Source organism: Macrobrachium nipponense, chromosome 39 (assembly GCF_015104395.2).
Source record: "Macrobrachium nipponense isolate FS-2020 chromosome 39, ASM1510439v2, whole genome shotgun sequence".
In the NCBI taxonomy this organism is placed as follows: domain Eukaryota; kingdom Metazoa; phylum Arthropoda; class Malacostraca; order Decapoda; family Palaemonidae; genus Macrobrachium; species Macrobrachium nipponense.
In genome coordinates, this window is record NC_061099.1 from 4,842,539 (window position 1) to 5,130,896 (window position 288,358).

A 288,358-nucleotide genomic window follows, 5' to 3' on the forward strand; every position below is an offset into this window, starting at 1 on the left:
AGTGAAAAGTCCAAGAAGGGCCTGATAATTCTCTATCATATCATTATACAATTTAGGAAACATTCTTAGCTTTTTTGTTTTATTTCACTCTGTTCATTACCCTGTGAAACTGCTGACCTATACAGTACTTGTCATTCTAGTCCTTTCAAAGAAATTTTATTTATATTTTTATATCTATTATCTTCATAGTGTCCCTTTTCCTTTTCTTTATTTCCATTATACAGTTAAGATTATGCTGAGTTTTATGTCACATTGATGGCCTTACTATATATATGTGTATCTTTTTTTAAAGAAATAATCTTTTCTACATTTAGTCTTTGAGACATTTGTATGATTAGAGAAAATTATAAAGTCATGTAGCTAGAATTTTATGGTATGTACAGTGTATGTAATTACTAAGAGAATTTGAGAGGTTGACTCATTAAACTGAAATATTTTTCATGAAATGTTATTACAATCATTCTTACTAACATTTTGTGGTTATAGGATGATCAGATTAAACAAAAAGATTACTTACTTTTATATATTAATGTTTTTTTCTCATGAGCATATGAATAATTGAGTCATTTCTGCATGTTTGTCTAGCTCCAGAAATGTATTCACTGTCTGTTCTTTGAGAATAGATGAGAAATGTGAAAGAATTCAGATCTTGTCTTCCATTCATAAGATAGGGCATTCTGTACATAACTTTTTTGAAATACGAGTTCTTTAGACTAAGGAAGGTTGGAGGAGTATTTTAGTTCAATCTTGTAGGCTTAAGTTTATTTTTTTATTAAGAGTACAAATAGAGGATCAGGAGACTGGTAGGGGATGAATTTCAAGTTTTGTAATGTTGGGTGCTAATATTTTCTTTTAAGCTATTTAAACTGTACAGTTGACCTCCAAATTCAGACATTTCAAACTTACTTTTTTTTTATCTGTAATTAAATGTAATATTTTTGGATTATACATCCATCTGCATAAACTTGCATATGACTCATATAGGGTATAGATATTAAAGAAAACTAAAGGTGTTTAGGGAGGTATAAATGCATGGGCTATACACGTTTTAATTTATCATTTAAATATATACATGTAGGAAAATTTAGATTATTAAAAAGGTTACACCCAAGAACAGTTCAAGTTAGGATAATTATTAGCATAAGCTCTGTAAAGTAGTGATGTAACAAGAGCTATGTACATGAAGCATACTGGAACATACTGCATTATGTACTGTAATAGGGGTACATTGTTTATTGTATACCAGCAAAAATTATGACAGAAATAAGCTCGTTACTGATGTTTTAAAAAAATTATTGCGCCATTGCAGTATTCTTATTTGTGTGGAATGGTGTACAGAAATTTACTCCATCATTACACTGGCCCAAAGCATGCTGCTACTTAGTCAATTGTATTCTGTTACTGTTAATTTTGTCTTGTCAAATATTTTCTAACAAGTGTTTTTTTTTATGATAGGGTATATAAAAATTTGCTAATCCTTACAATGACCAAAGTTCATCGCAGGCTACGTGAATTTATTTCTTGCCTTTTTCTCCTTATTACTCTTCATATTCTCTTAAAATTCATAGGTGTCACAACTTTGTTATCATAATGAACTATACATTTTTCCATGATATAATTCTTTAAACAAGCATAACACAAGGCAGTAGTTCTTGTAGAGGCAGTATTTACTACTGTCCATGGAACTGAACCGTATTTTTGTATGACGGTGAGACCGTAAACTTTTTTGCTCCTGATTTTAGCCATAGTTAGAATGAAGGAAAGGCCAATGGTGTGTGTAGGTGTAGATGTATTATATATTACTTGGTAGCTCTAAAGGAAATTTGAGAAGGATAAGTTCAGTTTACAGGTACTATGTCACTGAAACTACCTGTTGTTGTAAGCCAAATCTAGCCTGACCTATAGGAGGTCTCCTTGAATTTTTTCAAGTTCTTGAGGATTTGTGGAGGCAGGCTAACTGCAGCGAATTTGGAGGGATAACTGCAATGTTTTTTATTTCCACACGTACATTACTTTGAAAAATCTTTACTAAGGAAATTTTAGATAATTAGGTTGTGTTACCTAGTTTTAGTAATGTGAGGTAGTAGGTAAAATTTATATTTTAAGCATTATAGGGATATTATACAAAAGAAGGTTAATGTAGGAACTTTTCAATGAAATAAATATGAACTATATTGTTAAAGACACTTATAAGTTTTACATGATAGTTTGTAGACGGTGTAAATATAGGTAAATGAAAACAGTATTGTATGCAGTTGACTGAAGATCCTTTTATGAAAACCTTGTCTATGTATACAGTTATAGACCATTTGTGGTTACAAATTTGCTCATTTATTTTTTCTTTACTGATTTTACATCAGTTTTGTGCTTCCCAGCGTTAGATGTGAAGCAAGTTCCCATTTTATTAAATGTAATTGAGATTAATACTTAGATCTTACTGTTGTTGTCATTATTATTTGAGATTAATATTTAGATCTTACTGTTGTTGTCAATATTATTAGCATTACAGTACAAGTATTATAATTGTTCAAATATACCATTGAATCACATTTTTTGTCTCATAGGGCTCTGCCAAAGGATTTGTTTTTCAAGGAGGCAAAAACTAAAATAGGAAAAAATTGATGTGTACTGTATTTGAAATAAACCATTCTTGCCATTACATGAGCATACTTCAAAACCATTGTGTCAAATATATATATATATATATATATATATATCTATATATATATATATGTATATATATATATATATATATATTATATATATATATATATATATATAGATATATATATATATATATATAAATACAATATTTAGTAAAGAATAATTCATGCATACTCCAAGTAATCATAAGATATTTGTGGGTCTCTGTAAATTTGTGAAAGTGGAGTGAGCTATATGAAAATTTGTTATTGAGTTTTAATTCCTAAGTTCTAGCAATATTTTAAGATTTTCTTTTTTTATATTATCTTGATCATATAGCTGTTCTTAAAATTGTGCCTTACAATATTTGTGTCTGCAGTCAATCACAATAAATATACTGATGACTGAAATTGCCTCTCCTTTTTTACAGTTGTTTACAAGTATGTATGTTAGTTTCTCTTCATTACTTGTGCAAGAGAATTTCTATTCATTAAATAAATGTAGCAGGAGTTGGTCCCATCATCCCCCCTCCAACCTCTGTTTTTCTCTGTATGCAAGAAATTTCATTTATTAAGTTTTATATTTTGTATCTCTATAAGCATGTTTTTTTTTTTTTTTTTTTTTTTTTTTGGTATGAGTCCCTGTTAATCGGTTTTATACAAATACACAGTTCTTTCACAAGTGCCTTTCTCTTGCCAATCTCAGCAAATGGATACTGTATTTGCCAAAATATAAGATATATGACTGATAATTAACATATCCTACCCTAAGATGTATTTAAAAACTAACTTGGTCTTTTGTGATAGTCAGACCCACAAAATATGCAATTAAATACAATATAAGCTACATTTGGGGAAGGAATTGTTTTACAGTTTTCATAATCATCAAATGTTGCAATATGTAAGTCATACTTGAGGGGTTTCATGTGTTAATGGAATAAGTAACAGCATTAACAGTTTTAAATGGCATTCTTTTATGTTATTTCCGATCATAGCATTGTGCCTCCAACTGTCATGTGTCTAATTTTATCTGGGATGACAATACTGTACAGTATACCAGTCATTATTGCTTAGTGTCTAATAATGCTTTTATGTAGTAACCTACACAGTATGCAACTAGTTTCAACATTTGTGAAAGCAAACATTGTGTGTTAGTCATGTCTCCACCGAAAAGAAAGAAATGATTTAGTCAACAGAGTTTAAGCAATTTTTTAGGGGGCTTTGACTTATTGTGGACAGTCACAACAAGGAGAGAGCCGTTGGTCCCGTTGCTGAATAACCACTGGTTCCATGCAACGTAAAAACACCATACAAACAAGGAGAGCAGTCTGGACTCATTTTGTTTAATGAGAAAAATTAGGCAGGGACTGTAAGGAAATTTTGAGTTAATTTTGTCCACCTTTGATGGGCTCTTTGGACCCCTAGAGGGTTATTGTTGTCAGTGCGGGGCACTGTAGACATTACTTAAGGTTCATTGCAGTTTTCTACGGTCCCTAGCTGCAACCCCTTTCATTCCTTTTAATTTACCCTAATTCATATTCTCTTTCTTCCATCTTGCTATCCAACCTCTCAACATTTGTTTCATAGAGCAACTGCGAGGTTTTCCTCCTGTTACATTTTTCAAACCTTTCTACTGCCAATTTCCATTTCAACGCTGAATGAACTCACAGGTCCCAGCACTCTGATTTTGGCCTAAATTTTATATTCCATCCATTCCTTTCCCTTAGTTGGAAAACCATAGATAAGGGTGTGTCTTAGTTTTGATCTCATTGGTAATGCCACCTACCTGTTTAATAAATTATAAATTCATTGTTTATCAGCAGTACCTCATCTGAAATATAGGTCTGCACTTTGATGTAAAGCAACATTCTTTTCACTATTTGCAGAGGAAGACCCATTTCTCCTAAGGAACCATATCACTGGTAACACTGCAGTTCAGATCTGAAAATGGTAGCTACTTGTAAAAAAGGTATTTTTGAAGCCATGATTTTTCATAGTTAACTCAGTATTTACTTGGGAAGTTGCTTCTATTATGGTTTATTTTCTCTGCTCAAGCTTCAGGCACTGTGGTTGTAATTTGGATGAGATTCAAATTGCGGTATTCAAAATTATTGTTAGTGATCAGATCAGAAGTGATTAGAAGGAAGATGGGAATGGATAACTGGAACAGATGTCTCACCAAGAGAGAAAGTATCATATCACAATGCCCTAGTTGATTCTTTCCAAAAATGTTAAAACACTGAGTTATGCATCATTTAAAGCAGGGAAAACTACACTTTTCACTAACCTACCTCAAAAAATGAAAATACTATGAGAAAACTGAAAAATTAGACTACATTTCCTACATATGAAAAATTGTAAATGAAATATTACTAGGAAGAACCCGTGATCTTGATTATTTTATTATAATCAGTTTCAGTGTTTTAAACAAAATATTATTTACAAAACACTAGCCAACTATAGCTTGTAAAGGGCTAGGATCTATTGCATGAAATTGTAGCCACAAAACAACTGAACAACGATCCGTAAAGATAATGTACTAACAAGCCAGATTTATTTGTAAGACTGGGTGTGCATCAAAGTTACTACATGTATATTGGAAAATAAAATCACAAATCCTAGTAAAGGAACATCGAGAGGTAGGATGAGAGCTAAACCAAAAGCCATCGGTCAATAACAATAATGATAATGTTCTAGAATATTAGTCCCCAGACCCTTAACATGAGAACTATTTCTTCAAACCGTAGCCGACTGGAAGCCTTGTTGATGAACTTTCTTTGCTGTTATACGAGACTGTAATCTAAATTTATTGACTAGATTTTATATGTGACAACTATGACCCATTATCGGACGGTATTATTCTTTTATATATGATAGGGGGCGTTATACAAAGTAGCAGTGGTACCAGACCTGAATAAATGTAAAACTTAAGTTATATGTTATGAAGGCAAACCCTATATTTCGTATAGAATTCTTTATCACACTATCAAATCAAATAAGACAGACTATCCATGTATCAGGATAATTGCTACGTACGTACGATCAATGGAAAATTGTGCGTATATGAACTTGCTTTTATTTTAAAGAATTCTGAAGCAGGTGGTTATGGCTATACTTAACGTCACTGGTGTACTTGACATTTGACGCTTCAAGAGTCATTGACTCCCTCCCTCAGTGTGTCTGAACTTTTGAGACTTTAACACAATTGTCTCCTAATTACAGTCAAATTTCCCTCATGCTGTACGCAGTAAGCTAATTATATCTTTTATGTATGCGTTTCTGTAATGTAATTTAGTTTTAACATACTAAATACGTAGAAAATAACATTGCAAGGTCTGGTAAGACTTGAAAATACTACTCCTGATAGACATGTTAAGCTAGATATTTTAGGTGAGCCGGTGACGTCAAATCCATCGAGTGTCATTGGTTAAAATACCGTAGATCTATTAGCCAGACTTAACGAGTCATGCCATTTGTGCTGTTGCAGCTTACGTATGCTACGTACTTAAATGTAAAAACCTAACCACTTCAGGTCCAAAGACTGCGAGGTGTCTCTGCCTAGACTTGCTTGTACTAGCTAGTCCCAGTGTTGTTTCGATTTTGAGAACTGTTTGTGGATTCGGGTTATTTTACTCAGAAATTACAGCTCAATTAAATAGATTAAGCTATTCCCGTTTGGTACCGTCAATTTCTCGCCAAATAGGTACTGTCGGCCAAAAAACTCTTGGCAGAGTTTCATAATTTTTCGTTCATCTGCCTGACGCACGATTCATGCCTTATTTATCTATTTTTCATTTCAAAGATGGAAGAAATCATATGTAATGACGTTTAAAACAGTCACTGATATCTTTAGAACATTATGTTATGTTATTGTGTAAAACTATTTTCTATATAGCAAAATTGACGTGAACGAAACGAAGTGATAAAAACCGTCATATCACAACCATATATACATTACCAAATAGTTAGGAGACACCTATCACTAGTAGTATCGCATAAACATATAGTCCTTAAATTATCATTTCAATATTAAGTTGAAGGTAGATGAACTTTTCCATTTGTTAAATTTTACAGAAAACATTGGAATCTCACAAAATGCTATCAAATTTAAAAGCAAAAAAAAAAAATAAATAAAAAAAATAAAAAAAAAACATATCCTAACAGTGTGAACCAGGCGACCTCACTCTATTGCGTTTGACGTTATGTGCACGGGAATCTAATGTCAATGTGTCATTTATCGGTCTAAGAAACATCCCTCGATGAGCGAGAGACAATTATTGCACTGCATTCGGTGCAATTAAGTTCCTGTTGGAGAGATAGCAAAAAAGCTTAATAAACCAGAGAGAATCATACATAGAAAAATCAAATTGTTTAAAGAACAGCAAAATTTAGAACATTAGCCTAGAGGTGGAACACCTCGAAGCACCACAAGAGAGCAAGTCAATACAGTAGTGTAAATGTTGCTGAGCAACATTCATTTGTGAATTTTGAATTCTAGTGCCTCGTCACGACATTGCTGAACCAGGAATCATGACTAGCTCTACGCTTATGACTGGTGTCTGATGAATACTTTAGATGGAGAGGAAGAGGCTTTTAAATCTACACTTGAAATCTTTGATAGTTGTCTAATGAATAAGCAAACTTATCTTTGATGGATGAGAGATTCAGTTAGGCTTACTCTTTTTGTTTTGTTTTTTATCGGTGGCCAGTGAATACCACGGATAGGGAGGGAAACAGTTTCAATGATGCATGCATTTTGTTTTCTTCAAAACCTAAAGAATACATTTTATTGGGAGATACTTTATTAACATCGGCCTAATCCTTCCATCACTCCAATACGCCACTTCCGCTCTCTTCTTCATCTCAGGTTACTCGATCCGACGAACTCGTATCGCGTGAAAGCATCACTAATGATAACGGTTATTTTTAAATTCCCCGCACCGACAACGGACGCCTTAAAATGGATGTTTATAAAATATTTTCTGTTCAAAGAAACTTTATCTTTCATTCCCCAAAATATGTGCGGAAACTCGTGTTACACCCTGTAGCCGTCAAAGAGCAACCTTGATTAAAGCAGTAGGTTTTACTTGGAAAAAACAAAAAACTTATGAAATAGACTTAAACGAGAACGTCACCTTTCATATTTCTTATCCTTTCAGCTACTTATAATATGCTTATGGTAGTAGGTCTAGGTATACATGTGAAACTAATTTGAATTAATTTCTATTTGATCAACCTAAGAAAGTTTTAATGAAAGGTAAGCCTTTCTTAATGTATTCGTCAGTTTTGACTCCCACAGCTTTCCAATGTGTCCAAATGAAACAAGATGATATGCAAGGAATTCGATAAAAAAATAAGACTGAATAAGGTCTGAGTTAATTATGTTAAGCAATTATGAAAAGGATAAGAAGAAAGGCGAACATGGCTAATGAAACAAGAATAACGGGAATAATCAAATAAAGCAGATTAATATATATATATATATATATATATATATATATATATTGTCGATTTAAATATTCATCAATATTATGTATCCGATAGAGTATGCTGCTGAAAATAGACCTAGGCTAATCATGTGGGAAAATCAGAAGTCCAATTTAGGCCCACTAAATGTCATGCAAATTATTTTATTGATCAAAGAACAAAATTAGTTTAATTAAACATTATTTTCAAGGAATGTTAACGCCTTGATGTATTATTTATCGGCTGAAGGAGACGAAATGACAACACCCCAGTGCAGTACGATACGTTGAGTCAAGACTCGAGCGGCAGCAAAGCCACCTTCAAAATCCTTCGGTATGCTGTCACGAAGCTAGAGTTGAGAATAAAATTAGAAATTGAGGACCCATCGGTATATATTTTCTTTATTTTGCAAAATAATTATCTTTAACACGTTGAATAAGTCTACTCAATTCTAATGTAATTTATTTCAAGTATATCACCTTTGAAAGGAAAAGTTATTTATTGTTAAGTAAATAATCTGGCACCTGCATATGGCAATATTTCCATAACGAACAATGAATTAAGAAACTATGCCAATTCTTCGTTGGCCGTCTGTACATAGAATTCATCCAGAAATCGGTAATACCTTAGCATGCTACCTAGGGTATAGCTTTAAACAGGGATAGCCTATGCCCTTACCTAATCTTTCCTAAAGTTCCTTGCTCTGACCTGTCCCACCCACCCTCTCCAGATATGCATAGCTGAACATCTGTTCGCCTTATCTACAGTATTAGGCCTATTTGTACACTGGCAGCCATCCATGAAAGGTGTGTCTAGTATTGGGAATTCATATCTTGGTTCTCAAGGAAAAGTGAAGAGACAATTATAGCCTATTTCTTCATATGGTGTAAGCAGGTTGAGACATACTCGGGACCAGTTGATTCCTTTAATGCATGAGTTGATTACAGATCAAGGGATGAGCGAACTGACTTGTCTTTTTCCGAACCCCGTGCAAAGAGATACATACAGGGAAAACATATCGTACCTCAAATGGAACATTCCTACACCTCCCCTTTAAGATCAGAGCTCCCCATTCAAAACAAACATAGTATAGATTTCTCCTTTTAGTTGCAAAAATAATAAAACTGGTAAAGGTAGTAACATATGAAGTAAAGGGAATTCAGCTATAATAAAGATAGTCCTTCGGACACGCGCTGGAACATACATAAATGGTAAACATGACAAGAGGGAACACCTATTAAACCCAAATAATCAGGATTAAAGTATATGCACAAAACTTGACATGTTTAGGGATATTTATTAAACACAACTAAAATGAATTACTCTGTAATATACTCATCGTGCCATTGCGGGGGACGACGTACCCTAGTGCTACTTTTCTCCTGGGCTGGTGGGTACTGGCCAGCCTCCCCCGAGGCGGTGGGAGTAGGTTCTCCCTCAGGTGGTGTGGTGGTAGGGATCTCAAATGCTTGCGATTTCTTGTCGAAATTCTTCCGCTCCCGTCTAACCTTATGCGATATTGGCGGTATCTATTCTTTTCAATAACCACCCCGCTTCTATTCCAGGCTCGTGTCACATCCTGGATAGCTACCCTCTCCCCCCTATTTGTAGGGGGAAAGATCCTTGGCTTTCTCATTATACTTGGATGATATTCGTTGCTCCCAACAACGCTTCTTTCCCTCTCTCTTGCGGACAAGGCGTTTCCGACCAATGCTCGGTGACGAATGATAACTTTTTAACATTGGCACCGAATCTCGAAGTTGGCGACCCATGGCCAGCTGTGCAGGAGACTTATCTATACCACGTAATGGTGTATTTCTATACTGGCAATATCGCCTGAGTACTACCTTGTCATTGTCCTAGCCCTCCATCAGGTAGAGTATTGCCCATTAATGTTCGTTTGGCGGTGCGCACAGCAGCTTCTGCCCGCCCGTTGGACTGGGGGTATGAGCAGACGACACTCTCATAGATACCCCCCACTTACCAAAGAAATGTCTCATTTCCATGCTCATTAGATTCGTGCCCTCGTCCACTGATATTTCTTCAGGTGCTTCCCCACTGCATAAATATCTTCTAAAAACTGGATCAATCTCGCGGATGTAGTTCGTTAGCGAGATAAAGAAATATCCATCCATCCAGTCAGTCGTATCGGCGTAGACCATATACTGCCTCCCTGCTACTTTGAAATAAATCTGCAAACAGTTCTCTGAAACGGATATTCGGGAGGGGAGTGTATATAATACTTTCCCTTTGTTGCGAAGGTGCCGTAACGTTTGCAATCATGACACTGTGCCCTATAATTTGCCAAGTCACCCTCAATCCCAGGCCAATAAACTGCCTGTCGTGCTCTTCTGATCATGGAGTCAGTTGATTGATGACCTGAATGTAAATTGGTTGCAATGCGTAAACGTAGTGCCTCCGGAACTACCAGACGAACATGCCCCTCGACATATGCATATGTGACTAATCCTTCAATGACACTCAGCCTATCACGTACATTGAAAAAAGGTTTTAGGCAGGGCTCCACTTGAGACCTTGACGACGGCCAACCCTCTTCGCTGACACGTCGCTGCAATAGTAAATAATCAGATCCTTCTCTGCTTCCCCCCTCATGGTAGCCCAGTCCATAGTAATGACGTCATCCGCCAGCGATGACGTCATGGAGGCAATACAAACTTTCGTTCATAAGTTCCTCCTCTTCTTCGTCTTTGACGGTAGTTTCACTGCGAATCACTGGGTATCTTGATAACGTATAGGCTGCCGAATTCTTCTTCCCCGGCAAATATCTTATGGTAAAACTATATTGCATAGTTTTCCTTTTTCCTTCAACCTTAGTAGTCTCGGGTTTGCAATGTCTTTTAGGCTCCTATCCCCAAAGAGTTTTACCAAAGGTCTATGGTCCGTGATTAAAATGAAATTCGGGCATCCCAATAAAAACAATCTCGATTTCCTAAGGCCCATACTACTGCAGCCGCCTCCCCCTCAATGACGGCATAGCCGGCCTCCGCCTCCCGTCAGGTGCCTGCTGCCACATAAATGCCAGTTTCCATCCCCCTTACAACAAAAAGCGGGCATTGAGATCCTCGCAATTGCAATATTGTTGCAATATAACAAATCCCATTCCTTCTCTGCACCAATCGGTAACAACAGCAGTGCGCCTTGTCTTATCATAATATGTCAGTCCGTCGCCCAACATCTTGCAAATGCTGTCCCGGGCTGCAACAAAACTGTTTTGAAGGGCGTTGGTCCCAATAAACTTTCTGATGGGGGTATTTCTTGAGAAGATCCCTGAATGGTTCCATTACCGGTGCTACAGCCACGAAAGGTGCAATTTGGTTTCACAAGTCCCAACCAAGATCTTATATCCGTGATAGTTGGGCTTGCAGGCATGGGGAAGTTCTTAATGGCACTCATACGCTCATTAGAAGGTCCTATAATTATCCCAATCAAGTTCGTACCCCACAAACTCTACCTGTCTTTGACAAAATCGGCAATTTATCCGGATTCAGCGTAATACCATTATCTCCACATAATTGCAAAAAATCATCAGTATGCCAAAAGGCTCCCTCAACACTGTCGTCATATAACAACACGTCATCTATGCACTTGTACTTTCTGTGTACATCAATAATAACGTCATCGAACCTTTTTCGTGTATGCATCGGGGGCCGCGCAATGACCCATAGGTGTTCGACAATACTGGTATCTCCCCATGGTGTAATAAACGTTGTCAACTGTCGGCTCTCTCATCTAATGGCACCTGGTGGAATCCGGCATAGGCATCAACTACGTCTTATATGTACGAAGTGGCACACCCGAGTACATGTTTCAAAAGGAGCACATGTGTGCGTTCCTCGTTTGCAATTCTTATTCAGCTCTTGATAGTCCCACGGTCCTCCGTGGTTTACCATTTTTCTTTGCTACCACTACCATCCTCGCACACCAGTCCGTAGCTGTACCAGCAGGGACCTCCCTAATTACTCCTATTTGACATCTTCGTCGAGCTGAGCCTTAACATCGGCCTCCCAATGCTTAGGAACTGGTATAGGTGTATGACACGCATAGGGGATGGCACCTTCCCTCAGGTGAATGTGGTGAGGGGCTCCTTTCATCATCGGCAGAGGGTTTCTTGAAACGTTGAACGTAGTCTTCGCAAAACGTTGCAGTAGCCAGTCCCTCAGGCCTAGGGACACTTCTCCTCCGTGGCAGCGTATGGCATCTCGCGCTGACGACCACCACCCACCCCTACCCGTGTGAGAAACGTTTTCTTCAGGCGTTGGCGGGGGTTAGTCGACGCAGAGGGTTTCCGAGTGACGTCATTCACGGTAGCGACAGTATGATGGGGAAACTTTGTATGCACTAGACCTAGTGATTTACACACTCCTAAAGACATATAAAAACGGGTAGCACCTTGCACAACGATAACACTAGTGCTCACTGATTTATCACCCATTCTATTAACATATCAACAGACCCATATATTCTCAATGACCTTCTCCCCTGCGTGATTTACAATGACATTACACCGAGAGAGATTAGGTACCTTCAAACCCAATTTTTTGGTAACAAATCTACCCCTACTATACACACTTCTGCCCAGTGTCTGGAACAGCCTCAACAACGACACACTCACATGAAAAACTCATGCTTAACCTTTATTTCACCATCGGCAGTTTCCCAACGCCGCACATAGGCCTACCTGGCGATTGTCCGCAGGTGGATAGGACAACAGTGCATGACGTAACAGACGCGTCCAAATAGGCGCCGTTTTGGCGGGCTGTTGCCCACCCCTTGACAACAGAATTTAGCAAAGTGCCCCACAATACCACACTGAAAACAGTTAACATTATCAGCAGGAAATTTTCCCTGCCAATGACGAACGCCACCAACACTTTTTACAGCCTGGTATCTGACTTACTGGTTACCAGTAGGTTTCGAGCTACTACGGCACGGCCGTGTTCCCTTGTCACTATTATTAGACCTATAGCTAGCAATAATTTTACTTTCACCTTCTAACCCACTTTCAACTAGGCCTAAGCCTATCTCATCCCCTTTTACCAAACTAGCTACGTTTGCCCTTCCACGAGCGCTAATACTATCCTTTTCTGCAGATTCATAAATTTCACATTTACGGAACAATTTTCTGCACAGTATTGAAAACCTCATGATCCTGTAGGATCTCTTGCTTAAGTCCCACATTGCTTAAACCACTTGGTTAATCCGCTGAACTAACACAAAAATCATTCAGATCAGCTCGACAATGGGGACACTTAAACCCACAATCTAAGGCCAATTGTTGGCACCTATGCACAAAAGATTTCGCGGTTTCTTGATCGCCTTGTTGCGCCGAGAAAAACTTGTCCCATGCCACTGCCTTATTCACAGACTTCGTCGTGATCTCCTCCAGTCTGTCGAATGCCTCAGAGGTCGTTAATGAGTTCCACTGAACCTCTGAGTGCGTTGCATCTATAGTCATCCTTAACTTCTCATCGCAGTTTAACCGGATACTGATAAGTGCATTCTCTCCTGAGACGTTTCCTAAGCCAGCCAATCACTCATAGAGCGACACCATTCTCTGAAAAACCTGCTTTGTGTCATCTCAGAGCTACACTTCTCAGGGCACATCGCCCTAACACCTGCCGAGGCTGAACCATGTGGTCTTCCTTGTGCCATGAGGCCAACCAAAGCCTGTAACAAGTCCTGTCCCTCGTGGTGCCGGCGTGCCGGTGTTGCATTCCTGCTTGCAGTGCCCCTGGGGGAACGTCTTGCTGTGCCCCTGGGTGTGTTGTGATGGCCTCGTCTCAGCATCTTGTAGGTCCTGCTTTGGAACGAGAATCACTGCGCCATGTAAGCAGGTTGAGACATACTCGGGACCAGTTGATTCCTTTAATGTACATGAGTTGATTACAGATCAAGGGATGAGCGGGAACTGACTTGTCTTTTCCCGAACCCCGTGCAAAGAGATACACATAACAGGGAAAACATATCGTACCTCAAATGGAACATTCCTACATATGGAAATACAACCTGGTATGGTTTTTGAAGCTTTATAACAAGGTAAAGCAGCCTAGCAGTTAGTGAACAAGATATGGAGAGACCACGCACTTGTTAACAAATGTCACATGTTCTTTGGCTGCTTTCCTGAACAGATGTCTTCCTCTCGTCTTCACCATTGCTATTATTGAAGTTTATTCAAACATTTTTTTAGTATGAATGGTTGATGACTTTTGTTTGAATTTGATCAGGTTACAAATGTAAAAGTTCCTTGTTGGACGAATTGGTTACGTGTTTGGTGACCAGTCTCAGGGTCCAGGTTCGATTCTCCACTCTGTTAATGCGAAACCAAAGGAATTTATTTCTGGTGATAGACCTGTTGCTAAGTAACCAATTGGTTCCTAGCCACATAAAATATCTGATCCTCTGGGCCAGCCCTAGGAAAGCTGTTAATCAGCTCAGTGGTCTAGTAAAGCTAAGATATAATTAAATTTTTCCTACTTGTAAAAATGATCAGTATATCCATGTCTTCTGGAGTATTGACCACTTTAGTTCCTGTTCATTCTGCAGAGTTCAGGAATGTACGACATGCGGACTGCTTTTAGTATTGCATCGTTACTTGCTTTTTGGGGAAAGTATGGACTGATGCAAGGAAAACCTTCATTTTACTGCCATTCTACTCGTCTCCATTTGTTGCTGACCTTGACCACTGCTTCTGCTGTTAGTACCTCCTTTGCCCCCACTTTGGTTGTCATTTCTATTGCTTTTGCAGTGATGACTCCAAGGCATCACCAGGGGACAAAGGAGCTGTTGAACGTGTTGTGATCTTCTTTGGGCATTCCAGGACATACTTATCTCTTTGGTGGGTCTCACTAACATGGCAGTTGCCTGCAACCATAACCTTGTACTGCTGTAGCCATTCCTATTTTGTTGGGATGGATTCAGCAGCCCCTGCACTTGTTCCTCCAGGGAGGTTCAGGTTGCCTCACTAGGTTGAAAGGTTTGCAAATCAGACTTTCTTAAGCAAAGCCTTTCCAAGAATACAAAGAAAAAAATCCTCATGAGTTGAACAAGGTTAGATAAAACTGTGTCAAGCATAGAGGCAGACAAGGTTCTATGGCAAATCATGACAGTTAAACCATGAGAGATGGGGACTATGCACATGTCCCTAGTTACAGGTGAAATGGGTGTGTAGCCAGGCACACTGTACTATAGGCAAGAAAAATTATAGTTTTCTCAATCTATAGATACTTATCGCTCAATAATGCGACCTGTGGCAACCTTAGAAAGAAGCAGGGCTTCAAAGTCTGTATCCCTGTAGGGGGGGCTAGTCATCAGAGCACCTCATGTGGTGCTCGGTGGGCATGACTTAGGTTCTTTGCAGTGTCCCTTCAGCCCCTAGCTTCAACCCTTTTTATTCCTCTTACTGTACCTCCTTTCATTTTCGCTTTCTTCCTTCTTACTTTCCACCCTTTCCCAACGATGATTCATAGTGCAACTGCAAGGTTTATCCTCCTGTTACACCTATCAAACTCTAACGTCAATTTCTGTTTCAGCGATGAGTGACCTCATTGGTCCCAGTGCTTTGCTTTTTGGCCTAAATTATATTCAGTCATCCTAAGTCTGTGTTTATTTCTTGACTTCTGATAACTTTCAATCATATTTTACAATTCTGAAATCACTGATACTTGAATGCATTAATAAACTTTACAGAATTCGTTCAAGTTGCATTTGTAATGACATTTCTGAGGAAAATAGCAATCGGTTTCTGCATAACCTACTGAGTAACCTTAAGCAAATGAGTTTTTTACCACAATAAACAGAATATATGCATAATAGGAAACAATCTTATATAAAGAAATGAAGCGTTAAAATTTGGACAATATCCATTGAAAATCCTTTGGAACAACAAAGGAATGAATGTAAAGTTATGACAGAGAAAAGAGAGAGAGAGTAGCAAAGTGCATGCACTCCTGTGTATGCCTAGGCATTTTTATAGAGTTACTCAGTTCATTATTTTTTGTCAGAAGTGGCTTTGTCACTAACAACCTTCTTGCATGTAATCCCTGTCTTATAGTTTGGAGCACAATCATACATCTAGTTTGTCATTTGATGGCAATGGCATTTGTCAGAGGTTGTTCTAATGCTGCAGAGGTGATTAAACTGCCTTCTTCCTCGGTTGTCGAACTAGGGCGACCGCATCCACGACGATTCACTACACTTCTTTCTTTCTAGTGAGTCATCAGTGGACGACTAATTTGCTCATGTTAAGCCAGCGTAATATTTCTGTTGGTCTCATGTATGCTCTTTGCATCTCTATTATCAAGCTCCATATTAATAATGAATATTCTTCTCTCAGCTGCTGATCCAATGGCAACATCAAGTTACATCTAGTGACTTGTTTTTCCCTGCCCGAAGTTCTCAGGCTGCTCCTTACTCATGGAGAACGCTCTTGCAGATTTTAGGATTTGTTCAACCAACCTTAGCTGTCACAACATTTACTGCCATTAAATCCAGCTAACTTTTTAACACTGGAATACAAACAATGTGTAAAAATTAGTGAAATTATCATTACTTCGTATGATGCAATAGTAATCCTGTTCATAAAGGAAAATGAGTAAATATTGTCGTTGTGATACATAGTACTACACCCAGAAATCAACACTATTTTTTAAGAGGTCTATGAATAAATAAGGATTTCTAATGCACTGATGATTCTTGTAAGTTATTGATCTTGTAATAAAACTAATTACGTACTGTGTTCCTGCACAGGACATAAATGCCTCTGCAGATAATCATGTTAAAGAATTTGAGAAACTAGATTTGAGTGCTTCGAATATGGATATGAATACAGTAATTAAATTTCTTCTATTGTTCTCTCCTTGCAGATGTGTAGAAGACATTGTTTCAAGGTATTGTTAACGTGTAATATATAGCTAGACTTGCGTAAGGATTCAGTGGCAAGTAGTAAGTATGGACAGTTTGTGTATGAATTTTTTGTTATTCTCAGTGAAGGTTTAGTAAATTGTGGTCTTACAGATGTTTTAGAGTAATGTCAACTTGGTATTGAAAAGCAAGTCCATGTTACACCACAAGCCTATGATTCACTTATCGTGAATCATAGGCTTGTCAGTGGCTGTGCAGTGTTCTGGCAAGTACAAAATTGGTGGTATGTCTGTGCATGCACCATCTGGATCCATAGGTTCACAGCAATGAAATGCTTTGCTTTTTCAGTATCTCCATTGATATTCACAGTGTTAATTTCACTTCAGGATTGCTTGTTATCATTTTAATCCTACAAATCAGTTAGCACTGGTAATTTTACTTATCCCTTTCCATTTTACCCTAAGTTCTTCAGATTTTCCTAATTTAGGTACTACTGTTGAGATTATGTTGAAACCTTTTAAGGTTTTTTTTTCTAGTCTGCCGTTGCCAATGCATTGGCTTTTATAGGGTATAGTCCAGTGGTCACTGGATACATTATAACCTTCTGTGATGTTTTCCTTGGCATAACAATCGGTGGTGTTGATTCTACTTTGATACAAGCAAAGGAGTGGCGACTTGATGAGCTTTGCTATTGGAAGGCGGCCTTCACAGAAGCATACTTTCGTACGCAATGGACTTCTGGAATACCCAGGAATCCATAGATTGAAAATATAAGACTCACTGAAACCTAAAGTTTGGTGTCCTACCAGCTGGTCATAAGCTGAGATTATTGCATTCCAAATGCTCTTCAGAAGACAGTTTTTGAGGACAGGAATAATAGATATCCTCTCTGAGGGGATATTTGAGGAAACAATAAAGGTGGGATAATGACACCAGTTACAGAAATGAAAATATTAGATCCTTTAATAAAGGAGAACCAAATTTTAGGAGGAGGCCATTCCTTAAACCTTTACTCTCTAATCGTGGTTAATATTGTCATAGCCTTCCACTTTCTTGGAATTAAGTTCTCTTGCTTGAGGGTACATACACTCCACAGACTTTGTGTCAATTACTTTCTCTTGTTTGTTCCGATGGTGTATTTGATTAGTTTATAAAATGGCTAAGGATGGATGTTGGATTTTCAGGTGGTGGTTTATTCATTTGGGACTTGCTTTGATGTTTTTTATTTGGCATTTTATTTTTTTCTAAATATGAATTTTATTTTATTCCTGAACAAGCTGGAGATTTTGAGCATAATCTGTGCAGTAATTTTAGACTACATAGAAATAATGAACTTGCAGTTGCTTCCAGACAATAATTATCATGCACGAGGACTTAAGTTTCTCAAAGTAGGGAGATATCCGAGCTCCTTACTCCAAGACACATTACTTTATTGTTGTGCATATCTCTAGGACAAAGGTGATGACAGTGTGTATTAGGAATTAGTACCCAGCTTCCTACAAGAACTTATGAAAGAGGATACCGTTGGATCTAAGTTGTATTATTGTTAAATAGCCCAGTAGAACGGCAAAATCCTCCTGAACTTCTGCCAAAGGAAAAATACCATGTTTCCCTTCTGTCTAAAAGATTGGTTCTCAAACTGGGGGCCATAATCTGAGGATATGTATGTATAAAACCAAAGGAGTTTAATGGGTAGGCAGCCAGTGGAGGCAACTTACAGGTTTAGTCCAGTGGGCCGTGGACAAGTATCCTATATGAAAAGTGGATAAGGTAAAAGAATTTCTAAGTTGGGAACCACTAGTTGAAAAGAATCAAACATCTTATCCATACACTTGAAATGATCAAGAAACACTAGGTTTCATTAGTTTCCCTTCACTAAAGCTTATGGCACCAATCTTTGTGTCATCTTCCTTTGTTACTTTTGCTCCTAAATATTCCAGTTGTGGAAACTTGCGAGCAATGAACCCGCCAACATATGGCATCTTCCCATGTTTGTTCTTCAACTTCCTGGTCTTTGAAGTCATCACTTTGATCATCCTTATTAAATATTGGTAAGCAAAGTAAAATTTCTGATATACTGAGTTCTTTCTGAAGGGAATTTCCTTCATCTTCGAATGATGCGCCTTGCTTGTCAGGGACGTGGGAAAATGAGGCGGATGTTACATTTTCACTGTTGCAGTTTTAAACGTTGCTCTTTTAGCTTACAAGTGTGCTGTCTTTTCCTAAAAGGTGGGCTCTGAGACGATGTTTCAATGCAACTGGTGATGGGTGCTGATCGTACGCTGCCATTTGACTTTAGCAACCAAAAAAGTGCCCCAACCCAGCCTGATTTAGTCTGTAATTTAGAGTGTACGTCATGCCAAGTTTTTATTTTGCCATTTTCAGCAAGTTAGACAATGGATAGAGCATTGTACCTTTCTTCACTTTCATTTCTCTAGCGATTCTATCCATGTCTAGAAAGATTTTGTCTTGCATTTACAGGTTTTGTCACGTAAGCATTTCTTGATGATTTTCTATCTGTTGGCAGTCGAGATTAAAACGGATCAAACTATCTATCAACAAGCCGAATGAAATGGCTTGTAATTTTCCAGCCCCTTCTCTTCAAATATCCTTGGTTGTCGAAGTGATCAAAAGATTTATAAGTACTTTTGGACACTCAGTTGCATGGCAAGTTTAACTTTCATTCGTTGCATACCTATAATAACATTGATATGTTTTGCAGAAAGTTTATAAGCTGTCCGAAGATCACTTCATTCCTCATTATTAGCTCTCTAACTGGACCATTGTGAGCGTATGTACTACATACAGTTGCCTTAAAGTGTTCCTTTACCCCATCCCCTTATGTTTCATGAAAATGGTCTGGTAACACAGCAATGAAGCCTGTTTGTCTTGTAACGACGGATGTGAATGGTCGAGATATTGGATGCCAATGTTCATATTTTCTAATCACTACTGTAGACAATATGTTAATGATATGAATCATATAAGAATAATAGTTTACATTACCAGTGAATTAAGTTGTTAAATATATAGAAAAATCGTATAATAACAATAAAAAAAATAGCAATGGTGAAAATCATTATCGTCAACCTTTGTTCCATTCAGGTGTGGTTGCTGCAGGCATTTCCTGGGATCATACTTTTGTCCATGGTAGATCATTATTTAGTGTCAATTTCACACCCTCACCAATATTGCTGTCTCTTCATGGACAGCGACACACCGATATTAGTGAGGGTGTGAAAAAAAGTTATTGAAGTCAAACTAACTGTTTCTAATATCTCGTTTAATATTTAAAATTTGATTGAAGCTCTGTCCTTTTTTTTTTTGTCAAATTTTCATTCTCGTAAAATTCCTTGCATTGAAAAAAGAAACCCATAAGATTACTGAGTATAAATTGTTTACTTGTGAGTATCAATATAGTATTTTACTAAAACTTAGGTACTTTCAGGTCTTAACTATGACCCATTCTCAAGGAATATGGATAACACTTTACTAGAGAGAAAAATTAGTCTACACGAATGTAGATAACTACTTACTGGATGCATCATTGAAGTCTCCAGGACACGGATAACTACTTAGTGGAGGCAGCATTGGAGTCTCCAGGTCACAGATTACTAAGTAGTTATCTACATCCCTGGAGACTTCAATGTTGCTTCCAGTAAGTAGTTATCTGTGACCTGGGGATTCCAATGCTTCCTCCAGTAAGTAGTTATCTGTGACCTGGAGACTCCAATGCTGCCTCCACTAAGTAATTATCTGTGACCTGGAGACTCCAATGCTGCCTCCAGTAAGTAGTTATCTGTGACCTGGAGACTTCAATGCTGCCTCCACTAAGTAGTTATCTGTGACCTGGAGACTCCAATGCTGCCTCCAGTAAGTAGTTATCTGTGACCTGGAGACTCCAATGCTGCCTCCACTAAGTAATTATCTGTGACCTGGAGACTCCAATGCTGCCTCCACTAAGTAATTATCTGTGACCTGGAGACTTCAATGCTGCCTCCAGTAAGTAGTTATCTGTGACCTGGAGACTCCAATGCTGCCTCCACTAAGTAGTTATCTGTGACCTGGAGACTCCAATGCTGCCTCCAGTAAGTAGTTATCTGTGACCTGGAGACTTCAATGCTGCCTCCACTAAGTAGTTATCTGTGACCTGGAGACTCCAATGCTGCCTCCAGTAAGTAGTTATCTGTGACCTGGAGACTCCAATGCTGCCTCCAGTAAGTAGTTATCTGTGACCTGGAGACTTCAATGCTGCCTCCACTAAGTAATTATCTGTGACCTGGAGACTCCAATGCTGCCTCCACTAAGTAATTATCTGTGACCTGGAGACTTCAATGCTGCCTCCAGTAAGTAGTTATCTGTGACCTGGAGACTCCAATGCTGCCTCCACTAAGTAATTATCTGTGACCTGGAGACTCCAATGCTGCCTCCACTAAGTAATTATCTGTGACCTGGAGACTTCAATGCTGCCTCCACTAAGTAATTATCTGTGACCTGGAGACTCCAATGCTGCCTCCACTAAGTAGTTATCTGTGACCTGGAGACTCCAATGCTGCCTCCACTAAGTAATTATCTGTGATCTGGAGACTTCAATGCTGCCTCTACTAAGTAATTATCTGTGACCTGGAGACTCCAATGCTGCCTCCACTAAGTAATTATCTGTGACCTGGAGACTTCAATGCTGCCTCCAGTAAGTAGTTATCTGTGACCTGGAGACTCCAATGCTGCCTCCACTAAGTAGTTATCTGTGACCTGGAGACTCCAATGCTGCCTCCACTAAGTAGTTATCTACATCCCAGGAGACTTCAATGCTGCCCCCACTAAGTAATTATCTGTGACCTGGAGACTTCAATGCTGCCTCCACTAAGTAATTATCTGTGACCTGGAGACTTCAATGCTGCCTCCACTAAGTAATTATCTGTGACCTGGAGACTTCAATGCTGCCTCCACTAAGTAGTTATCTGTGACCTGGAGGACTTCCAATGCTGCCTCCACTAAGTAGTTATCTGTGACCTGGAGACTTCAATGCTGCCTCCACTAAGTAGTTATCTGTGACCTGGAGACTTCAATGCTGCCTCCACTAAGTAGTTATCTGTGACCTGGAGACTCCAATGCTGCCTCCACTAAGTAATTATCTGTGACCTGGAGACTTCAATGCTGCCTCCACTAAGTAATTATCTGTGACCTGGAGACTTCAATGCTGCCTCCACTAAGTAATTATCTGTGACGCCTGGAGACTCCAATGCTGCCCTCCACTAAGTAATTATCTGTGTCCTGGAGACTTCAATGGTCCCTCCACTAAGTAATTATCTGTGACCTGGAGACTTCAATGCTGCCTCCACTAAGTAGTTATCTGTGACCTGGAGACTCCAATGCTGCCTCCACTAAGTAGTTATCTACATCCCAGGAGACTTCAATGCTGCCCCCACTAAGTAATTATCTGTGACCTGGAGACTTCAATGCTGCCTCCACTAAGTAATTATCTGTGACCTGGAGACTTCAATGCTGCCTCCACTAAGTAATTATCTGTGACCTGGAGACTTCAATGCTGCCTCCACTAAGTAATTATCTGTGACCTGGAGACTCCAATGCTGCCTCCATTAAGTAGTTATCTGTGACCTGGAGACTCAAATGCTGCCTCCACTAAGTAGTTATCTTACATCCCAGGAGACTTCAATGCTGCCCCCACTAAGTAATTATCTGTGACCTGGAGACTTCAATTGCTGCCTCCACTAAGTAATTATCTGTGACCTGGAGACTCCAATGCTTGCCTCCACTAAGTAGTTATCTGTGAACCTGGAGACTCCAATGCTGCCTCCACTAAGTAATTATTCTGTGATCTGGAGACTTCAATGCTGCCTCTACTAAGTAATTATCTGTGACCTGGAGACTCCAATGCTGCCTCCACTAAGTAGTTATCTGTGACCTGGAGACTTCAATGCTGCCTCCAGTAAGTAGTTATCTGTGACCTGGAGACTCCAATGCTGCCTCCACTAAGTAGTTATCTGTGACCTGGAGACTCCAATGCTGCCTCCACTAAGTAGTTATCTACATCCTGGAGACTTCAATGCTGCCCCACTAAAGTAATTATCTGTGACCTGGAGACTTCAATGCTGCCTCCACTAAGTAATTATCTGTGACCTGGAGACTTCAATGCTGCCTCCACTAAGTAATTATCTGTGACCTGGAGACTCCAGTGCTGCCTCCACTAAGTAGTTATCTGTGACCTGGAGACTCAAATGCTTGCCTCCACTAAGTAGTTATCTACATCCCTGGAGACTCCAATGCTGCCTCCACTAAGTAGTTATCTACATCCCTGGAGACTTCAATGCTGCCTCCAGTAAGTAGTTATCTGTGACCTGGAGACTCCAATGCTGCCTCCACTAAGTAGTTATCTGTGACCTGGAGACTCCAATGCTGCCTCCACTAAGTAGTTATCTGTGACCTGGAGACTCCAATGCTGCCTCCACTAAGTAGTTATCTACATCCCTGGAGACTTCAATGCTGCCTCCAGTAAGTAGTTATCTGTGACCTGGAGACTCCAATGCTACCGTCCACTAAGTAGTTTTTTTCCGTGGACCTGGAGATTCCAATGGCTGCCTCCCAGTAAAGTAGTTATCTACATCCCAGGAGGGGACTTCCAATTGCTGCTCCAGCAAAGTAGTTCTACATCCCGGAGACTTCAAATGCTGCCATCCACTAAGTAATTATCGTGACCTGGAGAATCCAATTGCTGCCTCCACTAAGTAGATCTAATCCCGGAGACTCCAATGCTACCTCCACTAAGTAGTTTATCTTGTTTGACCTGGAGATTCAATGCTGCCTCCCACTAAAGTAAGTTAACTACAATCCCAGGAGACTTCAATGCTGCCTTCCACTAAGTTAGTTTATCTTGTGGACCTGGAAGACTCCAATGCTGCCTCAGTAATAGTTATTACATCCCTGGAGACTTCAATGCCTGCCTTCCCATTTAAGTAGTTACTGTGGAACCTGGAGATTCCAATGCTGCCTCCAGTAAGTTATTATCTAACCATGGAGACTTTCAATGCTGCCTCCACTAAGTAGTTATCTTGTACCTGGGAGAATTCCAATCTGCCTTCCAGTAAGTAGTTATTCTTATCCCCTGGAGACTTCAATGCTGCCTCCACTAAGTAGTTAATCTTTGACCTGTAGATTCCAATGCTGCCTTCTAGTAAAGTAGTTATCTACTCCAGGAGACTTTCAATGCTGCCTTCCCAATAAGTTTATCTGTGACCTGGAGACTCCCAATGCTGCCTTTAGTAAGTAGTTTTCTACATCCAAGGGACTTCAATGCTGCCTCCACTAAGTAGTTATCTGTGACCTGGAGATTCCAATGCTGCCTCTAGTAAGTAGTTATCTACATCCCTGGAGACTTCAATGCTGCCTCCACTAAGTAGTTATCTGTGACCTGGAGACTCCAATGCTGCCTCTAGTAAGTAGTTATCTACATCCCAGGAGACTTCAATGCTGCCTCCACTAAGTAGTTATCTGTGACCTGGAGATTCCAATGCTGCCTCCACTAAGTAGTTATCTGTGACCTGGAGATTCCAATGCTGCCTCTAGTAAGTAGTTATCTACATCCCTGGAGACTTCAATGCTGCCTCCACTAAGTAGTTATCTGTGACCTGGAGATTCCAATGCTGCCTCTAGTAAGTAGTTATCTCTGACCTGGAGATTCCAATGCTGCCTCCAGTAAGTAGTTATCTGTGACCTGGAGACTCCAATGCTGCCTCCACTAAGTAGTTATCTGTGACCTGGAGACTCCAATGCTGCCTCCAGTAAGTAGTTATCTGTGAACTGGAGACTCCAATGCTGCCTCTATTAAGTAGTTAACTGTGACCTGGAGATTTCAATGCTGCCTCTATTAAGTAGTTATCTGTGACCTGGAGACTTCAATGCTGCCTCTTAGTAAGTAGTTATCTACATCCTGGGAGACTTCAATGCTGCCTCCAGTAAGTAGTTATCTGTGACCAGGAGACTCCAATGCTGCCTCCAGTAAGTAGTTATCTGTGACCTGGAGAATTGAATGCTGCCTCTAGTAAGTAGTTATCTACATCCCTGGAGACTCCAATGCTGCCTATACTAAGTAGTTATCTGTGACCGGGAGAATTCAATGCTGCTGCCTTCCAGTATTTACTTATCTGTGACCTGGAGGACTTCAATGCTGCCTCCAATAAAGTCGTTATCTGTTGGACCTGGAGACTAATTGCTGCCTCTAGTAAAGTAGCTTAAAGCTGGGGGACCTGGAGACCTTTCAATGCTGCCTCCAGTAAGTAGTTATCTGTGACCTTGGGAGGACTTCAATGGCTGCCTCTTAGTAAAGTAGTTATCTACATCCTGGGTTAGACTTTCAATGGCTTGCCTCCAGTTAAGTAGTTATCTGTGACCAGGAGGAACTCCAATGCTGCCTCCCAGTAAGTAGTTAACTCGTTGACCTGGTAGAATTGAATGCTGCCTCAAGTAAAGTAGTATCTACATCCCTGGGAGACTCCAATGCTGCCTATACCTAAGTAGTTTATCTTGGTGAACCTGGAGAATTGTCAACAATGCTGCCCCTTTTTCCTGTAGTTACTGATCTGGACCTGGAACTTCAATGCTGCCGCCAATAATCCGGTTGATCTTTGACCTTGGAGAATTAATGTGCCTCTAAGTAAGTAGTTATCTGTTGACACTGGAGACTCCAAATGCCTGCCTCCAATAAGAGTTTCTGTGACCTGGAGGACTTTCCAATGCCTGGCCCTAGTAAGTAGTTATCTAACATCCCAGGAGACTTCAATGCCTTGGCCTGCACTACGGTAAGGTTATCTGTTGACCTGGAGACTTCAATGCTGCCCCCAAGTAAGTAGTTACGTGGTCCTGGAGACTCCAATGCTGCCCTCCAGTTAAGTAAGTTATCTGTGATTTGGAGACTTTAATGACTGCCTTTAGTAAGTACTTCATCTGTGATGGGACTCCAATGCTGCCTCCTACTAAGTAGTTATCTACCTGGAGGAATCAATGCTGCCCTCCTAGTACCTTATCTGTGACCTGGAGACTTCAATGCTGCCCCCAGTAAGTATTAATCTGTGTCCTGGAGACTCCAATGCTGCCTCCAGTTTAGAAGTAATCTGTGATTTGGAGACTTTAATGCTGCCTCTAGTAAGTACTTATCTGTGATTTGGAGACTTCAATGCTGTCTCCAGTAAGTACTTATCTGTGATTTGGAGACTTCAATGCTGTCTCCAGTAAGTACTTATCTGTGATTTGAAGACTTCAATGCTGTCTCTAGTAAGTAGTTATCTGTGACCTGGAGACTTTGATGCTGTCTCCACTAAGTAGTTATCTGTGACCTGGAGACTTCAATGTTGTCTCCAGTAAGTAGTTATCTGTGATTTGGAGACTTTAATGCTGTCTCCAGTAAGTACTTATCTGTGACCTGGAGATTTCAATGCTGCCTCTTGGTAAGTAGTTATCTACATCCTGGGAGACTTCAATGCTGGCCCTCCAGCGAAGTAGTTATCTCTGACCTGGAGATTTCAATGCTGCCTCTTGGTAAGTAGTTATCTACATCCTGGGAGACTTCAATGCTGCCTCCAGTAAGTAGTTATCTGTGACCAGGAGACTCCAATGCTGCCTCCAGTAAGTAGTTATCTGTGACCTGGAGAATTGAATGCTGCCTCTTAGTAAGTAGTTATCTACATCCCTTGAGACTTCAATGCTGCCTCCATTAAGTAGTTATCTGTGACCTGGAGACTCCAATGATGCCTCCAGTAAGTAGTTATCTGTGACCTGGAGAGACTAATGCTGCCTCTAGTAAGTAGTTATCTACATCCCTGGAGACTCCAATGCTGCCTATACTAAGTAGTTATCTGTGACCTGGAGAATTCAATGCTGCCTCCAGTATGTACTTATCTGTGACCTGGAGACTTCAATGCTGCCTCCAATAAGTCGTTATCTGTGACCTGGAGACTAATGCTGCCTCTAGTAAGTAGTTAGCTGTGACCTGGAGACTTCAATGCTGCCTCCACTAAGTAGTTATCTGTGATCTGGATACTCCAATGCTGCCTCCATTAAGAAGTTATCTGTGACCTGGAAGACTCCAAATGCTGCCTCTAAGTAAGTAGTTATCCTAACATGCCCAGAGACTTCAATTGCTGCCTGCACTTAAGTAGTTATCTGTGACCTGGAGACTTCAATGCTGCTCCCAGTAAGTAAGTTTATCTGTGTCCTGGAGACTCCAATGCTGCCTCCACTAAGTAGTTATCTGTGACATGGAGAGCTTCATGCTGTCTCCAGTAAACAGGTAAGTTATCTGTGAATTTGGAGACTTCAATGCTGGTCTCCAGTTAAGTACTTGAATCTGTGAATTTGAAGACTTCAATGCTGTCTGCCAAGTAATGTAGTTAATCTGTGACCGGGAGACTTTGATGCTGTCTACACTAAGTAGTTTATCTGTGACCTGGAGACTTCAATGCTGTCCTCACTAAAGTAGTTTATCTGTGATTTGAGACTTTAATGCTGCCTCCAGTAAGTACTTTATCTGTGGATTTCGGAGACTTCAATGCTGTCCCTCCAGTAAGTACTTATCTGTGATTTGAGACTTCAAAAATGCTGTCTCAGTAAGTACTTAGCTGTGATTTGGAGACTTCAATGCTGTCTCCAGTAAGTACTTATCTGTGACCTGGAGACTTCAATGCTGCCTCCATTAAGTAGTTATCTGTGACCTGGAGACTCCAATGATGCCTCCAGTAAGTAGTTATCTGTGACCTGGAGAGACAAATGCTGCCTCTAGTAAGTAGTTATCTACATCCCTGGAGACTCCAATGCTGCCTATACTAAGTAGTTATCTGTGACCTGGAGAATTCAATGCTGCCTCCAGTATGTACTTATCTGTGACCTGGAGACTTCAATGCTGCCTCCAATAAGTAGTTATCTGTGACCTGGAGACTAATGCTGCCTCTAGTAAGTAGTTAGCTGTGACCTGGAGACTTCAATGCTGCCTCCAGTAAGTAGTTATCTGTGACCTGGATACTCCAATGCTGCCTCCATTAAGAAGTTATATGTGACCTGGAGACTCCAATGCTGCCTCTAGTAAGTAGTTATCTACATCCCAGGAGACTTCAATGCTGCCTGCACTAAGTAGTTATCTGTGACCTGGAGACTTCAATGCTGCCTCCAGTAAGTAGTTATCTGTGTCCTGGAGACTCCAATGCTGCCTCCACTAAGTAGTTATCTGTGATTTGGAGACTTTAATGCTGCCTCTAGTAAGTACTTATCTGTGATTTGGAGACTTCAATGCTGTCTCCAGTAAGTACTTATCTGTGATTTGGAGACTTCAATGCTGTCTCCAGTAAGTACTTATCTGTGATTTGGAGACTTCAATGCTGTCTCCAGTAAGTACTTATCTGTGATTTGAAGACTTCAATGCTGTCTCCAGTAAGTACTTATCTGTGACCTGGAGACTTTGATGCTGTCTCCACTAAGTAGTTATCTGTGACCTGGAGACTTCAATGCTGTCTCCAGTAAGTAGTTATCTGTGATTTGGAGACTTTAATGCTGCCTCCAGTAAGTACTTATCTGTGATTTGGAGACTTCAATGCTGTCTCCAGTAAGTACTTATCTGTGATTTGGAGACTTCAATGCTGTCTCCAGTAAGTACTTAGCTGTGATTTGGAGACTTCAATGCTGTCTCCAGTAAGTACTTATCTGTGACCTGGAGACTTCAATGCTGCCTCCACTAAGTAGTTATCTGTGACCTGGAGACTCCAATGCTGCCTCCACTAAGTAGTTATCTGTGACCTGGAGACTTCAATGCTGCCTCCAGTAAGTAGTTATCTGTGACCTGGAGACTCCAATGCTGCCTCTAGTAAGTAGTTATCTACATCCCAGGAGACTTCAATGCTGCCTCCACTAAGTAGTTATTTGTGACCTGGAGACTTCAATGCTGCCTCCAGTAAGTAGTTATCTGTGACCTGGAGACTCCAATGCTGCCTCCACTAAGTAGTTACCTACATCCCTTGAGACTTCAATGCTGCCTCCAGTAAGCAGTTATCCATATTCCTGGAGACTTCAATGCTTCTCTCCAGTAAGTAGTTATCTACATTCCTGGAGACTTCAATGCTGCTCTCCAGTAAGTAGTTATTCATATACCTGGAGATTTCAATGCTTCTCTCCAGTAAGTAATTATCTACATTCCTGGCGACTTCAATGCTGCTCGTTCGTAAGTAAGTTAGTTTCCATATTTCCTGGGAGATTTCAATGCTTCTCTCCAGTAAGTAGTTATCCATATTCCTGGAGACTCCAATGCTTCCTCCACTAAGTAGTTATCTCTGACCCAGAGACTTCAATGCTCCTCTCCAGTAAGTAGTTATCCATATTCCTGGAGATTTCAATGCTTCTCTCCAGTAAGTAGTTATCCATATTCCTGGAGACTTCAATTATTCTCTCTAGTAAGTAGTTATCTACATCCCTGAAGACTCCAGTTCTGCCTCCAGTAAGTAGTTATCCATATTCCTGGAGACTTCAATGCTTTTCTCCAGTAAGTAGTTGATCTATATGCTTGGAGACTTTAATGCTGCCTTCATAAAGTAGTTATCTGTGTTTGTGGCAATTTTAATGCTGCCTCCAGCAAGTATTGATCTATATTCCTGGAGATTTCAATGCTGCCTCCAGTAAGTAGTTATTTACATCCCTGGAGACTTCATTGCTGCTTCCACTAAGTAGTTATGTGTTCCAGGAGACTTCAATGCTGTCTCCAGTAAGTAGTTATCTGTGTATGTGGAGACTTCAATGTTGTCTCCAGTAAGTAGTTATCTAAATTCCTGGAGACTTCAGTGCTTCTCTCAGTAAGTAGTTATCTACATTCATGGAGACTTCAATGCTTCTTTCCAGTAATTAGTTATCCATATTCATGGAGCCTTCAATGCTGCCTCCTGTAAATAGTTATCCATATCCTTAGAGACTTCAATGCTTCTCTCCAGTAAGTAGTTATCCATATCCCTGGAGACTTCAATACTTCTCTCCTGTAAATAGTTATCCATATTCCTGGAGACTTCAATGCTTCCTCCACTAAATAGTTATCCATATTCCTGGAGACTTCAATGGTACCTCCAGTAAGCAGTTAACCATACTCCTTGAGACTTCAATGCTTCTCTCCAGTAAGTAGTGATCTATATTCCTCGAGACTTGAATGCTTCTTTCCAGTAAGTAGATATCTATATTCAAGGAGATTTCAATGTTGCCTCAAGTAAGTAGTAATCTATATTCATGGAGACTTCAATGTTACTCTCCAGTAAGTGGTTATCCATATTCCTGTATATCTTCCTCTTTCCATTGATGCATTATTCGTAAACTGGGCCACCTCAAAGTTTACCCAGCTTGATTAGCTGCATATTGATATATTTACCTGTCTAATAAGGGTTAAGTAGTTGTCCAAATTTCTGGAGACTTCAATGCTGCTTGCTCTTCAGTAAATAGTTATCTATATACCTGGAGACTTCAATGCAGAACAGTGTTTAGTCTCTATTAAAACACATCAAATATATTGCGGCTTCAGATTAATCATCAAGAACATAGAACCCTCGACTAAGTTAATGAGTCATTCAATGAATGTCCTACTCAAGATATAGGCCTAGGCCAAGGTCAGAAGAATCTGCCCTTTTAGTATCGAGACCAATGACATACATTATATAAATTGTGGCCTTAGCCTAAATTTTCAAGGGCTGAAGACAAAGAGACTGTCAGTGTCAGTCATGGTATTCCGATGTCAGACATAGGCCTAGGCTAAGGTCAGAAGAATCCAGCCTCGTGGTCCCTACACTACCTTCAGTGCAATGTGTGTATATAAAACGTCTTTCACTTCTCATATGTAGGTTTGGTTGGCGATGACCTGCTTAAGATGTTCATGATTGACAGGAAAAGCACCAAAAGGAGGAACAAAAAATTTGTGCATCCTGTTTGATTTACTTTCAGAAACACTTTCATCTCATAATTATATCCTGAGCTGTCAGAAAGCTTTATCTGCATCTTATAAACATATTTAATAGGTTGTAACGGATTTCATTGCTTCGAAAGGAAAATTAAGCTTGGTGAAATGCCAGTCAAATCAAATTTACTCCGAAAATTAAATAACAGGTTAATCATTTGTAGAAGCCTTTTGGCTTCTACAAGGGGAACACTAAATTCTGTTAGACTTAAGTACTGCTGCTTTCTAATCATGAGGAGAATGAATGAATGAGGTGCTATGACCAAACCAAAACCCCCTCCCAAAAAAATCAAGAACAAGAAACAAGATATTATTAGATCAAGGGTTGACCTTTAAGCAAAGGCAAACAGAACTAAATAGACTGCAGTTCCAGAGCTTTGTAAAAGAGGGGAAAGAATGGTCATGTGACCGTTGAAATATTAGGATTACTGATTTTTCCACACCACATCTCGTGAGGAGTGACCTGGGAGGTTGCAGGGCTACCTGAGGATGGAGGGAGGGTAAGACTGGAGGATAGGTAAGGGAGGGGGGGGGGGGAGGTTGGAGAATCAGTAAATGGGGGGTGGGGGAGCAGTTGGTTAAATGGACTCTCATTTAATTTGATCCTAACTATAAGGAAAGCAAAAATCGACACTGATGCTCTAATCAGGGAAGGGTCAGGATAATACAAAGCTGCAATTACTTAATGGACAAGGACGCACAAATAGCAAAATGTATCTTGAATTCATTGAACTGACAAATCCACGGGATCATAAATAGTCGACAAATTCGAGACTGAAGCGACAAGAAATCCAGTCACGAATCCCATGAGACGAAAGGCTGAAATGAAAACTCATATCGACTGCAAACTATTCCACTCTTGGGTTTGTATATGAGGACCATCAGGGTGGTTAAGGTGTGTTGTTACTCGGATGACTCTAGTTAAATACCGGCCAGAGAAATTTCCATCTATGCTCCTCTGGTGAGAAGTGGCTCAAATAAAAAAAACAAGTATGAGTGACAACACACTGGATACATTAGTTCCTTTATACATCTGGGGTCTATAATTTTTCCCCAAAGCCTTCCGTATCGTAACCTGTCAATGGCTATCATAATTGCCTTTATGAAATTGTTTATAGGTCTTGGTATTTGTGGTTTGTAATTTCATTACTTTATAGATGGATTGTGTAAATCCAAAGCGTATTTCCATTCAAATAAAGTTCTGAAATTGACACTTAATAATGATCTACCATGAACAAAAGTGGTATCCCAGCAAGCGCCTGCACAGCCACACCTGAATGGAGCAAAGGTTGGCGATTATTGTTAATAAGGAATGAATATGATTTTTACCATTACTATTTCTATTGCTCTGTTACTATACTATTTTTCTATTTGTTTAACATCGACTCAGTTCACTGGTAATGTGAACTACTATTCGTATATTATTAACATAGATTAAAGTAGTGATTAGAAAATATGAACATTGGCATCCAATAGCTCGACCATTCACATCCGTCGTTACAAGACGAACAGGCTTCATTGCTGTTTTACCAGACCATTATCATGAAACAGAAGGGGGCGGGGTAAAGGAACAATTTGAGGCAACTGTACCATCCGCCAATATGAATCCATGGTCAAGAGAATGATTTCTAAAAAGCTTAACTAGATGTAGAGCATCCGCAAACACGTATAATATTTGCTGTTGTCCGTTGGATTAATAAAGGACCTTCCTCGTGGTAGCCTAAGGCGAGGTTGAGTTGACGTCACTCTCTCGACCTAGCAGAAGCTTATTTTGGGTCAGCGCAGACAAGACCTCCTATACTCTTTGGACCTTGAGTTGATCAATATTAACAAAATAGTAAATGAAAGAACAAAGCTTTTCACAATAAAACTTAGCACAAATGATTAACAAAATCATCCGTCATTGAGGTGATACACAGCTAACTAGATGTAGAGGGAGGTAGCGTTAATATTTTTTTGGAATAATGAATGAATGATTTTAAGTTATCGTGCGTCGTGGTATTGTTGAGGAGGGAAGAAGACAGTAAAATCTTTGATATAATATGTACGTAAAAGCAGTACCAATTCACATAAAAATATTTTACAAATTTAACAATGATAAAATATGAAAACAAATGCAACACTTAAAAAAAAGCTTGCTCGAGTCCCAACTTCTTTCACTTACTCTCGATCTCCCCAAATCACTTTTATTTTTGTTACGATAAAATACCAATCTAGTGATAATTGCTTTTTACGATATTTTTACTCCTGTAACTGTAACTCAGCTCTGTAATAAACATACTGGCGCCGCTTTCAGCTTCTGCATGCCTTAGATAGTTTGTTTTAACGGCTTCCTTGAGAAAAGTTTTTATTTTTTCTTTTTCTTGCATTCTTGACTTATTACTTATTTGTTTGTAAAATCCTCATGTTTGTTTTAGAAGTCTGCCGTTTGCCAACGGTAAGTTGATGTATTGTGGCATAATTAATCTATTTCGTGCACTTAAGAACCAAGTGTAAACAGCTGATTACTCTCTGCCTCTCAGACACAATCGGACACACACACTATCGATTCTTTTAATTATCTTTGTACCTAATGTGAATAAAATGTATTTTGTTATCAACCTTTGCATACTGCAATCAATTCGGTTTGCTCAAAAGGGTTCCCGTCTCTCCTCCCTCCATCCCCCTGCCGCCGGTGCCCATTTTACCAAACAGTTCGTAAATCGTACCCAGAAAAAATAAAATTTAGAAAATTTTACTTCATATAACGTAATGTTTCATTACACTCTTGATTTGACTTTTGAACACATTAATAGAAAAAATCTGAAAGGGGGGACTTTTTGGGTTAGCCGGAACGAATTATCCTGATTCCCTTTATTTCTTATAGGGATATTTGTTTCATATTTCGAACAATCGAACAAATCATACTTCGAACAGCCTTCGAAATACGAGGTACTACTGTAGTTTGTGAAAAGGAACACGGTCAACGGGGTAGTTTGGTAATTACTTGTTACCTAGAGTTTTAGAAAAGGAACAATTCTTAGTTATGCCTAGTTTTTGAAGTTTAACTTATATTGGAAAATTCAATATTCACGTATGGTAGTAGATTTTAACCTCTTCAAGGTTTCTCTTATAGTTTCAATTTCTAGATTTTGAACATTATTCACTATTCTTGTTCCTACACAAACCATATATCTTCTTCAAACGAAGAATTTGCTTATACCTAACTAAGGCCTCAGGTTTGTAGATATTTCTATCTTGTTGAAAAAGTAAAAAATAAAAAAATAAAAGAGGCCTTGTTAAAAAAGTTAATGAAAAATGTTTTATATCATATGATTCTGAATTTTTTTTTATTCAGATTACATCCCAGTGCTAGGGTGCTGGAGGTACAAGTCTTCAAGTTTTGTGGGGAAAGGTGATTATTGTTGCAAGTAAAGCCAGTAACCAGGGCTGCTGAACTAAATTTCTGCCAGCAGATTAAAAAGAAAAGTTGCTGTATTTCACTTAATACAGAATGTACGTAAGAGGAACTAAATGGTATGGTGGTAGCACAGTATAAACCAAAAAGATATAAAACTGCAAATATTGTTTGCCTTATTTCGCTTACTACAGAATCTATGTAGGAGGAACTGCAAATGGTATAATTGTAGTAGCACAGAATAAACAGGTGGACAAACAGTTAACCACCATTTTATGAATTATTGCAGGTAATAAATTTCACTGTACAACCCCTGATCATCCTAGTATGTCCAACTACGGTCACTTCGTAATTCCTAATTTTCTCCTTCAAAAGTTTCTGGAGACAAGACTTATCATCTTGTTAGACCACCACTAGATGAACTAATTGACAAATTGCTTATCGTTTTAACTAGGAAATCCAAGGATTGGAAACCCCCTTTTTAAATTCATCACTCTCTTTCCAATGGAGACTCGGGATCAACATGTAGACGAGATCTGAAAATATAAAGAAGTTACCAACATACAATTTAAAAACACTTTTCTAGACTTTCACAGAGCAGTATCAAATTGAGACAACCACATAAGTTACCAACATGAATTTTAAAAATATCTTTTTCCAGAATTGCAATTTAAAGTTATTATGATATTCTGAAAAAATATCGGAATAAAACTTTCTAGAATTTCAGAGAAAGATTAATTAAGATAACTGCACATTTTCAGTTGAAGACCTGATAGAACACAGTTATAAAACTAAATTGTCTTGTACATCTAGATTATCAAAAATACTTACCAAAAACCCAGTGAAATAGCAGTGTCCTAAATTCCCTAAAAAGTTACATACAAAGGAAAGTTTGTAAGATTTCAGGAGCCAAAACCAAAACCATTTTGTATATATAGGCCTACTGTCAATCTGGTTAAGAAGCAAAGGTCTCGATCCGACAAAAGAAAATCTCCAACTAATTCGTTAATTTATTAAATAGTTGTTAGAATTTCACACCCAGCTTCTCAATCCACTTACTTTTCCAGTACTGGACCTTCAACCTTCACACCAGTTATGCAGAAAACTGGATTATGTCAATCATCAGCCTAGACTACAACTACCTGTTCAGTAACGCACTGAGGACACCCGTTGCTGAATAACCACTGGTTCCATGCAACCTAAAAACACCATACATACAAACAAACAAACAAGCATTGAGGACAATGCTGATTACTTTCACCGGAAATCTGAAAAAGTAAAATGAAAATAATTCTCTTGAGGCATGAAGACCTAATTAACAGTTGAGAGGTTACATTAAAGATAGGCAACGTTATAAAACTTTCAAGGGGAAATATCTAATCGAAAACATTAAACTATTATGGTATATTTTTGAAGTCAAAACATTCCCACAGTTTCGTACGTCCTTCTGTGGCAGGCATATCTACTTTATTTCATTTTCTCTTTGTAAACTTCCCATCCAAAAAGTACACAGACTAACTGCATACATACTCTTGCCAAGTTTTCCTCAAATGACTTCTGTAAAACCGTTTTTCGACATAGAACTTCCTGTGACGTAAGCAGCTCTTCTTTATCCGGTAGCTCAAGATTATAATAAACATTATGGCACCTATTACGTGATGCGGCATCTTTTAAAATGCTTAACTTTCTACGGAATTTACGAAATTAAAACTTTACCATAAAATGTGAAAATTCAATCATTCATAGGACCTCCATGAACTAACACCACCACATTCTGTCCGGAGCGAACTCCTCAAGATCTCCCCAACACTCATCATCTGCGTCTCACCTCATTGTCCTCGGCCACACATCCTTTGGCCTACCTCTACTACGAAGGGCAACCCACCCTGGTGTATCTCGTACTATTCCCTGTCTTTATACCACTCATCGTGAGAACCTAACATGCTCATCGACCGGCTGCACCCCCATTATTTTGCTAATTCTGTCATTTGATATTTATCCCTCCAATTCCTGATATTTATGTGCGCCTTATTTTCAAGTGCTAAGAAATTGTGAAGTCACTCATGTACATGAATCATACCCATAAATCAAGATACTCCTAACCATTACCTTATAGATTTTTATTTTTGTATGCACAAATATTGCTATTCCAAATATTTTTAAGCAATACCATTGCATCTAAGTACCGAAATATTTAAATTTACCACTTGCTTCACAACTTTCCCTTAATTTAGACAATCCTTTGAATACTCACATTCATGGTTTCAAGTTTTTCCCCCATTAATAAACCAAACCAACCTTTCGACCTACACTGACTAGACATTCCAGTACACAATGCATCTTTTCTGGTCCCTTGCAGATCAAAACTATATCCTCAGCATAAAGTCAGGAACTTTTCTATTTTCTCCCCAGAGTATATACGTACCTGCATCAGTTTCTCTTTTAACCCTTCACGCAACACGATCTATGACCAATACAAATACCAGAGGATAGAGAAAGCCATCCTGAATCCCACCAGACTTAACTTCAAAGTGGATCACTCGAAACACCCATCAGCCGTCACTTGACAAAATGTGCCCTCGTTGCATGATCATAATAACCCTCTCAAACTTTTCCAGTATTCCATAATGTCTTTATGATCTCTTTCCTCATAGTGCGTCCCTAAATACCACCAAAGGCCTTTTCGAAATCAACAAAAAGCCTTAAGAGTTCCCATTTCATTAGCTTGCTGCATTAAATGCATAACTACTTAGATCTGATCACTGCAACATCGCCCCTTTCTAAAACTGGCCTACTCACCCTTCAGAATACCATCAACAATGCCACAAACCTATTCAACAATGCTCTATGGAAAATGTTCAAGGCTACAGCGGACCAAGTGACTATCCCTCCTCCAATTACCACCCCTCATATCTACAATTGAAAATAAAACTTCAAATTCAAATGACCTATAATGAAAAGTTTTTATGGAACCAAATACTTCATCCAAAATTTAAATGAGAAATTTCCGAATATCGAGCCTTAATTCCATTGTCTGTTTAATCGAGTCTCTATTACAGAACTTGGTCTACCGGATATAAAACACTTATTTTACACTTCTTAGAATTTAGGACAAAAATATAATGTAACGTTTGGCATCAGGGGGAACACCCCTTCCCCTAATTATGTTTCTGCGAAAACTTCAGCGGCATCACTGAATTGAGAGACACTCTCCCAGGACCACTAAAGAGATTTCTCGACCTCAGATTTTATTTATATAGATTTTTGGCATTATGCCAAGCACTGGTCAACTAAGGCCATTCAGCACTCAAACGGAAATTGAGAGTAAATTGTTTTAAAGGTGTAACAGAGAAAGCCTCGCAGTTGCAATATGAAAATTGTTAAGAGAGGGTGCACAGTAAGATGGAATTAAGAGTATGACCTGAGGTACAGTAAAAGGAATTAGAGTAGTTGCAGCTAGGCGCTGAAGGCTCACTGCAAAGAACCCTAAATAATGCCTACAGTGCATTGAATGAGGTGATGCAGCCGATTGGACTTAGTCGGAAATGTCTGCTTAAACAAATAATAAACTGAATGAGTTGCACTGACAGCACTACCCCTCTACGGGGTCGACCTCATTTATGTAATTTACAGATCACCTCTTATCCTGTCACCGAAAGGGGGCCTCTTTCCCGTGGCACAAATCTCTAGACAATATATTGAATGAGATGACCTACGGGAGAGAGAGATTGCTGGTGCTTCAAGTGACAGTAAGGGACTCTTATCAAGATCCTAATCAAGTGTGCGTACCCATGTAGATTCTATGCATTGTCTGGTATATTCCATGTATTTGGCCTTTAGCTGAAATATATAATAATTATTATAATCTAATATCATCATCAATGCAAGAAAATGAAAATATACTCGTGGTTTATCTAAATCTATGTCAATGACAGACCTTAGGTCATAGTTATTCTACTTGAAATTTCTAGCATGTTTTTTTTTCTGTTCTTTACACTTCTAAAATATTTGCACCAATTGTGGGGCCAGGAGACCCGAATTCTCAAGCTCAGATTATTAAAACAGATTTCAACCATGGATCACGATTTAATGGTTGAAAGAAGATTTACAGGACCAGTATAGCTGTTACGTTACCTTAAAACTATTTTGCAATTCTTGCAGCCAGTTAGTGGCCATGATGTAAGTTCCGCGATCGGGAAAACTGGGTCTAATTAGCGCTTGAACGGGTGATCAAAGTAGACAGATTACACTGCTAAACGCAAGCAATCGATTGTTTGAGCACTGGGCACATGACCTCACACGTGATAATAGCGCCTCAGCGGCGTAGTTGGTATGGTATTAGCGTTCCACCTCGGTGGTCGCGGGTTCGATTCTCGGCCATTCCGTTGAGGAGTGATGTGTATTTCTGGTGATAGAAGTTCACTCTCGACGTGGTTCGGAAGTCACGTAAAGCCGTTGGTCCCGTTGCTGAATAACCACTGGTTCCATGCAACGTAAAAGCACCATACAAACAATCACACGTGATAATGAGAGAGAGTTATCCAAAGATAGTGATTGACGTAAGTCAGTTACCGATGTATATACTTAAAAACGAGTGCATCAAGACTTCTCGAGTCCACGAAAGCAAATCTATTTAACTTACACTTAGTAATAGTAAGAGTGGCTAAGCTGACATACCTCGTGAAGAAACCTTTCTTAGAGAGAAAAAAATAAAAAATAAAAGCCGTAGATCCCCTTTGCCACAGAACACATACCTGGCGACCCTCACCTTGCCCCAACAGCGCTTAAATTGGAATATGCACTGCGTGAGAGACGGAGCGTTTTATTCATCGGCATCTATGGGGGACGGGTGACATATCCCCATTTTCAATGGAGGGCCAGGCATATAAATTGTCCCCGCCGCTTTTTGCCTCCAAGTTTTATACAGATGATGAAAATGAGGCTAGTAATATTATTACATATGCACAGCACAAAAAAGTATAAAAATATTAAATTATGTAATCTTTCATTCAAATGTTGACTGACGTAGCTCGACGTATCCCATTGTTTATACTAAACGAAGCCGGCAAACGCCAATGCTTTAAGCAGCTGCCTGTGAGTATTAGTTTTTCTGCATCCAAGCCTTAGACATTTTTCTACAATTATATTATATGTTTTAAAGTTACTAGCAAAATGGTAGACCTGAAAATGGAGTGGCCCAGTTTGGAAGCTACACTATCGCTAGGGTTTAGGCCATAGCGGTACACTGTTGGGCAAGCTTCTCCCAACATATAAAACATTCACCATAATTTCGGTCAGGAACCACCTTGCTCAATTTATCAAGTGCCAGGAACACGGGCAAATATTTTCGGTGATTTTTAATAAACCTATATTGTTTGGCTGTATCCTGAGGTAAGGATTTTATCAACTGCAAAAATGCTTTAAACCTCGAGGGGTCCCACAAATGAATTGCCTCCATGCAGCTCTACCCTCTATCGGTATACTTTCCCTTCTCTTCCACCTATGTTAGTAGTAAGTTTGCAAAATTTTCATTTTATGCATTCAACAATTAATTCACTCAGTATTTTCCCCTTTACTTTTTCTTGCGTTTACACTAGTCCTATCGCAAGCAATACATTCTTATGTACTAACTTTTGCTACCATCCCTAACCTTAGATCTCAAAACCCACATTGGAGTAATAGGCTTTTATTGTTGCAGTGCACATTTTAGATTCTTAATGGAGTCCTATAAATCCTTCATTTAACATAATGCACTATAACCATTACTTTTACTGTAAAAGTTTGTATTGTTAAATACTGATCATAGTCTACAAAGTTAAGTGGAACTGTTTATTGAGGATGAAACAGAAGGCTTGTACCGTATTTTAGCCAATCTTTTAGACTTATAAACTTTACTAATAAAGAAAGTAACTCGTCCTCTTCCTTTATATCACCCATATACTGATATTTGCCATAGGGCATTAAATATGGCTTCGCTCGCCAATATGAACCTAACAATTTTCAGTAATCTCACCCTTCTACTTCTTAGATTTGAACCCTTTTGCACAATTGGCATTTTGCTCTGGCAAGCCATCTTGGCTGAACATTTTAAGAAGCCTTCCACTCGGATATCGCTGGGTCCAATCAGTGGTCTCCATCTTTTCTCTTGTCAGTTTGTAGTAAAAACAAATAGCACTCTAAAACCACGAAATATTAAGTAAGTGAAGGCCAATACATAAAACCGACACCATTGACCTTAACAAAAACTCTTATTAACCTGGCTTACCTTCAATTGAGCTTCAATAACGGAACAACCGAATGAGACGTTCCTCTGACTCCCAAGTCTAGAACTACTCCGGAGTTTTCAGACTGAACTTCTGTGACGTAAGGAAGAGCTCCTGGGCCAATCAGAGGCCTCAACACACTACATTACTGTTGCCTTCTCTGTTCTCTCATTGGCTACCGAAGTCGACACAAAGGGCGCCCATTTTGCTGTCTGCTTCCAGTAGGGTCTGGGGGTAAAAACAATATTGTTACATGTTAAACAACTCTTTGGGTGGTTCAGTTAATATGGAATTAAGTACGTAATAGATTCTGATAATTGGTCATACAATAGGCCTTAGTGATAATATACCCTTGCATAGCATATATCTTTTTTTATATCAATTTCCTGTAAATATGTGACTTTTAGTCAAGCACAAACGATGTCATATCCCCAAAAAAACAATGCAGTTCAGTGTTGTGTCGGTAGACCCATTTAGTTCTGCTGGATACCCCTCTCATTTTCCTACATTGTAGGTACTATTAAATTAAAAATTAAAATCCGCGCAGTATCTCTCTCTCTCTCTCTCTCTCATATATATATATATATATATATATATATATATATAATATATATACCACCCTTTTATTAAAAGTAAACAAATTGGAAACCCTTACCTGTTGTCAATGGTGCCCTCTGTCTGCAAACATGTCATTAGGCTATTAAGATCACGTAAGTATAAAAATATGCTATTTATTATCCAAAGCAGATGAATTTAGAATAGAACAAAATGATTAACAAGTCATAGTGACTAAAACCCAAATCTGCCCATAAAGAAAACTAATAAGTTATCACTCTACCCTCCTGACTAAGAATTCACTCCCAGACCCAGAATGTCAATAGGTTCATTATATTAGTCAGGTTAGAGAATCCCGGTTCTAATACCATGGAATAGAACCCATATGTAATAAAGATATCAATGGATAAAAGATACACTTCACACATCCCTCTTTTCAAAGTAATTAAGTAAAAGAATGTATTTCACACTTCTCTCTCTTTTCAAAGGTAACGGTTTTCTAAGTCTTACAAAATATGTGCCATACCTTTACGATGGCGGTTTTCTCTCCTGACACCTGGCGTGTACCAACTGACCTCTTTCTTCTCACCAAAAGGAATGTGACTTTTGCAAGTGCCCTGGTCGATTAGACCTGTAACATCCATACAAACGAATGTACATGCTTGACGACAAGACGAGCGGTCTCTTGGTTAAAATGCTTACGTACCAAATTCCTTCACTCAAGTAAGCTGCCCCTACAGCTCAGCCTGTCTCCAGGCAAGACATGATATGTGATTCACTAACATTACACACTTGTAAGATATATATATATATATATATATATATATATATATATATATATATATATATTTATTTATTTATTTATTTATGCAAAGTAATAAGCTAAGTAATTGTTATAAAGCTTATTAATGTACGAAAAAATTCGATTACTAGAAACCACCGTACAGTTTATCAAACAAAATAACTTGTTTACTTTTTCAAAAATCTCTTTATATAAAGTATGAATTTAAAATAACTTATGGGCTTATCAATTATAGTACCAATACCAACAAATTTAACTGGAAGCAGACGAACTGCAAAAGGGGAAACAGGACTAAAAGGAAATCACAATATAATTCACAAATGGAAAAATTTAACCTTTTTTCTTCATTTTTTAGTAAATCCTTATCCTTTGACTTAATTCATCTTTCCCAGAAGCCTGAGTCAAATACCTTTAATTTCTGTAAGGAACAACTCCAGAGAAGTGTTCATTTTCAGCAATGAGAGAGGGAGATTTGTTCTATCCACGCTCCAGACCTTGATTCTACCTTTCTCTCCACCTATCTTGATATAGAAAACGGTAACGTTGAAGGGTAGACCTAGGTAATTTCGCCCGCTGTTTCCAAACTCCCTTCAGGATTACTATTTTAGGGGGACTTCCCTTTTCTAGAATCGTTTACTCAGCTGTTGGTCACGTAAACGACAAGTCAAATAATAAACTATCATAGATTTGACTATGGATGCCATTTTGTCAAAATAAACCTGGATTAAATATGGTTTAGTTCACGTTATTTTGCCACTCTTTCTGTTGGTTTACAGATACAAACCGACATTACCACCTCCCTGACATCCTCTGCCAATGGTGGAGGGTTAGAAGCCTGTGCCAGCATGAAAACCGGGAGGATATACCACAGACCTGTGATCCTCAGACCACACCAATTAAATCCTCTTAATTTCCTTCTTCTTGAAACATATCTTCCCCACTGAGGAGGTTAGCTTAAGTTAGGTTAAGCAATAAGAGCTCAAATACAGTACGGCCACACAGAGTATCAGCCATAGAGAAACTGGCACTATGCATTCAGTGTGTATGACCAGCTACTCAAAACCCTCACACAAAACTGGAAGATCAAATCAAAATTGGACTGTATGAGGCATGTAAAGTAAAACCTCAAGACTGTAAAAACAAACTTTCTTTGTGCAACCTTAAAGAGAACTAAAACTTGCTAGGCGCAGGCATCAGTGCAACTTGGAATCATGAACACACAGTACCTGTACATGTGCATCATGTGAGTAATGTACATAGATTTTAAGTACAATGCTTTTGTTCATATTAATTTACTTATCAGTTTTCATGGTTCAGTATTAAAACAAGTTCAGTATAATGAATAACATGTTGCCTTAATAGGCAAATGTATTACTTGTTTACACACACACACACACACACACATATATATATATATATATATATATATATATATATATATATATATATATATATATATATATATATATATATATATATATATATATATATATATATATATATATATATATATCAGCAATATGTCGTATTATTTATGTGATTATTGTGTGAGAACAACCTAACGTTTTTGTTGAACGTTAAAGTTTTCCCAAATTAGAGAGCTTTTTACAGTATCCTAAATTATGAAGGTGTTCTCATAAATTATATAAAAACTCACTATAATATCGTCATCTTAAAAAGGTTGGGGATCCCAATTGTAAGTAACTTATAGGTACGTGAAATCCTGCAACATACAGTTTCGACTTACACAGCCCTTCACTGTCTGAATTTCAACATCATAAATCAGAGAGAGCCCTGCTAACACATTTCATGAACACTGTACTCTGTATATACCTTAAAACCAACAGCTATGGTTTCTCCTTTTATATAAAGAGGAACAGTATTCATTCCTCTCAGTTAATCTATCTGGAACTTCGCCACCCGCCCTCCTCCCACCACCCACCAGCTCCATTACCCATCCTAATACGTAACATCGGAGCCAGAGAGGCTGATGAAAAGACGTTTAAATATCACTAAGTTCTGACGTCTTTCTCCTGTGGGATGTGAACTCACTCTCTTCTTATATTTGCCCTAGTTCAGAACTGATGCCACGTACCCCTAGGTCTAAGGCGACAAATACTTTCATATGGTCAACAATTAAAAAGAACCTCTCTCTCTCTCTCTCTCTCTCTCTCTCTCTCTCTCTCTCTCTCTCTCTCTCTCTCTCTCTCTCTCTCTCTCAGATGCTCCTTATCCTAGTTGCCTTGGTTCAAAGGTGATGTTTTCTTTTGTCTCCACTAACAATCTATGGCATATAGGATAGGCAGCAAATTAGTCCACAAGAGGAAAACTGAGACTAACCTTAGTGAATTCATTTCCGCTTAAATCCGAGAGAGAGAGAGAGAGAGAGAGAGAGAGAGAGAGAGAGAGAGAGAGAGAGAGAGAGAGAGAGAGAGAGAGAGAGCAGGCATTAAGACATTTTATGTATTTAATCCATTCCTTAAATGTTTTAAGAAAGGTTTTGTTTAATAGGACGATTACAAGTTTCCCGATGACTTGGCTTAAGACTGCAACCGTAGGCTAAGTGCTACAAGTATAACCTAGGCTAAATCACACAATTGATGTTTTACATCAGCATTTAAAGGACTAATCAGTTCCCAGAGTTTTACAGTACTTAACTATCGCCCTAATAACACAAGTTAATCATACTTCCATCGTACTATTCAAATTACATTTTCATAGGTTGATAGTACCTCGAGTCCAGGCTATTTTTTTTCTCGAAGGCTATACAAGATTAGGTACCAAACGTCTTGATAAAAGTGGGGTTTTATAGCTTATCTGTTGCTTTAATTCAATACTACAATAGCAATAAGACAACAGACTTATTTCCATTATAGCTACACTTCTAATTGACGGGTACAACTCATACCTTTTATGAAAACCAACATTACAAAAACGTAAACAGAGTACAAAATGAGTTGCGCCGGCGGTATTTCGTCCACTGTTCAGTGCCGATGAACGGTTGCATTTTTCCAATTCAAACTTACAAACAATTGCAATAGACTCACGTAAAGATGTCGTATTAAACTCAACGGACTCTTTTTCACTGAGATATATATGGCTATATGCACTGGGGCTATATAATATTGGAAAGACTTCTGGAGAAGTTGCCATCATAGAACTAAACACAGTGACAGTTTATAGTTCCACGGTTGCCATGTTCTCTAGAGCAACGGTGCCACAGTTCCACACAAACACCTATTACCTAAACGGTAATTGGTCTCCTGTCCCATCACAGTCACTTTATTTCATGTCCCCCGTAGGGATGCAGTGCCGTTAGTGGACCTCATGAGGTGCACTGTAAGCATTACTTAAGGTTCTTTGCAGCGTGCCTTCGGCCCCTAGCTGCAACCACTTTCGTTCCTTTTACTGTACCTCCTTTCATATTCTCTTTCTTCATCTTACTTTCCACCCTCTCCTAACACTTGATTCATAGTGCAATTACGAGGTTTTCCTCCTGTTACACCTTTTACATTCAATTTCCATTTCAGTGCTGAATGATCTCACAGGTCCCAGTGCTTGGCCTTTAGCCTAAATCCTATATTTAACTCAACTTTATTTCAAGTCATTGTCCTAGTTAACTTTAGATAAAGTTCAATTTTCACCATTAAATGTCAACTTTTCTGTATTTTTCACACTCGAAAAGTATTGTGTAAATTGCTGTGTAATGCACATGCATATTGTAAGGTTAATTCTAGTTCTCTGAGAAGAGTCAATGAAGGTTAGTAACTCCTAATATTTGTTATAGAAATCACACGAAGAAACAGCAGTACCTAAGTCTACTATAATGTTTATTTTGAAAAGGAACAGACATTTCCAATAGATAGATAGACAGACAGATGCACGCGAGTTGCATTCTATTGGGGTGGTATCGAGGCCGTGGTATCTTGTGTCAATATTCCTCCCGCGGGAAAATAATTAGGCGTATATATTCGGCTCATAATTAGGAAGGGCGTCACTGAACCTTGTAGCCAAGCAGTCATTGGAATTAATGAGCGAATTTCATCACCCTGCGTGTGGTTCCTTGCTGATTTTGATCACATACACCTAGTCAGCTCATTAAGTTTGGCCGTAACTCCGTGCTTTCTTTGGATAAGTGACTGAGTCAACCTCTTTATGGTGATCAGATCGGTGATTTTTACCTTAGATTGTAAATAAGAAGGTTTATATGAGTTTTTGGGACTCATAAGCCTAGGTAACTTTAGTGTAAAATTCCTCGATCCGCTGGTGACATTCTTACCCAGCTGAAGTTTACTGTAAAAAATCTGTAGCATTTTATCATTAGCCATAAACAGTTCACAAGGCAATTTATAAACTGTATCAGTTGTCTTCATTTACGAAAAATATGCCATATGCTTTTGATTAATTATAAGAAAGTAGACTAAAGTGTGAACAACTGTTATGGTCCCCGCCATGCGTAAATATTGTGTTGAACTACGACTTCTAGACCTATACCTAAATTACCCAGGGATTGTCACCTTACGGTAAATCTTTACCGTATGTAATCAATCATATGTACATGTAGTACAGCGTACGCACCCATGTACAGTTTATTCACACAATCATACGTGCCATGCATAGTAATAACTGTGTATAACTATATCCAAATTTAGATTCTAGTACATGTAGACTACATTTACTCTGAGGGAAAATGCTACAGAGAAAGAGAGATAGAAATATTAATAGGGTCATTTCAGATCATCAGTGTGATTAATTTTGGCTCTTGACAAGTGAAGCTTGAACAGGCAAATCACGAAACTTTTCACACTGACGCAATTTCGCTCGCTTTCAAAATAGATTTACTTAATTAGGGAATTTTAACCACCTGTTTATATCCCTACATGTTTTAAACCTCACTTTTGTTTCACAGACTGAATTCGCGGAAGCATCACCACCGCTTTTTCTTATTGACTCAATATTCGAGAGAGGAGGTGACAGCAGTATATCTTTAATAAAGGTTTGAAGAATACGCTTTAACATTCGTGACCCAGATTCGTAAATAGTGTCGATTTTTCCTCGTCCTCAAATTATTTTATTTTTGTCTTTTTTTAGCGTAATGCAGTCGCTTTCATTGCCTGTTTGAAAATGACGGTTTTATTTGTCTTTATACAGCCATTTTGCCTTGACGGAAAGGTTGTTTTCCAATCTCTTGGGTAGAATGATAAAGACAATTCCCCGAGCTGGTATGTGTAGTCTGGAAGGAAATTCTGTTTAGTTTAGTTTACCTTGTAACTAAACAAGACTCGTTTTCTATTTCACTCAGTGGGCGTGGCTACCTTACAGTAATACGTAGTCATAGCGACCGGGCCTACAGGTACAGGTGTGGAGTGAGTGTATATTGCAGAGTGAAGGTGAAGAAAATCCCTTTGTGTGAACTGGTTCGAAAACGATTCTTTTTTTCCCAGGGTCCGTTGTCGCATCCACATGTCCGTAAATAAAGCCCAAATGTCGAAGTCGGCTTTCCACGGACACGGCAGCTTTAAATACATTATGACCTGTGGTAGGCAGCTCCTGCTGCCAGTGCTGACGAAGGTAAGAGATTTCAACTTCCACACATTTCTCAAGGTCGTGTAAAAAGAAAGGGAAGTTTTGAATGTATGACGGTTAGTTACATCACTTCTCCTTCTGCTAGGAAATGATTTGACGTTTATAATGGCAAATTGTAACGAAAATTTACTTTCTTAATGATAAATCATCAATTGATATTTCAGACTCGGTGAAGGTGACGTCACGAACCTAAACCTGGGTGAGGTTACCTCAGATCACGTGTTGCTTTCAAAACAATGGAAGAAAACAGCTGATCGCACCACTGGGACTTTTGGGATGAAACACACAACAAATGACGCGTTTCTTCCAGTTTCAGTCTTCAGTTTAGTTTCACCACTTTCTGAAATCGTCCAAGGCATGAGGTAGTGTATATTGATTAAAGAAATGGACCTTATCTTGACTGAAAAGTAAAGGTGTTGAGTTTTGCTTGTTAAAAGACATTCCAAAATGTTCGAAAATATAATATTACCGAAGAATTTGGATAATTTTATCTATAGATATATATTTAAAACTCAGTTTATCAGAATTATAGAACCGTAGGTTTTCTTAATATGAATCCGTTTGAAAACTAAAGGTGCTTCTTGATAACATGGTATTTTTTAAAAAGTAGGTTTTTGTTTTAAGCATAAAGTTTTTAACATGCTCAAGTTGAGTTAGATACTAACCAAGCTAGTTCGTGTTCTGTGAGAGAAAATGTCAATGAATTTAAGATACCTCAGAAACCAATTACGGGAGTTTAAACATTCCTTGTCATGCCCAATGATGTCGACGAACAAATCAGCTTGGTGCTGTCACCCGAAGAGTTTCGCGTTGCTGTTTCTCTCTCTAGTGTCATTCTATGGCATAGTCCTTTGGACTGGCTTCCTCCCCAGCAAGAATGACCACTACCCAGCGCCCTTGAGTACAAGTCCTTTGTACCCTACACCTGGCCCTCTGCTGGACCTAAAGGACTTCGAATATGTGATTAACAACGACGTCTGCGGGAGGGACGACGTTTTCGCTACTGTGATCATCCACACACATCCGGCCCACAGGGAAAGGAGAGACAGCATGCGTAAGAACATTCCTTCCTCTGACCTCCGTGACCTGGGGGTGAGACGGGTGTTCCTGCTTGCCAGGGCGGAGTGGAACGACCAGGACCTGTATCGCAGGACGCCTCAGGAGTACATCAACGACGAGAACATCCTGCACAAGGACATCGTGCAGGGGAATTTCAAGGAGCACTATCGTAACCTCACCTACAAACACGTCATGGGCCTACAGTGGGTGACGAGATACTGCCCCACGGCCAAGTACATCATCAAGATGGACGATGACATCGTCGTCGACCTGTACCAGTTTCGAGACAGGCTGAGGACGCGATATCCTGAGAGGAGGAATCTCATCCTGGGATTGCTTCAGATAGATTCAAAGCCCGTCAGGAACGTGAAGAGTAAGTGGTACGTCAGCGAAGAGGAGTTCCCGGGAGATTACTATGAGCATTTTATGTCAGGGTGGGCTTACGCCATGACGCTTGACGCAGCGAATGCTATCGTACTAGAAGCTGCCAAATTACCTTACTTCTGGATTGATGACGTGCACGTCACAGGGACTCTAGCTGAGAGAGTCGGCGTGAAGAGAGAGGGACTCAACCGTTTTTACACCATCCACGTCGAGCACCTCAAATGCTGCCTAGACCAAGAACGCAGCTCAGACTTCGTCTGCGACTACTTCGTGGGGCCTTGCGAGGATGACTTCGTCGTCATGAGTAGAGCATTGGCGCACGCGAGGTCGTGCTACCTCAACCCTTGCATGAGGCGCCCTCCGGAAGCCAGTATACGTAAGACTTGCATCATTGCAAAGACGCCTCGGCCTTACGCTCCCTTGGGGAAAGGACAAGGGGAGATTGTTCAGGTGTTCAAGGGGGAGAATTCGGGAAGAATCTTAGCCGTCCATTAATTCATATCAAGGGAACATTTCGTTTGTAATTCGTCCAAACCGCCAACGCCATATGAATCTCATGTGCTTCTTCGTGAAGATTATGATTTATGCAGCCAGTGACAACTACATTCCTAGATATAAAACTGCCTATTGCTCCTAAGAAAATTATAGGCCTAGTGAACCGTCCATGCATGCCACTTTTATACAGAAATGTGTAGAAATGTACATAAAAGTTAATGAATACCATGTGATTCTCATGTGATTCTACTGAAGAAAGTGATGTTTGTAGCCATATAAGTTAATGACAACTATATCTTTTATATAAAACTGTCTATTGCTTTTAGGAAAGTTGCGGCCCCCCGCTGCAGCTAAAATTTGTTAATCCTAAATATTCAGGTCAAACCCCAAAATGGTGCTAAGAACTAGTAAGAACAGATAACAGAAAGTAGATAATTTAATTATATACTGACTAGATGTTAAAGTAGCCACAGAGATTTTTTAAGAAATTCGTTAAGATAACTTGTTTTTCTAGTCATATGTCCTGAGAATGAGTTAATCTATTTTTAAAGTGAACTGACATGTAGTTTTACTGTTATCTGAGCGAATTTTAATTGTTATTATCGGTAGCTTCGAGCAGAAATAAATCATTTATTTCCCATAGTATTTATGGTAAGTTGCAATAATTAGATTTTTCTGTGTGACTGGATATGAACTTTGGATTTTACTAAAAAATATTCTGATACATTATTATTGTAAAGTTGCAATTACTCAGAAAGATTTTTTAAAAGTTTGTTACAATACTTTTCGTTTCAAAGAAAAATGTTTGATATTTGCTGTTTAAGAAAATTTTTATTTAATTGATTAAAATGTAAAATTTTTCATGGCGTTTTTTTTACCTAATACAAAGCTCAATTGTGCTGTTTAATTGCTCCTCTCCTCTCTCTCTCTCTCTCTCTCTCTCTCTCTCTCTCTCTCTCTCTCTCGTGTTTAAATTAAAGACTTAATAAAATTGCCGAAAGTCTAAATACCTCATAAAATTGTTGAAAGTTTAAATACCTCATGAAATTGGTGAAAAGTCTAAATACTTAATAAAGTTGTTGAAGTCTAAATACTTCATGAAATTCTTGAAAGTCTAAATATCTCATGATATTGTTGAAATGCTTAAATAATTAATGAAATTGTTGAAAGTCTAGATACTTGGTAAAAATTTTAAGTCTAAAAGCTTCATGAAATTGTTGAAAGTCTAAATCATGAAATTGTAGAAAAGTCTAAATACTTAATGAAATAGTTGAAAGTCTAAGTATACTTCAAGAAATTTCTAAGTCTAAATACTTCATGAAATTGTTGAAAGTCTAAATACTTCATGATTGTTGAAAGTCTAAATCACGAAATTGTTGAAAAGTCTAAATAGTTTATCTTAAAAAGTAAGTGTAATGAGTGTGCCCAAGTTCTTTCAAGAGTGATTAAAAGCATATCTATTTTTTTATATAACCTACAGCTGCTTATCAACCATATGTTAAGTCCACAAGGTGACTATAATGTTTAAAACTGAACTTTAAAATCAGAGTCCTGCTCTGTTTTCTTGTTTAATTGTAATTTTGTATAAAAAAAAGCTGAAGGTTTTGTGAGAAATAAATTATAAGTAAAACTTCATGTTTTTAATTATTTTATTTCATTGATTATTCATTTTTGTCTAGCGTTTAAAAAATTCCATGGACAATTTTAAGTCAGTACTTATTATTCATAAATGTAGGTTTTTGTGGGAGAAATAAATTCTATTTCCATGTCTCTTGATTTAACTTGGCCAGCATTTAAAAATAATTAAAAAATTAATTATGAATAAATTTATGCTAAAAAACTGTCAATTTATTTGATCCCGTTGTCCAATAAAATTCCTAAATCTTTATTAACAAAAAACCAAAAAATGTCCTCGTCAGATGTGGCTTTGGTTTTAGTCATAGGCCCTAAATTCGTCTAACATTGGCCCTCCAGTCCATAGGCCTAGTTTCTCATAGTGAAGAGGTCCACATAGGCCTATTTTTCTTTTTCAGATCAATATCTTAACTTGCGGCCTTCTGTTCCGATGAATGGCAACTGCCGGCTTTTCAAAGCTGGATTAATCTTTTTAAAAGAGGGCAACAATGAAAGAATCTTCCTAGTTTGTTTTGCTTGCTGAGGTAAGAAGTACTAATTTACATTTGTTTTCATCTTTATAATGACAGGATCTCACTACAGTATCCTTGACAGATAATCTTAAATGAACGGTTCTTAGGTAGAGATACACTTTAACCTTGTATCGAATACGTATGTGCAAAAGGGTGTAAAGGCTACTGATAATACTTAAGTGTCTCCTCCAATGTTTGACAGAAAACGGTATTGACTGAAAGAGCTCTATGGAAATATGATGGTCTCATGTACGGTTGCTTGCTTAAAAGTAGAAAAGGTGAGTTATTCTCACAATTTTGCTGAGGATTCTTCTCTTAATTATTAATGGTGGGGAGAGCGGTCCGACTACCCATAAATCCGTACTTAACTAGGACTTTTACTTAATATTTATCTAGTTTACGAGCGTGTTAATTCATATCACAGACTCAGAGAGAAAGTGAAGATGGCTTTTCAAAGGCTGGCAAGACAGAGTAGCAAAATAAACTATCAATTTACAATAGTACTAGCCTACCACATTAATTTGTCTGTAATCTAGGCTCATATTTATAACTTTCAAGCTTCTTATGTTTTCCCTTAGATAAAACGCGTTTTTAACAGCACTTTTAATGACGTCCGAATGAGTAATCGTAATGATTAATGTTTCAAACGCAATAAAACTGAACCTCTTCACGTTCCATTCACAGAACTCGGCTCAACTTTCGAATGCGTCCTGCGTTCATAGCTGACTTCCTCTCGTTGAGAAAAAGACCATTCTAAAACGGCGCTTTGAGAATTAAACAAACGGATACTGGTAAGAGCAAGGGAAGTCTTTTTATCACAAGCCAACCGAAAATGAATCCGGGGTGACTTACAATGCCGGATACGTACTCCTACTCTGCTTTCACGTGAAATGCTGAGCTGAAACACAGACCGTATGTTAAGACGTGTATGTAATATATATATATATATATATATAATATATATATATATATCTATATATATAGATATATATATATATATATAATATATATATGAGAAAGTGGGTAAAAGAAATCTTACAACAAAGAAGTAACCCAAAGTTTTGAACGGGAGAGAGAAAGGATTCTCGTTCAGTTTTGTTTTGTGAACAGAAATTACAGAAATGAATTTATTTACCCTGCTTGAGAGAGAGAGAGAGAGAGAGAGAGAGAGAGAGAGAGATGCTTCGACAGCTGAACTATAACTTTTATGGTGAACTTGCTAGCTTACCCTAGACCTAGCCCTCACCGTTAATTACCGGAACGTGGAAGCTTTCTAGCTATGAATGATAACAATAATCCATCTTTTTTTTATATTCCAGAGGAACAATAAAGAGAGAAAGGCATAGCCTAACAGGGTGGGGAAGGAAGCTTTCGTTTGTAATCCCTTTACAATAACTAAGCTTAAATTGGGCAGTCATGGCTATTAAAAGTTACTTTACCACAAAGATAGTTCGTAATGAATAAGACTTACTTTTGTTGAATAAAAAAGAAACAAAACAGTACCCCGTGTGATTCAATGACTCCTTGAACTTTTTATTCCCTTTAGTCTAAACCATAATTTCAATCCTCTTCAAGTGTGACTGCGGTTTCTTATCAAAACAAAAATTACTGATTTGATTGTAAATTCCTGTCTGCCTGAACTCCCTGCCACTCTTTACAAATGTAACTTACCAAACTTTTACTCACTTATTGTTAATTTTCAAGTATAGACAGCTTTCAACAGAAATTGCATATTTTCTTGCATTCAAACATTGCAACCCACAGAGAACTTTTCATTTATTCAATGGCTCATATTAACAGGGTTCAGTCACTGAATTTCAGTCTCATAATCCTAGGCCTAACATGCGTAACCTTTCGCACGTACTCAGGACTCGGTGGGTCCTGAGTACGTGCAGGACACGTACTACTTACAAGTCTATCTGACACGCCAAGGGCTAATCCCTCTTCCTTTATCTCTGCCACACCGAGCACAGACAGTCTTTTTGCCCTCAGCATTCGTATACACACTGCTGCCCTTTCACGCTGTCATATCATGCTTTGGATTGTCTTGCATCATACATTTCCTTTCATGCAACTTCCACACAATTTAAACCACATAGAATCAATACGAGTATAGACTCAATACATCTAAAGGTTAAGGGCGTCTTCTGAAAAAAAAAAGAGCAAAAAATTAGGATAAATGTTGTTTTTAATTTCCATTATCTTACGCAAGTAAGTATAGGCCTATTTGGAATGGCTAAATCTTTTATTCAGAGATAATTTTTTCGCATTACAGGTCGATAACCCCTAGCTATTATAGGAGCTCTTTAGGTTTGGTCATGGTGCATCAACGCTCTAAGCTATAGGCCTATGGTAAGACAAAGCCATTTAAATTATGCCAATTTTAGTTTTTATTTTGTTTATTATACCATTTTGTTGTTTATTTTGTTTTCATGTTTGTTTCTAAATCAAGACAACCATGCGGTATAGCACGGGCTCTTGGCTCTGGAGCAATCCATGATTCCAACTTAGTAACTGTCAGTCATAAGTCTACTGAATATATATACGTATATATATATATATATATATATATATATATATATATATATATATATACATATATATATATATACCTGCTCAATAAGTATACTTAATATAAAGTACCGGAAAATATCTATAAAACAGCGAGCCTATTAACAAATCAGTAGTACCAAGATCAAGGTTTACAGAGCGGATTATCACTTGAATTTCTGGTGCACGAAGGAAATACCTCGTCCCACCTGTTGTAATTACACCGTCTCGCCCAACAGCTGCGCATCGGGAAACGAAGACCCTGCGACTATTAAAGCAGATGTTCCAATCTCTCTCTCTCTCTCTCTCTCTCTCTCTCTCTCTCTCTCTCAAATGCTTCTCCTTTTAAAGAGCTGTTATGTTTTAACTTCCCAGAAGTGCCCGTCGGGATTCCATTAGACCTAAGATTTTAACAACGAATTCCTCGTCTCGGGAAAATGGCAATGCTATATTCTTTTTTGCTATCGACTATCTATTTACTTCAGTAACTTCAAAGTTATATAACAATTTGCTCATGGTTATGTGACATTTGTCGTGTTAATTCCCTCTCCTTTGTGAATTTAACCTCCAGGCGACTTATCATCGATATATGCTGACATTTCCTCGCGCGATTAAGTCTGGATTCCGGTGAGAGAGAGAGAGAGAGAGAGAGAGAGAGAGAGAGAGAGAGAGAGAGAGATTCTGATATGCCTTGAACTTTATATGGAAATATACATGACAATTTTAAATCGTGTGGATTACTGTGTTTTCAAATGAATGCAAATGGTTTAATGCCATACACAGGCTGCTACTGCTGTTGTATAATAATAATAATAATAATAATAATAATAATAATAATAATAATAATAATAATAATAATAATAATGATAATAATAATAATAATAATAATAATAATAATAATATAATAATAATTTAATGCTACTAATATAGTCTTTTCGTAATTAAGCTTTCCAGTTTCAAAGAACTTTTAGGCTTATAGGCCTATTGCCAGCTTACACAGATTTAGTGATAGAAAAAAATTGGCTGTAGACTACAACCCTTTATCCTAATCCATGCCAAAACTGTTACTGTCTTACGGCAAACTCCTTAAAGGCATAATATATTCATAAAGTATTTTCTAGGACGAATGATTGAAATGATGAATGTAATGCAGAGAATGTGACAGAGTTACATCACCGATGATGATGCTCTGTGTGAGAACAGTAGGTACTTTCAAATTTTATCCACATAGTTGGGCATTTTCCACAGTTATCATAATAAACTATGGCAGAAAAGTAAATATAATGAGTGAATCTCCGTCATATATGATTTCTTTTTTGAAAAATGTAAAGAAAAAAAATCCGTTTATCATTTTTAGATGGCATGTTTGTCAAACCAACAAATTATATACACACACACACACACACACACTGTCTGGATCCTAATAGCAAACCGCTTGTTTCTACTAGAGTTCAAAATTAAATTTTAACAGCTCTGGTTTACCTAAGGACGTGATAGAACGCACAGGCAACCTAATGTACGATATCATTATTATTTTATGATCCAGAAGGTGAATAATGAAACATGAAACACTCAACAATTAAATAAAGATGAGGGCTACTATATGGGACTATCATATAACATGTATGGTGTTGTGAAATATTGGCCTATAACTAAACAATTCCACAAAAAAGAGAATGGCATCATAATCTATAAAAAAAAATCTATTAACCAGTCATATATTGCATTACCTATATACTGTTTTTTTCCATCTGTCCATCCGCCTGTGGTGTTTTCGCATGGTAACACTGTGTCTCGGGCTTTCCCGGGCTTTAAATAGTTACGCTATGTGTACGTTTTGGGTAAATAAAAGGATATCTGGGTGTGCATTTGCAACTGAAAAGTGTTTTAATAATTTACTGAATGCGAATTACACCGTTAATATTCGAAATAGGATATTATTCAAAGCCCAGGACGCAGTGTTACCATGCGCAAACACCACAGGTGGATGGACAGATGGAAAAAAACAGAATATAGTGACATACATAATGATACAAAAACACACGACTTACGTTCAATATGCTCTACCCAGCCGATAAAATATACTTTTCACCAAACACAAAGTAAAGTGACTAGACTGGCGATTTGACAAAGCGTCGAGATCGATCTTTTACGTAAGAGATACACAAACATCAAGGAGCGTGGATAACAGGACAATACTTCCTGTGCAGTTATCAGGTGGAGATGTGTACTGTTACATACATACATATATATATATATATATATATATATATATATATATATATATATATATATATATATACACACACAGGAAGCGTGGATAACAGGACAATACTTCCTGTGCCGTTAATCAGGTGTAAGATGTGTACTTGTTATATATATATATATATATATATATATATATATATATATCTATATATATTATAGATATATATACAATTAACATGTGTGTATGAATCGCAGCCAATTCTAAAATCATACACATATTGCATTCAAATGCGAGTTAACCGCGTCATATTTCTCTCATTTTGTATCTATTATTGTTTTCACGTTTAACTCTCTCTCTCTCTCTCTCTCTCTCTCTCTCTCTCTCTCTCTCTCTCTCTCTCTCTCTCTCTCTCTCTCTCTTCGAAACGCTCACTGGTGCGTTAGACTGAACTTCAAAATGGTATTCTATCTGACCTATTGAGAATGACAAAGGTCGAAGGTCCATCATCCATGTTTTCAATGATGTGCATACGAGTCTCTCTCTCTCTCTCTCTCTCTCTCTCTCTCTCTCTCTCTCTCAACTTTAACGTCCCCGATTTCCTGTGATTCGAGACCTAATCATAATCACTCGGTCACAAAGCATCCGCTTTTTTTGGCTTTGATTTTTCTTACTCTAGGCCGATGTTGTCCGCCTATATACAGGTCGGGTGGTTTCCCTTTAGAGAATTCGCCAAATCCGATACGTTTAACCTGCCCTTCTTCTTTAATTTCTCTCCCAAGGCGAAATTGTTTGCCGTGTCGATCTTTCTGTACCTCTTCCAGCCTCCGCTCTCTCTCTCTTCCATCTGGCAATTACGCAGACATCATCTGCGTGAGACTAGATCTGCTGGGGAATGAATTAGGCCTATGTAATCTTCCCTGCAACATATGCCTAGGTCATTACTGTGTACTATCGAAATTCCGTGGTGCATTCTGTATCTTTCATCATAAAAGAAAAAAAAAATCACATTTTTAGACCTTCACACGCACAAAATCATTCAGACATTATTTAGAAATGCAGCTGGATACAGCTGTATAGATTTTAAAAAACTCGGCCACACGACCTGACTTGGACTCAGAATTAGGTTACGGAAGCCTAGACTATATGAATCATTCTGCCGCTGAAACCCGTGTCAGGAATTGCTCGCACAATCTGACATGTATAAATCAGTTACATGAATGCAGTACTAAGTCCCAGGAACAAGAGCATTTTCTTGTTGCAATAAAAAAACACAAGCACGTAAAGACCGCCCCCTCCTTTTTTTTTTTTTTTTATTCCATTGCAGTTTCTCAAAGACGTGGGGTGATTTCAAAACTTCCAGGGCCATTTCTCTTTTCTTTTTAACATTACTCTCACGGAAGCCTTGTTACCCGAAAGAGCCCAAGTTTTGCGCAGGAAAATGATCACATTCAGACAGAACTTTCATTTAGGGAGACTTATTACAATTTAATGTCTCTTAAAGTTGCAAAGCATCTGATAATAACCCAAGATCATAAGAATTTCTTTTCAAACCACCGTGTACTCTTGAAGGACATTTGACCTATTGTAAGATGGTTTATCAGAAGACTTGCTCTGGACCTTAAAGAGAAAGGCTTAGCTAACGTACCTCTCCTATACGAATTTTGAGGAAGGAGATGTAGTAAGGAGACGGTAATACAAAAAGGAAAAATTCATTTATTTCGTGTAAAGATTAGCAGATGTAGGTACAAAATGCATTTATCTCGCGTAAAAATTAAAAGGTATAAGTAAAAATGCATTTATTTCGTGCAAATATTAATAGATGTAAGTGAAAAATGCATTGATTTCGTGTAAAAATTAAAATGTGTAGGTTTAACAGTGACAAGAACAGTCAAATTCCAGGTGAATACGAATTTAAAACGGAAAACACTAGTCTCATAGCAACCACTCCTACACTACCACTGTAACGTTAGCTGTAATACTGTAACTACAGGACTAAACGTAAAAAGGGACACCGTTACGAATTAAAAAAGAAGGAAAAAAAACTGGATCATAACGACTGCGGCGAAACTGTCACTCACTCAATGAACAGGATTTCCTTCGAGCAACATACGGTTCCAGTTACTTCAAGGATCCTCCAGTTTCCCGCCATTAACTTTGTGGGGGTGGGGGGCGGGGGAGCACAGAATTCCTCAGAAAGGAGGTTTTGGCGGGAGAGTTTTACTCGTAAGGCGATATAATCCTCCCCCTCTTCTCCCTCTACCGCCTCCTCCCCAATAATCCCCACCCACAAACCCCCTTCTTCCAAGGCTGTGAGCCTATGACTGTTCTCTCTGTATGTGGTGAAATGTTCAAGACTAAACTGTTCAGTCTTACAACAGTCCTATTTTAAGACTTTCATACTAATAGTCTTGGAAATAGCCAGTTTAAATAATAATAATAATAATGTTAAAAAATATCCACAATTATATATTAAAAATATATTTCTATGTAAAAATATATGACAAAGACTTCCGAACACCTGAACGGTGTTTCTCCTCAGGTGTTCGAAAGTCTTTGTTATATATTTTTACATAGAAATCTATTTTTAATATATAATTGTGGATATTTTTTAACAATTTGTTTTCACGAAACTGTGAATTTCTTAATAATAATATAATAATAATAATAATAATAATAAGAATAATAATAATTAATGATTCAGTGTCAAAAGCCCTCCACTGAAGCTTGTGCAAGAAACATCAGCTACCTTGCAGTAATAAGTGGTACGAGCACCAACCTGAAGGAGTGATAGAAAACGATCAGGCAAATATCCTCTGGGACTATGGTATCACGAACAGATAGATACGTGCAAATAGACCAGACGTGACGTTGATTGACAAAATCAAGAAGAAAGTATCACGCATTGATGTTGCAATACCATGGGACACCAGAGTTGAAGAGAGAGGGAAAAAATGGATAGGTATCAAGATCTGAAAATAGAAATAAGAAGGATATGGGATATGCCAGTGGAAACTGTACCCATAATCATAGGAACACTAGGCACGATCCTAAGATCCCTGAAAAGGAATCTAGAAAAACTAGATGCTGAAGTAGCTCCAGGACTCATGCAGAAGAGTGTGATCCTAGAAACGGCGCACATAGTAAGAAAAGTGATGAACTCCTAAGGAGGCAGGATGCAACCCGGAACCCCACACTATAAATACCACCCAGTCGAATTGGAGGACTGTGATAGAGCAAAAAAAAAAAAAAAAAATAACAATAATAATAAAGTGAATCTGCGGTTCCGAAAGCACCTCACCGTTTGAAGATAGTTTCCATGTGATTTTCATTTTTAATTTGCTTGTTCGCTGTATTTATAGCTCAATCAAATTATTTTCTATATGAAAGTAATTCCTCGTTTAATGGAAAGCAGAACAACGTTGGCTAGACACTTGGCTATTTCTAAATGTCGGTGTAATCGCGGAAGTTGAATTTTAAGTTCTGTCGAGAAAGATGGGTTACCGAGAACACTGACAATAGCCGTTGCATCATTAGATCCCTTCTTTTTTATTTAGCCCGCATTGGTATAGTTCCGATACCAAGAAGGAGAAGAAGAAAAAATAAGGAAGCATTTTGCATGAGGTGTAAAGATAAAAAAAGCCCCAGAAACAGATGCAAAAACTGAACGTCTTTTGTTGCGAGAGCAAACACGTAAGTTAGTACTAATGCAATTTGAATTACTTATACATTACGTATGCACTTGCCCGCAACTGTACATACAGGAAGTCCATCATAAGAATCAGTATCTTTGGCTGATTAATTCTACTCTTCTCTCTCTCTCTCTCCTCTCTCTCTCTCTCTCTCTCTCTCTCTCTCTCTCTCTCTCGTTGCTTTAGATTATCTCTCGACTACGTCTAAACTGCGTGCTATCACCGGCTACTGTTAACAATTATCATGCTACTTTGTCAAAGACACTGAACTAGGAGTGCCCGTGCGTGCTTGCATACACATGAATGTTACAGACCTGGTTGGCTTTCTCCCAAGTGATTAATACTGGAAATTGGGACCTCACGTCCACCCGTTTCTACGACTCAGATAATACGAGTCGCCAATGCCATTTGATGTATATTCCATCCACTCATAACCTGAGTATTATGTGAATATGAGGAATAATCTCATCAATAATTAAGTCATTCATCTATCTGCTTACATCTTCCAACAATACAGTTTCTCTCCAGGAAAAGTTTGAAGAACACACAGCAGTATCATAGCCACTTACATCTTTGAATGCTCAACCTAGACCGAACCTCTTGAACCAAAATAAATAAATGAACAAAAAAGTGAGATAAAATTAGGGAGTTTAATCTCTAGAGCATCCTTAGATACTATAACAGAATCATTATGAAACCTTTGTCGACTTTCCACACACATACACACACATATCCTGTGTCGCCTGTCTTGCCATTAACCAAGCACTTTCTAGGTCTCTCCCTGTCCTATCCTACTGCAATCTAGACTTTCGAACTGTCTCAGTCTAGCCTCAAAATGAAGATTATTATCATATAATATATATAAAATTCTACATTTGCGTGTCACACTTAAGGCCATTGCAATACCGTGAAAGTATTAAGTAAACGTAGTGCAATTTCACTTTGCACAGCTGAGCTCATAGTCTACTAAGGTTGTCGAGATCAGCCTGCGGCCATCGTCTGAGCACTGTCCCGTGACGTACGTTTCGTTTAAATCGCTTCCTGCAAACAATGGACGCCAGTTAGGAGTAACTGTATCTAAGACAACGGTTAAGGAGTGATTGTACTCCATGTCAGAATGTCTGAGCGATAATATCGGCTATTAAACTTTAGTCTCACCAATAAAAATGGTTCAGTGTAGGAAGTTTGTAGTAGGCTGACATCTTAGTTCCAAATTGCTCTTTGAAAGTCGATGTATGTAGTATATAGTATATATATATATATATATATATATATATATATATATATATATATATATATGTGTGTGTGTGTGTGTGTGTGTGTGTCTGTGTGTGTGTGTATTTGCGCGCGCGCGCGTGCGTTTGGAATGCATATTGCCCAGACATAGCTGTCTTCACGCAATGGATCTTGGTATTTAGGTCAGCAGGCGGAGTTAGGGTAAGCAAGACCATTTTTTTAATGCTTTCTGTCATGCCTCTGAACACGACATACAGTATATCCGGTATGATAATAATGTATACAGTAAACATATACTTAATTGATACCTTACTCGCTGAACGCAAAGTAAAACGCACCTGTATGGTTAATCCACTTTGAAAAAGCTGTTATTCGTTTTCTCCAGAAATGGTAATGGTGGTTTTGTATGCTTAATAATGTTATAATGCTAAGCATCTACAATATACAAACACAAATAGTACGATAAATCTAGGGGAGCTTTGGATAGTGAGTGTACTGCTGTATCCTGTAACTTTACAGACCGCAAAGAAGAAGAAGCAGAGCGCGAGAGAAACTCCGGTTTTATCCAGAAGTGTAAACGTCTTCTTATCTGCATAACTCCATCAAACATGTCTAGAAACCCGCTACAAAAATAAATAAATAAGTAAATAAAGAAATAAATGGATAAATAAAGTAAAAATGAAGCCTTTTTAGACATTAATTTTACATTCCAAACTTGCGAAATCTATTACATTCGTGTCAAATTTAGCTCTGCTATCACGACATCGCGCTGGCGAATTTATCGCCCATGACACACACACACACACACACAGAATGCATTATACACAATACTTGATTGTATATTTCCTTTCTTTGCAGCAAATACACCGCGAAATAAGAAGGATAAGGGGACATTTGTAAACCAATTTGCTCAGTTTCACAGAGAGAGAGAGAGAGAGAGAGAGAGAGAGAGAGAGAGAGAGAGAGATGGTTGGTTGACTCACCCACTGCCTTCGGATTTCCGGGAAGCCAGCAGGAGCAGCAACTCTCCTGTTGCTGTTGTCAAGGGTAGTAGCGGTGGTGCTGCAATAAGCAGCAGCAGCAGCAGCAGCACCTCGTTTGCAGCCTACCCACACCGATGATGTACCGATGCCCCCAGCGTCTTCTGCCCACCGATACCCCACCCACACAGTTCCCGGTTTCATCATATAGATTGCCATACCCTTCGTCATCATCTGTGGGCTAGACTCTATCTCTCTCTCTCTTGAGTCTAGACTCTCTCTCTCTCTCTCTCTCTCTCTCTCTCTCTTGAGTCTAGATCTCTCTCTCTCTCTCTCTCTCTCTCTCTCTCTCTCTCTCTCTCTCTCTCTTGAGTCTAGAGCTCTCTCTCTCTCTGATATTAAGCAAATCAGTGTACGATTATCCTTTTCTCTCCTCATTTTCCGATGCATTTGCTGAAAGCGACAGTATACAATAACGTATAATGTATGCTTTAGTCTCTCTCTCTCTCTCTCTCTCTCTCTCTCTCTCTCTCTCTCTCTCTCTCTCTCTCTCTCTCTCTCTCTCTCTCGGAAATAATGTATACAATGAGCAATATACAATGAACTATTATGTATAAAGAATGCTCTTAAGCTCATTTTCGTAAGCCATACCAATTCCCTACGCGCAGATATATAATTTTACTTATACATGTCTATGCGTAAGTGCCTGCGTATATTAGATCATATAATCATTTCTAAACCTGAAAGCACCATCTTTATGACAGCGATGCACAAAATCCATTAAAAGCAAAATGGAAACAAAATACTTGAAAAAAAAAAAAAGACTCCCGGATTCCTAGTTTCATCATCAAAACGAACCTCTTTGCGAGGATCTATATAATAATAATAATAATAATAATAATAATAATAATAATAATAATAATAATAATAATAATAATAATAATAATAATAAAACTGAAACATAAGCATTTATTTGAGTTATGATATCAATAAACTTGGTTAGGTTCTCATTAAATAATCCTGCGTAGTAGGTCTAGTTTTAGAACAATTAATGCCCAGTGCTTAACGGCTTATGCCTATTTATAATTATTTGTTATTCGTGGTGTGAATTTCGATGGATACAAACTGAAAATAGTTTTACAAAAATAAACGTTCATATGGGGAAACGCTTAATAAATATAAATGCATATAAATAAATGTGAAAAAAGGGAAAGCATGGTGAGACATTTATGAAAATAACAAAGAAAAATTAACACGTAAAAAACAATAAAACATTTTCCATGTAGAGAGAAGCAATTGAGATAAATATACGTCAGAACAAAAATGGCGGCAAAATGTACGTTTGGAGATTCACTGCTCTAGACCAACCATGGACGTAAAAACATCAAATTTATTATCCACATTCATTACTTTATAAGTGTTAACGGCTTTATCCATTATATCATTCTTCCGGTAATGTTGTAAATTCTCTGTAACCTTTGTAACGTTCTGTAATAAGGTGAGTGAAAACAAAAAAACTGGTTGTCACACCTGTTGCTGTGAATCGAAGAGCGCGCAAGCTCTTTAATTTTAGGGCTTTCTTTATGTTCTATTCGTTATCTGAAGCTTACTTCCGACAGTATAGTCTCTCCTCTGTTGCTAACGAGGTTGAAAAAACCTAGTCTACTGACATAGAATGAATCAGCCTCATCTTGAGGCTTATGTTTAACCAGCATTTTCTCTAGTGTCACTCTTTTAGAGGCGATGACATAGGCCTAATTCAGTTATATCAAATGAATACAGAGGATGAAGTGAAGAATAATTGTGAACGTTTTTCAGACAACACCAAATTGCAGAGGGTTCTTTGTGAAAAAGAAAGGGTGTTTGGAAAACAAAAAGGAGGCATTTATTCAAAATGATTTAAAAAAAATAAAAGCCTAGATAAAAATATCAGTCACACATGAGTTTTTTTTGGGAGGCCATCTTGTATGTAGGCCTATTTCACGGATAGCTACACGGCTTTACAGTTACGAGTCATGTTCATTAAACTACACCTTTTACCCGAATAGGTGCCGACACTATGAACTTAATTACATCACTCATGATTCATCGTGGAAATTAGCATGTGTGAACCAATTTACAACTGCTTAGGTGCAGCTGTTTAGAAGTTGGTTCATCCACGCACAAGCATACATAGAGAAAACTTTCTCTTACGGTTAGTGGAAACGGTTTGGGCGGAAAACTGTATATACCTGTATACAATGTATACAACGTGTATCTTACAATAATATACTCAGTAATACCACTGGTTAGGTGCAGTTGTTTAAGTGTTCATATACAAAAAAAAAAAAAAACACGCTTAGAGTAAATTTTCTCATACGGTTTAAGGAAACGGTTTAGAGTGAATAAATTGGTACTCCTACTTGTGTATATGTATATATGCAACGTATACAGTTGTATATAGCGTATATCTTAAGCTAATATACACAGACATACCATTAATTCCCAAGATTTATCGATGATGTAGGCAACAGGCTAAAATAGCATACAAGAAACATGTCGTTCTTCATCAGAGACTCAAGGAGTTGGTCGATCAATACACGGAATTAGGGAAGTGCTTGGGACATACTGTCTCTCCATCTATCGATCTATCGATCACCGTATGTTTTTTTTCTGTTTGTGTAACGTTTTCTGCATAATTAGCTCTCTCTCTCTCTCTCCGTTTCTTCCGTATTTTTAGTATAATCAATAAACATTATGCTTCCCTACTTATTTTTAAGAGCGTTGGTCTAATTTCAGTCTCTCTCTCTCTCTCTCTCTCGCCTCTCTCCTCGTCTCTCTCACTCTCTCATCCTCTACTCTTCTTCCTTCTCTCTTCTCCATCTCTAAATATGCAGAAATATGGTGCGATAAAGTAATACTTAATTAGGAAGAATATAAAAAATCTTTACATAAATATGAATTAAACTTAAATACTAAAAATAATCCCACTTCCTAGTTTTTGAAGCATTACAAAACACGTCAAGTGTGTGTGTGTGTGTGTTTTAGTAAAAGACAATTATGATACGAAACAACCAAAAAATAGACTTAGCATTCTGCAAGATTACAATTTCCGTGGAGTGACAGAGTAGGCCTAAGCCAATTACTAGACCTATGCCATTTTAAATGTTAAACTGGATGGATTAAAAAATAGAATTAGAATGGAGATTAGGCTTTTGTTTTTCGTAGATTACTGTTTTAAATTTTCATCTTATTATTATTATTATTATTATTATTATCTTATTATTATTATTATTATTATTGGGAACGAAACAGGGAAAAGTTAGTTTAAATAATAATCTAATAATAATAATAATAATAATAATAATAATAATAATAATAATAATAATAATAATAATAATAATAATTGGAAATGACTAAGATATGAGAAAATTGAGTCAGGAAAAATTAGACGTTATCTATCTATCTATCTATTTATCTATCTATCTATCTATCTATCTATCTATCTATCTATATATATATATAGTATATATATATATATATATGTGTGTGTGTGTGTGTGTGTGTGTGTGTGTACGTATGTATATATATATATATATATATATATTTATATATATATATATATAATATATATATATATATATATATATATATATATATATATATATATATGTGTGTGTGTGTGTATGTATGTATGTATATGTATATATATATATATATATATATATATATATATATATAGTATATATATATATATATGCCATATTCACACCCCATTGTGACTATGCCCATTCAAGAAAAAAAAACACGTGTCTTTTGTAAACAATATAAACACATTCTTTTCTTTTTCTGAAAAGGCTAAGGAGCTGTCCAAACCATATATTGGTTTGGATAACCACCATTGTCAGAGCTCTCTCTCTCTCTCTCTCTCTCTCTCTCTCTCTCTCTCTCTCAAACTGAAGAGATACAACACGTCTCATTGCGGGAACTTCTTCACATACAAGATATGTGACACATAGAATAAACTGCCACCAGAATTTATAAACAGCAACAGTGTGGAAGAGTTTAAAAGAAAGCTAGACAGAATCGTTATGACACTGTGAATGAATAGTAAAACCCACTCTTAGAGATGCCTCCTGGGATTGACTAATAAGTCTTTGAGACATCCTAATCCTTGTAACTCCTTGTCCTTGTAACTTTCTCTGGCAGGATACACCTTTATACTACAGAATCACACCTTGCAACCACACGAGTGATAATCACATTACGTAATCCGTCATTTCTGCCATTATGACGACGTTATCAGAGGACAGAAACGGATCAGGGAATGCCGTCACAGGCAGCACAAAAGATCCATTATTGGAAACCGTATGACGTAATGCAGAAGTCATTCCACGTCTCGGCAGTGGTAATTTCCAAAGTTAGAATTACGATTTGGTTGGCGATATGCTTTCAAAAGCACCTGATGTCATAGGTATCACAAGAATAACTTTTTGTTTGCGCAATGGAACGCCCTTCCAACTGGATTTTTATTTTTAAATAATGAAAATTACGTACAATAGACCTAACCAGTTATGTTTCAGATTGCGAGTAAAGCTACATTTTATTGTTATTTACGTTTAAAAGCACTTTTAGCATATAACGCAATTTAGAAAGGTGATAAATAATTTCAAATATAATAAATATCACAAGAATAACTTATTTTTCTTATTAAATCAGATGTCTTTCTCACTTAATTTTTAAAATTATCAAAATTACGTACTCTAAGCATGGCCACTTTTGCTTCATATTACGTCAGAATTTGTCAAAAATTTCCTTTTGCTTCAAATTTTGATCGGATGAAGAATTATTTTCGTGGTAAAGAATTAGATTTTGATAAAATTTACTTAAAAATTGTAAGTACAGTAATCTGACAGTACAAAACTATCCTTAATCATTTTTATATCGTAATCTCTCCTATCAGATTAGAGAACAAAGAAGAATGAAAGATTGAGATAAGCAACACTAAATAAAAAGATGACGAAGAAGGAGAGAAAGATTAGAAAAAGGGTATGACTAGAACGTAAAGATATAAATCAATGAATAGAATCAGTACAAGCAATCGAGAACAGCCAAGAAAATCAGTGATGGCTTCTCTAGACCTATATTCTCGGACTTACACCTTAGACTTATATTTTAGACTTACACTAAGAAGCCTTACAAGCAATACCTTATAATAAGCTTTCTGGAGACATAAGAATATATTTTAACAGTGTGTCTTATGCTATTGGAGTTGTTAGTCTAACAGACTAGAAAAAAAAAATGAATAAAAAAGCCTTATCAATAGTGCTTTCGTGTTACCTAACGGCCTACTTCTAAGAACGGTTGAGCGGAATTTGATGAAATTTGGTTCATCTATCAATTATGGAACGGTCTCGAGTCGGTTGAATTACTGATAAAGATCTGATTCCAGTGGCGGATATAGAAATCTTTCATACGGGGTCACTTAGGACTATTATATATATATATGTATATATATATGATATATATATATATATATATATATATATATATATATATATATTATATATATATATATATATATCAATACACAGTTTAATTTTCACCCTCCCTGGGTCAACGGTCACATGCATACCAACTTTTACCCGTGAACAGGGGCACAAAAGGAACTGCTCGAAATATATGGTTGCAACGTTCAAATAGTGTTTCATGGGGAGGCCATTTATCTTCATATTATAATGTTGTATTACGGTAAAAAGACGTTCACTTGCATATTGTATGAATGCAGAGAGAGAGAGAGAGAGAGAGAGAGAGAGAGAGAGAGAGAGAATTAATTATGAAGCTTGTTACAATATTTCCTACAGCTGTGGCTTACAAAGAAGTAGCGAGTGAAGTTAAAATTGCTTTGGCAAATACAAGCATTAAATACATGCATAAAGAAAAACCTAATTATATATTAAACCCTACGAATCACTTTACAAAATTTTAGCAATTTTATTTTAACATGAGAGTCATACAACCTTTGTCTCTTAGATTTGAATTGATTAGAATGATTCTGGGAATAGATGAAGTGCCGAGAATTCCGAAACATAAAAATATTAGTGCATATTTAAAAAATATGGAAATGATAGCTATTTTTTGCTCTATACTGTGAAAATGGAGGAGCTTTCCTGCCCTTTCACATTCGATTCAAGTCTCCACAAATTTCAAACAGTCTCATAGTTCTATTATGTAATTTTGTATGTTCGAACACCTTCAATGCCCACAGGAGCAAATATTCTCGAAGTTCGCCTTAACAAAATAGAAAAAATAAATAAAAAAGCAAAAAACACTGTGGTAAGTTTAACTTCACTTTTTCCAAAGGAAAGTTAACTTACGCCGGATGCGCTCGTCCCCTTACAATTTCCTCCGAGCGTCAGAAGCCGACGAAGTCGCCCAATTTTCCTTGCGTAATTGCTTCCGAAGATCTGTTTCAAGACTCAAAAAGTGGTGGATGGCTTAGCAATAGAATTGGTTCATCTGTTTGGTTTGAAAATTATGATTATATATGCATACAAAGCAGAATTGATAATTTATTAATAAAAAAGTATCGCCATACATCCTTTCCCATCGCCCCAATTGACCGATTTTGTACGCAGTTTCAGGGTATCAGGTGCTAAACAGAAAGGGTACGACACAAATGTTTGGCAGGGCTTTCCGCAATGCTATTGCTAAATCGGACGATTCCATCAGTAAATCGTCAAGACCCGCGTGCATTCTGACTCGTGGTATGATGCATGTGGCCTCTAATCTCTCTGAATAAATCGCAGATAGGGATTAACGTTAGGATTTATAAGTTTGCAATAGAACGCGTGCAGCCACTTGAGGTCAAACTGCGTTCATACGCTGAAGGTGGGCTTCTCGGGTGGGTCATTTCACGTGTCCTCGGTTTGCCATTGTACTTGACTGGTCTTTTGAATAATGAATGATGTTTTATAGAATATGAAATTCCACAAAGCATTAACAAAGGAATAATATAAGTAATTTAAAATCCTGTCACAATTCGAAAGTTACAGTGGCAAAGATCTACACAAATAAAAAAAAAGCTGTGTTATGAAATCATGGTATTTCAAACGTAACAGGGCGACTGGTTAACTCGCTTGAGAAATTCCCAAGAGAATTACGAGAATTCCAAGTGAGAATGACGTTGGATATGACTCAATACATATATATTTTTTCCAGAATCCCGACATTAAACTTTCTTCTTCCGGTGTAATTTTTCTGTCACGATTTCACGATCGAGTACAGAGACACACAGTTATGAATTGTCCAATCGGCGCGAATTCCAGTTAAATATTCGCATATTAAGCTCAAGTGGACGAGTTGTATACAATATTTATCAATTTTAAGTGAAAAAAGTAAAATAACTCCATATTAAATAAGGAAGAACCTAATCAAGGCGGACTAGTTGCCCAGGCGGAATGTTTCAGTCTAGTACGCAGTGGTTGGAATGGGGGAAAAAGGCTGCTAGGGGAAAAGTTAAGGCTTTGCTGCTAGGGGCCGAACAGAACGTTACCAGGCTGATTTGTTTTGACCTAATTTATACGTGCGCTAGACACGTGTGATATTATATACATATATTGTTTATTTGTAAATCAAATATTAACTAGACTTATAACAGACAATCTATTAATTTCTATTAAACCAAAATATCCCCTTTATGCAGCCCGTTTATCTGTTAGGGATAAAATGGGGATTTCTCGATCACGAGCTTAATTTTACGAATGCGCTAGTTGCAAAATTATACAGTGCATACGAGACTAAGTCTTTTTGAAAATAGAATAATATACAAATATAAGTGGAACGTTAAAAAAAATAAGCGGAACTCTGTACCTTCAGCCTTCCTAGGTGCCTTTAGGGAGTTTCTGGACGAGGTGCAGGGGGAAGATGGCCGAGTCGTGTGGGGGGGGAATGAGTGAATGGTGTTGTATATTCAGTAGTAACTCGCTAGTAGTGTAACTAATAGTGCAGTCGTGACTAATAGTGTCGGGCAGGTTTCCTTATAGCCCTCTCATTTGACACGATGAGTAAGGGAATAAGGAATCTAGTGTCAAAGAGGAAGAGAAGATTCAAAGAAGATGGCTACGACCTAGATTTAAGTTGTATCCTTTTTTGACAAACGATTTTTTTTTAATTTCCACGATTACTTATCCCATTTATTTAATCACAAATTAATTAAGCCTATCGTTTGTGTGTTACTTATTATCTGTCGGTATTTAACGAATTTCTCTTCGTATTCACCTATTCTTTTCAACCCGAGCTTGGCACCTAGGCCTAGGCGAGAGTGCCAGAGCAAGAGGGTTTTAAGTGCCATTCCAGGTGTGTCAAATGGATGTGTCAGTTTCGTGTCAAACGGGTTTGTTGACCCTAGGCCTACTCGCACGTGTCGTGTCGGAAAATGTCTATCGGCCTAGGCTAACTTGGTCTACTTGGTTTCGACGGAAACTGTGGTCTTGGTTGACGTAGGCCTAGCCTAGGCCTAGGCTTTGTAATGGAACGTAGCCTAGGCTTAAGTCCGTTGGGAATTTAAACAGGCTAGTGAAGCCTAACGTTATGCTTGCTTGTCAGTCGGACTATGCATTGGAAGGTTAACTTAGTCTAGAGGGCCAGTGTGAGGTACCGTGGGTAATGGCCAAACAGTGGCCAAGTACCTACCTACCTATATTGCTTTAAAATCTCTTATTTATTCAGCAAAATTGATGTCTAGCTTGGCCAGGGCTATGGTGTACCTATATACCAAGGGTGACCCAGCGGGAAGTTGACTTACTGGCTGGATCGACCTACCCAGCTTAGGTACCTACCTACCTACCTATTGACATTGGGTGAAAATGTTTTCATAGCCTTTGGCTGGGTGTTTTGGCAAAATACTGGTCTCAGAAAGTGAAATGTCAGAGTTTAAGAATGTTATGAAAGAATAGAGTACCTATTTAGCCTGTGTTTGGGTAGCTCTTGTGTTTGTAAGTAGTAGCCTGAATGTTTTCCACAGGCCTCAAGACATTTCCAGGTTTCTTTCGAGTTTTAATTTCCAGTCGTATCTTTTGTTGGAAAGTAGTGTAAATTCCTTTGTGTCTGAAAGCTAAGAAACAATGCACTCAATTCACTGTCGAAAGGTAAATTATCGTTTTCAGCAACACCCTTCAGTTGAAAATTGGTGAAATACGTGTCTTCGATAGTGGTTGGTGTGATTCCGACATGTATGGTTTATATACCTGCTGCATAGTTAATCATCATCATCTCAGTTAATTTTTTGATGCCCTTGTGTCAGATGTCATTTAGCCCACCTGATGAGCTTCATTTACCCGTCAGTTTTTGGGCCATCATATTGAAAGGTGTGGTCGGTCGTGTCTTCCAAAGAAGGTAAATTTTCCAGTTTTTTTAATCATCTTCATGCTCCATTATGTATTTATGTGCTATTATTATTATTTTTTTTTTTGTGATATGTTTTCATATTTGGATAGTTGTTCCTCATATATATTTCCATATCAAAAGTTTTTACTTTATTTTACAGTTGTGTCCATGGTCAGTTACATTTTTTAATCTTGTTTATGTTTCTTTATACTTCTGGCATGATCTGTACCCTGTTCTGTACATTTTGGTAGTGCGTATACTTAGACCTCTCTAAATTACAACCCTTTAATTGGTGACTGTTCACACATTCTTCCCAGTTTTGGTATTTCTACAGAAGCAGTCCGCACGGACTGCAAGGAACGTAACCGCAGATACGATATCCACTAGGGATTGGGGCGTCCAGTGTATTTCGCCATGTTTAGTACTGGCCCCGGGGGGTTGGTTAATTACAGTTGTCCGAATAAATATTACTTGAAATTATTGTTCAGTAGGTAAAACTGCATAGAAAAACCGCAACTGCCATAGTCTAGGCCGCCGCAGATAAGTACCCTAGATCTACCCCAGTTTTTATATCTGTGGCCAAATTTTTGTCATTGGAGGATCATTGTGTTACATGGTAAATGCTATTTCATGAATTACAACACTTAATTGTCATGCACCTATATAACAAATTAGTGTCATGCTTTCCCCCATTTACTGTATACGTATAATGTTTTATCTTTGGGTTTTTTAGATTTCATTGTGGCAACCATTTTGATGTCATTTTCAACTTTTACTAAATACTATTTTTCCTTGGTTTTTATTTTTTATATATTCTATAATGCTGTCTTAATCGTCTTTAGGGATATTTGCTGTCATGATCCATGGGTCTCTTTTCTGTTTTTACTACCTTAAATATCTATATCTCCAGTTTTATCCACGAACTTAATTTTAACAGCTTGTAACTGCTCTGTCAGTAGGCTAAGAAATCCTCTTGAGGACATTGATCTATACTTTGAAGTGGTGATGGTCACTGTGACCATTTGCAGGAACAGGTAATTTTGGGTAGAGTGGTTTGCTAGTTTCCCAGGATTACCAATATTTCAGGTTCTGAAATCAGTTTGGTATGTCCAAGGGCTTGATGGTTTCCAAATTGTTACAGGTGTAACCATCCTCCTCTTCAGGGTACTTTCTTGGACCAACTATAGCCCATCCTGCATGGAACGTATGGGTTGCATTCTTGCTTACCTAGATCAGTCAACTGGGTCAGTCTGGCTGGTCCTGTGACTTGTTGTGGTCTAAGGATATATGATTATCATTTGTGTCTTTTGATGCCCTCAGATTGTGACTTGAAGTTCTTGATGGTCTAGTTTGGTAATTCATCATGTCTTGTGAATAGATGGTCTTGTTAATACATCAAGCTCTACCTGTTATGGATCCTATGGAACCCCATCAGGTTAGAAAGGCTCTTTTGCATTGTTATAGGCCACAACAGTGAGAGAAAATAATCTTGTGAAGTGATGGAACTCAAGCTCTCCTTCTTATTATGATGTTCTTTTTATCTTTGCATTTAATACTGTATACTATACTATGCTACTTTGCTGTGGAATTTATATCTTATATAAATTGTATACTACTCTTTATTATTGTAGTATGATACTGTGTCTATTAAGTGATAAATGTTATTAGTAGTATAGATAATGTTGATAATGGTAGTCATCATCTCCATTCATGCACAACAGAATTTGCTCAAGGTTATGTTTTTATTGAAGGACTTCTGTAAGTAGAATGTATCGGGTGAAAGAGGCTTTTATGTATTCATGTATTGCTTGATTTCACAAAATTCTTTGAAGCTGCATTTCCTTAACATGCTGGCACAGATATCACAGAGCGGCTCATTGCCATGGGTTATCCTGCACAGAAGTTTGAAGGTGTTTATAGAAATCATATTGATGAAGTATGCCGGTTTTTAGAGGACAAACACAAGGACCACTATAGAATATATAATTTGTAAGTACTACTGTATCATTTTGTAAGTTTACCTTTTCCACATTAACTTTGTACATTTAATGTTATAGTGTAATATTATGTAGGACTTAATGAGATCCATTGTACTCAAATATAGCTCATTGTATTTAGGTATTTAAAGTTGTTTCTGTGAGGAGAGAACATTTATATATATGTAATACTGTATTAATAATGTTTGGAAACTTTGATACATAAAGAAGCGTTCGCACATATCAAGATTGAAAGTAACCCTAAAGATTAAAATTTGTTTAACATGAATATTAATATTATTCTTTTTCCAAGAAGAAACATTTTTGGCCAACCTTGTGAGTGTTGAGAGTTGCTAACTCACTCTTAAATGGCAGTATGTATATATTATAGATATGAGAAAAATTTTGGAAAATAAATTTTTTAAAAGTTTTGACATGACAGTCGATAAGACATTCTTGTAGCTCAGGGTAAATGTTTGACTTTTAATAACCAAACATTTCAAAGTTCTTGTAAAACTTCCAGGGCCTCTGTGTATCATTTTGAATGCTCTGGTAACTGAAATTATTTTTAAATGAGGAGTAAAGACTTGATTTTGATAAATTAACAGATGCTGTTCTGTTATGTAAAGTTACAATAAATTAGTAGGTATAATTTTCTTTTGATAGGAAATCAGTGTAAAGCACTGTCAAGAGCAGGGGGCCATATTACGTACATTCCTGTGAACTTCATATTAATAGGGCAAGCAGTAAAGAAGCCTTCTAAGTTTTGTGAAATTTATGAACAAGTACTACTGTAAGGCAATGAGATATTGCCATATTGTTTTCAGTGCCATTTTTGTAAAATAGTTTTTCCTTGCCAGGTGTTCAGAAAAAAATAGATCCTATGATGAGGCGAGATTCCATAACCGTGTGAGAAATTTTCCTTTCGCGGATCACAATCCCCCGCCACTTATGGACATAGAGCCTCTTTGTAAGGACATGGCTGAATGGCTGGAAGATGATCCTAAAAATGTTGCAGTTGTTCATTGCAAAGCTGGAAAGGTAAGTGAACAGATGTTGTTTGGAGGAGGGACTGGAGATTAATAATTCTGTGCACTATTGGTTAATTGCAAATGAGCTTTATTTGCAACTTGACTGAATTCAGTAGAAGAACAGTTTCACTCAGAATCTCTTATAGAAGTCACCTAGGAAAGGTGTGTGACTAGTATTCCTTAATAAAAGAATCAACAATTAAAATGTTTGCCAGAAAATAAGAAAAATATAAATATTAAAAAATAGTTGTAATGCTTGAGGAGCAAATCCAGCTGGGAGGAGTATGTTATACAAATGTCATTTTATGATGAATGAGTTTGCTAGAAAATTGTGTTTTGCAAAAACATTGTAATTATCCCTAATCATGTGAAAATATCAGAACTCAAAAACTGTGATGGAATAATATGAACTTAACAATGGGTTCCTTTAGGTATTTTTCTTTAGGGTATTGCTAAGATGACAATGTTCAAGAGTCTTATTTTACATTTTTCTCCAATTTTGTTTCAGGGGCGTACAGGTGTAATGATCTGTTGCTACCTTCTGCACTGCAGGTCAAAACTCCTAGCACAAGAGGCTTTAGATTTTTATGGTGACAGAAGAACCTTAGACCGCAAGGTAAATGAGTATATTTTTGGAGCCTAGAGGTGAAACTTTTATGTATGTTGTTGATGAGTACTCTAATGCTCATTTAACTTATTACAAGATTACTAGTATGGTTTATTTTCCACTGTAATATGATCCTTGTAGTTTTGATAAGTTGATCCTCATTCAACTTTTGTAAAAATAAAAAGATATTGAATTGTTGCCTTTTGTCACTGAAAAAGGTGTGACTAATGACATTTTTAATATCTTCTCCTCAGGGTGTTACTATTCCCAGTCAACAACGCTATGTTCATTATTATGGACAACTAGTCGCTTCAAATTTTAATTATAATCCTCCTTTTGTTAGTCTACGTCAGGCTAGAATGAATGCGCCATTATCGAGTGTAAACTCAGGTGAGTGATATTTTTGAGTACCTAATAGAAATTCTGTCTCATTGGTATGGTAAACAAGTTACGTTCTGAATGGCCATTACTGTGTTCCTCATGCAGCATATAGTACATACAGTACCATATACATAGAATAGGCACGCAAAACAAAATTTGAACTTACAGGTGGCAAAGGGGATCATTCTGAAAGCAATTCTATTTTGTGATCCTGTTTGTATCTCAGACTATTTGTAAGTTGAATGTTTGCAAGTAGGGTGGTGTCTGTATAGTTATGATTTGGATTTGCTTGAATATTGCAGAAGTGTACCTCACAGTTAGCTCCCACACCAACAAAAAAGGTTACAGTTCTCAACCAGGTGATATACGGAAAGGGAAGGAGTGGATACACTTGCCTGTCAGGGAAGAAGATGCCAGACCCATGTCAGAGGATATCAAAATCGAACTGAAACGCACAAATTTTGTCAGACGAACGGTAAGTAGATTTTCGATGTGGATTTTATTGCTGGAACATGTGTAATGAAAATATACAGATTTTTGTGATATGGGTCCTAGACGTTTTATAATGCAAAGGTGGTAGTTGATAACATTACACTGGGAAAACTGAGACAAAGCCAGGTGTTCTTGTAGCAAGTTTAGATGATAATAGAGAAAAGGATTGCTTGCTTATAATTGATGGGGTATGGTTTATATGACATTGATTACTGTGTGAAGAGTTGATAGTGAAGGTGGTATTAAGTAATTGACACTTATTCGTAGTCATGGAAGCCTTGGTCATTTAATTTGAAGGTAGTGAATGGGAGGAAGAAAATGAAGATGTAAAATATTTATGCTTGGCTTGTACATGTAAAACAGTTAAAGGGTTAATGTTAGATCAGTTTTGCCCATTTCTAGATTTGGAGAACTTTGGTCATCTAATAAGATATAGATTTTAATTTTTCATAAATTTTATGAAAATCATTTTGGTATTTTGCATTTGTTTTAACCACAACTTCTGAAAATTTAGCTCTTATTTTGGCTTCAGGAGAAACTCTTCAGTGCTTGGCTGAACACACACTTTATATTAGAGGAGGGCAAGAAGGTCACGAATGGATGTGACATCAACACATCAGACCAAAACAACCATAATACTCCTAATATAAGACAAAGGTAAGAGTTTGTGGTTCTTTTTACTTATTTTTTCCTTTTTTTTAATGCTTATACAATGTATGGTATATTGTATTCTTGCTGCTCATTTTTGATTAGTGATTCTTTCCTAGTGTCCAAATTCTGAATATCATTGCTAGAATTGGCTATGCAAATTGTGAAGTGAACTTGAGAGGGATATAATAGTTAAGAAACTGTATGGTTAAACTTCTTAATTTTCAGTTTAGTAAATTCAGATAGTAGCAGAAAGGCAGATAGAATTGTAAGAACCCATGGAGAAGTGGCTACAGGCCTCTTCAGATTTTATGTTGTGTGTAGAACTCATCCATCAAAACAGAAAAGCTAGTGGTTTGTGCTGTATTTTACAATGTATTGAGTGCTACTTTTGTCTAATCAATCAGAATGAACCTCTTAGTTGAAATTAATCTTATTGATTTGCTCAGAAGCAATAGTTTCCGTCTGCCCAAACGTGAGAGCTTTAGGCGCAAGAAGAGCGTAACGGAAGAACCCCGTGCTCCACTCACTGGCCTTGGTGGCGGTGGTGGCAGCTGTGGGGGAAAGAATAGTGATGAGTGTAAGGGCCTTAAAGAATACAAGGAGAATTCAAAGAAAAAATTAGAAGAATCTGGAAGCAAGAGTCTCCCAACAGGCCACCTAAGCTGCCTTACAGATGAGGAATGGACTCCCAATGGTGGTCAGAGTCCTCCCCCGCGCCCTCGCGTTCACAATCGTCACCGCCGTCGACACCACACGCAGAATCTCCCGTAAGAATGCCGAGATTCGTGGTGTGGTTTTTCTTGCTTCTCAGATTCTCCAAAGGCACTTGAAAAGAATACTTGCAATCTGAGAGCCCTGTTTGCATAACTTCAGACATTTTAATCCTCCCTGTAACTCTCCTCATGCCTCTGCTTGAAAGCACCCTTTGTTTTGAGTACTGTAATCCTTTTTGATGACTGTGCAGCATGAACTTACTACCTCTGAAATCCTTTCACAACTTAACATAATGGTGCTATTATGTTTATGATAGACCTCCTGAGGAAGAGAGAAAAGGAGGAACGAAAACTGAATTGTCTGTGGTCTTAAACTCTCCGCACTAGTGACACTTTAATCACGCTTTGTTGATATGGCTTACTGACTAAAGACTTCGCCTTGAATAGGGAGTAGACCCCTATACATAACAGATTACTGAAGAAACCCAAGGTTTCCTTGTCATTTAGATACTAGACTAGCACAGTTTTGGCCAGCATTATGAAAGCTGAAGTATTTGACATAGTCATTTGGAAAAATTACTAAAATCTAGTCATCTGGAAAAATTACTAAAATCTATAGTAGGTGAATGCAGTGCAATAGATAGACATGGTTTTAGTGTAAATCTTTCCAGGTGATGCTTGCTTCTAAGGAAAAGTTTGTCTAATTCATTTATGATGGGTGACTATGTGGATGTACTTTAAGTAACTAAATGTTTAATTGACTCTTACGCAATGTTGGAATGTTACAAAGTGTTGTAGGTTGTAAAAGTATAATTTTTTTATATTTCCTTGGAAATTAATTTTCCCATATCATTTGCCTTTATTTTGATGCTTAAATTTACTTTAAGCCCAGTTTGTTTTGATTGAATAACAAAGTTTTGTGGGATAGAGTGAAATGACTTTTAAAATTGTTTGTTCTACAGGCTGAGTAACCCCTCCCCTTTTTTTTATTGCCAATTCATCGAGCACTTTTGAAAGATGTGGAAATTTGGTATGATGGGTATCGATGCACTTATTTAACAGCATACAGTGGACCCTGTGAACAGGTTATGTATACCTAACACACACACACACACACCATGAGTAGTTAAAATCTGCGAATACTTAGAACCCACTCTATAAATTCTTATAAATACTTATCTTGAAAGTTCAAATACCAGATATATGCCTTAAATAACATCCTATATCAAGTATACTTTCAATTATCATCCCATCTCTGCGCTAATCTTTGAGATTATATTATTAACCCTTAGGAGCCGGGGTAATATATCGTTATGCAGCACCCCATGCCGGCAAAACTATGAGATCGGCAAATTTAAGAAAAAACACATCAATGGGAAGAGGACGATATGCAAATACACATGGTGAAAAAATAAAGAATTCATAAAAATTTTCCATACCTTCCTTGAGAAGTTGAAAACGACTATTTACACTTCTTTGTGGGGCCTCTTTTACAAGACGATCGTAAATTTCACCAACTTATATATGTTTTCTAATAAATGATTTTATTTTATTTGGTGAAATAATTACAGCTCACACTATCAGAACAGATAAGAAATAAAATCATTAACAAATTCGTAGCATATTTGTTAAAAAAATATTTAATAAATTTGAGAATGAAGATTCAGTAACTTTTTTCTTATTTGTACATGTTTTTCTAATATTTGTAAAAGACAAGAACAAAAATCAACAGCAACCCCTTAGTATATTTATGAGCAAATTTAAAAAAAGACATCATGTGAGAGAGAGAGACTCAGTACATACTCCCTTCAAGTCAGAAGCAGAGCTGCAAGTCCTGAGGTGTCCACACTTGTGATTTTAGCCAGTGTAAAAGTTGCCATTAGTGAATTTATGGGCTATAAAAGTATTGGCACCTCTTTCCCGCCTGATTCTTTCTAAATCAATGGCGCATAATATTGTTTATCCCTAGGATCAATCCGTCCACCATCCCAAAGATGTTATTACTACTCCCAAGGAGCAATCTGTCCATTAAAGGCTAATTAATATTTAGGAGTCATCTTAAACTTTAGTACCCTTAAAGATATATACATATGTACTTCTAAACAGAGAGAGAGAGTTTGTCTCTTTAATCTCTCAGGAAAGTTAATTTTTTTCTTGTTACTAACAACTGATAACAATAAAATTTATGTTTGTTTTTTGTCTTCCAAAGATGTATTACCTTTGCTAGCATTTTTAAAACTATAACACACAAATGTGTTAATACCAATTTGTTAAAGAGACTCAAATAGCAGTAATACGTTCTTTTCAGAGAGAGAGAGAGAGAGAGAGAGTTTTTCAGTATATCCTTTAACTGCCAAGTTGGCAACATTTGGACCCACTAAGATGGCAGCACTGACCATCCCACCCATGCTGTCAGGTATTTTGACATTTTTGACAGGCTCACCCTCCCCCCTCCCCCCTCTCTCCAAGTCTCTCTGGGAAAAAGATTGGGATTTCCTTTATTTTCACATAATTTATTAATTTATAAACTAAAATCTTACTAATCCACTATTTATAGTATATTCTTTAATGAATTGATATTATTGCTGTCTACATTAATATTAATATTTGAAAATTAGTAAATCATTTATTTATCATACAAAAAATACCTCTCAGTAAGAGAGAGAGAGAGAGAATTATTATTTAATATCATTGTATCTTATTAAAGTTAATACAGTAATAACAATGTTAATTTGAAAATTAGTACGTATATCATTTTTGTATCATAAAACTGTATTTAGTCATGAAATTAACATTAAAACACACTAATTATTGAATATTTATCAACGAAAAGGCTGCGAATTGCTGACTTATTCACAAATGATTTATAGATAGGCTCAACAGAAAAAATCTACGAATAGGTGAGTCTAGATAGGGGGGTGGACTGTATTTGCTTTAGAGGGAGATTTTGGTTTGCAAAGTTCTGTTGTTCAAATAAGGAAAAAAGTTTGCTCCGTGTTTTATGATCACTTGTCTTCAAATTTTTTGAAGAGAAGTTCAAGTTAAATATTTCTTCCCAGATGGAAGCAGGTTGTACAGAAAAAATATTTACATTTGTAAGCTGTCCAGACAATCCTATGGTTACTGATTAGAATTCCATGTTATTATGATCTGGTTGTCTCTATGTGTTGTCATGTAAAGTTTATAATGATGGTTTATACTTTTATCAGCCAATGATGGTTTATACTTTTATCAGCCTGTACTTTTTCCACAAGTATTTACTTTGGGTTGTTACAATTTTGTTTTAATACTGAGCCTGCTAATTAAAATGTGAATGCAAAGGTAGTAATAATGAATTCTGAAGGCATCCTGCTACCATCCCAATAGCATTATTGAAGGCGTTTGAAGGCCACCAGTATTGACTGTAGAGTTTGGTTTGACAGAACTGCGAGTAATGCTATTATCACTTAGTTATTACTGTAACTAACTAGGTAGCTATTGCTGCACAGAGTTAGTGACTTGTGAATCACTGCTGTAGATGCACAAAACTAGTGACGTGTCATGTTGTAAACAGCCATTTGATGAAGAGTGATATAGTGTTGTTTGAAAATTAGACAAGTAGCATAATAGTATAAATGTCAAAGCACAATTTATTGTTATTTTATACTTGATTTCTATCTTTTCAGTTTTATTTTCTTTGTATGGGATCAAAAATTGGTGAGACGTAATCCCATTTTTCATGGTTCATTATTATTCAATTGATTAATAGGCAACAGAAATAATATGAAGTGAGGCCAAAAGTTTATTTTTTTTTTTATATTATATTAAGGTTGCTCAAGCTCAGTCATTTTCATTCACTTATGTTGCATGATTTAGTGTAGATGCCTTTGTTTGTCATTATCATATTGTGTTGACATTTCACTCGATTCGAGATTGAAAATGTTTCACATGTTGTGTAATATGCTTTTGTTGTATTTTTGTTTACAATTATGTACTCAAAATTCTGTTTTGGGTTTCATAACTGAAGAAAATAGTGTATTTATGTTTTCCATTTTCATTTACTGTGCATTTTTCAACATTTAAGTGTCAGATAGCATTTTGTAAACATTTTAAACTGGCTTTGCTTTCAACAGTTTTCAACTCAGATTTTTTAGTTTAATATTAAATAATGAGAAGATTCTAGTTACATTAACTATAGTATGCTGCCAACTACATGATTTTCATCTTTTAATAGGTTGTAGGAAAATGGATTGCAGATTATTTTTGTTCATGAATTATTATTAGAGAATTACAGTGGTAATTTATTTTAAGCATAACTGCCTAAATGTATGTAGAAAAAAAAAAGCTGATGGGAATTCCTAATAGGAAGATTAATTTTTTCATACTGTTCATGTCCAGAATTTGGAATTAACTGTCTACTTTCCATAGTATTTCCCAAATCATTTAATGTGCATCTTCAAAAAGACTGTGTTCTCACTTGAGAATTTTGTTAACGATATTAGTCCTGGGATATTCAGGCTCCACTTGTCTGTTATCCATTTATGATCAACCTGGAGAACAACTGAAGCATGAGCCCTACTCCATCATGACTGGTCTTTTTAGACCGAATGTTTGGGAGTCTTGCGCTCAAGTCATTTGGCATAACTGGAATGTCAGATTTAAATATTGGTGATTCTTCCTTATCCACAAGAAGAATTCATCAGCCATGTTATTAGTGACAAGTATATGTTCAAAGCTTCCCAGTAATGCAGTCTTCTAAACCAGCTGTAATTTTTATCTTCCCACAAAAAGCTGGAATCAAACTTTTGTGTTTGAAGGCTTTCCAGTGGTACTTCAGGAAATGTGCTTGCATCATAGACAGCTCAGACAACTCTGAACTATGGATATTTGCCCTGTTTTAGTCTAAGTAACTTGAATTTATTGAAGGAGTGGTCCATTTTTACTAGTTTTCTCAGTTACAGTACTAACAGGTTTTGTAAGCAACACTGGTTTAACTGGAAATATACATTTGCTCGGATTGCTTTCACTTCTTGTGCTGAAGACAGTCTCTTCTTTTTCATACACTGATTGTTGAACACTTCAAGAATTAGGAATGATGTATGTGATGTATCTGCTCGTGCAACAGATGTTATTGGAATAATTTTATTAACCATGTCCAAGAACTGTGCTTTTAGTCTTATCTCTAGTAGCACAGCATTATGCAGAGAAACTTTTATTTCCCTTTTCAGTATTTCATCAGTACCTTTACCTGAAAGAGGGATTCAGAGAGAAACTTTCTTGGTGCTGATTCAGCCTTCACAGCATGCAATGATTAGAAAATAGTGTCCCATCAGTTAACGATCCCTGGAGTGCCTTTTGGCAGTGTGGTCCCAATTTGTGTCTTACCTTTGTGAAAATTTAGGAGAATATGAAATTGGAGTGTTTACATTTCTAGATGAATATCTCAGAATGATTTTACTTGCCATGTTACTGTTAACTACCTTGCTCCTAAGAGGTTCGGATGCTGATGCCTTCATCAATCCCAGGAACCCTCAGGAGGATCCCTCAGATCTTAGTTAACCAATTTTGGGGTATAGAGGCACTTGAATCTTCCCTCTAAGGGCCAGTTAAGAGTATACAGTTTTACTTCATAAATCTTGTGTGCACATTTATTGTTATGTAGGAATCACAGATGTCGTTCTTACCATTCCATGTCCTATTCAAATGAACAACATTTTTAAAATTCACATTTATTTTGCATAGTTGGAAGTGTTCTGTAACATGGAGCTACCTATTTCTTGCTCTGTGATTGGCCATAGCAATTATCCTTGCCTCACTGAAATTAGGTTGTAGAGCTGCCAGCTACTCTGCTTGGTTAGCATTTTTAATAAGGTAGTCTGACTTAGGTGACAAATTGTTTGTTACTATTGGATAAAAAAGATTGTGTGAAATTTGTTTGTATATGTGAAATGAAGTTTGGTTTGCATGGCAAATTATATTACAGTCCATGGATAGGTAACAATTTTATGGGTACGTTGAGAAATGTAACACCTTCGTTTGCACAGTGTGTTTGATGACTGCCTGCTATTTGAATGAAAATGAATAGTAGTTTCAAATACTTTCATTATGCAATTATGTTGTTTGTAAATGATTAGGTATAAAATGTGATTGTACATTAGTTTTTGCGAATTCTTAGAATGCCATAAAATAGCTATTGCTAATGAAAACGCTTGTTGTGTTCCTTGGTAGAGCATTCATTATGCCACTTTGTAATAGCCAATAGACTAGAAAACAGTTGCATAAAGTTAAATGGCATACAAGAAGACTACTCTACTCAGTTTTTTTTCACCTGTCCGCTGCCTGTGGTGTTTGTGTATGGAAACACTGCATCCCGGGCCTTAAATAGTTACGCTATGTGTAAGTTTTAGGTAAATAAAAGTGTTTTAATAATTTACTGTATACGAATTACACCGTTAATATTCGAAATAGGATATTGTTATTATTGTTGAATGTAAGCTGCCTTTTTGGGGTGGCGAATGGAACAGCTAGACGCAAAATTTTATTAAACAGATGATAAACCAAGTTACGTCATATCGTATCTGGCTAAAACGCACTTTATAAAAATTAAAAATATATACTGATATACTTACATGTAATGAAGTAACACGTAGCTTAGTAGCAGCGTAGGTGTGGTCCAATAAAGTTGACATCTTTCTGTAGTGAACAGCGAGAGAAGCAATTTTCCCACCACCCCGAAAAGGAAACTTACATTCATCAATAATAATATCCTAGTTTGAATATTAACGGTGTAATTCGCATACAGTAGATTATTAAAACACCTTTCAGTTGGAAATGTACACCCAGATATCTTTTTATATACCTAAAACTTACGCACAGCGTAACTATCTAAAGCTCGGGACGCAGTGTTACCATACGCAAACACCACAGACGGATGAACAGATGGAAAAAAACAGAGTATAGTTGTGATTTAAGTGTGCAGAAAGCTTGGAAGTGTTCAATTTGGTTTAGTTTTCAGACAGTAAAAGAGAAAGTTCAACATTATTTGCCCTCAAGCAAGTGAAATATACAAGGTTTATGTGTTTGTTTTGATGTATATTTAGTAGGTGGGCTTATTAAAAGAGGATATGGAAAGTCACATGCAGTGGCTAGTGTATAAAATTTTCTTTATAGAGTCAAAAAGTCATGCAGCCACTGTATATTTGTATAATCAGTAAGTTTACTACTTCGTTTATTTGTCCTACCATTTTTAATCTTTCCTTGACGTATGTTTCATCCGCAGCATGTGTGGGAGCGCCCGGGACTCATGGGACTCTGAAGCCAGGGCTAGGGAACAGGAGGTCCAAACTATTTTAACCAAAAACCAGTTGGATAAGGCCAACAAAGACACCCACCACAAATTATTACCTAAGGACTTCCAGGTGAGTCGTTTTTGACATCATGTTGTGACCAGTGAGTACAGGTCTTGACAGTTTCCCTTCTGTCCTATAGAATTTAGTTAAAAGTAGCTGTATGATTGTGCCATGTTCTAGCACTTGAAGTTTTGAGAACTATCACATTGTGACCAGAAATCTTTTTAACAGTTTCCCTTCTGTCTCAGAGAATTAGTTAATAGTAGCTGTGTGTCTCGTAATAGTGATAGCGCTCTTATTATTTACTGTGACTGTACCGTGATGTGGTGCTTGAAGTTTTTAGCACTATCATGTCGTGACAAGTCTCGTTGTAGACAGTTTCCCTTCTGTCCAAGAAAATGAGTTGATAGTAGCTGTATGTCTTCTAACATGTAATATTTATTTATTCATCGTGATTTTGCCTTGTTTTAGTACTTAGTCTTGTAGTTAACGAGGAATAACATGCATTCAGGTGCTATGAACATGAATAATGCATTCATGTGTCATAAAGTATAATTCTTAATATGATGCTGTAGTATATGTAAAAAAAGAAATGCATTAATAAATATAAACAATGCACTTAAAAACTGAATGGAAAAGTGGCAGTGTAAAATTGATTTACATCCTTTTAATCCTTCAGTTTGTTGATTTGACTTATGTATAAAAATGTTAATATATTCTGTGCAAAAATATATATTAAACATAAGAAGATAAAGTTTTACAGTAATACAGTACATAAATGATTAAATTTTAATTTGGTAACTGCAGACAGGTAAGTGTTTTAACTAGGTGGCCAGGAAAAACTACCTAATACAGGCAGTTCCCAGTTATCGGCGAGCGCCATAAAATCGGCAATTTCTGGCACCATATTGGCACCAATAGTATAGTTATGGCACCATAACATACCTAACAGAGGTGCCATAAGCGCCATTGTTGCGCCACAAATCGGGAATTTTTGGTCAACGGTGGTTTTTGCTTGTCGGCACACCCCCGGGAACGGAACCCCCGCCGATAACCGGGGACTACCTAATAATAACAATGACAAATCAACAATAACAACTGTTTGATGTGTTACAGATTGAGCTTTGGTGGCTGGTCACCTTTGTCAACAAAGGAGGCAGCAACGCCTTGGAGTCCCGGGAGAGCGGGTCCACCCCAAGTACAATCACCCCTTCGGGTTCGTCGTCGGACGAAGATGACGACGATGACGATGATGAAGAGGAGGGATCTGACTGGGATTCAGGTATGCTTGGAGAGCAGATGTTTCTCTTTCCACTAACCATAGACAATAAGTGACTGCTTTATTACTAACTTCACATAGCCTACTTACAGTAGTTTTTAAATTTTGTCATGCTAATTTGTGAGTCTGCAGATGAATATAGAGTTTGTGGAAGTGACAAGGACACATGTTTGTTGGAGACAATTTTCATATGGCTTTTCGTTGAATGTGAAACTCATATTTTTATCTGTTGAGTCAGTTGTTGAAAGTCCATAAAGCAGATCTTTCTCTCATATTCCTTCTCCCAGTGTTTTAATTGTTACATTGGTAATGCAATAAGATTTGTGATTTGTTAGCTTGTACAGAATGGAAGATCCTAGACTAGTCATTTTTGCTCATGCAAATTTTAATTTGGTTGTTTACTAATATTCATAAATTGGCATCGAAGGCATACTGATGAAACTTTAAACTAGAGTTTTCATGTGTTTAGGATTCTGTTAGGTTGTTATATGTTTCTGCTTTGAAAATACTCATTACTTACAAAATGTGGTGTGATTGCTTGCATTTATTGTACAAAGTACGTATAGTTGACTATTTGCTGCGATTAAGGTTTTGATGTTGAGGACTTGAACTCAGTCAGAGAGATTTTAGGTACAAGTTTTTATGTTAAAGTGTTTGTCCTTTAATGTGGCCCCTAACTTATGCTCTTCACTGTTTTGGGCTGTCTTTGTGTTTCTGGAATTATTTTATTTCTTGTTGCTGTAGCTGTGGTAGTTGAATTGCAGCAGTCTCTTGGCTTTTGAAATTAGTAGAAGTGACATCACTGTAATACTTTTGTTAAGTCATTACCGTGGTTCATGGTTACTCGTAAGTGTGATCCGACACAACACTTAACAGGGGACACTGAACAGTACTGAGGTGCTATTTTCTTTTTGTGTATAAGTGGTGGTTGGATAACAGTGAAACAGCACGTAACCTAATGTATGACCTATTTTTTTTATAAAAACCTGTGGTCATTGTGGTTCTCTTCATATATAATTATTTAGATTTCAAGGAAGTTCTCTGTTGCAGTGTCCTATAAAGGAAATATTTGAGTCGTCGTTCCTTGAGATTTGGGTAGTCCTGTGTCTTTACAGTATTTCATTTCAGAGTCCATGTAAAATGTAGGTTTGGTTGATTTTGTTTGCTGTTGCAGACCTACATAAAATTTAAGAACCTGTTGGTATTACATTTAAATTTGTGAACTTTTGTGTATGGGTTTTAAATCATACGTTTATGTACATTTTTTTTTTTTTTGAGGTTATGGGTTCTGTAATAGATGAAATACTACGTAAGTTGGATTCTGTATGTAATTGCTATGGCATTTTTGCTTTTTGGTTAGAAATGAAAATGAGAATTGTATTGTGCTGATTTGAATTTAAAAATTTCCTTGAATCCACCCTATTGGAGGTGGATAAAAAGTATTCCATAATTATTTACTACAAGGGAATGAAGACAGAATGATGACTAGTACAGCAATGGGTGAGGTCTTCTTTGTCAGATGCTGTCTTAACACTGTTCTATGAGCAGTAAACATGTGCATGAGTGCCCTTCTTCCAATGTTTCATTTCTTTGTTTCATCTTTGATCATTGTTTGATCTTCACATGATTATTTTGTATTAATTTTCGTTAAAATCTCATTGCAGTGTTCCATAATTGATCTTACTTGTTTTTTATTGATCCTGTTTATAGGCTTAACAACTGCATCAACCAAACTTACTTAAGACAAGCATTATAATGTAAAATGAAGAAGTTGTTTAAACCCTTAAAAAATGTGTGCGCTTATTTGTAACTAAATTCACATAATATTGCTACCCATTTTGAACTTATAAAACCACAATACTCATACCTACTAACAACAAAATAGTGTGGTATGTGTAAAGGTAAAAATATGCTTATGAAATTAAATATTACAATTACATTGTAATATTTTATAATATATATAAGATATTTTGATGTCAGCAAACCTTATATTAGTACAAGAGAGTACTATTTTTCCATCCCGTCCATTGGTACACATTTGGCTCACTGACAATCATGTCATGAGAGATACTTGCTCTACCAGGTGGGGTTTCACTTTTCGCCCTTTAAACTTGTGTGATTTTAAGACCAAAAATATTTATATCATAAAAGTCCAACAAGAAAATGGTTTTAGTTTTTATTTTTGTATATGTATATGTTTTTGTGTTGATGGTAGCATTTTGTTCTGTTCAGATTACTGACTTGTTAGGTAGATTTACTTTTCTATGGCTACTTTGTTTAGCAGATTATATGAAGGATCTTATTGTACAGGGCATGGAACAGCAATTTGATTTCTCCTGTTGTAACTCTAATTATCATCTGGGTAAATCGAAGTAATTTCTCTGCAAAGGCTCTTTTTGATAAGGCAAGTTGTATGTGAGGTTGTTAATTGGTACAGGATCAATTTTCAGTCTGTAGAGAGATGTTATGCTTATTGGCCATTTTTGTCTGCTATCAGGGTTTGTATTAGATTTGGTGTGTATTTGAAGTTTGGGTGTATAGTCATGGTTTGAAGTTCTTGGATGCCAGTGGAATTAGCATTCCATGCTAGTTGTCATCATTATATTTGGCTAGTGTTTTTAGGGTATTATTAACAGATGTTTGCTTTATGGTTGTATGTTGAATATGATGCCTGCATTTGTCTTTTGACATAGCTTTTATCTGCTTAAGTGTTCTGTTAACATGGTATGGCTAGTGATCTGTTGTGTAAATGTGGTCTAAGAGCTTCCTTGTAATTTTGATTGGTAGTACTTTGCTAATGAAATTATATGCACTATACCAAAGTAGACATTGTCAGAACAGAGAAATGCCACAGCTCAGGTTTAGGTTTTATGAGAAGATAACTTTTTCAATACAAACCTCTTATTCATAATTATATATATATATATATATATATCTCCTTTTATGCCCTGAAATTGACCAAGACACTTTGGTCCTTCATGAAAAGAAAGAAAGGAAATGGCAGTTACCTTGAAGTATTGCATATTTGTGAAGAAAGTGTGAGGGAGCTTTTTGCGAACAGAATCTAGTGTTTTCAGGCAGCTCCTGAAGTCTCATTATTCCTTTTGTCTGATCCATGAGTTGGTCAAGATATTATTTTCATCAGCCCACATCTCAAGTTTGTTTAAAAGTATTAATATGGAAAACCAAGGGAAGAGTTAATGGATTATCTCATGTGCAAAATATGCATAAACCACAAGAAAAAGTTAGGTAATAGAATGTACTGCCTAGTAAATAAAGATATTTATCAAAAAATAAGAAAGAAAAGACAGATAAAATGTCTCTGGTTTTCACAAGGAAAGTTGAAGCACTCACAGGATCCTATAGTTAAGACCTCAGGTTTTTTAGCTATGAAAAATACAAATTGATAAAAATGTTTGTCATATTGACAACTACCTGAGCTTGGATCCACCCACACCAATGCAGTACTACCAGCTGACTGCCGTTTATTTTTTTTTCTTTTGGAAGAGGAACTGATGAGGAGTCTGGGATGATTTTATGCACAAAAGACCTAATTTCATATACTAATGGTTTTGGGATGGAATAAATATATTTTATCCACCTTACATGTAAGGTGGCAGATATTTGAGGCTGTTAAACATATTGAGCAGTAGCTTAAGTTGCCATGGAAAAGTTCGTAAAAAAAAAAAAAAAAAAACTTTCCAAGCATTGAGACTACTGTACATGTGTATGATTAGTATTTGATTGGAATTAAAATACAAGGTAGTATGGTTTTAGTCTTGATGGCGGGGAATTAGTAAGATTTAATAAAAAAAAAAACATATATAGTATACATACATTGTATGGAATGAGAACTAACATATATTTCTTTCATACAAATATAATTTGTCTGTTTTATGTTAAAATGCCTCAAGTTTTTATTCGTTTGCTATTATTCAAGTGATGATTTTATGTACTAGAAAAATGCTACATATTCCAAATTGTTTATTAACACTTCCCTTTCTAAGATAATCCACCATAAAGAAAAGTTAGCTGCAAATAATGGTACCTTAATATTTTTCTGGTTGGGTTGACTGGTTTAAATGTTGGTGTTGCTATCTTAAAGTTTTATGTGGATTATTTAATGTATTGGCAGTACTAACAAAATGTCACTCACTTTTTTTTTTCAACCATCTGGCTCATTAGTTTGCCGTACAGATTTTACATGATCTGGAAATGGTGGTAGATGTGGGTACTGCTTCATCCTTAAATATGATGCAATCCTGGTGTGGTGGACATGCTTGAGATCAAAGTGGGTGAGCAGTTTCTCTGCTTTTGTCTTATGGCCATAATTAATTTTCCCCTTGAGCAGTTGCAAATTCTTTCTTTTCTAACCTTATGCATTTTTCTTACCATGGAGAAGGACCTTTGAAATGTTTTCCCCTCTAATGAAAAATATTTATCTCTTAATGTTGTAAAGAAGAAGGCATCTCATAAACGGCCAGTTTCTAAGCTATTTGCTGAAGTATGACATTTGAATAGGTTATGCAATAAATGCTGTGATTTATCCAAGTATTATTTTAGTTATTTACTAAATTTTATGAGTAAAGTGGGTAGCAGGTGGGGGCATGCAGTCCTTTTATCATTTTTAAAGACATTTTGATTACTAATTTCAAGAAATGTGGGTCATCCCTTTAAAGTATTTATAAACAAAATATCATTGCTGCAGTATGTAGTGTTGTATTGTTTTGGGACTGCTGAATTTTTGGGAAATACCAATGAGTTGCATTTCACAGACCATCTCAGGAACACACGTATTTGGGATTTTAGCTAAAGGTCTAAGGATACACTTTATACTTAGCTGCTTTTCACAGCCATCATTTGGGCACCCTGTAACACCTTAGTGTGTATGTTGGGTTTCGTGTTTTTTCTTAAGTACTTAGTCTTGATTATATTTTGTTGAAAGTACCTAATGAAAATAATTGTTATATAGTATTCTATTTTTCATATGGTCAGAGCAACTTATTATTTGCTAGTGAATGCAGATGTAGGTTATACTTTGTCTCAGCAGAGGACATGTTGAAAGATCATAATAGTAAGTGCTGTGTGTATGTAAAGAATATGTATTGAAGGAAACTGTATGCATACTTAATTTTTATTCAATATAACTGATTCATTATTTTGTTCATGCCACTTACCTGACAGATATATATAGCTGTATTTTCTGAAGTCCGACAGAATTTCAAAACTCGCGGCACACGCAGTGGGCGGCCAGGTGGTAGTACCCATTCCCGCCGCTGGGAGGCGGATATCAGGAACCATTCCCATTTTCTATTCATATTTTTTCTGTCGCCGGTCGGTAAACAACTGTTTACAGACCTCCGCTCAGGATTTTTTGGATTTGACTCGCTTTTAAGTATCTGATTGGTTTTTTGGTATTGAATTGGATTGTTGGATTGGCATGCGCGATAGTGGACCGTTTTTTTACTTTGGATTGGCTTTTCTGTAAACGTGATGTCTGGATCAAGTGCTGTGAGTTTCAGAGTGTGTGTGAGGACTGATTGTAAGGTGAGGCTACCGAAAGCATCGGTAGACCCCCACACAGTATGTATGAGTTGTAGGGGGCATAATTGTTTGGTGGATAATCGGTGCAATGAATGTGAGAGATTGACCGATGATGATTGGAGAGTATATGAGTCCTATCGCCTTAAATTGGAACGCGATAGGATCAGGAGGTCTTCCTCCAGGAGTGGTTCTACCAAAGGTAAGGCTAATAATTCTCCTGTATTAACACCTGTAGAGTTTGCATCTCCTAAACCTGTGTTGCCTTCGGGCTCTGATTCTGTGTCGGGAGAAGCTAATGCTCTCTCTCTTATTTTGGAGTCTCTACGCACTCTGGAGACCAAAGTGAAAGCCTTGGAAACTGGCTCTGTTCAAGTGTGTGATCGTGCCCCTAGTGTTGTGGAGGGGGCGTCAGATCGGCCCCATAATGCCTCTAGGCCTAGACCTCTATCGGACTCCCAAGACTCAGGGAGAGGGTATGTCGAAAGCCGCAAGAGGGTTACGGGGGCTCCCCACCGATCTGGCGTCCCTTCGGCAGGCCTTGTTGCAAAGTCCCAGGCTGCCAAGGAGCGCGCACGAGCGCGCGTCCTGAAGGATTGCTTTTCGTCCTCCGAAGCGTCCTCCCCGCGCAAGGGGTGGAGCGCTCGGAGAGACTCTCGTCCTCTGAAAAGGACGTTTCGTGTTGAGGACGCTTCACGTCCTGTATCGCTGCTTTCGTCGGAGGATGCGTATGACGCTTTTCCGCCTCAGAAAAGGGGTAAGATCTCCTCCGATGAGGCACGTGGGTTGCGTGCACAGGCGCGTCTCCCTGAGAAGCAGGTAGCGGTACCTGTGAGAAGGAAGGAGGGTCCCCTCGCCCCCTGTCTTCTCGCAGGATCAGTCCTGCTCCACTCTTGTTCGTTCCTTCCTCTCCAACGAAGAAACCATTCTTTTGTCCCACTTCAGGACCAGCCTATCGACGCTTATGGCTCAGAGGACTCGCCCAGCAGCAGTCGAGCCTAAGCGGAGGAAGGACCTTAGACTGCCCGTCAAGAGGACGAAGCAGTCTCCTTCTCCCTCTCCTACTTCGTCTCGTTCGCCGATCGCGTCTCCTTCGGCGATTCGCCGATCTCGTTCGTCCTCTAGGAAGACGTTGCGTCAGGACGCTTTTGAAGAGGACGCTTATCAGGACGCTCGGCAGGACGCTTGGCAGGACGCTCGGCAGGACGTTCGACAGGACGCTCGACAGGACGCTCGACAGGACGCTCGGCAGGACGCTTGGCAGGACGCTCGGCAGGACGTTCAGCAGGACGCTCTTCAGGACGCTTTTGGGGACTCCGACCAAGAAGAAGTCGTACCCCAAGACGCTGGTTTGCGCGCACAGGCACGTATTCTGGTTAACATGTCTTCCCTTTCGTGTAAGAAACGTAAGGAACGCTTCTATGGCAAGTGAGGCTGCCGTCAGGACGCTCTACCTACTTCGAGTGGTAAGCGCCACAAAGAAGACAGCCTAAGTAAGGCTTCATCCAGTAAGAATAGGGGGCCTTTGATTAAGACAAGACCCGACATTCGTACGCCCTCTCCGGAGAGGCGGTCTCTTCTTCCGATTAGAGAAGAAGGAGAGCTTGAGTAGTTCGGCTGACTCGGTGAAGAGGAACCTTCTGCTGCCCCTTCAATCTCAGATTATAAAGTTCTCGTGCGGCTGTTGCGTTCGTCCTTCGAGGACAAGTTTCAGCCTGCAGCTCCCAAGTCTCCTCCTTCGCAGTTTTCATCCTCTAAGACTGGTAAGACTCCGGAGTTTGTTGAGATGAAAACTTCGCTCTCCACTAAACGGGCGTTCAAGAAACTCCAAGATTGGATGGTACGAAGGAGAGATCAAGGCAAGACGACTTTCGCATTGCCTCCAGCTAGACTCAGCGGAAAAGGGGGTATTTGGTATAAGACCAAAGAAGAAGTGGGGATTCGAATCCCTTCTTCAGCACAAGGAGATTTCTCCAGCTTGGTGGATTCTCAGAGGAGGTCTCTTTTATCCACTGCTAAAGTGACCTGGACCTCTACGGAGACGGACCATCATTTGAAGGGGTCTGCTCCGGACTCTTGAAGTTTTCAACTTCCTTGACTGGTGCTTGGGAGTTCTGGATCTGCAAGCGAGAAGCCCAGAATCTCTCAGTCTGGGGGAGCTGTCCAGCGTGTTAGCATGCATGGACAAAGCCGTCAGGGATGGTTCGAAGGAGATCGTCTCTCATTTTGGAACGGCTTATTGAAGAAGAGAGCTTTGCTGTGCAATTTCACGGCTCTTCAGTTACTCCAGCTCAGAAAGCGGATTTGCTTTTTTCTCCTCTTTCGAACCATCTCTTCAGACTTTGGTAAAGGACCTGACTAGCAGTTTGCAAGAGAAGGCAACGCAGGACCTCTTAGCCCAGTCTTCAAGACGTTCGGCAGTACCTTCAACTTCTTCAGCTTTTGTTCGACCGCCGAAGAAGGTTAAGCCCTTTCGTGGGGCTCCCCCCTCGAGAGCAGCTCCTCGAGGGAGAGGTTTTTCACGAGGAAGAGCTTCCTTTAAATCAAAGCCTTCCAAGTGAGAAGCATGTCCTTCAGACACCAGTCGGAGCCAGACTGAAGTTTTTTTGCGGGGAGGCGTGGAGAGAGAGAGACACGGACTCTTGGTCCCTCAAGATCGTGGAGCAGGGGTACAAGATCCCCTTTTTAGATCTTCCTCCTCTTTCTACGACTCCCAGAGACCTTTCTCCATCCTATCAGGGAGAGAAGAAGCAAGTGTTATTCGATCTTCTTCAACAATGATCGAGAAAAGAGCGGTGGAACAAGTCGCGGACCTGGGGTCTCCAGGTTTTTACAACAGGATTTTCCTAGTACCGAAGCAGTCGTCAGGTTGGCGTCCAGGTTCTAGATGTAAGCAGGCTCAATCTTTTCGTGGAAAAGACCAAATTCACGATGGAGACGCCTCATTCTGTTCTGGGAGCCTTGAGACCGGCGGGCGACTGGATGGTGTCCTTAGACTTGCAGGACGCGTACTTTCACATCCCGATCCACCCTCTTTCAAGAAAGTATCTAAGGTTTGTCTTAGACAAAAAAGTGTGGCAGTTCAGAGCTATGTGTTTCGGCCTGACCACTGCTCCAATGGTGTTCACCGTAGTCATGAAGAATGTGGCGAGGTGGCTACACTCTTCGGGGATAAGAGTTTTCCCTGTACCTCGACGACTGGCTGATCAGAGCGTCGTCGAGAGAAAAGTGTCTGAAGGACTTGCAGTTCACTTTAGCCCTAGCAAAGTCCCTGGGACTTCTTGTCAACCTCGAAAAGTCGCATCTGACCCCGACACAGTCCATCGTGTCTTGGGGATTCAGATGGATTCAGTGGCTTTTCGAGCGTTTCCGTCCCAGGAACGTCAGCGGCTAGGATTAGAAAAGATCTCGGCCTTCTTAGGGAAAGAGACTTGCTCGGCGAGGGAATGGATGAGTCTGCTGGGAACCATTTCCTCGCTAGAAAGGTTTTGTTTCCTTGGGAAGACTGCACCTCAGGCCTCTCCAGTTTTCCTTGCGGATGGATGGACAGGCCAAGGACGATCTCAATGCCATATTGAGAATATCTCTTCCAATAAAGAACCATCTAAGATGGTGGTTCGACCCACAGAAGCTACAGGAGGGCGTGTCCCTAAGTCTTTCTGAGCCCCGACCTAGTGTTGTTCTCCGACGCTTCCATCACGGGCTGGGGAGCAAACACTAGGAGGGAAGGAAGTGTCAGGCTCCTGGGGAGGGGAAACAGGTAGCCTGGCACATAAATGTCAAAGAGCTTGCAGCAATCTTTCTGTCTCTGCAGTTCTTCGAAAGGAGTTTGAAGAACAAGATTGTTCAGGTAAACTCAGACAATACCACAGCACTCGCTTATTTGAAGAATCAGGGAGGAACACACTCCAGAACTTTGGTTTTTCCTGGCGAGGGAGATTCTGCTGTGGGCGAAGAGAAGAAAGGTGACGATCCTGACGAGGTTCATTGCAGGAGTGCAAAACGTCAGGGCCGATCTTCTCAGTTGTCGGGAACAAATCCTACCGACGGAATGGACCTTAAACAAAGACGTGTGTCGAGACCTTTGGAGGTTGTGGGGACGTCCTCTGGTCGACTTATTCGCGACGTCAAGGACCAAGAGACTTCCTCTATTGCTCCCGGTCCTGGATCCAGAAGCGATCGCTGTGGACGCGTTGCTTTGGAATTGGACGGGTCTAGATCTGTACGCCTTCCCACCATTCAAGATTTTGGGGGAAGTCATGAGGAAGTTTGCGGCCTCAGAAGGGACAAGGTTGACCCTGATCGCTCCGATGTGGCCAGCGAGAGAATGGTTCACAGAGGTCATGTCTTTCCTTGTAGACTTTCCAAGGACATTGCCCTGGAGGAAAGATCTACTCAAACAGCCTCACTCGAAAGGTTTCACCAAAACCTCTCCGCTCGAGTCTGACTGCGTTCAGACTATCGAAAAGTTGGCCAGAGCGAGAGGTTTTTTCGAAAGCAGCTGCGAGAGCAATCGCAAATGCAAGACGTGCTTCTACAAGAGCTGTTTACCAATCGAAGTGGGCTTCCTTCAGGGCATGGTGTAAAAAGGAGGGAGTTTCCTCTTCCTCGACCTCTGTGAACCAGATAGCTGATTTTCTGCTCTTTCTCAGGAATGTGCAGAAATTAGCGGTCCCTACCATCAAGGGATATAAGAGCATGTTGTCAGCGGTTTTTAGGCACAGAGGCCTTGACCTTTCTGACAACAAAGACATTCATGATCTTTTAAAATCTTTCGAGACTTCGAAGATTCCTCAAAATAAATGAGACCTCCTTCATGGAACCTTGACGTGGTTCTTAAGTTCTTAATGTCAAGTCCTTTCGAACCTCTTCAGGCAGCGTCTCTTCGAAACTTGACAAGGAAGGCTCTTTTCCTAACTTCTCTGGCGACGGCTAAGAGAGTTAGTGAAATACAAGCTTTTAGTAAGTTAGTGGGATTCAAAGGAGACAATGCTGTCTGCTCTTTGAACCCAACTTTCTTGGCGAAGAATGAAAATCCTTCGAATCCTTGGCCGAAAACTTTCGAGATCAAGGGTATGTCAAGTCTGGTGGGCCAAGAACCGAGAGAGGGCCCTGTGCCCGGTCAGGGCTCTCAAGTTCTATGTACATAGAACAAAAGAGGTAAGAGGTCCCTCAGGTAATCTCTGGTGCTCTGTGAAGAGACCAGAGTTACCTTTATCTAAGAATGCTGTTGCTTTCTTTCTGAGGGACGTCATTAAGGAGGCTCATTCATCTTTCCAGAAGACTGATTTGAGCCTCTTACGAGTGAAAGCTCACGAAGTTCGAGCTGTCGCTACCTCTCTTGCCTTCCAAAAGAATATGTCAATCAAGGACATTCTTGATTGCACCTTTTGGAGGAGTAACTCCGTCTTCGCCTCACATTACCTAAGGGATGTGAGAACGATTTATGACGACTGTAATTCACTGGGGCCATGACGTTTCTGCGGACACAGTCTTGGGGTCCGGAAGTAGCTCTTTCCCTATCCCTTAGTTAGGTTTAGGTTAGTTTTATTGTTGTGTTTTTAGGTTGTGGTGAGTCTTATGTGAAGATCTCCCATCCTTTAGTTAGTTTTAAGGGTTTTTTTGGATAGTTGGTCAGGTGGTGGTCAGTTGCTTCGTTGCCCTCATATGTATGGCTCGATGGTCTGGTCACGTTGAGGTCTCGTACCCGTTGACAGATCATCCAGAGCGCACCAGCACTACAGGTCTCCACCTGGCTGGCAACTCTGATTTAAGCAAAAGCAGCCTTAAGTGACAGTAATCACAGAGTCTACTTTGCTAACAGGTGAGGAACCAAGATGTATATCATCTACTTAATTTAAGTTTCCTAAAAAATCCTATTCTGTCTCTTCCCACCATCCGAAGGTGGGATTCAGCTATATATATATCTGTCAGGTAAGTGGCATGAACAAAATGTTATTGTTATTATACAATTAAGTTTGTTCATACTTACCTGGCAGATATATATAAATTGCCCGCCCTCCTCCCCTCAGGAGACAGGGGCATTAATAAAATATGAATAGAAAATGGGAATGGTTCCTGATATCCGCCTCCCAGCGGCGGGAATGGGTACTACCACCTGGCCGCCCACTGCGTGTGCCGCGAGTTTTGAAATTCTGTCGGACTTCAGAAAATACAGCTATATATATATCTGCCAGGTAAGTATGAACAAACTTAATTGTATAATAACAATAACATGTTTCATGAAGTGGTTATGTTCCTGTTGAATGATAAAAGTTTTTTTAAAATAAAGCAGAAAAATATGTGTAATACTCTAAACTCTAGGATTAATAAAATTGCAAATTAGGGCAGATATAAAATTTTTGGTTGTGGCCTTGCTGTCCTTGGTAAGTTTATTTTTCATATTATTTTAGTAATACCTTTGTTAGAAGTTGTGTATACAGCTAGCTGCTGTAGGTGTTGTAATATTTGCTCTTATATTTCCATAATGTTGAAGTGAAGGCTGTATAGAGCATTGGTTGATGTATGTACTAGGAAGTCAATGTGGTAGAAAAAGTTTGGTAAAAAACAACACGCTATCAGGCTAGATTTCCACTGCAATAATCACCTTGTGGTAGCCTGACTGAGGCAACCATAAATGGATGAAATTTAGCAGTACATATGTGAGTGAGACAGGCTTGGAGTGGATGTTGGCTGGTAGTATGTCTGACCATTTTGATAATGTATGCCATTGTTTGCAGTCTTTGTTTGCTCTTCACTGAATGTGCAATGCATAGTAGTGCTTGTCTTCCTTGGACTTGTTCACATCTTTGTTTACGTCACTTGTTATCGCTTGGTATCTTGTGCATCCGTTATCATTGTGCCATGAATGTTAATCATGTCTCTTGCGTACTGTATTTCTTATTTATAAAAACAGAATTAACTTCCTTAACCAGGTGAAATTAGTTTCTTATCTTCTGTGTTAAATGGGATTCTCGTGCAAACATTTGCATCCTATGTTTCAAATGTACAATATCTTACACCTTTAGTCAGCATCACCATTTGTTGCCATCAAATATCTTGAGCATTGATACATAAAGTATTGTGATAGCCTAAAGTGCAAGAATGTTTACAGGTAGTCAAGACACCTGAGGTACAAGCTATCCCAAAGGGAGTATAGTGTAGGGGATGAACTTACTCTTGATCTAGTTTCTGCTAGGTCTCGATACAATTCACAGACTAGAACAAACAAGTAAATCTTGATCCAGCAGTCTGTTCTTTGTTTGGGGTGATAACTTACAATATTTTAGTAATCCTCAGCCCCAATGACACAAAATTTTTATTAATGATTATTCACCTGACTACTATCAGGGACGTTTGAGTTCGTTACTTTCTTGAAATCACTTAACATTATTTTTTACATACCTTTTGCTAGTTGTCTCTCAAACTTTCCACTGTAGGAAATTAAATTTAGACATTTATCCTTCAGAATTACCATTTTCATAATTACCCTTGAAGAAGAATATCATGACACTTGATACACTTAGTGAACATAGTAATTGAACTGTCAGAACTTAGTTGTGGCTACTAGGAAGGACTTAGAAATCAGTGACTTGAACTTGAAATATACAGAAAATATACTCTTTATAATTGCATACATAGGTATTTCACAATAGGCAAGTATGAAGTGATCATAGAATAGTATGACTTCTTTGTAATGTAATTCTTAATGTACATTGATTGACTGACTAGCAGTCATGTTGTAGGTAAAATACAATTACTTTGTAATACGTAGTAGTAGTAACAGCACTTTTAGCTTCAAATTTACCATGAATACATGTGAATGTGATAAATAATGAAATAAATAAAGTTAAAGCCAGGAAACTTTAAAACTAGTGGAAGACATGGGCATGGTTAAAAATTTCCATCGTGATCTTCCTTGTCTGATGGGTAAATTGGTCGAAGACTGACGTCATTTCCTCAGTCAAAAGGGAGATTGCAGTTTCCTGGATTGACTGTACCTGGAATGGGTGATGTGCTGTCACCTAGATTGGGTATGAGGTGTCCTGAGTCCCTTTTGTTGCGTGAAGAAGAGGAGAAAGACAAGCGACTGTTCCTAGATGTAATTGGAAGTGTGGAGGTTATCCAATTATTAGGCATACTAATACTTTATAATAATAACCCTAAGACAACAGAAATCTTTGTGTTCTTGGAAACTTGATGTACCAGCTACATGCTGATGAAAAGAAGACTGTAAGAAGAATAGAGAAGATTCCATATAAAATAGTTGCTGTGGAAATGGCTACAATTTTCAACTACTGCCCTCAGAGGAGGTCTCCTCCTTAATAATAATAATAAAAATATGTAATACTAATGTACAGTACAGTATCCATATATTGAAATAACATTAGCCTAGTAGGACAACCAGAATATTATATACGTAATTCTGAAATTAGAAAAAGGCGAAGAGCTCATAAGCATTGAGAAGGGGATCCTGTAGAATTTGGGAAAGGGAAGTTGCATATTCTGTTAGCAGTGACTCGCTTATTGTTTGATTGTATGGTGACAGTTGTGTGCTTTAATTTTTTTCATTTTACATTAAAAGGTATCTTATTATTTATGTGGTCATAAAGTGCAGATTTTTTTTTTTAGAAATTTCTTTAGTAGGTTATATTTTTTATGTTTGTCAAAACTGGCAGAAACAAAGATGAGCAAACAAAATGAGTAACAAATGAGAGCTAACTGTGATTTGAACTTTTTTCAGCAAGTATACGTATTTACCCCCGAAGTATATTTACCCCCGAAATCTTTAGATAGTTTTGAACTCTGGTGAAAAAACCATTGTTATTCTCTCTTGTGGAAAAGTGGGTGAAGGGACATGGTTAGCAGCCATGTCCCAAAATACTACTTGCTGAGAACCCTTCAATATTTGCATCCTGTTTCCATTTGTAAAGATGGAGTTATTATTCAAGGAACATGGGTCTCGGTTATTTGGAAGATTTCTGTCCTTGGTTTTCAATTCCAGTATTATTGACTACATGTTGATCCTGAAACAGCTTTCTTAAGGTATATGTAAATGTGATTACATACTTTGTTATATTCTGAGAACTTTGTGGTAGTGATGAAATCAAATATTTATGTGTGAATTCTTTACTATCCAGTAAATCTTACCCAGTTATCAGTGCTGCAGTTTATCACCAGTAAGGATTCACTGTGTGCTCTCTTATTTCATTGATATTTACATGGTAACAGACAACAAGATAAATTCAGAAGATAGCTTCCGAAAAATTATTAAATGGCCAAGGGTTCAAAACAGTTATCGAAATTCCAAAGGTTTTCTGATAGGATTTTTATTTGAATAGGAAAAATATAAAAGAAACTGCCATGTTTTGTAGGATACTATGTTTTGCTGTAACATTTATTTATTTGAATGTTGCGACAATGCAGCAATGTGGTATAATATGAGTATGTAGGAGTTTGGAATGCATACAGATGTGGTTTAGGAGAGAAGAATTGTTTAGGTAAAAATAATTCTGGTATCATGGAATGATTCGGGTTTAGATTTTCAGCTTGAAGTATCAGTGTCTAATGTCTTAGTAAGTTGGTGATGTACTCAGATACAGCACTACTTACTGATCACTGAGAGTAACAAAGCAATTGCCAAGGAAGTTGTTTATATTTGTTCTGTAAATTATTGAATGGGTATTGGGTAATAAACACTGTTCTTGTTATTGTATTTTAAAGGATTAAAAACACTTATTCTACTGATTTCATGTGAAACTATGCAGCTGAGAGTTCATTATTTTTTATAATATTGTAGAGAAATAATTGTTCGTTTGAAGAAAAAAGTAGGCTCTTTGATAGTGCATTTTCACATGCTTTCACAAATTGATGATAATTTATGTCATTGCAGTATATATTTTATTTGCACGATTGAAAGAGCTGTTGCCCAGATGAGATGCCTTTTTCTTTTTGTTCTTTTATCTGTTACAAAAGAGAAATAGCAGGACTGCCGTCACATCTGTAGTCTCGTTAAGAGTGCAGATAGTTCCTTTCACCTGGTTGCAAAATACACTGATAAATTTTTTTGCCCCTTTAGGCTCAAAGGGTATTCGAAGCAGCTACAGTTTGCAGCACCTCAGTAAATATTATTTATTTATATAACATTTTGAGCACTAAGTTTAAGCTCTTAGCTCAGAGAAAGCTTCACAGATTTTGTAGTGATTTTTGTACATTGTCAGTCAGCCATGGTTCCTTAAATGGAATTTGATGTTGAAAATTAGTGGATTTGGTGAAGTTTAGTATTAAGAAGTCCATTTTTCAAGTTGATAGTCATTTTCTTATTATGATTTAAAGAGCCATATCTGACTGAAGTGTTATGGAACCTGTGGGCTCGTTTACAAGCTGTTTTTTAACACACTTACACATGCAAAGTTAAAAGGAGGAGTGATTCACCAAATGTTGTGGACAGTGCTTGCTTGAATTAAGCGACCAATAACCCCCCGCCCTCAGATGGCCACTGTCCAGAGCGCTACGTGGGTCGCTATCGGCTCATGTCGGACTGTTCGGCTGCCCATCCGAATCATTACACGATGCCGGAGGGCCCCACATGACCCTAGCCCCCCACCTCCACACAACCTGCTTCCCCATGACACACACATGAAGTACATCCCGTACGTTTTCTCTCACAGTTTTTTTACCCTTCATGCACAATAGCATTCCAGTTATGATGACTGTGTTAGAAACCATTTGCTTTGACATTCCTTAGATGTCGGTGCCATAGCTTCTTTTTTTACATATGTAGCATATTAGAGCAGTCCTGTCCTGCCATTTGAAAAGTCAGTCCAGAGCACAAAGTATAAATATTGTCTTGAATCCAAGTGAAAACAAGGCTATGGTTTTGATTGTTGATATGCCTCATTTTGCTTCTATCTGCTGTTATTTTGACTTGTTTAAACACAATATGGCACCTTATTAGCACAATAGTATGTGTAGTAGTGAGGCACTTATGTATACCTGGTTAATTATTAGTTGTCATTTATCTTGCATTTTTCTTGCTTTGAAAATTGGGTTGATTAATGATTTCATTTTACTGTATTTGATTCTGTTCCTTATCAGTTTTGACAGACTGTTAAATCATGGTACAGATAGACTGTCTAATTCCAGAACTTGCAATTTGATATCCCCAAGTGAAAAATGTTACTCTGTATCATTTGTGTATTAAGTCATTACAATTGCTTTAAAATTAACAACAGTGCAGAATGTTTTTTTCTTCCTGTATTTAGATTAACACACTGCGAACTAATTATATACTAATTATATACATTAGCAGTGTAACAGAGCCAAACAGAGCCAAAATATTTATGCAGTATGTATGCTGCTTGTATTGACTACAGAGTAAAATTTTCACGATGAGTATATGTTCACAATGGGTTTGGTCTTATTTTTCTTGGAATGTAGGGGGTTATGAGGATTGAAATTTTAGAAGTGCCGATTTGATTGTGACATTGAAAGTTCATTAACCCTAATAGTAGGTCAAAGGTGTGGGTTGAATTTCACTGATTCACAGAATGTTCCTTCAAGGCCAGTTCATTTGCTGACTTTTAGTAAACTGAGCCATGTTAGACTTCAATGTATGCTGCTTAGTGCTAAAATAATTTTTGTTTTGTATGATTGGAGATCCTCAAAAGGAAATTATTATTTTGTGTATTGGTAAACAATACTTCTTCATGCTATATCTTTCCAGTGGGTGGTGTCATACTGCCTGCAGTGTGCCTATTATGGTTCACTGTGGACTGTACCAAAGGTTCTTTTCTTTACAGCATTCTTACCGTGCAATTCCATTACATTCAAATTTTTACCTTTCATCTTATCCTTTTGTTATCTTGCCATACAGTTTTTTTGTTTTTGTTTTGCTAGTTCCACTAATCATTATAGTCAAAATTCAAGGACGATCCTACGAAGAACTTGAATTATTGTTAAACAAAAAGAATCCTTGTAGGAATATGGTAAATTGTTAGGCAGTACTAAAGGTTCTTTGCAGAAACACTTTTGACCAGTAGCTGTTTGGTTTTCTTTCATTTACTTCTCATCCATTCTGTTTAATCTCGTCTTGTCCTGTTAACAACTTTTTTTTTCCAATCCCATTGAGAGTAGAAATGAGATACAGGCTTGATGAAACTTTTTATTTGATGCAACTGTTTTTAAATAATGGTGGTACTAATAGCATATTATCTTTATGATAATCAGTCAAGGTGAATAACCAAGAGAAGCACTGCTGTGAATTGGTATAAACTTGATATGATTGTGAAAAATCAGACATGGTTTTAATTCAAGTACTCCGTCTTCATGCAGTGTACTGTAGGCATTACTTAAGGTTTTTTGCAGCATGCCTTCGGCCCCTAGCTGCAACCCCTTTCGTTCCTTGTACTGTACCTCCTTTCATATTCTCTTTCTTACATCTAGTTTCCACCTTCTCCTGACAATTGATTCATAGTGTAACTGCTTTGAGGTTTTCATCCTGTTACACCTTTCAAACCTTTTACTGTCAATTTATGTTTCGGCACCGAATGACCTCATTGGTCCCAGTGCTTGGCCTTTGGCCTAAATTCTGTAGTCAATTCAATTACCTAAATTTGATGCATTTGAAGTTAAAGAATACTACATTTCAATGTGTATGTAGTGTTTACTTAGCATATGAAGTGAATTGTGCCATGTGAAAAACAGAGATAAATCTACAATGAATTCCTTCTTTAGTCTTGTTGTGAGAGACAAACCAGGTGTCTACATGGGAATTAATTCTGTAGTGTTAGATGACTATGGAACTTTAATATTCTTTTTTTTTTTTTTTTTTTTTGTAATCAATACAGCTCATTTATTATGAAGAGCATCAGTCCTGTTTAATGAGGCATCTCATTTTAGTTGTTTTTAATTAATGTGCGCCATAGATATAGTATTAAAGTTTGCAATTTTATTTTCTGGTATATAGCTAAAGTTCAAACCTTTGAGATGTCGGTAGTATGCGGTCAGACTTTTAGGGCTTGTTGTTGCAATTTTTCCTTGGGTTTATGTTTAGATTTCTTAACCAGCATGGCGAGATCTTTTTGAGATGACAGATTGGGGTTTTTCCAACTTTGAGCCAACTTCGTGAAATAGTTTATATGAAGGGGAATGGTTTTATTAGGAAGAGTTTTAAGTGATGTGTTTTTAAATGTTATTTTACCTCATTTTATGTGTTTTGCATTGATCATTAGGTAATGTGGATTACTCACATTTTGTTGGGGTGTGGAGCTTCAAGTAGGATCAAGGATATACGACACTGTTTCTGTTTTGTTATAGATGCCATGAAAGAAACATTATACTACATGTATTAGATGCAAAGTACGATTTTCTGGTCACTTTCCAGTATTTGGTATATTCTGGAATTTTGGATTTGTGTAGTGCTCCCTGCCCAACTTTTATTGGAAAAATGAATTAAATTTTATTGGAAAAGTAGAATTTCAGAAGCATGTTGTGGAACAAAAATCAAATATATAATTTTGCTAAAATTAATCAGGTGCTCATTTGAGACTGCTTGTGCATGAGAAGTCTGTGCTTGAGTATTTTTGACAATAGCTTGTTTTTGATGATTTAGGATTTTGGAGAGCAGATTCATTAGCCATTTTCTGGTAAATCTTGAGAACTTTTTGCCTTAAATGGTTATGTTAGTATAGAAATGATTCTCTTTTGTTGTGGGGCATAACTATAATGTGTTTACTTTTCTAAGATTGCTTTGGTGGGGCCAAGTAGAAAAGGCAGAGTTGTCATATCTACGGGTATGTAAGTCCCATTAAATGCTTCTTGCAGATATAATCCTTCTTAGGAGGATTCGCTTTAGACCTTGGGAGTCGAGGGAAGTGGTTTGCTTCTTCCCTGTTCACTTTTTTTTTTTTAATTTTCATTCCAGATTCCATTTAGCTATTCCTTCTTTCTCTTTCTATAATTATAGATGCGCTGAATGGCCTGTTGGCGCCTGTGTTTGGAATTGAAGCATAAATTCATAAGTCAATCGATCTATTATGCCCTTAGAAAAGACTTTCTGTTTTCTTTATTGAAACACTGGAGATTCCACTATATTTCCCGCCTCTTTTGCTTCTTAAGTCTATGAATAGTCATTTCTGACACTTTTGTTGCTTCAGATGTTCTCTGGATAGCCTTCGAAATATCAGTTACAGGACCTTCATGATGTTTTTGTAAAATGAAGTATTTCAGGAAATTATAGACTATTTCCTTGGCCTCAGGTGGTGGGTGAAGACGTTTACGGGGGCTGGACTCTCCATAATTATCACAGTGGCTGATCGAGAGCGAGTATCCTTTAATGATATTGACCATGACCTTTTAAATCCTCTTAAAAATCATAGGTCCCCTATACTCAGATCTGGCATCACTGGGGAAAAATATGCCATATCTGCATTTTCATTAATGAAACAGGTTTTAACAAAGAATATACGAAATAAGATATATTCAAAATATCTGATGCAAACAAAGAACCACATTTCAAGAAATGAAAACTATTTCAGTAGACTCCATGAAGCTAATATGATTACCATATCATGAAAATTGGCAACGTATGATATCGGTACAAGCCACACCACAGTGATCTTAATAGGAAAGTAAACGCACTATAATATTTGTCTTGTATACTTTTGTTAACTTAAAATGAAAGTACAGAACACACTGTTAAAGAAAAGAAAATCTTGGTTTTATCAGCTGTAGGAGCAAGTTGAAACTGATGTATCATAATTTTTGTTAATGAATGGTGTCCAGTTGGCCCAAGAACTTAGAATATTGCAAGTTAAAACATGAGGTTAAAGTAATTTTTGTTAGAGCTACAGGTCTTATAATACTCTTTTGGTATTCTCAGGGTGGATAGTAGTAGATATGAGTTGGTGACTTTTTAAAGAGGATTTGTTCTGGATGTAACGTTAAGTTATGAGTGTATTGCTTCCCTAAGTTTTTGCTCTGAAAAAGTGAAGTTTTAATGTGTTTTGTCAGCATTAACCCTCAAGTCCCATCAGAAAATTTAGTGGTACTATTGAAAAACATGCAATAAGTAAATTTTTTTTTTATAACATTCCTGAATTATGGGAACAAATGCCTGTATTCATATATTTCGACTTTATGAAGTATGTTATGTTACTTACCCTACCGTATATTACTTGCCAAACCACCTGTCAAAATGTTTCTGCATATCAGTAATCTTAGTAAAGCAGGCACTATTTTAGAGGAAGGATAGACAACGCTGGAAGAACAGGTAGACAGGTTGCGAAATGATGATTAGTTCCACTTAAATACAGGTAAATAAAAAATGCACAGTGATATGTATAAACCATTGAATTGATATATTAGTCTCCAATGTTTCAAATAAACTTTGTTTACTGCACTGCATTTAGCTCTTTTGAATGGATGTTTATTATATTACTTGGATTCAGTTCTGTGAATTGCTATTGTGACTATTATAATAATATACTTTTATATGGAAGCATTTATTGCAAATCTGTTGGGGTTGTTGATCTTTCAATGCCATGATTGACCTAATTCTTAGGATGCTTTTTTTTTTATGCATGTGTTTTACTGTCAAAGCTTTTTCATTAATTTCCTTTGGATGTAAGGTAAACCATGTGAATTTTTGTATTGTTATTCTTCCTAAAGCTGGGTATCATTTTGCATATAAAGGTTATGTTTGACATTTTGTATTAATGTTGCATGATAATTTTTCTCTCTTGCAAAGTTTAATGGAGATGTTCATATGACAAGCAGAGTAACTTGGGCAAATTAATCACAGTGCTGAAACGTTTTCTGCCATTACTTTGGGGATAAGGTATTGGAAATCATGATATTCAAATATGTGATCTAGAGGTATAGCTACCACTTACGTATTCTTGTGGACAGAAAGTAGATGATATTACTGACTTTTATGCTTAAAAGGAAACTGAAAGGAGAATGTGGGTCTGATACACAACAGCTGTTATTGGTGGATTTAAACATGTAGGATTATTGTGCAGTTGTTGAAAAAATCAATTTTAGTACTCATGCATTCAAGAATGTTCTGGGTAAATTTTAAATGTGATTCCTTCAGACTTATATTGTATTTAACACAAGACAATTTTATGAGATTATTCTTATTGTTATTCTGTATTTGATGATGATGGCAATGTCATCATCTAACTTTCGAGTTGAAAATAACATACCGGTAAATACCATACAATTTAAGGTTAGATATGCTTATATAGTTATCAACATGATATATGTTTGTTAACCACAACCCTATTAATCAAAAGTTGCCTTATTTCCATGCAACAAAATCCCTTTTGCACCTATTTGTACAGTTCAAGATTGAGAGGCCCCTTCTACTACACATGCACAGATGCAAATATACATTTACTTCACTCATTCTTCAGTTTGGCTCGAGAGATTTAATATTGTTAACCTTGTGCTTTTGTATTTTTCATCATCGTTTGAAGGCTTACATCAGTTTTCCCCTGTATGTGGTGAGATATAGGAAATTAGGTCTCTTCAGTCTCTCATGGTCTTCCTGCTTGAACTCCATCCCCCCTCATTTTGGGACCACCTTGACGTGGTGAGGGGGCTCTCGAACCTCAGGAATCTCTTCCCAGGTTCGAACCCAAGAGTCCCATATGACATTATATATTTTCGAGTAACTTATGTGGACTTTTCCATTTTTTGCCAAAATTTTTGAAAGCAAATAAATGAGAAAACATATCATGGCTTAACGTGTTTAAAGTAAATCCGAAGCTAAATAGTGAGAACTGTGGTAGATCCATCATCTACCCGACAATGTTCGGACCTGTTTTTCAGGCGGAACTATTCTGTGGAGCTGGACCACGGATTCCAGGGGGCCTGGTTCTAGGAATAGAACTCTCGGCATTCTATCCAGTTTGCCCATAATGTGATTAGGATGGGGAAATTGTATTAACATAATACTCTTAGTCCTAGCAAGCGGGTTCTGCTTACACTTGGGCCATACTAATCATGTTATGCCATCCCCTTTTGGGGTAGGGTAAGGGATGCGGACATTTGGGAGTCCTTTCTCACTTGTGCCTTTGGCAGAAGATTTAACTTCGCGAAGGGCCAATGATATCTTTTCAAGAATTTTTTTTTTTTTTTTTTTTTTTTTTTTTTTTAGGAACACCCTGTTCCAAGTAAAGCAGCAGAGCCGAAAACCAAACCTATAGTGCATAAATAAAAAGAAACAAACAAAAATAAATTGGTAAACTCCAACATCGTAACAATGGAACCATATATGATGAACAATAATTCTGAATTAGAGACAAATAATCCTCCCAGCAATACAGAAAAATATAAAAATCATAATAGACAAGCAACATACATAAACAATGACCAAAGAGAAACAAAAATTACCGACTTAATCCCACATTGGTACATTTTGATGACCTCTTTGGACCAGGACAATTGGTCAAGATTTCTAGTCCTCCAAAGCTGACAACAAAATCTCAGCAGCGATGCTAGAAAACAAATTACTTAACATATATCCAACACAAGACATGGAATGCAGACACATCAAAGGACAATGAATGGCTTATCCAAGTAACCAATAAAAAGCAGTCCACTGCCTTTTAAGTATAACAGAAATAAATAATATAAAGGTAATAATTACAAGCCACGAAACATTGAATTATGTACAGGGTACAGTCATCCTACCCAATAGCGAGCAGGAGCTTCCTTCAAACACTATTGCTAGACTCCCTAAAATTGAGATATAACAATATCCACGATTTAGAAATATACTCTATTTCAAGTAGGAAAGATAAAAGTAAAAATATCAACATTGCCAAAATAAAATTTACAGGCCAAGACTTGCCATTTAAAATAAAAATTCTTGGACAAAATAGAGAAGTTTCGTCCTTTGTTCCTAAACCATTACAATGTACACAGTGCTCAAGGTATGGACACACATACAAAAGATGCCGTAATAAGGCTATATGTGCAGTCTGTGCATCAGATGACCATACCACTAATTGGAACTGTAATCAATCAAAATGTATTAATTGTGGACTAGCCCATCACGCAAAATCTAAGGAGTGTCCATTTTACCAATATAACACAGAACTTCAGTTGTTAATAAATAGTACAGGAATGTCAGTCATGGAAGCCAGACTTGAGCTAAAAGTAAGAGGCGTTAACAATCCATCCAAAACCCCCACCAACCTTTTCAAATGTGACTAAAAAATCAAGACATCAAACAGCACAATGACAAACAAGATAGTATAAACATGGAACTGGATTTCATACCAATAATACTGAAACAACCCAATAAAAGTGATATTACAACAACCAATACCACCACTAACATAGATGATTCAGTTATCCATGGAAAAGAACTTCCAATAGAAGAATTAAATAATGATGATAATCGAACTGGCAAAAAGAAAAGAATTCTAGAAAGAACCCACCTAAGGGCAAAAAAAGTAAATATTGAAAATTACAATCAATCCAGAGAGACTCCAAATACACCAGGAGAACATTTTAAAAAAGATATTAAACTAACCTCATCACAAGTGGAAATACACAATTACCCTCAATCTCAATCAAACAGCCAACATCTGGACAGTAAAGAGCACTCTTTACAATTCCATCAAATAATACTAATGAAAATCATACCATTAAACCAAACCAAAATATAACTATCACCCCCAACCATCCACAAGACCGAAATATCCCATTAACAACAACAAAACAAATAACCCCTCAAACAACAGTCCTTATCACTACAGAAAAGGAACAATAGAATTACAAAACCAGAAATTTCTAAAGCTAGACCAAAAACTTCTGAACCAATAATTAACAGTTACCAAAACATGCTCATCTTGTGGTTGTAATGAATGCTTTGTAAGTACATATAACCAACTAACTACCAAGACAGAGGACACAGTACGAAATTGCATTGACAATTTTACCAAATTAAGGAGTTGCCCCCTTTAACACACCAACATGAGAACGAATTATGTTCTGAATCCTTAAAATACAAAAAGGAAATTATAAAATCAAAAATAGACTTATTAATATTCAACTATGAAAAACAAACAACTGCAGAATCTAATAACCAACATACAAATACAATGATTAAAAAACCACAAATAAATTCAAATGCATATAAACTACGAGGCAAAGTAAAATCAGCAATCAATTTACAGAATTTAACACCAATTCCTCCCAATAATGGAATATAAAATCATTCAATGGAATATAAATGGTCTCTTAACCCGACTACGTCTGGGTGAATTACAAAGAATCATACGAGACCACACCCCAATGTGCATATGCTACAACATATAGGAAGTAACCCTACAAATATCCAACACTATGAAATTGCCTGTTATTCACCAACTGACGGTGGAAAATTAGGCACAGCCATATACGTTCATAATAGCATTACATATGAACCTGTTGACATACCATCTATGCCATATCAAATAACATCAATTAAACTGTCTATGCCTGATAAAAGTAAAAGTTATTACTATTTGTAAATTTATATAAGCCAACCAAATTTCCAATGCAAATTTCAGTGATTTTTCTGAACTTATTAGCAAAAGTATACAGGAACCACTACTTATAGTAGGAGATTTTAATGCACATAATCCATTATGGGATATTAATAAACCCCACTGACACATCCGGAATCAACATAAGAGAATACTATAATGAAACACAACCTGTATTGTCTCAATGAAAGTGAAGTTTCCAACATATTTTTCAAATACACACCTAACCTTTTCTTCAATTGACATTTCATTATGTTCAAATGATGTAGCGGAGAAATTTGAATGGAACGTCCTAGACGATTCATACACAAGTGACCATTTCCCAATCATTCTGAACTACTTAAGTAATGTCAAAATATTGCCACCTACAAGATATAATATCCAAGCTAACTGGGATAAATATTTCCTATACACACGAAACATACCACCATTCCCACATAATGAAGATCACAATACTACATGGTGAATCCTTCTCAAACTTCATAATAAATGCTGCAGATAAAAGTATTCCAAAAACCAAAACACATTCCACAAAATCCCTGTCCCATGGTGGAATCCAACATTAACAACATTAAGTAAAATAAAACATATATTGAGTCGCAATCTAAACAGACTCAAACTCGCCTTAAATCACTCGACAAAATGCCCTATAGTATAAACATATTAAACAAAATAGTTATAACAAACATAACAATTAACCACATTAAACCACTATATAAACAAATATACAGCCAAATTTAGAAAAAACGGTAATAGCTGAAAAATCGCATCATGGAAGGAATATGTCTCAAACATATCTTCAAACACATCCACAAGGGATATCTGGCAAAAGATAAGGAAAATCAATGGAAAACATATAAGACCTCCAAGAAGTGCAATACATTTAAATGGAAAAATATACCATGATACTTATGAAATATCAAACATAATTGGGAAACATTTTGAAAACATCAGTGCTTACTCCAGCCTAGATACACATTTTCAAAGTATCAGAAAACAAAAGAAAATATAATACTCAATTTTGAAACTCTTGAAGACCTGGAATATAACTATATTTTTAACATGGATGAACTAGATAATGCCATCAACTCTTGCCATCCCTCTGCACCAGGATATATAAAATATCATTTGAAATGATAGAAAAATTAGCTCCTATAGCTAAATCCATATTTATTAAAATTTTACAATAGTATCTGGCTAAAACGTGTCTTTCCTGATAAATGGAAACATGCCATAATTATTCCAATAAACAAACCAGGAAAGGATGCAAGTAATCCATCCAATTATAGGACCGATATCTCTAACAAGTTGCCTATGCAAAATCTTAGAAAAAATGGTTAATGCACGATTAACGTATGTAATAACCAAAGAATAATTCCATTTTAACACCAACACAATCTGGTTCAATAGCTGGCAGATCAACCCTAGATCCCTTAACACATTTAGAAGATCATATCAAAAAAGGCTTTGAACAAAAAAATAACAGTAGCTATATTTTTTGATATAGAAAAAGCATACGATACAACATGGAAACATAACATCATGCAAAAACTCCACTCCAAGGGACTAAGAGGCCACTTACCAATATTTATTAAGAACTTCTTAACAAACAGAACTTTTCAAGTAAGAGTAGAAAAATTCATACTCAGTAAACCTATAAACTGGAAGAAGGAATCCCTCAAGGTAGTGTCTTGAGCTGTACATTGTTTGCTTTAGCAATCAATGACATTACTATAAATTTACCAAGTGTGTAAAAACAGTTTATATGTTGATGACTTTGTCATTTACTATACGAGTAGTAATTTGAGACATGCTCAGAGAGTTCTCAGTACTGCCATTTCAAAAATATATGTAGTTGGCAAATTCAGTTGGATTTAAATATTTCAACTGATAAAACAAAAGCAATCGTCTTCTACAAAGACAAAAGGTGGATGAAGAACCAAACAATCAAACTGCATCTTTATAGCACTGAAATACAATTTTGTACAAAAATCAAGTATCTAGGAGTAATATTTGATCAACATTTAAATTGGAAAGAACACATCAAATACATTAAAGCCAAGGGCACCAAAGCCCTTGCCATATTAAAAAGTTATCACACTAATTGGGGAGCAAAGCGAGACATTTTATTAATGATATATAAGGCAACAGTCTTATCCATAATAGATTACTGCTGTCCAATATATTCATCCGCCTCAGAATCTGCATTAAAATCTCTCGATGCAGTGCACCATGAAGGCGTGCGATTGTGCACAGGAGCTTTCCGATCGTCCCCAACAAACTCACTTTTGGTGGAGGCAGGTGTTTTGCCCTTAAAACAATCACCGTAATTTAATAACAATACAAAGAGTCTTTTCTTGCAAGCGGGATCGTCTCCTGCAACTTACTGCTTCCAAAACTGTAATCAAGTAACAGCAGTTAATAGTACTAGCTCTTTCCCAAAAGAGCTAGATACATAATGAACATACATAATATGAATCCAATTTTTCACCCACCAATGGAATTGCCACCACCATGGATTTTAAATAGAGTAAAGATATGTACCTCCCTGTCTTACCTACTCAAAAAACAAATGACAAGTACGGAAATGTACCGCCAACATGCTTTGGAGCACATTAGAAGAAAAGGCAACAAATTTATGATATATACAGACGGCTCCAAAAATAATGTTGGAGTAGGAGCATCTGCATATTCGAAAAATATGTTAAGTAAAAAAAGCCTACCTTCAATATCATCAGTATTTACTGCTGAAGTCACAGCCATACAGATGGCTCTAGATATGATATCTGAAGGCAAAAGCAAGTGTCTCTGTTATTTTCAGTGACTCACGTAGTGCTATAGGTGCAATAAGACAGTATAAACCAGGAACCAAACCAAATAGTACAGGAAATTCAAACTAAAAATTCATCAACTCCTCCAATCAGGAATATCAGTGGAAATATGTTGGATCCCAGCACACGTGGGAATAAAAGGAAATGAATATGCAGACTCTGCTAGCCAAATTAGCCTGCACTATCCCTCCAACAATTTCATATGCCCCAGTGTCAGACTGGGTAAAATCAGTTAAAACATTAATTTACCAGGATTGGAAAGAAGAATGGGCCTCGGTGCCAACGACAAATAAACTTAAAAATATAAAAATGAAGTCTATGCATGGAGAACATCCTCACAGGAGGAAAGAGCAAAAGAGGTGATCCTAGCAAGGCTACGTATAGGACACACAAGATTCTCACATGGTCACTTGATGTCAACACACATGCTGACCCAGTGAAATGTACAGATGTCCAAACACCCATGACAGTACAGCATTTGCTTGTTGAGTGCCCAAAATTGGACCCAGGAAAGATCTATTTATTCTGCGGAGTTCGGAAATGAAAAATATTCTTGCGGAAAGCAGGGATTTTTCAATTAATAAAATCATAAATTTTTTAAATAAGACGGGTTTCTCAAATAAAGTCTAATTTTTTTTTTTTTTTTTTTTTTTTTTTTTTTTTTTGTTTTTTTTTTTTTTTTTTTTTTTTTTTTTTTTCTTCTCAGGATTGATCCCTGAGAACCAGCCCGAGAAGAGTCTACTTGAGACTCAGAGGTCTGGAAAAACTAACCCCAACCCCTATTAATAATAATTGAACTCCCATCTGGCTTATGTCTTCATGATTTCCTCAGTCTTCTTAGAGGTATTATCCTATTATTTAAATACGTACTACTTTTTTTTTACCATTCATCATCCCATCTCATCACAAATCCAAGCTATGTCAGTGTTTGAGATCTGTCTTTGATACATATCTCCAACAATTCCTCAGTTAAATGTAAAGGCACATGCAGTGGAGAAATTCTCCCCCTTATTGGCCCTGAATTTGAAGCTTTTTGACATCCTTTGAGCATATACATATAGATGCCTTTCTTCTTCTACATCAGGATGTTTTCTTGAATGGTCGAAAGTGCCCTAGTGCTTGGCTTTATATAGCCTAATCTTCATAAATCAAATCAAACTCATAAGGTTAGGTGAGGCATTCCATGGTAACTTCCATGCAGCTCGTTCTTGTCAGGTATCTTGAAAATTTCTACCTTCACCCTCTTGCTTAAATTGTCATTCAGGCAACACAGAAATAATGTGGTTGTAGTTATCAAACAGTTTTCAATTCAAAAGATGAAGTAAGTACTTTTTATGCAGATTCTGATTAAATGGGCATCTATATTGTTATCTAGCCAGGTTCAATTAAAAAGTATGTATAGGTCATACACCCTTACAAAGTGATAGATTGGTACATTAAAAGAGAGAGCAATTTCACTACAGTAGAATGCTATGGCTGATAAGTGAAGTTCAGATACATATATAAAATTATGCACGAGTAACAGATGATGTCTTTTGCGCCAAAGCACGTGCGTCTTTCACTTGTATTTTATTAACTTTCTGTTGCTGTTGGGCTTGCTTTGAATTTTTTTGTCGCAGTTTTGACAATGATAAATGAAGTAAGCGTTTATAGCTAACATAAACTGGTTGTGTTTGCATGCTTGTGAAGTGCTTGCAAAATTTGTTTTAATATATATTTCGCTCGGTTTGACTAATAAGTTTTTAGCATATCTGCTGTGCCATGAACAAGTAAATATTAAGTATGTAAGTTTGGGGATGAGGAAGAAAGAATGTTAGCAGCTTGCAGAGTTGGTTATGAATATCCTGTGACAGGTTTTAAAGAATGGATTTAGAAATTGATTTTTGTAAAGCTTCCTCAAGATAAACTTCCTTTTGATATACCATATAGTTTTAACAAAATAGTTCAAGAAGTTATGTAATTCAGGCCTGTTAAGTAGAGAAGACAGAATGTTTTTTATGTACAAAGTACAAACTTCTGCCTCATTAAAACTTATTTTTTACTGGAAGGGCCAAGTACTCAAGAACTTCCTTTATAGTTTACCAAATGTTGTAAAGCTTCATTTGCTCTGAATATCTAAGTTCAATATAGTGCTTGTTTTAATAGCAGATTTCATTAAATAAAATTTGGTCAGACTTAACATTTTGCTCTGAATATCTAAGTTCAATATAGTGCTTGTTTTAATAGCAGATTTCATTAAATAAAATTTGGTCAGACTTAACATTTTGTGAAGAACATTAACAGTTAAAGAGATAATAAATTGATGATTTTATTTGAGGTAAATAATTATAAAAATGAATAAACATTTTCTTTCCAGCAGGCACTTTGCACAACAATTGTTTTACAGCAGTAGTAGTGACCTGTTATCATTAAAAGGAGGTGGAAGGAATAAGAAATTATATTGTGTTGATGTTTGTCTTTTCTTCAAATTAAATTAAATAATCTGATATAATTAGTCATCCCAAGCCCAAAGTTAGCAATAATTTTGCACTTACTGATGACAGCAACAGAATTGGCCCTTTTATTGTCTAGGTGTTCATAAGAAATGCAAACATTGCTGTTACAGGAGGCATTTTTTCCAGTTTGGTGAATAGAGCATACCAATTGTAAATTGAGTGGTAACAGCCAGCTGAACTTGTATTGGTGAGGGAGGTTACATAGAATTTTGGGAGACCTGCTCTTGCCCAATAGTCAAGCAAGTCACAGCTTTATATCTACATAATTTGTTCATTTGGGTTAAATCATTACCAGTCTCTTCTGCATTTATTTTCTCATCTGTGTCTGCTGTTTACTTGTATGTGTTTTTACCATCTTTTAGTAACTAATTTGAGTGACTGATGGTCTTGATAAAATATCATTGTTGTAATATTCATTTGAGTTTATTTCATAGGTGGCACTTACTTGTTTATGTGTTGCTTGTCATCAAGCCCTTGTCAAGCCTTGTATATTGATGATGGCATAACAGTTATTTTTGCATGTAGCTCATACTTCCTTTTATCTTAAATACGTATTGTGTTCACAGCACATAAGAATATATTAGTTACATGCAAGGCCCTAACTTGATGGTCCCTATATGAAGAGTATGCAGACTTCTTTGTCAGTGACCCAAGCCATGAACATCAGCTTTGTAAATTTTCACACTTGAAGGTTACTCATAGGTCTGAAAGATTTTTCTGTGTCAGTTGACTTAAGATTTGCCAGATTTTGTAACCCCCATGTTGCAATCTGTGTTGAAGAAAGTGAGCTTATGTATGTACGATTTTAAAAGGAAAGTTTATTTAGGTTCGTCCCTTTTCATGAAAGTTGACCGGCAGTCTTTTCATCAACTTTTCTATCAAGTGATCAAGACTAAGGGCCTAGATTTAAAAGCCCTGTTCCAGGAATATGGGAGGGAAATGTCGACTGTTACCAGATTATTCTGTGGAGTTGTACTGTTTACGTGGAGTATCTTGAGCATTCAGACCATGCCTTATTTTGTGAGAAACAGCACTAAAGATGCTAACACATTGCACTAGTCACCTATTTTTAACATTAATGGTGTACTTTAAAATATGTCAGTACTATCCACATTGTTTGAATGCTATAAGACAGAATGTGAAGCATCATACCTGAAGAGAATTTAGTAAACAACTGCACATTTCCAGTAAGTGTATGTGACATGGTACATTTACTCAGGTGGAAGGATTAACTTAAGACTTCCAACTATATATGCATTGTCATGGTGCTGTAAGCTTTATTTAGTTTGAATTACTGTTCCACCTAAATAGCTATTTTTAGTTTCCTTCCCTTCCCCTCTACACCTTTCACAAGAAGAGCCTAATGGGTCTGCCCTGACTGTGTAACTTCACTCACCAACCCAGCTCAGCCAGTGGCTAAAATTGGGATATGTTTACTGATGTTCAGCCAAGTGTCTGGTAAAAGTAGCAGTTTGTGTCTAAGAAGCAGACTTTAAAATGTCTTATATTTTTTGTATGTTTCAACAGTTAAACTTCTTACACTCTTGTGACATGGCTATAGAATTTTCATGCTGAAGTTCTTGTAACTTCACAATTATACCTAGAAATTTACTGCTGATTCAAATTATTGTTTAAGATAAGGGCTATAGATATTTCTATATAGTGGAATATATTACATTTAGGATGATAGCTTCAACAGATTCCAATTTGGTTTTTTAGCTTATTTAGACATTTGAACTTTTTTTTGCTTTTTCTTCAAGTGTTTAGTCATTTAATCATTTGATCACCATTATGGCTGTTGTGTATCCAATTGAAGCATAAATACAGCTATTACATATGCAAGTAGCTATGGACCAGCAAATTTGCGGTGTGAATGGGTAATATTCAAAACAGATAGGAAATCACAAGTTTCTAAACACAATGTTAGTATGTCCAGGGATTTCTCACATTTATGTGTTGAATTTTTGGCAGATTACGTGGAAGTATGTCCCTAGTAGACTCATTGTAAAGCCCTATCTGTCAAGTCTTAAAGAGAAATGCATGTGTGATTTAACTGCTGTAAAAGGTGTAACAGGTATTAAGTTATTGGTGATAGCTCAGAAGTAAATAGTAAATATTAGTGAAAAATATACATTTTTATGACTACGTAGTGTGGCTAGCAAAAACTTCTCCAGTGTCGTATATTTCATTAGTATGTGAAGAATGGATTGTGACGTCTGGGGTAATAAAGGGAATGAATATTTACACTGTAATTAGTTAGTTGGCTGTTTAATATCCTCAGAAAAGACATTTTGGTGGTAATACAATGCTCTTAAGAATTAAAATTGCCTTCTTTCACAGTATTCATACTGTATTAAATTATTTTTATAATTTGTATAGTATAGATAGTATATGGTTGTTGTATCAGTTTAAATCACAGAGGAAAGATTAAGGTGGCTTTGTGCATGCTCAATGATTAATGCAAAAACTACTCTAATTTTATTTTTTGCATGAAATTAGTAACTACTTTGCCATTGGCTAACATATGAGTTTTTATTAGTGGCAAAATTGATTGAGAAGTGAAGGATTGTATAAAATATTAGTCTTTTTCGTATTAAATTAAATCAAAGGTTTTCTAGAATTTTTAAATGAATTTTGTTGACAGGTAATGATTATAAAGATTATGCACCATGTTTGCTGGAATTTAATGTACTTTTTTTCTGCAAGCAACTGATTGGTAATGATTCACATTTCCCACCTTCAGACATTACACAAACCACTTTTAAGGTATCTTATAATGAAGTTCGACTTCCGCTATGAAATACAGTAGAGACCCGGTTCACGACCGTATTAGTACTCGACATAATCGGATTTCGCCACTAAATTTCCAATAAACTTTGTATCTGTTTTCAACCAAAAAACCAGTTTCCGACCCCTGACCATAGGATGTTTGTAAACAAAACTGTTTCCGCCAGCCGCCGCTAGTTGGCGTCATCCAGTGCTACCAAATGTAGCATAATTTCATGTTTTTTAGCACAATTTGACCCAAGAATTGGAGCTTAGCATAATTTCTTTCACACTTAGGGTTCTAGTACAATTTTAGAATGTATTTTCACTAAAATTTTAAATAAAATGCAGAAAATTCCTCAATTTCATACACAGCTATAGTGAATGTATCTACAAGTGAAATTGCCTCAAAAGCAGCACTAACAAATGAGTTAATTGCTAAGTTTGAACCCAACTAAGGAATGTTAAATTTTGTGAATATAAATAAATACCCACAGTGGCATGACAAACGATCAGTAAAGTGTTAATAATGTTTTTTCTTCATGAGTAAAGAATTACTTTTTTTCCTTTTTTTCCTTTTTTAAGTTTTATTTTTTTTCAGTAATCAAAATTTTAATTATGTCTGAAGTGATTTTCACACAATTTTCAAGTATTTATTCATTATGTATGTGATCTGTTAAAGAAAAATAGTGTTTCAGTGGCATGATAAAGATCAAGTAATAAGTACGTATGTTTTTCTTTTTGAGTAGAGACTGGTTTGTTTGTTTACCTTTTTTTTTAGTTTTAATTTTTCAGTAAATATCAGTAAATAACAAAATGTTATATTTGAAGTAATTTTCACACATTTTCAAGTATTTATTAATTGTTTATGTGACCTGTTAAAGATAAATGGTTCTGAGTGGCATGATAATGATGCAGTAATAAGTAAATTTTTTTGTTTTTCTTCACATTTGTATGTGTGATCTTCACCACATTTGTAAATAGTATAATAGTGATTGCATATCAAATAGTGTACTAGTGATTGCGTATGTGATCTATTAAAGAAAAATGGTGTTTTATTACGAGTTTCCTAACATGTAAAGATCATCAAATTATTAGTTATAATATTGTCTGTTCGTCACTTTTTATCATTTCACCTAATATATAAATGTTTTAAATTTCCATTACATCGTTGTTTTAGCTCGAATGTATTTGAGAAATGAGATAATGATAGATTAATAGCATAATTCTGGCACAAAATTGCACCATATTTGGCATAAATTCTTGCTTGGACCGACTAGCATAATTTAGCAAAACGGTTGGTAACACTGGTGACGCCACTCAGCATTGTTTAAAGTCCGCAACTAATGTTTACAAACATTCAAACATGTGTCGTGTCTTGAACACCTTGCGCGCATTTCGTTTGCTTTTTCGGTGGTATCAACTCTATACGCAATTACCTTTTGATTCATCATGGGTCCCAACATTACTACTGGCTACCCATTAAAACCTTCTGCTATTGTTTATCTCTGAAATAATGGAAAAGCGTTTTCCTTCTTCAAAAAGTTTCCATCATTTCCAACTCCAAAATAAACCTTAAGTTTCGTCTATCCTCTCCTCTGCATGAAAGTGATGAGCGAAAAAAAATTTAATCAAGCACCCTTGCTTGATTTTTTTTCAAGCGTAGACATATTCTAAAACCATGCTCACACTTGAGGCGCGAGTTTCAGTAGCAAATGCAATACGTATTTAAGTGTTAGGTTTGGAGTGAAGGCAATGTTACGTAGGTAGGTTACATGTGCGGTTCGGTAGCGAATGCAATCTTCAAGCTTTGTTAAGCTTTCCGGTAAAGAAGAAGTTAGTCATAGTTTATATCAGAGAAGCCACTATGCCATATTAAGTGCGTAGTAATTAAGAAATTAAGAAGAATCCTTTATGTCGTACTGTAATACGTTAATGTTTACGTGTAAGATTTGGTAGCAACCAGTTACATACGTAACATGTTCGGTTCGGTAGCAATGCAATCTAAGCTTTTTAAGCGTGCCGGTAAAGAAGAGGTTAGCCTTAGGTTAACTCAGAATCCGCTACTGTATACATTAATTATAGAAATTAAGTAGATTCTTTTATGTCTACTGTAAAAATACGTCATTGTTTACGTGTGAGATTTGGTAGTGAAACCACTGTCACATACGTAACGTGTGCCGTTCGGTAGCGAACGCAATCTTAATCTTTGTTAAGCTTGCTGGTAAAGAGGAAGTTAGCCTTAGCTTAATCAGAGAAGCCGCTATGGTATAGAATAATTATAGAAATTAAGACGATTCTTTTATGTCTACTGTAAAAAGATGTCAATGTTTACGTATGAGGTCTGGTAGTGACACAGTTTACATATGCAACGCATGCGCGGTAACGAACGCAATCTGAATGCTTCGTTTATAAGCGTCGTCGTAAAAAGAAAGAAAGAAAAAAAAAGAGGTTGGCTTGATATTAAACTCAAGAGAAGCTGGTACATAATGGTATAGTAATTAAAGACATTAAGAAGATTCTTTTACTTATGCGTACGTATATATGTACCATGCAGTACCATAATAATTGTCAAAGTCCAATAAGCTTGAAACCAGCCCAGATATTGGACAATTTGCCGTAAAAGACGCACCTTTTTTTATAAGGACATTTATGAAACAAAATCGTTAGTATCATAACATTACATTTACTGAAAGATAATTTTCAAGCGATTTTGTATAAAGTATTGCAGTCGACTCCGTAAAAGGTTTACAATAAATTAATACCGAATGTAAATGTTTTTAGGCTTATAGCGAGATATGGTTTTATGGTTTCTTTACTACTATAGTCCCGATATAAACCACCAGGGCTGCGCTATGGTTTGTTTACATCCTTAAATGCCGACTTACTGTAGGCAAATTTTTGCAAGTTTTTGATAAATATAAATTGGGTTTAATTTTAATAGTTTATTAATTTACTGTAATAATTAGACTTGCTTTTCAATGTTTTTATTATGTTAGCAACACGTTTTATGCCTACCAACTACACTACGTTCTACTTACTATTTACCTAGGTAGCCTATGGATCTTGGTCAACAATCAGTTGGACACAGGCTAGTTTTCTTTTATACTGTATATTATACATTTAAAATTATAAATATACGTTTAACATGATATTTATTTAACTTTTTAAACTTATTTAGTTGTATTTACATGTAATGTATTGTATAAAAAGGCAAGGTTAGGGTAATAACTGATGGTCAGGAACGGATTAATCCATTTTCAGTATTTTCTTATGGAAAACTTGATTCATTTCTCGAAATAATCGAATTTCGACGCTACTTCTGGAACGAATTATCGTCGAGAACCGAGGCTCTACTGTATATTAGTCATTCAGAACTCACCAGCTCTACCACTGATAGCTGGAGTGTGTGTACGTACATGGTGCCACAAATAAAGGTGAACTTCATTGACTACTTGACCTGCCTATGGCTGTTCTTTTTATTCTGAAATTTGGGAAATAAAATGGGAATTATATAAATACAGTGTAGTGGGTGAAACAAACTGAAGCTATAGATTATGACATTGGCCTGTGTACTTACATAGTGAATAGAAGATGTATTATACTGTTTCTCAAATGTTTTCAAATTTACCAGGATCCAGACTATAATTTCTGTTGATATTACATGCAGATTTGATTTTTTTTCTGGGTAATTGGTTGTGTGTCTGTCATTTGGTTGTTTTGACTTTTTGTGCTTCTCCATTTTTGAACGTAAAACATTAAGCTTCAGCTTGAAAAAGACACCAGTACTAGTGCATAAGGTGAAAACTAAAGTTCACAGCAACCTGTTCTGTAAACAGGAAGTTTTTTTTTTTTTTTTTTTTTTTTTTTTAAAGCACAAATGAATTTTGGGACCCTCTTGGAATCTCAAAAGTGTTTTAGTAGTACATATAGGAAAACTTTGAGATTCCTAATCTGGATCTATGTATCTGGATCTGAAGTGTTTATAATTAGAAAACTTTGGGATTCCAAATCTGGTTATATTTCGTAAGTGTTTATCATGGTCCTTGAAGTTATTAATTGTTAGTAAAATTTGCATATGAAAATTGAGTCTTGAATTAACATTTTCAGTATGCTTTGCATTTGATGCCTTTTAAACAGAATGGATATCATTCTTCCTTCTATATGAAATGCATACAAATATTTTAATTGTATTTTAATAACCCATGATCATCATAATATAAAAGCATGGTTTTTAAGATATAGTATTCACCTTTTCATGCATGATTATTTGGCTACAAGTTGTTTATCATCCAAAAATGGTATTTATGGTATGACTAATAATTTTACTTTTATTAATTTTCTTGAATTAAGAAATTTCCTCTTTCTTGTGATTAAAGTAACTTTGTATTAATGTAATTTACTTCTCTTGACAAGGATTGATTGTTCATTTACATGTATACATTTGAAATGCACTTGAGACTATAATTTTCTTGCAGTGAAAATTTTAAGGCATCAAAAATTTTCCCGCTGATAAATATATATACAAATAACATAAATAGTATGTCTGAAGAGGATCATGTTTTCTCAGGCATGTATGACCATTAGTGTAGGAGAATGGGTAAGTGTGTTATATGAAGAATAATATTACGAGTGTTCATTCCTTGTAAAATACCTTACATTATTCCCACCCCTTGTCTCTCTCTTTACATATAGTATAAAATTTCTTTATGAACACATTTGAATTCAATGTTTCAGTTTTACGATGCTTTACGTTCATAGTGAAATGGTAGAAATACAGTAGTGTGCATCAGGTTCCCATTTTAAAACTTTTCTAAGTACATGTATATAGTTTGTGCCATTATTATTCTTGCACAGTCCACTGAGTTGGGGAATTTTAGTGGAAAAGTTTAAAATTTTTACTTTGAAGCCAGCCTTTTTTTATGTTAAGTTAGATATTTAAAGTTGGGATTTGAATATTTTTGGAATATGGAAACGAAAGGCTTTATTACCTTTTCATTCGCATTTGAACCCAAAGTTGAAACATTTAGTGAGTGACGATCATCTAAATATGTACAGTGGTCCCCCCGTATTCGCGGAGGATGCATACCAGACTCCCCCGTGAATAGTTAGAACCCGCGAATGTTTGGTAAAAACCGCCTATTTTGTTAGTTAAAACTCAAGAAAAACCCACTAAAAATTTTCATACTTGGTTTTTTTGATAGTTTTATCACAAAAAGTGCATTTTATGATGAAATTGAAAAAAAGAAACAGGAATTTGTGGATGTTTCTCATAGAAAAATACAGCGAATGTGCGAATTTTCTGAGAATAATGCGGGAAAACGTTCCTGAGAGAAATCCGCGAATGTGTGAGTCCGCGAATCCGGAGAACGTGAATACTTCATATACCTTAAGGCAATTTATTAACTTAATAGTGAATTTCTATATGTCAAATTAACCCTTAAACGCTGAAGCGGTATTTTAAAAATCGTCTCCCGTATGCCGGCGGCGTTCGTGAGTGAGCGCCGAAGCTGAAATTTTTTTTTTTTTTCAAAAAATCACAGCACGCCTAGTTTTCAAGATTAAGAGTTCATTTTTGGCTCCTTTTTTTTTCATTGCCTGAAGTTTAGTATGCAACCATCAGAAATGAAAAAAAAATATCATTATCATATATAAATATTGGGATATATGACAGCTCAAAAAAAAATTTCATATATACGTAATTGTATACAAATCGCGCTGTGAGCCAAACGGTTAAAGCTAACAAGTTAATTTTTTTCGTTGTATTTTACACTAAATTGTGATCATTTTGGTATATAACACATTGTAAAACGATCAAGGCAACATAGAGAAAATATCACAAAATGATGCATGAATTCGTAACGTGCAGACGTAAAAAAAAGCAGTTTTCAAAAATTCACCATAAATCGAAATATTGTGCTAGAGACTTCCCGTTTGTTGCAAAATGAAGGTAATTGATTGAATATTACTAAACTGTAAGTGTTGTAGCTTACAATTGCAGTTTTCGACCATTTCGGTCGAGTTAAAATTGACCAAAGGACAAATTTTTTCTATTTATCGTTATTTATATGAAAATATTTCAAAACTGATAAAAGCTACAACCATAGGTTGTTTTTAGTTGTATTTTACATGAAATTGCACACATTTTCATATATAAAACTTTATGTAACGGCAAATTTAAAATGGTGCAAACATTACGATAATCGGACGAAAAAATTTATGATTTTTTCGGAAGAGTTACAGCATGGGCATAAGGAAAAAGTTTATTTCATAAATTCACCATAAATAGAAATATTGTGCTAGAGGCTTCCAATTTGTTGCAAAATAAAGGTAAATGATTTAATATTACTAGAATATAATAGTTTTAGCTTACAATTGCATTTTTTTACCATTTCGTTCGAGTCAAAGTTGACCGAATGTTGAAATTTTGGCACTTGTCGTTATTTATATGAAAATATTTCAAAACTGATAAAAGCTACAACCATGGGTTGTTTGTTGTTGTATTCTACATGAAATTGCGCACATTTTCATATATAAAACTTTATGTAATGGCTAATTTAAAATGGTGCAAACATTACGACAATCAGACAAAAAAATTTTGATTTTTTTCGGAAGAGTTACCGCGCGGACGTAAGGAAAATGTTTCTTTTTTTTTTCATAAATTCACCATAAATCAAAATATTGTGCTAGAGACTTCCAATTTGTTGCAAAATAAAGGTAAATGATTGAATATTACTAGAATTTACAAGAGTTTTTGCTTACAATTCCGTTGTTCGACCATTTCCGTCGAGTCCAAGTTGACCAAAGGTTGATATTTTGGCACATCGTTATTTATATGAAAATATTTCAAAACTGAAAAAAGCTACAACCATGGATTGTTTTTTGTTGTATTCTACATGAAATTGCGCACATTTCCATAAATAAAACTTTATGTAACGGCTAATTTAAAATGGTGCAAACATAATGACAATCGGACGGACGAAAAATTGTATAATTATTTTTGGAAGAGTTACCGCACGGACGTAAGGAAAAAGTTTTTTCATAAATTCACCATAAATCAAAATATTGTGCAAGAGACTTCCAATTTCTTGCAAAATGAAGGTAAATGGTTGAATATTAGTAGTACTAGAATATAAGAGTTTTAGCTTATAATTGCGTTTTTCGACCATTTCGGTTGAGTCAAAGTTGACCAAAGGTTGAAATTTGTTTACCGCCGCGCGACTGTTGGACAAACAGTTAACTACCGTTCTCCCCTTGTTTGAAACTTACGACCATTCCAGCTGCCGCTAGCTACTTCCTATTGTTAAAGGACCTCAGGTTTGCATAGTTAGGAAAAATGCAATTTTCGACAAATTGTCATTTTTAGTTGTATTGTGCATGAAATTGTGCACATTTTCATATATAATACTCAGTGTAACGGCTAATATAAAATGGTGCAAAAATTATGTCAAAGTGATGTGTCGCTGATGTTTTTTAGTACGAGAAGAAAGAAATACGCGCTTGCGCGCCTGGGTAACGATTGTAAGCAAAACAACGCCTTGATCCGTGAGCTCCCAGCATCCCCCAATGTGCGTGATTCAAAAGTTTTCGCCTGGTAGGCCTATTTTTCCGCGAATTTAAAAAAAAACTTTTTTTATATCGACGTACCATACGTCCAATCGGCACCCAACAGACAATTTATGTTGACGTTTAATACGTCCAGTTGGCGTTAAAGGGTTAATACAGTTCATTTTCTGGCTTTAAATCATGTCCAGTTGGTTGTAATATCTTCCCTATCACATAACTGAAAACAGGCCAGTTTGGAATTCTTTCAATATTTTTCAGGAGCATTCTTAGAGACTTCATGTGTACGTGAAATACAGTGCTCCCTCACTTTTTTGTGGGGATAGGTTCGAAAACCTACTGCAGAATTGCAAAATCCTCTTTAAAAATGCTTACAACTGCCAAATACCGTGTACCCCTTAAACTAAATTGCTCATAACTGCCTATTTTAACATTCACTGCATAATTTAATGTGAAAAAGCTAATTAGTGACAATTTTAAGAAATACGGTTCGTAGAAAAATTCGCGAATTGGTGAAAGTTCCCACATAAAAGTGAAAGATAAGTTCCACAAAAATTCACGAAAAAGGGGGTGTCCACTAAAAAGTAACAACTCTTGAGTGTGTTGAAGGTAATAAAGCTTGATTTGGGTTTTCCACTATGTAGCTCTTTTCACTTTTTGTAGAGCAGTTCAAGGCCAGAATGTGATGTATTTACCAAGTATTTACTAGTTGCTGCTTTTGACCTGTAGGACATACTAGTTTTCTTATTAGAACCATTGGGCTTAAAAACATCCACCCTCTGTTGCTGTTCTTTATGCACTTCATTTTTATTCCTGTTTTGAACTTAATCTCATCCTTGTACATACTCTTATGAGTATGTAACATCATGTAGTTTGAAGTAGATAAATTAGGTAAAATTTGTAAATTTGTTCATGCTGCTTACTTGAAGCTTATTTATTCATAATGGGATTTCAAATAAATTATGATATTACCACTAAAAAGATCTCTTTTGTAGGTTTAATAAGAGTTACTGCTTTTCTTGGTAGTCTTTTGGAAAGTATCACAATTCTTGGAGAAGTTTTTGCTAAAGGCTGCAATATCACTTTAGGATCTATAGTCCTTTCGAGTTTTATACATTTCATATATCTATTTTAGCCATAAGTAAGCATGTGTTAGTTACGTCTGGAGACCCCGGCCTGCGTAACGACTTCATTCCTTTCAGTGGAGGGGCCGGAGGTGCTCCTGTGACCCCACCGGGACCTGCGGGGGGAAATGGTGGGGAACCTCTCAACCACTCATCATCTCACTCCTCCCGGCTTCTCAACTCTAGGCCTCTCATCACTCAACTCTGAAATTATGTCATCCTACAATTGGCTTCAATTTTTTTTTCTTCTAATTTTTACCACTATTTATACTCATGTTTCTAGTGTAACATGTAAGCATTCTTAAGGTGCCCACTATCCATTAGGACCATTTTCATTAGCAATATCACAGTAATTAATCACTCACAATAAATAAATAAATGTCATTTGGAAATTCAGTGTCTATGGATATATCTCACACCCAGGTTTAATGGTGTTGTGTCAAATCAGTCCACTGTTTCCCCTCCATAGTTGTTGGTGTAACCTTTTTTGGAATAAGGAAAATGGTCTCTGTTGGAGTAGTCCTCTTCTCATTGGATAGCAAAGTGGTCTCCCCCCTCGTCACATCTACCTCTATTGGCTTTATAACTTGGGTGATTTGCCTGAATATGTTTTGTAACTTCATCCTGGAATTGGAACTTTGAAAGGTGATTGGATATATGCATGAATGTAGTGTCAAAGCCTGATGCAAGAGTTTATATATATAGTATACCTTATATCAAAATGTATTACATTATATATATATATATATGTATGGTATATATATATATGTATATATATATATAGTATAATATATATGCTATATATATATATATATATATATATATATGATATATATATTATTATATATGTATATATATATATATTTATATGTATAGTATATAAATATATATGTATATATATATTATATATATGTTAAGTATATTATTATATATATGTATATATATAATATATATGTATATAATCTATTATATATATATGTATATATATATATTATTTATATAATAAATATATAGATATGTATATATATATTATATTATATGTATATATATATCTATAACTATATTATAATGTAGTATATATTATATATATATAGTATGGTATATATATATATTATATATTGTATTATTAATATATATATTATATCTGTTATATTATGTATATTATTATGTATAATATATGTATATATATATATGTATATATATGTATTTATATATATGTATATATATGTAATTATATATGTTATATATGTATTCATAGTATGGTACTATAGATGTTATATATATATGTATAATATATGGAGATATATATATGTATATATAATGTATATATATATTATTGTAATATAATATGGTATATTATTTATTGTTATATAGTATGTATATTATATGGATATATATTTAGATATATATGGTGTATATATATTTGTATTATATATATATGTAATATATATGTAATATATTATAATTTATGTATATATAGTATCATATTATATGTATAATATATGTATAGTATATATATTGTATAATATTAAGTATATATATCTATGGTATATATATGGTATATATATATAAAAAAGAAAAAAAAAAAAGAAAGGTAATATATATGTATTGTATATATAGTATGTATAATATATTATAGTAATTATGTATATATCTATATGTATATTAATTATGTATATATATGTATAATATATATATTGTTATATATGTATAATATATGTATTGTATATATATGTATATATATGTATGTTAAATTAAATAAATAAATAATGTCTATTATATGAATATATATATAATATGTAATAATGTTATATATAGATATGTATATATATGTATATATTACATTAATGTTAATATATTATGGTATATATACATCTATATATATATGTCTAGAGATACATTATATAATGTATATATATATACATATTGTATATATATATACATGTCTATATATATATACCCATATATATAATTATATATACGTATATATCTATATATACATATTGGTAATGGATATTATCTATACATAATATATATATATATACATATATATATATATATAATACCATATATATCTATATATCTATATATATATTATATATAATATATATTATAGTATATTCTTATAATATATATATATATATATATATATTCTATATACATATAATATACATTATATATACATAATTATATACATATCTATATAATATATATATTATATATATATATATTATTGACATATTAGTACATATTGTATTCATATATATAATTATATATAATATATACTATATCTATTATATACATATATATAATAATATATCTAATATCTATATACACACACATATATATATATATATATATATATATATATATATACACACATATACATATATATATATTATATATATATATATATATATATATATATATATATATATATATATATATATATATATATATATATATATATATATATAAATAAAATTTGAGAAGTAGCCTGGTTAGAAGGTAATCTCAGCTTCAAGATAAATTGAAAGGCTAGGACAAGCCAAAACTTCCTCATAAACTACACCTTATTTGGCTACAGTCTTTATGTTGAGACAGATTCATACTTAACTCTGATAAAATAAATAAAAGTACAAAATATTGCTTATAGTTCAAACATAAGATTTGCGATAGAACTAGAATGCAAAAATTAAAAAAGAATGTATACATAATATCAAAATTTCATAGAATAGCTGAACGAGTATACATAATGGATTTACCTGATATCTTTTTTGTCTATAGTTCCCTCTGAATAATATTTTTAAAATTTTCAAGAGAAGCATGAGTTTTAATGATTAGTAAGAACATTGTTAAGGTACTCTAGTTAATGCTGCCAATGCCCTTATGATCTTAGAACATGGATTACAGTTTCAGTAGAGGAGCCAAAATATACTCGATGGTACTTTGAACACTCGTATTTGTAAACGATTCCTGATTCTGGAGAAAGTGATAATTTATTCTGTGATTGAGAAGATTTGAAATTTGCATTTGTAGAATGTCACTGAAGGAGTGGTTTGGAAAAAATATTTTAAAAAGGAAATTTCCCTTAGTCACTTTAGCTCCAAATAGATTAGGATATATACTTTAAAAAGAGATTCTTAGCTTGTTAAAACAGCATGCAGTATCTAAAACTTTCAGTAAAGAAGGATTTTATGATAAATTTTTTTTATATGTAATAAGAAGATGAATATTATTCATGTCCGTTTTAGGACCAAAAGGCATTTTAAACTTTCCTACAGACACTCAGTCAGTGATATTCTACATCAGTTACTAATTATGAAAGTTATAAGTTGTTAAAAAAAAAAAATTCTCCACTCACTGATTCGGGAATTGAGTACCACAAATGTGACCAGCCAAAGTGCTGTTTAGTGTGTGTTGGCTCCAAATATAACAAATTCCATGATTACAAGGAGGCTAGTGTAGAAATGAAAGACATCTGCTGCATCATTTGTAAGTTTTCATATAGGACAACTGCTGTGAGCTCTGTAACATTGTCTCTTGAGAATTTGAAAGTGTCGCTAGAGTTAACCGGGAGAAAAAAAATGTAGCTCAGTCCTTACATTAAAAGTTAAAATCTCTTGAAGTTGTAATATTTTTTTATATTTTTATATTGTAATTCTATTGCAAATCTTACATAAGTGGTAACATCTTTTGTATTTATTTTTATTTTAGAACTTGAAAATGAGTTATGTTTGAAACAGTTCTTAAGGCAAAGCCTGTAGCTCAGTGATGTACTATTATTAGTTAGATGTTTTGGCTATCCCATGCTCTTCATACATTACATATATATATATATATATATATATATATATATATATATATATATATAGTATATATATATATATATATATATATTATATATATATATATACTATATATATATAAAATGTGTGTATACAGTATATTGTCTTCTTGCCCTTTCTACCCACCCACTCACCATGGTTTTTCATGTAAGTCATTCTCTTTTTTATCATTTCATCAATTAGATTTAATGTAGTATTATCATGTGTCTGAGAGCTATATATTTTATTTTTTTTTATTTTGGGTAATGAAGATTTTGAGTTTGAGTCTTGTAGGTCAGGACTAAATTGAAAATTATGACATCAATTATTGTTTTTTTTCTGAGAATTTTAGTAAATTCAGCTCAACTTTAGGAACTGCAAAGCACATCAAATTAATTATGAACTCACTTCGCATTATCGCAATGTCTTGATCAGTCTGTCTCTTAAAAAATGAGCAGTATTATTGAAAAATTATTCATTCATGTTGTTGTAGTCTGAAGCCCATTTCCTTGGCAAAACTGATTACAATTTCCCCCCAGGGTTTAAGTTAAATGTTGTTGGTAGCCAAATTCAATGTTCTTGATGACAGTAATACTGTGTAAAAGTGATAATAATTAATGTATTTGAATTGAGTCTCATTTCATTAGCTTATATAACAAACCAGTCATTTATTTTCCATATATCACTCTCACTTGCCTGTTCTAGGAAAAGAGGAACCTGCTTTTCATTACATGCTTGTGATAGCAGACCACACAAGTCTTGAATGTTTCGTGACGTGTAGGGTTTTATTTTCTCTACATGATTGAGCACATTTTCATTGCTAGTTGATTGTGTGCCTAATTTGCTGTCTGTAACATCCTGTGTATAGTCTGTCTTGGTAATTCCAATATCATAGAAATTTGTTCATATAGTCCATTATATTGCATTGTCAATTTTAAAAATTTTTATCACAGGAGGAAGTGGCTTCTATAGTGAATATTGTCACTGTCATTCATTTACATCATAGTAGAATGGGAGAACTGTGTATGGAACATAATTTTGAAGTGACTTATGGTACTAGATAAACCTGCCAATTTTAATATTGATTAAACGTTCTGCAGTCACATTTCAATTAAATGTATGTTAACAGATATGTGTTCCCAATATACGAATTGTTATTGTTCTAAATAGCTCATGTATTTGGTGTAATTCAATTCTGTCCCTCCCTCCCTCCCTCCCTCCTTCCTGGTCAGTCCAGTCCAGTCCAGTGATTTGCGATGGAAATTGTGCTAACAGATTACTACTTTGTCTTTGTTGTAGTTGTTGTTCTTTGTCAGTTCTTATAGGAGCTGAAATTGTTTCCTGAATTTTCATAGCACATTCATTGTTTATTTATTTAATCTTCATTATATGTCATTCTTATTGTTATGGGAGACGAAAAAAGATATCAAAGGGTTTGTAACAAATCAGTACAAGATGTTATTGTAAATATAATGTACTTTTAAGTATACAGTGAGTTACATGCATATTTGCTCGATTGTTTCTGCTCCCTTATGAAGATTTATATAGAACATTTATTGAAATACAGTTTTGATAGAGACAAAATTGTACATTTTGCTCCTGATAACTTTTTGATTAACTGATTTTGACAACTTTTCTTTCTAAATGGATTCTTGAAGACTTCAGTTTACTGCATAGGTTCTGTTTGATTTTCAACATAAGTCTTTCTTTATAACTGCATTTATAATTACATGCCTGTAATATATTATAAGGAAATTGTAAGTGTAGCTTTGGAATATCCATGTTTTACAAATTAGTTGAAGTATCAAATATTGCATGTTAGCTTATGACTTTCCCCTTGAGATTTTTGTCACGTTTCACTTTGTATTGTAGAAATGACGGACTTTGTAGAAATTTTTCATTTCAGTTGAGACAAGGTATTCTTATTGATTATATTACAAAGGCTGCACTGCAGTTACAAATGTATGGAAAAATGACTACATTCATGAAGCTGATGATCATGAAGGTTTTCCATACCATATAGTTCGTGTTCTTTCACTACTAAATATTTGAAAATACGTCTACTCGTAACACTGGACAATGACATAAAAAGAATTTTTTTTGAAGTAAGCACAGCAAAATTCTTTTGATATGGTGACTACAGTCAATCTTACCAAATAGAGTACGGTATGCATAACTAATTTTGTATAAAAAACAAACCTCTTATTTTACTAATGTGATACTTTATGATATGGTGCTATGTTAGCTGAGAACTGAGGCATCAGTGAGCAAAAAAAAGTTTTGAGATTCCTTCCCTTTACTGGAAAGAGCCCCTAGCCCACTACTACATCTCTTCAGTTTGACTTTTTTCTACATTGTCAGGGTTTGCAAGCAGTCTTCAATTTTGTGATGTTGGAATAATTTAAAAGGTTGTGATAACATGAAAAGTAAATTATGTTGGTGGGACTCCTTTTGGACTAAGGATAGGTATGGTGATAAGTTGCCATTACTTCATCACCATCATTATCATCACTATTAGTATATGACCAGAAACCCATACATGAAAATTATGAAACCAGATAGTGTCTACTACTGATTAAGTAATGAACATATTGATGCTCAAGTGGTTAGTACCATGACTTGTTCCCGAGGCACTTTTTCTAGTAGGTGTGAAGTTGTTCAGGTAGCTTCATCATCGGTTTTTCTTGGCAGCATAGCATAAGTGGATAAGGGTGGTGCATTTTAAGGGCCAGTTAATTATTTGAGATACTTGATTTCCTTCTATGTTTTTTAGGACTGCCATAGAATATCTACCTATATGCATCCTAATCAATATAGGCCCTAGTGAAAGTTATTTATTACTGTGACATTTAGAGTATGTCCATTATATTTTCATTTCTTTTCAAACTGAGCAAACGTTCTTATAAAACAGACCTAAAAATCCATCAACTTTCAAGGCTAGTTCCTAGTTATTTATCCAAAGAATGAAAGAACAAAGACCAGTATTGTTGGGCAGTGTGAGAACTAAAATGAAACCTTGCACTGAAGAACAATAAACCAAGAAGAAAACAACATTAAATGAAGGTGGAAGTTAAAATGAATATAAAAGAGGAGATGAAGTAACTCAACACCTTTAATTTCTTTAAGTACTGTAGAATTTCTAACCATTGATAAAAATACACATTGTAACTCGTGGTTGCAACGCATTCCTTGTAAAATCACATGACGAAATAGGGGATAAAACATACAATTGCCAATAAGTGCATTTAGACAATTCATTAGAAACAGACTTAGAATCTCATGTTAAGAGAAGAACTATCATATACAACTTGGAAAGCTTAATGATCTACCTTAATTGTTGCTGTACACCACAACTACACTATTTAAAGGAAATGAAATTTTCATTTAAATTTAAAATAATGTTCAGAAAAAATTCAAACAAAAGAAAAAGTTTAACAGAATAATCTCAAACTGTTAACAAAATATTCAAACAAAATAATCTCGAAATACAAAGCTCATGAAAGAAACTTCACCAAAATGACAACAAGCTGTCATTACGTCATTAAAAAAACATGGAATGTTTCTAGCAAATTATCAAATTAATGAGCAGTATCTTTTTAAGTCCTCAAAATATTGAAAATATGTTAACTCAAGTATATGGTAGTACAAAAATATAATCAAGTTAGTGTTAACTCAAGAATATGTTAGTAAAAAAATATAATCAAGTAAGTGTCACTTTGAAGACTATTCATAGATTTTGATAGAGGAAAGTAATTACAGTACAGTATTGCATTTCTATGGATATGCAACAGGCATATGATTCTACGTGAAGGAACATTATTTTAAAAGTGCTGCATACTCATGGTGTTGCAAGGCAATCTGTTGTGGCAGTCATTAATACAAAAAAATTACACTTTGGAAATGGCATTGAAGTACTCAAAATTTATAGTTTGAAAAGCTAAGCAGACATTAGGGGAAATAAAGATTCTGATAAAGCAGTCAAATCAGTAATGATTACAACCAAATCACCTTGGATAAAAATTGCAGCCCCAAAAAGACTGTTACATCACTGAATTTAATTGTGATGAAGAAACATCAGGACAAAATTAAAAGTAACAAGGGTTCTTATTATTATATCAAGTGACATTTCTCTGCTACCTATACTATTGTACTAAAGGCACTAGAAACCACATACATCTGAATCTGTCTCTGTAGCCAAGATCACCTGCATAAAGAAATTTATATATAAATTTAGTATGCAAGATGATTTTCCTTTTAAGGCCACCCGAAAGCTGCCAAGACTGACCTTTGGTAGAGTTAGTTAGAACCCTTGATCTATTATTCTTTTCCTATGAGAGATTATACATTTGTGGTCCATAGGGTGTCAAGATATGAAAGCACTGTGATTAGGGGTATAGGCATTATTAGCTTTTCATTCAGGGTTCTTTAGCTTTGAAAAGGAGAGCCATGTTGTTGTATATACTAGGAACTGATACACAAGCTGAATGAAATTATGTAGTCTTTCAAAAGAAACACCTTGTATGGTTGGGGAACCAATCTTATTAATAAGTTACTATTTCTTCATGTATCAGAACATGAAGTTTTATTGTTACAAGAAAATACCCATGGGGGTAACATTTGCTGTATTGCATTTGATACTTCAACAAGAATTGTAAATTTTGTTTGGCAAGGAATTTCGTCATTAATGTCTTTTCGCTAGGTCTTAGAGGTACAGTAACTGCAAAGTATATAGTAATCATTAACTTAATGCAGTAGGGTAAGGAAATGAACATTATTAGAGAAACTGTGTACTGTATAGACTTGAATTTGGTGTCCTCTAGCTGATAATAGATGTAACAGGATTCACATGATTCAGAACTGTTTGAGTTTGTAAGCTGTAATTCTAAGTTAATGCAGGATTTCGTGATAGAAATTGGTAAAGATGTATTGTTGAAAACTGTGTATTTTAATAGGTATTGCAAACACCTCTGAGAAAGTTGTCAGAATCAGTAGCCATTCAGTTAACATTTTTGTTGGGCAGACACACTGCAAAGATTGACTTGATATTTTTTCTTTCGTAAATTTCTTCAAAACTGTATGTTTTAGGTAATACAAACTTGAGAGAGTTTTCAAGGGCAGGACAGTTTGCTCTTACATGAAGATAGCTAGAATGTGATACACTGAAAATAAGAAATTTGTTATAATTTCACAATAGATAATGTGTCAGAAATGACTGGAAACCACAAGTCATTGTGCTGAGATAGGAGAAAGATGCTGAAATATCTCATGTGTTCATATCTATCAGAGGCTTGTGTTTTTTGTGTCAAATGGCACTTTCATTGTCTTGTTTGGACAAGTTGCTGTTTTCAGTGATTGACACCACCATACTAGAGATTCAGTTCTCTACTATTTAGTGTACAAACCGCAGCTGGCGCCAAGCCAGAGTAGATGAACGATAGAATATATATATGTTTGAATACTATTACAAGCTGATCAACAGATCTTCGTTTATATCTACAAATATAAGAGTGCATAAAATTGTTGGCTTCAATCACCCACCTTGTCAAGTAAATGCAATAGAAGGGGGAAAAAGTATTTTATCATACAATAGTAAATATCTTGGTTATCATTTGTAGCAGTACAAATTAATACAGTAAATTCAAAATCATGCAGATGGCAGTATATTTGAAGTAATAGCAAGAATATTTTTTTTACTTTGTATGTGTTACAATAGGACATCTTACATACTGTATGAGGGACACTGACTCTATGATATAGTATTGGTTGCCACTGAAATGTTATCGAATCAGGAAACATCCTGTTACATATTGAGTAATAGGGGAATACTCAAAATCTATAAAATCTAATAGTGAAATATGTACGTTATATTAGTCAAATTTCCATTTACAGTTATAAAGTAAAAAAAATTTTTTGCCCCACTTGCCAGAACTGTATTGTTGTGTATTCTGTGGTACAGTGCGTATTAACTGTATAAAAAAAAAAACCTCCTCATATAAAGTATACATTAATTCTCTTTCTATGGTAATCACTCAAGACATGGTTTAAGGGTTTACTTTTCACAAGTGGCAATAAAGGTAATAAAGTCTCCTGAATTTATTCAGCAAATATCTGTCAGTGGAATGTAAATGATTGCCTGAGTAAGTTATGTCTTGGAGAAATTCAGCATCACTTACAGAATAAGAGATCACGGGGATGTGTTTACAGGTCCAAAATCCAATTGCTTCAATTGGCCAGTATTTCTTTGAAAAATAGTGTGATAAAATCCTAGTATCAAAAATGACATTCAGATAACAGTTAAAACTAGAGTATCTTTACAAATGTGCTATAAGCAAAATGGCAACACAGTTGCCCAGAATTTTGGTGAGTAGGTTGTTTAGTGCAAGAACTTGCAAAGGTAAAATGTTAGGTTTCTTCCCTTGCAGGTATAACCATATTGCCAAGGGTATTTCCTAGGATGTAGACAAAGGCTGGACTTCTTTTAATCTAGATATTTTAAATTTTTTCACTCTTTCTCTTTAACTGACATCAAACTGACAGCTACCACACAGTACTCTGTTCACATTGTCATTCCATGTTGTTTATGATGTAGAGGAAAAAATATGTATTAAATCTTGCCATCAGTGATGGGTTCAGTCTCAATGAAGTAATGCACATGTATATTCTAATTAGGTCCCCTTGCAGATTGGTAGATGTCCTAAACATAACAAATGTACGTATATATTGTGCAAGATGATAATTTTAAAAAATGTGATATAACAGGGAACCATGATGATTATAGTTTTGTATAACACCCTTAATTCAAATTAAAAACTGAATGCAGTGAGGAGGGGAGCTCTTGAACACCATAAATCTATTCTTGTGTTTGGTTCCAAGAGTCCTACCCAATGAATTTATGTTTGGCTTGAAGCTGGGAATGGGTGGAAACTGTGATACTATACTATTAACACCAATGATACTCAGGAAAATTTTAATCCTTGACAGTGCTAATGTTATTTACTGTGATTCTTTGAGTGCACTTCAATCTCTGAATTTTAATTCAAAACACCAACTTGTGATATCCAAACTTAAATCTGAAATTAAACAAAGCTGACAGACTAAGTTTAATATAGCAGCTTCTTAAAGATGAACAATGAGAGGCTTTTACAACTGTTGAAATAAATCTGCAGTTCTTGAATCCTTATTTGAGGAGCAGACAGTCAGTAAGGGATGGTTTAATGTCATGAATGTTGATCAGTCTGCTTGAAAAACACAGTAATGCACTTGGATATATAGCAACAAGATGGAAATCTTGGGTATTGGATGAGATGTGAGATACAATAAAGAATAACTAAAGCAAAGGGTAAAAGTAGAAAAATCTCAAGATAAACAACTCGGGTACAAGTAACAATCCAGAATACTAATGTTTTTTACCACAAAAAAAGTTTTCGAACCCCACCACAAAACTCAAAGGGTTATGTACATTTTCTAAAACAAGATTATTACCCAACCCCACTACTTATAATCTGCCCGCATTGTAGGTCTCTCTCTCAGGTTAAGACCGAAGGTTTGTTCTGCATATGAACAAATGATAAATTTTTAATCAATTTGTAGTTTTCATAGCTAACAAACCTGAGGTCTTAACGTTTTACTGCCCACCTCTAGTCGTCCCTCTCTTTTGTCATATATCCTGGGTTGGGGAAGACTGAACTCGTCACGAAGTACGGTACGTGGTCTCTGGCCAGCTATCACCTCGTATGCGCAGGAGTTGCCAGATCTCACAGATTCCTTGCTTTACAATCTTTGATTGTTTTTAACCGGTTACCAGCTGACGCTTGGAAATTATCCTATTGTTAAGACCGAAGGTTTGTTAGCTATGAAAAATACAAATTGAATAAAAATTTGGCATTTTTTTTAAACTCATCTGTTTTGCAATATTCACTTTAGGAAGGATCAAGCTGCTGACAACTAGAGTGGTAAATTGTGACCCACATGTATCTCCTGCAAGTTCCTAGTGATTGATATGACAATCAGAACTTGAGTTACTGAAGGAGTCATGTTCAGAGACAGAAACCCTAGTAGTACATAAAATAACACCTACGATGTGGATTCAGAACCCAGGAACGCTTACATGTTGTGCTAAGGTCAAACAGGACAGCCAAAGACTGGAAGACCCATACTGCTAAGTATACCCCTCTTCTAGGCTAGAAGACAACTGATCTGCATTGCTTGAGTAAAGTCCCTTTTTTTCTAATTAACAATCAACAAACTTCCTTCAAGTCAATAAATAATTTTATTTTAGACAAAAATAGAGGTGACCTTAAAAGCTCAATGTCTGCAGTTGAGTTAATAACAGCATTATCAGCAGTAGTGTTCCCCCACCTAAGAGACAACCACTTACACAGTAGTACATCAAAACAAGAAAAAGGATTGCCATATTACTCCAGAGATAGTGGAAACAAACACATCAAAACAGATAGGATTGACAATCCATGGTGGAGTACAAGAGAGCGATATAGCAGAGAGATTGAAAATTATGAGGATTCCTGAAATACCTTACCCCTGATGAGTAAGATAGAGGGAGAGAGAGATATGAAGACAGTTAAATTTACCTTTTCAAGTTCCATACGCAGAATTGAACCTGACTGCATAGATGTTTTACACTCCTGTTTTCTGCTGAGTACAACTGTAAACACTTCTTACGGCATTCAGCAAGATAAAGGTCAATTTTGCCTGTCTTATACCTAATTAGACCATACGACTACCAACGGCATTCAGCAAGATAAAGGTCAATTTTGCCTGTCTTATACCTAATTAGACCATACGACTACCAATGAAACATTATACTGATCATACGACTACCAATGAAACATTATACTGATCATACGACTACCAATGAAACACTATACTATGCATATTCTGTAGCAGTCCCAAGTTATAAATTACTAAGTAGTTGCTAACCAGGAGAGATATAATGGAAAATACAGTATCAGGTAAAGAACTACAAGTACTCTTTATCCCCAAATGGTGAACTTGTCAGTTTTCTCTGATCTTATCCAATTAGCCTCATTTGTCACAGATATCTAAATGATTTGATACAGCAGACCCCCATATTCACGGGGAAGGGTACCCCCCCATGAATAGCTAAAATCCGTTAATACTTAAATCCATTCTAAAAACTTAGAACTGCCTATTTTGATAGTTAAAACCAAAGAACCCTCTAAAAATGCTTATACCTGAGTATTTTAATAGTTTTATTTTAAAAAAGTACATTTAGTAGTCAGAAAAACTATATGAAAATACAGTAATTTGTGAATATTTCTTGGTGAAAAATACTGTGAATAGTCTAATTTTCCACGAATAACGGGTATATATATGGTCCGTAGAAAAATCTGCGAGTAGTGGGGGTCGACTATATATATGTTGTATACTAAACCCCTTTTCTCTGAGACTGATTACATACATGCCTTTTCATAGCTATATGAGCATTGTGTACTATATCTATGTCTCACAGACTTGTGTGCCATGCATATTTGGTGAGATAGCAGCAAGTACATCAGTTTAACAAATTTAACTGATTACAGGCAGTCCCCAGTTATCGACGGGGTTCTGTTCTTGGTGGGGTGCTGATAAACGAAAACCACCATTAACCGAAACTTGACGAATTACGACACCGATAACCAGGTCATGGCACCTCTGTTAGGTAAACTATGGTGCCATAACTTTGTTATTGATAAGGCGCCGATACCCAAAACTTGGTGTGTTATGGCACGATAAACCACAGATTTTATACGCTAGACAAGCACCTTAAAACCGATTGCCATTAACCAAGTCCGTCGATAACCGGGGACTGCCTGTATACTTACTTATCTTGCTATCAGTTGTACATATAGTAATGGGTTAAAACTCATAAGTGATAGGGACCACAACCCCAGGAATAGCTAAAATCCACAAATACTTGACACCACTAAAAATGCTTATAACCCTATTTTAATAGTTTTATCATGAAAAATGTATTTAGTCACAAAAATAATATGAAAAGACAATAATTATTAAATTTTCTCTGAAAAATTCCGTGAATAGGTGAAGTGGCGCATCCAGAACCATGAATAGGCAGGGGTCGAATGTATATTATGTAAGTATCAAATAAATAGGATTTCCAATATATCAGTTTGCATTTGACATAGGATGTAGATGACAGAAACTGTTTTCAGTGGCTTGAAAGTTATTATCATCTTTGTTAGAAACTGAACTTTTATCATTTTTGCTTTACGTATTGCCTTATACAGGCAGTCCCTGGTTATCGGCGGACTCGGTTATCGTCGATCTGGTTTTATGGCGCTTGTCTTTTTTGGCACCATAATGTGCCTACTTCCAATTATCAGCACCAATAATAGAGTTATGGCGCTAATATGTCCCTAACAGTGGTGCCAATAACCTGTCATCGGCGGCATAAATTGTTGATTTTCTGTTATCTGTGATTTTCACTTATCAAGCTGCCGGAATGGAACCCCTGCCGATAAATGGGGACTGCAAGTATTCATCATTATTAGTGAAAATATAATTTGCCTCATTCATCATTATGCTTAATTTTCAAGTGTAAAAGTTGTATAATTATCTGTGGTTATCTACTGAAGAGTAATATGTACAAATATTCAGGATAGTACTTACCTTATCACCAAGGATTTCGTATGCCATGATACCTGTAAAAAAAGAATTGTCATCAATTACTGTTTTGAACATTAACATATGAATTTCTGATTCACATTATGTATGTAATATTAAAATGGATTGTAATACTGCAGTGCCAATTCATTATTATCATTACATTAATAATCCACTTCCTTGAAGGCAAAATGGTTCTCTCCATAACTCTCACATGACTTTCACACTTTAACTGAATAAATGATATAATGCGTAAATGACAGAGTGTATACGTGCATTAATGAGAATACACAGCAAAGGAAAACAGGAATTAATGATGACTGACATTAAAGAAATTAGCTTAAAATAATTAGCTGCTATTTTCAATAACCATTACCAAGTCCTTGGACCTCTTTTACTACTTCTGCTTTACTGAGACAAGGTTTCCCAGCAACTTGACTTCTCTCTCAAAGGATTTGCATTAAATACAATACGTATATTATATTATTTTTTGTAATTTCTCTTTAGGGCTTCCAATACTTTACATATCCTTAATTGTAGCCCCAATGATGGTGATGGTGTCTGAATACACAAAATCAATCATTAAAGAGGCCAACACTGACATCTTCACTTCCATGTGATGGTTTCAGTCACCTGTAGCTGCTTAGATCCCCCCAGGTCTATGGGTACTCCAGTTGGGTCTGATTAAAACAGGGCAAGCTGTCCACGAGTTCCCTGCTCGTGCAAAATATATTGTAAACCACAAGCAGACAAAAATGGAATTTTGACTTATCCACAACCAATTCTAAGTTGGTCACAGTTGTGCAGTGAGGTTGAGCCTAAGTACTAATAGTGTCACTAGCCTAAGAAATTGACAAATTCTGTCTTGTTAATTGAATTATCATATCAAAGACAATGTCTGGTTCAGTCACAACTGTAGACTGACATATTAGAGGAAACAGGAAGCCTGTAACCTGTAGAAAAGGAACTGATCTGATTTGAAATGGAGTAATTGTACCCAACTACGAGCTGTGGATCAGAAAGAAACACCTCTGGTATAACTCAGGAAGAAATGGCAAGCTTCTTGACTGTTCCTTTCCTCCCCTACTCAAAACTGGTTGCTGTGTCATTGTCACTTTTTTTCCTGAAGCTGAACTGACTAGTTTAGCATTTAGGTCGAGCAACATTGAGAATCTTTCAGTTAAATTGTGATGCTTATGTGGGTATAGACCCCAATTGTATTTAACCTTTGCTTGTTTGTGAAAACTGCTGATTATTCTGCTCAAGATTTGCCTGTTATTTTTCTAAGTTAATAGGAATACTAGGTTCTTTTTGCACTCTTTGAAAAATAAGTAATGTTACTCTATTAGGTACTGTGATTGAGGTAGCTCTAACCCTGCTGAGTACCATCCAATTTGAGTGACTCATATTATCTAGCTTTTGCATGTCTGTTAGTTAAAAGTCTGAATGTCCTAGTTCAGAGTTGGTTTTCATAAGGGCCTGGATGCTTGTAATGATTCTTTTAATTTCCAGAGTTGTACTGAAATCCTTGGATTCTGGTCATGAAGTTTGCATAATAGGTCTTTTCTACTTTTTATGTAAATCATAAGATTTTGGTTTAAAATGACATACTACTAGGGTACTTCTGATATATGGTTTTATTATCAAAACATGCTTCTTGTCCAAGTAATGTTTTTCTTGTTGCATTGTTTCCACCTCCTAAGTGCTGACCTGTGGTTGCTGAATCTTATGAGATTCTGCTAAAATTGGTTTTTGGTGCAAATTATTGGGGACCAAGTAAACTATATCAGAACCTAAGCATTAATTGTTAGTGTGTATAGGATACTGGATTGAATGCCCCCCCTTCCCCCAACTCAGCCCAACCAAGAACTTTCTATTGACAAGTTCTTAAACTACAAGCTGCTCACTTAAAATTTCAGATGTAATTCTTGATTGTACATTTTTATTTTTGAGAAACATCTCGTCTATGTTTTTCAGTGGTAAAAAGTCATTATACTATGAAAGTACACTGTTGAACAAAAATGAGTTCTAATACATTTCTAATGCTTTGTCTTTATATTAATCTCTGACACCATCTTTCACTTAGCCTATCATGAGTGCTGCATAGTTATTTCATGATTCTGATCGGTTTTATGTATTCAAATCTCTCGAATTGTCAAAACATTGGGCAGTGTTTGGTGATTTGGTTCACCTACAACATGAATACTTCACTGGTTGTGTCCTCACTGGTTTTGGTCCCATTTACAGGGAAACCACTCATGTCTGGCAAGCACTGCCCAGTACTGTGGACATGGCCCCATGTTTTTAAAAATATTGCACCGATGTGAAGTGTAACTTTCAAATTTTAAATATGCAAATGAGATGTTTCGCATGATTGTACCCTGATAACAATAATATCTATAGAAATATCTGTACTGAAACTTTGGTTTTTTCTCTTATCTTGAGGAAGACTTACAGTATAAAGTTACTTTGTAATGCTTTCTATATGTTTGACTAGTAATTTAGGTATATGCAAGATAACTGGCGTAGCAACAAGCACTGATGTTTTGCCAGAAAATTTAATTTTTTTAACATTTACTTTACAATATATTAATAATAATTATGGCAATTTGTTTACAATACAGTATTGCCAATGAAGATAATATTGTTGGTGATAACTGAAATACCATATGTTAAAATATTAATTTTGCAATAATTGTAATATTGATGAAATTAAGTGTTGTATCATTGATGACATGAGATCATAGGAATACTAACTCAACTTCAAGTATCATATGAGGCTTTCAAAATGCCCTTTTCATAGCTGCCTGCTGTCCACTACAAGGCCAAGGCAATGCGTACGCTGCAGCGTCACCCGAATGACATTCCGCTTATACAATAATATATCTGGTTTAGTTTTTGAGGATTCATTTACCACAACTTGTTGATTGATGCAGCAACCACACTCAAGGTGAGTCTACTGTACCCATTGTGTACAGTATGGTGTTACGGTACTCTTGCTTCTGCCAAGAGAACACTCGGCACGAGAGAATGTGTATTAACCCCGACTTCCAGCTTGTATAGTGTTCTTTATTGTATTAATAGCAGGAATGGGTGACAGTGGTTGCTTTCAAGGCAACAGATTTATGGTTACAGCTGTTGAGGAATGAAGGTGTGATTACCACAAACATACGAATGTTGTTCTGTGCTACATTGTTTGTATTTTATCACCAGCATGGATTTTATCTGTGTTTTACCCGACTGTTTAGCAGTTTTAACCAAGTGATTGTCCATATCTACATTAAACTACTCTATTGTCGATACATAAGAATCCCAATGCCTGAATTTGCTTCATAACAAATCGTGTACTGTTCAGCCTTTTTCTATTAACAGTGTACGTATGGTCATTTGAAAGTAATGTACATTCTGTGGTTTTGCATGTCAATTTATATGAATGTTCAATACCATTTATGTTTGTTTTATGTGCACTAACATTATCATCAACCGATTATTCATACCTATTGTTTATATACACCTACCTAGTATGAAAATCTTTGATGGTATGCTTCACATTTTTCTTCAAAACATTACACCTCTGAAAACATGGCTGGACAAGTATTAATCCATGGTTTATTTTAATTACATGTTAGTTTCAAAGCCAAGAGCTTTTGGCATGAAGTTAAGTGCTGCATGTGGCATCTATATGAGGAGTTAATCATATTCTACATGGAACAATTTTTGGCACATAAATGATCAAATTACTTTTCCAACACTTTGTGTATGACTTTGTCTTTAAACTTAAGAAACTTAACACCAGAATGGCCATAGTCATTGACTGCATACCTCTAATTTCTGCAGGTGAATCTACATATTTGTGAACCCATGAAGCTTTAGCAAGCAATTGGAAATAGAAGTACGTACCTGACCCACCGCTAAGATGTATGAAGCATTTGAAGATATGCTCATCGTCCACCATTTTTCCTCTGGTAACTGATACTCAGTCAGCTGTTATAGTTGTTTCTATAGATTAAAAGATAATACTTTCTAACTATGGCCATCCCACCCATGATTTTTGTTGTATATTCAGTAATAGGTTCAGCCTGCAGTGACAGGCCAATGTCATAAAAGAAATTTTTAAATATCATTTGTCTTACTGTTCAATGTTATAGCTTTAAATTTGTATTCCTACAATAAACTTGTACCAAAAGTAAAAGCAAAGTGTAGCAAAGCTGCATTATTATAATAATTTAAGGTTAAACAACTTTTTTACTAAATGCATTTTAGATCTACAATTATGTTACTTTTTTCTCTTTCTTTTCTGATGATCTTAGTAGTTGTACATAGATCAATTTAATTGCGGTAAGAGTTATGTACCATTGTACCATATTTTTTTCATTCAGTACAATTGTCAAGACAATTTCTTAAATTCTGAGAACTTCAGCCTTCATATTGTAATCAAACCTCTGAACATTCTGTCATCTGTAGTGACCTGTCAGAAAACCATGGGACCTTTCATCCTTGTCAACATTTATTTTTTATCACGTCCACTTTGTCACAATGGGTGTCTGCATTAATTATGAAGGATAACTTCTAATTCTCAAATCTGATTGTCCAGGAAGGTATGATTTTTACGTTGTAAAATATAAGGTACTAGAAAATGTAGTTATAGTTCTAATTACAGCAGATTTAGGACTACGTATTTCAAAAACAAATACATTGTTAAATTTGTCTCAGGTATAAGGTTGGTTCTGTTCTACAATTCCTCTATTCCCTTTGCCCTTTCTTTCATATCATCACTATTTAAAAAATTGTGTTAATTTTCAGTCATTCTTACTTAAGAAATGTTGAGACATTACAGTTTTATTAGAGTACCTTTCTAAAGATGTTAATATTATTGAAAACATATTTTAATGAAAATGTTTCCAAGAATAACAAAAGATGAACTGTAAAAACTAATACGCAGTACTGCTTTTTATATAAGGAAAGAATATTTGAATATTTCAATGCATCTTTTTGAAAAGTTTCTAAGTAACTCAGTAGCTGATACAACTGTCTTATTATATATACTATATAAAATTTTTCCATCCCCTTGAGAGACAGAGAAAGTGAAAGTTGCCCATGTTAGAGTTTCGTTCCTCATATGGCGCACTTTGATTCTTAAATCTTTCTGTCATTTGGCACCCAAAACTCATTAGATATGAAGATGGATAGAAAATAATATACTGTATGTCCTTCTGTGGCCGAAAGATAGACCTGTAGCTTATTGTTGAGGAGAGTTGATCCAACTGTACTCTTTCAATTGTCACATTTTAGCGAGAACACCATTAATGGGTATGTTTTATAACATCTTTGTTATAATAATGTCAAAGTTATTTTTTTTATCTACAGTGTACTTTTTTATTCTTTATATATGATTTATAAATGAAAACTTTTTTATGTTTGCCATTATACTTTTATTTTTGGGTTGAACTATTCAAATTGAATTGCATACTTCAACATAATTGCTTATTGCTAGATGATACAGGATGTTTAGCACTCAATGTGACCAGCTGCAAAGATTTTATTACAAATTTTATAATCTTTGCCATATTTTACATTGGCATCTGACTTTACTCAGTTGTAAAACTAAATAAGGTTATGAGGGCTTCATTATTATATAATTTCATCATGTAATTTCTCTGAAAATGTTGGATAATTACAAATGAGCGTTCTTTATTTCATGATGTGCATCAGAACTTGGAATAATTACTCTTATGAGAATTTTTCTTGGTGTAAACAAAATAATTGTGTAGTGTCAATTTTACTTAAGGAGACTAAACTGTTTTTTGTAGGCTGGAATAGAACCTAAATTAGCTTAAATTCCTTTTAGAGGCTCAGTGTGGCATTTTATTTATCTGTACTTATCGAGATCTGTAGATAAATCTATCTACAACATACACAGCACTTATTAAGCAGTTCCAAAAACAATTTTGCTGTAAAGCCACAATGTCAGGAGACAGAGTGGAAATCTCCAAAGGGAAAGTGGAGGCTTCTGAGAAATTTGGTTAAATTTGTTGACATGGTATTAATGGATGCCCCTGTATTAATGGATGGCCCTAACCACAACTATCTGTACTTGGGAAGACCTGTAAGAACCCAAGTAGTTCCAGATCCCACTTTTTGGAATCACTCAAGGGCAAAGTGCATTACTCTGAGATTTTGGGAGCTATCACATTGCCCAGCATTATCACAAGTTTGAGATGTACTTCTACATCAATTTGAGAGTGCATGTACATCCTCCAAATTGCTGGTTCTGGATAAGGAAAGAAAAGTGTGAATATTTTAAAATGAGGCTGCAAGTAGGGCAATTACAGGGCAGTCCAAATAAAAAAAAAGAAGAAGAAACACTTGAGAAAATCAGAGATGCATGGATGCCCATAGGTTATCACCATTTAATAGCAGGCAGTTTAGTAAATAGCTAGAATGTTTTCAACCTATTTCATACTTTGGGATCCAAAGTATGAAATCCTTATACAGTACAGATTTTTCATTCTGTTAATAAAGTTGCAATGTTTGTAAGCAGGCATAATTAACAATCATCCTTCACACTTGAAAAATGAAAGGGTCACCAAACACTATGGGGGAAAGTAGTCATTAAGAAATGTTACTTAATGGTAATATCACCTAAATACATACACCATACTAAAGTGTATTTAATGGTAATATCACTTAACGACATCAAACTTCAGTGTATTTTCAGCCAAGGAAAGTCAAATACTGGGAGCAAAAATAAGTATACAAACTGCTGTTTGTATATACTTCATGAAGTATACGGATCCAAGGTCATGTTACTCAGTCATAAACATGAAGATTTTTGGGATTTAGAAAACTTTTTTTTTTTTTTTTCATGTACTTCAAAAATGTTCTTCAGCCATGAAGTACGTACTTAGCTTGAAATATGATCCTACAATGTATGTGTGGGTGTTGCCTTCATAGCTTGCTTTAATATATGAGGTGTCCATGTACTGAATGAAAAAATTCAGTTTGGTTTCTGACATTACTTTAGTACCAACAGACTCTTCAGGTTCTAACTCTAATGTTTAATATCAGTACGTATCTCTTATAATTGGGTTACCTAAAGTCTTATTTCACTGTGTACATTTTATTTTGGAATAATTTCCAGTCAATTATACCCTCTGATCATGGGTTGATTGTTTGAAGGATGCATTAGTACCTGTTATTGAAATTCTTGAAGTTTCCTCTCCTCTCATAATAAAGGTTTTATTGTTACCACTAACATGTGAAGTTATAATTTAACTATGATTTTAAGAAATATAGTTATATTTCAGATTTGAACTAATTGTTCCTGTCACTTATCATGTTTTATGATAGTTCATGCCATCAGAGTAAATAGTGTGCAATAATTATTCTAAATTAGGAAATGTAAATTTGCTGGGTTTTCAGTATTTAACAGAGCCAAGCCAAGTAGGTATAAGTTTTACTTAATATTTGCTTGGATGTCATTATTATTCCTTATAAATTTTAAAGGAAATTTCCCATTGAATGTCTGAATAAGTTGAATGTACTACCATTAATTTAAAATCATTCCTCATGATAACAGTTGAAAAATTGAAATAGTGCTCTGACTCACTAATAGAAAGTTTCATAGTAACTTCTTGTATGATGTACATTTAAATTTGATTTTTATAATAAGAATTTTAGAATAGATGATTTCTATTAAAGGTATTTATTTATTTTTTAAAGTCTGCTAATATCACATGCCAGCAAATTTCTCATTTATACTGAACATCTGTAGAGTTGTTTTTATACAGTAGCTTACAGTAACCACAGCAGTGTATTGACTGACGTGCAGATTAAACTGAGGTAACTAAAGCACTAGCAACAGTGTATTGTTCGTGATGATTTCTGTTCACAAGTGTTATTGTTGGGGTAGCCTTAAATATACACTGTATGTGTTTACATATAAACATTTTAAAAATCCTGTTTTATTTGTGTTTGATGTAATCAATATTCTTACAAAGAGGTCATTTAGCATTCCACGGTAAACCATACTTAACATTTTATGTACGTATACGATTACGCTCTGTCGTCGTCAGTCTGATGTCAAGTTACATTTGTGTACACTGTTCTTATCAATAATTGCTGCCATAGTATAGGCTGCAATTGTAAAGACCCACTAAAAATTCATGTGGTGTCCTTGTTCTCTCATTCATGCTTGGTAAGGGCAAATCCATACTGTACAGGTTTATAATGAAAGAGGCATTGACACCCTCATGTATGTAACTGAAATTGTTTATCAGTTGTATGTTAGCTGCAAAGACTATTTCCACAGTCGGTGAATGTGAAACATCAGAAGGAATATCTTTTGTTTACAATGATCAGGTGCAGGAGTCAGAGATACAAAGCATGCTGTAGCAGTTAACAGAATATCTCAAGAGTGTTCAGTAACTTAGAAAGAATTAGTAATTATAATATACTGTAGTAGCTATTTTTTTATTACCTAATCTTAGTTGATTTTACATTAGAAAAGTACAAAATACTGTTAGACAGTGTAGTCTCATTCATGCATTTACCTAGTATATCTTATTGTTTTACAATATTCTCTAAAAGAAATATAATGAGGTATTTTCTTCACTGATAGAAATTATATTGGTGGTGTTTTACAACTTGGTTGATATAGTGTGGAATAAGGTCATTTGAGTGTTAAAACTCAAAATATTAGAACCAAAGAATATCTTCCTCATTACCAGTACTTTTCCTTTTACAGCTGTTGATTGTGAAATTTGTTGTTAAATTTAGACTTCTGTTATGCATATTAGGCTGTTGAGACTCCAGTTAATAAAATACTCAATGTATTTTGTGTCATAGTTATTGGGAGTGTCAGAGTTTGGAATACTCTGTAAACAAATTTTTTTTGTTAGTAATGGAATATTAATATCAAGAAATGCAGTTTCACAGCAGTTTACTGCAGTCTCATTTCTACTGTAATCCTAGAGGAACCTAATACAGATTCATTTTTGTTTCATTTGTGCTGTTATTATTATTCAAAATTTAGGATGAGTTGTGTGCACCATGTGCAGTCTTGTGAAATCAAAGTTGAAGATGATTGTAGCAATAACATTGAATGTTTAACAACTTTTGATGGTTTTTCTGTTGAATATTTGTCTATTATACAATTAATATATGTGCAGATATTAAATACATTGCTGGTAGTGTGGAATAATACAAAAATTTTTCATCACTGGATTAGAATGCTTTCAAATAAATTACTATTTTCAAAGCTTTGACCTACTCAGGTTATTGTTACTGTACCCTATTTCTTATGCTAGTTGCCAGAAACAATGGGACCATGTGAAGTTTTCTTTAAATGGTTGTTGAAGAAAAGGTATTTTTTTAGTGCAAACTCATTGATCATAAGATGCTGTACATATATCCATGCAACGCCAGTGTGTAAAAACAATCGGTCTGTCACTCAGGGCCAATGGGATGGAAAGCCAAAGCCCTTATCTGGTTCCGGCCAAGGTCGAAGATAAAGAAATTAAAAAAAGGGAGGAAAAGAAAATTTAATGAAGATGCCCGAAAAATGAAATGCTGACAGGGATGAGGTGAAATTGTGATTTCTGTGAGATGAGGTGTAATTGTGATTTCTGTGATTTATGTAAAAATAATGAAAATACTGGATGGTATATGTTCACATGATAGTCGAGAACTTAAGTATGACACCAGGATAACTAGATAGATGGATAAATGAGGAGGACTGAATGAAATGGTAAAAGCACTACCAGAATAAGCTGAGTAGATGAAGGAAAATAACCTAAAAGAAACCCTTGATGGGAAATGGAGCAGAGGTTCTGCTGCTAAAAACAAAGGCTTCAAAGAGCCAAGTCAAAAATTAGATATAAATGTACGTACAGCAGACTTAGGCCTTAAGCAGAAAGCTTGGCTATAGAAGCCTCATGCAGTAGTTAGTGAAATGCCTCACATTTACTCTCACAGAAAAGGTTCTTAGTAGATACTACCCAATGGATGCCATGCTAATGGCCTTCAAAACGAAAAGTAAAGAATTTAAGAGAGAGGTTGGTTGAGTTCTGATAGGACTTGCACAATAGGAGACAAAAAAATGCAGTCAATAGGATTAAACAAACTGATAAATAAATTTGCTCTTTCAATTCCTATAATACAACACATTTTGCAGTAAAACAAGCATTACCAACAACTTAATTAATGGAACCCTAATTCATCAGTGGCTCAAAAATTTATTCCCTGAAGAAGGGCACCCTACCATAACCATTCAGCTTGCTAGATCTACAAACTGAAACTAAGAATAATATGCTTGTGCCATTTTTAAATATCAAAATGTTCCCAAAGAAATGCGATAAAACACCAAACTTCATTCACACTATTGACTTCCTCTAGTTGAACAACAGTTTAAAATCATCTGACTTAATCAAAAGTAAGGCCTTATGAGGTCTCGTTTATGAACAGAAATTTATAAGGGCCGAATCACGAGGGAAAATGTAAGGAAAACTAAGGACTAAATTTACAGGGGATGTATTTACAAGTCAATTACTAGATGTATTAGGACTCTCAAGGTCCAACTATCACTGAAAGAACAGTTGCTTGTAGCACTGAAATCACATGGTTGGGTACTGACAAAAGCTGAGGACTTGAAGTGAGAAAATGGAGGTATGCCCGAGAGTAGGGGAAGGAAGAGAGACCACCCACAGCAGGGCTGAAGGCGATAAGATACCTGAAACAAGGTATTTCTCTATAAACGTGTACGGCACACAAAGGACTGATCAAATGCGGCGATGCTGCCAAAGTCTTCCGACATGTTTAATATAACTCTTACATTTTCAGAATTCTCGCAAGGGGCAAGATATGATTAACTTACTGCACAGAAACTTATTAATAGGATGGGAGGGTGTGAAACATAGACACTGACTTACATTATCTACCTCAGTAAAGTCTCTTAGCAACTGCTAATACTGGGAGGTCATTCAAGAAATGAGCATTAGTAAACCACATTCAAGGGAACCACAGCACTTAAATTAGATTAGCTTTATAGAACGGAAGTACGGCTGTGGGGGGTAACAGTGGTAGCCGTGAACGATCGCACAAGCACAAAGATGGGAAAATTCAGGAAAAGGATACAAAAAGGGGAGATTCACTCCAAGTTCATTAGGTAATGGACCAGGCTGTGCCACGTGAGGCATAAAGGCAGGGGAACAAGGGGACATCCCCGCAGCCCCCTCAAAGTGAGACCACCTTGACGTGGTGAAGGGGCTCTTGAACCCCTGGAATTTGTTCCCGGGTTTGAGTCCAAGAGTCTCATGTATTTAAAATATTAGAAAGGTTTTGGAGTAATTTAGTGGAATTTTCCACTTTTTGAAAAATTGTACTGCTTAGGTGAGTCTGAGAAGGGATCGTGTCTTGGAAGGGGTTTGCATTCAAAGCTAATTGAGGAAGTTGTGGTGGTTGAGTCGCCACCTGATATGGTTTGGACCCAAGAGATAGTGATGGGTTTTTCCTATTGCCATCTTGAGGGTGGAACCATCTCCAGGGATCAGCCCATCGGAATCCAGGGGGGTCTGGTGTTTGGGGATGGGACTCCTGGCTTCTGTCCGGAAGCCCACCAATACGTTTGGAGTGGGGAGTCGGTCCCCATTAGTGGGGGCAGAACTCCCAGCAGGCGGATTGGCTTATACCTGGGCCACTGCAAGCATATTGATGCTATCCCAAAAGGTTAGGGTATGGGGTGGACTATTGGGAATTAACTCTCACTTGTGCCATTGGTGGAGAATGTGAATACCTGACTGATCCACGATACTTTCTTGATAAAACCAAGCAGTTTTGGGTGTGTGGGTGAGCCGGTTTGTGTGAGGTGGTCTGGTGTGTGCGTGCATATTATCCTGGGATTGCTTTGTGGGCTTGTACGGTTTGTTGGGGTGGGGAGTTTGGGCATTAGAGGCTGCCTTGGTTTCCCTTTCTGATTTGCTGTTGGGGTCTCAGCGGGGCTCTTGGATTTTGGGTGCGCACTTTTTAGACTTCTGAATATGAACCGGCATTATTCTATGGATTTGGACAAAAGTTTTCCCTCCCCTGGATCAGACGACTTACTGGCACTGGCAACGACTTCTGGCTTGAAGATGGATATGAGCTCGGCTATCGGACAGAACCAAACACTAAAACTCCAGGGTGTTAGTAAATCTGGTGGATTTTATCCTAATAATAGAGTCCTTCATTGCACTAATATAAACTTGTCATTAGATTATGAGTGTTTGTACAGTGTAATGAAACAATTTGGTAAAGTGGAAAGAATGAAATTAGTTCTGGAAAAAGACAAGCAGTCATTTTCTGCTTATGTTAAATTTTCTTCACCCTTGGAAGCTAGTGAGGCATAACAAAGACTCCATGGCCACATTCTTGATGATTCGGTTCTTAGCACGAAAGTGTTTTCAGTGAAAAATTTAAATGATGAGCCATTTGATTTTATTCCTAAGAACGAAGAACATGGACCAGCCCCATGTATCAGAGCGCTTCCTACCTCTATATGGCATGTTGCCAGCTACAAGGAGGGAGGAAAATTTTTTTATACAGGCTGCTGAATGTATCGAGAGCAAGGTAGGTTCCACTCCCATTGGAAACTTGAAGCATTATGGAAAGAACTTGCTAATAAAAGCTGGTAATGAAACCCAAGCAATTTTGCTATCGAATTTTAAACCTCCTGAAAGTGGAAATATCGAATGTATTGCATCGCATAGATTCTTTAACACACTGAAAGGGGTAGTATACTCAAAAGACCTGCATGTTTTTTAAGAGGAGGAGATTCTCCATCGATGTCCTCCTTGTGTATCTCGCGTAAAAAAACTTGGAGGGGATGCAGCTATCCTTTTAACCTTTTCCTCCAGTTACCTACCTGATACTATCATTGTTGGCCATGAGAGGATGCAGGTTAAAAGATATAAAAGAAATCCTAAACAGTGTCGCAAATGTTTTGAATATGGCCAAATTCAAAACTCGTGTGAAAACAACAAAAGATGTTCTGTGCGCTCTGCGGAGCATGATAATTTTGACGAGTGTGTAGCAGCCCAATACTGTTTTCAATGTAAGGGTGATCACTCTCCAAATTCTAGGACTTGCCTCAGATACAGATTTGAAGATGTATTGGCAGTGGCTGACAATGAACATGTCAGCATTAGCGAAGCAAAGCGTGTGGTAATGGGGGCAAACAAAAGTGCCAACTATACTTATGCTTCAGTAATAAAACTTATGAAAAGTTCCAGCAATGTAAGGCAACTAATAACTGCATCTGATAATAGGCATCACATACCTGCTACTCCACAGACTGTAAATAATGAAAATCCCCAATCTGTCAAGAAATTTTCATCTGCTAGTGCCTTGGAGTCCAACACCAAAAGTTGTACTTCAAGAAGCACAGAAAACTCACCTACTAAAGTCAATACAAAGGTGACTAATATGATAGTTGCAGGCTCACCTCCCAAAAAAGGGAGCCAAAATCAATTAATAATTCAGGAAGCTGTTCCAAAAACACTTCCAACAAGAATAAGCCAAGGTACCAATCCCAATTAGATAGAGCTACTTCAGAGCCATCAATTGTCACAGCCACAAACAAAAATGAAAAGAGAACTATAATTACAACCACCAAGAAGCGCACAAGGAATACATCCCCAAATAATGATGGCTTTAAAATATAAACCTCAAATGGGTTCAGTGTTTTGGAAGAGATCTCTCCACCTAGAAAGGTGGTTCCAAAAGCAGTTTCAGCCCAAAAACATATGAGTTCTGATCAGTCTTGCCGCCCTAAGACAAATGAACCTTGTGATTTGCAGAATCACAGTAGAAATTCTGATTAGAATCAATACCAAAAATATGATCAGCCAAAAACTCTTAAATTCCAATTCAAATGAAAAGGGATTAAAGAAACAGTCACTTATAAAGGAGAACTTTCCTCTCCACACTAGGAACAGTACTTCCCCTCTAAGGAGTGGGAAGTAGCACTTTTTACCACAACATTAACATTCATGTTCGATATCCTTCAGTGGAACTGTAAAGGTCTCGGAGCCTGTGCAGAAGACCTTAAAGTCTTAATTCATGAATTCAATCCAGGGATTATATGCCTGCAGGAGACTATGTTCTTAGATTCATGAATTAATCCAGGATTATATTCCTGCAGGAGACAATGTTAGGTAACTCTCCTTATAATCCTGGACTAAATTATTCAATATTTAACTCCTCTCCCCCAGAGCCCATGGAGGTGCTGCAATTATTGTTAATGAAGCTCTGCAGCACTCCATAATACAATTAAATACAAGTCTACAGGCTGTTGCTATTTCAGTCATCTTGGAAAAGAGGATGACAGTCTGCTCCTTATACCTTCCACCATATCTTGTTTTTAACAGTGAAGATATTCAGTCCTTAATTAACCAACTTCCAGCTCCTTTACTTCTCCTAGGTGACTTTAATGCCCACAACCCCCTTTGGGGAAGTCAGTTTCTAGACAGTAAAGGGAATTTAATTGAAGACGTTATTGATAGGAATGATGTTATCCTATATAATAATGGGTCAATGACTTTCCACAACATTCATGATCATCATTTCTCTGCACTGGACCTTAGTATCTCTTCAACAAATATCCACCTTGATTTTAGTTGGTCTGTTAACGAAAATTCAAATGGGAGTGATCATTATCCGATCCATTTGAAATATGCTGTGAATGGTCCATCTGAAGTTTTACCGAAGTGGAAGGTAGAGGAGGCAGATTGGGATAAATTCAGTAAGGGCGTCATACTAGATAGGGAGTTTGAGTCATTTCATTCTCATCTAGATGCTTATGATTACTTTATTGAATCTACTCTGAAGAGTGCTGAAGGCTCGATTCCCAAAACAAAAGGCAAACCTCGTAGACCTGCAGTTCCCTGGAATAAGACTTGTGGTATTCTGAGGAAAGTTACTAGAAAGTGCTACAGACGTTACAAAACTAGTGGTTCTCCTCAGTCTAAATTAATCTACAAACGTGCTTTAGCAAAGCAACGGCGCTTTTATAAGAGAGCCAAAAGAGAAAGTTGGCTTTACTATATTAATGGAATAAACTCAAAGACTCCACTGAAAGTGGTGTGGCGCAAAATAAGGAAACTGAGTGGGAAATTTGTTGCGTCACCATTACCCTCATTAAAAATAAATGACACAGATCACAGAGCCCACTGAAGTTGCCAATGAGCTAGGAAAACACTTTCTGAAGTTTCCAGCGCCAAGAATTATTCTCGAGAATTTCAAAAAATTAGGAATTCTGAAATGATTCTGGAATTCGATTCAGGAAAATCTGAACCATACAACTATAGGTTTTCCTTGAGAGAATTACGGGAGGCGCTCTCCTCTAGTGAATCCACAACTCCAGGTGAGGATACAATCATATATGAAATGCTTAAACACCTCCCAGACGATGCCAAAAAATATTTACTGAAGATTGTAAACAAAATATGGGAAACTGGAATTTTACCCAACGACTGGAAAATATCCATAGTTGTTCCAATTAAAAAGCTTAATAAAGATGCTTCTCTAGCCACCAGCTATAGACCAATAACTCTAACCAGCTGTGTGTGTAAGCTGATGGAGAAAATGATAAATACTAGACTAGTTTGGCACTTAGAAACTAAAGGATTAATATCACCATTTCAATTTGGTTTCAGGAAAAACTGCCCCACCCTTGATCCGTTGCTGAGGCTGACCAACCAAATCCAGCAAGGATTCGCCAAACAATGTCACACCATCGGAGTATTTTTTGACCTCGAAAAAGCATATGACACTGCCTGGAGAATTGGCACCATGAAAAAATTGCACAAGATGGGCATATATGGAAGAATGATCAGATTTATATATTCCTTTTTAACGGACAGATTTTTTAAAGGTAAAAGTGGGGAACTCTTTCTCCCAACCTTTTGTGCAGGAGGAAGGAGTTCCCCAAGGGAGTGTTTTAACTGCAAAACACTTTTCAGTGGCAATAAATAGTGTGGCTGAAAAAATCTTGCCTCCTGTTAAATGCTCACTTTTTGTTGATGACCTTGTAATGTACTGCACAGGATATGATTCACTGTCAGTATGTAAACATCTGCAAAGGTCTATTAACGCAATTACTAAGTGGGCTGATGAGAATGGTTTTAAATTCTCCGCTTCCAAAACAGTTGCAGTAAGATTTACCAGATGCCAGCGTGTGGAAGAAGTTCCCACACTAGTTTAAAAGGATCTATCATTCCTTATGAAAGTGAAGTAAAATTTCTGGGGATGATTATTGACCACAAATTAACATGGGCCAGCCACATAAATGCCCTAAAGATTAATGTTAAAAAATCTTTGAATATTTTAAAGGTTGTTTCTGGTTTTAGTTTGGGGGCTGATAAAAATTCCCTTTTGAGGCTATATGACTCACTGTGTAGCTCCAAGCTAGACTATGGCTGTCAGATCTATTCCTCAGCTTGTAAAACCAAGCTAAAGGAATTGGATGTTGTACAGAACATGGGGTTGAGAATATGCTCAGGGGCTTTTAGAACTCCTGTTGATAGCATATATGTCGACACAGATCATCTTCCCCTTGATCTAAGAAGGCAAGAGCTAGGGTTGCAATACGTGGCTAGAATGAAAAGTGCTCCAAAAAATCCCTCCTTTCTAGTACTTAAGGAAACAGTCTCGCGGAATTTCCCTGGTACAAGAGCTTCTAAACCATTCCAAATTCGACTGAATGAGGATGTTAGGGATAATCATCTCAAATCCCAGAAAGTCCTGGAAGTAAAACATCCTGTAAATCCTCCATGGCTTATTCCTGAAGCATTAGTATGCAAGAAATCATTTGAGAAGAAGGATTGTACTGAAGAAGAGATCAGGGGACCATTCTTAAGAGCACGACGTTACCCATGCCAATCATGTGAAGATTTATACAGATGGATCAAAGTCAGATAGTGGTGTTGGGTGTGCTGTTATCCTTGGTGATACAGCATATACAGCTAAATTACCTGACTTTGCATCAATATTTACTGCCGAATTAACAGCCGTAGTCTCTGCCCTAGATTTAGTTCTTCAAAGTAGTGACTAATTTTGTCATATACTCGGATTCTAAAAGTACTTTAGAAGCTATCAAAAGATTTAATAGCTTTCATCCATTAATCTAAAAACTTCAGGAGTCGCTTTTTCGTATATATTGTCTGCGTAAGTCAGTCTCTTTCTGTTGGGTTCCTTCTCACTTGGGGATTCACGGAAACGAGACTGCAGACAGGGAAGCAAAAGCTGCTAGCGCTTTGCCAGAAACAACTTTCAGGAAAGTGCCTCATACAGACCTAAATGGTCCTATTAGGTCTTATGTATTAAGTAAATGGCAAGAAAGGTGAACTTTTCCTCTTCTTGCCAATAACAGTAAGTATAGAAGTATTAGGAAAAATATACAGCCGTGGCCTTCGTCATTCCAACTTGACAGACGAGCAGAGGTTATTTTAACGAGGTTAAGGATTGGGCACACTTATTTAACCCATCAGTCTATTTTAGAAGGAAGCAGCCCACCAGTGTGTGCTTACTGTGACGAGATACTAACAGTGGAGCACATTCTGATGGTTTGCCCCAGATATTTTAACCAAAGGGAAAGATATTTCCAGGGTAAATCCCTCTCAAATATTTTGGGAGATGAAGCAGACATTTCTGCTCTCATCTCCTTTTTAAAGTGTATAGACATTTTTAATAATATTTAGATAATTTTTTAAATATCATATACAGATTTTTAAAGACATTAAACTATTTTAAATATATATTACTGCATTAATTAAAATTCATATTGTTAATTTATTTATTAGTCACATCTAATTTTATGAATCATTTCTTTCACTAATTCATTTACCATAATTCAACTTATTTAACCTTCATTACGACGCTGAATGGCCTTCTTGGCCCCAGTGCCTGGGCTTTAGCCCTAAATATCATACATCCATCCATCCATCCCTGCAGATATGAGGAGCTCCAAACTCTGTTAGGCTGGGCCCGCTTTGAGTGACTCTCTCTCATTGACCTCTTTTATCAGCTTCGTTTTGCACTCCGGCAGTTTTTGGCTTCATTCTCGGCTTTTAGTAGCTGGCGCCAGCGGTTTTTGCAAAGACGGGCGAGCGACAGACAGTTGAAGAGAGAAAAAGAGATGCTTTGTGTCACGTCACCGAGTGGCCATTAAATATTGATCGTTATGACTTGAGAACTAAAGTTACAAAACAGCCCATGATGGGGAAGCACATATTAGTTCTGTCACATTTCACTATCTTGTAGATCAAGGGTTAAATAAAAGGATTAATAATCAGTCTTCAACCAAGAGAGTATGTCACTGTAATCCTTTTTAAATCTGATAAATCACCTTCACTAGATGCAAAAACCTTTGCTCTCTCACGAAAACAGTTAAAGCACAAATCAAAGAGCCTAACAGCTATGTTATGTGAAAACAGACACGTAGCTGTATAATGGCAATGACTTAATTGTCTAACAAAAAGACAAGTCAGATCATAGTTCATCCTAGTTTAGATTATGACAGACCTATATATGTCCGCAGCATGATGTTTTGGATATAGGTCAGGTTAGTGGGATAGGTCTAAAGGGAGGGGCTAACATCATGCTTTCCAAGTTAGATGATGATAAGTCCCTGTATTTGACTCGTAGCTCACGATAATGGTTAGGTGTATTTTGCGGGATTGGGAGGTTTGTGGCCTTTCTAATGGCCAGGAACTCGAGCATCCTAATTTAGTTTACACATATATACACATTATTAAATGTTGTTTTTGTTGAAATAATCGTTAACTATGTCGTGAAAAAATGTATGCACCATTTTCTCTCAACTTGAATCTGCCGCGTCACTATATGAAATCATGAAGAAGAAAGCTGGCGGCAGGGGTGATAGTCCTTCATCCTCTCGTATAATGTATTTAAATTTGTGTATGCTTTTGAGTCTGCTATTCAACCGAGTCATGGGAACTTGTTTCATATTTTGTTAGTGTTCTAAATTCATTAAATTGCACTTGGCTGAAGCCGTTGATTGATCATTATGTAGCATTTGCATACTGTTCCCAGACTCGTGTCGTTAATTTCAGTGATTTTATGATTTAAGATTGAGATAGCCGGACCGTTGATCCCTTAAGGGCCACGTGGTAATGAGTTGTATTTTTTTTTATTAACATGTAAGATTAGTCATGATATGTTTCTTTTTGTAACAAAATTATGTGAAATTTTGCCACCATCTTCATTTATCCTGGGAGTGGGGACTTAAGTCTGTGCTATAGGCTAGGCCATCCTGGCAACTCCATCAGGAGAATCAGTAAAAACCCAGTTGCGAGGGTATATTTCGTGACAAACTCAGCAAATTTTTGCTGCTAATAATTATTTATTGAAAGAAAATAATGTGCTATTATTCATATCCATGGGGGAAGAAGTGACCAGGTGCTCCCCTCTAATGCGCCATGGCATAAACCAATTTTTTTTTTTTTTTTATAAACAGTAATGTTCAAAATATAACTTATGCAGCTGGAAAAATATATAGGCCTAGTTTGTGTCCTTAGCAAGAAAGGCATTCATTGGTCGTAAAAGACGAATGCACAGTCTTTCCTCATCTTGAATCTACTGCGTTCCCAATTCAGAAGTTCTAAAAAACATGACTGGTGGCAAACGAACGATGGTTCTTTGTAAATATGAGCATACTTATCTCTGTTTGGAAACTATTCATCTGGATCATGGGCCTCATCTATACATTCTTTCAACCTGTTAATTGTGTTAGCAATGTCCTATCAGGACCAGGGATTAAATATGAGCAATGGGAAAAGCCGGAGCTTTTGAAGAATAGCAGTCCCATACAACCCTTTTGAAGAATAGGGGTCCCTTGGGCCTTTTAAAGAATAGGGTTCCCAGTGCCTTTTGAAGAATAGGGGTCCCAGTTGGACCCTATGAATATAACATTGAAAATGTTATATTCACAATTTATTGTAAATAAAATTAAATCAGTTGAAATTAATTGCACACATATTGTTTTGAAATTTCAGAACAAAAAGAGTCAAATAAAGTTTCCTTATAACGTTCACGAAACATAAATTCCTGTAAATAGGAGTGTAAGAATTCCCTTTTACATCCATTCATCTTTTTTTATTTTACCTTTCTGCTTGTTCCAATAGGATTCTACGTGCTGCGTATGAACACCTGTCTTTTTATTAACAAAATTTAAGGAATGGTTCACAGTTTCATGTTGGTATCCTATGTTGCTGATTTTCTGATATGCCTTCCATTCGTCTGAGTGAACAGTCGATCCTTGCCTAACTACTTTTTCAATTATTGGCAAAAGAGTACCAGCATCACGTCGCACAACTATTTCCATATATCCTATGGCTGGTGTTGTTGATGTGTCTACAATTCCAAAAACCCAAATTTGTGAATGGGGGAGTTCTTCCTCTGTGATGTTTGGGTTTATGTGAGAAGCAAGACTCGTCCACTAGCACTGTAATACCTGGCCCACCTAGTTGAACTGGGTGAGTTTCAAAATGCTTAGTGCATACTTCACGAAAGAAACTATATAAATCAACCATAGTTTTCAGTGAGATGTTTAATAACCGAGATGCACTCATTTCTCCAATTTCATCACACCAATAAAAAATGGCTTCAACCCATTTTTGAAGTGTCAATTTAGAATTAAAAAAGAATGATTTTTTTCTGATTGATGTCTTATGTTTGTACTTTGCACAGTCATTATTTTGGCAGTTCCAAATATGTTCATCAAATTTTGAAGCACATTTCGTCCAATTCATTACAAAGTTGCAGCTGCCGCATCTCATTTCACGAGAAATAAGTTCTTTATTCTTCATCCATGTAATCACTGGAATTGTGTCTTCGATTACTAATGGTTTAATTTGACGTTCAAAAAAGTTGCGATCCATGTCAGCTTAGGGTTTGTTCAATACTGAAATACATGATAATAAGAGTGTGAAGAAAAAAATACAGATTTTTAAAGGCCTCTTTGGTACTGACAATCAAACAAGCAGTTGTTTGCTTATCTTTAGGTTTGTTCACCACTGACAACCAATCATGTTGTTACTTGTTTTCCTCGGCGGTTGTTCTCCACTAAATACCTTTTTAACAATACGGACCCCAGTTTTATCCTTTTGAAGAATAAAGGTCCCAGGTTCGTATGGGACCGCTATTCTCCAAAAGCTCCGAAAAGCCTAACTGGTAGTGAGAATCACGCCAAATTCACGGGAAGGCTTCCTAACGCCACTGAACTTCATCGAGGTAGGCAGCACAAAGTTTCCCTTTATCCCTGGTCACCGCTAGAACATTCGCCATCATGTACATTCTTTAGTTTGAGTTAGTGTTCACAGAGTTGTGTCCTTTTACCATGCAACGTAACTGTAAGTAGTGTTATCGTATTCCCCGATCCACGGCAAATATTAATTGTGTATTAGCTAAATTTTGAAGTCGAAATCGATATGTGAATCTCTTCTGGGCCACGCGGTCCTCCGTGAAGTTAAGTAGTAGTTTTTAAGGATGTTGCTTGAATTATTGTGAGAGCAGTTATGAGCTTAAATGTCTATTCTGTTAAAATTCCATTCTGCCTAATTTACTCATCCTTCGTGACAGACTAAGAGCTGTCCCTTAGGGTAGGCCAATACTGCCAATACCATCTGGCCACCGGTAACAGTGTTGTGAGGGTTTTTTGTGACAATCTGGTCCTTCGTACCCGATTTGGCCTCAGCAATCGGATTTGAAACAATGGCAAATGACTTATAGTATTTAGTGTAGTAACCATCAGTACGACCTAGTAATAGTCTATGTAGGGGGAATGATCTAGCTGAAGACCCGGCCAAAGATGTCTGGTATAGACTTAAGGCTTTCGTGGAGAGAGTGAGATTGATCACAAAGACCATAGCGATCTACAATGCAGAAATAATTGAATACACAGAGACTAATCGTTTCCACATTAATCCCAACGAGTACAGTGCTAGGGTACGTTAAGGGAACGCACGAATCGGCGGTACTGCTCCAAATGTAAACGTCACGGAGAATGACATCTGCCTATGAACCCCATTGCTTATAGGACCGGTCGAACAGCCAACGGAGTCCATTTTGATGCATATGCAAATGATGTGTTCCTTAATCACATTGTGTGTTAGATTAGAGGTGAGCGGGCATGCCAGGTCGGAGGAGAGAATTGAATTTGTATTCCTTCTTTATGTAACTGAAACGGCTGCATCATTTTCCTTCTGTTTCCCTTCATTTGTTTTGTTACATACACCCTGTCTTCCTCTACATACTCAATTTAATGCAGTTAACTGATCGCCCCTCCCCTCTCCATCTTGTTCAAAATGGCAACTGCCATTGCCACACGGATTGACTCTCTCCTCATTCTGCTCTCAGACTCCTTGGTCAGAGCCCTTGGTGACCTCCTAGAATCGCACCATGTAACTGTGTATGAGAACCTACTAGAAAGGATTCGAGCTAATGAACGGCAGCTCTGAACCTTGTTTGTCACCAACCCCACTAAGCTTGAATCAGACGTCGAAAGTAGAGTAAGACAAACTCTGGATGAAGCTGAGCATTCAACCACACTACTTAGTAACCAAATCAGTACATTGGCTAGCGCAGTGCAGCCTAACACACAGCCTACTACTCGTCTACTTCAATTGAAATAGCTCATGTTACGTCTTCAAAGGTGACGAGTGAATATGGTAATTTCAAGGAGCTATTTTATGTACATGTAGTACATCAATGCACTGATTTGGATGACATGACTCGATTCATGTACCTACTAGGATCTTTAGTGGGGGAGCCACTCAAGGTGGTGCAAGCCCTGAGCCTAACTGCTCTCAATTACCAAGTAGCTCTTGACCTATTAAAAAGGTTGTGGAAATAAGCACCAAATACTAGTCATACGGCATTGGTGGTTAGCCAATATATTTGTACCCAAGTACAATGACAATGAACTTAAAGCATTTCAAATTGAGCTTACTGAGCTGTTTGAACAAATTAGGAGGTTAAGTGTTAGAATCAAGAAATGCTGCTAAGCTTGAGCTATCAAAATCTATTTCAAGGTCAGGTGTATCCAAAAATCATGGAATATCTACACAAATGCGATTACACAGATGAATTATTCAAAGTGTTAGGTTTCCTCATCATGTATATGGAGGGCGATGCGTTGCAAAAGGGGGAAGATCTACCTAAACCCTCGCGACAATGTATCAGACCCTGGCAACTTTCGGACAATTTTGTGCCCATTTAGTAACAGGAATCATTCTGCTTTCAGTTGTTCTAATTATACAAATGCTGCGGTGAAGAAAAGCAAGCTAATCCTGAATCATAGATGATTCAATTGTTTTGCCTCAGGGCACACTGCAAACTGTGCGATGGATGTCATCATACCCTCATCTGTGACGAAAGCAGTAGTAAGTCGTACTCCTGCACACCCACCACCACCAATTCCAATTTCCAACCATCCAATCGTCCATTGTCTCATGTCTTGTCACAACCCGTGAGACATCTGAATCAGAGCCCTCCAATGCCCAGTGTATCCATGCGCTCTGCCTCACCAGTCAGACCCTCTCTTCTGCATTGGGGTCCTCCCTTTCCTAAGGGAGTGGAGGATGTCATGAAAGACGAGTGCACGGTTATTCCTTGACTTGAAACTACCGCATTCCCGATTTAGAAGTTCTAGAAAATATGGGGGTAAACGAGCGATGGTTCTTTGTAAATATGGGCATATTTATCTGTTTGGAAACTGTATTTGTTGAGATCGTGGGAGACTCATCTATACATTATTTCAACCTGTTAATTGTATTAGCAATGTTTTATTGGGCCCAGGGATTAAGTCTAGAGCAATGGGAAAGGCCTAACTGGTAGCACGGATTGCGCCAAATGCATGAGAAGGCTTCCTTCCACCACTGAACTGCATCAATGTAGACAGCACAAAGTTTCCCACTATCCCTGGTCACCGGCTAGAACATTCGCCATCAAGTACATTCCTTAGTTAATTTGAGTTAGTGTTCATCGAGTTTTGTCCTTTTGCCATGCAACATAACCTTAAGTAGTGTTTTCGTATTAATAGTGTATTAGGTAAATTTTCAAGTTAAAATCTATTTGTGAATCTCTTAAGGTGAGTTAACTCTAGGTTTCACATCGTGCTGCATACGTAAGACACATCACCAACTCCTCCTAAATTCTTGCTAGCCCCACCTACTGGACTGCTCATTAAGACTCACCCCGCACCACTAACTCATCAAGGCAAGCTCGATGGCTGAAGTCTGACCCAGCAAATCTGCCGATGATGAATCACTAGTAACCTTTCAGCTGTGATCACCATGGAATGGAAGCGAGAAGAGATCCATTGTTTGACTGAGTATTAGTAAATAAAAATAGATATACATGGCCGTCAGGAAAATAATGCTACCAGTCACAGCACTCTTAGTGTAAAGGCACTTTATGCCACCCAGGTGGGCGGGCATATGGTGGCAGAGGTGACTTATGAAGTGTGCTGTGAAGCCTAGTGTCAACTCACCTTTAGGGGCAACGTCCTCCGTGAAGTTGAGTAGTAGGTTTCAAGGGTGTAGCTTAAATTATTGTGAGAGTAGTTATGGGTTTAAATGTATATTTTTTTGTAATAAAATTTGTGAAAATTCCGTTCTGCCTAATTTACTCGTCCTTCGTGACAAACCGAGAGCTGTCCCTTAGGGTAGGCCAATATACTATTCACTTCACCCGTGCATCTTATGCCCAGGTTCGTTCGTTACAATGCTCCTGATTGGCTGTTGATAAGCCAATCACAGGGCTGGAAACTCTCAGTCTCTCTTGAGAGTTCACGTAGGCAACTTCTATGTTCTAACATCTTTCAAACATTATAACTTTCATTACACCTCAGTTTTACCTTCAGAAAAGGAACGTTTCCCAATTTCATCGCTAAAGATCGTCAAGCCATTGATTTAAGGATTGTAGTGATATAAGAATTATGTACTTCAGTTAACTTAATGCTAAAATATTTATAGTGAAGCAAACATAAAATCCTTAATATTAAATATATTCTTTCGTTCCTTACATGAGATTGCAGTGCATTTTATCATCTTGTGTTTCATACAGTTTCGTAGCTTAAACGTCATGGAAGACTATGCTACCAAAAAAATTATAGGCAGAGCTATCAATATGAAAATAACAAGCAAAAAGTTCAGAATATTAATCTCTCACTCTCTCTCATCTTCGTGGAGTCAGGTGATGCTCACGTGGTCACTCGATGACGTCATCATGATCACTACTCATCGATAGAAGTCTTATGGATCACCACCCATCGATAAAAGTCATGGAGGAAAGTGCCTCAGTGGCGTGGTCGGTATGGTGTTGGCGTACCACCTCGTTAGCTGTGAGTTCGATTCTCGGGCATTCCATTGAGGGGTGAGAGATGTGTATTTCTGGTGATAGAAGTTCACTCTCGACGTGGTTCGGAAGTCACGTAAAGCCGTTGGTCCCCTTGCTGAATAACCACTGGTTCCATGCAACGCAAAAACACCATACAAACAAACTTATGAGGGAAAAATAATATTAAGACTTCATTATCATCACTATCATTATCACCATCCCTTTCATATTCTATAGTGGAAATCTGTATATGGAAAAAATGGTTACTTTTGGAGGAAATTCATTTATCCCATTCATTTTTCTTGTTACAATCAGTCCTCCTATATCCCTCTCACAATTCCTTTTTATTATATGTTACGATTTTCTTCATAATTCTTATATATCATTATAATCCTTAAATCCTTGGCCTGAAGTCGTTTAGTGATGAAATTGGGAAACGCTCCTTTTCTGGAGGTAAAACAAGTGCAATGAAAGTGATAACTTTTGAAAGAGGAGAGTTGGAACATACATCCTACCTATGTGAACTCTCGAGAGACTGAGAGTTTCCAGCCCTGTGATTGGCTTTGCAACAGCTTATCAGGAGCGTTGTAAGGAACGGCGCTGGGCATGAGATGCACGGGTGAAGTGAATCTACTATAGTAGCCAGTACCATCTGGCCACCGGTAACCCCGGCGTGAAGGTTTTTCGCGACAATCATCTATGACTATTTTGCCTACCCAAACATAGCTTTATGTTAATTCATGAAGAATAAGTGGATAATTATAAGTGATCTAGCCTATATAATTACCTCCGCACCTCTGTAAGCCAATATTCATTAATTAATAATACTTAAAAGGTGCTAGGATATTCTTCTTACCTGTTAATTCCGTCGAATATAACACTTATGTACGTTGAAGCAGTCTAGTATTCAACACAATTCACAAGCTTATAATTCAACTGAGTTCCACAAAACAAAAAAATACAAATGCAACCTATGCTTCAGATTCCTTGAATCTGAAAGGTCGAGTTGCAAATATGTGAATTCAGTTTTTTAATAAGAAAAATATTTTTATTTAAAGTATTTTAAACATTGGAATGATGGAATAAACTACCAAAGTAATTTTTCCTTAAATTGAAATTATTAAAAAACAGCAAAGCTAACGGGTTCTGAAGGAATGTCTTGCAAATTATGTAGTAATAATCACATACTTTGTATCATTATATAATGGACTGTAATGGTTTGGAAGAATTCAGAGATAGTAATGTTAATATGTCTGAGATGGTTTGTTATATGATAAATAACAATTTGGTTAAAAGAATTTTGGATAAGTTTTCAAAGTTTGACATACGCTATTAGTTATTTTTGCTCAATGTTTGGATATTCACTAAAGAACTCTTACATTTGTAGAAAAAAAAACAGTTGTATCATAGATTGTACAAGAAACTGCTGAGTGGGCTTGTCAGCACCTTTTGATGTACTATTAATGTCAATAAATATTTTGAATTTGAAATTGAACGGGAAATTAGTGACAATTGCAGTCATCTCTATCAAACTTAGGTATAAGCAGAGCATAAGGTATAAAGCATACAAATTCATCACAAAATTAGATTTATTGTTTAGGAATAAAATCAAACATTTCATAATATGAACAATATTCACTTTATGTACAAAAAAATGCAGTCTATAAAAAATTGGCGGTTACATATTTACAAGTTTTATTCAACACACTTATACAAAAAGGATAACTTACACACACACAGGTAATGTAAGTGCCCGGTGAAGCGCATCAGAGAAAGGGATTGTGTGTTTGTTTGTTAGTTTGTATAGTGTTTTAACGTTGCATGGAACCAGTGGTTATTCAGCAACGGGACCAACGGCTTTACGTGACTTCCGAACCACGTCGAGAGTGAACTTCTGTCACCAGAAATACACATCTCTAACACCTCAATGGAATGCCCGAGAGTTGAACTCGCAGCCACCGAGGTGGCAGGTCAAGACTATACCGATCACGCCACTGAGGTGATTGGAAAATGTGACCAAAGCAGATGTTTGGGCGTATTACAAAGACCATCCATAGGGAGCCTTAAAACAAGATGAAGTTACTTGAATAATATTCAAAATGACAACGTTTATAACAGACACGATACTAGTATACATAACAACGTGAGTAAGAAGTCAAATAAGCACGAAAAAAATGACATAATGATTCTTAGAGAAAGAGAAAAAGAAATCAAGTTTTCAAGACCACGCGAAATGCTTGTTATTAGAAACCAGCCACCAGCCTCATCGAACATTCCATAGGACCGAACAGCAAAATCGGGCCACAAATTCTTTTTCGACGGCCAAGTTGAACAGCGAACCCACACTTCAGTTTGTCATGCACCTGGCGGTTGTCAAATCTCTCTCTCCCCGAAGGCATTTTTTTTTTTTCTACATTTCCGAAATATGAATGAGAAGATCTGAATGAATAGGATTTGACCTGTGGCGTTTGGTTTCGGTGTAAAGGATTACACAACTGGCGTTAAATAATGATGACAAAATTATTATCTATGCCATGCACAATATACAATTTTTCCTCCCCCAATTCTCAAGTTGGGCCTAAGTAAACAAACTATTTTTATAGCCTGACCTACTGCTATGTTTCCTTCTGAACTTATGATCTTGTTGGCTGCTGGCATATGTTTCCCTAGTCCCTGCTACGTAGTGTTGGCTTAAAGTTTTATAGACTGCCTGCGATTGTGCCTGGCCTAATAAGACTACTTCATGCGTGTTTCTCCTTGTAATGGAGTGACTGTTTAATGGATTGTCTGTCTGCTCCGATTAGCAGTCAGTAGAGGCGGAATAGCGTCAATTTCATACCACGATGGACATCCAGTTAACATCTGCTGCACATTTTAGTCCTCTGACTGACCACGAAGTGTGTCTGTGCTAATCGTTCCTCGCACTTCGTTTTTCTACCTCACCCTGCCATCTCCTGTTTTTTTTTTCTCTCTATTTTCTATCGGCCCCTTTCCTTCTTCCAAAATGGGAACAGCTTCCAATAGTCGTATGCACATAAACCGAGTAAAAAATAAAACATGGAAGTCATTTCACTTTGGATCATGTTTGGAGTGGACCCGGCCTATTCTTAAGCATCAGCTTTCATAGAGTTGCACATCTTGAATATGATCATCTTCATCTCCGATTTGTCATAGATGTTGGTTTTAATTGACACAAAAGCCTTTTATTACATGAAGACAAGAGTAATTTGTCTCATCTGGTGAGATGAAATGGGGCAAAAGGCTATTGTCTTGTATCTGATGAAAAATAGGAGACTTGGAAGGCTATGAGTAAGAATACGCCAAAAGTTTGCTTTATTGATATCATGTCGACTCTCTTTAAAATAACCTAAATGTTTTCCACGGTTACGTTACCAACGACGGTAACATAAAAGTGGTTCGGGAGACTGAGATGGTGCTATTGCTTGTGGATGATGGTTTTAATTCGCTGGGGATGGCAGAGCGGGGAAGATAGATAGCCTGCATTCACACTTAGGCCTACTTCCTTCCAATCCCTACATCACTGCATGTCACAGTTAGTATTACACCCCCCTTTTGGAATGATAAGTTTAAACTGTAGTGCTGTGGTTTACTCTGTAGTTTCTTTGCAGTTGCCTGAGATGTATTGACAGGGATTTTATTTGTACTATAACTTAAGCTCTTTCTCTGTATTCCAGAAGTACCATCTACCTATGAGAAAGAAGTTTTGTTCTCTTTACACGTGTGTGTTTGTGTGTGTGTGTGTGTGCGCGCGCGCGGTTCTAAGTTACAGTTTATCAAAGATCAGTAAATACAGTAAATAATTAAATATGCTTGTATTATGTATTGATACATTTAGTTCTATTATTATTGCTGTAGCATACACGCCATCAATGTACGAAAAGATACCAACAAAAGCAGTCCGCAGAGAATTCGTGTCAGTTCAAAATGCTTTACAGAACATCACTGCCATATCGCTTGTTTGTATGGTGATTTTACGTTGCATGGAACTAGTGGTTATTCAGCAACGGGACCAACGGCTTTGCGTGACTTCCGAACCTCGTCGAGAGTGAACTTCTATCACCAGAAATACAAATCTCTCACACCTCAATGAAATGTCTGGGAATCGAACTCGCGGCCACTGAGGTGGCAGGGCAAGACCATACCGATCACATCACGGAGGTGCTCACTGCCATATCGTAAGCTAGACAGCGAGCGTTCTATAAGTTGAAATCTCATGTCATTACGGGATAATGCGTTTACCAATCGTACCTGGCAAACCGCAAGATGGGAAACTTTTGTCTCGTTAAACGTTTTCTGGATTTGTAGACGCCAATGGAAGACTTTTAAACTATTGCCAACTGGAAATGTCACTGAAATGCCTGTCAGCTCGATACATCAGGAAATCAACTTCTACGCAATTGTACCTTAGATTTTTATATTGTTTTACATAAGCTCCTGATCTCATGGCTCCAATTCTCACAAATATTACAACAAATTCACTCACTTTTCGCCAACTGCTGAGAAAATGGGCGAGTTCAGCTTAGTTCAATTCATGGGTTAGTATTTTTTTTTTCGTTTCAGGCGTTCCTCAAGGTATGTTGTTGGGCCTTTATTATATAATATTATAATCTATTATGCAGAGGCACATCTGAAATAACGGCGGAAAAAATCGGTCAATTATCTAAAAGCAAGCATGCACGAAAGCTTTCGTAAGTTACGATCATGTTGTATAAAATGCAAAACAGGAAAAAATTGTTTTTGACAAAAGCCAGCCTCGTGCAGAAACGGCCTTTTCCTCTTGGGGATCCAACAAAGAGTCAAATGAAGACGTCAGCAAACCGTTATTATATAAAAATGATTCTAAAAGAACGGACAATTCCACAAACATGGGGAAAAGGATAAGCTATATACCTACGGCTCAGCCGAGCTTGCGGGCAAATGATGTGTAGGTGGAAGGAGGGAAAAAGGGAGAGAGAGACGCAATTCACACAGGACACCAAAAGGACCATATGGCGCTGCTGATGCTTCAGTTCTTCTTCTTCTTCTTCTTCCACAGTCCTTCATTCCGTTAGGTTCCTGCTCTGCCTGTATACTTGACGCACCGCGTCTTATCGATCAATAAAACGAGGTTTGTAATGATGAGGATTGCTCTTTATGACTTGTTTTCACTTATTCGTTGATTATAACGGCTGTTTTACATAGTTGTGAGAGAAATTTATTCCGTCTCGGAAAACTATCAAGAAAGTTTGCGAGGAATTTTTATACGTAACCGAGGCATTTCATCGCAGAGAATTTAGCACATCTCGACTAATTCATCTAAAACAATTAAAACTTGAATTAACTGCACATTTCTTATCAACATTTACATCGAATTCAATTCCTGAATAATCAAAATCTAGCTGGATGGATGTAAAGGGGAAATTATCACGTCGGTTTTGCTGAGAGAGAGAGAGAGAGAGAGAGAGAGAGAGAGAGAGAGAGAGAGAGACGAGAGAGAGAGAGAGGAGAGAGAGAGAGAGAGGGGGGCATTTCTTCCGGAGGAATATAGGAAGAAGCTTTTCCCGAGCGCACCTGGCATGGTGAAGCCTTCACACTCGGGTGCCTCTACAATAACACAGGTGAGCTGGACAACTTGGCGGTCGGTTTCGAAGTTTTTTTTTTTTTTCTTTCTTTCTTTTACTCTTTTCCAGGTTTTTTTTCCCCCGTTCGTATGTTCTGAATTAATACGTGACTCGCCCTTCGCCGAGATTTGACGCGTATTAGAAGCAATGCTTTTTTTTTTCTTTTTTTTTTTTACAGGTATTTAATTCGTTGCGCATGAATCCTGATTACGTCAGGTAAGCCTAGGATGAGCGATTATAAAGGGGGAGACGTTGATCTGACTGCTGATACTACTAATACTGTTGCTATAACAATATGAAGAAATTATGAAAAAAAAATGACAGCCATTGCAGGAGATATCCTGCAATGGCTGTCATTCTTTTCTATCAGAACAAACGTCCACAGCACCTCAAGAGTTAAACGAAGAGATCCAGCTATGAAAACAATACTAGCAAAAATACACAACATGAATGGCGTACAAAAATATACAACAATCATTAGAGTAAATAGTTACTGATAAAAATATATGAAAACATAAAAACACGATCTGCAACTCATGCATTATAGCTTTAGCAAACAATGACTTTACAAAGTGGATGTGAAAAGGTTGGTGAGGAAGGGGGAGGGCATGGGGGCTTCCCCAGGATGGGGGAAGGGGTAGGATCCTCAGGGGCAACAAGGATATTGACCTGATAGATCCCCAACACTTCTGATTGTTTATTCATTTATTTTTATTTAAAAATTTCTTAACTTATTCATTCACTGACGTTCTAACATGTTTCTAGATTTCATCTTAAATTTCCAATTTATGCAGCATAAAGCAGAATAAAAATAATGCGCTCAATTAATAAAAAAAATATTATTGATCAACAGTTGTGGTTATCCATTGTAGTAATTCATATTCAGATACACACCTCAATTTCTCTAATACCTTCGAATTCCTTAAGTTTTCTTTCAGACAACTGCAAAACTTTACAACACAGATTTCTCGAAAGTTAAATAAGCAACTGCTTTATTGTGAAAGATACAAAACAATTTGAAAAAGCATCAATCATTTTGATAATAACCTATAAAACGAGAGAGACAGAGATATGACACCGTCATTCGTTTGTTTGGGTGAGAATCGCAACGCAATCAAACAAGACGATGACAAAAGCTAAGCGTGTTCCGCACCTGTCGAAATTCCTCTCTTGCTTGACAGAGAGAAAAAAAATGACTATTAACGATTTCCCGATGGCTATCAACTTTGGAGGATTGTGTGGTTCCTAGGTTCTACACTAAATTGAAAATTAAAAACAGGTAATTGAGAAGTCTGTGAGACGACTTTGAGGAAAACACAACGATAAATCATACAACAAAAATCAATTACTAAATAAATTTATCGTATTTTTTTTTCGTCCACATAACAAATCCTTTGCACCGATTCTCGCAGTTAACATAAAACGAAAATAGTGGTTCCTCTATTATTATTATTATTATTATTATTATTATTATTATTATTCAGAAGATGAACCCTATTCATACGGATCAAATTTCCAAAGAATATGGTGTTCATTTGAATTACTTAGCGGAAGGCCAAAGGAAATATAGAAAGAAGAGATTGAACAAAGCGATATCGTGTGGTCGAAAGGTAACTTAATTGTAAATGTATTGCAATTCGTGGAACAAATTTAGTGTTGATGTGTGTTGCCGATGAAATGCAGTGGCTGACGATATCTGTCAACTAACAAATGAGTTGAGACTTTTGATAACGCGCATTAGCGAATAAATAAATCGATAACGGAACTGAGGAATTAGCAATGGAATGCAGGTTAAAGAATAGCTTAAATAACTGAAGTCATTTAAGAAGAATGCAAGTTAATCAGTGACTTAAGAAAAAGATGAATGAATGCGCAATTAGCGCAAATGAATAAGTTAAGTATATCTCAGTTCAACCAGACCACTGAGCTGATTAACATCTCTCCCACGGCTGGCCCTAAGGAGTAGATGTTTTTTTTTTTACATGGCTAGGAACCTAGTTCAAACGAATAAACATTATAAAAATCCTAATGTATGGATAAATGAATGTGTGTGTGTGTGTGTGGGCCAAGTTTTGTTAATGAATACAAGGAAAACAGACAGTGAACCACTGCCTTTTATGAATGAGTGAATGAATGGACGTGAAATTTTGAGTAAATGACTTACCAAGATGACACCGAATTGACCAACATCCAAATTCTTCCACAAATCCAGAGGAAAAAAAATATAAAAAAAAAACATATATACGTAAAGCAGTACCGAAAAGAAACGATAGGTGAAAAGACGAGAATACATTGACCTAGGCGCCATAGAGGTATTAAAACACCAGGAACAACAAGTAACATTACGGAAGACTGTGAAACCAACCAGCTGTTGGCCAGTGGAATGTGATGAAGCTAGTGTAATCTACACAGAATTGATGGCAACCATGGCCAGATGATGAGGCAATAAATCACGCACATTACTGATATAAATCTGAACAGACACGTGAATTTACTCGCTCTGGGGAAATTACTGTGAAGAATATGTAATCAAGGTGTTATACGAAATGAATACAAAACCGTATATGATAACAATTATACAGGTAGCAAAAAAAAAAAAAAAAAAAAAAAAAACGCTTGGTAAAGACGATAGTTAATAAAAACCACCAAATACTTCTTAGAGTAACAATACAAATTATCAAATAAACTAAACTAGATGGCTGAAACACGCACGTATCAACAGGCACTTCATTACCGTAAAAAATACGGCATTATCCTATAAATCTAGATATTATGAAACTTACAACTATGATTTACACAACAGGAAACAAAGGTATGGTCGTTGTACTAATTAAATAGTCTGCAAATAGGCTTCAAACACCGCGTCTTTCAATCATGGCAACCAGTCAGACTATTTACAGCATTTAACAGCAGTGTTGCAAGAAATTTACAGAAGAAAGACTGATTCAAAATCCAGCATTAAGCGATGCTATGGGTTATACACCAATTATAAAGCTGAAACAAAATACTAAAATAACTTTATAATGAACATTAAACCACAAAAATTTGGTACCTGCCATCGCTTGAGTGCTGTTGATTAATAATTAATACCAATGTTTTGAGCGTCTCAGTAAATTTAAAACATTATTTGGACTTCCATGTTTAAATATCTCATGGCTGCCAAACGATAGTTTACTTTCTGTAGTTACATGAAAACTGATACAGTCTACGCTCGATTCAACATTAAGGGTGTGATGCGTGAATGTTTAAATTCGTATATAGCAAAATGCATTATTATATGTTGGGACTGAAAGTGAGTACAACAAATGTTGACACAAACAGATAACGAGCTCTATGTGACTTTGAACAGAAAATGGAGATGCAATGAATGAACGAAAACGGAGTGAGTGACGTATGACTGCTTGAATCTAAGAAACTGACGTAACAAAGCATCACAATAACATACACAGGAATTTGTCAGTTAAGGGAATTAAGGTATTGCAGTTTTGAATTAAAAATATTAACAATAGTCTGGAACAACGGGGATAGATAATTTGACAAGAAAGACTCCTTATAATATAAAGTCTAATATTAAACAACAGAGATATAATTATAGTGATATAAGTGTTAAAATACACAAAATTGGAAATGAAATAACCATTTATATACATAAAAAAATTAGGGTTTCAGTTCTATACATTTTATACCTTTGTAACAGATTACATTACAATGATGCTGAACTGACACAAACACACTTATTGTCAACTTGAAAATCCTTCACTAAATTCATAATTTTCCTTTTTTTTTCTTAGTGTGTGAATCACTTAACACTTCTGTAAGATGCAATTTTTAAGTATTGTTTATTTTCTCTCGTAATGTGTCATATTTTCCTGGTAATCCTGCTGCTATTACCAACGATGGAGTCTAGTATACTTTGTAGCACCAACACAAACATCGCTCCGGTCACTTACAAATCAAGCAAGTTAAGTAATATACTAAAAACAAACGAAATAATAATTGCCCTAAACATACAACAAATCAAAAGTGGAGAGAGAGAGAGAAAAAAAAAAAACTACGAGTTCACTTTGTCCCCCTTAACTTAATGACTTGCCTTTGTTCGTTATGAACTAAATGGTAAGTGAATTGTGTTTGAGTGTATTCAGCGTGAATATTCGTTAATTGTGCCTGGCTGTGACACGCCTTGGCGCTCCGCATTACGAGTAGGTACGGTACAGGTCACAGTGGTCGGGTCCAGCAGCGCAGCACACTCATGAGAGACAGAGAGAGACCACCTGTTTCTGTTTCTCAAGTCACATGTGTTACTGTCATGAGTAACGTGTGCCATCTGTTGTTCGGCTCCTTGGCTATTCGCTCGTTTTCTTCGATTCTGTCTGTCCGTCTTCTCTCTTCTTCGCTTTTTCTCTCCGAAAGGTATATTGATTGGTGGTCTTTTCTTTTACGGCAGGTATCCCAGGGAGTTTTCGATGTTGTCCGAGAAGAGGAAGGAATTGTTGGCCTGCATGGACGAGTAAGCGTCGTCCTCCGACTCCGAGGCCGACTGGTTGAGGTGGTTGATGAGATCGGTCGTCTGGTTGAGCTTCAACTCGGAGAACAGAGCCGCGATCTCCGCCGTCTTTTTCATGGAGAGGATGGACGCCGTGTCGCTCCCCTCCCTCTGCTGCCGCTGGGACGCTCCCCTGTAGACCACCTTCCCGGAGGGGTCGACTGCGGACACCAGTAAGATCTTCTGACGGGATGCAGAAGACCCTCTGGACCCCTGGGATCGATGGGTGCCCATGCCGCTTCCGCCGCTCCCGTCGGAGGATGCCTGCGATCCTCTGGAGCCCCCGGACCCTAGAGAGCCCGAGGGGTGCCTTCTGAGTCTCGGCGACATCAAGAGGGAATCGGTGCTGCCCGACCTCTGATGGGGGCCCACTCTGCGACTGCTGCTGTTTTGGCTGTGGTAACCCGACCCTCCAGATGACCTCCGGACGACCGAGATTTCGGAGTCTGACGACAGGTTGGAGGATAAGCTCTTCTTTCTCATGACCTCGGGATGCATGGAGAACACGGTGCCGGCAGATCGACTCTTGCTGTGCTCCGTCAGGTAAGAGGAGGAACTCTTATGCCTGGTGGCACTGCTGGAAGAGCCCCCGCTATTTCTCTTCCACGATGTCGGGTGCGATTCCAGTTCGCTCAGGTTGGAATGGGAGCCGTAGCCCTTCTTGTAGGCGGCCGCGCTCTGGACCGTCGTCTCGGTGTTCGTGTCGGTTTCGGAATCGAGGTTGATCTCGTACATCTTGAGGCCGTTCTTCTTGATGCGCTTGAGAGAGCAGTAACACTTTTCGCTCTCGGCGCAACTCTCGGTGTCGCAGTCGCAGGACGAATCGCGGCCCTTGTGAATATGCTTGTCGTGGGGTTTGTTGGGCGACCTCCGAGGTAGAGAGCAGTAACATTTGCTAGAACATTCGCTGTCGTAGCCACACTCACTGCAAGAGACGTAACCATCAACGGCACGACGTGGCATCGGCGTTTTCGGTGCCACCTTTCTTCCCGTGCCCGAGAGCATGTGGGTGAACTCATTTTCTTTATTATCGACGACCTTAGCACTGCTTTCTTTCCCTGCTTTCTCGAAAGCGTAGCGATTTTTGTTATTGACCAGCTTTCTAAGCGGCGACTTATCTTTCAGGTAACTGGACTGCAAACTGGAAGCTCTTGATCCTAAGCGAGAGAACGATTTCTTCGTCGCTTTCAGAACATTGGAAATGGTTGACCCGTCACTGTCTGAATCCATGAGACTCATGAGAGACGTACTGCGACCTCTGTGCTTTTTCATGATATTTTTAGACCGCTGGTAAATTTCGTCTTTCGATAACGTTAGGGCCAGTTTCAAGAGGATTTCCCTGTGTTCGGGGTCCATTTCACTGAACGACATTCCCTTCGGATTGATGACCTGTTTTAAAACGTCATCCACGCTGTTCAAACCGGTCTTCTGTTTGACATCATCCAAGAGGTCCTGGAAGTTGTATTTATTGGTCACGTTCATGAAGGACTTGGACCTTGGGAGGGCCACCCGCGTATAAACATCGCCGGGATCGAGCAAGAACCCACCAGGTTGTCTGTCACTGATGGACCTCTTCAGGCGGTGCTTGCTCTCCTGTGGGTCTTCCAAAATGACGTGTGACTGCAAGAGGTCCTCGCTGTTGGCTCTCCTGAGCTTGCCTGCAAATCTGGGAGACTCGGGCCTCTGCGTCCTCTTCTTCCTAGGGGGCCGAATGGGAACCATTTCACTGTCACTCATGACGTGCCTGTCGTCATCTCTGTTGTCACTGGAGGCCTCGCTGGGGGCTTCGCTCCTCATGTTTTCCAGAAGGGCCTGGTACAAGTTAGCTGCGATGACAATGGCGTCCTCCGCCGACTGGCAGACGAACCCGTGACACTCGAGCACTTTGGGCACCCCGACTTTGCGCATGACGCAGGCGAACATCGGAGGATGCTGAATAGCCATCACAGACGGTTCGGGCACATTGAGGGGATGATACAGGTTGTATTTATCCTGCGCTTCGGGATCACAGATGAGGGGTAAGAACGCGAATGTGTAACCCACTTTACCCCCTTCCGCCAGTTCCTTCCGAATGACGAGTTTGACGGCAGCCCAGACGGCAATCGTTGGAAAAGGATTGGTGAATTCGGCAAACCCATCCTGAGAATCGATCGGCGAATTGCTATAGGTAATCCTCAAGCCCGCGTCTGTGATCTGCAGGGAACCAGGGACCGGCCTCTTGCCCCTCGAAACACTGAGGCGGTACTTGTAGTAGAGGTCTTTCAAGGGTGTCTGCAGGACATCCAAACTGGTGGCCTTCTCAGACAGTTGCAGCGCTCCCAAGTAATCAACGCGATACTTCATGGCGGAAGGCGGCGGCCGACGTGCCTCCGCCTCACGTGATTCAAAAGAACTGACGCCACTGCCCTTGCTACTGTTACTCCTGCTGCTGGCGCTGCTCTTGTGGGAAGGGGTGGTGGAGGGGGGAGGGGTCGGGGTGACGGCGGCCGTATCCAGGTGTCGTGTCGGCTGAGGCGGAGGGGAAGGGGAAGACGCCGCTAATGAAGGCGGGGAAAAAGGGGGTTCGGTTGCACGCGAGGTGGCCTCCGAAGAAAACGTCTTCTGGGGGGGCGCCGCCGCCGCCAAGACTTTCCCGGCGCCCCCGCTAATCAGAGGTTCGTTAGTAGCGTCAGCGAAGAGCCTCTCGATCTGCGCTTGCACCGTGGCCCTGACGTCCAGGAAGGCCCTCTGGCGCTGGTCCCGCCCTCCGAACATCCTCTCCAGCTCCTCCTGGACGGGGTTGGTGGTCTGACTAGAATGTGGCGCCTGTCGCGAGCTGTTCGTGCTGCTGTTGCTGTTGCTGTTCTCCTGACGGCGCTTGTCCCTGAAGAGGGAGTCGATCCGCTGCTTGTAAGTGGACGTGATGGTCCCGGTGTCCGAGTAGACGGAATCGTCGAGTTGGGACAAACGGAAGCTGTAGGTTTCCTCTTCATATTTCACCATGATGACTCCGTCGAGGAAGTGGCCAGAGGATGGACAGGCTGACGGAGATGACGGATGATGGCGCTGGGGACCAGGAAGTGTCCTTCGCAGACCAAAAGGGGCAGGTCACCCTGCGGAAAAGGAAACAAAATATTAGAAGGAAGATCAGCGATGTCATTCGGCATTCACCTAGAGTGTTTAAATAGAGATCAGTGATGTAATTTAGCATTCATCTTAATTATTTAAAGGTCTGTGATAGAATTCAGTATTCAACGTAATTAATGTAAAGATCAGCAAAATAACTCAAAACTGTCATACTAGATCAACAGATTGCAACAGTATAACACCATGAACAATAATTCTGAGAAACGTTAAAGAAATCTAAAAGTAAAATAATTATTAATATTACATGACGATTAAAATGCTTGATAAATAAAGACACATCTTTTGAAAATAAAACCTAAAACAACAACAATGCCCAAAATATAATTCAACATTACAAAAAATATTGTTTCAGTGATTCACAAACATAACAGTACTATGACTAATAACACTTTTCTTATCATGAAACCTTTTCCATCAATTTTCTTCGATATACAAATTCTCTAAATATAAATTACTATTACATAAACAAAAAAAGAGAGACATACAAGTATACATCTATAACAAAAGAACAATCTCTACAAAACAAAAGTCAAAAGCATTTCACGTAACAACAAAAGTCTAAAGCAAGTTATTCACGTATTTTTTTTAAACAAGGTTACTCCCGGAAAAAAAAAAAATAGAACAAAACTGAAGTCTTGAACATGGCCTCAACAGGTGTTATACGACGGCCACAGAAGAATGCGTGTTATGTCACGTGGGTAAAATGCTTTGTATGTTTTCTGCAAAAGAAGGGCAGCCACGCGCGTTCAACTGACAAAATGTAACCCGATGTTTTCTCAATGTCTTGTACTACTTATGACCGAAAGGGAGAGATTCGTGTCCCGTAGATGAAATGCGAAGTATCTTAACGTAAGAAATAGCCACCCCCGTTCAGTAAGCATCACGCCCCGTATGTTACCAGAATCCAAAAGGAAACCAGCCGCGTTCAGTAGAAACTCTGATGCGTGTCTATCAGTCCAAAAGTCATTCAAGCCGTGTTAATTTGGCGAAATGACTAGCAGATTTCATTTTCATTTATATTATTTTCGTTTTGTTTTGGCCGTGTTATTTCAAAACCCGTCAGGAAACGAACAATTTGATAAATTTTAATGTCGTGTACATGACAATAAGAAGTGTGTACTATTTCACACTTTATGTACTACAAGATAAAACTTTATATCACTGACATTTCGCTTGTATTAATATCAAACTGATATTAGCATCTGTGTGTGTGTGTGTGTGTGTGTGTGTGAGAGAGAGAGAGAGAGAGAGAGAGAGAGAGAGAGAGAGAGAGAGAGAGAGGCGGGTGGGGGTTGGGGGGGGGGGGTGTGGTTGATGGTATCCGTTCTTTTCCCGTTCATTCAGCAATCATTCCTCACTAACCGATTAACTGAATCATACGCAATAATTAAACTGGACTAAATTCTCTCCTAAACATATCTTGTTGAACGGTTAATTTTGTTATGAAGCGAGCCTAGATATTAAAAAAGCATTTGGAGGTTAAACAAAGGAATAACGGAAAGGGAAAATCAATGGAAACCTTTTATATATATATATATATATATATATATATATATATATATATATATATATATATATTACTGAAGAAGAAACTGAATATCTCCTATAAATAAACATTCCTTACATTACAATAAAAAAAAATATCACGTATCAATTCTCAGACCTTTAAGCACACAGACCGTTGCAAAAGTGCAAGAAAATAATTTAATATTGGCGTAGGAGGAAAGTTGCCCGTGTCAGTTGTGCGTATTTAAGGCGTCATCTGTGCCCATTGTATAAAATGATCTTCTGAGGAATTTCATATGAAAACCATCTGTGTTTATGTCTCTCTCTCTCTCTCTCTCTCTCTTTTCACAGTGACCAAATTTTATTTAGAATTTTAGACACTTTTCTACAATAGAAATGTAACATAATTTCCTCATTAAGGCGATAAATGCTAGTCTTTCTTTAAATCTTCAGCTGAAAACTCTTAATGGACAGCGTCAAGAGGCTATAAACCCAAGAGAGCCCCAAACGAAAACCAGCCCGCTAAGAGAGACAAATGAAAGCAAGAGGTGACAAACAGCTAAATACCACGGAACAGGAAAAAAACAGGTACACCTGTATTCACCTCGGAAATACAAGTAATAGATTGGGGAGAAATTCTTAGATAGGGATATGTTGGGTTCATTTAAGAAAAATCATTGGTACGAAAATACCGTAATATCGCCATAGGGGTTGGAGCAGTACTGCCGCTAGCCATGGCTCTGTAATTTTATCTAATTCACTTCATCTACAGTAATGAATTTTCATTCTTACCGGAATTTCTCACAAAATATTACCCTCACCTTCCTAAGAATGGGTCTCAACGGTGACTGAAGGACAAACCATGGAACGTTTCCTTTCTTGTCTATCTCTCGCGGTAAAAGAACACCCGCTACTTTTATTCCAGTAAGGATTCTGGGATTGTAAGAGTGAGCGTAGGATCTTTTTTTTCTAGATTTTTTTTTTTTTTTTTTTTTTTTTTTTTTTTTTTTTTTTTACCAGAAAACAGAGTTATTTTTAACGTAGGGCTTAAGGAACAACAGACAGAAGAATTGATATTTCTAGCAGACCTTAATATGTTTTAATGTTGTATTAGATTAACACTTGAACGAGATTATAGCTCTACGACGAACATACTTCCTGAAAGAATACCACATGTGACATACGTCATGACAGTATTAATGCGATGTATCTTAAGTTATAAGGGAGAGGGAATTCTGACAGCCTAGGCATCTACTTCTCATGAGGGGCGAAAAGAATTAAAATGCCGAAAAAAAGGACATCCCTCGTTAGATCCCAGGACAGGAAACTGTCACAATAAACGAAAAGTACCACTAAGAAGAAGAAGAGACCCGTGCTACTTATAAAGGTACTTAAAAAGGTATGTGTTTCCTTGTAGCATTTGCCCCCACCCCCGCTTTTTTTTTTTTTTTTTTTTTTTTTTTTGTGCTTATTGAAGCTGAAATGATCTGAGAAATTCCATTTCAACCGCACTTTGCTAATTACCTGTGAGGTTGGGTGCTGGTTTGGGTTAGGGAAGTTCGGGGATGGTGGGGTTGGTTGGGTGCCGGTTTGGGTTAGGGAGTCGGGGTGGGGTTGGTGGGGGGCTGGGGGGGGGGGGTGAGGTTAGAGCCCAATGTCAAGGGCCATATGGTGGAAAATACATGCGAGTACTATATACAAAAAACAAAGCGGCGGCGAGGAGAGAGAGAGAGAGAGAGAGAGAGAGAGGGAAACCGAGAGAGAGATGAGAGCGAGAGAGAGAAGAGAGAGAGAGAGAGAGAGAGAGAGCCCAATGAATTAGTTGAAAGGCAGATATATGAAACGACTATAACGAATGGCAATCGTCTTAAGTAAGCCGATACAAAACAAGAACCCAGCACAGGAAAATATAAAATATCCAACGTCTCATATTCAAGATCTGGCGTCTATGAGATATTTTATAAAACAGATATAAATGGAGATAAGAGATAAATCTATAATTCCATTTGGGGCAAACTCGGGAGAGTAATATAATGAAAGAAGCGTGGAACTGGTCACAATTGATGGTGGCGGTGGAGGGGAAGGTAGTTTCACAGTCCTGAGAACTGACTCCGCCATCTGGTCGTTCTTATTCATCCGGGAATCTCCCTCCAAACTGTGCGTGACACACGAGAAGGTAAGATTGCACAATTTTCCTTCTACTTTTTCGTCTTCTCCTTTCTTAATAAAAGTAAGAAGAAGGTGGTCCAACTGTCTTTGAGTGTAGTCACAACGATCAGAGCTCTCGTGAAACGAGAATCAAGACAAGCACAACCACTATGGGTAATTAACTTTGTTTCGCTTCTAATCTGCTCATAACATGAAACAAGTTCATTAAAACCTTAAAAAACGAATTGCGTTCTCAAAGCAAAGAGAAGGAAAAGACAGGTCACAGATAATGGCTGTTTATGCAGTCATGAAATGGATGCCTGTAATTACAGCTCGGACATATGTATTTACAGTTCATGACATGTGAGGTCATAAATTTTCTACAAGTTGCCCCCTAAGTGTATAAAATACTAAATCTTATATACGGAGATTTCAACGGTGCAGTAAATATAAATCAGAAAGATACCAAGCAATGATTTTTCCAATTCAAATATAAGACTATTACCTTGTTACCTTCCCACAACTGGTAACATTCTTTCATTAAAATGAAAATAATCATTGGTCGGTAGCTTTCTGATTTCTATTTACTGCCCTGTTCAAATCTCCGCTGTGAAGATTTATTAATTTGTAAATCATCGGTAGCTTTCTGATTTCTATTTACTGTGCTGTTGAAATCTCCGTTGTAAAGATTTATTAGTTTGTAAATCATCGTTAGCGTTCTGATTTCTATTTACTTCCCAGTTGAAATCTCCGTTATGAAGATTTATTAATTTGTAAATCATAACAATGGAGATTTCAACGGGACAGTATATAAGAATCTCCGTTGTTAAGAATAATTTTGTAAAATTTCTTTCAAACAGCCGAAACGTGTTTTAAACACAAATAAAAAATCATAACCTATTAAAGATTCATAACCTAATTACAGAAGACACCCGTAGTCACCGAATATCTCATTAGCGAGGGGAAAATGTCTTCACATCATTCACCAAAGTCAAGTTCATCGTCATTACTTGTAACAGCGAGTTGTGTGCGGCCTGACAGAAGCGTTCGCCGAGTCTAAGTACCTCTAGTAATGGTTCGCGTGTAACGAATAAAAGGAAAGAAAGTAGCAGTCAGTTGAAATGACGTATCCGCGGGGAGGGATTACGCTTGCGAGAGCAATGCAAGAAAGGGATTAGGGAGTTACTGAAGTATTATGAGAGGAAAATGTTATCTATGAAATGTTGAGTATAATTTTATCTTTGAAATATTAAAAAAAAAAGATATTTTTATCCATCTATCTATCTGTATACAAACGTACACATATGCACACATATAGTCATATATATATAGATATATATATATATATATTATATAGTTTAGATATAAAACGGGTACATTCAATCTTATGGAATATTCCAGCGAAGAACCCCTCTACCTATGAATATTCAAAGGTGCCTGAGGAGGAGAGAGAGGAGGAGGGGGAGATGTTGGAGAGGAGGGAGGGGTCGGAAGGAGGAGGTGTTTTTGTCGATTGAGGAGCGGTGCCCGGGGGAGAGCGGAGAGAGAGAGAGAGGCAGAGGCTAAGTGTGGACTATTACCCGCAATCACACATTCCTGCTTGAGAAAAGCGTAGAACTAAGAGTGACAATCCACTAACGACAATCCGTCAAGCAGAACGTTGGCGATGATCGTCGCTTAATTCCCCCCTCCCCTCCTACCCCCGCCACACTCCTAGTCATCACTTGCAATCACGATCAGCTTCGTATACATAGCGCTGCTGCTGCTGCTGCTGACGTCAGCAAGATTGATGATGATGTCACTCCGTTCACACGTTATGAGGTAATTAAATTTTTATCTCACATCTGCATCTCTCTCTCTCTCTCTCTCTCTCTCTCTCTCTCTCTCTATACTAATATATATATATATATATATCTATACAATATCTATATATATACAATATATAATATATATATACAAATATATATATATACATTATATATAAAATATATATATAATATATATACTACATATATATATATATATATATAAAATCATCTTTCCTTCTGGTTTCTCTTATTTATTCAATCATAGACCTTTTCTCCCTTGATGGGTTCCATGCAAGTCTTCTGGAGATCATCTGTACCAGAACTGCAGCCCGCTAATTATCGACGAGCCATCAGGTACCCATTCAATGCTCAAGTCAACAGGAGCACGAGCGATTGGTTAGGGACGGCCAGAGTCGTTTTTCACCTACGCATAGGATCGAACTCATAGCTGGTGATATTTAATTTAGGCTGTCAAGGGAAAAGAGTTAGAGCGGTTGGACAGCGAGATAAAAGAGATCCAGAAAATCAAGGAAATGAAGAACAAGGATCTAAAGTCGTTAGAGAGGTTGGACATGAATATATTTATAAAACACATCTGTTGATAAGTTTCAGTAGATATATACGTATGTCCTCAGATGCTCAAAATACATACGTACATACATACATACATATAATATATATGTATATATTTATACATACATATATATATATACTATTATATATATATATATATAATATATATCTATATATATATATATATATATATATGTATAATATAATATAATATATAAATGTATGTGTGTATTTTGAGCATCCGAGGACATACGTATATATCTCCTGAAACTTGTTAATAGTTGTGTTTATTTAACATTTAACAACATGGCAGAATAGAAATAGAAAGACTTCTCAATATGATAAAGAAATATTTATGAGAGAAGGCCTATTACGTTACCAAAAAAAAAATCAATCCACTTCTTGTACTAGTTTTTAACCTTGAATTTTTAAACATCAAGGCTATTTTATTAGCAGACAATTCAAGTCCAGAGAGAGAAGAGAGAGAGAGAGAGAGAGAGAGAGAGAGAGAAGGAGATAGGAGGAGAGAGAGAGAGAGAGAAGGAAGAGAGATACGTGTAAGGCATCACGAAAGAGAATTGCTGCAGCGATTTCCTCTCATAACTGGGTATCAAGACTCGCTGGCAACACGCATGCAAAGCCGTCTTAATATATGTCAGCGAAAGTTAAGTAACCAACCCTCTACAGTAATTTGATTCTTGGCCTACTTCTTTTTCCAAGAGGCCTGTCTTTTGTTAGTTATTCGTGAAAAGAGGAACAAGCTCTCATATTTATTCTTAGTTAAGGTGTCTTCATGTTTACATGACCAGTGCACTGTCACCCTAATGTATTTCGCCTTTTTGTCACCAGAGGGATAGGTAACTTCTAATGAGGGTATGGTGTCTTTCTGACATTATTATTATTATTATTATTATTAGTATTATTATATTATGATTATTATTATTGTTATTATTATTATTAATTATTTATTTATTTTTTTTTTTTTGCTCTATCACAGTCCTCCAATTCGACTGGGTGGTATTTATAGTGTGGGGTTCCGGGTTGCATCCTGCCTCCTTAGAGTCCATCACTTTTCTTACTATGTGTGCCGTTTCTAGGATCACACTCTTCTGCATGAGGCCCGGAGCTACTTCAGCCTCTAGTTTTTCTAGATTCCTTTTCAAGGATCTTGGATCGTGCCTAGTGCTCCTATGATTATGGGTACGATTTCCACTGGCATATCCCATATCCTTCTTATTTCTATTTTCAGATCTTGATACTTATCCATTTTTTCCCTCTCTTTCTCTTCTACTCTGGTGTCCCATGGTATTGCGACATCAATGAGTGATACTTTCTTCTTGACTTTGTCAATCAACGTCACGTCTGGTCTGTTTGCACGTATCACCCTATCCGTTCTGATACCATAGTCCCAGAGGATCTTTTGCCTGATCGTTTTCTATCACTCCTTCAGGTTGGTGCTCGTACCACTTACTACTGCAGGTAGCTGATGTTTCTTGCACAGGCTCCAGTGGAGGGCTTTTGCCACTGAATCATGCCTCTTTTTGTACTGGTTCTGTGCAAGTGCCGGGCATTCACTTGCTATGTGGTTTATGGTTTCATTTTTCGTATTGCACTTCCTAAACATATGGGAGAGATGTTATTTCCGTCTATCATACTTTGAACATATCTGGTTCTTAAGGCCTGATCTTGTGCCGCTGTTATCATTCCTTCAGTTTCCTTCTTGAGCTCTCCCCTCTGTAGCCATTGCCAATTGTCATCGCTGGCTAGTTCTTTAGTCTGTCTCATATTGTCCGTGCATTGGTTTGTTGTGCCAGTCCTCTGTTCTTTCTGTCTTTCTCCTGTCTCTGTATATTTCTGGGTCTTCGTCTACTTTTATTAGTCCTTCTTCCCATGCACTCTTTAGCCACTCGTCTTCACTGGTTTTCAGATATTGCCCCAGTGCTCTGTTTTCGATGTTGACGCAGTCCTCTATACTTAGTAGTCCTCTCCCTCCTTCCTTTCGTGTTATGTATAGTCTGTCCGTATTTGCTCTTGGGTGTAGTGCTTTGTGTATTGTCATATGTTTCCTGGTTTTCTGATCTATGCTGCGGAGTTCTGCCTTCGTCCATTCGACTATTCCTGCGCTGTATCTGATTACTGGCACTGCCCATGTGTTTATGGCTTTTTATCATATTTCCGGCGTTGAGTTTTGACTTGAGTATCGCCTTGAGTCTCTGCATATATTCTTTTTTCCTGATCGTGTCCTTCATCTCTTGGTGTTTTATATCTCCTCCTTCCATTATTCCCAGGTATTTGTATCCTGTCTCATCTATGTGTTTGATGTTGCTCCCATCTGGTAGCTTTATCCCTTCTTCAGTTCTCGTTACTTTGCCTTTTGTATGTTGACTAAGGCGCATTTTTCTATTCCAAACTCCATCCTGATGATCCCCAGATACAATCCTTACAGTCTGGATTAGGGTATCTATTTCCTTGATGCTCTTACCATACAGCTTGATGTCGTCCATGAACATCAGATGGTTGATTTTGTTGCCTCTTTTCTTGAGTTGGTACCCGTGGAGGAGTGGGTTAGGTCGTCAATAGACTTAAGTCAAGTTAAGCAACATTGGGGCTGGTCAGTCGTTGGATGGGTGACCGCTCTCCTCGGCGTTGATTCCTTGGGAAAGGATCTTTACCATAATTTCCTCAGTCTACTCAGCTGTAAATGAGTACCTATCCCTGATGGGGTAGGGTCCAGCTATGGGTTAAATAGCAAAACTCAGCAATGATGGAAAGAAATGAAGGAATAAACGACACGACGTAAATGGAACCTCTGGCAACAGAGGAGCTTCGTCCGGCAACCAGGTATTCAACCCAATTGTAGGGGAAGACGGTCAGGTACTTTGGAGGTCGTTCATCCAGCAACTGATCACCACAACGACAGAAAAAAAAAAAAATAATCAACAGCCTGAGATTGGAGCGACAGAGGCAAAAAAGGAAGACAAGAAATGGACAAGAGAAGAAAATAAGGAAATATGGAGATGCTACATCAGAAGCAACCCGACGGAGAGAGGATAGAGATAGAAGAAGATTGGTCAAAACATCCGGTGGAATAGAGGATAACACCCCCAAACAGAGCAAGAGGCTTGGGCAGCCAACCAATTATTTATTATTTTATTTTATTATTATTCTATTATTATTATTACTTATTATTGAGTTATTAGTTATTATTATTAAAAAGATGAGCTTTATTCATATGGAGCATTTAAAAAAATAAGAATTTTCGTCAGTTATTAAATTACGAGGAGAATGTTGTAATTCAATACAAATAATAACGTAAATAAGTTGGTGTATTAAACTTAAATTAATGGCTAACGTCTGTTTTTAATGAGAATTTTTCCTTGAATACTTGACGCAATTCAGGACCGAATTGTTAGCACAAGCTAAGCAAGGCGAGAAATCCAGCATCCATTCCTACAAATGCATTATCAAATCAAAACAAATAAAAGAAGAGAAAACGCATAATCATCAACAGAGCCAATGAACGTGTCAGCCTTGTTTCTACGAGAAAGTCAGCCCAATTGAACGCACCAAGCGAAGGCATAAGAGGACCATGACCCGTTTTCTTTGTAGTCCACATCACTCGAGGGGAAACTTAACTGTTTTCCGAGATCGTAGCAATCTCTATCAGATAACATAATAAAAATTAAGAATAACTTTTAATTTCAAAGGCATAAGGCCTACGGATGCCACTGCTTATACGAAGAGGTGACAATGATGTATTAAGAAAAGCAAAGAAATTTTTGAAATATACAGTAAAGCAATAAATTTAATAACGAGAATAATCGTAGGGGGCGCAACTGATGACAATATATCGTCTCCCTTTTATCATTATCAATATTTCTCTTATCATGAGGTAAATACACAAAAACAATATTATGATTATGTTATTATCTAAATCAATTAATATTCATGGTGGAAAAATAAACTGCAACTTACATTTATGACAAGCAAAACTTATGAAAGGAATTAGAAAGCTAAATGGACACAAAGAGAAAAGAAGAGGCCAAGTAACGAAAAAACGTTGAAACTTGTTTAACACGCTGGAATATTAGGCCAAACCTATTGAACACTTTCTTTGCTCTCGGTAAGTTTAATTTACTGATCTGCTTTACTTCTTATCTTTAAGGCTGAAGTTTTGAAGGAAAAGGAAAAGTTGGCTGCCACGATGCTCCATTTTCTTTATGTCTATGCCCACAACTGTTTCAGCCATTAATCCCATGCTATCTTCAGGGTAGTTTCAGCCATTGATGCATGGGTATCTTCAGGAAGTTTCAGCAATTAATGCAAGGCTATTTTCGGGGCAGTTTCAGCCATTAATGTATAGGTATCTTCAGGGCAGTTTCAGCCGTTAATGCACTGGTATTTTCGGGGCAACCTTTTCATATCGTTGTGCCACCCAGCTTCTTCTCTCATCTATTATCTTTATTCTGATCTTTAAAATATCCAGTTCATCGACCCAGGACATTATGTTTTGTCTTTGTTGAAAGGTACGTGTGTGTGTGTCTGTGTGAGAGAGAGAGAGAGAGAGAGAGAGAGAGAGAGAGACCTTACCTTACAGACCTTACATCTTGTTCGGGTTGCCCCAGGTCCCTCAGTGTGAGGCACCTCTAATGTCTACCAGAGAGTTGCTAGGGTGGCATCTTCCGGTATATTTTTGCATCTTCCCAATCTTGGATGGTCTGGGATGCAGCTTAGATATTTGTCGAGCTTATTCTTAAACACATCTACGCTCACTCCTGATATATTCCTCAGATGAGCTGGCAACGCATTGAATAGACGCTGCATTATCGATGCTGGTGCGTAGTGGATTAATGTCCTGTGTGCTTTCCTTATTTTTCCTGGTATAGTTTTGGGCACTATTAATCTACCTCTGCTTGCTCTTTCTGATATTTTTAGCTCCATGATGTTTTCGGCTATTCCTTCTATCTGTTTCCATGCCTGAATTATCATGTAGCGTTCTCTTCTCCTTTCCAGACTATATAATTTTAAAAATTGTAGTCTTTCCCAGTAGTCAAGGTCCTTAACTTCTATTCTAGCTGTAAAGGACCTTCGTACACTCTCTATTTGTGCAATATCCTTTTGATAGTGTGGGTACCATATCATATTGCAATATTCAAGCGGACTACGAACATATGTTTTATAAAGCATAATCATGTGTTCAGCTTTTCTTGTTTTGAAGTGCCGTAACAACATTCCCATTTTTGCTTTACATTTTGCCAATAGAATTGCTATTTGATCATTGCATAACATGATCCTATTCATCATCACACCAAGGTCTTTAACTGCTTCCTTATTTGTGATTGTCTCATTATTAGGTCCCCTATATGCATATAGCTTTCCTTCTCTAACTCCATAATTTATTGATTCAAATTTATTAGAGTTAAATACCATCCTATTTACCTCTTGCCCAATCATATACTTTGTTAGGTCTTTTTTTTGTAGCGCGTTCCTATCTTCATCACAGTAATTTCTCTACTTATTCTTGTGTCATCGGCGAAACTACTCACTACCGAGTCCTTAACATTACTGTCTATGTCTGCAATCGTAATAACAAACAGTATTGCAGCTAACACCGTACTTTGTGGCACACCGGATATTACCTTAACTTCATCCGATTTCTCATCGTTTGCAATAACTATCTGTTTTCTGTTGTGTAAAAATTCTTTTAACCATCTTCCTATTTTATCCACTATATTATGTTTTCTAATTTTCTTCGCTAATATATTATGGTCTACCTTGTCAAAAGCTTTTGCAAAGTCTAGATAAACCATATCTGTTTCATTTCCTCTTTTCATATTTTTGTATATGTTCTCTCGGTGGACTAACAGTTGGGTTTGTGTACTTTTTCCGGGTACAAAACCATGTTGTTCTATATTAAACAAATTATTTTTTATTAAATGTTTCATAATATTTTTCTTTATTACCCTTTCATACACTTTCATAATATGTGATGTTAGACTCACAGGCCTATAATTACTTGCCTCTAGTCTTGATCCACTTTTGAAAGTAGGGGTAATATATGCTAATTTGTGCTCATCATAAATGTTGCCTGTATCTACACTTTGTCTTAATAATATTGCAAGTGGCTTTGCGATAGAATGAATTACTTTCTTTAACAAAATAGCAGGGACACCATCAGGCCCTGCAGCAGCTCCATTTTTAATTTCATTTATAGCCTGCACAATATCAGCTTCATTAATATCTATGTCAGCTAAATATTCACTATTTTTGTCCCTTACTTCTATATCATTATCTTCATTATCAATTCTAGGGGTGAATTCTCTCTTATATCGTTCTGCCAATATGTTGCATATTTCCTTTTTTTCATTCGTTAATCTCCCTTCAATTCTCAGAGGGCCTATTTCTATTCTTCTTTTATTCATCTTTTTTGCGTACGAGTATAATAGTTTGGGGTTTTGCTTGATATTTACCAGGGTTTTTTCTTCCAAGTCCCATTTTTCATTTTCTTGTGATTGTATAATCTTTTGTTCTGCATTTTCTATCTTACTTTTTTAGTTCTATAACTTTCCATGCATTTTTTTTCTTTTGTAAGACCTTTTTTCCACTTTCTGATTTTCTGGAACAAGATCCTTCTGTCTCTTGGTATGCATGACTGATGTTTACTTTTCTTCTTCGGTATATATTTATCCACTATTTTCTCTAATATTTTATATAATATCTCCATATTTACCCTTATGTCATCACTTACGAAAATGTTATCCCAATCTTTGTTTAATTCCTCATTTATTTCTGACCATTTTATATTTTTACTGTAGAAGTTGTATTTTCCATATCCTTCCCACTTTTTCATTTCTTGCTTATCTCTGTTTTCACTTGCTTTGGAATGGACTATTAATTCTATGACATTATGGTCTGAAATACTCGCATTATAAACTATTATTTCTTTAACATAATTCACCTCGTTCACAAATACTAGGTCTAAAGTATTTTCCTTTCTTGTTGGCAGGTGATTTATTTGTTGAATGTTGTGTTCTAGTAGCATATCTAATAGCTTTTCGAATTGCCTCTTATCTTCTGCACTACTATTACTCTCTTTTTTTATATGTATAAATACAACCACAATCTCCTATTCGTTCTTTCCAGTCTACGAAAGGAAAGTTAAAGTCTCCAGATAGGAGAATAGTCCAGTCCTTGTGATTTCTACATATATCATCCAATTTTTCTATTATTATGTCAAACTCTTTAGTATTAGGGGGTCTATATATTACTATGTTCATTAATTTTTCAGATTCAAATTCTACCGCTATTAGTTCACATTCTGAGTTACTATATTTCAAATATATTTTTCCTTGTTTTTTGTCTTTCCCATATATTGCGAGAGAGAGAGAGAGAGAGTGAAGAGAATAGAAGAGAAGAGAGAGAGAGAGAGAGAATTCATTTCCGTAAAATGTACCTTACAACAAAGACAAAACCATTATCAAACAAAAATGTAAAATAATTTTCAGACCACTTCGCAAGACTATGAACTACGTAGTAACCTACAAAAACCGAGGTTACCTGCGGAGTACTCTTAAGTTAATGCTTAAACTGTTGCGCAAAGCTGCCACTCATCCCTTTAGCATTGCGTAAGCTCTTTCGAAGGGAACCTATATTTCACAGTCTTGAGCAAGACCTCTCCTACAAAGAGAGAGAGAGAGAGAGAGAGAGAGAGAGAGAGAGAGATACTGCATCACTTCAAGAAACGACCAACAACAAACTACAGGGAAACGACCACGAAATAACTGAGAAAATGCAAATTCCCGAACACATTACGAGAGAAGAAGAAGAAGAAGAAGATGATGGAAAAGATGACGATATAGTAACGAAGACACTGCAGAGTACACAGAGGTAGCTGGCAGCCATTCCAAACGTTAGCCAACGATGCTCTCTTTTTTTTTCTTTTTTTTTTTTTCTCTCTCTCTCTCTTTCGAGGGCGTAGGATGGTCGCATGCTGTTCAAAGGCCCGAAGGATACTCTCTAACAGGACTTCTCCTTTGCTGTAAACGACCTCCAACGCGGCGAGTGCACCAGATAAGCGAAGGAGGAAGACTTCGAAATTTGTGAAGATGAGAGCTGGTGACTGAGAATCTGAAAGTGTCTTTGAAAGTGTTCTTCCAGTTTGGCCAGAGACAGACTAACATACTTTGGAGATTTACTTCGATTCTAACCGGAGGAATATTCTGAATATCATTTATATTAACGGGAGGCCATGAATTATGTAAAGGAAAAATAATTACCTAAATAAAACGAGTTCATAAACTTACGTCTGGTCAGTAGCTGCATGTTAGTAATTGTGATGGTAACATTGGCACACACTACATATGAATATTATGATTACGTGAGAGAGAGAGAGAGAAAGAGAGAGAGAGAGAGAGAGAGAGAGAGAGAGACCGAGAGAGAGAGAGAGAGAGAGAGAGAGGAACTGACCACAGGTAAGTGCTACGAACTCGACATGACACTTCGAGTCAGTCACCCGTTACCTATCTTTGCCAGTTATTAAGAAAAGAGAGAGAGAGAGAGAGAGAGAGAGAGAGAGAGAGAGAGAGAGAGAGAGGAATCTGGATCAGGGACAAGCGGAGCAGACTTCGGAACAAGGATCTTGACCCTCGGTCACTGCCTCAAGGAATGGCGGATAACCGTTGCACCGAGATGGGACCTGTAATCGGCCTTCGAAGTGATTAACCCTTTGCATCTATGGCTGGCGTTAGAAGTCAGGTGTGATGTATAATATGAATCGTTTGTCCCTGTAGACAGGATCTTATGAAGTGCCTTGCTATGTTTGATTGTCGCAAGTTTTAGAGAATATTTTAATATACAGTATTTAAAATAAAATATACAAGATAAGTATTTACCCGAGAGAAATATTAAAATGCAAATTTGTAAGCAAAATTAAGCCGACAATATTGAATTGAAAAGCAAAATCTACAAATTTCCACTGAATAAATTTGAAATTTAAGACTTTAAACGACACGTTACAGTCAATAATACAGAAGGGAAGCACTGATGACTTAGCGCGTGGCCCTGTTTGTTACTTTGGTATAAATGACTATATATATATATATATATATATATATATATATATATATATATATATATATATATATATATATATATATATATATCCATACGACGTTATTAGCATTTTACATCCAGATGCGTATGGTGTTTGAATGACATCGAGAGCAACTCGCCCCACCAGGATTGGTTTGGAACTTTGAAAAAATACTAATTCTTTAAAATTAATAATTAAGAAACCCACATTGTAAATGGTACCAGCTGCCTAGTCTAGAATTTGTAAATGCAAGCCTAGTGCTCTACCACTGAGTTTATATAATATATAATTAATTTTATAATAATTATATATATAATATATATAATTATATATATATAAAATATATATATGCGTGTGTGTAATATATCATATTAATTGCAGATATAAATATCTTTAGTCGTGTTCTTTAATCCTAGGTCAATCGATTGTAACGCAAGCGTTCACGTGCTATTTGTAAGCGCATGGCTAGTTTAATCTGGACTGTTCAAATAATCTCGAGAACGAAGCAAAGGTTCTCCCAGCTGACAGAAAAGAATCTTTTTGGGTGTTTCCTGGCATCTCTGAAACTGTAAATATGAATGAATTCCATGGGGGACAGAGTGAACAGAGCTAATAGTTGTTTTCCTAGTCAGAACACTGATACAATTGATATACTGCTCTTGGGTTTGTTATGTAGCTTTTGTATTTTGTTGGTCAATTTAAATGAAAGGAAATACCTTTAATAATTAACTTTATTCCGGTGATTATTTAGCAATTATATCTTCCTATATTTAGGTGATTATTCCTAAAAAATGTAGCACTAATAGAATTGGTATCAGTGTTTTGTTACGTAGTGTTTGTTTTTTGTTGGTCAATTTGAATGAAAGGAAATACCTCTGGTAATAAACTTTATTACGGTGATTATTTAGTAATTAACTCTTCCTACATTTCGGTGGTGATTATTCGTCACATGGAAATGTTGTAACTCCAGCTTTAGTAACTATAAATCAATCGATCCTCAAATGGACAATAACTAGATCAACTATATGAGACCATTAGAATGCTGTGATTAGCCACTGCACCAATCCGAACATTTAGATCTGAAATCCCAAGAGTTGCTTTATTATTCTTATTAATATTATTATTATTATTATTATTATTATTATTATTATTATTATTATTGGTTTTATTGAAAATAATTGCTATTTAGCCGCCTTTATTTTTATATCAGTTTCTCTATTCTTCTTATTACTGACTTTTCTTCTTTACTCAAGTTGGCAATTAAAAACAACACCATTTTGTACCGCATTGTGTACAATGTATTCAATTTGATAAATACCACGTTTTTGACATGAAAACCGCCACCCCCCCACAATTTGGCGTTTTCATAGCCAACTTGAGTACGGAAGAAAAGTCAGTAATAAGAAGAATAGAGAAACTTCTGTACAAAATAAACGTGGCTGGAATGGCCACTATTTTCAATAAAACGTACTATATCAATGAAGGTCTTATTTCAGCAAATGATTTTGGCGCTTTAACTCTACGGGAACCGCACATATACTTGAGAACCGACAAGAACATTTTTACCTCGAGAGAGCTGGATCTGAATACGTGCAACGGGGTCCATATTCTCCCACGGGCGGCGGGGCGGGGATGGTGGGGTGGTGGGGGTGTTGAATCGCTGACGGTAAATATTTGTTGTGTCCTGGGGACCTTTTAAGTGGAACAGTTAGTTGAACAGGTCTTCTTTTTCCCGGATTTTCGAACAGGGCCCCCCCCCAAAGGGTAGAGCGGGTTTCGAGTTTTCTAGCTATAAAAAAGAGATCTCTCCTTTGGGTTTCTAAAGGACACGCAGCTGGGACTTTGAATCAAAAGGTATTTGTCTGTAACAATTATTGTGTTATAATAGTAGTCTATAATATAACTACTACTATTACCACTACTGAAAATAATGTCAAGGCTAAATACTGCTAGTAGCAATAATAATATTAAAATGCTACTCTAAAAACGATGGCAACTACAATAGAAAAATAATGACAATATAAACTTTTCACGATTACCGGCCCATTTTCAAAGCTACTTAATTGACCTATCCAACAAAAATACTACTGCAATACTACTACTACTACTACTACTACTGCTACTTCTACGATTCCCGACCTTGACGTAACAACCCCCACAGAGAAAATGAGAATGATTTACCTGCGCATAAAAACTAGTTTTCCAATTCCATGATTTCCAGAACTCTCTTTGGACGACAGGCGAGTTAGCAACTTGATCTAAATTTCGAAAAATCGTACATTTGTTTTTGTCATCGTTCTTCCTCAAAAGATGGAGTCCGTGTGATAATAAAAAAGTTGTTGTCGCACTGAATTTAGAACAGGCACTGTGCCACGCGGAAATCGGGAAAGAAACGGTTTTCGCAAGGTCGCACAAATCACAATTACATTATCGTTGACCTTTAACTCTTGTTAGCCTTTCTTCTCGTTGTGAAAAAAAAACCCGTAAAATTAATATTTACTTTCTTCAAGCATCCCTCACTGGGCACGATAACAGAATGAAAGAAGACATGGTTAACTGAACAATTAATACTAATGGCGAATTAGTATACATATTCTGTTTAATTATCACGAAGCATAATAAATGTGGGACTGACTGTGACAGTTGTGAGAATGATAGTGAAACAACATTGCTTAATACACCTGTTACACCAGGTGTACGGGAGAATTTTGATTGAAAAAGTGAGATATGACGGACGAAATGATAGGGGAAGAGCAGAGAGGGTTTGAATAACGAGGGTGGCTAGTGGATCAAGTGTTTGCTACCGATGAGCCAACAGTGGCATTAACAAGGATGCGTTCAGCATCGTCTGTTATGGAGTGAATCTGTGTAATGGCAAAGCATTTAATTTCAAATGAAGACAAATTATAGCTGTACAGAAGTGTTTTAATAATAAAAAAATGAACATAAAAAATCATGCAGATATCAATCCAGATACAAAATCCCTGGCCACGGAATTGTATAGAAAGTTGCTAAATATAAAAATGAGGCAAATTAGCCATCTGACAAACTGAAATATTTTACGAAAAATATTTCATTAACAAAAACAACACCTCGGAGACGAAAAGATCCCCAACAGAGTACTGAGTTCACAAAAAGGGAAGAAACTCAGAGGGATAATCATGTTGAGGATAATCCCGTCCACAAACCAATCAAGAATAAATTTAATTCGTGGAAACTACTCATTGTTAAATAAATAAATAAAAAAAATAAAAAAACCTACGTGCATGTATACAACTGCATATATGTATAACACCGTATATACCTGTTTGCGTGAATAATAATAATGGAAAAAGAAACCCACAAAATCACTGTGTAACGTGTTTACTTCTAAGTATTTACACAGTGATTTTGTGGGTTTCTTTTTCACTCTTCAGAAGAAAGCTGAAAGAAGTTTTAATAATAATAATAATAATAATAATAATAATAATAATTATAATAATAATAATAATAAATAATAAATATAATAAAATACATATAACAATAATAATAATAATAATAATAATATCACACAAAAACAAACGCAACATGGCTCCAGGAAGTCAAGGAAGAAGAAACAGGGAGAATAAAACAAAGATTTCACAGACAATCACGACAGACACAGTCAGACACCAACTAAAGAAAATGCCAAACTGGAAAGCCCCAGGTCCCGATGAAGTCCATGGATACTGGCTCAAAAAACTTCAAGGCCCTGCACCCACGAATAGCAGAACAACTCCAGCATTGTATCTCAAATCACCATGCACCCAAATGGATGACCACAGGAAGAACATCCTTAGTACAAAAAGACAAGAGTAAGGGAAATATGGCCAGTAACTACAGGCCTATCACCTGCTACCAATAATGTGGAAGTTTACTAAAGGGTATCATCAGTGAAAGGCTATACAACTACCTAGAGGAGGACAAACACCATCCCCCACCAACAGAAAGGCTGCAGAGGAAGTGTAGGGGCACAAAAGACCAGCTCCTGATAGACAAAATGTAATGAAGAACAGTAGGAGAAGGAAAACCAACCTAAGCATGGCATGGATAGACTATAAGAAAGCCTTCGACATGATACCCACACATGCTAATAGAATGCCTGAAAATATATGGGGCAGAGGAAAACACCATCAGCTTCCTCCAAAAATACAATGCACAAACTGGAATACAATACTTACAAGCTCGGAATAAGATTAGTAGAGGTTAATATCAGGAGAGGGATCTTCCAGGGCGACCTCACTGTCCCACTACTCTTCGTAGTAGCCATGATTCCCATGACAAAGTACTACAGAAGATGGATGCCTGGGTACCAAACTCAAGAAAAGAGGCAACAGAAACAACCATCTGAAGTTCATGGACGACATTCAAGCTGTATGGAAAGAGCATCAAGGAAACAGATACCCTAATCCAGACTGTAAGGATTGTATCTGGTGACATCAGGATGGAGTTTGGAATAGAAAAATGCGCCTTAGTCAACATACAAAAAGGCAAAAGTAACGAGAACTGAAGGGATAAAGCTACCAGATGGGAGCAACATCAAACACATAGATGAGACAGGATACAAATACCTGGGAATAATGGAAGGAGGGGATATAAAACACCAAGAGATGAAGGACACGATCAGGAAAAAAAGAATATATGCAGAGACTCAAGGCGATACTCAAGTCAAAAACTCAAACGCCGGAAATATGATAAAAAGCCATAAACACATGGGCAGTGCCAGCAATCAGATACAGCGCAGGAATAGTGGAATGGACGAAGGCAGAACTCCGCACCATAGATCAGAAAACCAGGAAACATATGACAATACACAAAGCACTACACCCAAGAGCAAATGACGGACATACTAACATAACACGAAAGGAAGGAGGGAGAGGACTACTAAGTATAGGGGACTGCGTCAACATCGAAAACAGAGCCACTGGGGCAATATCTGAAAACAGTGAAGACGAGTGGCTAAAGAGTGCATGGGAAGAAGGACTAATAAAAGTAGACGAAGACCCACAAATATACAGAGACAGGAGAATGACAGATAGAACAGAAGACTGGCACAACAAACCAATGCACGGACAATACATGAGACAGACTAAAGAACTAGCCAGCGATGACACATGGCAATGGCTACAGAGGGGAGAGCTAAAGATCAGCGGCACAAGATCAGGCCCTAAGAACCAGATACGTTCAAAGAACGATAGACGGAAATAACATCTCTCCCATATGTAGGAAGTGCAATACGAAAAATGAAACCATAAACCACATAGCAAGCGAATGCCCGGCACTTGCACAGAACCAGTACAAAAAAGAGGCATGATTCAGTGGCAAAAGCCCTCCACTGGAGCCTGTGCAAGAAACATCAGCTACCTTGCAGTAATAAGTGGTACGAGCACCAACCTGAGGGAGTGATAGAAAACGATGAGGCAAAGATCCTCTGGGACTATGGTATCAGAACGGATAGGGTGATACGCGCAAACAGACCAGACGTGACGTTGATTGACAAAGTCAAGAAGAAAGTATCACTCATTGATGTCGCAATACCATGGGACACCAGAGTTGAAGAGAAAGAGAGGGAAAAAATGGATAAGTATCAAGATCTGAAAATAGAAATAAGAAGGATATGGGATATGCCAGTGGAAATTGTACCCATAATCATAGGAGCACTAGGCAACGATCCCAAGATCCCTGAAAAGGAATCTATAAAAACTAGAGGTTGAAGTAGCTCCAGGACTCATGCAGAAGAGTGTGATCCTAGAAACGGCACACATAGTAAGAAAAGTGATGGACTCCTAAGGAGGCAGGATGCAACCCGGAACCCCACACTGATAAATACCCACCCAGTCGAATTGGAGGACTGTGATAGAGCAAAAAAAAAAAAAACAATAATAATAATATGCAGGAAGTAAACCCTCTTTTAAATAGTTTCATTAAAAGTAATTGCTGCCTCAGCTGCATTAATTTTATATGGGTGCTTCTCTATTTTCCTGATTACGAAAATAGAGAAGAACATATATAAAATTAATGCAGCTCAGGCAGCAATTAATTTTAATTAAAAAATAATAATAATAAATCTTTATTTCAGCTTTCGGTCATATACAGAAATGAACAATATAGTAGATACAATACACACCAATAAATTAATCTATTAGGTCCCACACGCATAAAAATCACATATGTATTAAACAAACAAAAACAATCGTAAGTAAATAGTGAAACGAAGACAAATACCAAGCCCTTGCCTTCTCTTTGAAGTTTGCCGACCACCTGATAATGACTTTACCACCAGCCCGAAGTATAAGGCGTCCATTACGCTTAGTCAAAATTGCAAACTACTAAGCAAGTGTTTAATGACTAAATTTAGAGACTGCCTAGGCTAAGTTCGCGAGCTCATCATGAGTCTGCCTCATACGTTAAGCAGAGTTGAAAGTTATGCGCTAAAGGGTTATTTACATGTTCTATTTATGTAGATGTTACGTGCAGAGGCGACGAGTCAATTGCTAACGCACGCACACACACACCACACACACATATATATATATATATATATATATATAGTATATATATATATATATATATATGAGTCTAAAAAATTCCCCTTCGGTTAACAAATATGAAAATATATTAATTCCGAGGTAGATTGAATTAGATATCAAAGGACATTTGCAGCTTAAATCGTGTGTATATATATATATATATATATATATATATATATATATATATATATATATATATATATATATATATATATCAACATTTTCGCTCATTACGAACTGACAGAAACATTCCTTTAGCATAGACGTGCATATTCAAACATGCATATTCAATACCTTTATTCCCTGACCAACTCTTTTTGTTAAAAAAAATTTTCCCAATTAAATACGATCTCACGAGCTCATTTCTCATTCGATAAAATGAAAACGAAATCGTAATATATATATATATTATATATATATATATATATATATATATATATATATATATGCGATAGATTGTGAACAACATATAATAATACCCAGCAAAAATTAAAATATATTTGAGGAATAAAAGCAGGCTCAGTTCATGGCAGATGAAAAGGTATATATCAAATAATAGGGTGAGCATATTCGTCACTTTTATAAAGCAGTTGTTTGTTGTTTTAGATTTAGCTGGCCTTATGCCAGCAAGGGCTCTTGCTCCTATGGCAGCCCGTAATATAACGTAGTATGTCTATCTAAGGTAACTCCGCGGAAGAGTTAGAGGACGAAGGTGAAAAAAAGAAAAAATGAGATACGGTCTTTTTAGCCACGGGCTCTTTCGGGTGAATAACTCACAAATATCCTGACGCCGCAGTCTCTCTCTCTCTCTCTCTCTCTCTCTCTCTCTCTCTCTAGGAAAGTGAGTCTTCATCATCGATTTGAATGGAAATCCCTACATCATAATTCGAGGGATTATGAGGATGCATACTGGTATCCAAACGTCAAAGTCAGTCTCTCTCTCTCTCTCTCTCTCTCTCTCTCTCTCTCTCTCTAGGAAAGTGTTTTCATCAACGGTTTGAAAGGAAATCCCTACATCATCTTTCGAAGGATTACGAGGAGGCATAGAGGCGATAAAAGCTTGCTGAGAAGCGCTTAATTGGATAAAAGCCGGGACAGAGAGATATTGAATAAAATAAGGAGAAATAAAAATAAAAAAGCGTTGAGAATGAAAAATGGAAATTGACCGCAGGAAAGCAAAGAATTAGAAAATTAAAAATAACGTTGTTTTCGAAGCGACAATACACCAACTTTGAAAGGAACTAAAAATTACAAAGCACAGTAATGATTCGGCAAAATCAATTATTCATATCAACGGCAGTGTTGTAAACGATTTAACACACACACACTTAATATACACACGCACAAATATATGTTTGTGTACTAATTTCAGAATAATAAAAACTATCTTTATATGTTTATCATGGCCCTCCGCGCACACAAAATGTGTATGAATTGATCATAATATAATCAGAGTTGAATCTACTAACAGTATGTTTTTTCGGCATCACCCTGCAAATATAACTTACCAATCATTTCAAAATCAGACAATTTTGTCATTCAGATCCGGTAGAGTATGAAGTAACGAAGACTCCGTTTCTCTCATAATGAATTTGTTCCGGTGAGACTTATAAGACGAGGAAACAAGCTTTAGATTAGGAAATGTCCAAGGACGGCTGATGGATTAAAGGGAAAGGAACAGTAAATAAGACATTATGACTTGCTTTCACTAATCAGTACCGTGTGCTGAGGCACTCTTGACGAGGGAATAGTTCTAGTACTTGGCTAGAACATCAATCTTTTACTTGAATCGTCCACCTAAAGAGAGAGAGAGAGAGAGAGAGAGAGAGAGAGAGAGAGAGAGAGAGAGATTCTGCAAGACTTTGGACCTAGTTCCTTACCTTGTCCTGCTCAAGGGTGCTAACTAAAACATGAAAATTTTCCTGGAATTTTCATCTATAGAGAGAGAGAGAGAGAGAGAGAGAGGAGAGAGATTCTGCAAAAGGTGGCCCTCGTTCCTTACCCTGTCCTGCTCAAGGGTGCTAACTGTTCAGCAGGGGTTATTGGTAGTGCATAATTACGAGTGGGAGGGAGGCTTCAAGGACGGGTGGGGTGGATCCCTCCTTCTTGCGGGATTGTGGGCGGGGTGGTGGGGAAGGTGGAAGGCTTCGCGTACCCGGGGCTCACGAAGAAAACGGATAACGAAACTAGGGGGTATATATGGCAGGAACAGGATGCAGCCAGTTTTGTCCGTGTACCATTATCATAATTTTCGGTGTTTTTTGTGGTATTGTCCAAGTTGCCTATTATTCTTATTTTATTGATTATTTTATTAATTAATTCTTTATTGATTAATTATTTTTTTTTAAAAAAAACTGATATATTCATGCCCTCAAAAACTCTCATTTATAATAAAAATCTTCAATTACAAAAACACAAGTTGTGTTATTTATAAAATATAAAAAACAAACACACAAAGACTTTATTAAAAGCTGAACCCTGTGGTCCCTTCACCAATTCGTTATGTAAACGGAAGAGGAAGAAAACTATTACCCTTCCCTCAAGACAACTGACATATCTCTGCTCATGATTCACAAAACGAAGAAAAACTTGTACGATGGACGTGTTATTTCGATACCAAACAGTTCACCCAAGGAGGTCTGGAGACTTTTAAGGATTATTTGAGGATTTTCTTTTTTTATGTTTTCAAGTCCCGAACTGGAAACACTTTAATATAACGAATGTAACGGTCCGTCGACTATAATATAAAAATGGAAAGAAACTTGAATAATATTTCCGTTATTTCTGATACGCTTGCTTGAAGAGAAAATGAAGTATGGGCTGGTTGAAAGTCTAAATAAATTGATTGTCTCTGCAAATTATACCACTAGCTTCATTAAGAATATTGCAACTTGTATATATATATATATATAATATATATATATATATAGTACTAATTAGTATATATTATATATATATAGAATGCCCAAAAATACCACTTAACTTCTCGGCCTCTCGCAGATGTCGAGATGAACTGTTTGCATACCATATGTGAAGAGCAGTTGAAAAGATGAGAAATCTAGACAAGGCAAACACTCGTCATATATAGGTTTGCACAGGTTTTGAGGTTATTTGGTCACGTTTGGGAAATACATAAAGATACGAAGGTGACAAATATGAGATGCCCAATTATAGAGTTTTCAAGTGATGCGTGTGGGCGTGCGGGAGGTTTTGTAAACGTTGATCCCACCGATGAAGATTTTATATGTATGGGTTTGTTTTGTATGGTCATAAAGCCTTCTCGGTGAAAGGTATTTCTTGTTCACTGTTTTTTAAATACAAAATTTTAAGCTTCAATGAACTCATTCTTACAAGAATATCTGGATGTTAAATTTTCATGATCCTCTGCCCAACAAGGATTTATTTTTTCCCTTACACACCACATTAAAAGTATATATGAATATATATATATAATATTCATATATATATATATATATATATATAATATTATTATATATAATATATATATATATCTATATAAATAAATTAATATATATTATATAATAAGTACAGTTACAAATGACCAGAATGGAACTGACTTTAAATTAATTTGGACAAATTAATTCACTGGAAGTTACTTGGCATCACAATGACCAGGGTCACTGACGCCGAGAATCGCAGGTGGTGAAAACAATGCAAAACGCGTTTGGTAAGCAACGAAAATACGACAGTGAAAAATAAAACAGCTGGAAGTTTTTTCCACGAGAGGAGCGCGCTGTCTTTTTGAAACGCAAATTATCGAAGAAGTTGCAAGAAACCGGAAATGAAATGCATAGCGTGATTAAGAGGGAAGAAGAAAAAATAACACTAAAGACGAACTGTGGCGTTTCTTTTTCGAGCCGTGAAGAGAGAGAGAGAGAGACCGAATGGAAGGAAGAGCGAGAGAGAGCTTCCTTCCTCGGCTAGGAAAAGACTGGGTTTTGCTCTTGTTAATTGTGGAAGTAAAAAACGCTTCAAACTGGAGATTGACCACATTTGCTTTTTCAGGAAAGAGAGAGAGAGAGAGTGAGGAGAGAGGAGGGAAGAGGGGATGAGAGATGATTGGAGGAGCTCGAGGAGAGAAGAGAGAGAGAGAGAGAGGATTAAGCAGATTTCAAGAAATTGCAGGGTTAAGAAAAAGCAACGCGGGACGTGTCTCTCTTGTGTGGACGCACCTGGAATAAAAAGGAAGCAAGAAACTGAAAACAAAGCTAAGTCTAAAAAAAAAAAAAAAAAAAAAAAAAAGACTGAAAAGGTCCTCAGTTCTCAAAGTCGTCAGTCGTTAAACAACAGTTTAGGCGTATTCAAAACACCTGTCGTTCACCTGAAAGTTTAGAGCTGCGAATTTTACGTTCCCAGGTAAAACATGCTTGTCCGGCGAGGATTTCCCACGAGATGTGGCTAAAGGCATTCTCTGAGAGAAGAGAGTAGAGGACTCGAGCTAGAGAGAGGAGACGGAGAGAGGAAGAGAGAGGAGAGAGAAGGCGGGCTGGGCCTCCGTAACTGAAATAAAATAAGAGAAATTATGCCAATACCGGAGGTAATGTTTTGAAAATTTTTAAGGTTCCAAAAACGTTATTTAAGGTTGAGCTGATAGGACGAGCGGAGAGAGAGAGAGAGAGAGAGAGAGAGAGAGAGAATAGACTGATTTACTGTGCATCATTTACAATATTTCCAGAATAAATACAAGACAGAAATATGGCATACTGAAAAGGAGACTTCGAGGTGAATATTTTAGAATTCACTTTGGAGAGAGAGAGAGAGAGAGAGAGAGAGAGAGAGAGAGAGAGAGAGAGAGAGAGAGAGAGTAAGCATGTAAATTTTCCTGAATTGCCGAGGTGTCTGCAATTTAATCAGAATTTTATCATTTTGTCCCATTACTGAAATCCAAACAAGCGTTGATAAAGTTAAGGGACTGAACTTCCATTAATGAGTTTGCATCTTAAAGTGTTGGTCGAATCTAATGATTAAACTGGATTGTGTCATAAAAATTCGCCAAAAGATTAAAAAGAAATGTGGTTCCATAAGTTTGAAAATTATTAAATTATTATTTTATTATTTTATTATTATTATTATTATTAATTATTATTGATTAGTTATTGATTATATTACGTATTATTATTTTATTTTAATTACATCATATTGTACTCGTTGCTATTAGCTTTAATTGGTTTTTCTCTGAAAACTCTGAATAATAATAATAATAATAATAATAAAATTAATAAATAATAATGACAATACACAAACAAGCACTAAACCAATAAGAGCAAATACGGAAACCAGACCTATACATAACACAAAGGAAGGAGGGAGAGGACTACTAAGTATAAGATGGACTGCGTCAAAATCGAAACAGAGCACTGGGGCAAATATCTGAAAACCAGTGGAAGACGAGTGGCTAAAGAGTGCATGGGAAAAGAAGACTAATAAAAAGTAGACGAAATACCCATGAAATATACACGAGAAGCCAGGAGAAAGACAGGAAAGAACAGGGAAGGACTGGGCACAACTCAAACCAATGCACGGACAATACCATGAGACAGGAACTAAAGAACTAGCCCAGCGATGACAATTGGCAAATGGCTACAGAGGGGAGAGCTTCAAGAAGGAAAACTGGAAAGGAATGATAACAGGCGGCACAAGATCAGGCCCATAAGAACACCAGATATGTTTTCAAAGAGTACGAAGACGGAAATGAACATCCTCTCCCATATGTAGGAAGTGCAATACTAAAAATGAAACCACCATAAACACATAGCAAGTGAATGCCCGGGGGCACTTGTCACAGAACCAGTACAAAAACAAGAGGCATGATTGTCAAGTGGCAAAAGCCCTCCACTGGAGCCTGTGCAAGAAAGAAACATCAGCTACCTTGCAGTTAATAAGTTGGTACGAGCACCAACCTGTGAAGGTGAGTGATAGAAAACGATCAGGCAAACGATCCCTCTGGGACTAATGGTAATCAGAACGGATTAGGGTGATTGATACGTGGCAAACAGACCAGGACGTGACGTTGAATTGAACCAAACGTAAGAAGAAACGTATCACTCATTTGATTGTCGCAATTACCAATGGGGTGACACCAAGAGTTGAAGAGAAAGAGAGGGAAAAAATGGATAAGTATCAACGATCTGAAATAGAAATAAGAAGGATATGGGATAATGCCAGTGGAAATCGTACCCATAATCATAGGAGCACTAGGCACGATCCCAAGATCCCTGAAAAGGAAATCTAGAAAAACTATGACGGATGAAGTATCTCCATGGACTGAATGCATAAGAGTGTGATCTAGAAACGGCACACAATGGGGGGGGGGGGGTGGGGTGGGGGGGGGGGGTAAAAGAAAAAAAGAAAGTGATGGACTCCTAACGGGTAAGTCAGGGATGCAACCCTGGGAACCCCACACTATAAATACCCACCAGTCGAATTGGGAGGGACTGTGTGATAGAGCCAAAAAAAAAAAAAAAAAAAAAAAAAAAAAACAAAAAAAAAAAAAAAAAAATAATAATAACTAATAATAGGTTAATTATTATTATTTAGTTTATTGAATTATTACTCTTATTAAGTTCTTTTAATTATTAGTTATTATTCTTCTTATTATGAACCAGCGTATTCCTCCAGTTAATAGCAACTTGGTCGTCCCTGAAACCCCAGAAAAGAGGGCACACAGCATCTTCGCGTCCATACTCATTATTCAGCGCCATCACCTGAGACTGATCGGTCACCCAAAATTACAGGAGGAAGGAGACGATGGTAAAACAACCCCCAATCGCCATTGCATTTGACAGGTAACGGTTGTTTCACTCGCTGTTTACTGTTGGCTGATCGCTGGTGATCGAGGGAGCAAATGACTACTATAAGGACATTTTTTTCCTTATTTTATCTTTTTTTTAACATTTGGGAGGAACTAGAATCTTCCGTGGTGGCTACGCACCATTACACCATACTACTGCAACTCTGGGAAAATCATTAGCAGCCGAAATTCTAGAGGGGAGTATGAATGAATGAATGATTTCTTATAAAAACTTCATGGTTTTCATTTTTATAAGATGGAAGATGGAACGGTATGTAAGATTTAAGCCCAAAGCCAAGCACTACGACCTATGGGGTCATTCAGGGAATTTGAGGAAAAAGGTTTCAAAGATGCAACAGGAGGAAAACCTCGCAGTTGCACTAAGAAACAATTATTAGACAGGCTTTAGGAAAGTAAGATGGAAGGAAGAGAATATGAACGGAGGTGCAATAAAAGGAATGAAAGGGGTTGCACCTACGGGCCGAAGGAACGCTGCAAAGCATCTTGAATAGTACCTATGGTTTGGCCACCGTATAACTGTGTCTAGGTATTAGAGAACTTTAATTTGCGTTATTCAACGTAGGCGAAACCACAGAGTCAACATAGGCGAAATAACAGACATAACAGGAAAGAAATATACCGATTATTATGGTAAGTTATAGTTTACCTACTGAGACGGTAACTGTTTCCAATTGTTTAAAAAAAATAAAATAATGTTTACAATTCATAACCCACGTGGTGTGATGTGACCAGTTTCTTCGTTAACGTTTCGAACTAGGAGTTGGAGCGAAGAGAGAGCGAGGAAGAGAAAGATAGAGGGGAGGAGAGAGAGAGAGAGGGGGGGGGGGGGTTGTTGTAAGATCCAGGTAACCTTGAAACCATTAACATAAATATGTGACCGCTATATGAAAAACAACCTCCAGGACAATAAGGGGGCGAAGATGAATAACCCCAATCTTCCTCCACCCAGCCTTCAGGGGTAATCCACAACGACCAACCCCCCCCCAACCTCCCCCACCCCCCGCCCCCCCCCCCCCCCCCCCCCTCCCCCCGCCCCGCAAATCCCCCTTCGCCATTCCGTCGGTCACTAACCAGCCGACTATTTTTAATTTAAAGGTTGCTAGGCAAGTCCTAAGACGCATGACAACGACCTTTACGGTATCGACACCTCATAAATGAACTTCGAATGGTAAAGAAGGATCGTATATATATATATATATATAATATATATATATATATATATATATATATATATATATATATATATATGGAGGCACCTGTATGTGTATATACTCTGTACATTATTCAAGTAATACAATTACTGTATCTGTATGTGCACCAGTATACATTCCTTCCAAATACATTACTGCATATTCTGTAACTTTGCACAAAAATCAATACAAAGTAAAGTATAGTACAAATTCGTCATTATAATTTTAAATATATTTTTTTTATCGATACAAAACTTTTGAATACACAAATTTCGATTTGCTCCGCTAGTTATACTAAAGCACTCAAAGAATAGCAACCAAGCAGAATGTAAGAAAGAGAGCCAGCGAATGTCTGTTAAATGAACGAGTAAAGTAAAATACCAGATCATTGATTGAAGCTGCAAACAGCTGATGATGGAGCACAATCATATGCCAGTACGTTACCTGCACATGGACTCCAAATTACTCTTTTATATATGTATATATTTATACATGTATATCCACACACATACATATGCATATATATATATATATATATATATACATCAAATAATATGTATGAGTACATATGAATACATGTATAGATATTTATATTATATATATAATTATATATATATATATAAATATATATATGTAAATATATATATATATATATATATATATACTATATATATATATATATATATATATATATATAATATAAATGTATATTAATATATATACATACAATATAGATATATATATATATATATATTATATATATTGTGTGTCACACTCCGAAGCAACAGTGACAATCAAACACGGCATTTACCTTCTGCATCCAGGTGTTCCATTTAACAAGCGGTCAGCTCAGACCATTGATCTCCAGATATAACTTAAGAGTCAGTCAGCTGAGACAGGAATTTCCCCCCCAAAATTACATGAAAACCTGGTAGACAGATTTCAGTGCGACGCATTTCACTAAGGTTTTACACTTGAATGTAGTTTCGACAACTCGTAGGGTTTTCACGTTACTGATACTTTGCATTTCACCGAGGTCTTTATGGCAGATCTTTAGCTTTTAATCTTTGGAATAGAATGGATTGTCGTATATAGTCCAGAAGCCTAGCGCTGGGACGCCTCTGATGAGGTCATTCAGCGCTGGCTACGAAACAATTGTTAGGAGAAGGTAGATTATGGACGGAGGTACAATAAAAGGAACGAAAGGGGTTGCAGCTGGTGGCCGAAGGGACACTGCAGAGAACCTTAACTAATTCCTACAGTGCACTGCGTGAGGTACACTAATGGCACTATCCGCTACTTAGTTTTCGGTTACTCGGGGAGTAAACCTACAAACTACTTTGTTGTTGTTGTTGTTGTTGTTGTTGTTGTTGTTGGGAGGGTGGTGGGAGGGTGGGGGACGGGTAAGAAAGCCTTAAATGGTATGAAAAAGGTGTTTCGCGTTGAGTTAGAGATACAGGAATTTTCGGATAGGATAGCTATGATATTCATTAGAATGAAAATGTAACAAATAAACAAAGTGCATGTTTAACAGTACAGAACAATTATTTCTAATGAAATATAGCGTATCTATTTCAGTTTCCGTTGGTGAAACAAAGGGCTATTTGACCGTAGATTTTAGCACGCGCTCCGAGTAAGCTGGAGGTCGGATCACGCCTTGCTTAATCTTTAATCTGTGTGTTACCAGTCTCTAAGAATGTCAATGACGTAAAAATTATTGTTGGGTTTCTATAATATAATAAATATTACGAGAATTCTACGGTTCATATGGTCGCCCTTACGTGCTGTTTGGTGAGTAGTAAAACCAGCTTACTCCAAAAAAAAAAAAAATAATAATAATAATGATAATAAAAATAAAAAAACAGCTCTTTAAATCAGAGCTTTTGAGAACAAAAGGGGAGTTGAAAACTGACAGATGGAGCTACAGAGGTCAAAACTACTGACCGTAGAATCTGGAAATATCGTGAAAAATATCTTGGTATGTTCCCTACCAAACAGAGCCGAACTGAATCAACGTGGTCTGCGGGGTTTAACTCATTGCATAAAGGAATAAGGCGCGTGAGTAAACAGCATAATGAATAGAACTCTTTACAATAGCTTACGGTTTCCTATAAGCAACACCAAACACGAAAGCAATGCGTAAACAAGAACACGGCTGAACTCATAACGAGCATAAACAGATATAAATAAACAATGATTATGAAGTTCAGACGCGTTCACTGCTTTCTCTAACAGCCAGCGAGAGAGAGAGAGAGAGAGAGAGAGAGAGAGAGAGAGAGAGAGAGAGGGGCTGTAGTTTAATCTTCACAAAATCTAACAGCATCGGTGATCATTCACAAGCGTTAACGAGCATTGATGGGCAATCACGAGATAAGAGCTCAGAAAAAAACAACAATAACAACAACAGAAAAACTTCCTGACGACTGTCAGAGCAGCATCCACCTCATAAAGGATGGCTGTTGCAAAGAGATGATTTCCGGTCGAATTGTAAACAAGATAATTCCACGATTCTCTGTCAACCACAAAACCACTTTCGTAGGGAAAAGGAAGACGTGTGGCAATGTCGCCTGTTTCGTTGAAGCGCTCTCTTCTCTCTCTCTCTCTCTCTCTCTCTCTCTCTCTCTCTCTAGTTTCTCAAGACATTTGGGGGAATCAACGAGACATATGGCTCTATAAATTACAAAGGACCTCTCTAGATTGTGGTGACATAAGGTTATCGAAGAAAAATGCGCAGTGGATGTTAGTTCTTAAGGCTTCATTTTAAAACAGCAAAATAAAATAATTATTGGGGTTATGAAACGTTATAAAACTGTAAAAAAAAACTTGGAATATGATGTCTGTATTGATGAAGACAAATATTCTTTTCGCCTAAATCTATCCGGTTTACTCATCTGTAAATACAAATCACTTAAAATAGACACCTCTCTCTCTCTCTCTCTCTCTCTCTCTCTCTCTCTCTCTCTCTCTCTCTCTCTCATTAGACCCTGAAATATCTTCACCGACGAGGAAATTGCAACTTTAATCATTGGTGGGCCAATATCCTCAATTGCTTATGGGTCGTAGAAGTAGTACGTATATACATTTTGCGGTTACTTTATACGGGTTAAGACACTGTTAATAATGGCTTTGGTAATGTTTGAGATATTGATGTTTCTGGAGCGAAAACCGACGATTATGTAATGATCTAGATTCTGGAATACAGACAGAGAAACAGAGATCAACACAAACACACTCACTCAGACACACACACACACACACACAACACACACACACACACACACATATTCCCATTATATAATATATATATATATATATCTCTCTCTATTTACAAGCTATTACACACGCACACACACATATATATACTATGTAACTTATATATAGTATATATATATATATATATATATATATATATATAGTATATAATATCACTATTCACAAGCTGTTTACTTATTACACAACACACACACAACACACACACACACACACACACACACATATATATACATATATATATAATATATATATATATATATATATATACATATCATATGGTTACAGAATGAGGTTAGTTCAATACACATACTTCCTATACAACAGTTACATTTCTATTCACATGAAAAGGTTAAACGGACATGTCACCCAATCCCCATACCTCGCCCATTCATGAATGATGTAAAATAGTCAAAGAGGTGATAAATTAAGGGCGTCCCCTGAAAAAAAAAAAAAAAAGACGGTTAGAAGAGCTAACTGAAATAAAAAAAATTGGCTAAGCAGAAGCATTTGTGGTTATAAATTTAACCTGAGATTTTAATCTACAAATACTTGTCCAGAGGAGAAGAGAAGAGTTAACACATGCTGAACACAATCGAATATAAAAACGTATAGTTATTTCGTATTAAGTATCTATATGTAACACTGCGTGGATATGAAGAGCGTGACCACATTCTATTAAACAAAACCACAGAAAACGGGAAATATAAATATGTAAGTAGTTAAGAGAGAAAAATAAATGATTTCACATTTTTAATATGATAACCTCTCGGTGACCACTACAGCACTGCAAAACATATGGCTACGAAAATCTGTTATTATTAGCCGAGAAAGAAAACAGTCCGTTTAAAAAAATTAAAAAAAGTGTGATCCGACCTCCAGCTTACTCGGGACGCGGTCAAGATTTTCCCCTCACGCATAAGTTGTGAACATTCTATTCCTGACTTTTAACATAAATTAAAACGTGGTAAAATCAACCGTCAAATACAGCCTTGTTTCACTGACGAAAATTGAAATCAATACGATATTTCTATTGGAAATAATTTTCCAGTACTGTTTAACATGCACATTTTTTTTGTATTTTCATTCTAATAAATAAATCATGAATATCCTACTAAAATTCCTGTATCTTTAACTCACCGCGAAATATCTTTTTCAGACCTTTTTATGCTCTTCCGTAGATCTTTCCAACCACCTCCCAACAAGAACAACAACATGGTAGTTTGTAGGCTCACTCCCCGAGTAAGCAAAAATTGGGATACAAGAAGACAAACTTCATTCTTCAACCTGTAAGTGTACCTACTGAACGCACCCCTTCCCAATTACTCACTTCCTTCATTTTCAGAAAAGTGAATCTCGGCTTGCTGTTCTTGATTCGCCATCAAACAGATGTTGCGCAGGGCCGATGTTTTATCTTTTTTTTTTAGTTTTTAACTTCTTAAGTCAAAGTCAACGACGTTGAAGATATAATGATCGGAAAATGCCTTCACGGTTAAGGATTTTATTCCTCTGGAATAATAATAATAATAATAATAATAATAATAATAATAATAATAATAATAATAATAATAATAATAATAATAATAATAATAATAATAATAATAATTTCGATTACAGTTATCACTTGTAATAGCTATGCATCCAGGCCAATACAGAGCAGAAATAAAACGTTAATAAAAATATTGCCTATTATTATTTTAACAAAAATGATACATTATATCAATATTATTAACACAATACTCATATTCGTTTTTAACTTCTTTGGTGTCTATTTAAAATGAATCCCGTGGGGTGGGAGCACGGTACGAGACCGGTTATTCAAATGAATATATTGCATATGTAGTTTAAATGTCTAAACTGAAGACATGCTTAGTAAAATTCAAGTTTTAGAGAAATACTAATTTTGGACTCTAATCAAGATACAACATTGTATTACCTTAATACATGATTTGAAAAGTCATAAGTTCTATCTAACTCTTCTCCAATTCATTTTGATGTTCAAACAGAAATGTGGCCTAATACTGTCCCTTGCAACATTGCATCATGTCTGAACTTGAATTGACAATAGATACATGAGATCCACTGATGTTCTGGCGAGAGGTAATTCCTTATTCAAATATTTTCAATCGCCGTGTAGTTTCTGCTGTAACGTGATTTTGGGCTAGGGAAATTTAGCTTAGTTTGGCTCTTTATCAATAATAGTTTTTGAAGCAGTAGCAGTTTTTACGGACGCATACTAAAATACCTTTTTTCTCTCTTTTATTTTCGATTGCAGATTTTGCTTTCAGCAGTTAGGAGCCGAATCTACGTGAAAATAGTGTTGTCCAGTAAAATTTCCAGTAGTTATATGCGTTTTTGTAGCCCAAGTCAATATTTGAGCAACAGTCCTTTAAAGTTGCCGGACTGCAAAAAAGGGAGGCCACTGAAATAGTATGCGACCAAACAAAGCAAGTTTCTATAGTGGCCTTAAAAACAGGGGTTACTTTCTTCTCTCAACGACAGTGGCCCAGAAATGGAAGGCCTTAAATGTACCCTCTAAACAGCAGTAACAAATGGTCCATTTATACGCCTGAGGTATTTCTGGTAACGAGAAATCATTAACGTACAAGATTATGCGCGATGGAACCCGGAGCAGGTGCCTTCCATAGCCTTCCGTTCCCCTACCTACCCCTCCCCCACCCTGGGCGGATAAACAGGTTTGAAAGAGGAGGGTGGATGTCTCCCCTACCCTCCCGTTCCCCTAACTGCCCCGCCTTCGCCTAGGGTGGCCAAACCGGTTTGCAGGGGGTGGGTGGCTGTGTCAGGCTCCCCTACTGCCACCCGGGGGAGGACAAACAAGATCCACTTGGATTTTATTATAACAGAATATAAAACCGAAGGTTTCCTTTTGATTTCACCGCCCGGCAATGCCTTTGATTCGAAAATGGTAGTCATTCTTTAAATGAATGTTCGTCCAAGAATTTGCTGCAAAGTCTGACCAGCGTATGAGAGAGAGAGAGAGAGAGAGAGAGAGAGAGAGAGAGCGATGTCAGGGTAGGATGAGTCTTCATTATGGCACGTGCTCTCAGCCACTTCGGGTAAACACCCTCTCTCTCTCTTTCCTAATGATATTTAAAAGCAATTTACACTACTTTGCATAACATCCAAGAAAAAGAAAGAAAGAAGGAAAGATGTTAACATTTTCAAAGGTCATATAAAGCGGCTGTAGACTGCTAGCGTGCCGAGCACCAATTAATAAAAGTGGCAATTGTCGACAATATAAGTTAACACCCATGTAAATGGATGTTATAAAGGCTTTTTATCACCTCTCAACAGGATTTGAGTTGTGTGTGTTGTGCAGTGTGTAAAACTGGCCTTGACACAGTGCATTGTAGAGGTTTTGTCAATTTAGATAAGTCTGATTAGGAGTGGGTGTCGTGCCACATTGAAAACTAAGAAAAAATGACTGAAGTTAAGGATACGCTACTTCCAAATTTATTAACAGGCTGGATTTCAATTCAACATGTATGGCATAACCCTCAAAACGTGAACAAGTCTGATTAGAAGTGTGTCGTATCGCCAGAAAAATTATGAATACATGACAGAAGTTAAGGAAATGCTACTTCCTATTACAGCAATGGGCTAGATTTCAACGTTCTGTCTCGTCTAGCCCCTTAAAAAGCGAATAAATTAGACTAATAATGACTTATTACGATCACATATAGAGCATGGTATCAGGTTGGTTAGGTAGTGACGGTTCCACCTAACAAATTGAGGGACTCACAAACCTAATTGTAATGCACAGTCGAAAGCGTTCGTAACTAGAATACTGGGGGAAGGAGATGCATTATGAGGGTGTGGAGGAAGGAGGGGGGGGGAGGGGGAGGGGGAAGAGGAACTTCAGAGCTTTAATGCGGAAGGGAAGGAAATTAACGAGGAGGAGAGAGTTAATTATTTCCATCAGACGTGCGTTCTTGTGGTTTTTTATAATTTTAACAAATTGGAAAAAAGGGAATCATGTTTTTATGTGGTCGTGAATATCAGACAAAATAGTTTCAGTCTATCGTCAGTTTTGGAATTAACTTTAAAAAAAAAGTTCTTCATCAGTAAATCAATAGATAAGAGCCTTACTAAAATTAGGTAGAATATGATTTCCCTCTTACACGTGATGGTTAGTTTAGTTACAAAAATGTCTGAAGAAATATGTAGTAGAATGTCATCTCAGAAGTAAAATACGGGAATCCAATATTATATAATATATATATATATATATATATATATATATATATATATAGATATAATATATATATATATATAGATATATATATATATATATATATGTGTGTGTATATTTATATTTATATATTATATATCTATATTATATATATATATATTATATATATATATATATATATATATATATATATATATATATATATATATACACAAGTATATTAGAAAATGGGAATCTAATATGTTTTACAAAACGGAAATCCAATATCTATCAGAAAATGACGTCATGTCACGAGAAGAAAACGGGAATTCCATGCACATTAGAAACTGTGAATCCAATAAGAAAATGGGAATCCAATTATAGTATATGAAAACAGTTTGCGGGAATGTTTTCTCCACCTGTGGCTGAAGTCAACCGCGAAACTGCTTGTATGCGAGCCAAGAGTCAGTCTCTACGTTGTCATTACCGCCATCTACTGGTGAAAATAGACGTTAAAGTGTTAATATATATAACGCCTGTCGAGTATGCCAGCGACAGTTTGCTTTCCGCAAGCAGAACATATTGAGTACTGAACTAGATTTAATTACAAAATAGCTATTATTGGCGAATTAAAACGAAGGAAAATGATCCCATATCTAAAATACGAATAAATATGTCAGTTGGTATTTATACACACACACACGCACACACATACACACAAAGGCTTCGTAATGAGGTTACACTAAGCCTGGAACCCATCACTATATATAAATGCGTTAATATGTTCTGCCAACGAAAATGTCAGAAAGTGATGTTCAAGTCTCTCTCTCTCTCTCTCTCTCTCTCTCTCTCATATCATGGGAACGATAATATCATGATGTACAAATACTCGCCCCCCTCCCTCTCTCTTATGTTCTGGGAACGATATCATAATATCCAAATCTCTCTCTCTCTCTCTCTCTCTCTCTCTCTCTCTCTCTCTCTCTCTCTCTCTCTCTTTCAGCGTTCTTTAGACTTTGAAGCAACTGAAATGTCAACAGCAAGAAGAAACAGAACAGATGGTGAATAAGGAATGAATATAAAAATGTCTACTCAGTGCTTGCGAAACGTGCACAGTTAACAGTACCGCTGATTATACAAAATACGCATTACTAAAAGCATCTGCCTTGATAGTGGGGAATGTGGAATGCAATGAAATTACAAGCTATAAATGAAGATCCTTGAATTGCTTGAGCTGTGTTCTACTGTCTTCCTGATTGGTAAAATAAGGTAAAAAAATATTAGATTTCGGTGTGTATATATATTATATATATATATATATATATATATATATATATATATATATATATATCTTCTTCTTCCTAGCTTAAACCCATTTTTATATGGGGTCGCCATTGCGAATGAGTCGTCTCCATCGATTTCTCTGTTGCCTCGTTTTATGTATATATATAGTATACATATACATATATATATATATATATATATATAGATATATATATATATATATATATATATATAGTATACCATTAAATATTGCAATAACAATTAACAATAAATAAATAAAAACTACAAAATGAGGATTGAATGGGACGGAGGCTTTGGCAAAAAGCCCAAGGTTCGAGAACTTTTAACATATACCCACAACCTCGCGTCAAACAACGAAGTATCACATCAGAGATGACCAGCAACTAGGAACTGCTACCCAGCTATGCCAGATCTCAGCAAAATCTAATCAAGGGGGAGGTGAACGTCCTCATTGACGGAAAGAAACGCCCGCACATATCGCCAGCGTAAGAAATTGTCAACCATTTGTCCAGGGGGCAGATAATGACTGTCCGCTGTCACTGGTAATGACATGGGAGAAATGCCTCCTCAAGCTCGCTCTCTCTCTCTCTTTTCCTCAAGTAGGCCTGGCCTGCCATCGCCTGAAGGCTGCCCAGTTTTCAAAGACAGGCCTCTTCATGAAGCTGAACGTCGATGCGGAAATTTCAAAATCACCCGTGTGTGTTCCTGGTCAGCTGGTATAGTGGTTAGTGTCGTGGATTGCCGCTTAGATGTCCCGGGTTCGTACCTACCACAGGCCGACGAAAAATCACTGGCTCTGTATCACGATCAGTCACTGCTGTGGGATGTTAAAACCAACATTCTTTGGAAGCTCGAATTTCAAGTCAATGGCCTCTTTGTTGTGCTTGTTCCATGTGAGTGGGTTTCATTTACTGAAATAGGAGTTTCATTTCCTAAAATAACAATAATAACAAAAATAAAAATAATAAGAATAATAACAATAATAATAATAATATACGATTGACCTATATAACGTCATTGTTGTGGACAGTGTTGAATAGTGATACAGGACTAAGGAATTGTAGCAAAGGGTCTGTCTGGATATATGAGAACGCGTGATGAACGTATTCTAAATTCTAAAGAAAACTAAACGCTTCGTATAACTCTGATAAGTTCAAATAGCGCGATTCCTTACTACCGTCTGACAGTCTCCTTATTCCAGACGATGACGAAGACGGTAAAAAATGTGTTGATATCGATGACGACGATGATGATGGTGTTGAAAACAGTTTAAAAATTAAACGCATTTTTAACTTGAGATCGAACACCAACTCCTAAACCTATTCATCGTTCGGACTCTTTTGTTTCAACATTCAATGTGCGCGATGGTGCATTTAGTACCTCTTGCAATCTTCTGTTTGGGTGTGCGAGAACCATTACTTCTTACATGAAAGAAAAAAAAAAATGAACTGAAGAGCCCACAAGAAAGGTTGGCGTCGGAACGAACGCCCGGTAACTAATCTCGAAATTGCGACGACTGGCAACCCTTTATTCCTTTAATCGGCCGTAATATAATTAATGGCGCCTCAGGTTAGAATTTCCCTAGAGGCATTTCTTTCTCCTCTCTCTCTCTCTCTCTCTCCTCAAAAATTCATTTTCTATTTGTTTACATTTGGACTACCTTTCTCTCTCTCTCTCTCTCTCTCTCTCTCTCTCTCTCTCTCTCTCTCTCTCTCTCTCTATATATATATATATATATATATATATATATATATATATATATATATATAATGAACTTTTTGAGGAGAGAGATAGAGAGAGAGATGCCCCAAGCATATATATATATATATATATATATATATATATATATATATATATATATATATATATATATATATATATATATATATTATATATTATATATATATATATATAATATATATATTATATATATATATTTATATACGTTATATACATATATAATATATATAAAATTATATATATATATATATATATATATATATATATATATATATATATATATATATATATCTAGTATGTATATGTATATGAGTGAGAGCGTGTATGTATGTGGCCCATATCATCCCGACCTGCAAAATCAACCACCTTCCAACATGACGTAACATTTTTTTCGTTGCTTTGAGCTACAAAAAGAGTTCTCACCGACAGAGCCAACCCACTTATATGACACGCTCGTGTCATATGACACAGTGCCACATATGCACGAGCGAACTGACGACTGATGTGCAGCAGGGCTTATACGAGAGAGAGAGAGAGAGAGAGAGAGAGAGAGGCGGTTGAAGGTGCAATTTTCCACTTGCTAAATCTCCGCGCGTCCCCGAGGTAATGTGTACAGGCTCACTGGCGCGTGGTTATAACGGAATATATATTCTTTTCAAGAACGCACATTTTTTTTTCATTCGTTCATATTCTGAGCGGTTGTTTATCTCCTTTTCACGAAGCATAGATTTGTATGTACATGACCAATGGCAAGGATGCGCAAGTGCAAATACAGACACATTATATATATATATATATATATATATATATATATATATATATATATATATATATATTGCTTTTGGGGCAAAGTTTTTATTGTATGCTCTTTGGCTGTTGAATCTAATGAAAAGTTGATCAGCAACCAAAAAAACATCGAATTCAACGAAATATTCATGTATATATACATATACATACATACATACATACATATATATATATATATATATATATATATATATATACAATATATATATATATATATATTATATATATATATGATATATGCAAATATTATATATATATATATATATATATATATATATATATAGAGAGAGAGAGAGAGAGAGAGAGAGAGAGAGAGACCTTACTTTACCTTACAGACCTTACAGCTCGTTCGGGTTTCCCCAGGTCCCTCATTGTGAGGCACCTCTAATTTCTACCAGAGAATTGCTAATGCATTTTCCGGTATATTTTGCATCTTGCAATCTTGGATGGTTTGGGATGCAGCTTAGATATTTGTTGAGCTTACTCTTAAACACATCTACGCTCACTCCTGATATGTTCCTGAGAGAGAGAGAGAGAGAGAGAGAGAGAGAGAGAGATAAAATGTTGAGTCATAAGCAAATTCTGACAGGAGTTTTTTATCCATGAAAACACAGCTATAAGCAACTGTAGCTTCATGCAAACATCTTGGTTCCACGAACATCCATAAATCGAAGACTTTCGATCAACGCAAAAAAACCTTTACACCAAAAACCTAAAATATACAAACTGGCTTGTAGGCAAGATCTCCTTTCGGCAAGAAATAAATCATAGGCTTTACTTTGCGTGGTGTTTTCCACTCCACCCAGTAGACTGTTGTAGCATGACAGTGGAAACTATGTTCCATTCATTTTCCAGTGCAAGAGAGCACGGAATTTTGATATAGTTAGGCGATGCACAGTAATGTGCTCATTTGCCGATAAGTCTACAAGAGACTCAAAATATATGAATTATGCAGAAGAAAGATGAAATTATTCAGTACTGCAGTATCTGAACACTGGATCTGATGGGCTTTAAATTAACCACTTATTTTTGGCTAAAAAAAGTGCTTTCAATTGAACTATAAATAATAATAATAATAATAATAATAATAATAATATATTATTATTATTATTATTATTATTATTATTATTATTATTATTATTATTATTATTAATTTTTTTTTTCGGAAGGAGACCCTCTCGTAGACAGGTTTTGTTAAAAATGATTGCTGCTTCAGCACTATTAATCTTGTAGAGAGTATTATTATTATTATTATTATTATTATTATTATTATTATTATTCTTATTATTATTATTATTATTATTATTATTATTATTTTTATTATTAAGGATGCTTTCTATTTAATTTGACGAATGAAAGAATGGATTCAAGAAATGACAAGATTGGTACACCACTTCCAAGCATAAGAATCAGACAATTTATCGAATTTATAAAAAATTTCCAAATTTTAATTAACACACTTGGTTCGGAAGCTATATGTGAGTGCGTGTGTATATGTGTGTGTGGCCTTCGTGAAGGACAATCCTCCCCCTGAGGGCTTCCCTAGCCACTTCCCGATAGAAGGGAGGTGTCCTTCCCTAAGACGGGTGGCAAAAGGCATCGGAGGAGAAACCGCAAATTTGTCCTGTCAATAAAACCGCGGAGGGAAGTCGTGCCTCTTCTTGAGGAACCCCGTGACGTCACCACTATAAAACCTCTTGGGCCACAGATGCGTTGACGTGACTCCGGATGAAGGACGCTGGGGACGGACGGAGGGGTTAATAACTTTTGATTAAAGGAGCGACAATGGGTCTCCCTCGCGTCTCTGGGTTGCCTGATGAAAGGTAGGCAGCTTCGAGCATCTTTCTTAAGCCTCTCTCTCTCGCTCTCTCTCTCTCTCTCTCTCTCTCTCTCTCTCGTGTTATTTTGTCTAAAAAGAAACCAAATTAAGAGTCTTATTTAACACTCTCTCTCTCTGTTATTTTGCCTAAGCCTAAAAAGAAACCAAATTAAGTCTTATTTAACTTTCTCTCTCTCTCTCTCTCTCTCTCTCTCTCTCTCTCTCTCTCTCTCTCTCTCGTGTTATTTTTATTTTGCCTAAAAAGAAACCAAATTAAGTCTTATTTAACTTTCTCTCTCTCTCTCTCTCTCTGGAATTGTAGATGGAAAGACACCAGTTATAGCAATTTTATTTTACGTTTTCTCTGAGTCTGTCTTTGGTATTTCAGCTAAAAAATGGTGTTTTGAATATTTTATCTAAGACTACAATAAATTAATCTATCAATCTATACATCTATCTATCTATCTATCTATCTATCTATCTATGATCTACCTATCCATATCTATCTACAAAAATAAAATAATTCGTATGCCGAAACATATTCATAAAGTTGCTGACCAGAATTGATGCGACAACAATTTACGTTAGCAAACATTCCATTCGGGGGAAAATTTTGCAAAAGAATAATTTAAAAGAAACGATACCCAGAATCGGTAAAAATGTATAAAAAAAAAGAACTTAAGATCAACTAGGGAAGTAAGAACCAAATTAAAACGTATGAAGGTCGAGGTCAGAATTCCTTCGAAGGTTCGCCTCCAAACCCTCACCTGGCGAAGATCGGAGCATCCACGAGGCCACTCGAATCGTTTTGTGAAGCCTGCACGATTTTTTTTATCCGACTCTTACTTTTCAAGATGAGGTTCTTGCTTTAGATTCACTCAATTATTTTTTCATTAAATTCGTAATGCATATATATATATATATATATATATATATATATATATATATATATATATACGTACTACATATATATAATTTATATAGTCATATATATATACACACACACATATATATATATATATATATATATATATATATATTTAGTATATATATATCTATATATAATCTATATATATTATTTTACTTATATATACATCTATATATAATCTATATATATATACATTATATTTACACACCTTTATATAATCTATATATATATATATATATATATATATATATATATATATATATATATATATATATATATATACTGCGTTATTTATTCACATAATAACCTTCTTTCAACAGTTTAGCATTTTATCATACATCTTAGCACATTTATTAACACTTCCTAATTATATTTAGGAAGGTATAGTAGCGGCAATAAAGTCTACGGTACAGATACCTTATTTCTTATATCAAATGACGTAGAATAAGAACACGAGAATTCTTGTCCATTTTCCCGCAAGAAAGGTAAGAAAAAGTTCGCAACTCACGCAGTTATTAAAAAGACTACCAAGAATCTGCTAGATATAACGTCTTTTCTGACAGACAAACGTTGTTAATCGTTTCTTCATGTTTATAGGTCAGAATCTCATCTACGGCTGTATGATACAATCTATCTATCTATCTATCTTCGAAAGAAAACGAATGTTCTTTGGTTTAGGATACATTAAACTGGCCACTCATGTAGAGAAGAAATTATCTATATATGCACAGGCTTTTACATATATAACATTATATAGTATACATTATGAGTATATATAATATAACATATGTGTGTGTATATATATATATATATATATATATATATATATATATATATATATATATATATATATATGTGTGTGTGTGTGTGTTGTGTGGTGTGTGTGTGTGTGTGTGTGTGTCTTTCAGGATGAGGCTGCAAGCCTCACACCCTTCTTTACTTTAGTTCCGACCAACCACAGGCGGCTGCCAAACAGGTCAATAATTCAATGCCTAGTGCATCAGGCAACAATGGATTTTCCAAGACACTGGTCCGAGTCATTTACCGCCTGTGGGATCGATCCACGGGGGTTAGGGAAGGGGGAGTGAGGGAGATGGGAGAGGATACGACTGAAAAATGTCCTCTTCCAAATTATATATCTTTATGGAAAATAAAATAATAAGGCACTTGGCAATGATGGATAAATTTCGCAGAGAGAGAGAGAGAGAGAGAGAGAGAGAGAGAGAGAGAGAGAGAGAGAGAGAGAGTTTCTTAAATCAGGAAGAAACGGGTGAGAGAGCAGCTTCAAGAGAGAGAGAGAGAGAGCCTGGGGAATGGAAAGTGGGAGGGGCTTATCGTCAGAAAAAGGGGGCGGGGCTTGCTCACTCAAGCGGAGGTGGGACAGTAATGTCCTTTAGGCTGTATATCCAACGAGAGTAGTACAGTTTACGTCACAGCTATGACCTCAGGTTACAAAGATAGAAAAATGATGCGTTTTGAGAGCACCACAACATTATACAGCTGTTACAATACATCACTGAGATCAGCTGATTACATCAATTCTGCGAAAATTTTGTAATAAATTTCTACCAAAAAATATATTCCTTATCTGCCTTAGAAATCATTATGAACTGTTTTCAATAAAACAGGTGATTTCACAAAAAAGATCCACGTCAGTATATGCTACATACCTCATCCAACTGCTACGACAAACAAGAAACCCGTTTGTATAATAAGACTTCTGCAGTCTGCCTGTCAGTGGTGATCTTACACACACACACACACACACACACACACATAAATATATACATACATACATACACACATATATATATATATATATATGTATGTATACATACATATATATTATCAATCACTTTCAACTTGTACCCAATATCCATTTCTATGTCAATTCTTCTGACAGTCCGCCAACTTCGTTGTATCAAGAAGTTTTCTCTTTCTCCTTCCTGCAACACTTCCATATTATTCCCCATTACACCAAAATTATCACAATTATTCTTCCCTGCAAGGCCTGAGAACAGCTTAACATCGACACCACACACACACACACACACACAAGTTTTTGGAACAGTTTTACCATTCCTCGTTTTACCTGCCTCATTGCTTTCGTTGCATGCAAATGGAATTACTCTCCTCATTCATTCAACCTTTCCCTCATCGATATCTCATATAATGATCCAGGTAGCTTCCTTCTGGGGAGAGAGAGAGAGAGAGAGAGAGAGAGAGAGAGAGAGAGAGAGAGAGAGAGAGAACCAGTGCAACCTAATGCCACTCTTAACATCTTGACTCAGCAAGACACAAACACATACATATGTTCTCAAAAAAGGGTCAGCCACATGTCGTGTCTTCATGACCTTGTCGTTCCCAAACAAATGAACTTGAATGAGCTTCCATTTGCTTACGGATAAGCATCTGGCACTAGTGGCCTCTAGGTTCGAATAACTAGTGTTGAGGGCCCGTTAACATAATGATCTTGAAATATAGTTAGTGGACTTGAAAATCGTGATCTTTGGTGTGAATGTCAGCAATTATTCATATGAATATTAGAATCTTAACTAGATAGTGACCACCCAAATGTCTTCCGGACTAATATTTCTTGGGGGTCATTATCTTTATGGTATTTACAGTCTTTTGTTTATGCTTTTGTGGATATCTCCAACGGGCTTGTACTAAACACGTCGCAAAGGTGGATACATAACGGGTTAAACCCCTGGGGGTTCACTATCTAGAAAGGGGCGGGCTTACTATCTAGGAGAGATGCAAATACTAGTATAAGTTGGAAATATTAATGGTGTGAGGTTCGTTATGCCTGGCTGTATGTGTGTGTGTGTGTGTGTGAGACCTTACCTTACCTTACAGACCTTACATCTTGTTCGGGTTGCCCCAGGTCCCTCAGTGTGAGGCACCTCTAATGTCTACCAGAGAGTTGCTAGTGCATCTTCCAGTATATTTTGCATCTTCCAATCTTGGATGGTCTGGGATGCAGCTTAGATATTTGTCGAGCTTATTCTTAAACACATTTACGCTCACTCCTGATATATTCCTCAGATGAGCTGGCAACGCATTGAATAGACGCTGCATTGTCGATGCTGGTGTGTAGTGGATTAATGTCATGTATGCTTTCATTTTTTTTTCCTGGTATAGTTTTGGGCACTATTAACCTACCTCTGCTTGCTCTTTCTGATATTTTTAGCTCCAAAATGTTTTCGTCAATTCCTTCTATCTGTTTCCATGCCTGCATTATTATGTAGCGTTCTATTCTCCTTTCTAGACTATATAATTTTAAAAATTGTAGTCTTTCCCAGTAGTCAAGATCCTTAGCTTCTATTCTAGCTGTAAAGGACCTTTGTACACTCTCTATTTATGCAATATCCTTTTGATAGTGTGGGTACCATATCATATTGCAATATTCAAGTGGACTACGAACATACGTTTTATAAAGCATAATCATGTATTCAGCTTTTCTTGTTTGAAGTGCTGTAACAACATTCCCATTTTTGCTTTACATTTTGCCAATAGAATTGCTATTTGATCACTGCATAACATGTTCCTATTCAACATCGCACCAAGGTCTTTAACTGCTTCCTTATTTGTGATCGTCTCATTATTAGGTCCCCTATATGCATATAGCTTTCCTTCTCTAACTCCATAATTTATTGATTCAAATTTATCCGTTAAATACCATCCTATTTACCTCTGCCCAATCATATACTTTGTTAAGGTCTCTTTGTAGCGTGTTCCTATCTTCATCACATGTAATTTCTCTACTTATTCTTGTGTCATCGGCGAAACTACTCACTACCGATTCCTTAACATTACTGTCTATGTCTGCAATCATAATAACAAACAGCAATAAAGCTAACACCGTACCTTGTGGCACACCGGATATTACCTTAGCTTCATCAGATTTCTCATCGTTTGCAATAACTATCTGTTTTCTGTTGTGTAAAAATTCTTTTAACCATCTTCCTACTTTGTCCATTATAGTATTTTTTCTAATTTTCTTCACTAATATATTATGATCTACCTTGTCAAAGGCTTTTGCAAAATCTAGATAAACCACATCTGTTTCATTTCCGTTTTTCACATTTTTGTATATGTTCTCACGGTGGACTAACAGTTTGGTTTGTGTACTTTTTCTGGGTACAAAACCATGTTGTCCTATATTAAACAAATGATTTTTTATTAAATGTTTCATAATATTTTTCTTCATTACCCTTTCATACACTTTCATAATATGTGATGTTAGACTCACAGGCCTATAATTACTTGCCTCAAGTCTTGATCCACTTTTGAAAGTAGGGGTAATATATGCTAATTTGTGCTCATCATAAATCTTGCCTGTATCTACACTTTGTCTTAATAATATTGCAAGGGGCTTTGCTATAGAATGAACTCCTTCTTTAACAAAATAGCAGGGACACCATCAGGCCCAGCTGCAGCTCCATTCTTAATTTCATTGTTAGCCTGCACAATATTGGCTTCATTAATATCTATGTCTGATAAATATTCACTATTTTCATCCCTTATTTCCATATCATTATCTTCATTATCAGTTCTAGGGGTAAATTCTCTCTTATATCTTTCTGCCAATATGTTGCATATTTCCTTTTTTGAGAGAGAGAGAGAGAGAGAGAGAGAGAGAGAGAGAGAGAGAGAGAGAGAGAGAGAGAGATTCTCATAACTGCAAATCCCATAACAGTTAAATCCTCATTATTTAAGTCAAGAGTTGTTCCGAAACAAACATCCACTGCGTGACGAATTTCGTCCTCTTCTTTTGACAATTCTCAGGCCGAAGGGAACGCCATTAGTCGCTCTCCCATATGCTAGGGCAACAAGGGCTGTTTTTGTCAGGGGAAGAAAAGAGGAGGAGGCAGACAAGATGGGGAAAGAAATATAGAGAAAACGTTCCAGTAACATGAACGGAAGGCAGCAAAGGGAGAGTTAGGAAAATTGACCAGTTAATGAAGGTTACGGAGCTTGACGTTGTTCTATCAGATGGAGACCAAAATATGAAAGAGATATAATTGAGAAAACGAAAAAAAAAAAGAGTGGAAAAGCATCTTCCATTGCTTTTGTGACACCCAAGAATTTCTGAGAAATGAGAAAGGGAAATTTCATAGTAAAAATAACTTTGATATGAAACATTTATCATAACACACACGCACATAAACATAACTTATAGACACAAATAAAGCCAATTCATATTATTACAATGACGTTATAAAGTTAAAAAACAACCTAACACCAATAAATATCGACCCCACCCCCCTCCCACCTTAAACAGGCCCACCTCTGAGGATTTAGTGGATCATCTTAACAACGACTCGGAAGCAATTTTCAGAGAGATGTAAGTTGGGTTAAGTAGGGTGTGGGAAACATAATGAAATTACTTTCAAGAAAATTCTATGGTCAGTTTTTAAGATATGGAGTCCCGCTTTTTTTTTTCCATCAGGGAAAGGTTTCGATACTCTGTTACATATATGTAAGACATAGGGTTTTGATTAATTATGTATTGTTCGTGCATTCTCTGTAACCTGTGGAATGTGGAGGACAGTGCAGAGTAACGACCTGAGAGTAGCTGATCAATGAGTTTCTAGGGGATGGCGTGAGATAAAAATGCTTAGTTTGTCGAGTCAATGTACGACAGTTTATGAACTCTTCCCAAGTGCCTTTGTGAAACTAGATGCAGCTAGAACCGTGAGGCGCTAGCGAACTGTGTTCGTATGTGCGTGTGCACCTCTTTCTGTTAAAAGCGTTCATACCCAAGCCTATGAGAGGGATTTTGACAGAGGGCTTCGAGTCATAGGCAAAGATGCCGTGGCATTCGACGGGGGAGTTTTTTTGTGAACAAAGTGTTTAGTGTCCGGTTGGGTAATGGGTAAGTGTTACCTTTACTTTAGCCAAAGGGGTGGCTTGTTTGATATCTTGTAAGATGTTCCATTTTATTAACTTTGTCTTTAAACTTGTGTGTGTACTTACCAGAATGTGTTCTGTATCTTTGGCAGATGGTTCTGGATTTCGGTGGGACAGAGTTCCCAGGGAAAGGTGTGACCTTTTGGGTGACTTGACAATGAGTTGTTTTAAGTTAGTCTGTAAGACTGGATTACTTAGTTAATTGATTTATTCTTGTAAATAAACGTTATGTTATGATGCAACTCTCTCATTTTCATTACCTGTTAGAATGGAGAGAAAGAGGTGGAGAGAGAGAGAGAGAGAGAGAGAGAGATGTGGGGTGATTGCCGGGAGAGAGAGAGAGAGCCTGTCTGTGTAGTGGGTGTGGGAATCTGCCTTCCGTTTCGTGTCCACGCTTACCGTATCGAAAATACATGGAGGTTTTCCCCATGTAATAGTGGTGTCAGCGGTTAAAGAGGGGATCTAGAAAGTTTTCTTGCTTTTTTATGCCTAGGAACGCCAATGAAGAGATATGAGTGGCCAGTTAGAAAAATAAAAAGGGGCCGTGACTTAGCGATAGTTTTCGAACGACAAAGCTTTGTGGGATTGTGGAAAATCGTTAAACTGTTAGTTTTCAGTTACTTAGTGGAAAAAAATGAGAAAATGTCTGTTCTGATTAACTGTGCTAAAGGGAGGGGAAGGATTTTTTATGGGACTCAGCAGTTTTCCAGGGAGTCAGCCTGAAGCAGTGAGCGCACCCAGTGTGACTTTTGCTTGTGCAATGACGAGTGTTCCGAGATACCTGTGCGGCGGTCGTTGTTATATCACTACCGCGTTTTTACGAAGAATCTCGAGTTCCTTTTTGTTCCCATTATGGATGGTGAGTGTTTAAACTATTGTTTATCAAAAAGGAGTGGGTTTTTGTTTAAATATTTCAGGGTTATGGGATTGGTTCAAGAGGTCAAAACATTTTTTCTTCCCCATAGTGACGTGTTTTCTTTATTCACGCATGTTTGTAATAGACGTATGGATTCGTCTTTGTTTAAAACATAGGAGTGTATTTTTTCTATGCATGGAAACTGTGCTTAGACAAGCAGATTTGGCTTAGTGACACAGAGCGGCCACAATTTTAAGGGCTCAGCATATTTCTGCAGAGAGGCGCCTTGCATTGCGAGGGTGTACGGGCATCCCTTGGGAGGGTAGTTGCATGGGTACCACTAGCCTCACTCGAGAGATAGTGCAGGGGAGGGTATTGCGAGATGGGGATACTACTGGTATGCCTCGGGGGAGTGTTCTGCCGCTCGACTGAGGGGTTGTTCTCAGGGGGGGAGAAATTTTTTTGTCTCAGTGTGGGGTGAACTTCCCCTTTTCCTTTTTTTTCTTAGGGTTGGGGATGGATTTGGCCTTGACATTGAATGCTAAGACATCAGCTGATTGATAAGTTGATGAAGTGAAATGCCCGTAGAGTCTTTTTTTAAGAAAAGATATTTTTTTTTTTTCTCTCCCTTGGATGAAGAGAAAAGGAAATAATAGATTTTTCTTTTATTTTAAAAACGAAAATGAGGGGAAAGTAGTTAACATGCACGGGATGTGTTATATGTTTCTTTGTGCCTTGAAAGACACAAATATAAGGGGGATACACAGATTATTTTTTTTTATTGTGTCGGAGAAATTACTTTGAAATGCCGATGATTGGTGTTGTATCTGTGTTGTGTTGGCAATGGTGTTATGTCATGGTGTTGCATGCTGGAGCAATTTGTATGTCATAGGATTCAGCAATACTGTTGTATGCTATTTGAATTTCACCCTTACAAGAGAATTATTTGCTTTGGAGAGTTATTATTATTGTTATTATTAATAATTTGTTGTTATACTTGGAGATGGTGTTACGGGGGAGGTTTTGCCTAAGTATAATTATCATTACGGGAGAATTGTTTTGCGAGAGATTTGAGATATTTCATGGGAGATTATTCAATAATTATTACAGATAATTATTCAGGGAGAATTATTACGATGAATTAATGGGAGAAGTCTTGTGTTAATTATTTGTTCAGTTTTTGTAACTTTGGAGAATATTTCAGTGATTCACGGGGATGAGTTTTGCTGAATCTTGATGAATCTGGCTGAATCTTGGTGAATTGTGTGGAATTTTGCTGAATTTTGTGCTGAATTTTTGGAGAATGGACAAGCATTAACATTGGTGTTAATTTTTGTACTGATACTGATGATTTTGATGATAGCAATTTTTTTGGTGATTTTGTGATAATGATATTTCTGATACTGATTTTTTTTTTTACTAATACGTGGGTGTTTTAATGCTGTCAAGGGAGGTGAAATCTTTTGTGATTATGGGAAGAACTAACAACACATTGTTTTAGTTTTTTTTTTCTTTTTTTATGAGTTCAGCAGATAATTGCTTGACATCTAGTGAGTTACGGGAGATAGTTAATGGTGCCGTTGATTTTTCTTTTCTCCTTTTTTGGAAGTTAGCCATCGCTGACACAAGTTTTTTTTTACCATGGGTGAATTTGAATTTGTTTTTTCTCTCCAGTTAGTGTGAATATTATCTCAGTTCATGACTTAGAGTCATTTAAGAGAAAGTGTTCGTGTTTTGAGCTATTTGATCTATAGAGTAATATAGGGGTGAGAATTTCTTGCATGTTTTGAATGCATACGTAATGGCACTACATTTTCTCTCTGGATATTTGTGTTCCAGAAATTGTGAGTTTCTTGCACAATACCTTAGTTGTATTTGTGACAACTTTGTGAGAGATAGGAAACTTGGTTAAGTTTTTCTAATGGCTATGTCGTAGTGCATATGGAGAAGTCTTTGCTTAGACACTGTGAATTTGGAGTTCTGTTACAATGACTTGTGGCACATTGGTGGTTTTTTCTAGAATTTTCTAGACAGTTTTATTTGCCGAGTTTTTGCCCTTTTTTTTAGCAGTTATGCTAAATGATGTGAGTTTTTATAGTTTTACTATAACATTGAGTTATTCCTCTGGAGAATTGGAGTTATAATTGAGAGATAATTGGAGGTATATATTGTTTTGGAGTTATATTTGAGATATAATATATGGGAGATATATATTTTTGGCCATTTTTGATATTTGCCAATGTGGTATGAGCTATGTTTAGTTCAATTATTTTGCAGCCATCTTTGTTGCAAATGGAGACACATATTTGGAGATTATGGGGCAATATTTGTGAGTGTGTGAGTTAGATGCCTTGAGTGCACATTTTTTGGAGATATATTATTTGGAGCCTTGTTTTGTTCCACATGGAGTTATTGTGGAAATAGAGGTAAATATTTTGTATTTGCCGAAATAGAGGTGACTATTCTCTATTCTTGGAGTGGTGTTTTTTTTCTACTGACATGTGGCTTTGGAGAAATAAGAGAATAATATAGGGGGTTGGTTATTAACCAAATGGAGGAAATATTTCTATAACCGGAGTGGTGTTATTATTGATATGATGTCTCATAATGGAGTTGGAATTAATCTTGGGCGGGTGACTCTCTTTTTTTTGTGGTTATGGAGTTTTTTCGAGACAAGAGAAGATTTCTGTGGTTCTCTTTTTTGATTTCGTGACTATTTAGAGAGAAGTGGCATTACTGCATTACGAGTTATTTGGAGATGTGTGTGCATTTTTCATGTTCACAAGTGTGTTATTCTTGGAGAAATATAATTTGGGAAAAGTCATGTTGAGAGAATAAGTCTTCGAGACAAATTTTTGAACACATTAGTCATATCCTGGAGTTAATTCTGTGAAATGTGGCAGTTAGACCTTTTTTCTTGAGAATCATGAGTTTCCAAACTTAACGTGTCTGACTGGACAATTTTGTGCTGTTGTTTGAGCATGCGTCCGCAGGTGATTTTTCTGCTGACAAGCGATGTGATGAGCCGTGTGCTGATTTCTTTTTCTTCTGATTGGTGACAGATCAGAATTTTTGCAATATCTGGAAATGTGGCTATAGCATTTCACGAAAGCGCATGTAGAAGTTTGCTTTCTGGCAAATTCCATACTTACATGGAGCATTTTCTTGGGGAAAACGCGGGAGTTATGCATATTATACATGTATTATGTATTTTGTGATTGGGGAAATCTACTTGTGATTATTTTTTTTTTTTTTTATTATTTTTCTTCCTTTTCCTATGAGAGATATGATTTGGGGATTGAGTTAAATAGCATTTCTTTTTGGACGGGAGATTTGGTTTTACCGGGAGGTGTAATTTTCGAGGGTTGCTATTTACGAAATGGGAGTTTGACATTAAGTCTCATTGTGATTAATTATTGAGCAGTAAAGGGGAGTTTTTGCTGTTAAAAAGTGGAGATTTTTACTGATTTGTGGGTGTCAGAACTTAAGAGGAAATTTTGGGTCTGGGTGGTACGTGATTCTTTTCTTTTTTTCTTTCTTTTTTTTTTCTTGTGAGCACATTCGAGTTCGAAATGTGAGTGCAGAATTCCGTGGAGTTCTGTGATTTCTGAGTTGTGTGTGTGCTGATGCGAGTTTGGAGAATTGAATTGGAGAACTTGATGTTTTTTTTTTTTTTTCTTAGAGAGTTGCGATAATGACTTTCATTTTAGTAGTCATATTTAAGGGAGTTAATTGGGAGACGTTCAGTTAGTATTTCTGACCGTGGGGATCGTTGTTTGATAGAAGTAGTAAGTTTGGGTTAATTTTCTTAGATTGACCAAAGACCTGACTGACTACTAACAAAAACGCCCAAAAGTTCCCGACACCAGCAAGACGTCCAGCCAGCCGTGAAGAGAGGTTGCTGTATTTTACCCCCATGGTGATTACAAGTATTTCCATGATGGGTGATCGAGAGAATTCTACAGCGTTTTTTTGGGGATCTACAAGAAGCCGTGAGAGTCTTCTACGATGAGGGAGGCATTCCGTACGTTCCTACAGTTGCTACAGCCTGCTATAGCCTGTTGCTGTCTGTTCAGTTACTTGCAGACAAGCGAAGAGGGATATTCAAGAATCCTAATGCAGAAAATATGAGAGAAAATGCGTTTTGTGTATTGGAGATTAAAAGCGTGATAAGACTTTATTTTATAATGCCAGAGACGTGCAGTTTTTTCTTATTTTATTTTAAGCCGGGCCAATGTTTTATATTGTATAAGCAATTTTGCTAGGCGGGAGCTAGCATATAGGTGCGAGGCCGAGCAATCTGTAAGACATAGGGTTTTGATTAATTATGTATTGTTCGTGCATTCTCTGTAACCTGTGGAATGTGGAGGACAGTGCAGAGTAACGACCTGAGAGTAGCTGATCAATGAGTTTCTAGGGGATGGCGTGAGATAAAAATGCTTAGTTTGTCCGAGTCAATGTACGACAGTTTATGAACTCTTCCCAAAGTGCCTTTGTGAAACTAGATGCAGCTAGAACCGTGAGGCGCTAGCGAACTGTGTGTTCGTATGTGCGTGTGCACCTCTTTCTGTTAAAAAGCGTTCATACCCAAGCCTATGAGAGGGATTTTGACAGAGGGCTTCGAGTCATAGGCAAAGATGCCGTGGCATTCGCCGGGGGAGTTTTTTGTGACAAAGTGTTTAGTGTCCGGTTGGGAATGGGTAAGTGTTACCTTTACTTTAGCCAAAGGGGTGGCTTGTTTGATATCTTGTAAGATGTTTCCATTTTATTAACTTTGTCTTTAAACTTGTGTGTGTACTTACCAGAATGTGTTCTGTATCTTTGGCAGATGGTTCTGGATTTCGGTGGGACAGAGTTCCCAGGGAAAGGTGTGACCTTTTGGGTGACTTGACATGAGTTGTTTTTTTAAGTTAGTCCTGTAAGACTGGATTACTTAGTTAATTTTTGATTTATTCTTGTAAATAAACGTTATGTTATGATGCAACTCTCTCATTTTCATTACCTGTTAGAATGGAGAGAAAGAGGTGGAGAGAGAGAGAGAGAGAGAGAGAGATGTGGGGGTGATTGCGGGAGAGAGAGAGAGAGCCTGTCTGTGTAGTGGGTGTGGAATCTGCCTTCCGTTTCGGGTCCACGTTACCGTATGAAATACATGGAGGTTTCCCCATGTAATATACATCTCAGGAAAATGCGACCCCAGAACCTTAGCAAATAAAGGGGCCCATACGCTGAACGATTGTATCGTTCGTAAAAACCTTGTGTATGGGCTTGTCTGAAGGCAAAAGTGGGCGAAGCTTCGTGTCTGAACGATCTCAGCTGAAATCTGTCACGACGAGGTTGCTGGCTTGTGACTTCTGTCTGTCATACACAGGTCGTTCAATGTATGTGTTTGTCTGCCGATATAACACTACCTATTATGCGCGTCTCTTCCAGAGATGATGCAATGTCTTCCCGAGACAAAATCTTTGTTCAGACTGGAATCGGTGCAGAGATCGTATGGGGGCCCTAAGACCAATTGGACTTCACGAGACCATGGTTCCCGGGGGTCGGTGTTTCAGGCAGAAGAAGATTAAGAAGAAGAAGAAGAATAAGAAAAAGAAGAAGAAAGCTCTCAGGTGTACGAGAGACGGCAACCAGGTGTCGATAACATGGCGTAAAAATCTTTGTTGATATTTAGGCTGAACAGTTTTTTGAACGAAACTGCACGTCTTAGGGCGTTTTGTAACGTGCAATTTACATCTCCAGACGTGTCCAAAATCAACCCAATTAATCCTCTTTACGAGATGTTTTATTTGACGTAAATATTAAAGCCATCAAAATGAAACTGCAGCCTTTAATGGTGAGCAAACCACAAACAACTGACTTGGTTATGTACAGAAGCTCGTCTTGACGATGGGAATGGTTTTCACTACCAAGTCTCTCTCTCTCTCTCTCTCTCTCTCTCTCTCTCTCTCCCTTTTAAAGGGATGTAAACTAATGAAAACTAATGATAACTCCATTATCACTAGTTTCCTCGTGTACGTCTACAACCGTATTTGAAATTTATTTCCTTAACATGGTTTTCACTAAGTCTCTCTCTCTCTCTCTCTCTCTCTCTCTCTCTCTCTCTCTCTCTCTCTCTCTCACTTAAAGGGATGTAAACTAATGATAATTCCATTATCACTAGTTTCCTCGCGTACGTCTGCAACCGTATTTAAAATATATTTCCTCACCGTAACGCGGTGTTCTACGATGCTTGGCACATGCGGGTAACTAAGCTTTAAACAAACACTAACATACAAACACAAACTCACTTGTGCATGCTCTCAGACTCAACACAAATTACGCGGCATGTTACCCTGTCATTTCTTTTACGATGCCTAACAAGCCTCAGTCACGCCAGAAGAGAGACGGAGGTTTTCATACGTTGAAAACGTTAGGCCAATAGACAGACAGAGCTCAGAAGTATTTATTCGAGTCTTCGCTTATAGGACCTGTTATCTATGACGGCAAAGATGGGCGGGTTCGAGCCCTCTATGTGGCTCGTTCTGAATGACCCGTGAACGGTTTTCGGCGGAGACTGAGCGCTCGTGAACGACGTGCTCAGCTGACATTGTTATTGACAGTGACATAATGAATGCAAAGCCCCAATAGGACTCAAAAACAGCAGTGTCACTATGGAAAAAAAAAACGGTTCCATTGAAAAGCAACAAAGAAAACGAGCACAGACGATAATGTAGCAACAAAGAAAACGGGAATGGATATAGTTATCAGGCTAGTCATCAGTCTATCTCGGAGATAATCAGACATTCTGAATGGGGGGAATGGTGGTGCTCGTTATTTACAACGGTGGAAATCATTCCCTATAATAATAATAAGGTGACTAATGAGATTATCGTTGCCATCACGAGGTGATCACAATCGGGAACTGGAAATAGTGAATCATCAGAATAAATCATGAAGTCAGAATAAATCACGTTCATTATCGGCCATCATGGTGTGACGCTTCTAAATCACATGACTTCTACCAGCTGTTAGTGAAGTCCAGATGTTCCTCGATATTTAGTGCTTCATCACTGAACTTTGTAATCAGACTGCTGGACAAGGAAATGAAATATGTTAAAAAGAAAAATATCTGAAGTCTAGCAGCTAGGCGCCTTAAGCTAATCTATTTCATCCGTGTGTCAGTGAGGCTAAAGAATTTGGAACGGCACTAAAAAATAAATAAAATAAATAAATAAATATAAAATAATTAAACTTACTATGAGATTCAGGGCTTCTGTAACACGGTGTTTTAGGAATAACTTTTTATCTATGCACTTCATAGATATAACGCTTATTCAGAATACACATTATGTCTACACATAAATTTTGACTGTATTCTGCATTACGTAGGTTGAATAAATTTGGTACTTATAATGTAAAAGTGACTTTTTTTGAAGACGGGCCAACTTACTCAGAGATAAGGTTTCGAACGCACTCGTTACGTAACTTATGACAGCATTTCTTCCCTATTTCTCGATGGATGATTGGCTATACATAACGAAGGCTGGACCTCTGGCAACAATGACATAAAAATTTAAATACAAGCAAAGCAGTACACCTTTATGAACTCTGAATCCTCTCCACTGATAATTATCATAATGAACAAACCAACAAAATATGTTAATAAATACAAAAACACTTCGATTATTAGTCTAACTCCCAAAATAAGTGTCCTAAGAAATTATAATCTATTTTATAGGTCACAATCAGATTGACAAGATGTAGGGACTAGTTGCTAATTTTCAAAGACATAGTAGACAAGCTTGATTTGATTACTGCTGTATCCAATGTCAAGCAATTTTTATTTATCAGCTATCTATCTATTTACTGGAAAAAAAAAAATAGCCGGTACCGTATTTTGGCTTTAAACCTTCACCAATAATTATCGTCAGAATGATGACTTCATGAACCTTCACCCATTTTGGCCTCGTTGTAATTCAGGATAACACTGAAGGCTATCATGGACATTGTTGTATTAGAAAATCTAACTTCTGGCTATAAAAACTCATTTCTCGAGTAGTTGTAAGAAGTGCTAAATGATCCTCAAGGATCCCAGCAGTTGGCCTAAACGTTTAATTCATGTATATTGCTGCTATTACTAATTTTGCGGCACTATTGCTACAGTAGTATTACTACGCTAGCACAGATACCCCACCCACATCTATGTATCGTTCCGCCATTCATAAAGTCTTTATATCCAACATAGTCGTACAGACTAAAGAAGAAGAAAAAAAATTATATCGGATGATCCGTTGGTCTGCTGGAGATTTTAGCACATATAAGCTTGTATTTACTTGGATAAAAAATCTTATTTAACAAAAATAGTTTATATAAAGACTGTTACATACAATCTCTCTCTTTCTCTCTCTTTTGGTGGCATAGTGAATAGTTAATGGAAATGTTCAAAATCCTGAATGACATTACAAGTATTATAATCACGTTACGCTAAATACAAATCAGACCATAAACATTGGATTTAAACTAGAAACTGAATAATTGCCTATTCAGGCTATAGTAAGTATAGCCACAGGCTTTCTTTTGACTGTATAAAGTTGCAAGTCGTAAGACAAATGCAGTTTTGCAACCACGGGGACAATTCCAAATCCTGTTAGCCATTCTTGACTACTATGGGTTTCAGAGCCGATGGAATAAGGTGAATGGGTTTCTGTCTGGTGGATGGGCGGGGCAACATTTCGTAAAACGATGTTTACCTTGCTTACGTAATGAATGTTTTTCGACTCTTGGCTCGCAATCATTGGCCATGGCTTCGGCTAGATCATTTTTACTCTATAAAAATTGAAACTATCGGGTTTAGGTTATTGATAATGCTGACAAAATTACATATGTCAACTTTCAGCTACATCCGATGCTTTGATAAGGAGCAAAATCCAAAAAAGCGTGTTACAGAGGCCCTGAATTTCATAGTAGTCACCAGGCCCAATGGAACAGCACTCAATATAAAAAAAAAATAATAAATAAATAAATAAACTAGTCACCAGGCCCAACCAATAACCCATCGTTGGCTTCATATGCTACAGCAAGGGTGGGGGGTGGGGGGGGGGGGAGGGGGTGCATCAGCGACTTCGGAAACGACCGCATGTAATTACGAGTCGTTGCAAGTCGTCGTCACGGCTCTCGCCACGACTCTTGCAGTTCGTAACGCCTTTACCAGAAGGTCGTTATGCGGAGAGATCCCGAGAATTCTAGAGTCGTTTAAGAAATGAGCAAAAAAAAAAAAAAAAAAAAAAAAAAAAAAAAAAAAATTACAGTATTGAACGATTGGTTGCTATTTTTTTTCTTTCAAATTCTTTATTTCGGTAACTGAATTGAACAGAGAGTTAACGGATTAATCCGTCGGTCCCGATGGTCACCCTTCCAGGTCGGGAAAATGGGGCCGAATGTTAAGGAAATCGTGGTGCAATTTTTTCCAGCGTGCTTAATCCAGCGATTCGTTTATTTTTCCTACAACGTGTAAATACCCCTTTCTAAAGGAACTGATTCAACCTTCAATTAAAGCAGTAAAAAAAAAAAAAAAAAAATGATTTTGTAATAAAATGGTATGATGTGATATACACCCTAATAAGACGGTTCCTAACTTAAAAAAAAAAATAAGAGAAAAAAAATTAAAGTAGTTCCTGAATTAAGCGTGCAACACTTTCGGCATTACTTTTATTATTTATATTACCCACATAGATTTTTTCTTACAGGGATAAATCTCTAAGGAAATTTTGGAATTCCTGCTTATTCATAGTTTAACAAAATGTGAACAAGCAGGAACTCCAGAATTTCCTTAGAGACTTATCACTGTAAGAAAAAATATCTGTGGGTTATATAAATAATAAAAGTAATGTCGACAGTGTTGCACGCTTAATTCAAGATCTATTTTTTCTTTTTTTTGTGGTGGCAAGTTAGGAACCGAAGTTAACAAAATAACTACAGATCTCAACTCACGGTGCTGCTGTACATTTAAAATGATCGACTCCTTTAGTCAAAACTTTCGTAGTACAGTAACTCGGAATTTATAAAAGAGAATTTCTTGTCTTGTGATTCAGTGACGCCAACAGTAATGTGACTTTCATTTCAAAATGGGAAAAGTTTTACACACCGAGGCGGCCGTAACTCGCCAAATCATTACGGTATTCGAATTACCGAATAAAAACAATAATTTGCGCACAATTTCCTTGAGTTGCAGAAGCGACGGTGATACTATTCGTAAAATCAATTGCATCTGGATCCCAATGTGGTATGTCCACACAAAAGTCGCAGCTCTGGAGTTATGGTAAAATGACATCCAAGTATTAGCAGAGATGAGATACAGTTTTATTGAAAGTGACTGGGGTTTACCTACACGAAACCTGTGTACAGCCGGCCAATGTTGTAAATGTAACGACGCGATCTCCAAAAGGACCTGTGTACACCCTGCCAAGGTTGTGACTGCGATAATGTAATTTCCAAGACAGTATAAGGCCTTCCAACGTTATGATTGCAAACTGAACTTGAATTGTATTGAATTTATTTGCAACCTACTGAATTTAGACCATTCCAAGCTGAGCTGAGTTGAATATAGAATTTAGGCCAAAGGCCAAGCACTAGGGCCTACGAGGTCATTCAGCGCTAAAACAGACATCAACAGTAAAAGGTTTGAAAGGTGTAACGGGAGGAAAACCTTACAGCTGCACTATGAATCAATTGTTAAAGATAGGGTGGAAAGTAAGATGGAAGAAAGTTAATATGAAAAAAGGTACAGTAAAGGAATGATAAGGGTCGTAGCTAAGAGCCGATGGCACGCTGCAAAGAACCTTCAGTAATGCCTACAGTGCACGGCATGAGGTATACTGACGGCACTATACCCGCCCACATGGCATTTCCAAGCTAAGTCCCATGAGAGAATGCAGAAACTAATTCTTCCTTATCATTACATGACTCCTTTAATGTCATTATAACACATATACCTCCTAAAAAACATGCCGGAATAGGTCAATAATCTTCTCCGGAGAATACATATTCACTATAAAATTACTACAGTCGCGGGATTTATTGACGAATAACGCTACAGACCGATTTGATGAGGTGCAGAGTGGTGTAGTGGTGGTTGATGGACTTCAATTGATGCTCAAGATAATGACGGATTTGGTTTCGCGCTGAGCAATCAAGACGTGCTCCCTGCATATTTAAGATACAAAGCCGCGGCCTCAGTCTCCCACGAAAATATGCATGCCAGATTTTATGTATATATATATATAGTGTATATGTATTATATATAATATAATATATATATATATGTATGTATGATATTTATGTATGTGGCAGATATCTATAATATATATTATACATACACCCATACATATGTGTATGTATATATAGATATAGATGTATGTGTGTATATATATATATCTATATATATATATATATATATATATATATATATATAGTTCAGTAATTGGGCGGCTATTTGGGAATCTTAGCTTGATAATAATTAATAATGCCAAGACCATCCTTTCACTCACCTGGATTTTAGAGACTGTCTTTTTGCTCAAATAGACTGTAGCTTTTAATTTCAGAGTCGCTGTTTATTAAGAAAATGAAACCGGAATTGAACAACAACTCGTCCGGTATTCAACTAGCTATCATATAGTTTCATAGTAGGTGCACAAAGTGGGTCGTTGGTCATTTTATCTTTGAGTATTGTAGTTTGCTTACCTTTCGTCTTATTATTATTTCTGTTTTTGTATGTGTTGCGTTTGTATTGGTTTTTTCGTAATTTTTAATTTTTAGTTTGTATGTGATGTTTGTTTTATTTTATGTTTTTACTGAAGCTTTTAGTAAGACAATTCATTTTAATTTAATTTTTAGTGATTTCTTATCCTTGTCTTTTTTTCAGCCTGAAGATGAGGTTTTAAATCTCGAAAGCTCGTAAAATAAAGAATGTTCTTCCTGGTCTTGGCATTATTATTGATCATCAAGTTATATATATATATATATATATATATATATATATATATATATATAATACAGAGAGAGAGAGAGAGAGAGAGAGAGCATACTGTCTAGAATACCTCATCATATGTCATTCCAACAGACTTGACTTAACAAAGACTGACCATTTTGTAGTCATAATTTCAAAATTGGATGAAAATTAACATTAAATTTTTGGGGGGATCTATATAAAATATAACCTTACAATACATCACTAAGTATCTAGAATATACTAAGCTATCTAGAAAATACTAACCTTTGAATAAGCTACCTAGGAAATACTAACCTTTCAACTGAAACCAATACAGTTACAGCAGGTAAGACGGAACGCTGCAACAAATCCATATGAACGCAACCTAACGTTATTGCTAATGGTTATCATGAAATCGTTTATTAACCATGAATTTCCCACACCTGGCTCGTTGATACTCATCCGAGATCTGTCTTTGCAACCTAACTGTCGGCTCATGCCAGCCAATTCGATTATTCATTGCTGTTTGCATGGCCCTACTGCTCACAAAATATATACAATATATATATATATATATATATATATATATATATATAAATGTATGAGTGTATATACATTTTAAAATAATATATATATATATATATATATTATATATATCATATATATATACATATATAAATGTGTGTGAGTGTAAGTGTATCATAGCCGAACGAAACGCGAGATCACCCATCCGGAAATAAACAAACACATCAACTGAGAACAGGCGATTAATATCGTAGGTTATCAAAGGAAATAATGCGAGCGCTAAGTGGACACACCGTTACCGTCATAAGAGGGTATAACAATCAGCAGGTGGGAGCAGGCATCGATCATCGGGCCGGACATATTTATACGCCAATTAAAGACAGGTGAGTGGCAGGTAAACCCAGCCTCCTTCATTCCCCTCACGGCTATCCAGAACCACTGGCCCATCCCGAATGGATACGTCGAGAAAATTTATGAAAGCGTTGAAAGGCGACCATACAGAGAGAGAGAGAGAGAGAGAGAGAGAGAGAGAGAGAGAGAGAGAGAGAGAGAGAGAGAGAGAGAGAGAGAGAGAGAGAGAGAGAGAGTCTTCAAAGACCTAAATCGATGTTCGCTGAATATCGGAAGACTCAGCCTTATAGGAGCTAACCTGACGTTTTACAGAGATCAGGTGCCAGATAACCAAGGCAGCTGACTTGGTTAATTGAACGTAATGCCCATCCTCTTGTCGTTTCTGTGATGGGTGAGGTGTGGTTGTTTAATGGGAGGGGGGAAATGGGAGGGAGGAGACTACGGTTATAGCTCGGGAGCCCGCGGTATTTTGGTGGGTGGTCAAAGGTCACATTTTTGCGTAGAAGGTTTGGGTTACAGAATCTCCATAGGCATAATACTAACAATGACGTTTCCTATTCTACTTCCTGGCCAGATGTCAAAAGACTGACAAATACGATATAATTAACTACCTTTATTGAAGAGTGTTCACAGTGAATCAGGCGATACAGATGATACTGCCTCACTAAAATCAGCCAGTGTAAAAAAAAAAAAAAAAACACGAGAAAACTAAATTACAACAAAAAATAAACTCAAACATCAATAACAGTAAGTGAAGAAGCATAAAAATTTGAAAAAATAAAGACCGCACCACTGCCCTTTAAACACATCAGGATCATACACAACAGGGAATGGGTGTGTCCAGCAGCAGACTTCTTGATTTCTAACTCAGAAATAAAGCTGTTCATTATCTCAAGTTCTTTAATTTTCATTGACATTCCTTATCAAGCCTTGGTTTAGACAAAACAGAACAAGAAATAGGGGCAGGAGGACAATATGACTATCCTCGAGGAGAAAAAAACAGACCAGCCTTGAAAGAAGAAAACCCGTGAGTAGGAACCAGAGAAAACAAGAGCAACTAGAATATTCCTAACCCTAAAAGAAGAGGGAAAGAAACATTCACATGATCCCGGAATCTCTATATATATAATATATATATATATATATATATATATATATATATATATAATTTGTGTGTGTGTATATATATATACTAATATATATATATATAATTAATATATATATATATAATATATATATATATATATGTGTGTAGTATAGTTATATTACTATAATATATATATATATATATATAATTATATATATATGTATATATGTTTAGGAGAAGAGCATTTACCGCAACGCAAAATAATCTCCAGGAAACCTGGTCATGGCGATAACATTGCCCATCTCTTTCTCCGATGAATTTTGTCTACGTCCGTCTGTCTGTCTCGCGTGATGGATCAGAACGTCAAGACGACCGCCCGCTCATACGTCAAACCTATCTATGTTGCTAAGCTCTTGGATAAGACTCCGTCAGTCGCTTTAGCACTCTGGAACCAGTGACATTAACACCAAGGTGTTTATCTGTCCACTCGTCTGCAACGCAATTCTATACTGAAGAAGCAAAACTTCATCTTCCTTTCAGTTTTCTAAATAGGCTTCGATCACGTTCCAGCATCTTTTCAATTCCCTTGTCCCCAAGCTGTCCCCGGAAACGCCTTGTCATCGTCTGCATACAAGGTTGCTTGTTCCATTCTTTTCTCTTATGCTCTGCTTCACTTCTTCTGTCCCCACTAAACCACCGTTTCGTTCCGTCAGGTGGCGGACAAGTTTCAATCAATCCAAGCTAACACTTCTCACGTAGGTTCTACCATAACCTGTATGTTTTGCTAAGCAACACCTGCAGTAGCTGCCGCAGCAGTAAAGTTTTTCAATAAGTTCTACCATAACCTGTATATTTTACTAAGCGACACTTGCAGATCTCTAGCAGCAGCAGCAATAGCAGTAGTAAAGTTTTTCCTTTGAAACGGCTCACTTAAAGTTCCCTTTTCATGTAATTTCTCCCATATCATGCATCTTTTACCGAAAACCAATAATCACAGATTCCTCCTTGTAGTACTAGTTGTAGTAATTGTTGGCCATTGAAACGGCTTCCATAATATTAGTTCCTTTTTCATGTAATTTCTCCCATAACTTGCATCCCTTACTGGACAACACTTACAGAAGTAGTAGCAGTAAGGATACGCCTTTGAAACGGACCCCTTAATAGTTGCTTTTTCATGTAATTTCTCCCATAACATACATCTTTTACTAAGCAACACCTACAGATCCCTAGCAGCAGCAGCAGCAGCAGTAATAAGGACTTGCCTCTTGTAATTACACCCGTAACTGGCATCTTTTACTGAACAACACTTACAGAGCCCCTCCTTGTAATAGTAGCAGTAGTAGCAGTAAAGATACGCCTTTGAGACGGCTCCCTATTTCGACTTACTCGGTCTACGTCCATTTCTCAACCGAACTCGGAATCGCATAACTCACAGTCATCCACAGTTACGAGCCTCGTCGGTATTGTTGACGATGCGGCCGTGACCATACCAAAGAGGGACACAAATTCCGTCTCCTCGGAACCGTGAAACTGTAATCGTGTAGGCTATTATTTTGTCTTTAATGATCAGCAATGGATGTCCCATTAAGTACTGAGAGAGAGAGAGAGAGAGAGAGAGAGAGAATATACTATAATTCTAGATCGCTAGCGTGTTATGTAACAGCTTCCCTTTTTGTTATAGGAGTTAAAAGGTTGGAAAGTTGAGAAGTTACGCACTCTCACAATCATTATATGAGAGAGAGAGAGAGAGAGAGAGAGAGAGAGAGAGAGAGAATGCTTTAAGTCTACGACTTAAGCAGATTACTTAATACTTTTCTTTTTTGTTATAGCAGTTAAAAGTTTTGCGATTTATGGAAGATAGAGAGAGAGAGAGAGAGAGAGAGAGAGAGAGAGAGAGAGAGAGAGAGAGAATGTGCAATATTTCTAATACAATGCCAACAGCAACTTAACAATGAAGGAAAGCTTGCGAAAGCACTAACGGATCGTCCGCAGAGGATCGTGCCCTCAACAATGGAGGAAAATGACATAGCTGATCAGTCATCACTTATCCAGTCATCACTCTACCATATTCGGCTCTGACAGGGAATGTGACATTTCAGAAAATGACATCGAGGAAATAGATGATTATTATCATTACAAAATGAAGTTGATTTCTAAATCAAAGTGGTCATAAAATCAGCTGACACAAGAGAATCACTGGCCTAATGCTGAAGATCCAGGGAGAAATTCATCAGGAAAACAGAAACAAACAATCTTGCAAATAATAAAAGTAAATAAATAAATAAACGCAAACTGGATAGGATAAAAGCCAAAGTCACTGACCTGAACTTGACAAGTCGAAGGGAACACACACACACACACACACACACACACACACACACGCCACAGACCCCATAACTGAAATCCCAGTTGATGTGCGATGATGTTTGCAATATTCAAGTTTGACCGACGCTGGCGAGTTCCTTCGTTCTGTGTACTACGTCTCTAGGTTCAAGGGCTTGGCAAGAGTCGACCGTCCGCATCAAAAGATACCGGCTCTTTCGCCACCTTTAGAAGATGGGACCATTCTTTGGGTCTTTTCGTCATAATTGCACCGGAGGCCGCGTCATTGGATAAAGAAAGCGCCTCAGTATATATATATGTATATATATTTAAATATATATATATATATATATATATATATAAAATAATGTATATATATATATATATATATATATATATATATATATATATATATATATATATATAATCTATATACAAATATATTATATACAGAGAGAGAGAGAGAGAGAGAGAGAGAGAGAGAGAGAGAGAGAGAGAGAGAGAGAGAGAGAGAAATGGCAATTACGCAAGAAAAGAAATAATTCTTCGGTAATAAATGAGGCAGAGAATTAAACGCCACCTCGCTGCCTGTCAATTAATTTCTGATAATAGAATGTTATGAACTTTACATAAAAATTCCGTTAATGATTGTCACATTTTTCATTAATAATCCGAGAAATGGTTAATTGCTAAAGTACAAAAGATTATCCCTACGGCAATAAAAAGTAATTCCCCAGCGAAAACGATGCATGGTAAACTATATACTGGTATATATATATATGTATATATATATATATATATATATATATATATATATACTATATATATATATATATATATATATATATATATATATATATATATATATATATTTCTATTTCTATCTTTCCAGACTTAAGAAGAATTGACAGGAAGAATGCTGATTCAGCATTTCAAACTTATCCGCAAGAGAGAAGAGAGAGAGAGAGAGAGAGAGAGAGAGAGAGAGAGAGAGAGAGAAGAATTTTCTAATATCAAAACTTTTCTCCATAGTAATTTCAGCGCGCTCCGTTTAATGAGTTGAATGCTAAACCCTCCTCGGGCAGCAACGGTATATCTCACAGGGGGTTGAACCTGTTACACTTTGCAACGATGACACTGACAAAGAATTTGTAATAAGGGGCGTTTTCCTTCTCTCTTTAATTGAACGCGATATCAGTAGACGACGCAAATTTGCGCAACTTGCATATCCTTCGGAGCAAATTCACTCGCCTGTGGTCTTACGGCAATGCAAGTCTCTCTCTCTCTCTCTCTCTCTCTCTCTCTCTCTCTCTCACACACACACACACACACACACAATTATTAAAGCTGCTTGATTATGTACTACACCTTTCTCGTCACCTTGTCAAATCTGATACGATTTTATTCCCATACAATTTGAAGACTCTCTCTCTCTCTCTCTCTCTCTCTCTCTCTCGTCTCTCTCTCTGTGCTCCTCTCTCTCTCTCTCGTCACATAAACACACATACAATTATTAAAACTGTTTCATTATTCAAACCTCTTTTATCACTTTTTCAGATCTATTACAATTTCATTCTTATTCCGTTTTAGGAAATTCTCTCTCTCTCTCTCTCTCTCTCTCTCTCTCTCTCTCTCTCTCTCTCTTTGTTGTCATAATAGAATACGATCTCATATATGTTATTTTGTAACTGATATACCGATGATTCAATGCTGTAATTTTTTTTTCTATTGATTTCTGATGTACTGCATGTAACTGCTAATATGTAACTTTGTTTGACGTCTTTGGGCGCAATAAATTTATTAAATAAATATTCTCTCTCTCTCTCTTCATTACAAGAAAGTGCAATAAACTTTTACCCTAATACTATTCTCCTTGGATTTTAGTACATTTTTATCTATTTGTTATTTTCTAACTTTATTTTTTCTTTTTTAATAAGAGATTATATTCTTTCTGTATTTCCCTTTACTTCTTACTTCTTCCCAATGAACACCATATTCTTTGGAAGCTTGAATTTCAAGTCATTGGCCCCTTTGGTGGGCTTGTTCCATATGAATAGGTTTCATCTCATAATAATAATAATAATAATAATAATAATAATAATAATAATAATAATAATAATAATAATAATAATAATATTAAGAAGATAAACACCTAAATCCTAAAACAACCAAAGGACTCATCTTGGCAAGGTCACTCACCCCCATTCTAGGCAATGCAAAGTCCCGGATTTGAACAAAACTAACTAACATAGACTTAACAAGTCTGACGTTTGGCAAGTCTGGAAGTTTAACGAAGCTCGTAACAACTTCTCAGACTTAACGAACAAATGAGTCACGCGAGCCGTTAACAGTCAGCAAGAGGGGGCGGGGGGTCTGGGGGAGGTGGGTGGTTTGTTGGAGGGGTCTGGGATGGGTGGTGAAATGGTCATTCATTATTCACGAGTAACAAAAAAGTTTTTCTCGCGCGGGTATGCGCTTAACTGTCATTCATTTACGGAAATGATGAATGGGAGCCAAGCATTATTTATTAAATGGTTATATACTTGTAAATTATTATATATATAAGATGAATGATATTGAAAGTGTTATCGACTACATAGGTATGCATATAATTTCCATTCATTCATTCATGGAAATCATGAATAATGCACTTTCATGGACGAATACATGCTTCAATTTCATTTGTCGCATTCATTTGTGAAAGTGATGACCAGTAACCGATAATGTAACCAATGTAAATATCGATTTCATTCAACGATCCTTTCCCATGTTCGGTGAACACCTCATACACTACAGACCAAGAGAAATGGCCCTCACGCTAAATTTCATTTGTTAGTTAGAATAAATAATTCTCCCGCACTTTCTATATATGTCTATGTATTCTATATAGCATTTCACGTCTAGAATTTATATAAAGTTCTATAGCCTCAGTGCTGTAAAAAAAATTCTATAGAAATAGAAACAAGTTAAACATGTTAAGGCAGTAACTTCAAAAATAAAGAACTGAAATTAGTAAGAGATACTGGAAGCCTGGTGCGGACACCAATGGGTCACAATGAGACTCAAAGAGCGTGTCATGTTCAGCTCTGGTCAGCTGACTGATTGCCGAAGGTTAAACTCCCATTTAAATCTTAAACGACAATCAATAATGTACCCAGAAAATGAGAGAGAGAGAGAATCTCTTCTTTATTTTGAGAGAGAGAGAGAGAGAGAGAGAGAGAGAGAGAGAGAGAGAGAGAGCAGTACTTCAGGATGTCTGGGAGTTGGTAAATGAACTAAAGAATACTGAAAAAGAAAATGAGGAGAGGAGGAGGAGGAGGAGGGGGAGAAGGAGGAGGCGGAAGAAGAAGAGGAGGAGGGAAAATATGGCGTCATATGGTTATGCGGTTTTTAACAGTGGCAGTCTTGGAGGGGGGTTGGCATGGGACGTTGGTCTATGGGAGGGGGAGGAGGGGAGGGGGGTCTGGGCTCAATGGTGAGACAAGAGGGGCTATTTCTGAAGTGGATTCCATGTAGCTTTGTCTAAGACTAATTTTCGAAAGTCCTCCTGGTGCCAGTATATTTAATTGATGAAACGAGATCATTATAAGACATGAGTTAACCTGGTAGGTCACCTTGGTCTCACGAAACGATTTAATTCTGAATAAAAAAAAATCGCAATAGAAGTGGTATAACTTAATAATCATTCAAACGTCTCATAGTGCAATATATATTGTACTCAGAGCTATAATACATCCTAAATGAAGAAAATTAATAATGGTAATATTTGGTCGTCTTAATAAAATATCAAAACCGTTCTTATCTTAAAAATGCCTTTGACGGATTACTTATGTGATTGAGAAGAACCATAACAATTTCATAATATATGTGTGTATGTATGTATGTGTATATATATATATATATATATATATATATATATATATATATATATATATATATATATATATATATATATATATATATATATATATATGCTTAAAAAAACCACGCTAGATGCACGTGACTTCATTAAATAAGCGAGTACCACAGGAAAATGATAAGCAGAAATCCAAGCGCTTTTGTCTTTACTAAGACATTGTCAAGGAACGAATAGTTCCTTGACAATGTCTTTGTAAAGACGAAAACGTTTGGATTTCTGTCTATAATTTTCCTGTGGTATTCGCTTATATATATATATATATATATATATATATATATATATATATATATATATATATATATATATGCATATATGGGTGTGTATGAGATATATATTATATAGTATGTATGTATATGGTATATATATATATATATATATATATATATATATATATATACAAGTATGTATATACACTACACACACAAGCATATATCCAAATCTATAAGAAATTCAACTCTAATGAGAAATTAATGCAAGGTCACAAATATCTGCATCAAGATCAAGGTTAGCGTCTAAGACTCTCTCTCTGAACGACAACATGACACAGGCAGGCATGAAGGACAACATAAACATCCAAATCATCGGCGTCCCTCCAAAAACGCTCCGGTTAGTCAAAGCCAGCGTCTCCAACCAGCGCCACCAGATGGTAGTGTGGTCACGCAGTGTTGCCACGCGTGATTATCATAACCCTTACGGAAAACCGACGAAACACCAGCACGCAAATGATTGATAGGGTTTCACTTTTATTGTGGATGTGAATAAAATCGCTAATGGATTAAAGGGCTTTCACTTCCATTGACTATAGAACGTATATATCAGATTTGATGAAAATGAGCTGTTATTTCGAGTTGGTTAGACTGGTTTTAAGGGGTAATACAAAATCGAGATGCAATGTGTTCATATTGTGTGTCTGCCTGTCATGTACATGTGTTTATGCTTTGTATAGTATAAGTATACTGTTTACAAGCAAATTAGATAGCAATCTGTTGTTAAGTTATTGCAATCTGCTTAAGATATAAATATTCATTGTGACACTAAAAAAGTTCAAGACGTTTTGGGGGAGCAGTTTTCATTGCCAAACACCGCTTTTCGATTCGTGTTTTAAAATGACAACAAAGCTTCCGACGATTAAGATAACAATAAAGCTACCTCCAGATAAAATTTCATGACATAAGAAATATGAATTAAAGAAAGAAAGAAAAAAAAAGGTCTTACACTCTTTTACCTGAACGATTCAGCTGGAACTAGTTTCTCCTGGAAGACGCAACATCTGAAACAGAAAAAAAATATCAGTCTATTTATCAAAAGAATTCCAGAAGAGGGGAAATAATCAACCGTGATTCAAAAGGCATCTTTGGTTTCATGGACACAATTAAAGGATTCTGATGATTATCTGTAGTACTTATGGAATGAAAGTGAATCTAAATCCTGGCAATCATCTGCGGTTATGGAAGAATGACGTTAAATCTCTAAATCTTGGTGATTACTTGCACTTATGGACTAATATTAAATCTCTAAATCTTGGTGATCATCTGGGTTCATGGAATGACTATTTCTAAATCCTGATTACCTACACTTATGAAAATGATTAATATCTCTCAGGCCTGGCGAGTACCTGCGCTTATGGAATGACAATAAGTATATAAATCCTGGCGATTACTTGTCACTACGGAATGACGTTCAATCTCTAAATCCCAGATTAAGAAACTATCACAAAAGGCAAGGGAAGAAATCGATCACGACTACCGGTGGGGAGATGACCTTCTCAAGGATAAACACCTGATTATGCCAGTGACACCTGCTTATACCAGGTAATGCCTGATTATACTTACATCAGATTACACCAGGCAACACCTGATTATACTGACATCAGATCATACCAGGTAACACCTGATTATACTAACATCAGATTATACCAGGTAACACCTGATACTCCAGGTAACAACTGATTATACCTGTAACACCTGATTACACTAACATCAGATTACACCAGGTAACACCTGATTATACCAGATAATACCTGATTATACCAGGCAACTCCTGATTATAGTAATATCTGATTATACCAGGTAACACCTGGTTATACTAACAACTAACTATACTAGTAACACCTGATTATACTAACGTCAGATTACACCAGGCAACACCTGATTATACCAGGTAACACCTAATACACTGGGTAACAACTGATTATACCTGATTAGACTAACATCAGATTACACTAGGTAACACCTGATACACCAGTTAACATCTGATTATTCCAGATAACACCTGCTACACTAACATCTGATTATACTAGTAACACCTGATTATAATAACATCAGATTGCACCAGGTAACACCTGCTTATACCAGGTAACACCTAATTATACCAGGTAATACCTGGATATACCAGGTAACACCTGACACACTGGGTACCAACTGATTATACCAAACAACATCTTATTATAATAACATCAGATTATACCAGGTAACACCTTAATATACTAACATCTAATTATACCAGGTAACACCTTATCATAAGCCTTCCTCTCAGCACACTTTGGAATGGAATGGAACATAGAATTTAGGGTAAGGCCAAAGGCCAAGCACTGGAGGAATATCTCGCAGTTGCAATTTGAAACAAAAGGAATGAAAGGGGTTGCAGATAAGGGCCGAAGGTACGTTGCAAAGGACCTTTAGTAATGCCTACAGTGCACTCAGTCAGGTGCACTGACGGTACTAACCCCCTGCAGGGTCTGCACACTTTAGACAGCCAGACTTATTCATTGCTGACCACTCAGCCCATACCGGTAACTACGTATATCTCGAAGAAACTTTCGAACCATTGCTTATCAGCCTCATTTGTAGTCTTTGTTTTGTTGATATGAGAAAACCATTTGACAGAATTAAACATCGGAAACTTGTTTGAAAACTCAGAAAGAAGTTAGACTGGTATTTATTAAACCGCATTTTAAATCGTTTTTTAATGCAAAAATTCTGTATGTTAACGGAATAATAAAGTGTGTGTCACGTCGATAATATGCTTTTAATTTCTCAATCAAGAAGAATTAAGAAGAATTTCACGTTAACTAACAACGAAACCTACACTCTAAATGTCTTTTCTCCCTAGATCACTTAGACGAACTGAAGACCCACAAATAAGCTCCGAGCTTTTGGCAGCACGATTGAAAGGAGATTCACCTTCTGTCACCAACGAATCAAAATACAACTATTCTCTTCTAGTCGTCCTCTAATCCAGAGTATACAGAAGCTATCCTTAGACGAACTCACCCTGAGAAAATGATACGCATTTCTGAGGCACCATATAAAAAACACACGCTAATATTTGTTCTTTTGTTTGTTTGTATGGTGTTTTTACGTTGCATGGAACCAGTGGTTATTCAGCAACGGGACCAACGCTTTTACGTGACTTCCGAACCACGTCGAGAGTGAACGTCTATCACCAGAAATACACATCTATCACACCTCAATGGAATGCCCGAGAATCGAACTCGAGGCCACCGAGATGGCAGGCCAAGACCATACCGATCACTCCATTGAGGCGTAGCTGAAATCAGATTCGTCTCTATGTTGTCAGGGAATCAAAATACAGAGGCTCCTTTACTTGGGAACTTTCCGGGATACAAGGAACCATGAGCGTAAATTAAAACTGTACTTTACTGTATTATCATAATTTGCTTAATGTATTTAGGTTTTATATATCATAAAAGTTAATAAAATGCTCTGTAAAATTCAGCATAGTACTACAGTAGATTCACATCAACCGTGCATTTGATGTCTGGGCCAGTCCCTTACGATGCTCCTATTTGGCTGTTGATAAGCCAATCACAGGGTTGGAAACTCTCAGTCTCCCTCGAGAGTTAACAGAGGCAGGATGTATGTTCCACCTCTCCTGCAAGATGTATACCTCAGGAGAGGTGGAACATAGATCCTACCCATGTGAACTGTCGAGAGAGACTGAGAGTTTCCAGCCCTGTGATTGGTTTATCAACAGGCAATCAGGAGCGTCGTAAGGGACTGGCCTAGACATCAAATGCACGGTTGATGTGAATCTACTATAGTATTGTGTTTTAGTAAAAAAAATATATAGGAAAAAACACAAATATTACTGTATGTATTGACTCCTGAGTATATCAAGTTGGACTTACGAACAAACCAAGATACGGATAGCTGTTCGGAACGTAACACGTTCGTAAATAGAGGAGCGTCTGTACAGCTATTCTACCACTCTTGCAATAATATTTATAGAAGATACACTTCGAAGAACTTACTCTGAGAAAAAGAGACGTATTTCTGACACGCCACACAAAACACACACTCAATAATTCAGAAATTACCACCAAACGAATTACGTCCAATGTGAGCAACAGCAACCCACTAATCCAAAGCATCTTAAAACTGTGAAGTTTGATCCAAATTATGGGAAAACAAGACTAGTGATTCATAATGATGAATTTTATTGGTGTTCTCTTGTTGTGATGTGGATCACCGCGTGGGCTCTTTTAAGTTTCGTATTGTTTCTCTAATAATCTTGCTATCGTTCTTCATAGTCATCGGTTTTAATTGGTTTTATAAAGCTGTGTTTTTACTATATTATATGAGCCCTTTGTATTTGTGTACGAGCTTGTGCTGAAGTTAAGTATAATAATAATAATAATAATAATAATAATAATAATAATAATAATAATAATAATAATAATAATAATAATAATAATAATAATATTATTATTATTATTATTATTATGAATTAAGGAAGACGATACTATTTCAAGCATGTTCTTTTGAAAACGATGGCTGCATTTTGCGAATTATCATTACTAGTATCAGGGAGATGGCCGAAATATGTCGACAATAAAGAAACAACTGACTCTGAAAATACAATAATAATAAGAAAATAATGTGTTAACGATTTTGCAGCGGAGATCACCATCTACAATCCTGTTGTAGTCTCCGGATATATATTAAAATACAACCAGAATAAAAAAAAAATGTATATTTCATATATCTTAGTTTTGGTAATACCAGACCTTGACATTCAAAATAGGAAAATAAAACCATGAATTATAGGCCAATTACTTAGCAGTCTCGCGGATTATGAAAGAAGAATGATCAGAAAAATAGAGAAAATTCTTTATAAGATAAATTCAGTTAACTCTACCATTCTTTTTAAAAAGACATGTATCCGAGATATTATGGTTATTATAATTATTATTATCATCATTCATTGAATTGAAGTTACAATTATTAAGCAACTACAATTACCGATTCAATACCTAAAATCCTCATCCCGAAACTGTCAAAATAGTAAACCTTTCCATCACTGCTATTTACAAGTTTCTATTATAAAAACCCGCGAGTGAGTCTCACATATACACTTTTTATTCACCTTATTATTATTATCTATTTATTATTATTTTTGTTTTGTTTTGGAGAAGACAGATGGCGATAGTTTACGCACCACGCTAGGACCCCCTCACATCTAGACCGTGGACCCCCTAAACGATCCGATGGGAGCGTTCCGTAGAAGTACATTATCGACGCCAACCAGGAGCGTTCACCCAGCGGCGAGAGCGTCAATTAAGCGGAGAATATAGAGATCGACAACTTATATACACGAAAGCAGACACAGACATACATACATACACGCACACGCGTGTATGTATGTAGTATGTATGGACTAAAGTATGAAAGCGTTCAGGAAAGAGAGACTCTCTCTCTCTCTCTCTCTCTAAATATATCTATATATATATATATATATATATATATATATATATATATATATATATATATATATATATATATATATATATATATATATATATATACATATATATATATATATATATATATATATATAACACATATATAATATATATATATATATATATATATCTATATATATATATATATATATATATATATATATATATATATATATATATATATAACACGCCCTCTGACAGGTAACCCTTTGACAGGGACTCAGAGAGAGAAAAAAAAGGCACAAGCAAGCACCACGTGCTTGATGAGTCAGGGCTTTGCAAGCAATATTCAAGTCGCAGCTGACCACATCTGTTGCACATAATCCGTTTCCCCTCTTGAGCTTCCTTTCTTTCTTTCTTTCTTTTTTTTCATCCATATTTTTATTCTACTCCGTCACGGCAATTTTGTGACAGAACAGGGGGAGGTCATGACGTCATTGCTAGTTTCTGAGGTTGGCACGCCTGAATGAAAAAAAAAAAGATTAGATGTTTATGTAATTTCTAGCCTACATACTTATGGTATACGTCATCTTTAGCGTCTCTAGTCTGATCACATTCCTGCAAGCAATCTGTTTGACCTCTTTTAAGTTTTAGACTTTTATATATATTGGACTAACATTCCATATTTTTATTATGTAAACACTTACATATATACATGAATGTATACACATAGGCATGATATGTATACATATATTTATGTATGTATGCATCAGGCAATCAGTACATGGATGTAACCTAAATGCTACACGGCTATTAACATTCAATAACATACTCACAAATACAATTACGAATGACAAATTATCTAAGAACATCCAGACACATTACGTGCTATATATATATATATATATATATATATATATATATATAATACATATATATATATATATATATATATATATATATATATATATATATATATATATATATATATAAGCGAATACCGCAGAGATGATAGGCGCCCAGTATAGACTTTCTGCCTATCATTTTCCTGTGGTATTCGCTTATATAATGAAATCACGTGCATCTACTGTGATTTTTAAGCATATATATAAATATATACATATATGCATATCTTAATATCATATATATATATATTTATCTAATATCTATATATATATATATATATATATATACATATTAGAATAACAACTCTCATGGTACCGAGCGAATCTAAATTTAAACGTATATTTTATAGTTTCTCTTGAATAATTCGTCTTACATCATTTGTGAATTCCGCTTAATTGCCACCTGACCCCGTTTCCCACAATACATGTTCATTTGTATTATAATCTCCGAGAAATACAGTAACTAGGAAATCTTAAATGTTACAAATCTGTATGATTATGGTGGTGCTGTTGTTATACTTGGGAAATAATTCTTGATATTAACTAAGAAATCTTAAATGTTATAAATCTGTATCATTCTGGTGGTTCTGTTTTCATACTTTGGAAATAATTCTTGCTATACATGCAGTCTGAGAATATTAATCAACTGACATAAATATCCTACTGAACAGGATGAAATAGAATTTCGTGTTATTTTCATTAAGTGGAGAACGGGAATACATTTAAAAATTGCGAAAAGAATACATAGTATTAATAATGAAGCAGCGAAGAGATGCCAGCGGATGATGACTGACTAAAACGGTCAAGAGGACAACCCAGAGAATACCAGTGGGATGAAGGTGCTTGACCCATGCTCTTTCCATCCTAGCTGCGATCCACCACTGTCAACCAACTACATTCCTAAAAAAAAACTCTTGTCGGGGAGCTGAACTCTTGCTTTTCCTATCCCATGCCATTTAACACCTCGGCTACAACCCACGACAGTATACTAACTACCAAGTACATATTGAATATTTTCTCACAGATATACACGCACATACAATTACAGACATGCGTGCACATGCACGCAATCTGTTCGTATCATAAATGCATACATAAACATGTAATTACGGATGGCTGTGTTTTTGAGAGAGAGAGAGATTCCACTACGGTTAGCAAGAACTATATATAGTACTAGATAAGATTTTAAAACGTTTTCAAGTTCACGGAAAAGAAATATCAACATTGATCCTGCAGAAAAACTTATGCAATAAAAAAATGAACACAATGAATAAATGGTTAATTTTAATATGCTCAAATTTCTACAACTGAGATAATGCGACACCACTTTTTACATAATTTAAGTATCAAAATACTGTTTAACGTAAAAAAAAGTTTTTTAATTTCAATGAGTAATTAAAAGTCACGGAGATGCTTTACGTATGTAATATCCCATAACGAATAAGAAATTGTAATTAATATATTCCAGGCAATTTTGTCCATTGCATTACATTACATTACATTACATTCACTGACGCCATTATCTTAATCTCTGTCACTGACTGCATGACGAAGAGGAGAGCTCGGAGCAGTGTTGGCAGCCCTGACACCCAAGTCACGTCGGCCATCGTCCGCCTTCAGACAACAGATGGCCTCGCCATCTCTTTTAAAAAGACCCTCATTTTGGGAAGTTCTGACGGAGATCTCGCGAACGAGGCCCTTCTAGCAAAAGCATCTTTGATTTTCCTTGATACGAAGAGCAATCTGTTTACGAAGGCGTGCGAAGTTTATTAAAAAGAGGCATTTTTGCTTTTCCTTGATGCAGAACACAATCTCTTTACGACGGAGTGAGTGGTTAATTTAAAACAGCATGGGATGTGTTGTTTTATCGAGATAAACTGTCATCATTCAGGTATTGATCAATCCAGGTGTTAAAAAAAGCGTCCAAATTGATAGCAATCTCGATTTGGTGATGCGGGTCTTCTTTTAACATCACGAGATGATACGAAATTGCTCACTTTGTGAACGTGTTTCTGAGATAACCGAGAAAAGTTTTCATATATTATTATACGATAAATGGAAAGCTCGATTGTAATAGTCCACTTAGAAGTTCCGCCATCAATAAATGGATGTATCTATCTTTAAATCAATCATCTTTGAGTATATTTTTAATCTCTCTCTCTCTCTCTCTCTCTCTCTCTCTCTGCTATGCAATGAATCAAACTACTACAGATCTTAGGAAAGCTAAAAGGTGCAATATTACAAGTTATTCTCAGAGAGAGAGAGAGAGAGAGAGAGAGAGAGAGAGAGAGAGAAATTCACCAATCACATACGTAAGTGATTTACGTACAGTTGGGCTCAGTGGATTCTAATCCTCCCTCGTTCTCAATCTATAAGGCCCACCCATCACCACCCCCCCCCTCTCTCTCTCTCTCTCTCTCTCTCCTCTCTCTCTCTCTCTCTCTCTCGCGTTTTATGGATGGAGTCATGAGCTGCTCACTAAAACTGATTTCTCAAAGTGTGGATTCTCGGCAGATTACAACACTAGCTCACTAAGATCAATAATTCCCAGTCCCAAAACGAAGACACAAAGAGTACATTACTTTCGCGTCCTTAATACGCTTCTAAATAACTTTTGGACATTACCTGCGGTTTGGTGCTTTGATAAATAGCAAAAGTGGCCTACATACCGTCAGGTGTTTAATGCTGGAGCTTCTGTTCATGTTACGTATTGTGGCAGCAAGTATCAAAGTAGAGCGCCCTAAAATAGCTTTGCTTAAATATGTGTGTGTGTTTGTGAGCATCATTTTCCAGTATCTTTCATAATGTATAAGGTTTTTTTTTCCATTCATTTATGTCATTTCATATATCGTTTTGTAAACACAACCCACTGTAGAAAACAACACACTGTTTACTAAATGTAGTTCCCAAAATGGCATGACGCTATAAGGTGTAGTTGATTTGAGTTGAATATTGAATTTAGGCCAAAGGCCAAGCAGTTGGACCTATGAGGTCATTCAGCGCAGAAATAGAAATAGACGGTAAAAGGTTTGAAAGGTTTTACAGCAAGAAAACCTTGCAGTTGCACTATGAATCAAGTGTTAGGAGAGGGTGGAAAGTAAGGTGAAAAAGAGAATATGAAAGGAGGTACAGTAAAAGGAACGAAAGCGGTTGCAGCTAGGGCAGAAGGCACACTGCAAAGAACCTTAAGTAATGCCTACAGTGTACCGCATGAGGTCCACTGACGGCACTATCCCCCTACGGAGGTCTATATCGTGTAAACAACTTATTATCTCCGAGTTCTATAAAAGCTCTAAAGGAGACGGTACAATGGCAATTTCCTTAGATTTAATCAGTGATAAAAGATCAAGAGACTGCTACTATGATTGGGGCCTAATCATGATACCTTTAGACAGGCATGGCCTTTTATGAGGCCCATAAAATGGTCTCCAAAAGACCCCTGGAGAACCATCTACTGCTCTTGAAATGACTCTTCTGAAGAAATTTAAGAAACCTTCCAAAACAGATTTAGCTACAGACAAAAGGGTCCTCTATAAGACATAATTAATTAACAAATCTTTTGGTCTTTTTTTTTAATGAAGGACAAAAATTAACCATTCTAGCTACATCACACTAGGTATATTATTATGAAGAAACGAGCACAATTATTACTGGAAACATTGAGACAAAACATCTATATACGTAAACAGCAAAGATAATTCTTTGATTTTTAGTTTTCTGTTAAAGAAGACTATTGAGATTCGCCCTCAGATCTTAAAACTACTGAGGATAGAGGGCTGCAAATTAGTATATTGATCATCCACCCTCCTACCATCAAGCATACTAAATTGCAGCCCTCTAACCTCAGTAGTTTTTATTTTATTTAAAAGTCAAATCTAGTCCTAATCGTGCGTCTGGCAACGTAACAACGCAGGCCACAACGGCCTTCTGAGATCTATTTTCGGCGACCTTGATTATACGATGTACAGAAAACTTGATTGCGCCGAAGAAACGTCATCGCATTTTTTCCTTATTACTTGAGATACTAAGATACAACACAACCACGTTTGCAGAAGTAACAGCACAGAAAGCCCTTCGACTTGACAGCGACACCCAACGATGACTCTAAGTCCAACTAAATCATAACTGCCGATGATATTACTACGGTAAAAGCTAGTCTAGACCCACGAATTAAATTCAATTAATTGAGGGAAAATCAATCGATATAACAGCCGCGTTCATAACCATCCTTCCATAGCGTATAGTTTTGTCCCCTTTTCTCGTCATTAAGCTATTTGTAAGTCACACGCGAGCGCCCCCGGACGCAAACGACGAATCTACCGTACATTATTGCCCGGGAGAACGCGACTGGGGAATGCGGGACTACCGAACGCTCTTCGCGCATGCGTGGATTGTGGGAGAAAACGGGCGTCAGATGCTTGCTGGCTGCCAGGCATTCTCTGGAACATATATCCTCACTCGCGAGCTTGCGCGCTCGGATGCAAGCACGCAGATCCGATATGTTATGTCAGAAGTGTAATATTCAGGTTTTAAGTGGAACGAAGATCGGAAGGCCTCTCGATGGTTGGATAGGCGTGGTGGAAATAAGTATTGAAAAGGGAAGGTCTTACTATTCAAGAAGTTAGAGACAGCTTATAATTAAGAAGTGTATATCAGGATATATCTGGGTATTACTGTGCTAATGATGGGCCTTGTGTAGATATGTATGTATGTATGTATATGTATAATATACACATACATATGTATAATACACACATACATACAATATTAACAAAGAGGCCCAACTTTTGAATGCATTCAAAATTTCGGCGTTTCCCACAATTCATCTTTTGAATTCACATGTAAATAAATTCTATCCATTGAAAAATTCGAGTAAGAATAACTGAACAACTTATAAATAAGATAATAAGCTTCCAGGCAAACAGAGGAGCCATTTCTGATGACGGTCCTCAAACCGAAATCAATTTATGCCTGAGCAATGCGTTATAGGATTTTAAAAGGGCCAACAAATGAACGCCATTTACAACGGACAGTGAAATATAACCGAATCGAGATATGAAATCCAATAACGGCCAGTGGAATCAATTAATGTCTATATGATTCGTTATAGGATTTTAGAAGGGCCAACAAATAAACGCCATTTACAACGGGCAGTAAAATATAAGCGCATCGAGATATGAAATGCAATTACGGCCAGGGGAATCAATTAATGTCTGAACAATGCGTTATAGTAATTTTAAAGGGCCAAAAAAATGAACACCACTGACAACAGTGAAAAAGATATAAGCGCATCACTATATGAAACTCAATTACGGCCAGTGGAATCAATTAATGTCTCCACGATTCGTTATAAGATTTTAAAAGGGCCGCAAAAATGGACGCCACTGACAACAGAGAAAAAGATATAACCGCATCGCTATATGAAACGCAATTACGGTCAGTGCAATACCGCACAACGAAAGATGATTCTCTGAAACCTGCATCATTTATATAAAGGAATTGGCGAAAGGACCCCATGACAATATTTTGCCAACTCTCTTTCGCACGCTCTAACGGCTCGAGAGTGGACGTGTTTTAACGAAATTCCTCTTTTTTTTTTTTTTTTTCTTTTGGGGGGGGTGGGTGGGTTGATGTGTGCCTGTCATCTATGTAAGTCTACGTCCTATGTAGAAGAGAATGACAATGGCTGTTATTAGTACACCTGTGAATATATGTATGCATGTATTTGTATATATACTGTAACAATAAAATAACATAAGGCATTCATACTTAGCGTTTTCATGTATTTAATTTACAATTCCACAGGGTACAGTACTGTGCCCTGAAGAATATATCTGGTAAACATTACTAGTGGATTCTCTCTCTCTCTCTCTCTCTCTCTCTCTCTCTCTCTCTCTCTCTATACATATATATATATATATATAGTATTATATATATATATATATATATATATATATATATATATAATATATATAATATAGTTAACATATATATATATACCTCTATATAATATATATATATATATATATATCATATATATATGTGTACATATATATATACATATATATATATATATTATATATATATATATATATATATATAATATATATATAAATATTATTTATTTACAGAGAAAGCATCTATAATCAGCATACTAAACGGCTCTCAAGAGACCCACCAGAGAGAGAGAGAGAGAGAGAGAGAGAGAGAGAGAGAGAGGAGAGACGAGAGATGAGGAAAGCCAATTACTGCGTAGGATATCCGTCAAGCATCGCCTCCATCGGCCCATTAGCCACAACCGGAGAGAAGTCGCGTCCATTTATTTCGGCGATTCTACAGCAACAACAACAACAACCGTTCGCAGCAATTTGACGGCTACGTCCGTCATCGGCGGGAACCCCATCAGCTGCTGTAACAGGAGTGACCGTCACGGAGTGACGAGGCGCCGAGGAAAGAGAAAATAGATGGACATTTTTACAACGTAATGGGATCGTTCGGGAGACGAGGAAGTACGCAGGTGATCGCTGCGTAAGTTATAGGCAGATATCCACAACAGGTGGAACGTCCACGAACGGCCACGGAGATGAAGCGAGACTGCATTAGTGTTCCCATGCAATTGGCTTTCTTTCTTCCGTTTCCTTCCGCGATGTTTGGATGGTTTTTATATATATCTTTTAAACACAAACACACTCAGTGTTGCCAGCAACGCAGTTAATTTTTAACGTTTCCCGTAGAGTAATTTTAATATATATTTTTTTAAACACACAAACACACATGCACGGACTCAGTGTTGCTAAGCAACTGGTCATCATCTTTCCTCCGTTTCCCTTAAACTGTTTTTGTATATATGTTTGTAAACACACACACACACACATACACACACACACTCAATTAGTGTTGCCAAGCAAAGCGGTTGCTTTTCTTATATGTCCCTTGGCGCATGCAATGGTAACATTCTTTGCGGAAATAAATGGCCCACTCAATTCTTTAAATGTTTTCCCTCTCTCTCTCTCTCTCTCTCTCTCTCTCTCTCTACTCTCTCTCTGTCTCGGTCGTCTCTCTCTCTCTCTCTCTCTCTCTCTCTCTCTGTCTCGGTTTCTGTCTCTCTCATCTCTCATTCCCTCTCTCTGTGAATGAACAGTAAAACCTGCTCCTAGAGATAAGTGAGCACACAATGTTTCCTCGGATGGACTAACAAGTCTTTGAGACATTCCATCCCAATCCTTGTAACTGCTTGTAACTCTCTCTGACAATAGTAAGAGCAATACATTTCCACTGATCTGTTCCATATATGTTTTGTACCCATACACACAAAGGTAAAACTCTTTGAAAAAAAATAAGTACCGTACTCAATTCCTTGTTTTCCCATCTCTCTCTCTCTCTCTCTCTCTCTCTCTCTCTCCTAGTAAACAGTAGGAGACAATACATTTCATGGCGGCAGACCCAAACGAGTTAGGCTGACCAATTCCATCTCAGTCAGTGCAAAAAAATAAGCAATAGTTAAAAGAATACCTTTCCTGACTTATTCACGCACACCGCTTGAACGCAGCAAAGTCAGCTGAGTAAGGAAAATGGTGAAGACAGAAGACCGATTACAGATTCTGAACCGCCGAGTCCATAACTCCTAGACATTGTGTGTGTGCAATTGCAAGGTTTAACTTCCTCTACCTAGCTACGTCACTCGATGCGGGAAGCAAGCACGCACCTCAAGAGAATATAGCACGAAGGAATATCTAAAGCACAACCACAGCGAGAACATTTTGACCGGTTTGAAATGAATGAAGGAAGGATGCTGCACATTTTATACGGTGAATTTTTATGTTTGTACGCTTGGTTTTACTTATAGGCTTTCATAGACTAAATATTTATTAGCTCATATATATATATATATATATATATATATATATATAGATATATATATATAAAGATATATGCCACGAAGGAAAATAAACGAATAAGGATCTGCAAGATCTTTCGACGTTAAACGTCCTTTACTGAGCAGTAACGGACGTTTAACGTCGAAAGATCTTGCAGATCCTCATTCGTTTATTTTTCCTTTGTGGCATATATCTTTATTTATGGATTTATCACGTTCCTAACTTTCGTGATTCAGTTATACATATATATATATATATATATATTATATATATATATATATATATATATATATATATATATATATTATATATATGAATATACACAGACGTATATCACAATTACCTCCTCTAATAACAAACGATACCCGGCGGGGAATTAAAGTTGTTTATTCAATTAGGGGTGGAAGTCTCCCTGGGAACGAATTAAATAAATGGGGAATGTCAATGTCCATTGAGATCAAGGCGAGTATATATTCAAACAATTCGTCTTTGTACAAAAGGTTATAATCTCGAAAAATATTAGAATAAATAACAATAAAAAAGAAGTGATGTTGAATTGTTTATAAAATTCAGATCAAAGACCAAGCACTGGGACCTATGGGGTCATTCATCGATGAAACAGAAATTGACAGTAAAAAGGTTTGAAGGTGTAACTAGGTTCGCCTTTGTACAAAAGGTTAAAATCACCAAAAATTTCGGAATAAACAACAATAAAAAACGTGTAAGTAATGTTGAATCGTATACAGAATTTAAGTCAAAGACCAAGCACTGGGACCTATGGGGTCATTTACTGCTGAAACAGAAACTAACAGTAAAAAGGTCTGAAGGTGTAACAGGAGGAAAACCTCAAAAGCAGTTGCACTATGAATCAATTGTTAGGAGAGGGTGGGAAGTAAGATGAAGAAAGAGAACATGAAAGGAGGTGCAGTAAAAGGAGAGAAAGGGGTTGCAGCTTCAGTAATGCCCATAGTGCACCGCATGAGGAGCACTGACAGTACTAGCGCCCTACGGGGGTAAGTGATTTTGGTTCCTAAATACTATAATTAAAGGTTTTGTGTAGGTTAGTAATTGTACAACTCCGTAAGAGAGAGCAAGTGAGGAAATAATAATAATAATAATGGGGATCCAGGACTCATGAAGAAGAGTGTGATCCTAGAAACGGCGCACACAGTAAGAAAAGTGATGGACTCCTAAGGATGCAGGATGCAACCCGGAACCCCACACTACAAATACCACCCAATCGGATTGGAGGACTGTGATAGACCAAAGACCAAAAAAAGAGAGAGAGAAAAAAAACTAAAATGGTGAAATGGAAAGAAAAATAGAAAAAGAAAAATGAATGTTAAAGTGAACAAAGATTTGAAAATAAGCAGCCAAGGTCTGATTTTTATAGTGACTTTCCTTTCACAGTTAAAAAATGATCTGAATGCTAACTTTAGCTAAAAGACATTGCAAGAAAATTAACATTGATTTTCCCTATACTCTGTTTTTTTTCCATCTGTCCATCCGCCTGTGGTGTTTGCGCATGGTAACACTGCGCCCCTGGCTTTAAATAATATCCTATTTCGAATATTAACGGTGTAATTCGCATACAGTAAATTATTAAAACACTTTTCAGTTGTAAATGTACACCCAGATATCCTTCTATTTACCTAAAACTCACAAAGCGTAACTATTTAAAGCCCGGGACGCAGTGTTACCATGCCAAAACACCACAGGCGGATGGACAGATGGAAAAAAACGGAGTTTAGTTATAAGCATCATCACTATGCACACCTGCTCCTGTCCGCATGCAAAAAATTTCTTCATGCACTCTCCTAACCCCGGCCACGCCCACCTCTCCCGGCCCCCAAAGAAAAAAACATCCCTGCATACAGTAATGACCGTTCCCACCTATTAAACGATGTTGCGCGCCAAATCCTCCCGTGAAGCAGTAATCCAAAATAATCCAGGAATCCCTCCTCTTCGTTCGCTGTAATCCCCCTCCACCCCCTGTCAGTCCATATCTCTCTCGACAGGGTGATCAATCTTTATTTACTGAAGTCTGACGTGAGAATTCGGACTATATGGTCCACCTTGCCAACTGTTATTAATAACTATTTTGTACTCAGGTCTGCTGCAACTTTCGCACAAAAGAAAAAATCCCGTTTGGCAGCAGAGAGAGAGAGAGAGAGAGAGAGAGAGAGAGAGAGAGAGAGAGAGAGAGAGAGAGAGAGAATTTTGACAGCGTTAAGGTAAAGCTTACTAGACGACGATATGACGAATTTTATCAGACATAACGAGTTCAAGAACCGAGAATAAAATTTTATCTGTATCCATATTCATCCCATAACCCAAACAAATAAAAACAAAAGGCAACAGGAAAAGACGACAAATAAAAGCGAATCGATTACCCACAAACACAAGCAAAGCATAACAAAAGTTCAACGTCCAATGATTAGTGGTCTATTGCATGCAGGACGACTCTACACAACAAGAAAAATAAATAAATTTGAAGAAAGCGGAAATCAACGGCAATTAAAAAAAACCAAAAAGGGAAGTATTTAAGGACTGAATGCATTCAATGACGCGAGAAAAACGGAAGTAATTAAAGGAACATGTGGTTAGTATGGGGATCGAGTCAATTCGACTTTGGTCGATCTAGTCGAACTGTCCTCTTTACCTATAGTCTGCCTGCCTTCGACTTCTACGCTGTCGTCGAAAAGGAACTCCTCAGGTTTCCGGAGTTAATGTTACGCTGTGTTACATTTGGAAACATTAAGAGTAAGGAAAGGATACTATGGGCCGATGGGATGCTGTAAAGATTCTTACGTAATGCAGTAGTCCCCTTTGGGGAGGTTAACCTAAGGTCTAAAATGCGACCCCCTATGGGAAGATTAGGTCACTTCAAAAATGTCGACCTCATATGAGGTGATTAGGTGAGGTTCTAAAATGTCGACCCCCTATGGGGAGATTAGGTAACTTAAAAAATGTAGACCCTCTATGAAGAGATTAGGTGAGGTTGTAAGATGTCGACCTCCCTACGGAGAGATTAGGTGAGGTTCTAAAATGTCGACCTCCCTACGGAGAGATTAGGTGAGGTTCTAAAATGTCGACCTCCCTACGGAGAGATTAGGTGAGGTTCTAAGATGTCGACCTCCCTACGGAGATATTAGGCGAGATTCTAAAATGTCGACCCCCTATGGGGAAATCAGGTAACTTCAAAAATGTCGACCCTCTATGAGGAGATTAGGTGAGGTTCTAAAATGTCGACCCCCCTTATGGGGAGATTAGGTGAGATTCTAAAATGTCGACATCCCTTATGGGGAGATTAGGTGAGGCTCTAAAATGTCGACCTCCCCTATGGAGAGATTAGGTGAGGTTCTAAAATGTCGACCTCCCTATGGAGAGATTAGGTGAGGTTCTAAGATGTCGACCCTCCTATGGGGAGGTAAGGTCAAGTTCTATAAAGTCGTAGCCATTATTTGTCATTTCAACCTACCGTGAAGACCTATCTTGATTTCACCTACTGTTCATCGTAATTCAGGGCCACTAAAGCGTGGTAAAATTCATGATTTGTATTTCTAAGCACTCTGACAGATTACAAAAGAGAAGCGCATATTATGGTCGTCGCTTGAACAGTATTCGGTTAGGAGGCCTGGTGGTGCAGCTCCAAGTCCTCTGTGCTAGGTCCGTGGAATGCTCCAGGACTGCTGCTCTATAGTCCCGCCCAGGTGTAAACAGGTTAAAGGAAAAAGGGAGGGGTGGGGAGGGAAAAAGTGTATGATATATAAACAACACACAGGCGTACACATGCCCACACATACACTCACACACGTATATGTACATAATACACACACACAATATATATATATATATATATATATATATATATATATATAAATATATATATATATATATCTATATACATATATATATATATATATATATATATATATAGATATTATATATATATCTTATAAATATCTATATATATATAAATAATTGTAAGTGCGAGAAAGACGTAGATAATTTAGAATGATAGACAGAATTGCCATGTAATATACTTGCAGAGAGAGAGAGAGAGAGAGAGAGAGAGATAGAGAGAGAGAGAGAGAGAGAGAATTTTGACAGCATTAAGGTAAAGCTTACTAGACGATATGACAAATTTTATCAGACAAAACGAGTTCAAGAACCGAGAATAAAATTTTATCTGCAACCATATTCATCCCATAACCCAAACAATTAAACAAAACGCATCAGGAAAAGACGACAAATAAAAGCGAATCGATTACCCACAAACACACGTAAAGCATAACAAAAGTTCAACGTCCACTGATTAGTGGTCTATTCCATACAGGACGACTCTACATAACAAGAAAAATAAATAAATTTGAAGAAAGCAGAAATCAACGGCGATTAAAAAAACCAAAAAGGGAAGCATTTAAGGGAATGAATGCAATCAATGACGCGAGAAAATCGGAAGTAATTAAAGGAACATGTGGTTAGTATGGGGATCGAGTCAATTCGACTTTGGTCGATCTAGTCGAACTGTCCTCTTTACCTATAGCCTGCCTGCCTTCGACTTCGACGCTGTCGTCGAAAAGGAACTCTTCAGGTTTCCGGAGTTAATGTTACGCTGCGTTACATTTGGAAACATTAAAAGTAAAGAAAGGATACTATGGGCCGATGGGATGCTGTAAAGATTCTTACGTAATGCACTAGTCCCCTTTGGAGAGGTTAACCTAGGCTCTAAAATGTGGACCCCCTGTGGGAAGATTAGGTAACTTCAAAAATGTCGACCAACCCCAATTGGGGAGATTAGGCGAGGTTCTAAAATGTCGACCTCCCTTATGGGGGAGATTATGTGAGGTTCTAAAATGTCGACCTCCTTATGGGAGATTAGGTGAGGTTCTAAAATGTCGACCTCCCTTATGGGGAGATTAGGTGAGGTTCTAAAATGTCGACCTCCCTTATGGGGAGATTAGGTGAGATTCTAAAATGTCGACCTCCCTTATGGCGAGATTAGGTGAGGTTCTAAAATGTCGACCTCCCTTATGGCGAGATTAGGTTGAGATTCTAAAATTTGTCGACCTCCTTATGGGAGATTACGGTGAGTTCTTAAAATGTCGACCTCCCTTATGCGAGATTAGGTGAGGTTCTAAATGTCGACCTCCCATATGGGGAGCCTTAGGTGAGGGAATCTAAAATGTCGACCTCCCTTATGGGGAATTAGGTGAAGATTCTAAAATGTCGACCTCCCTTATGGGGAGATTAGTGAGGTTCTTAAATGTCGACTCCCCTTATGGGGAGATTAGTGAGGTTCTAAAATTGTCGACCTCCAATGGGTAAATTAGGTAACTTCAAAATTGTCGACTCCCTATGGAGAGATTAGGTGAGGTTCTAAAATGTCGACCTCCCTATGGAGAGATTAGGTGAGGTTCTAAGATGTCGACCCTCCTATGGGGAGGTAAGGTCAAGTTCTATAAAGTCGTAGCCATTATTTGTCATTTCAACCTACCGTGAAGACCTATCTTGATTTCACCTACTGTTCATCGTAATTCAGGGCCACTAAAGCGTGGTAAAATTCATGATTTGTATTTCTAAGCACTCTGACAGATTACAAAAGAGAAGCGCATATTATGGTCGTCGCTTGAACAGTATTCGGTTAGGAGGCCTGGTGGTGCAGCTCCCAGTCCTCTGTGCTAGGTCCGTGGAATGCTCCAGGACTGCTGCTCTATAGTCCACCCAGGTGTAAATAAGTGTAAACAGGTTAAAGGAAAAAGGGAGGGGAGGGAAAAAGGTGTATGATAAAATACAACAAACACACAGACGTACACATGCACACATACACTCACACACGTATATGTATATGATACACACACACACAATATATATATATTATAATATATATATATTATATATATATATATATACATATATATGTATATATATGTATATATATATATATATATATATATATATATATATATATGTATTATATATATAAATAATGTAAGTGCGAGAAAGACGTAGATAATTTAGAATGATAGACAGAATTGCCATGTAATATACTTGCAGAGAGAGAGAGAGAGATAGAGAGAGAGAGAGAGAGAGAGAGAGAGAGAGAGAGAAGTACAACTAATGTCAATACTATAACATCATTAAAAAAAATCAATTTCGAGGTGGCAAAATTGCAGTGGGACCGAGGTCCAAATCTCTCCTACTGCGTCTTCAACTAATCTATTTGTTCTGGAATCTTTTAACGAAAAAAAAGTATAGCATAAAAGAATTTACAGTACAGGGGCTTCCAATATTATACTACTTATTGTGATGCAATGAAGCGCAACTTATTAAGACATAGCTTAAGTTTTTTTTTTACTGTAATTTTGGTAATTTTCGGTAAGGCGTCGTTGCATCTGGTTTGATCTAACGGTCGACAGCGTGTATTTGTGCATACAATGCACATTTATGCATAGTTATATACACAGGCATACATATACTTTACATGTATATATATTATATATATATATATATATATATATATATATATATACATATACATAATGTATTCTTATGCATATGTTCTTGTATAATATATATAGATATATATCTTATATATATATAATATTCACCATAAAAATACAGCCACAAAGATAAGAATATTGGAAATACTCCCATCAATTAAGAAAACGTAAAAAGCCAAATTTTTCAAAGCGCCACAGAGAAGACCATCTCATCCATCAAAATGAATGAAGGTCCTTTAGTAAAAAGTAATGAAAAGCATCGATGATTTTGCAGAATCCTCCCACACGAAAACCCGTTGAATGAATCACCCGAATATGGGTCCTCCCACGAAACCCAGTCCAGTCCGGTGACAGAAAAACGTAATCATAAATAAATCCCGGACCCAAGAGAACACTAAACAATATCTGATACAGTGGAGGCGGCCATCCGATTTTATCGTTTCTTCGTAGGGTTCTTTGTCAAAGCCACAGAAGAATTAGTTACAGATCATGTCGGTGTGCGCGATCATATTCGGAGGCACGAGGCGTGACAGACAGACAGACAGACAGACAGAAGCAGAGAAGCCTAAATCAACAGAACTTTTTGGAAAATAAAAGAAAATTACTTACAACAATAAGATGTAAAATTATCGTGACAATTGCAAGCAAGAATCTACCCGATATATAAAGAAAGAGTTTTCAATTAGGTTCTCACACAGACAGACAGACGTGGAAAATAAAAACATCTCTTACAACAGTAAGATGTAAAGTTATCGTGACAACTGAAAGCTAGAATCTGTAGATGTAAAGAAAGAGTTTTCAATCTGGGTCAGACAGGCAGACAGACAGACACGGAGAAGCCTAAATCACGTTATTTATTTATTTGTATATATTTTTGTGGGAGAGGCGGCGACGAATAAAATAAAAATTTCCTAGAACGTCGGAATCCAAAACATATGATTATAAGCAAGCAAGAATCTTCCTACAAATATAAAGAAAGATGTTTAAAATTGACTTAAGTGAAAGGTACCGTTGCGAGAGATCCGTGCATCTAAAAATGGTGACATTCGTAAAATATGTCTCTCATACAGTTAACCAGCTACAGTAATTCCTAATAAAAAAAAATGCACGGTTAATTTAATGTCTGGAGTTAATCGGCGTTCAGAGTTCTCATTCCCATCAATTCCACGAATTCCGAGTCTCAATACAATACTCGGAGAGGATGAGGGATTCAGATCATACATTTAACTGATAAAACTGTTTCTCTTTCTCCTACAAATTTACTGGTCACTTTTTGCTGGATACGTAGTTAACAGTAGGAACCACAATGTCCTCTTCACTTACCGAATTCTTCGCATATTTTGGGCTGCACTTGTTACCACAAAGCCTTAGATACGAATGTTTATATTTCAGAGCCAAATACTTATATTTCAGATCCAAATGCTTATATTTCAGATCCAAATGCTAATATTTCAGATCCAAATGCTTATATTTCAGATCCAAATGATAATATTTCAAATCCAAATCTTTATATTTCAAATCTAAATGCTCATATTTCAGATCCAAATGCTTATATATATTTCAGATCCAAATCCTTATATTTCAGATCCAAATGCTCATATTTCAAATCCAAATCCGTATATTTCAAAGCTAATTTCTTATATTTCAGATCCAAATGCTTATATTTCAAATCTCAATAATGCTCATATTTCAGATCCAAATGCTTATATTTCAGATCCAAATGGTTATATTTAAAATCCAAATGCTAATATTTCAAATCTCAATAATGCTCATATTTCAGATCCAAATGCTTATATTTCAGATCCAAATGCTAATATTTCAGATCCAAATGCTTATATTTCAGATCTAAATGCTTATATTTAAAATCCAAATGCTAATATTTCAGACCCAAATGCTTATATTTTAGATCCAAATGCTTATATTTCAGATCCAAATGCTTATATTTAATATCCAAATGCTAATATTTCTGATCCAAATGCTTATATTTCAGATCCAAATGCTTATATTTCAAATCCAAATGCTTATATTTCAGATCCAAATGCTTATATTCCTGATCCAAATGCTTATATTTCAGATCCAAATGATAATATTTCAAATCCAAATGCTCCTATTTCAGATCAAAATACTTATATTTCAGATCCAAACGCTTATATTTCAGATCCAAATGCTTATGTTTCAGATTCAAATGCTTATATTTCAGATCCAAATGCTTATATTTCAGATCCAAATGCTTATATTTCAGATCCAAATGCTTATATTTCAGATCCAAATGCTTATATTTCAAATCCAAATGCTTATGTTTCAAATCCAAATGCTTATATTTCAGATCCAAATGCTTATATTTCAGATCCAAATGCTTATATTTCAAATCCAAATGCTAATGTTTCAGATCCAAATGCTTATATTTCAGATCCAAATGCTTATATTTCAGATCCAAATGCTTATATTTCAAATCCAAATGCTTATATTTCAGTGGGGTAGTGCAACAAAACCAATAACTAGGCAGGAAAAGGTATAGATTAATTACAAGTTCAATTTCAGCATTATTCAATTAAAAACAGCTTTCAAGTGCTGTAACCAACGCTCGCCAAAATAATTTGAATAATTTTAAGGTATCTTTTTCAAAGCCAAAAAACAACAACAAAAAATATCATTCCATACATAACGAAGGCTATTGTGGAAAGTGCAATGCTTAAATGCATTGTGGTGTGGCATCCAACTTTCAAAACCAAACTAATAAACCTAAGTAGAAAATACAGTCCCAATAAAAGTACATTGTGTCCAGCCACTCGAACACCCTTCTCTTATTGTGGTCAGTAATCCAAAATAAACAAAGATTATGCTGTAACGATTATTAGAAAACAATGCCATTATTGCTAACTGTTGTGTAAAAATTATATCATAAAAATACTAAAATAGTCTGCAAATTTTGCAATACTAACTTTTACAGACATCACTGAGATAGTGGCAACCCTCTCTCAAAAAAAAAAAAAAAAAAAATGTTTTAATAGTGATTAAGCCAACTGCAAATTACTCTCGTTTCGTAAGTACTCCAAAAACATATTTAAACGCCTCAGATGCATTATTCCAACTATGAACAACAAAGCCAGCGTTGGTTGCCATCAAGAAATGAACTAAAACGAGAAGGGCGTATTTCAATCACCCAGCTTTACAGAACCCTTTGTTTGAGAACAAAGATGGCTAATTAAGAAAATAATGCTAACCCACTCTTGTGTAACGAATGAACTTCTCGGCAATATGGTTATCGTGTGATTACAATGATTCACTTAGTATACAGAACGGCATTTCAAAAGGCGATTAACCCATTCGGCTGTGCGGTCTTCGTCGTTCCACGCCTTAATGCACGGTTGGAGTTTTGCATCGCTGATTTTAACGGGCGCTGCTTTGTTCTGATTCCTGTATAGGTACGACCATTTCGAGCAGACATTGACGGTTGATTGTTGGTGATTTATCCGTCAATCACTGCATTCGTCGGGATAATATAACCGAGTGGCTGGCTGACCTTTTTTGTGTACGGCTAGTGTAGACGAGGTTGGTTGGTTGCATAAAGTTTAGGTGTAACACCAAGCACTGAGGCAGCAAAGGCCATCCAGCGCTTACTGTATAACTTTATGAAATTATAAGATGTGTTATATCATATAAAACAGGATTATTTCTTTGATATAATTTACTGTATTTTGAAGTGGGGCATTTTGTCCCAATAGATCTTCAAGTAGTATACTATATATGTTGGATCTTCGTTTTCTTTCGAATTTATGGCATTCCGTCAGCAGATGACGGACTGTGACCAGAGTACGGCAGTGGTCACAGTAAGGGGCCTGTCTTTCCTCGCTTTGCAACATCAAGTATTTGTGTAAAGTATGTATGTCCTATTCTTAATCCTGTTAATATGACATCTTCCCTTCTTTGACATTGTTGTCTATTCCAAGATTTTACAGATGATTTTATATGCTTTAATCTATGATTTAATTCTAGCCATTCTTTTTCCCATTTTGATTGACAGTATTCATTTATTGTTGATTTAATGTCATTTAAGGTATTTCAATTTTTTTATAATTCCTTTTTTACTTCCTTTTTGGCTTCTTTATCCACCTCCTCATTACGAAGGAACGGTTTCCTAAGGAGAAAGACAGCAGGCTGCTGGGTCTAGCGTGCAGGTGAATGAATGGTCAAGTTCTGATCAGAAACTCAGATACTACAGAACGATCTAAAGAGGAAAGAACCATTTTTACTACTTGGCAAAGCTACAGTGAAAACAATGCTTTATATTCTATTAGAGAAAATGTATGTGACTTTTTCTAAGAGACCAATGGGCGAATTCACTCGAACATAGGGAATGACGTTCTAAAAGTGTAAACTATCTCCAGTCTGGTCCATTCCTCGGCCAAGACTATAATGACCAAACGATGAAAGAGCAAAATGAGAAAACTATTATGAATTCGTGTCCTCGGGTCACTAATGCAACACATCTGTGAACTGCTATTAGCTCATTATTGCTTGATCAATAATGCAACTACAGTTTTTTTTTTTTTTACCAAAACCGCACTGTTGCTCATCCACGTATTTGAAAGTTATATTGGTAAAGCAATAAACAATGGCTACGAAAGTCTCTGGCCTGTGAATGAACGTTGAATTCATTCATTGTATTTTTGTAGCAAAATGCACAACTAATCAAAACTCTTGAAACTACAACTTATTTTCTTCCAATTTTAAGCAAAAGCTTGATGAGCGATTTGATATATATAGATTTTTGGCATTATGCCAAGCACTGGGGCAACTAAGGCCATTCAGCGCTGAAACGGAAATTGAGAGTAAAAGGTTTGAAAGTCGTTACAGGAGGAAAACCTCACAGTTGCACTATGAAGCAATTGTTAAAGAGAGGTTGGGCAGTAAGATAGAAGAAAGAGAATATGCACGGAGGTACAGTAAAAGGAATGAAAAGTATTTGCAGCTAGGGGCCGAAGGGACGCTGCAAAGAACCTTAAGTAATGCCTATATGGCACCGAATGAGGTGCACTGGCGGCACTAACCCCCTACGGAGAAAAGCTTGAGCGAAAACAACGATATGGCCGTACATTTCAACGCACGTTAATTAAAATGCAATCTTACTAATTCAATATCCACGTCAGCCGTAACAGGACCTAACAACTAACCACAATAATTTAATCACATTTCAGTTGGAATCATCCAAACACAAACACAAAAATCCTATTAATGACTCCAAGGTTTTCAAAGAATTCGAGGATAGAATAGGATATTAAAGTTAGGCCACAGGCCAAACGTTACAACTTAGGAGGTCATTCAGCGCTGAAACGGAAATTGACAGGAAGAAGGCATGAAAGGTGTAACAGGAGGAAAACCTCGAAGCAGTTGCAGTATGAATCAATTGTTAGGAGAGGGCGGAAAGTGAGATGGAAGAGAAAATAAACGGAGGTATAGCGAAAGGAAAGAAAGGGGTTTTGCAGCTAGGGGTCGAAGGGACGCTGCAAAGAACCTTAAGTAATTCCTACAGTGCACCGCATGAGGAGCACTGACGGCACTACCCTCCTATGGGGTCAAAGAATTAGAGCGGTCTATGAAATGTTATCTAAACACATAGCCAGCCAACCTCCGTATTGCAAACACAATTTTCCACTGGGAAACTGCTGGAACAAGACTAATGAGATGTTGATGATGATGGTAAAAACGGCAAGGGAATTAAGTAGTCAGTCATGTGTATGATTGAACACCTGTATGTATGTATGTATGTATGTATGTATGTATGTATGTATGTATGTATGGCGTAGTCATAAAATGTTTTATAAATTGTACATATGAGCCCTTACAAAAATACAACAGATGCCAATCACATATGGTGTACAAATGCACATCAGTTAAGTGGATATACTCTAATATGTATCGAGCGCGCACACAACTTTACGAGTGTAATATTACGAGATTTGTATGTTCATTTAACATGTGAACCCGAATTTCTCTTCAAAAGATGAACATTAAAGGTGCTTAATTGGGAAAGACATCATGTAGAACGAGGACTACACAATAAGCACACATGAAACAGTGCGAATACAGTACTCGTTTATGAATGGACAAATCAACTTATGACAAACATACAACTCCTAGTCAATAGGTATAAAAAAACGTGAAATACTGTAATGCTTCTAATCAACAGGAAAAATTTGGACTCTTCCTGAACTGGCCCACCGGAAATAACTTGGTAAGAAGTTTTCTGAGTCCCCCGCCTTGCATTGCCAGGTTTCTTACAACCAAAACATTACGCAGAAAACACTGCTAAAGAGAAAAGGCTTCCATAGCCATTAGTTTATAAAGAGAATATAAGTGACGGACACTGCACAAAGCTGCGAAAAGAAAAGTGAGAGAGAAAATGGCTCACCAATTAGTGTTGCCAATAATACCAGGAACCCCACATCCTGTCAGTGCAGTGTCGTATTCAGGACGCTGAGAAACTACAGACTGTTATTCCCAGTAGTAAAAGTTCGGCTGAGAGAGAGAGAGAGAGAGAGAGAGAGAGAGAGAGAGAGAGAGAGAGAATCTTTAATATGCTAAGGTAACTTCACACGTATTGCACTGCCAATAGTCAATAACAAAAAATAAAAATGTGAACAAATGACAATTGCACGAATTCTTATGCAAGTCCACAGCAAAACCATGTTGCGTCTTCTGCCAGAAAAGAGGCTGAAACATCCGAAATTTAACAAGAGATTCTCAACACTACGACATATTACTTCATATACATGACACACCCAAGTCAGTCGAACACCGGAGGGGGGAGGACCACATGAGTGAGTTTCCGGAATGATTAAATTTATCATTATAGATCTAAGCGGGGTTCCATGCGTTGTGGTTAGTCAGCTGAGGTAGCTTGTTACAACACACACACACACACAATATATATATATATATCTATCTATATATATATATATATATATATATATATATATATATATATATATATATATATATAATATATATATTATATGTATGTATGTCTGTATAACGTATTATCCACTACGTAGGGATGGCTCCAAAAGATGATAGCCTTTCAGATCAAAGCACTTTTCGGACTAGGTTGGCTCCAAAATGTGCTAGAATTCGGGTTTCCCATTCATCTTCGGGGTGAAGTTAAAGGACCAATACCCTTGACAAACCTGGTAGCGAGACCCATCAAAGCCGTCTAACTACCAGGGACGCAATTCACTGCTTAGGCGAAAAGTGACACAAAAGAATTTACCAAAACAGAGTCAAGAATCCAGGAGACCACTTGTGAATCGAAGCGGAGGAAAAAACGTCCTCACCAAAGGACTGCAAACAGCAAACTGCAGACTCTCTTCTTCTGACAACCAATCGAACACGCGACCCCTAGAAATACAGTATAAAGTAGATCATTTAAATTACTACTGGCCGATAAGCAGTATCAAATTAATGGCCAGACGAATCAAGTCCGTTACCCGTTTGTATCAAAGGAACTCGTCACGAATTTTGCAGCCAACGATGATGGTGGATATAAAATCTTCAAAATCAGTTTTTTTCCCTCAGAATTTGGCAGTGAATCTAAGGATGATCACGTGTATCACAAATAAAAAAAATATACACGTACAATATATATATAAATGGAAAGCATCCGCAAAAGTCGTTGTTTTAATGAACAGAAACATAAAATATTTTTGAGAATTTGTGACAATGCACGTCTTTTTTTTTTTTTACAGAGTATGCAGAATTATGGTGCAAGAGAATGAGATTGCAATCACGTAAGACCAGTTATGTAATCCGAAGGAAGCACATCGCATGCCGAAATCGGTTTTCCTGTGAATTCCGTGGAAGATCAAGAATATCTTTATTTAAATAAAAAAATAAATAAAAGTGTAACAACAGTCCCCAATCACAGTTGAACACGATTTGAGATATATTTGAGGAACCTAGACAAATAAGCCTGGCAACCTTTTCTTAATGTAAAATCATTAGCAAACCACAGCCCCTCCTAGTTGTTGGCAAGTTGGTGACATGTAACCTCAATCACTACAGTCTTAGTTCTTCTGTCGAATTTTTTCAAACAATCAAGGACTCCTTTTCCTACACGTGTATTCTCTCTTCATCAAAATGTTGGCTGACAAAAATTTAAACCACACGATGGATCGATTACTTATTACGATGACACAACCCCTGACCTGAAAAATACCGGTTCTTTTGATTAATTTATATATGGGTGTCACCAAAGCATGTTTCCACTCATACCTGTACTACCTGCCACCTACACCTGGTATATCATGACAACTTCATCGGCCCCCAAAAAACTTCGTAGGATTTTAACATCCTCTACTGCACCTGTGATTTCCATGTTGAAGGGAAGCTTTGCCTCCTAGACTTTCTCGCAAAACAAGCTGACACCCATGTGGCAACTGAATTCTACATCAAGAATCCTAATCTAGGCTTCTGCTTGAACTGGTGTACACTCAATACCCCAAGAGATATACTATAATAAACCACAAGTCATCATATTTTACTTTCGTTGGGCTCTCATCCACTGCTTCTCTGGAACTCGTCAGCGTTGCCCAGGTACAGTGGACATTTTAACAGAGAGTGAAATTAAGGTCCTCGATTTGGTTGTCCACATTATCCCCTCTCTCTGACTCACTATAACATCATGCCCTCCACGTACGTAAAAGAACATCAAACATCTGCAGGCAGAACATGCTCTATAAGATATTATACTACGTGGGATATACCTGCTAATAAAGAATAAGTCACCTAGAGCCATTAAACTTGTGATTTACTACAACTTTAACGAGATGTCAAGCAATCTTATGAAAGCTAAACCCGTCTTTCCATTGTGTGACGCACGTTAAAGAAGCAGGACTGTGTAGATCGAGCACATGAGACACTGTTACGCCCAACAAATGCACGAAGACGGAAATCTTGACCACACCTCATGAAGTAACACAAGTCCTTAAGATAATCTGACCCTGCTCATTCAGACAGTCCTTCTAAGGTCAGCTCAGATGCAACATCCTAAATATTACGTCAACCATTATAGTCATACGTAAATGTGGACTGCATCCCCATTTCTAATAATCTCTGTTGGTAGGACCACCAGTTCACAACGCTTCACTTAATCCCTGTAATATCTGAAGATACTTTGCGTAAAGGTCCATGCTGGCATGAGGCCGCTTTTGTCTATGAAAACCATTTTTTATTCACTCTTTCTAATTACTGTATCGTTATGATAATTTCCTACTACTTCTGGGTAAAACATTAAGGGCTATTGCTAACGTCATTTTATTCATTGTAAGCGTTAAATGAATAGAATTTCATATCCCAATCTTTAGCCTCTATTGAAGAATTATCCAGAAGAAAAAGAGATCATAAGAAAAGTAAAAAAAAAAGTTATTAGTGTCGCTAAATCAGCAATCGTTTTATGATTACTATCTATTACCAGTTAGGAGTAAGGGTGGTTATAGAGATAAAAAAAAAATTTGAACTTAATTACCCTTTGTCTGCCAATCAAAGGGAAGTCTTAGATAAAACAATAATTCACATGTTCGTTGCTGCTTTGTAGTCATATCGACGTAGGCGGAATAATAATAATAATAATAATAATAATAATAATAATAATAATAATATAGTGATAAAAAACAATCAGGCAAAGATCCTCTGGGACTATGGCATCAGAACGTATAGTGATAACTGCCAACAGACCAGACGCAATGTTGATTGACAAAATCAAGAAGAAAGTATCACTCATTGATGCCGCAACACCATGGGACACCAGAGTAGATGAGAAAGAAAGATATGTATCAAGACCTGAACATAGAAATATATAAGAAAGATATGGGATGTGCCAGTGAAAATTGTACCCATAATCATAGGAACACTAGGCACGATCCCAAGATCCCTGAAAAGGAACCTGGAAAAACTAGAAGCCGAGGTAGCTCCAGGACTCATGCAGAAGAGTGTGCTCCTAGAAACAGCGAATATAGTGAGAAAATTAATGGACTCCTAAGGAGACAGGATGCTACCCGGAACCCCACACTATAGATACCATACAGGATGACCGAGATAGAAAGAAGTAATAAAAAGTACGTTCAAGTAAAGAAAGCTATAATAATAATAATCAATTTAATCAAACAATACTCAAAGTAGCATGAATCTTAAAATGGAGAAACAAATCCACAATTACGTAAGTGTACAAATATATATTATATAACTCTCTCTCTCTCTGTACAGAGAGCTTTCGAGAATTTGCATGATCCTTTTTCCAATTAAAGCAAGAACAATTATTAAAAAAACAAAATGGAAATTCAGTCAACTTTTTCAAATTAACTAACGAAATGACACGAACACCACAAAGCCAAAAGGCACGAGTTGAATTCTAACGCAAAGTGTTAAAAATAAAAAGTGTTGCAAGAGGCCGACAGGTGTTGTTCATTAAGGGCTAAAGGTGTATAAACACAGGAAAAATGCAAACCAATTCGGAGCAAAAACCCAATCACAAACAGAAGCTCGCGAACATAAAAAGCACCTGTCAAATTTGTTTGCGTGAAACAAGCACAGAAATTCTAAAATAAATTTGTGTTCTTTACATTCAGGTTCACCAGCATTTGCTTTCTGAAATGCTTGAAAGTATTTCTCTCTCTCTCTCTCTCTGTCTCTCTCTCTCTCTCTCTCTCTCTCTCTCTCTCTCTCTCTCTCTCTCTCTCTCTCTCTCTCTCTCTTTTGTTTTGTTTGTTGAAGCATTGAAAATATACCGTCCTTTCAAGAATTCTATTCATATGTAACGCTCACTTTCTCTGTTGATTTCTAAAATGAATGTGAAAATGTTTCAATAAATATTAGTTTTCGCGCTTTTAATATCCATCTACTTGAGTATCCTAATATTTGCTAATATACCTTAAAAGTTAATTAATTCCTTATATTTACCTTATATCAAATACTTTCGAACTCTCAATCTCACGTTTCATTTCATAAAATATGTCCCTTCGCTTTAGGTCATCTTTTGCCTAACGTATATTCCTCAACATTAAAATTCTTGGCATTTAACGCATTCGAGAATTTACGTCGATTTGATAAATGCTCACAATGTTAGTTGGCGTTTTCAACGCTTCTCTTTGAATCTGCATACTTGATTTGTGTAACGGAGTTATCTTGAATCTTCAATAAACGTATAAATATGCAACACTACTTAAGAAATTGTAAGGGTATAACGTGAATAAATATGTTGTGTGCCATGCATGCCAGCATAACCCACTCAAAAGCGAGGAACTTCAGTAATCACATCAATTCATCTGCCAGAAAAGGTTATGTCGATTCAAGTAAAACTTGTCATATGAAAAGGAAAATTTATCGCCCACCAGGCCTCCTTTGTGAAGGAATGACACAACCTCCTATCAGACTTCCTCTACAAATAATGATTGAATTTAGAATGGAATGGAATGAAATATAGAATTTATGCCAAAGGCCAAGCGGTGCGGCCCATAAGGTTTGAAAGGTGTATCAGGAGGAAAACTTCGCAGTGGCACAGAAACAAATGTTAAGAAAGTTAGATAGCAGGATGGAAGAAAGCGAATCTGAATGGAGGTACAGTCAAAGGAATGAAAGGGGTTGCAGCTAGGGACCGAAGGAACGCTGCAAAGAACCTTGAATAATGCCTACAGTGCACCGCGTGAGGTTTCGAAAACCTACTGTGACCGTCTAAGGAGTTTCAGTCTCTGAAGCCAGGAGTGGCTGGGCACTCCACCAGCAAGACCGACCTTGCTCCAGAAAAGTGACAATTTTAAATCTCCCAAAATTTAATAATTTGTTGCCCCATCTTTTGGTAAAATTATTGCAAATGTCAATGCAAACTTTGTATAACCCAGCTTACATGCAACCAAAACAGACGAGAAACGTGAACCAAAGACACCCTCCCTGCACACTCACACACGCATACTATATATATATATATATATATATATATATAATATATATATATGATATATATATATATATATATATATATATAGTATAGTGTATATGTGTATACATGTATGTGCAGGTATATATATATATACGTGTATATATATATATATATATATATATATATATATATATATATATATATATATACACCGGTACATATACATATACAGTACATACATATTAAATAAACTTCTCAGAAGAGTATTACCTGGGACAAGAAAGGGAGGATATGTTACAAAATAAATAAATCAGTATGCGGAATGAAAGGTTAAGGATCACAAGTTTTGAAATAAATTAATAAAAAAATTCTTTACAATATTCACGACCTGGACTTCAAAGGATTTTCGTGGGAGTGGGATCTTAACACCATCATTGAATAGTGTCCGTCTTTGTGGCAAGATGCGTCACCGCCTCCAAATAAAAAAGTACTAAACGATCAGAATGAAAAGCACACTGCATATGCTTTTACGTCCAGATTGAAATATATACATCAGGAGAAAGTAAAATCCGTGGAACAGTCTAATCTCTGTCAACGTATCCACGCATGAGTTTAAACGGCGTTCCATTTCATCCTTATTTCTGATTACGATAGCTGGTTTTATTTCATTCCGTGGATCTCAAGCCCTACGACTTGAGGGGTAATGATATTTAGTCTTGTTCATGCCTGTACGGTACAACGGGCTTATACTGAAAATGCCGCAAAGGTGGATACATAACGGGTTTAAACCCCTGGGGATAAAGATAAACACAAAATCATAAAAAAACACATCTATTATAAAAAAGGATGTGATAGGCCTGCCTCTTGGATAACGTAGAATGACGCCAGTTGTGGGAAAAACTGAGGTGACACAGGAACAAGGGAGGCCACGTTATCCTATTTCTAATTTTATTTTCATAATATCGTGTAATTCATTACAATTAGGACGAAGGCATTGGCGAGACATACATATTCTAATAATCTCTAGGTAAGCCAGGTTAAATTAGAAATTACTATTACCATTATTCGAGGGTCCAGTACACACTGAATCATTAGGCTTATATCGTACAAATTGCATTCGGTCTTGTATATTAGTAATTAATTTGTAGTTTACCATTATTTCCTGTCAGTTATGTAAGATACGAATATGGTACTTAGGCCTAGGTACTAAATTGCCCCCAACCGATTCTTTTCTGATGAGGCCTAGTCTTATTCCGCCTAAATAATAATAATAACAGTAATGTTAATAATTAATAATAATAATAATAATAAAATTAAAATACTGTTCCTGATAAGAAACATTATTGCATTGTATCATCGTCAGCATAAAACTAGTCCAGTGTTAAATCTGATCTAAATAGCTCTACGATATAGTACTATGCCTAGGCCTAGCTGTTACTGAAGGCTATTTGTAGTTAGGCTACTCTGCATACCGTAGGCCTACATATATGAAACAAGAAGTGCATAAACTAGCCTAATAAATAAACAATCTTAGCTTAGGTTGATAACTTATAGAATGAACAGAACTAACAGCACTGAACACTCACCAGCAGTTTCATCAAAAGTGCAGTTTGACGTCACGCGGTTCCGAAAGCTTACAAAATATAGTTTTCCCCTCACCACCACTATAAAAAAACAAAACACTGGCCACAAGAAAAGCCGAGTAAAAACCCGCAGGCGATTAATAAATCACATGGTTCCTTATTATATTAATCCAGTCAAAGAGTTAGATCTCTGTCACTGATGCGGCCGGACGAAACTCGTATACCTTGTCTTTACGAACTCTCAGTACTTACTAAAGCATCTGGCGCTACCTTGAACCTCACCTGTTACGAGCTGAGAAGACGAGGAACGGTTGCCAGGTATGGTTTTATCAAATATCCACTTGTCGCTTCTATTTAGTGGATCATGAAGCATATATCTTAAAGAATGAATAGTTCAGCTTTATGTTCACTTATTGGGAAAAACAATTTAATATCATAGAGCATGTAATCTGTATATAAGATACCAGCATTGCTTTGTCTTTTGATAGATGGCAACGATACTCGGATTATCTTTCATAAACAATTATTTTTCGAATTACCTATTTGGGAATTTAGTTGCTAATACTTCAATGTAAATAATTGTGATTGGAAGTTTATCATTTTATTCCTAACGGCAATTCCTGATGATGATCACGTTAAAATTGATCATAGTGACTTTGAAATGTTCTTATTATCTCTGAACTAAAGTAAAAGTAAAAAACTCCATCTCATATTTTACAAAATAGTTCCGATGCTCTCACATACCTTCATTTGTTTGATGTAAATCATAATGAATAATAAACTCTGGAATATAATGTTACAACTAATATCAGATTTCGAGGGCAACTCAAGCAATATCTTCTGCAAATACTATATAATCTATATATATATATATATATATATATATATAGTATATATATATATCATTTATATATATATATATATATATATATATATATATATATATATATATATCTATATATATATATACGGGTCCGCCAATGAATCGGGAAGATTTTAAAAATTAATTAGTTATTGAAAAGATAGATTTTAACAACTTTATTATATATAAATGGAATCTACATTCTTTATCATTTTTTTAAAATGAAGAAGCAATACTATTTTTTAAAAATTACTCCTTTCAAATGGGTACCATTAGTGGCATGGCATTCTTGGAGTCGGACGTAAAAGTTCTCCATGACTTCTTGCAGCATATTTACCGGTATCGTCTCAATCTCGTTTGCAATGCGGGTTCTTTGAGAGCCGGAACTGTTCTAGTGGTCACTTTCGAACACTTTCGTTTTAAGATAACCCCATAAAAAAATAGTCACAAGCACTCAAATCGGGTGAACGAGGGGGACAAGGGATAACTGACGTCTGAAAGAAAGGTTTACCCTCCCTCCCACAATGCTACCCCCCATTGCCTCTTCATTCAAAAAAATGGTAAAGAATGTAGATTCCATTTATGTATAATAAAGTTGTTAAAATCTATTTTTTCAATAACTAATTAATTTTTAAAATCTTCCCGATTCATTGGCGGACCCTGTATATATATATAATATATATATATATATATATATATATATATACTATATATATATATATATTTATATATTTTTATATATATATGTATATATATATATCTATATATATATATATATATATATTCCTATATATATATATATATATGAACAAAGTTACAACCACGAAAGAAAATTGAATACTTCGTGGCTGTAACTTTGTTCGTATAATCATCACGTTTTTTTATTTGTTCGTTATTTAATAATATATTCATATATTATTAATTTAAATCATATATATATATATATATACACACACACATATATATATATATATTATATATCTATATATATATATATATATATATATATATATATAGATATATATATATATATATATATATATATATATATAGAATCAGACACAGACAGGTAACATCTCCGCGAGTTCATTGATATTCCTAATGAACAGAAGGGCTGCCTGCGAACTCT

The 288,358-nt window shown here is 36.8% G+C and overlaps 5 protein-coding genes and 1 long non-coding RNA gene across 15 annotated transcripts in view; 4 read left to right on the forward strand and 2 right to left on the reverse strand.

Moving 5' to 3' along the window:
- Positions 1-2,075, forward strand: part of LOC135210057 (FYVE, RhoGEF and PH domain-containing protein 3-like) — a 22,812-nt gene extending 20,737 nt beyond the window's left edge. For both annotated transcript variants that reach the window (XM_064242850.1, XM_064242849.1), the window contains exon 9: positions 1-2,075. This exon is cut by the window's left edge and continues 233 nt beyond it. In XM_064242850.1, coding sequence (XP_064098920.1) covers positions 1-25 — 25 coding nt within the window. In that variant the 3' untranslated portion in view covers positions 26-2,075.
- A 31,048-nt stretch (positions 2,076-33,123) lies between these two features.
- On the reverse strand, positions 33,124-62,464 carry LOC135210488 (uncharacterized). The gene is made up of 3 exons (XR_010313515.1): positions 62,328-62,464; positions 40,635-40,860; positions 33,124-34,905 (listed from the first exon to the last, which is right to left on the reverse strand). It is a non-coding gene; the product is annotated as an uncharacterized LOC135210488 (long non-coding RNA).
- Positions 47,309-50,374, forward strand: LOC135210058 (beta-1,3-galactosyltransferase 4-like). Its single transcript, XM_064242851.1, has 2 exons — positions 47,309-47,560; positions 47,740-50,374. The coding sequence occupies exon 2, from the start codon at positions 48,269-48,271 to the stop codon at positions 49,511-49,513; it is 1,245 nt and encodes a 414-aa protein (XP_064098921.1). The 5' UTR covers positions 47,309-47,560; positions 47,740-48,268; the 3' UTR covers positions 49,514-50,374.
- A 7,735-nt stretch (positions 62,465-70,199) lies between the features above and the next one.
- Positions 70,200-151,750, forward strand: LOC135210060 (phosphatidylinositol 3,4,5-trisphosphate 3-phosphatase and dual-specificity protein phosphatase PTEN-like). Of its 9 annotated transcripts, none has more exons than XR_010313444.1 (12): positions 70,200-70,444; positions 73,550-73,679; positions 74,527-74,707; positions 75,206-75,313; positions 75,559-75,694; positions 75,988-76,160; positions 76,710-76,834; positions 77,275-77,595; positions 84,800-84,938; positions 85,986-86,151; positions 102,181-102,341; positions 146,318-151,750. XR_010313444.1 is itself a non-coding variant. In XM_064242853.1 (12 exons), the coding sequence occupies exons 1-12, from the start codon at positions 70,366-70,368 to the stop codon at positions 128,114-128,116; spliced, it is 1,626 nt and encodes a 541-aa protein (XP_064098923.1). In that variant the 5' UTR covers positions 70,200-70,365; the 3' UTR covers positions 128,117-128,718. The 9 variants fall into 9 exon arrangements, 5 of the variants coding, with proteins under 5 accessions (XP_064098923.1, XP_064098926.1, XP_064098925.1 ...); XR_010313445.1 differs by lacking the exon at positions 102,181-102,341 and adding an exon at positions 145,284-145,430; XR_010313443.1 differs by lacking the exon at positions 146,318-151,750 and adding an exon at positions 128,091-128,718.
- A 21,648-nt stretch (positions 151,751-173,398) lies between these two features.
- Positions 173,399-286,600, reverse strand: LOC135210059 (uncharacterized). Its single transcript, XM_064242852.1, has 3 exons — positions 286,371-286,600; positions 253,089-253,133; positions 173,399-181,128 (listed from the first exon to the last, which is right to left on the reverse strand). The coding sequence occupies exon 3, from the start codon at positions 181,016-181,018 to the stop codon at positions 177,929-177,931; it is 3,090 nt and encodes a 1,029-aa protein (XP_064098922.1). The 5' UTR covers positions 181,019-181,128; positions 253,089-253,133; positions 286,371-286,600; the 3' UTR covers positions 173,399-177,928.
- Positions 237,221-275,336, forward strand: LOC135209936 (proline-rich P65 protein-like). Its single transcript, XM_064242668.1, has 2 exons — positions 237,221-237,305; positions 274,846-275,336. Exons 1-2 carry the CDS (start codon positions 237,221-237,223, stop codon positions 275,334-275,336), a joined length of 576 nt encoding a protein of 191 aa, XP_064098738.1.
- Positions 286,601-288,358: the final 1,758 nt, after the last annotated feature.

Coding starts and splice junctions, on each gene's coding strand:
- LOC135210058 (XM_064242851.1), top strand. CDS start 48,269: ATGTCAATGAATTTAAGATACCTCAGAAACCAATTACGGGAGTTTAAA.
- LOC135210060 (XM_064242853.1), top strand. CDS start 70,366: ATGAGTAAGGGAATAAGGAATCTAGTGTCAAAGAGGAAGAGAAGATTC. Junction 73,680..74,526: donor CACTATAGAATATATAATTT/GTAAGTACTACT, acceptor TTTCCTTGCCAG/GTGTTCAGAAAAAAATAGAT. Junction 75,695..75,987: donor ATTATCGAGTGTAAACTCAG/GTGAGTGATATT, acceptor TGAATATTGCAG/AAGTGTACCTCACAGTTAGC.
- LOC135210059 (XM_064242852.1), bottom strand. CDS start 181,018: ATGGTGAAATATGAAGAGGAAACCTACAGCTTCCGTTTGTCCCAACTC.
- LOC135209936 (XM_064242668.1), top strand. CDS start 237,221: ATGGTTCCCGGGGGTCGGTGTTTCAGGCAGAAGAAGATTAAGAAGAAG. Junction 237,306..274,845: donor GAAGAAGAAAGCTCTCAGGT/GTACGAGAGACG, acceptor CTTATATTTCAG/ATCCAAATGCTTATATTTCA.